At 40.1% G+C, this 284,148-nt stretch overlaps 11 protein-coding genes and 2 long non-coding RNA genes across 28 annotated transcripts in view; 8 read left to right on the top strand and 5 right to left on the bottom strand.

The window, feature by feature from the left end:
- Positions 1–57,091: 57,091 nt before the first annotated feature.
- On the top strand, positions 57,092–84,724 carry jag1b (jagged canonical Notch ligand 1b). 3 transcript variants are annotated; one of them, XM_066697360.1, is made up of 26 exons: positions 57,092–57,472; positions 57,871–58,176; positions 65,864–65,918; positions 68,293–68,544; positions 69,017–69,077; positions 71,978–72,108; positions 72,244–72,363; positions 73,359–73,472; positions 73,585–73,698; positions 74,440–74,553; positions 75,000–75,046; positions 75,389–75,562; positions 75,922–76,072; positions 76,864–77,028; positions 77,850–77,963; positions 78,228–78,341; positions 78,429–78,542; positions 78,771–78,887; positions 79,453–79,480; positions 79,886–79,971; positions 80,679–80,792; positions 81,178–81,287; positions 81,389–81,628; positions 81,780–81,911; positions 82,045–82,195; positions 82,665–84,724. In XM_066697360.1, the coding sequence occupies exons 1-26, from the start codon at positions 57,401–57,403 to the stop codon at positions 83,123–83,125; spliced, it is 3,657 nt and encodes a 1,218-aa protein (XP_066553457.1). In that variant the 5' UTR covers positions 57,092–57,400; the 3' UTR covers positions 83,126–84,724. The 3 variants fall into 3 exon arrangements, with proteins under 3 accessions (XP_066553457.1, XP_066553456.1, XP_066553455.1); XM_066697359.1 differs by having other exon boundaries at positions 82,662–84,724; XM_066697358.1 differs by having other exon boundaries at positions 81,386–81,628; positions 82,662–84,724.
- Positions 84,725–86,453: 1,729 nt separating this feature from the next.
- Positions 86,454–124,695, bottom strand: slx4ip (SLX4 interacting protein). Of its 2 annotated transcripts, none has more exons than XM_066697093.1 (8): positions 124,624–124,695; positions 123,435–123,486; positions 114,084–114,173; positions 113,439–113,565; positions 97,246–97,323; positions 95,776–95,864; positions 88,178–88,284; positions 86,454–88,079 (listed from the first exon to the last, which is right to left on the bottom strand). In XM_066697093.1, the coding sequence occupies exons 2-8, from the start codon at positions 123,459–123,461 to the stop codon at positions 87,299–87,301; spliced, it is 1,299 nt and encodes a 432-aa protein (XP_066553190.1). In that variant the 5' UTR covers positions 123,462–123,486; positions 124,624–124,695; the 3' UTR covers positions 86,454–87,298. The 2 variants fall into 2 exon arrangements, with proteins under 2 accessions (XP_066553190.1, XP_066553191.1); XM_066697094.1 differs by lacking the exon at positions 124,624–124,695 and adding an exon at positions 124,511–124,617.
- LOC136719237 (uncharacterized) lies at positions 92,802–100,390 on the top strand. Its single transcript, XR_010805388.1, has 3 exons — positions 92,802–92,876; positions 99,743–99,784; positions 100,328–100,390. It is a non-coding gene; the product is annotated as an uncharacterized LOC136719237 (long non-coding RNA).
- LOC136719238 (uncharacterized) lies at positions 124,673–125,495 on the top strand. The gene is made up of 3 exons (XR_010805389.1): positions 124,673–124,761; positions 124,998–125,070; positions 125,479–125,495. It is a non-coding gene; the product is annotated as an uncharacterized LOC136719238 (long non-coding RNA).
- A 654-nt stretch (positions 125,496–126,149) lies between these two features.
- On the top strand, positions 126,150–128,619 carry mkks (MKKS centrosomal shuttling protein). The gene is made up of 4 exons (XM_066697092.1): positions 126,150–127,316; positions 127,433–127,614; positions 127,892–128,002; positions 128,119–128,619. The coding sequence occupies exons 1-4, from the start codon at positions 126,332–126,334 to the stop codon at positions 128,545–128,547; spliced, it is 1,707 nt and encodes a 568-aa protein (XP_066553189.1). The 5' UTR covers positions 126,150–126,331; the 3' UTR covers positions 128,548–128,619.
- A 781-nt stretch (positions 128,620–129,400) lies between these two features.
- Positions 129,401–138,611, bottom strand: LOC136719236 (3-oxo-5-alpha-steroid 4-dehydrogenase 2). Of its 2 annotated transcripts, none has more exons than XM_066697095.1 (5): positions 137,997–138,611; positions 131,759–131,922; positions 131,481–131,582; positions 130,737–130,887; positions 129,401–130,280 (listed from the first exon to the last, which is right to left on the bottom strand). In XM_066697095.1, the coding sequence occupies exons 1-5, from the start codon at positions 138,320–138,322 to the stop codon at positions 130,214–130,216; spliced, it is 810 nt and encodes a 269-aa protein (XP_066553192.1). In that variant the 5' UTR covers positions 138,323–138,611; the 3' UTR covers positions 129,401–130,213. The 2 variants fall into 2 exon arrangements, with proteins under 2 accessions (XP_066553192.1, XP_066553193.1); XM_066697096.1 differs by lacking the exon at positions 137,997–138,611 and adding an exon at positions 133,348–135,357.
- A 6,174-nt stretch (positions 138,612–144,785) lies between these two features.
- memo1 (mediator of cell motility 1) lies at positions 144,786–154,384 on the bottom strand. The gene is made up of 9 exons (XM_066696652.1): positions 154,019–154,384; positions 151,149–151,230; positions 150,635–150,703; positions 150,369–150,481; positions 149,849–149,960; positions 149,071–149,213; positions 148,861–148,937; positions 147,586–147,690; positions 144,786–146,947 (listed from the first exon to the last, which is right to left on the bottom strand). The coding sequence occupies exons 1-9, from the start codon at positions 154,077–154,079 to the stop codon at positions 146,816–146,818; spliced, it is 894 nt and encodes a 297-aa protein (XP_066552749.1). The 5' UTR covers positions 154,080–154,384; the 3' UTR covers positions 144,786–146,815.
- Positions 154,385–155,917: 1,533 nt separating this feature from the next.
- Positions 155,918–162,232, top strand: psen2 (presenilin 2). Its single transcript, XM_066696864.1, has 11 exons — positions 155,918–156,040; positions 156,670–156,833; positions 157,044–157,261; positions 157,969–158,110; positions 158,320–158,387; positions 160,058–160,278; positions 160,433–160,531; positions 160,727–160,795; positions 160,954–161,070; positions 161,240–161,358; positions 161,492–162,232. Exons 2-11 carry the CDS (start codon positions 156,702–156,704, stop codon positions 161,645–161,647), a joined length of 1,341 nt encoding a protein of 446 aa, XP_066552961.1. The 5' UTR covers positions 155,918–156,040; positions 156,670–156,701; the 3' UTR covers positions 161,648–162,232.
- A 1,877-nt stretch (positions 162,233–164,109) lies between these two features.
- dpy30 (dpy-30 histone methyltransferase complex regulatory subunit) lies at positions 164,110–166,500 on the bottom strand. Its single transcript, XM_066697206.1, has 5 exons — positions 166,346–166,500; positions 165,448–165,488; positions 165,315–165,362; positions 165,059–165,201; positions 164,110–164,617 (listed from the first exon to the last, which is right to left on the bottom strand). The coding sequence occupies exons 1-5, from the start codon at positions 166,353–166,355 to the stop codon at positions 164,545–164,547; spliced, it is 315 nt and encodes a 104-aa protein (XP_066553303.1). The 5' UTR covers positions 166,356–166,500; the 3' UTR covers positions 164,110–164,544.
- A 791-nt stretch (positions 166,501–167,291) lies between these two features.
- On the top strand, positions 167,292–188,062 carry spast (spastin). 2 transcript variants are annotated; one of them, XM_066697204.1, is made up of 17 exons: positions 167,292–167,795; positions 174,916–174,999; positions 175,268–175,351; positions 176,969–177,064; positions 181,050–181,234; positions 181,461–181,600; positions 181,769–181,862; positions 182,132–182,206; positions 182,763–182,834; positions 182,939–183,014; positions 183,101–183,192; positions 183,388–183,467; positions 183,954–183,996; positions 184,128–184,207; positions 184,514–184,584; positions 184,985–185,025; positions 185,294–188,062. In XM_066697204.1, exons 1-17 carry the CDS (start codon positions 167,450–167,452, stop codon positions 185,417–185,419), a joined length of 1,785 nt encoding a protein of 594 aa, XP_066553301.1. In that variant the 5' UTR covers positions 167,292–167,449; the 3' UTR covers positions 185,420–188,062. The 2 variants fall into 2 exon arrangements, with proteins under 2 accessions (XP_066553301.1, XP_066553302.1); XM_066697205.1 differs by lacking the exon at positions 176,969–177,064.
- A 6,342-nt stretch (positions 188,063–194,404) lies between these two features.
- On the top strand, positions 194,405–228,933 carry opn6a (opsin 6, group member a). Of its 3 annotated transcripts, XM_066696994.1 has the most exons (7): positions 194,405–194,575; positions 219,417–219,458; positions 222,360–222,565; positions 225,463–225,562; positions 226,764–226,868; positions 227,392–227,615; positions 228,327–228,933. In XM_066696994.1, the coding sequence occupies exons 3-7, from the start codon at positions 222,365–222,367 to the stop codon at positions 228,768–228,770; spliced, it is 1,074 nt and encodes a 357-aa protein (XP_066553091.1). In that variant the 5' UTR covers positions 194,405–194,575; positions 219,417–219,458; positions 222,360–222,364; the 3' UTR covers positions 228,771–228,933. The 3 variants fall into 3 exon arrangements, with proteins under 3 accessions (XP_066553091.1, XP_066553090.1, XP_066553089.1); XM_066696993.1 differs by lacking the exon at positions 219,417–219,458; XM_066696992.1 differs by lacking the exon at positions 194,405–194,575 and having other exon boundaries at positions 219,221–219,458.
- A 16,399-nt stretch (positions 228,934–245,332) lies between these two features.
- On the top strand, positions 245,333–268,307 carry vit (vitrin). 8 transcript variants are annotated; one of them, XM_066696669.1, is made up of 24 exons: positions 245,333–245,515; positions 251,136–251,228; positions 252,114–252,179; positions 252,350–252,506; positions 252,806–252,939; positions 253,380–253,457; positions 253,924–253,998; positions 254,402–254,599; positions 254,994–255,041; positions 255,889–255,927; positions 256,050–256,103; positions 256,723–256,785; positions 257,128–257,190; positions 258,442–258,513; positions 258,897–258,962; positions 259,523–259,585; positions 260,515–260,571; positions 261,097–261,144; positions 261,849–261,914; positions 262,127–262,274; positions 263,256–263,359; positions 265,653–265,879; positions 266,143–266,656; positions 266,769–268,307. In XM_066696669.1, the coding sequence occupies exons 2-24, from the start codon at positions 251,195–251,197 to the stop codon at positions 266,945–266,947; spliced, it is 2,553 nt and encodes an 850-aa protein (XP_066552766.1). In that variant the 5' UTR covers positions 245,333–245,515; positions 251,136–251,194; the 3' UTR covers positions 266,948–268,307. The 8 variants fall into 8 exon arrangements, with proteins under 8 accessions (XP_066552766.1, XP_066552769.1, XP_066552768.1 ...); XM_066696672.1 differs by lacking the exon at positions 258,442–258,513; XM_066696671.1 differs by lacking the exon at positions 259,523–259,585.
- An 805-nt stretch (positions 268,308–269,112) lies between these two features.
- strn (striatin, calmodulin binding protein) overlaps positions 269,113–284,148 on the bottom strand; it is a 62,695-nt gene continuing 47,659 nt past the window's right edge. Inside the window, exons 6-18 of one of the 2 annotated variants that reach the window (XM_066697287.1) lie at positions 283,263–283,398; positions 282,542–282,701; positions 280,796–280,906; positions 279,313–279,456; positions 279,040–279,176; positions 278,222–278,397; positions 277,908–277,955; positions 277,434–277,555; positions 276,612–276,779; positions 276,081–276,221; positions 275,679–275,780; positions 275,271–275,357; positions 269,113–274,404 (exon numbers count right to left, since the gene is read on the bottom strand). In XM_066697287.1, coding sequence (XP_066553384.1) covers positions 274,235–274,404; positions 275,271–275,357; positions 275,679–275,780; positions 276,081–276,221; positions 276,612–276,779; positions 277,434–277,555; positions 277,908–277,955; positions 278,222–278,397; positions 279,040–279,176; positions 279,313–279,456; positions 280,796–280,906; positions 282,542–282,701; positions 283,263–283,398 — 1,702 coding nt within the window. In that variant the 3' untranslated portion in view covers positions 269,113–274,234. The remainder of the gene's footprint in view (positions 274,405–275,270; positions 275,358–275,678; positions 275,781–276,080; positions 276,222–276,611; positions 276,780–277,433; positions 277,556–277,907; positions 277,956–278,221; positions 278,398–279,039; positions 279,177–279,312; positions 279,457–280,795; positions 280,907–282,541; positions 282,702–283,262; positions 283,399–284,148) is intronic. The other variant, XM_066697288.1, reaches the window with a different exon arrangement.

Raw genomic sequence — 284,148 nt, 5'->3', positions numbered from 1 at the left:
TCATAGCAATGTTAGAATTATCGTCGGATCCATTGAACTCCAGCAACAACCCTCTAATCAAGCTGGGATGAGATGTTGTTTATAAAACATGATTTCAGTAAAATACATCAAATGGTAGCTTGAAAACACTGCCAATCAAAGGCTTTTAACAGAGCAGGGAATATTATTTTGATTCACCCTGGTCTCCTCACTATAATCTGAGAGTGCATGGCTGATATCTTGTGGGTTGTGGGGGTGAACAAAACAGACCAACAAACAAAGCCATTTTCCCTCCAATGTGTGGCGGATCGCCCAGAGGCAAGATGTGATTGCAGAGGGAATATATGATGCCAATAGATCATCAGGACAGCTTGTGTCAGGCCCTAGAGGGTGATTAGGGGTGACTACGCTGAGCGACCACGCCACCTCTGTTGTTAACGAGAGAGGACCACCACACAGGAAGGCACGTTTCCAGCAACAATCACAATTTATTGTTTACACAGCTAGGACAGGGCATGAAGACTGTACCATAGAACACAGTGCATAATGGGAAATGGGAAGCTAAATCTATAAAACATAATCTAAAAATTTCCTTTAATAAACGGGGTGATAAAACGAATAATAACCCTGCCCAAAATAACACAAGAAAAATAATAAAGTAAGGAACTAATTAAGAATGAATAAAACCCAATTTCCTTGCTGTGCCCCATATATCATCTCCGCGTGTTTGGTCAGTTGCTTCTCTCTCGAATGACACTGTCTCTACGCTTAAATACTAAAAACAAAGAGGCAGGGGTGCAGGTGAAGGCAATCAAGAGAAGACGTGCAGGTAAGCCCAGGTGAGAATGTAGCTGGCGGTGTGCGCTTGGCAATAAGAACAATAAACCAATAATACCAAAAGAAAAGTAAACAACAATATAAGGAAGTAAGACCACGCTTCATAAGTGCACACTTCTAAATAATTAAGTGAAATAAATTGTAATAAATCAATGAGGTGCAATCAATTAAGTGCTAAATTGCCCGTTATGCCCTGCCCATGACACTTGCACCACAACGCACTCGCATGAATCTCTCTCACCCTTAGCATTTGCTATTTAATTATTTCAGGTTCTAGCAGTTCATCTGTCATTTCCACATTCAAAAGAAAAAATGTTGGCCTTATTGCATACATTGTGCATATTTTCTCTGTTACTTAATCAACAATGGCAGCCATGTTGCAATGTGGTGAAAACAAATAAATAACGGAGACAGTAGTAAAAATTTGACTGTTTGCACAAACCACTGCAGATGGATGAAATTCAGTGAGCTGACAGTGTAGCTATAGCTGAAACCAGGCTACTGTCTTATTTTAGTAGCTGCTGGCATAGTTGTTTTCTCTCCCAGTTGGTGTAGGTGCAACAAATTGGTTGTAAATCCCCTGTGTTCCTGCTCCGAGTATATTTTGCACATTTCCAGAATGAGAGAGCACCGTGCGAGGAGGAAGCTCATTAAGGGACTGCCATGCCAAGTGTGTTTTCAAAGAAAGCCTTTATCATACTTTAAAAGCGGCGTGCGGATAATACACATATTTAATAGCCTTAAAGACTTAACTGCGGGAATCAAAGTTCATTTCAAGCTAATCACGACTTCCACAGCTTTACATATATGGAAATCCACTTCCCTGGACAGAATCTGCATCCAAAGCTGTATTAATGTACAGTTTAGCCGATTATGCAGCCCACCCGCAGGAGAAACTAACCAAGGTTTATACTGAAAACTCTTGAGTCCATAAAGGTAAAGACAGTAGCCTTTTAAGACATTCATTTTACTCCACACCATAATATCAGTTATGAATGTGCTTCCATAAAAGTCATAAAACTATAGTTTCTGGACTGCCGGTTCAACCTGAAGTGGACATGTGCCAGTTAAGAGATTATTAAACCAGACTTCATGGCACTCAGAGTTCATCATACTATCCTGGGAAATCCTTAGAATTCTAGCCTTTACAACATTACTATGGATTAATTTATGTATTTGTATCATGTCCACCTGAACACCTACCTACCTACCTACACCTACCAACTAATTTCTGGGCTGATATGCCAAGATTTAGATGCTTGTCCCTCTTCTAATTGAGTTTTTGCATAGACCTATGGATCATACAATAGTAATATCAGAGTATCGTCACAAGTACACCGGAAATATAATGAAACCAAAAATGACATCCCACTGTGTTGGTGTAATATGGTTCCCATTAGCTTGCACAGTGGCCCCAGGGCAAAGAAAACACGCACATAAAAACATGCAAGTGATTCAGATATTAAGCCTGGTAAAAGGACAGCAGTATCACAAGGAACAATATATTTTAACCTCATTACATTCCCATGGGATAAACAGGAATTCCTACTTCTCAAGGCATAACAAGAGAAGGGTTGGTAACTCTTTATATTACAGTGTCATTAATAAATTGTTTGGTAACTAGTTTATAAAACAGTTAGGAACTGTTAATAATTCTGTTTATAGAATATCAATAAACCTTTATAATCGTTACAATATCATTTATCATTTATAAAAAAATAAGAATAAACTATATAGTGTTTAGGGAGCTGACTTTGTTTCACATCTTTATTAAAAGGATAAATCATATTTTATAAAGGGTTATTGATAATGTATAAACTGAATTAACAGTTCCAGCTGTTTTATAAACTATTTACCAAACATGTATTAATAACATTGTAACATATTGTCACTGAAGGGTCCCACTTCTTCTTCTTCTGTTATTATTATTATTATTATTATTATTATTATTATTATTATTATTATTATTATTATTATTATTGTTATTATACAGAAAGCTTAAACAATGTATTTCAGATGGTGACTTAAAAAGCATGTGTGTTATTTTGTGTTTGTTTGAAACAGAGTTCCCCCTCTGTTCCTCCCTTAAAATGTAAAAAATAAATTCATGTGAGCTCTGTCCTGAAGGGCAGAATAGTCTAGACGTATGTCCCCTGGTGTGCCCAGCTGCGGGGCTCCTTCCCAGGATGACTTTCTCCCGAGGAGAGGGAAGAGCCAGCGTCGTACATTCCCGGTACCCTGTCCCAGACTCCTCGGCTGCCTGCATTGTGCGTGACAAACACAACAACACTGCAGCAGCCACTGGGAAACGGGAGCCTGCTTAGCATGTGACCTCCCACATCACTGAAAAATGCACGATTTTGTCCAAACGGCTCTGTGATATTCTTACTTTCCTGCAGGCATACAGAGCATGTTGTACTTGGCCCACTGTACCGCTGTTTTCCAGTCTGCAATCCTGCCTTAACTGCAGAAAGGTTATGAATGAACTGACAACTGTCAAATCATTAGCGGCAACCCACACCAATCACAAATGCTCACATCACACAAACTGCCTTTTTTGCCTATTTTATTATTTTTCTTCATGGTTCTGAAGAGTGAGTTTTTGGGTAACAATACAATATTGTTCTTTGTTTGGTGTTTTGTTTCCTTTCTGCTGAACTCCAATAAACAATCAATATAAACAGAATACAGAGCTTTCATTTAGATGCTTTGTTTTTCATAATATTTATGTAAGTGCAAAGAATCAGACTACATTAAATGTAATCACCACCCTGGAGTAAACAACTGATTGTTTACTGTAAGGGATGAACAATCATGAATATACACAAATATACGCAATGCAATATACATTGTAATAGTCAGTTGCCAAGGTGAACAATCAAATGTATCAGTAAAAATATTGATTAATATTTCAACATAATGCCAGCTGGATCTACAGAAGTGAACCAGCTGTTAGTTTTACTTTACAGGGACAAAGAACAGTCAGTATAGCCTCGGACAGCTAACGAGGAGTAAAGCCAAAGATCAACACAGCCACAAGATTGGACCACTGCTTTCATCCCTCTCAAACCTATCAGTTTTAAAAGACAAATTACTGTAATTGTTATTGCTAATTAGAAAATCAATAGCATTTTCTTTCCAATGTTTAAGTGTGTTGGGTTTCCCATGTATATTGATTCCACAGCATGTGAGTAAGTAAAAGCCTCGGCTCAAAGAAAACGCAGCTGACCGATGACTTGAACTGCAATCGGACCCATTTTAAAACTAATGTGTTTTTCATTGCGTGAAGTCAATAGGGCGACAGCAAAGGCCAATGGTGCAGTTACCGGCTTATCGACTCAGACCACCTCAGAATCCCAGAATCTGAGAATCTCAGAAACTCAAGCAGCCTACAGTGTGGAAACTAAGAATACATGACCGGACATCACTTAACTGATAAATGAAACTGGAAACTTTCCATTTTGTGATTTGTTTCTGTGCTGGAATAAAATAAACTTATTTTTGTGTCAGAATGGCATCTAATGCTAGTTGTTTTCTCATCAAAATGTGTCTCATCACTTCCTTTGAACAGCTGTGTATTTTTAATGTTTTTATCATGGCTAATTCTTGTACCTCCCAGAGGCCAACAAAAATGCTCCAAACCCTATAACCAGTATCCTTTCTTCAAAGAAAGGTGTCTTCTGACAGATCTGGTGCCATCATCCTGGCACACGCACAAGGTTACAGCACTAAAATGAAGGAAGGAACACAACTCTATATTTGTTACACTACACCCTCCAAACTGGACGTGGTCCATTTCCTCCTACTGTGAAAAGTAACAGTATTTCTGGGTTCATTAAACCACTTGCAATTTTTATACTAAACAAAATTCATAAACTTTCCTTCCAGAACTGTGCAATTATAGCATTCATTCTTTTATTTTTTTTATTTATGTCAACATGGGCTTTTTATTGCACATTACATATCAGTATAAGGCCTAGTAAATACGTGTATTCTGTAAAATATTGTAATAAATAAAATGAAACACTTCTGCTAAACACAGTTGTTTAGATTAATTATCAAGAGAAAATTAGATCTATCTAAATCAATTGGGGGAAAGGAAAACATCTGGAGGTGAAAACAGGCAGGATATTGATAGTGCAGGTGGGATAGCATTTCAGACATTAATGAAAGCAAAACAAACTGATGGTGTGGGTAATAAGTGTTTAGGATTCATATGAAAATATCTTCAGATGGGTTCATTTAAAAAAAAAGAAAGAAAAGGGGAAAAAAATACAAAGTAACGAGAACCAGCTGTGATTCTGCAAGTGGCCAAACTCAGTGACAAGGTATAAACTCTTAATAACTGTCTGCCTATCCCTCTGTCTATTATATAATCTGGGCTCTAGCTTTCCAGACAAGCTTGTGATCTGAGCTTGCAACTTTTCTTGGCCCAAGTTCCCCTTGTTCCTTTTATGGGATGGGAAGAAAAAAAGGCTGAAGTCATTAGCTCCTGTACCAGCCAATGGCCATCACAGTTGTACACTTAAATTGGGGGGGGGGGTTAAAACTATAAAATAACATTCAGCGTGGGATTTGAGAAAAACTTATATATAATATCTATATCTGTTTTTTTTCTTTTGAAATTGGAGTGTAAATGCTTCAGTTACATGAAAACCATTTATCCTTTTCACCTGAAAATTAACCAGTGAGCTTTTTTTTCTGCAGAGTAATCCTTCAAGTGGTGTTTCCAGTATTTTATGAGTCTCCTACAACTGAAGCCACACAGACATGAATGTCGGCTCCAGGAGAGGTGTGGATCACCCACAAGAGGACTGGACAAAAAATTATTTTTATTGGCAGTCTGCAAATCACAAGAAACTCGCCAAACCATTGGAAAGTCATGATGCTAATTTGGCAAAACGTATCAGCCGACTTTATTAAAAACATCTTATGAATTTGAAAATACGAGATAAAGTGTCTTTAAATGGCAAAGTGTTGTTTTTTAGTTTTTTTTGGTGTGTGTGCATTTTATTGTTGTTCTTTCTTAATGGATTACAAACACACAGATCCCCTGCAAGAATAGTCGGGCCCCTGCCTTAAAGTAGGCTTTCTAATTAGCTTCCTGTTGGAGTGAATAACTGAAAACAGCTCTCCTGTTAAAAGGTCACTGAATTGTCTAACAGCTTGTTGAAACAATGATCTCAAGACATAAGGCATGTTCAGATTTGTATTAAATGTTTTCTAACTTAGAAAATAATTCATGGGATCTGTAAGGAGTACAGAACACCAGTTTGCACTTAAGATGTGTGTAGTTTGTCTACTACCAGCTGTGGTATTACACCTAACAAAATATGTACTTTTCCACCTGCCCTGTAAATGAGAAAAAAGTTACAGAGTTTCTCTCCTGTCTCTGATGTATTGGTTGTCAGACCTACAAGAATATATTGTGTGATCTGTATGATCTAGTGTACATTCAGCACACTGAACACTCAATTAAATACATAAAACACACACAATTACAATGTTGAGTGACACTTCATAAGTAGCTCTTATCGGAAAATAAATAAATATGGAGTATGTCAGTTTACCTATGTGGGGTTTTTGTCTTTAAGTTCAACTTGAGCTTGTACATATTGTCTGCAGCACAAACCCGACAGTAAAATTCCAATTAAAACCCAAGGTATAACTTAAAATAAAGTGTTATCAGGGCAGAAACAATTTAAGTTTGTCCTGACGCTTGATGTAATCAAACGTTATACTAATTCTGGGCCCCTGAGTCTGAATGACGACACGAAAAACACCCAACATTCATGATAACTATTTTGGTGGCCTTTTACTATTTTAAATGGGTTTGGCTGTGCTGCTCTATATTACTGGAAAGCAGCTTGGATTAGTGGTTAACAGTGAAGTGTTGGAAGGCAGACGTTTGGTATCAAATCCACTTTTGGCCCATTTGCTGTTTTACCCGGGGTTGGGCAAGAAACTTTATTTCAAGTTTCGCTGTACAAACTCAACTTTTAAACTAGAAGAAGGTGAGATGCTGGTTAGACGTGAGGGGCCAATGGATTCTAAGATATACTGAGATATTTTAGCCGATATATCTGGTCTCCAATGTGTAGAAGCTCAAGTCTTGTGGCAGATGGATTTTCAAACGTCGTAATGAGGCACACATTCAAAAACACTGACTAAATGTCTCAGGGAGCACAAAATCAACATACTAGATTGGCTGTCATAATCTCCTATCAAAGCCCAAAGGAAATTCACTGAAAGGTGATTACTGAGGTCTGAATACATTGTGTATGTATTTTTTAAGTGCAGTATATTTGAGAGGTAAAATGTACATGCTTCTATGGGTCTTCTGTCATTTCTGGGTTTGTTTCAAATGAATAGGTCAATATTGTATACATACACATACACATAAATACATATTTCTGACATGAAATGGCCTCTTTTAAAAGGGTAAGGAATTTGCACACATACTTTTCCTTTTTTTGGCCTCTGACACAATGTAACCCCCCCCAAAAAAAAACGATGCTTAGACAAAAATGCCAGAGATAGCAGGGCCCTGCCTGTTCTGAAACCTCTTACTCTGATCTCTTCCATTTAACACCAGCTTTTTTCTGCTTCCCATATGGCCTTGATGAAACCCAGACCTTTAGGGAAGAGTATTTAACAAACGAATAGTCTATGGCAGGGGAGAGTGAAATGGAAGGTACCGAAAATCTTTTTGAACCTTTGTTACATTATAAGCACTCTAAACACATCCAGCTGTCCAAAGTTCAGCAGGGAAAAAAATAAATAAAAGGCTCTGCGTGTTACCCCTGTGCAAGATAATAGCAAAAGCACTACTAAAACAACCAGGCACTTAACAATCAAAGACAGACAGAAAAGACTCCATCCATCGACTACTGCCCGCTAATGGGGTTGTTCTGTGCGAGAGCAGGTCTGTAAGTATTTTAATCTTATAATATGCCTACCAGACAGCTTAAAGAAAAGGAAATTAATTTTAGACATAGATAATTTAATACAATTAAAATTAGCATTCTAATCCGAAAGACTTTGAATTAAAATCACGATTGAAAGCCTACATTTATTAGACTGGGCTTCCCCTCAGGGTTTTCTTTTTTTTGGGGGGTGGGGGGTAAGATAGATATGCCTTGTTCCTGCCGAGGCAGTTTTCTGTGGCAGTGACAGAGAATAAAGAGCTACACAATGTTATAACAACCATTTTTCAAATCAGATTCAAACTCTAATTTAATCCAGAGTGAAAGTTTGACAGAGACTCCAAGTGTATAAAAGTAAAACTTAGCTTTGTTTTAGTTGCAAATTACAATTGCATCATTCCTGGTGAGAATATTACAATTTAAAATAGATTTAATTAATGATGTTAACATGACGTTTATGAAAACATATGGGCCTTCCTTTTCATGCAAAGTTACATCTCAGTTGAAATACTTTCTCCACTAGTAGAAACATGAATTCAGTTTCTTAATTGCAGCTGTGAGACACAACAATCATTATTCTTTCCTTATACTTACAGAAGAGTAGTTATTTAAGGATTCAATGTTACTTTTAAGATTTGTTCTTTCTAGATGACTGTTTTAGGAGTATTAAATATGATATTAATAAAACCTTCTTGTTGCAGGTACATAAGTAAGCAGAACCAGAATTTCACAGCTCTTTATTTCTGACATATTGTGGGCAGAAGTTTGCTTTGCGGCACGCTAACCACATATGATAAATATGAGCCTGTGGTCAATTCACCCTTCCCAGAATCCCTCTTATGTGGGCTCGCTATTATAACCACCATTGACAAGATGGTAAGGTGGCTTGGTCAATCAAAATTCCTGGCTAAGCGTAACAGAGGTCACAATCTCAAAACCAGCAGTGTGCCGGAGAAAGGTTCCCAAATTAGCCAAATTATCAATTCTATGGAGTTATTTGTTTGTTTGCTTTTTTGTTTTAAAACAAAATACAGTAAATTACAGTAATGTGTTTTTATTTTTTACAACCGGGGCCAAGTGGTGCCAAAAACAACATTTAATTAATACTGTATCCAACAGTAATTTGAACGAACGTGTGGCCACAAGCACCTTCTCAGGGTGGTTACATGGATACAGCCAATTAACTAAGCAAAAATGTGTTCCTATTTATCTCTGCATTACTGTTCTTGCTGAACCCTCTTAATTGAACATCTTAAATTTGCCACTTTCAGCATGCCTTAAAATAATAAACTGTTAAACAAAAAGTATGGTAGATAGATTTTCAAAAATAAAATGTGAGGACTCTCATTCAGGGGCCAAGAAAACATTTGTATTAGGATAAGATTAAACAACTTTTCTAAAATATGGTCCAATGTCATGTCTTATTTGGATAGCTCATTCAGATGTCTGATTCAAATGTATAAAAGTCTATCCCTAGCCAGTTTAATCCATCCACCAAAGAAAAACACGTTCTTTATCTCAACACACTGCCTCAGACCTTGAGACACACTTCAACAGAGGTGAGAGAGAGTCATTCCAGTGATAACCCAGAAGAAACATTTCAAATCCATAAAGTTTTGTATTAAGTCCTTCTGCGGAAAAACGGTTCACAGAACAAGGCTAAAACCATGATGTATGTCAAGTGAGGATATAAGAAGTTGTTTAGTCCATGGGAACTGTGATGTCAGCGCAGCATAATTAAAGAAGAGAAAATAATAGTAATGAGATCAGTCTCCTTGTGGTTGCGCTCCATGCAGTCACTGGAAAACAAAGAAATCCCAAAAACATTTGGCACCTAATTAAGCCTGCTTCCAAAACAGGCCTCCTCCAAGTGTGAAGCACATAGACGTAGAAGAAAGCCTTTTCACATTTCATGCCCTGTGGGTAGGGTTTTTATCTGGATTTTTTTACCATTACTTGTCTGTATGCCTGTAACTTAGGCCTCCAGCGACCAGAGCATTTCCATAGTATGCAAGGTAATTGGCAATCATAAAACAACCATCTCATTACTTAATTATCATTATTTGGTTAATTGATTATCAGTAGAGAATGCATAAAGGCCAACTAACAATGCCATAAATGTATACAGTCACTTATTATGGCCCTAGTTTAAATAGTAAATAGTAAATTGTTAGCAGTCCATACTCTTAAAATAATGTTCTGATAGATTTGATATTCTCCCATTAACTCATGAGCTGTACATGATTATGAGATCTATAATCTAGTCATTTATGTTAATTAGTCATGTGATCTGATTCATTGCTATGGCTACACACAATATATGAAGGTTCTGGAATGACAAACAGGTCACTCTGATTAAACTCTTACTTTTGCCGAGCTCCATCTATGGGAAATATACATAATAACTGGTTTTCTTCAGTACACAGTTGCCAACAGTTCGGTTCAACAAAAACTGTCATTCATTTTAAGAGGCCATGAACAGTCATAAAATTGAATTGATGCAGCACATTAGTACTCACATATTTCATTTACAATTGGCTTACAGGAAATGTCATTTACTGACCAGCTGTCCCATAACACAGACATGACAGCAATGCTGTTTTTTTATGCCTGAGAAGAATAACATAGTCAAAAGTAAATATAATAATAATAAAAATAATGCAGAAGGTTAATACTTTTCCATTCTCTACAATAATAAGAAAAGGAGTTAAATTCAACAATTCGAAAAACTTACAAAAATACTTGTCTTGGATGCAGTGACCAGTTTTTATACATTTATGGAGAGCCTGAAGGAACTCAAGGAATGTAATGTATCAGTTTTTACAAAATTATAAAACAACATGCAAGCCAGTACAGCTCATGGGAAATGCTATTTGCGAAGCTTAATATTAACAACTTTACTTTGGCAGGTCAACTATTAAACTGCGCCTCTTGTAAGTCCCTTTATGGTTAATTTATGAAGGCCTTCACATCAAAGTGAAATGTGTTCAAACGCAAGATAAACAGCGGATGGAGTGTAACTTCAAATTAATTAATTACTAAAGAACACGAAGGGACATCACCGCATAGTAGGTACTTTTTGAAGGCATAAAAAAGCTGCATATAATTACCATATCTGACCACATATGGGATGCAAGTCATGTAAAACAGGTAGGGTGTATAATTAAAATAATATTTTCTATTTAGTGGTATGCGGATTCGTAAAATTGATGACCAGTGTTTCAAACGGGAGCCCAACTCAAAAGTTTATTCTCCCCTAGAAAAAACTAAAAAGCAAAAAGTCCCCTATGGTTCTGTTTTGTGACATGGCCTACATTGCTAACAGATGACACCGTTTTTTTGAGTAATGCCAAACACGACTATAATTCTGCAAATCCTGACAGTTCTCATTAACCAATTAAGGAGCTGAGGTTTCAGAGCCATCACGTTTGAATGCTCTGTCAGCTGGGCTGAGATGATGACAGTCTCAATAGTTGCATGTCTTCCTCTGGGCAGGGACTGACAGCACTATATGTGCTGTAGGCCCTGAGTAATGCAAAGCTCAAAAACTGTCAAATCAGTCCCAAACTCATGTGTCTGTTAATGCATCCCTCGGTTTCCATGACAGCAATGTAAACAGTGAACCCCAAACAAGTTTTTGCCTTATTATCTATCTCATTATCCGTTTACTTTTTTGTTTTTATATGTTCGCGCGCCAGATGTTCTCAATGTGATCAATGTTGCATTAGGTGTGTACTTTTCTCAGCATTTAGAGGACTGTAATTACTGACTGTGAAGTAGCTGTAAGGGGACTTTTTCAAGAGCTGTTTGCCAGCACATCCAGTCTCCAGTGTTATCAGTATTAACTTATTATGAAGCAGACTGTAAATCTTCAACTGGGGCTGCACACGTATCCCGTTTCAACTGTCTGGGAACAGGGTGTGTGAAGGATTCTGGCTGCAAGAGAGAGGAGAGACCCGATTTCCCATGAGCAAACTCCAATTAGGTATTGCACTCAATTCAAATTGCTCTTTTCCTTCACCTTGCTTTCTCCGGCTTACACAGGAAATGTTGTGGTAAAGGCCCAACAGACAGGGCAAATCATGACATTAATTACACGCTCGGTTAGCGTTCACCCTGCCTTGTTTCCTTGGGGCTAACTTTTCCTGGAAAAAAAAGTACAAAAAAGCAATGGGACCCCAGCACTTCTGTATCAATCAACTTTGACGGATTCTCTCCAATCCATTCACGCCTCTGATGCTCGGTGATGGGCAGAGGTACTTTCAACCAGATCAACATTTTTTGTAGACAGGCCTTAGAGTCAAGGGAAAGTCTTGACTGTATGCCATGAATGACTTGATTAAAACAAAACTTCATTATGCAATAAGTAACAAGGACCCTTTTTGAGGTGTTTTCAATAATTGTAATAAGATTTCTGACAAAACCCACAACACTGTGTTGATTTAAAGATCATATTTTCTAATAAAGATTAACTTAATTGGTACAGGCAGATCTTACCTGATCGATAACAGAAATTCAAGCTTCTATGTTATTTGCCAAGTAAGAACATATTTTTAAGCATCAGGAAGTTAATCTCAATGGTCTACTGAATGTATTATATGATATAGTTATGTGCAATACATTATTATTGAACTCAGGCTTATATTAGGAAAAGTGGAAGTTTGTTTAAAAGGGGGTTAAAAACTGGTGGAACTGGAGACTTTTACACAACCTCATAAAAACATGTATCTATTAATATAAGTATTTATTAAAAATGGTGTCTTACTTAATAATACTCTATTTACAAAAGTGGAGGAAATGAAGATTAAAAATAAGGTAAAAGACCGTGAGTTTTGGCGAACACTGAAATTATATAAAGGGCTCTTTTAAAGACTTTATATGACATCACAGCCCAGGAATCCTAAACAATACTCATCTGTGAGAACCAAGGAGAATGGTGACACATAGAGTAGGCCAGAGATATGCACCTTTATCAGATACGGGGGGGTGGAGGGAGAGCACCAGAGACATGGGATTAGCAGCTGCCTTTTGTGCTCGGAAAAACAAGCCATGAAGCCTTCGTCCAAATCTGTTATGACTTGCAGAGCAAAAAGGTTTAGCCCCTCAGGTGGAAATCGGCATTGACAAGACAAAGGTTTCCCAGAGCCTTTTGCTGCAGTACAACCAAAAGGCCGATCCCTCAAAAGTTTAAATTCCGCTTAAATCACAGGCATTCAGCTTTGAATGGAAAAAACATACATATCTGACACGAGATTCTTTTTTTTTTTTTGGTGTGGGGACGGGAACGGGACATTTACTGAATTATCTGTAATGTGTTTGGCATGGCTGACAGGCTATAGCTGGTGGTTTCATAGAAAAGTAAATGTTTCCAGTTTAATTTTGAGGCTAATAAATCCCTCCCTTGATGTAAGAGTGACAACAAACAGTACAGTGTGTTCACATGTCTTGGAAGGGCATTATGGGACAATGTTGGAGTCTGCAATATCTACAGTACTACACTCCCATACATCTACAGCACGTCAAAAAATAGTAATCTGGATATAGTGTTCTGTAATTGCACATTTCATTATAGATTCATTATCTGTAGGGTGAAGCATTTTAATGTTGTACACTTCCAAGCTATACCCATAAAGCTAATCCATTAAGGGGTCTGCCCAGGCTTTTAAAAGTCTCCCTCAGCAGTAATCCTTCCTAGCATACCACAAACCATTATTAAAGAGCTGGAAGTAGACCCGTATCTTTAGGCTTGTATGAAGCAAACACAATTGGTGAGGGCGTCATTATATCTCCTGGAAATGTTGGATAGCTGGCAGATTTATTATGATTATTCTTCACGGGAAGACAACACAAGAGCTGCTGCACAGGGAGGACTTTGAAAGTTCAAAAGTTCTCGTTTTGAGGCAGGCATAAAAGCTTACTTTTTCGGACCTCCCACAGAATGGTAGAAAAGGTTCGATGGGTTGCGTTTACCTTGCATAAAACCTGTGGTACGATGTGTGTGTTTCTGCCCTAAAATAAACTTGGCCAGTGATTGTTGACAGAGATACACAACAGAGCAGTAATCCGGCAGTGAATGATTGTGATAATGTCCTGGTGAAACAAAATTCTTTCGGTAAACAGTTTTCTTTTGAGTAAACAATGAGGGGGGGACTATTTATTCAAGCATAATCTTCAGACCAATGTGCTTATAGTCCACAGTATTCACTTAAAATGAATTGTGTATAATTATAATTTGATTGATTCATAATAATTGATTATTTACATTAATGCATACCTAACTGCAAGCATTTCAATTGTAAGGTGTTATGGATCTTACAGACAAATCCATAGGACATTTTTAGGGAGTGGTACTGTGGAGGAGTATAAAAAGGGATTGTTATGCTGGAAAAAAGGTTCACCCTGCCTTACGGCTAATGAAGCGAACCAATAAAAGGTCATGGCAGGAAGGGGTAATACCAGCAACTCACACTGAACTAAAGGCTGCAAACAGTAAATAACACTAACCATTTTAAACAGCATTTCAACAGTTCTTATTTTTATTATGCCCCTGTGCATGCGAATAACTTTTATCCTACATAATGGATTTTGTCACTAAAATGAACGCAATGATCTCACCCTCTTCGGCTATGTCTGCTTTAACAAGGGAAAGGGCGTTCCCACAAATCTGGTTACCCAGAGCATGAAAACCCTTATTCATTTTTCCGTGCCTTCTTTATGTCATCCAAACAGAGGCAGTACCAGAAGATGGGACGTGTGCCTCACCTGCATTTGCTTTTGAGTGAGAATGTGGAGACACAGCTAGGGAGAGAACTACACCTGCAGTCATTTTTTGGGTGACCTGACTTCCTGTCATGGAGGAAGTTCACCTATATATAGTCATGACGTCGACAAAACAAGCCAGACATCACCCTAGTCCGCACATTTCCCTGTCCAATCAACACACAGAGAATTCACCCCTTTACCAAACAAAAGGGACACATATGTCCTTGATTATGTTCCGAACAAATTATAACAAACGATCCTTCTCACTGTGTGGGGAAATACATGTATTAAGTCACTTTCAAGTGAAAACCGCAAGTCATTTTTAATAAAGGAGTCATATTACCTTCATAGCAAATAAAAAAGATAAACACCTCAGAAGCACATTTTTCAAAAGCTCATGGGGTCTTGTTTTCGGCGGATCAAAGCTAGCGGCCCCAAAATCGATTTCAGCTTTACGGTCTTTAGTGCACCAAGAGATGCCTCAACAGAGGCTTTTTTCAGCAAGAATGCCGTAATCTAGTGTTGTCTGAATTAATAAAAATATGCCCATTATTCGCCTTGTGCTTTCAATTTGCAATCCCTTTTTTATGTTTGGGGGGTCCATAAAACACTGGTGATTTTCTTATCGGAGAACCCATTCTCATCTGTCAACCACGTGCTTGTTAGAGGGGAGAATAGGGGGGAAAAAAGCCACCAAAGTAGATGAACTTCTGGTAACACTAAGAGTAATACGTACGCACCAAATTGTGCCACCAGGACTGCTCCTTCTGAGTGAGACTTTTGGCAAACAAGGTTTTGGAGCTCTGAGGGCTTTCTTTGAGCAACTGTGAAATGGAACTTTAAAATCCTTTTTTTTCTGGCGATAAACGAACTAGGTTGCACTATATCCCTGAAGGAAGTGAATGTGCCAAATTCTGATGGTTGCTTAATCCATTAATAGCCAGAACTCTGAATTACAAAAATAATCCCCTCAGTGCCCTCCTCTCCTGCCATAGAACGCAGATATCCAATTATACTGTAAAATATACATGAAAATGTCATGCTTAGAAATGTAATCTGAGATGCCTTTATTACCCCCACCACCCCCGACCCCACCTGCTTGGCAGCATATGTTTGAATGAAGGTAAAGGAAACTATAATGTAACAAATGTTTTGACTGCTGTCTTCTTCCCAACATTGGGGTCACAAAGGAAATAATGTCTTAAAATACAGCAAAACGCGGATTACATCTGACATGTGCATTGTAAACCTTTTTATTAACCAAGTTTAGACTAGCTTGCTATTTGCATACATTTTTGGCATCTGCATGGCTACTTTATTTACAGATATAAACTCACATAAAATTCAAAAGAGAATAAAGGCAGTTTTTACCGGTTAAAAACAGAGAAGAATGGAAAAACAAACATGATGACTTGGAAACTTAAGCCAGGGACTTAAATTATTTAAATTAGATGACCGAAAACTAGAACCACCAAAATCACACTCGGGGCACCAACAACGAAGATGGGTATTTTTAAGAAACACAGCCATATACGTGGAAGGAAACGGAAAAATACAGATGAAAATATTGTCTGGGGTAGTTGAACGACACAAGCAAGGTTTCGAAAAGAGTATGCTCTGAAACAAGCCCTATCAACTCATTTCTAAAGTGCCAAAAACATTTTTTCTTAAGTATAGCCCCCCACCCCCATCTCCGCCAACGAACGGTGAATGTTTTTTTGCTTAGAAAATGTTTTTCTTGTCCTAATGCCTGGCTTCCTGGCCTGCTCGGCTGCCACGCACATTGCCTACTCAGCAAGGTTGTGGCTTGTCTGCTCACTTTGACCGCATCTATGTAGCTGCTTAATTTCCACTCTTCTATTTACTGCTAGGCAAAGATTGGATTACCACCCCCCTGCCAGAAACAACTATCACCCTCTGCTTCAACTGCTTAATGGATTCAGCTTTCATAAGTTTCTTCAGAAAAGAAAAAAAAAGTTGCTATTTAAGGATAATGTAGGAATTTTGCAATGTTTTGATTTTGCAACACAGAAGAAGACATAGCAATGGAGAGGCAGGGGTCGGACCCAACGGTTTATGTGAATGAACTTAAGGGGCCGAGAAAATGACACAAAGGAATTAACTTATTATTACAGCTACTGTGCAGTTCGAACGTCGGCGCTATTGTATTTCCACAAGCAGAGGAGTGGGTTATCTTCTGGATGGAGCAGATGAACAGGCATCAAAGATCAAGGCAACACGGTAATGAGACATACCTTACACCATTGCCCTCACTTCTGCCAGACACTCCCAGCATCCGCGTGGATCCAGGTAGGATTCTTCACCCCTCTTGCATCCCTTCCCGCCTCCACCTTGACTCCTCTGCCAGCGCCGATAATGCCTCATCTCTCGGAGGACAACTTCCTGCCAATAAGAAAAAAGGGCACCCCTCAGCCAAACCACCAGTGTTTCCACAGCTCTGGCGACGGAGTCCGTCTGTTCTTCAAATCTCACATTTTACATATTTTCACAATAGAAAGAAAAAAGAAAAAATGGCAGAAAAGGTATTTGTCATATCAGGGAATTTAAATGTGCTTCCCAACCTACATTCCTAGATCAAATGGAGAAGGTAGACTCTATTTTTTCTTAGGAGGGGATTTTAGGAAGATGGAAGAACAATCTTAAAGTACTGCCAACAATAGGATGGATGATTAAGCTTCCAACTAAAAGATTAAATTGTATTGAAACAATACACATACATTGAGTAAACATGTAGTTACTGTTACTCTGTGTTTGCAACATTACAACATCCAATCATTTTAACTAATCTCTCAAGCAACTAGTGCTAACATTGGCTGAAGGTTGTATTATTATTCTTCTTATATTTCTTAGCAGACGCCCTTATCCAGTGTAACAATTGTTATAATATCACATTATTCTTACACAAAATTACCCATTTACACAGCTGGGTTTTTACTGGAGCAATCTAGGTAAGTTTCCTTCCTCAAGGGTACAACAGAGTCCAGAGCCCTGACCAATGCTCCACACTGCTGCCCATAATAGTAATTTATAAATTATTAGTCGACAAATTAACCTTTCTTTTTCTAGCAAGAAACCGCAAACATATTATGTCTCTCAATTAACCACAATGGTAATAGGATACTGTAACGAACATAGTCCATTAATAATGTAGAACCCCATGGAAATGAACAGAGCAAGACAGCAGTGACCTTTGACACCGTGCCTCCTGCCCTGGCTGCTCCTCCCCACTGCGAATGAAGCCACATTTTCAAACCCTGGAAAATGTCAGCCTCAGCACTTATAGGCAATTAGGATTAATTTATAATGGGAGATATTTAATTTAAATTAAGTGATATCACTCAGGGGAGTCCTAAACCAGTCAATATATGTGCCAGATGTGAGAACATAAGCCATTTAGGGGCCCTTCGAAATTCAGTGACGGGAAGATCGTGGTCCCCAAGGATGGACTTGGTGCGTTGCTCTTGCCTTCCTTCCCGCATGTGTTATGTTCTTTAGATAACGTCAGCATTTGGAAAACGCCAGGATTTGCATAAAATGTCAAATTATCTGTACTCTTACCGTGGAGTTTGGATTATTTTTGCAAAATCGACTATTTATTAATTCGCTTTTGACTAAACTACTGAAGCATCTTCGATAAACTGCAATCTGTTATTACAGTATAGGACTACTATGCTGTAAATTGGCTTTTTCGCTGAAGGTCTTAGTAGAGTTTTTTCCCCCTTCTTTCCTGAAAGGAGCCAAATGAAAAACAGCACAGGCAGCGGAATTCAGTCGCCTACACAATGTTTTAGGACATTGAATCCAATTAAATATTTTCTTTCTAGTTTTGGTATGTCAGGATCTCTTCCCTCTCTATAAGTCTGGTTGATGAGCCCCAAAAGCAAAGGCAACAATATCCAGGTCAGAAATCCCCAACGCACAATTTATTAAAAGCCTTCCAACTCTGGATTCTGATGATCTGAAACGGTTATGCAGACGTAGCTGGTCTCACCAGTTTGAGGGGAAATCACAGGAGAATTAATCATAATGAACACCTGGCAAGCACCAGGTTAGTTTCTGTAACATCATATTTTAACGCTTCCTATATTTCACATAAACAGCTCCAGCTGTGATGTGGGGAGGGTGTGGGCACAAACAATCGGGCTCTGAGCTGAGGATATCTGAACACACTTTCTCAGGCGCCATTCAACACTAGGGAAGGACCATTTCAGAAGTGACATCTGGGGAATGGAATGAATATTAAATATCTATTTATAAATTTTAATTAAAAATAAAAGTACATGTAAAGCCAGACTTTACAGACTTACGTACCAGATTGCAATAGAGGACAAAAGAGAAGGCAATAGAGCCCCTCTCAGTGAAAGGTTTGCAGGTAAAGAAAACTAACACACAACTCACTAATTAACCAATCCTTTTAGGTAGATTATCATCCAGTACCTTTCCTTAATTTTCCATAAGGTATCTTTGTGGTGATCAAACAGATTTCTTTGAAAGCAATAGTGCTTTGTAATTACATAGACTGTACATCAGACACTCTTTGAAGTATGGCCTACATTATGGTCCCAATTGCTTCCTCTAAGGGCATCATACTGAGGCTGTAAACTGCATTCGCATGCCTTTTAATGGGCTGTTTTAAAATGGCAGTGTCTTAGTGGAAAAAGTTGAGTGGACTCCATAATAATGCAGTCATTTCATTTTACCCAAGGCTAGAAAAAAGGCAGGGTCTCTCTCACACACACACACACACGCACACACACAGATGTGTCTTCCTCTTGGCTGGCTGGGGGCATTCCTCCGTTCTTCAGATGTTGATCTGCTGAAGAAGACAATCACATCTGAGATTCATAAAGGCTGAATCCCAAAAGAATTAGTGAGTTTGGAAAGAATTTTTATTTATTTAGAAACACAACAGTGTAATTAGGAATTTTGGAAGGGGGGGGTGCGTCTATTCCTCCGTGCTGTAAAAACCACAAAAGAGATGATTTAGATTTCTCTGTTCCTCTTTTCAAACTGTGCAGAAATGTAGCAGGGGGTTTCCCTAAAACAGCCAATCCATTGGGTCCAGCTCAAAGTATCAGTATAATTCACCCTATTCCACATCCCCTGTGGCCACAAAGAAAGGGAAGTACAGCGATATCCGGGGTCCGAATCATGTATGGATTCCGGTTACATCAATTGTGACCCATTTCAAAGAATAGAATATGAAATAAGTTTCATATTTAAGCATTTTAGTCAGATTCTCTTTTATTTACATCATTGAAATTTCTCAAGAAGCATGTCCGAGGTTTGCCAACTCTTTGTTTCTCAATCTTATTTAGGATAGTGGACTAGACCTGGTCGGGGGAACCACAGGATCTTGTAATCTGTAATTCCATCTCTGCTCCAAATATGACTATACGCTTTCTTACAATGTCACATTTATTCCTTGGACACGTCTTCTCGAACCATAAAGCTTATCTGTACAACCTGTATTTCTCCGTTTTAGACCAAGGATACAACCCCCTGTTCTAGAACTTTAAATTAAAGCAACACAGGAGTATAAAGACATGGCAGGTCATTGGAAATGTTTTATGATGTCACCGTAACACACATTTAATGTTGTCCGAAAAAAAAACGGTACATTATTTGCGCAAAAATGCAGAGTTGTTCCTGCTTTCGTGGCTTAGTCTCTTTCTAAATGGTATCTCACTCCTCACTCGTTTTCTGCTCAACGTTGATCAAATTCCCACCGTTAAAAAAAAAAAAACTTTTCTATTGATGTAAGACAAAAGGTAATTTCCTGCTAGTGGGGTATCTGACGAGCAGAGTGGAGATTGAAGTGTGTGGGAGCAGCTGCCAAGGCCGATATTAAATCTCTTATGCAGAACAATCTGCACAGACTCAGATGCTCCTAGGGGGGGCAGATGGTCGTGTTAGCACCCTCATTGAAGTCATTGCTTTCAAAATTGCGCCAGTCACTAGATGTCTCTGGATGTGCGTAGCTCTGAATGAAGAAATGTCTGCCTTGGTTTGTTAAGTAGTAATACTGCTTTCATGTACACAGTTTTTTTATTCATTTTTTTATATGAGGTTACATCAGGCTCCTTCTTGATTTTATCCTGAGACAAATTCCATCTGTGAGACTCCTAGCTAAAGCACATGTCAAGTCCCTCTCATTATGCACTTAATTATAGTATGATTGAGGATGCCAATTTATTCACTGAAGCAGACAGCTCCTCAAAAATGTGTTTTAATCAGCATTGATAAAATGTGCTTGAATTTGCTTGGAATTCTGAGAAGCTGTTTAATATAAGCTTTCAGTCTTATGGCCTGGGAGGGCAACTCATATAAAACTCGTATATAATGGACATCCAGGGTCATGTGATACATCCATTTTAATCCTACTTTAAGATGTATACATCCATCACATTCTAGCAAGGGACAGTCAAACCAAACAATGCAAAAACACGGAAAGGAAACACAAATTCTCTTTCATTCATTACAATATATTTAATTCCTTTTTTTTCCATAACTTGTTTGATTGAATTGTCTTCACTACCAAATTATTTACCTTTAAACCCTATCATAAAAAACCCTTATCAATCATGTGATTGGTATAGACCAATGTTCAAATGCACAATTTCCCTATATTCCACAATGCCAACTTTTAAAGGACAGGAAATGTTTGAAGAAATCAAGATTAAACTCATAAATGTTCCTTTCCACATCTAAAAAGGTAAAATAAGAAAATAAAAATTAACATATGATGCCTTTAAGCAGGTCTATGAATTATCCACAAACTATTAAATATCCATGTTTTTAAAAAATGATAAAAAAAATGCCTTTCACATCCTATCAAGTAAATATATTTGAGGCACCTCACTATTCCCTAGGGCCCGCTGTGTTCAATAAATCAGGCGCTTTCAAACAGATGGATATTTAGCAGTTTTACAAATGACAAAATGGGAACTAAAATACTTAAGAAAGGACATTGTCTTGCAAAAACCAGGTATTGATCCCCAAAGCCACAACACATACAGAAGGTATTAGGTATCTGAAAGGCATGCAACCTTCACCGTCTAATATCCTGACACCTTGCCAGAGCCCCAGCTGTAGCGTATCTCCAGCGAGTTCAGTCCCCTTGGCTTTCTCATCCGAAAGTGGCAGATGTGTTAGGACACACTGGCGGAGGTCAAGGAAGACACAGTGGCTCCCCTCCAGGGAGGTGTGACCTTTCCGAATATGAATCATTCAACGGGAATCCTGGCATCCATCCGCCGTCCCAAAATAATTAATGAACCAGACACAAAATCTCTTGAAGAAGACAAACGAACCTCTCGCTTATTAAGTTAAGTAGCTGAAGACACTCGTGCGCATCTATGTTTAACTAGATAACCAGATTAAAAAGCAGGTTTGACAGGGGAATTCATCTGACACTTTCGGTATTGGAATGATGTCCGGGGGGGTTTAAAGAAAGGCCAGTTAGCCTTATAAATTATTGATAGGTTGCCATGAGGAGGCCCTCTGGAGACAATGCCTGTATTATACTCTTTAATGGGATAATTCCCATATTAGTTTTGAAATGCATTTAATTTTGATTTCCAAGATGTCACTGTCACTGTGTTATCCCCTGCTAAAGCGACTGTATAAATCTGTAATATGAAAGACAATGATGCTGGTCTGTCTAGCAATTAAATACATTCATGTGTGGCTTTTAAGGGAACTCTGCCAAATATTTTTAGGCACCAGTCCCAGCCTTATTTAATTTTTAGAGCGCCTTTGCTTGTCTTTGGTAAGTCATTTTATCAGGCAGGAATGTAGTACAAAGTCCTAAAATATCCCTTTCTATTAAACTGGCATGAAGTCTTCTTTAAGAGCAAAGGCGTCCGGGACAGCATTGTCTTTCAGGCACAAATGTAATCCTGATGCGAGGGTCCCGCAGCTTTCTATTAGTCCATTAATCATTCCACATGCTAAAAATAAACCCTGAAATGCAGCACCATGATTTCTGACTCATTTAAGTGATACATTATAACCCTCTAAGTTTTCATGAATATCCGATTCTGGCTTCAGCCTCCCTTGGCATCACTCCCTTCTTTTTATCTGTACTTATCCCTTTCTTTTTCTCTCCATGAAAAGGCATTGTTTAATTATTTCAATCTGTGGCAGATATATTTTTACATTGAGAAAATAAAAGACCACCACAGCAGGTTAAAAGCGAGACTGATGGGAGGTGGTGAAACATGGGAAATGTACCGTTCCGCATACCTGCAAAGGGAACCCTCGCACAGATGTGTGTTGCGTGTGACTGCATGTACACCATCTTTGCCTGATCGTTCCTCTAAATTTGTGTATTAGGTTTCGCTCAGATATAGTTCGTACACGGTGGTCAGGAATACGGAGGGGAGCCGAGAGAACAGCAGGCTTTTTTTAGCGTCTGCTGGGAAATGTCACTAGAGACCTCCCCACACTTCACTGGGTGTCAATAATTAATGCTTAATTCACATTTTTTTCTGAGGTCCCCTCTAAGAAGATGCTGCCAACTGTGCTGGATCTGGGCCAGTATGGGTGGTTTTTCTGGTACATGTGAACTCTGGTGCAGTCGGGACCACTTGAAACACATTCCGTCTGCGATTTCCAGCCATTTAAAAGAACATTAAAGTGATAAATTCACCTAATTCGTCTACAAAAGCCTTTGAATAACCCTGTTGCAAAACGTGAAAAGACATATTTTTTCAACAACTGATTTTACCTTATTTTCTCTGTGAATCTGTGTTTTTGTTTCTGTTCTCTAAGTACTTAATACAAGTGTTTGCGAGACTGAGAGAGCCCAGAAGCATGTTATGAAACACTTATTTTCATTTTATGCAGGAGATGTTTAGCTCTTTTGTATCTACAGCACAAAGGGAGCAAAGAATCTATTGCACAATCTTGTATTCTATTGTATTTTGCATTGTTTATTGTCAATTTATCTACAATGTATCCTGTCTTTGGTAAACACATGTAATACATAGTATAAAAACTGTACTTTTGTAACTAATTACATTTATTTACTACATATACATATAAACTGAGCTGTATTTTTAACAGTTATGACCCTAAGGCATCATGTTAATTAAGAATTACATAGAAACGAGAGGAGGGGTTCCAGAGACGTGATAAACCTGTATCAAGTAAGTGTACAACAGATAAAAAAGCAACAGAATGAATGAATCATCAAACGATTTTGATAGGTTACAAAAGCTTAAAGTTAAAAGCTATCCAAAACCATTCAAAGAACCAAACGATATAATAGTTTGTCTGAGCAAGTCTGGCAGGATTATAGTTTTAAACTATATGTTTAATTCACTTAGCTGTGAGGACAAAATATAAAAATGCAGGCATACAGCTCAAGGTTTAGTGGCTTTAGAGTCTCCATTAGTTCTACAAAACTGGGAAGATGATATCCTCAAACGCTTTATTAAATTGACAATCAGGATGTGGGTCCAGCAAAAAAATAAATTAAAGTGCTTAACGTTTTATTCCGTCTCGCTGGTGACAAAGGCAATTAATCATACAGCGGCTAAAGGTCTTTGACATCAGATCAAAACCTCTATCCAGGAAAAAAAAAGTCCTAAGCCATCGCCTCTTTTGATTAAGTCTAGATGCTACATTAAGGTTTTAACTGCTCAAAAATCAATAGACAAAACTCCTACCTCCAGTCACTGTAAACATATTCCCTTTATCCTCTCACGGATTAGGAAAACCTACAAAATAAAGGGGAAGCATAATGGCTCTAGGTCAAAGGAAATGCCCAATCTTTTATATGCACACACCAGGCCCAGGGGCACACGCTATTAATGCACTTAAGTTACCAACAGATTCAGACCTCACCCCTCACATTTACTGTCGGTGTTGTTGTGTATAATATTAGGCCACCTCTGCTTATAAGGTGAATTTCTGGATCAGCAATTATACTCATTATTTTTTTCTTCCTTTCAAAAAAGTCTCAACAATGGCCTAGGCTTGAGGCTATTTTGGCTGGGGAATCCCTCTGTATTTACAGTTTCACACGGCTTCCTAGTTTACTGGCAAACTAATATATATCTTCACACTGACAGATAAGAGACAAAAGTCCCCACAAATCCTGCTTCTTTCGGCTTTCCCCTATTCACAGCAGACTGCAGTTTTTGGGGAAGGGGGCTGCAGAGAACACCAGAGAGATTGTCCTCAGCCACCCTTCATTCGTGAAGCAGACACTGCAGTGAAAAATACATTAGATTGGTGAAGATATTTATTCATATGACTTGGCAAAACATACTTTTAGTTTTTTGGATGTAGCAGATGAAGAAAAAGCCAGATTTTTTTTCCCACTCTTCTTTTTTGAGATTTACAGCCCTGGCACGCAAATCAAAAGAAAATCTTCACTGTTGGCGACAGGAAGTTTTATGCAGATTATCCTGCGCGTACTGTACATTGACCACACCGCTTTGTTCTCTGTTTTATTTCCTACTTTGGAGCAGAGGGAGCTCTGGGAATGCCATCCTGACTTCTGTGCCCGCTGACAAGGCGAGGTTTGCAGTTTTGGTGGGTAAAGACAGTGGGTTATGGCTTACAATGTAATTTCATAAAGCGTTTATTTATTTAGTAAAAAAAGTTGTAAACAGTACTGATGAAGGGAAATACCCTGAAGGAGGTCTCCATTTGACTAACAGCATATTGGATAATACTTTCTAACTGACTGTGTGGCTGTTCCTCTAGAGTTTATTTTATTTATCTTTTAAAATATATATTTTAGATCACAGGGAAAATGTAATTGGTTTAATGGCAAGTCTTACACAAACATTCACACCAAGCCTGAGCACCATTTATCACAGCAGAGATTAAAATTAGGTTTTTCTGAGAACAGTGACTGGTTCATTCTCAGTTACAAGCACAAAAAAAGTCCAAGACAGTTATTTGCATTGCAGAAAGTGGAGACTGCTTAGTAGGATGTACATTATTTAAGTCTGAGCAGCCCAGTGAAACATTTATCTTCTGTGCAGTGTGGAAAAACTACCAGTAGCCAATATGGACAAGCAATCTCTTTAGTTTACAGGTATTACGGATTCATACATTCAGTATCAGGGATGATGAAAAGGTTAAAATCTATGCATGTCTGACTTAATAGGGGCTAAATCTCATAATCCAGTAGGAACATTCATCACAGCGTTTTGAACTAGTGCCAGAATCCAGCGAAAAAGGATCCTGTGTGATCAGCCCATTATGCTGATGATATATTGCAGCACGCAGTCATTTATAAGCGAGTGTGTTCAAAGTTGTTTTTTCATACTTTGCGTGGGTGTCGAGCAGAGAAACATCTCATACGATGTTTATCGGGGAAATGAAAACACACACACACACAAAAAACAAAGATGGAAAGTATTCCCGAACCATATAAACAGGTTATTTCAGGCTGAGTGAGGGCTTTCCCCCCCACATCCACACCCCCTCCCTTTCGTTTGCGGCTTCCAGTCTTTTTAAGTTCCATTATTAATTGCTGGTTGATTATGATTTATGTCATTGTGAGGGAGCCTCTGTTTCTCAGCAGACACTCCGCTCTGTGCTTCGAGTTACTGTGGCAGCCAGTTTTGATCCTTGCATTCCTCATAGGAGCTGCACAAAGAGGTCGATTCACTTAAGCTCTGCAGACTTGTAAACATCCTCAATTTGCTAGTGTGACATCCTCTGTTAGTAAGCAAAAGCGCCCCCCCAGTCCTCTCCTCCTCCTCCTCCCTCTCTCGCTCCCTCCCACCGCCACCACCGCCACCCCACAGAAGACTGGCAAAGAATTCAGAGCTGTGCAGAAAAGCACAGAGTGGTAGTCTGCGTTATATCTCATCGGCTGATAATTACTCTGAGGTCTAGTGGGCGATGCACCAAGAGCCACCGAGGCCAGAGCAGTGGAGATGGCAGGAATTTTCTGTCATCAAGATTACTGTCTTTATAAGTCATCCCAGCTCCGGCAAACGCTGGCTCCATCGGTTCCTTCCGCTTAGTCACCAGTGTTACAAAATGCCTTACTATATTGAAAATTGCAAACATACACACAGAAGAAAGAATATTTTTTATAGACCGAGTAAGAATGACATAAGACACTGCATATTGGGGAGAAATATATATAAATAGTTATATAAGGAGAACAATAGCATTGCTGCATAGACTTTGTTTAATAGGTTTGCATTCAAGAAATAACATAGAATAAAAAGAAACAGATTGTAAGGTTAGACTAATGATGGAAAGATAAACAAGACAGATACCATCTCTCTCCAGAGGGTACTTAAAATATCTTTGCATGCAGCATGCAATGACCAAAACAATGCAGAGACTATCTGATTATCACCTGATCAGCTACTGCACAACCAGGGCAGTCTAACCTGGTTATTGATGCAGTGCATGCCATTGAGGATGTATTTGAAAGGCGCTATATAAAACAAAGATTATCCCATATCCCCTATCCAACAGCAAATCAATTTCTACAATGCAAGAAGGACAAAAGTGAATGCAGCAGTTTCCTTGAAAGCAAAACAGTAGGGTAATGACATGTTTACTTAAATTTTAACTAAAGTCTTCAGTTGATGTCCTTTAAAAATGTATATATAATAATAACTATAAATCGTTATCATCATCCTCGTCATCTCTAGCAATTAAACAGTAGCGTAAACGAGAACCTAAATGACAGAGGGAATAGCTCTAGTCATTTGTGGATCTGATACACTGTTGATAGCAGGCTCTGAACCCATGACCTCGTCAAAGATAAACAGTATACGACACAGCTGCTTGGTTGTCTTGTGTGTGGCTACAACACCCACACTTATCATCAAAAAACAGCCAGAAGAACAGAGTCCCTCAAGTCTGTTTGGGTGGAAGAGCAATGTGTCGTTACTACAGTTGAAGTTCGCTGTTTTAAGAGGAGATTTATCCGGACAGTCACCTCAACAACCATGTCCCAGTTTGGCCTAGGTTTCAATTAAGAAATGTAAACAGATAAAAATAAATGTGTTCATCCCACTACAATAAAATCATAAAATAATAATGAACAATTAATGTTTTTTTTCATTCAGAAATTGCAGGGTAGAAGTTAACATAGACTGTTAACTTTAAAACTAACATAAATGGATGGAGTATAGAGGAAAAAAAGGGAAAAAATACATTAAAATCTATTCTCTCTGGAAATCAAACATTGACTTTGAGACAGACCAGATAAAACAAGTTTCAAATTGATGTTGACATCATATGAAGCGCACAAGTTAAAAACGTGTGTAAATAGGTGAAGCCGCCACTGTTCAAAAATATAACAGTCTATTTTAGTTTTCATGGACAAAAACCCTATTGTTGTACTCAAGATAATGCTTTCCATCACCACCAAGCCAAAGAAATTCCACACTTTTTCGTAAATCTATCATACCTAGTTTTTTTTCCATGATTGGTTTATGTGCCTTGGCTTAGATAAGCCTGCATTGCTTTGATTCTTGTTTGAAGAATATTACCCAAGAAAAAGATTTGGTTAAACCCATGTCTTTGCACATTTTTAGTTAAATAAGGGAAGTGGAGCTATTTGACTTATGCTATTCCAGCCATTGCACTGTTACCTTTCTCCCTTCTTTAATCACAGATTGAAATGCTCTGCCACATATTACTCTGCTCTTTGGTCTCGTGTTAGTCATCAATCTTTTCCATTTTCCATAAGAGTAACCTAGTACCTGTATGTATTCTATGTGTACTTAAAGTTCATGCATTCTGTATTCATTTGTGTGCTCCTATAGTTTCCTTTAGGCATATGAAAAGAAATGTAAGAGGTATCTGAGTCACGACCTAAGAATTATACATTTAAATCCTTTGTTAGCCACAGAAAACAATGTTTACTGGCCGAGCTTTGAGTGGAAAAAGTGCATACAGTCTATCACTAACAAATCTCACTTTTCTTTGCTGCCGAACTGACGTAATCGTTCCCAAATGAAGTTCCCTGAATTGAATTAGCAAAATCAAGCCTGTCGAGAAGATGAATTTCTGGGGGGGGGCATTGTTGTTGTTTGCAAATCAAGTTTCGCTACATCTGCTGTTCATTTCCAGATAATACTATAGAGCATGGTATTAGCTGTACCGATTGCCGGGGATTGTGGGAAAACACAAAAGAGGAGACTATGTTACGAGTCCCGATCGGATTATGGGAAGCAGCCGTGTGACTAAAGCCGTGGGGCCTTGCTAAACAGTCAGGCCGGGAGGTTTTGTGTTTCGTGACATGCCTCAGCAGAGGAACCACCTGATACTCCCAGGTGACCAGTATCTGTAAGGACTGATTAGCACAAGAATGGGGTGATTTTTAATCAGATGGTAAGTACACAGGCCTGGCTTGCAGCAGCTGCACTGACAAATGGAAAAACATGGTTGCCACTTGAAATCTACCACAAGAAAAGAAGTCTATAAACTCTTAGGTAATCCGATGGAGTCGCTTATTATACAGTCTAGATGACACCAGGGAGCATGTGGCAAGAATGAGAGACACACACACACACAAACACACACAGACATCCCCTTTTTATTTCCAATGCTCAGTTTGCAAGTCGAGATGCTTTGAGTTCCAACAGGGTGTACATGAAAGAGCTCCTGCTTGTAAAAATTGCCCAAGGATACACAGCAGCTACCAATGTGAGGACAATTTAGTTCTGATGGAAAACCTGGATCAAAGGATTGTAGTCCATAATTGCACATTCCCCAACAAATGCTGTACTATTAGATGAGCAAGCCGGGCTTACAAACGGTATATAGATGTGGGGGATCGGCGAGGAGTTTCAATTTCGATGCATTTTTAAGATAAAATGATCAATTCTGGTGTAATCATGATAGGATTTATTCAGACTTTTCCACAAAAGGAATAGCATTTTCTCATTAATGTCACCTAAAAGCAAGATTCCTTATATTTATTTAATATTATTTGGCATCAATCAAAAAGAACCCCCCCAAAAAATGAAAAAAATTACTTTATAGGGGATTTATTATTATTATTATTATTATTATTATTATTATTATTATTATTATTATTATTATTATCCGAAACTTATTCATGATCCAGATGTATTGTATAAATACAAATACAAGAGCAATGTGATTTTGAATGGTTGTTTTTATATTGATGTGTATCATCTAAACTTAAACACAATTATAGTGCTCTAATAGCAGTGCATTCGTTTATAGGGCTGCCATGAAGACATGAGACATGTCGGCAATAAATACCAGCACGCCTTCACCTGAGAAGATGGAAGAGATTACAGATTGTATTAGCTGTAAAACTGTTCAGAATACTGCAATTTCCTCCCTATTTGACAGATGGTATCTAACACAGTTTAAATATGAATGTCATAGGCAATAAATCTAGCCTAGGTAAAAATCTGAATATAGTAGTTGTGGGGCCTTTAAAAATAACAGGCATTTTTTGGCTCTACTGCACAGTTAACCATCAGGAAAATTAGTGTCTTTGGGGTATATAAATAATCTATACCCCCCAAAAAAATAAAAGAATGAAAACACACAGTTTGAGGAAGAGAAGCATTTTAAAGAGGATTTAGAAATAAAAGCGTATCACTTTCTCCCCTGTGAGCCAAGGTCCACCCATTGTCCACACAATGCTGAATTCTCCATTGTCTGCTGAAATTCCCCTTTCTGCTGTTCAAGACAGAAAGTCTACTTGTGAAAATGTTTGCTCACAGTTCAATAATATTCTGTGAAAATGCGTCACTGCCTGGAAACACATTTTTGAACCATGTCCCTCTAAGATTTCAATTTTGAAAACATTTTTGTAAGCAGTTTTGATTTGGTTACTACCTTTGTGAATGGGCTTTACCTTTTTGAAGTGTAAAAAATATACTTGTGGTCAAACATTCTCCTGACAATGAGACAAATGCTCCACACAAGCTCATCCCTTATTGTATGCTTATAAGCTTATGTTTTTCATAGACCCTACGGTTACCGAAAAACAACTCGCCTGGTTTTATGTTGCGTCTAGACTTTAATAAGTGGTTGTGTTTTCCTGCACAAAACCCACCCCCCTGCCAGTCTAAGACTAACAGTAAAGTAATAAAATAAATACATTAACTGGGTGAGCTGGACGTCTTCAAATAAACATTGTCATAATGAGCAAATGTGAGAAATATGAAAAAGAAGTGCCGTGTGTCAGAAAGTGACAGAAAAGGAGAGCGATAAACAGAAACAGAAATGCTGCAAAAGTTGAAGTAGAGCCATTTGTTAATCTGTTCATTTGCAGCAGTGTCCTTGATATTATGATACTACTAAATACAAATTCTGGTGCATTTGCCACTATTCAACATTCGGTTTGAGCATATGGAGATACAAGTCTTAACTAAAACTGATTGTCTACAACGGGAGTGACCATTTATGCAAATTTCTACATTAAATAAGTCTAGACTTCTGTTTCATTGGAAAAATGATTTGCTAAATAGGGAAACTTGTATTTATATATATATGTATATATATATATATATATATATATATATATATATATATACACACACAAACAATTACTCATTCTTCTGCATGGAGACGAACTTCAGAGATAAGATTTGTCGGCTGATTTCTGAGAAAGTAAGCAGTCAGAGGTTGTGTAGGTGGTTTACGAAGTTTCTCCTCAGTGGTGACCCTGAGGGGACCCATAAGGTCAGTCCTCATTCTTATAGACTTCAATAGCTCAATTGTTAACTAGCCAACATTTTGCTACGAAGGAAGTAGATGTAACTCATTGGTCTGAGCGAAGAACTAAGATGCTTATTGTTCTGAGTTAGATGTAAGTCAAGAGAATTATGATGTTCCTCCATGTCTGGAGAGAATCCATATTCAAAAAAATGAATTCTGTCAACCAAAAAACCATAATGACTCATCAAACTATATAAAGCGTACCCAGGGGTCAGAATATGTTGGTTGCTCGGGCAAAATTACCAAACACAAACAGCAGCTCAATATCCTTCTTTGTCCTTGTGTAATGTATTGTGTTATATATGACGAGAAATCTAGCCATGTAATATTTCATAAATTGACGATGAGACGATTCAGGGGAAAAACAGTTCAGTAATGGAGCAAATGTGTTGTCAGTGACGGGAGTTTCTAAGGTCAACACAAATCACCACTGAGAACAGGCTGAGAATCAGACATTTTTTGCAAGATAATTCAAGAGGAAGTTCATACTCATGCAGGTTACTAAGAACTTCCAGACTTTTAAGGGGGTTTTAACGTCATCATTACCCTTTCATGTGATGAATAAATCCGTGAGAAGATCAAAAAGGTGTCACAACACAATCACTTTAAAGAGCGGCTTTAGTTGGGGTCATTGGCTTGAAGTGTGGTTATCCACTGCTTTTTCACATCAATCCATCTAGAAATTTAACAAACAAACCTTGACAAATCTAAATTGGTTTCCAAAAAGAGATGGGCTTGAGTTTCATGTTTACCTTTTGGGCTTGTGTAAACCTGAGAACAAGCCCATCTGTCTCGCAGTGTTTGCTGGTGTCCCTGAAGAATCCCCTTTGGTGTATGTAAACACTTTGAACCCTAGTTGTTACCATCTAAGACCACATATCAATACAAATTTAACGTTAGTCTTAAAGGATGAAAAAATGTTATAGAAACTCTGTGAGAATTAGGCCTGACAACTGTTGAGAATGGAAGCCATCCAACATGGAAGAGAAATGTGGAAGTGAAATTTCTCAGGAGGTTTTAGTAGGATTCCCAGTATGGAAACGGTTAGAAATTCTGAAGCCAGCTGTTCATTGGTGCACTTTTAGTCCTGTACAATTCAGGCTTTAATCAGTGATCATTCCTGGTCCTGCAGATCCTCAAACTCTTATAGAATTCACTAAAGAGCTCATAATGAACTAACTTCAGTATTGATTTGAATTTATAACAAACAAGCAAGTCTGAATATGACATCACTCTCAGATTTATCCAATAACATTTTTAAACTGTTATGAATACTATAAACACTGTTACTAAGAAGTGTTTACAAATACATTTTAATAGGCACCACTTGCTTTAATCGTTTCCCAGTTTACAGGAAGCACTACAAAACGATTTCTGCGACAACACATTATTCTTTCACTCGTCCTTGTTAAGTCCTAGCGCCTTTCGATTTTGTTTCCACGCCAGGAAAGCAACATAGGAGACAATAACACGTGTGCATGTGCTAAATGTTTACTTGACAATTACTGCCCACACTCGGCAGTACGTGAGGCACTACGGCTGGATGTTCTGTATGTGCAGACCCCTTGAAGCCATTCATGATAAGCCCATTCTCCTCCCTGGGCCTAATCTAAAGAAAGGGACAGGGAAAGCAGCTGTTGGGAGTTAGCGAGTGGACAATTCTTTTCTTTCTTCCTCCTATTTTGTTCGCGTCTTGTATAAATCATTAGAGCCCTCCTGTGACAGGCCTGTGTTAGCCCCAGCTCCTAGAGCAAACAGCTCGTCTCTCAGCCGCTATTCAGACAGCTGCCTGGGGAGCAGGGGGCAGGACAGCCCCAGTCGCTCAGCCCGCACGCCTGTAATTCAATTAGAAAAGCAAGCAGAAAGTCTATCTGCACTCGCTGGCCAGCAAGGTTTCCACACCCTAATGAAATTATAATGAGCACGTTCACAATAGCGCAGGGCTCAATGATACATTTTTCCCCTTCAAAAGAGGAGTGGCGATGTGTGCCCTTCTGCCAAAACGCAACAGTCGGGGTAGGGTGTGAGGGAAACCTGGCTCTGGGATCTCAATTTCCATCCCCTCCTCAGACCACCACCACCATACGTGCTGAGCACAGACAGCGCACAGAGAGACCAAGGGAATTTCGTGACAGACTGTCTCGGGTCCCTTTGGGGTTTTTCTTCTTTCTTTTATAAAAAAACAATCACTTTTCATACACCTCCTGTGTTGAATAAGTGCACGGTCCCCAGAATGGAAGTGTTGGAAATAAAAAAAAAGACACCAGATGACTCTTTTGGTGCCAGAAATTATCATGCAAGAAGCGCAGGTCATTCTTTCACACAGTGCAATGAAATTAGGGTCTGTAAACGCCTGTTGTGTGGAGATACAATACATAATACACAACAAACAGGAATATAATCAGATTTAATCTTATAAAAGGAAAACAATATTATCTATAATTCACCAACTTATGCTGTCAATAAATAAATGCTTTGTGATCTTTCGGTGCAAAATAAATACAATTTATTAACAGTATATTTATGATTTGTATTGGACCTCACATCCACAATATTCAAAACATTTATTTATTTACTTTATTAATTTAGTTTCTTTATTTACATGCTTTTCCTTTTCCATGTAATTTCCTTTTCCTGCAAAGTTTATGATGTCATTAATATTATTATTACCCCGTGAGGTACAGGTATAGATATCTAGCTTTTGAAAAATAAATGTCTTAAATGAAATGAAAAGTGCTCAAACTGATTTTAGTTTTTCTTCATTTATGTGTGTTGTGTATTGCTTTTTTCTTTCTTTCTATAATCAGTTCTAGACCAGCATTCACACTGTGCAGCCAGTTTAAGGACACTCTGCACAGTTCCTATAAACTCTGGGACACAAATCAACCAACAAGCAATGAAATGAATTTATCCTCATTTTTATAAATGCTGAGATTACTTTTTTTTATTATATATTTTCTTACAAAGATTAGAATCAGCAGTCTATGCCCTGTAAACTCATGTAGTTTCCAAACAAACTTTAGTTCTGGATGTTACAGATTGCCCACCCCCACTGAGGATTGTAATAATTCCATCATTTTAAAGACTTGTAAGAAAGAGGTCTCTCTGTATTAAGACAACTGCTGGTCTTTCGTAGTTCATTTGTGCAGACTATTCATGTCAGTCACAGCTATTTGTCCAAAATATAACACCAGCTCAACCAATGACTCTCGCGACTGGTGCAAGCAGACAATGAAGTGTTAATATGTTTATAGCCTCATGACCACAATCATGACGTGTTCCCAAGTTTTGAAATGCATTTGGTTCTCAAATTGATCCATTATGTTGGAACCAGAAACCAGTTATATTTAACAACACAACAACTGCAAAAATAAATTTAAAAAAAGTCAGGAAATGTGAGATTTATAATAGAGTTCACTAGTTGGTGACGTTTCATTAAATTCCCTCGTCACGTAATAGAAAGCAAAGATCACTGTTGACACATGGCGACAAGACTGTCTTCAAAGTTTCTTCCAGGAGTCTTCAGAGATGCTGCGGACTGTGATTGACAGCAGTGTTGATGAATCAGACAGTTGCAAACAGAAAGCAATTAAATAAATGCCTGGCAGAGCTTGACTTTCACATTCTTTTCATGAAATATGATGTCAATATATTTTAAACTGACAATTTTACCATTATACAGCTTTTCATTATAAGAATTACTGTTTTTCTTCTTCTGCTCCATATTATTATTATTAATGAAACAAATATTTTTTAATGTAATGTTATTAATTAGTAGGTTAGTTCTTGGTTACTTATTCCCATGGCATTTGGATTCACTCTGTATAGTCATCGAGTTCAAAGTTCAAGTAGCCACACAAAACCATCCAAGACTGAAATTAAAATCTAAATCATCAAAGGCAAAAGAGTTAGCCCCCTATTCCACCTACTCCCAAGTCACATTACTACATTCTTTGCATAATGGATAAAACAAAAACAGGCTTTTTTCCTTAACTTCTTATAACTGATAGTCAGAAACTGTACTAATACAAATACAAATCAGGAGCAAAGTAGATCAGATTCGAAGCAGAGAGATTTGAATGCAACACAGTCAAAGTGTTTACAGGAAAATGATAACAGATTGTAAATAGCAAATTTGTTTTCAAATTGTTTATAATAAGCACGGTTTTGGATTATAATGAGTTAATTACTGAATCTAAGTAGATGTAAATTTGAAAGGAGGGGAGGGACCAGACTGTTTGATCAACATTAGTAATCACAATAAAATGGTGTTTTTGCATTTCGTCTGGATTATTTTTTATTTTGAATGCAATTATTGAAATTGTATGTTGGTTAAAAAATACTGTTTGATGTTCTGCAGTTTAGCCATTTTTTTAGCCGCACTTCTAAGAGATTCTGGTTTAGAGAAAATAGATGAAAAATCCCACATGGAAACTTAAAGGGCTTTCTTCATGTTGGTAATATTTGACACATTCTTTTGTGATTCCAGGCTTTCTCTTGTGAGGCCAGAGCAAACTGTCTTTATTTTAGGAAATTACTCAATAGCCTCTATCCAAACTGATATTGATTTTGCATTTTCCATGTTCCACTGATTCTGACATTTAAAAAAAAAAGCAAAACAAAGTCAAAGACACATTTCCCATGTCGGCCTGTATGCAAATGTCTTGAATCATCAGATGCCAAATTTCACTTCACCGCAATATATCCCCGCATCTTGACAGAACCAGCTCCAAACACAGGATATGTTAACAATCGAGTAAAATGGTTGTCTCATGCAAGATCATGCAGGTCGCACAGTTTCTACTTCTTGGATTTTTGATTTTTTATTCTTGGATGACTCACTAAAGGACTACCAAAAAAAAAAAAAAAAAGAATTGTCCTGGCTCAGTACTTACATTTTTCCCTTAATAAAATAAATCTGAAACTCAACCCAAACAATAGCACTATCTCTGAAAACAAACAACAGTAGTATTACTGTTCAGAAAACAGGAATCAGCTGTCCAAATAGCTCTCTACCTCAGAGGACACTTTACCAGGAAAATAATCAGTAAAGCCTTGCAAACAAACTGGTGCATTCCTCATTTCTTCCCGTATCTTTTTGATGCTCCGTCAAGGGGCTTTAAATGATCCCCTCAGACACACTACCTTTCAGCTTAAGCTATCTCTCCACTGTCAGCAGCCCAGCTCAGGGTCTGTGAATTTCCTTGGTGTTTCCTCTGTTCTGTGTCACAGTAAACTGACCAGCTACTGGGGCCACCAAGGTCAAGGCGCTATCAGGAGTAAGGTTTCTTAAGTGCAACGTGTGATCCACCATCTGACATTGTTTATAGATATGCTGAGTCTCCTAATAACCACAGGATGGCAGTTAAAAGCATCGCCTGCCCATATTCGGTGCGTTACTTTCTCAGGTGATATACAAAAATATACAAGACCGCCGGGCTGTCGAACATGTAAAGGGAGCATTCGTTTATTTATGTATTTTTTTTAAAGCTAAGCCTAACATTCCTTCCCAGTGGAGTAACGTGCCCTTTTATTTTTAATTTTAATAGCTGGTGATGATCTGAATAAGACTAAAATAAAACATTTAAAGCTTTCCCTATTGCAATGTTTTTAATATAAACTATTGATTGATATTAAAAGGCGTGTTCATGTCAAAGCAGGTGAGGACATTTTCTTTTAAGTTATGACAGGCAAGTTAAACGAGGCATTCAAACTGTACTTCTGAAAAATCAATACCGGCTTTAATAAACATGGCTGAAACACTGAAAGAAAAAGGAAGAAGCAATTGTAAATATTCTTAACTTCTCTGCAAAAACAGATTTGGAAAGTTCATGTTGTGCCTTGGTGTCCTAAAACAATCACAATCCCCACCCCATTCATCTCTGTCACACCATTTCAGCCTCATTTGAGTCGAAACACACCAAAACGCATGCCAACTTGTACTAGGTTTGCCACAGCATCTGATCCACAGTGTGATTGCTGTGTTGGCCCTGATACCCAACACAAACTGCTGTCTGTGTCCAATAGGCACACTGCCTGAAAGAATGTTGCTAGAGCGATCTTCAGTTCCCCTACTCTGAATATCATTCAGAGACGTTGTATAAATGGACCATCTGCAAGTGTTTGAGGATACTGTGAGATTGACCACATGGGTCCCTCACTGCCAGACTTCAATGGAACACCTTTGGGACACCACTGAAAGGCATAACAGAGCACTGACCAGAAAAATCTGCCAGCCAAGGATCTCGGTGTGGGTGAATATTAGACATCTGGGAAGGACAATGAAGTGCAATGATAGACGAGACCTTTTACATCACAGGCGTAGGTACAGGCTGGGGGAAATTCCCGGCTGCAGGAGATTCTGGTTTTCATTTGATTGCGCACTCGGTGTATTCAAAGAACGAATCACTTGCTCAGATACACGATAGGTCTTCAGCTTTTGTTCCTCTAACAATGTGCAAAATATGCGATTCCTTGCCCCCTTACTTGCACCTCCTGACCAGTAAAATAACCTGGCATCTCTGACAAATCTCAGTAATGCAGACAAAGTCCCGAATCAACAGTATTGGCAGGATAATCTTGAAGGCTTCCAAAGTCCTCGAGTCTATTTTTTTATTATTTAATGCTTATCAGACTAATGATAGATTTGTTTTTAGCAGACACAAGCACAACCCCACTCTCCATAGCTTTACATTCATGCAAAGCCTAAATACCAAAGGTAGATGCCATCCAAAACCATGAGTAGGTGCTGAAAACATTGTGTGTTTGTTGCATTACATTCCTCAGTATCTAAAGAAAGTTGTGTAACGCCGGCCGATGCTCACTAAAAGCGCAGAGAGCTGGCTGTCTCAAGAAACAGCCCATTATGACGCCGCTTCCAGATTATTCTCCACTTAGTCTCATCACCGCCTCCAATGTTTGCTCAATTCTCTCAGTCCCATTTCAATCATCAAAGCGATAGAGTTTATAGTTCTGCGTATCACTCGGCGCTGCTTCCAACATTTAAGTTGAAACACAATCCATCACTCCTGCAGACCCTGCATGGCTAAAGAAACACACACTCCTTGGTAGCACTATACCTTGTGTCTGAAGGTCATTTATAAATTCTCTTGTTACACAAAAGAATCCTTCAAGTAGTTGTGACAAGCAACTTCAGATCGGTAGACCAGAATGATTGGTGTTGAATGTGAATGGGTTTGAAATTCATTGAACCGGGCATAACTAATGAGTATGATAACAGGAAATAAAATAAAATAAATTAAGGTTGTTGTTTTTGGTTTTGTTTTGTTTTTTTTACCTCCAATTATCTGAGTGTGGGTACTGAAATACAGTTCTTCATTCCATTAATTAAAACTCCAAGTAGAACAATAAAAAAACATGAAAATCGTATTTACGAATATTATGAAATATGCAATCGCAAATTATATTGTGGTTACGGTCAACAGCAAGTATGGTTAAGAATAGATTAAAGTGTTATGTAATGGGGCCAGGATAAGAGGGATCTATCTGATATAGGAGGTTGTGGCCAAGATTTGAACTGCTGTCACAAGCACACCTCCAGGCCCCTGGTCCCCAAACACCCAAACACCAAAAAATCTGGTCACCAAATGTGGGGGGGTTTCAACATCCTTGAGAATCTTGGGCAGTGATGTCACCATAACTGACTAGTATACACAATGAGCCCAATTACAATTAACAGCCTTAGATCTTCAGAACCCCTACTGCTCTCCAGACAGTAACCGTCACTCCCACTCAGAAAACCACACCACAAAAAAAGCTAAACCAGCAGAATAAAACAACTAAAAGAGAAAACAACTCGAAAACAAAGGAACTATGGCTACAGTGAACACAGCTAGGAAAAGATTTAAATTGCAAAGCTAACATGTGTAACTAGGTCAGGTTTTGGTTTACATTGTTAACCTGACATTTCTGTTCAACATAGTTAGCTTAAACTGATCTACAGTCCTCTTTATATATGACGTATGTTTATAGTGACTCTGTGTGGATGACTATCATATGTTAAGATACCGTCTGGAGACTATAGCGAGGCTGCAAATTGACACATGGTTCTCCATCTCCAAGCGGTTACGTAAGGTGCACTGAAATGTGCGTAACATTTTCCTCCAATCACATTTTTTCAAATTCAGCCTTGAGTAACTGGTTAAGGTGACACAGAGCAACAGAAACAGCAAAAGAATGGAAAGAAAACACATCAGTTTGAATTGAAGCAGACGGGAAAGGTCTGGTGAAAACAAACATTTTCCCAAGACATTTGCAACCTCCAGACCACTCCTAAAATAGGACTTTATGCAAAAACCCACATACTGAAATTAACTTTTATTGAAAGGGAAAATAAATTGGGCAGCCCACAAACTTTCTTGGTGGGTGCCTTGAAGGATACAGCATAACGCCTCGCAATGACTTTCTTTGATTTATAATGAAAACATTCAAAGGTAGAAAGTAAATGTTTTCCTGGTGTTATAGAATGGTTTAACCTTCCTGCCCTCTTGACAGATTTATAGGATGCTTTCAGTTTGTACAAGCACATCTTTCAGCCTTCGTGTATGCCTTTCATTTACACTGTCTTCCACCAGGGCCAAGTAAATCAAAATATCCAGAGACGAACCTGCAGTTACAGTGCCAAGAAGCACTTTTAATACATCAGTGCTAAAACAGTTGTGTTGCTCAGAGATTTGCAAAATTGTAGCTGCTTAACTTGGGATTTGGTCATTTAATAGCGCTTTAATCGTGTATTATTTTCCCTTTATTAGCAGATAATCTTTTCAATTTGAAAATCCTTTGTGTTCTTTCTCTTCCCAGGAATATTTGACACTGCAGCTATTTCTGACGTTGGCAGCTAGCCTCTGTTTGTTTGTCTCAGTCTATCTGGAAACTCATAAAGCATTTTATCTTTTCGACTAGCTGTTCATGAGCGTCTGTGTGAAACATTTTTAAGACACCACAGGATTTCAATATCCAATATTCCATCCACTGCAAAAACGTTATGGCTAACTGACTTGAGTTTGTCTTATATTTCATCTCACTAATTTCTTGGCCTCTTTTCCGAACTGGGTCCCCCCCACACTTTTTTTTCTTATGTGTAGGCAATAAACAAAGTATTTTTGTATCTCCTAGCTCAAAAACAAAACAAAAGAAAAACAAAAAATGCTTAAAATTATTGCAGAAACATATTTTAATTAGAAACACCTTTAAAGTTACCTGATACTTTTAAACCCTGTCGGCTGTATGAATTTTTTGGGAGTGCCTTTTCAGAAGAAGAAAGAAAATCACACAACAGTTACTCATAAGGAGCAGGAATCATTTTCACAAGGGGACAGTCCTGTGATTCAGAGCACCTAGCACACTGACTGTAAACCTCAAACTTCACCCACCTATATCTCATGAGCTCATTTAATTGAAGAGGGACAAAGTCACAACAGGTTTCAGAGGCCAGCAAAGAAAAATACGTTCCCCCGTTAGGAAAATCTTACGTTCGACTCCACACCAGTTCCCATCACACGAAAGTTTCTTCCATCGCAAAAAATGAAAAATAAACTAGAAAATGCATGCCAAAAGCTACATGTGAACTATTAAAAGCTTACATTACTCATTTGATAATAGCCAAAGCCAGAATTGTGAAATGTAATCAAAAGATAAAATTGTGAAGGTTTCCGTTCATTTTTTTTATCTTGCACTCTATTTTTCTTTCTTTCCCTTCATTTTGTTGAATTTGGTGCAAAAGCAAGTCCCAGTCTGTCTTTACATTAAAAGCAAAATGCAGGCGTTAGTCCGTAACGATAGATGCACCTTCACACTGAAATATCGGATCGTTTTATGGTAAGGTATTATGGTTAGAATAAAGCTGTTAACACAACTGTATTTTAAGAGTTTATGCACTATGTAAAGTTTATTAAACAAATAGCTCTTCAGGCATTGTGGCAACTTCAGAAAGCAATCCTAATGGATAGCTGCTGAAAACTAATTTTAATGGTATTACAAGGTAGGTTTAATAACCTGCGCAATTATTTTGTACTAAGTTGTTAGTCATTCAAGCTAATTCAGTTCTTTGTTGCTACCTGTCGCTGAACAAAAGCAATTTTCCATTTTATCTCCTTTGGTTAATAAAAGATGAGGTTTTTTTGTGTGTTTCTCAATAGAGGAAACACTCTGCAATACCTTAAAAGGAATTCTTCTGTGCACTGTGTAGGGTGAAGGCCTGTTTTGTCTGTTGCTGGAGTCGGAAATGCTATAACCGGGGATTAAAAATGATTTCTGCTCATCCAGGTAATGGTTGTGTTTACAGGGATTCGCACAAAGCAAGCTGGAGTGTTCTTTCACCAGTGATAATGAAGTATGCATGCTGTTGTCAAAGAAACAAGACTGGGGAATAGGCCTGGCCAAATTAAGCACTCTGAGACGTTAACAGTGTCACAGCTGCATTAGTTTATTCTCGTTTGGTTGCAATTGAAAACGACTTATTATTACTAACAATAGTTGTAGTAGTAGTAGTATTGTTTTTGTATGTATACAATACCATATATGAAACAAAACAAAACCTATAAAGAAAGAAATGACATAGAACCCCAAAACAGAACCCCAAAAACTAAAACAGCAAAGAGGAAATCCAAATACAAGTTGGCTTTGAAGTCCAATAACAATCTGGAATGTTAAATCATAGGCAGGTAGAAGCCTGATAAAACCACAACGCCTACTTTTTCTTTTTTATGGGGTTGCCGTTTCATTTTACAGTAGCACCACCAAAACATTTTAAACACTCAATTACAGCCTGCTTTGCTTTTATGTTGCTCTGAGAAAGTCTTGTTTTAACATCCTGCTGGGTCTGTAATTAGTTGTCTACACAATCTAAACTGCAATCACAATTGTAGGAGCACCAGGCAGAAAACGCAACACGGTACAGCGGTAAACCATAATTCGCAAATGTTTTGTACAGTACATGCAGATTGAGGAGATACACTTTTATGAAAGAGAATAAAACTTTAAAGTACCACTAATGCTTCAGAAAAAAATCTCAGGTGAAATTATAAATTTGGCATCCAGTTGTTTTGCTGTGCTTTGCAGATTCTACATTGGCTTTTGGGTAATTTTTGTACCAAGTCTATACGACCTTCGCATGATGTCAGAAATCTGGACAGTGAAAAATGTCTTGTGGTGAAGAAAACTCATAAATGTGTACTTTTGTGCTTTTCTTTTATGGCAGTAAATGTATTTCTACACAGTAGGTAGATATTTAAAGAGCAGAATTGTAAAATATCTTTTAAACATGGCTACTGAAACAACCAGATCTCCTTTTCACCTACCATATATCTTATAGTGACTTAAGAGCAGCAGGGGGCAAGAACTTGTATTCCTGAACAAAGCCATACAAAATGTAAAACATACTACTCTTTAGATCAGCACTAAATCTCCCAGAATCAATGCCAAAACTGAATACAAGATCAGGTTACAGCTCAAATGAATATATATAACTGGCCCATTATCAACAAAGCTAAAAACGTTGTCACAATTTTGGTTCGTGTTTTAATTCCTCTCACAACCTCAGACAGGTCCAGGGCTTGGTTTCAACCTGATTCAGTAAAAATGTCAACTTGCTACTGGCGAAGAAAACAGTTTACATTTGATCATTTGATTAGGCGACAGACATTTCTGGTGTTTTTTTTTCTGCTTCAAATGCAGGGCAAAGGCTACACATTTAAGTTACTGGAAATAAAATAATCTTTTTGTAAAGTATCTAAGCTTGAGAACAATGTACCAATGTGTAATGTAATGACAATGTCCATCCACACACACACATACACTAAAAGTAAGAATAAGGAGCATGATACATAAGGAACATTTTATCACTTTTAAATTCTCTACCAGATTACCTTCTGTATATGAAACTAGCACATAATGTCACACTCCACACAAAAATACATATTTCAGCACAAAGTGAAACATATGCTGGACTATTCCTCATTAACTATTCCAAACATTAGACCCAGTGTCAGTATTATTTGGGATAACATTTATTTTTATTATCTGCAACACGATTCGTAGAGATCCCATAAACACAGTGTTCTGTCCAGCAGCTTTTTTCTTTTTTGAAATAAGATTACTGTGACATGAAGCAGAAAAACTGCCTCATTTGTTGATCATTAAAACCTACTTTATTTGCCACATCTGAGTGGAGTCAGTTCCTCTAGAAATTATGAAATTGTGCAATACTAAAAAGGTGGTATATTTGCACTTGATTTACTTGTCTTGAGAACCTGCAATGTAAAATAATAAGAAGAAATAAAGTACAAAATAAAATAATAAATACTAATCTTGTATATTGTTCCACATAGTCATAATACAATTATAATATGATAAAGAGGCCTCTAGCTGAGATGGCGTGACTGAATCGGTGTGAATCTGCTGTAAAGAGAGATAAATTGAGCAAAATATCTCCTTTCTGACAACTTTGCATCTGCCTTTGGGGGCTGTTTCATTATCCAGTAAGAAGTATGTTGAAAAGGTATGTATTCAAACTCAGAATATTGTTCAAGAGAAGCTATTTACAAAAGGCACACCCTTAAGAACCGAGTGTGACCTAAGAGTTACATACAGAGGAACATCCAGAGATAAATAGGTATAATATGTTTTTGTCAAGCCTGTTCAATATTTCTGAAATATAGTTCACACATCTTACTTTACTCCAGAATCAGTTATCACAAGTTTGCAAATGTCAACCCTTTGTGAATCTTTTTCTTAAAAAAATAAAATAAAATAAACTGGCACAGTAAGGGTTATAATCCTGATTTATTTATTTTTATCTTTTTGCCAAAATTCTATGGCATAATCAGTCGCCTTCAAATTTATATTGCACATATGTGAAGTATGTCGGGCTGAGCTAGAGGATTTTGTTTACTTTAAAACAAAGTTGAAGGTTTCGAGAGATATTATTAATACTGACAGGAGCATTTGGAAACAATCAGCAAAGTGTCATGGAAAAACCGCTACGTCATGAACTGCAAGAAATTCATTTGTTGCCAGTATCAATATTTTCATTCAAAGCTCATAATACGTTTCATTTGACAACATATTTAAGCCCTATTGTAAGCTACGAGAATTCCTTTGGTGTAAAGTGTTTAAGATACATCCCTTTCTACAGCACAATTACAGGCTATTCAGACACATTTCTACCAGCTTTATCCTTTTTCTTGCACAATAATTAAATGCTTTTACTTCCCGCAGTTTGTCTGTTGCCTTTCATCAGTTCAACCAACATGAATGCTCTTACCTAAGTCTAAATACCTCTGACCATTCTCCTTTTACCCAGCCTGTAAATAACCATGTAGGAAAAATCTGTCACATGCTAGATGTTTCCAATTGCAACATGCCTGCAAATCATGGTGAAACAATATAGGTAGGTACGCAAGAAAGAAAATAGAAAAACGAAAGTGCCCTATTACCCGAAGGATAGTTTTACATGTCAAGTGCTCTTAAATAGCTGAAGGCTATTTTGGTGGGATAGAAAAAAGTGAAACTTGTTTATTTGACAATTCACAGCCAGTTTCTCATGTCTTTCCCAGCTGCTGTGGAGATGGTATAGTGACAGGACAAACGCCTTTCCTATACTGATCACTGACACAGTAACACAAAGCCCTGTAATGATCAGATCTTAATGGACTTGCTAATTAACCCTGAGGACGTTACCAGCTTGCGATGAAGAAATAATGGGCCCCTTGTTTGAAAAGGGGAAAATAATTATCTTCAGTCTGCACCTCGTTGAAAGGTCTTCAGCCAATCAGCTCAGTTGAACAAATAAATACATCAGGATCACAAGTCATCAGAGAAAGAAAGAAAAAGAAAAGCTGAGTCAAAATAAGTAGTCACTCACTCTACCAGAGCTGTGTTCACCAAGCTAAGTGAGAAATAAGGGGGTAGGGGGTACATCTCACATGAAGGATGTTGCATTGAACCCCGTGCAGTGAGCACTTCAGATAATAAATCAAAGCTGTGTGATAGTGTGGTGGCATCTCTCTCAGACTGCCCAACAGGCAGTGGGACTCCACCCTGCAGAGCTGTTTTTTTTTCTTTCATTCATTCATTCATTTTTTTTTTTTTAATTAGGTCTGCAAGTTAAAAGTCCAAAATATGAAGCTCCACAGCGAGTGAAGGATTTCCAATCCCCTCGCCAGGCAACAGCCCGTTTCCAGAGGGGAGGAGGTCACTTTTCCACCTCATTGACATCTGTCACACACTACAAACAAAGCCCGGAGAATCAGAAAGGAGTTACTGCTTTCCCATCAGCAGGGCCAATGAGGTCTTTGTTGTGATATGATAAAGTGCAGTAATGGCTTTTCGGCTTTTTCACAGAGCCCGGAGCTAAAAGCTAGAGGGATATATCCTGAGAGAACCAGCCAGAAGAGAGAACAGATGACTGATGTCATTTACACACGACGATACTCTTTTCTACTGACACGTTTCTTTCATAAATGCTCACCCCGAAAAAGTTGTATCCTTTTCAAGCCACTGCAAAAACAAGGCACAGGAATCAACAGTTGAGTTGGTTTCCCACACAGCTTTATTAATATCATTCTTCACGGTTTGCTCAAGCGCACAGAACAGGCACTTATCATGGTGAAGTGAACATATTCATTGAGAGGGCTCCTCATCCCTAGAGAAACAGTATGACATTTGATTTTGTTGTTTTTTCCCCCCAGTTTTTTTAATTAAGTTAATATTTGTTTCATCTCCTGTTACAAGAGACTTTTGCTGACTAATGCTGGATAGGGTGGGGGTGATGTATTGTGACTATACCAAACTATGGACTACACCAAAAAGCAGTTGATTTCTAATATAAGTAAACATGGATTCAACAGACACGTAAGAAAGGGGTGGGGGAGGCCTACAGGATTGTCGGGTGTGGGTTACACAAAAGTTGGACAGGACAGCCTAAATATCCTGAGCTGAAACCTTGTGGGCAGAACTGATCTGGCTTCCCTGAGGCATTCAAAAGTGTAAGAGGACAATCAAGCTCCACTCAGGATTTTATTAATGCTTATTAATTACAGTATATTTCTCTCAAACGATTACAACACTGGGCTAGTGTCCAAGGTTTTTTGTTTACTTCCTTTTCAATGACAATGCACACTCACACCTGGGAGAGATTTGTGAGGATGCTGTGATTGAAAATAAGACTCTTCTTTACCATCTATTGTTTCTTTACATCACAATATAAGTTGAATAGGACTGTTATGGTACATATTTTATCATGATTTCCTGCTCCTCTTCATTAAAACCCCCTATTTTGCATTTTCATGACTTTATACAAGCCAAGTCTACAAAGCAGGCCTATCACAAATTCTGGACTGGACCCATCACTATTCCACGAACAATCAGATTAGGGTGAGAACATAACTGAAGAGAGTCTCCCTGGAATGACTAACTGAATGGCAATGGCAGCAAATTAGGTCTAAATTTAAGACCATTTATATAACATTATCCGCTGACCTCACAGTCGAGAATTGGGATACAAACAGAGCTACTGTGTCCTTTTCTCCGAGACTGCCATAGACGTGTTCGTTTAACCCCAGATGAACTCATAAAGGTCTTTGTTCTTTCCCATAAGAAGATAAACTATTGCCAAAGTGAAAGTACCCAAAACTGACATCAGCCTTAAATGTTGTGGTTTTAGCTACTTTGGTGTTCCCTGCATTGTCATACAGGGCAGACCTAAATACTTGCCACACAATGTATTTTACAGCATGTATGTAGGACAAAACTGTATCTGTAATTATAGCAAATTAGCCATCAGAACTGTATTTATGTTTTATGACATTTTCACAGACTACATTTAGGACTTACTCCAGTGTGATCTGTGAACATCACCTTCAGCACTCTTGAGTATTAAACCAGTCACAAAAGCAATATTTTAAAATGTGTTAAACGTCTTGTACTCTGCGGTTGAATTGCAAAGTTTAAATTGAGGTAATTTGTTTATATTACTAAAACAACAAATGTGAGCAAAACATCTTCATCAGGGGTTGTTTTGCTTTAAGCCTTTTTAAATCCATAAAATTGGCAAAAGGAAAAGTCCCACATAAAAGGGAAATGTTCAATATTAATTCCCCCTTTCTACCCAATCCCTAATCTCCCACCTCTGAGCAGATTATCCTTTAATAAAACCCCAAATACAGCAGGCAAACTGGCACGGCTATAGGCATTTTTTCACACTTATAATCTGCCAAATTTACCCAAAGTCTTGGGCACGCCAAGTCTCTCCTGAAAAGGGACCAGAAAATATAAATATATAAATAAATGTATCACAATAAGACTTGGATATTAAAAGCCCTAAAAGGAAATTTCCCATAGACACTATAAAAAGTTAAGCATTCTTCAAAACTGGGAACCACACAATGACATCAAAGTCTATTTAATGACTACAACTGTAACACATTTCTCTGCTTTATGCTTAAATAAAGAACAAGGTAGGATTTGGTCCAACATCTACCTTAAGCTAAAAGGGGGAAGGTTAATTCCCTTATATTAAGATGTTGTGCTTGTGAAGAACTGTTTGAGGGGAAGAATTTTCCCAGCCCTGCTTTGTGTAGGTTTAATCTGACATATTTTCACACCACTAATGTCAGCCCCTTTTCCAAGTTAGACGCAGCCATAATTTTCATGTTCCACCTTCCTTTTATGAATCCTTTCCCTACCATTAACAATAGGATGAAAGTGTCTTTTCACAAATTTATATTTCTGAAGGATTCTTCCAAAACACACAAAACCTGTTTATAATAAACACTTTTCAAAGTTAAATTTGTACATGGTAACAGGATAGGTTTTGATCTGTCAGAGTTTCTTAAAGGTATTTTAAACCCCAAAACCTTTTTAACTGTCTCTCTTTGTATTCTGTACCAAACAGATCCAACTGTTTTGTTTTTTTAAACACACTTGAGTATCGCTGCCTCTGTATTTGATGTACCAAGTTATATTTCCTAGTGTTTACTCCAGTGATTTAGCCAGCTTCTGCCAGGAAGAGTGAAAATTAAGATTCAAATACAAGAGAACCTTTAAATAAAACATTACATAAATTGCCAGCTTGCCAGAAAAAGAGACTATATTGTTCTTGAAGCCACTGTTCCGCATTATCAAAGAAGGGGACCTCCACATGTCCTTAAAGAAAACAGTATCCTCTTATCACTGCCAGCGGGGCTGGAAAAAGTGATTTAGGTTTCTGGACACAATGAAGGTGTGAATTCAATTCACACTTTACTTCCTTTTCTGCACAGAGACTGAAAGGATGGAAGATCGACAATGTAATAAGATAAGACATAGTGGCTGGCCTTCTTTGCCCTTTCATTATCTCACTGGAGCCTAATGAGGAAAAACTGTCCGTTAAAGAAAGACAGACGCTGCTGCTGACTGTGGTGTTTCGTGTGCGTTTTATACATAAAACGTGAAAACAAATCTAGTACGTGATAACGGAGAAATTAGATTTCTGTCAGCCTCTCATCTGTAATAATTTAATAACTGTTGCCTAACTAACATATAATTTCAAAAGCCCAATCATTTTAAATAAACAATATTGCTACAAAATTGTACCATTTATTTTAGGTCTATTTTGTTTGCTTGCAATTTTCTTTCCAGCTCTGCATTAACCAAGCTGCTCTAATGCAGGACGACCTGCCGAGGACTGGAATAAATGTTCAAAAGCAAAAATCAGGCCCACGCCACACACTGTGAATGCCAATAAACCATTTCCTGTCTCAATTCTTCTAAGGCATCCATAGGTTTCTCATCAGATTGGAAACAGTAGATAGTGTCCCTGCCAAAAAACGCTTATTAGAAACCACAAAAGTGTCCTCGTGCGATTGGGCACAAATCTGAGCTCTTTTCTTTGATCATCCTTCGCAACAATGGCTCAAGCCCCTTGCATAGGTATGATTCTTATTTGGCTTTTTTTTATGGAATAAAGACCCAACCTTGAGGGGAACCATCTCATTAAAGACCTAATCTGTTCCACTACATTCTTGTGAAAGAGAAGGATCCAGCGTCAGAGCATGCCTCAATAGTAAACGGTAATGAGACTGATAGAAACAGCTTAAGTAATTGGATTGGTATATGGTATTGAATGTCCGACAACAAAAGATATCAATCTCTATTCCGCCATTGAATCTTTGTTCCCCGGCATGAATTTATTTAGTCATGCACATGAAGGCTTGTGGTCCCTGCAGGAGAAATGACAGACTGGGGACACAAAAGCAGGGCCATCTGATGAGCACAGAGAAAGCAACTGTGCCATTCAAAGAAGTTAATTACAGTGAACAAAAGCGGCCGACTATGACTTGTTGATCATTACCATAATCACATTACTGCACTGCTCTCGCCTTCTCACAAGCTGAGACCCTCTGCCCCCGTCTAATTCCTCCTTGTGCAGCATTTTCTTAACACCTTGGAGAGCTATGCACAGACTTCCTTCTATAAACTGCACTAACAATCTCCCGAGTGCACGACATTTCGTATTATTCAGTCATTAAATGTATTTGCAGAGGCTTCAGGCAACGGGATGCCTTGCATTTAGCACATTTACCCAACAGTGCTTACAAGCCTCAGGAGTTTTGGCATGAACTTGCATTTGGAGGCTTTGCTCTCTGTTGATTTAGCTGTGTTGCCGAGATGTTACAATTGTCCCAGGTTGCAGAGGCTCGACAATGGAGATCAAGGCAGGATGTCAGAAAGAGTTGTCTTCCATTAATTGGAAGCTAATCACCAAACAATAGATAAGGGGGCTTCGGCCTTCACTCGAACTCCACAGGTGTTAGCAACCTTTCCGAGCGATGCGTGATACACACTCCTTGGTTATAACATCACCAGGGAGGGTAGTTTAAGTAAATCCATTACCTCAATACAACAACAAAAAACACAGCAAAAGAGGAAAGGGTGAACGCAGCATGCATTATCATAGAGGAAGGAAAGCATTGATTTCTGTGTCTAACCCAACCCCCTCCTCCTTCATCCCCAGCCCACAGCCCATCACAAAGCCAATGCGAAAAGAGGGACCTGACAGATCTTTCCCTAATGTATTCAGGCCGGACAAGAATGCAAAAAAAAAAGCAGAGCAACCCTCCGAGGAGGAATCTGTTTTGGAAGCACAACAAAAGGAGCAGTATTCTAGATTCTGTCTCTCTCCAGACTATACCTGACCTTGAAAGATCCCTATTGTCAACTCCCTTGCATCCTGGGCTCAAAGCACAGCATCATATTTGTCTTGGAAAAGAAACTGAGCGCTGCCGAGACATCACAGAACGACATCTAGTTGTTGGTTTTGTGATCAAAATTGAAGACGAGGGTGAAAGAAGATATCTTCAGTATTACACTTTTAAAGAAGCCCCAGAACACGGTACATTCATGAGCCAAGCTTGCAGCAATCATACGTCTTCTACAAGATCGAAAAGGGAATGCATTTTTCTTTCTTCTTCTTCGAAAGATGTACATCATTTAATCTTTTATCAAATGTAGAAGCTTTACAAGAAAAATGTAAATAAAAAATACAAATATCTCGATGGATTCTTCAGCAATGTACTAAAATATAATTTGAATCTCATCTCACAATGATGTAAGGCTGCCAAGATATTAAAAAGCAGCCCAAATTAGACATACATATACTATTACCAAACATGTTTTTTTAATATCTCTGTCTTCAGTGTTTTATATGTCTTTCCCAAACATGATTTCCTTAACCATTGCTCCCTTTGTCTGTCCTTCTGTTTTGCCGCAGTGACGCCTCGGAACAGAAGTTGATTGTTCTTTGTCCGCTGGAGGTGTTTTTGTTCCCTTCTCCCCAGACCCAAGTTATTTCAAGCAAAGCCTTTCAGTGGAAGGCCATCACTCAGGGCAGTGCTGGAGAAGCTGCATTTAAACCAGGAGAAGCCCAGCTTGCCCAGAACGCCTCCCTGAGATGAGCATGTCTCCCTAGGAAACCCCAAAACCCACAGCCGTCTCATCGACAATCGTTTATTGTTCTGTCAGCTGGTTTCATTTCTGTGTTGGGCCTTTGTAGGACACTCTGGCGCAGTACCATCTGAGCAGAAATCCTTCACAGCTCAAAGCCACCGTGCTCCCTACACCAGTTCCTCTGGCTTGTGCTGACAAATGCATGCCCCAAAAAAGAAATATCCAAGTGGAAACATACTAGGATTAAAAGAGTAGCGAAATAAAGTTCTTACTTATACATGTTGCTCACTTGTCACACATACACTATATAGCACTTTGTTTAATCTTGGGGATGGGTACAAAGCACTCATATATAAACTGCAGTAAATAACATATGTATATAAAGACAATATGTAGTGCCAGTATACTACTACCATAAATAAAACAATGGAAGCCATAAACATGTTGTAACAATAGCTTTTTCCCACCTGTTAGCAGAGGATGACTTGATTAAATTTCTCCAAAATTACTTTATTTCATTAAAATGTCTGAGCTTGTATATTGTTTATACAGCATATATGCACTGAAGCACCGAAATAGGTATATTTTCACATTCCTTCCTTTCCCTTATGAAAATATCTGCATTAAACACTGAAATTATCCTTTTGCATGTCATTCTGTCTGTCAAACAGTTACCAATTCTAAGTAAACCACATTTTGAATTGTCCTCATAAGCAAAACTATTCCACCATGATAAGAAACCTAGCATGTTTCTATTGCAAAACAGAGTGTCAGATTTCATAGTTCAGCGTGGTTCACCTGCTGCTAAGCCACAGCAGTTGAAACAATACCTTGCAGGTAAATAAACCTGAAGGCTTTGCTTTGAAGGAAACAAAAATTGGGTTCTGGGGAACCTAAATATGCACTGAAATAACAGCAATATCTAAACAGCATTTAAAGCATACAGCAACAGAGAACAACAATGACCTGTTCTAGTTTATTACAGAGTTGATCAATAGAAAGACAATAATAAATATAGCAAATGACTGTCAACGTTTACTACATCCTCCTTTACTATAAATGTCACAAATATAGCCATTGGTGCCATACAGGTTCATTTCACATGTTTAAGATTAATGAAGGCCTTGTACTGATCAAAATGTCTCTCCTGCGTTTAAACAATACTACTTAGAATTAAGATAAATATGCAGCAAAACACGTTGACCACAGATAAAGCCTTGCTTACAGCTAACCAGGAAGTGACCTCTTAAAATCGTCACGTCAGGCTTCCCTTTATTGACTCGACCACTGTAAAAAAGTTTCTCCACTCAGAGGTTCATCCAACCTGAAAAGAATAAACACTTTGGTTGCATAAGCACACAGCTGTAAACCTCCAGGTGGGGGGTAATCGAGAGCAGGTTCAAAACAAGGGGGTGTGATGAGGACTGAAGGGAATGGGACGGGGCTGCTGAGACCGGTCAGCGGAGCAGAAGTTGCAACAGGCACCGGTGCAGATGCCTTCCATGGGACTGAAGGACCCTGTTTTCACTGAGAAATGTAAATGAGCGTATAATTTAGGAGTTATTTGATGAACCATTGAATGGTCCCAAGAGGTTTAAGACCTAACCCTTATTAACCCTAATTACACAGAGAATGGCCATTTGAACACATTGGGTAACATGATGCCTATAAGTTCGGTATAATTCAATACATTTTGATGGAGAAAACGATGATTTTAACCTCCTATTATAGGAAATAGAAGAGCTACCATCTGCTCTTAGGAATTTATCATGAACGCCTGCAGGGGTAAAATGGCTCAATTCACTCAATTTAATTTATTTTTTCACATACCTATTTACATGGAAGGAAAAGACAACACTCGCCTCAGCATTTCATTTTCAACATGAAAATACTTGTTTTGTTTGGAATAAAATGATACATGATGATTATACTAAAATGTTAAATTAAAAAATGATTAAAGGCATGCAAAAATGCTTCTGTTGACAACATCTGTAAAGGAAACCCAATGCAGTTGGAGAAATCTTTGTTTATTTAAGCTCACTTCAAATGCAAGCAAAGAATCCTACCAAGGTGTGTAAGACTTACTTCCTTTTTCTCTGAAGAAAGCCACTCGTTTCTCATTCCCTTGCCAGGAGCACACACCCAGATCAGGTCTATAGATATGGAGATACAAACTTTCACTGCCTTTGCCATTCAGGACACGAGAAAGCCAACGCACTATTTGACAAAGGATTTGTTTCTTATCCTGTTGTTTTCTTCAAAAGCCAATCCTTCAGATTAGACATAACTGTAATATTTAGAAACAAAAATGGTTGGTCTCTGACAAGGTGTAATAGAATAAAAGCAAGTAAACAACCTGGCATAACGCTATGAAGTATCTGACATGAACATTAAAACACTCTGCATTGTTCTAACTGCAGGCTTATCTGCTATAATTACAGCTGCATAACTGCCATATAATCAGAATGAATCATTAATTGGTGGTGAAATATTACAGAGATTGCTGATTAACTTTAGGTCGTCAGTTGTAATTTTGTAATACATCCAATAGTATGATTAACGCAATTCTACTGAAGGAAAACGGTTCAGTAATCAGCAAAACGGCAGTGTCTCCAATAAAAACATTGAACACTTGGAATGAAATGATTCTGGGACTGCTGTAGCATTTCATAGTTTTTATTTTAGTTTCATTGGTGTGCAAATGTATACTTGAATCACTGTATATACCCTATATGTTTTACAATAGGAATAATGATGACAAATGTACCATATGGTCATTTCAAACCCCCCCCCCCCAGCACAGTGTCATTAAAGATATAATGATAAGTTATCAGACAAAAGGTTAACCTTTCTACTCGAGTACAATAATAAATAGACATAGACAGTGTTTTTTTTCAGGATTGTTTACTGTGGCAGAGATTAGCAGGCCTTAATGGTTTGGTTCCACAGCCACTAGAGGGCAGCGTAAGGGAAGAGGGCAAGAACTACCCAGTACACCCCAATCCCTGCAGCCCCCGAAACTTAACTGAGTGCTTGCGATTGGTCACGCAGGTCTAGGTCAGATCCTGGAGGTACTCATGTTAAGGGAAGGCAGTGCAAGGGAAGGGTGTTACTCAGACACTAGCTTTACAGAGTGGAATTGGCTATAAACCCCTGGCCGTCTGATGTAATGACTGGCTAGGTCCAAGAGTTACACTTCCTCTCCAGCAGGGTATTGGACTATTCAGGAAGTGAGCACTAAAATTATAATTAGCTTGCTCCTCAAGCCATAGGAAAGAAGAACAAATCAAATACGCATGCTAGATGGTGACTGTTATGAATAAACTACAGCGTGCACATTTCAAGACCTGGAAGTTTTGAATAGCAATCGAAATCCATACTCCATCAGTTCATATAAAAAACACTGAGTGATTTAAGTGTATTCAGAATAAATCTACAGAACATTCCAACCACCTCTACATTTTACAACAGTTAGTATGTCATGATCAAAAGATCTAGTTTTTTTCTTCACCCCATTTATTTTCTTTTAAGAACTATGTGCATTGATGTATCACACAGGGACAGAGAGCATAACTACCTTCGCATGGCAAAGCAGCTGTAATCTGAAGAAGACTATCGGTTTACCAAAAGCCCTGCCCTTTCACACCAAATGTTTATTTGCTTCGTTTCTACATCATTTACGCAGCTCCCTTTGATCTGCATTACTTCGGTAGAGATGGTGGCCTTTGTGTAAATGGAGTAGAATCAAACTCTCTTTCCCAGCAGTTTCCTTTAGCACCTGCTATTCGAACAGCAATGATAAGACTCCACGCGCAATGCCTGTAAAACCCCTTCGAGTTGGGAAGCCTGTTCTCGAATATTATTTATTCGTTCTCCTCGAATTTGACCCTCATTTTCCTCATTAACACCCCCCTTCTGTTGCTAAGAACCAATGTCGAACAATTATTGCAGAAACACTTCCAGACGCCCCCTTTTCTTTCAGAAGTTTATAGCTGTGCATGGAGTCCTGTTGGAAGACTGCAGCTGCTCTAATTTGAGAATAAAGACCGCCGGCCTTTGTTCCTGGCAGTCTCTATTTCAGCAAGGATCTACCCCCCTGTTCTTTTTTTTTTTAGATTCTTTTCAAACTCACATAAGAGACCAAGATTGACCCTTGAAAGAGTTGCACCAAGATAGATGGACCTTAAGCTCCCGAGCCCTTCTGCTGCTTTTCAGTGGCAATTTGTTGCATTGATTTAACGCTAGTGGCACAACAGCTGGGGTCTCAGACCTGGGTGAAAGTGTGCATTGTTGCATCCCTCACCCTGGCCTGGGCTACCTGGGTTTATAAATCCGAGCACAATGCTTTTAACGCGTGCTCCCCATAAATATTGTAAGAGTCAGCCATGAATTTTAAATCGATTTAGCAGCACGGTTGAAGTTGCCCTTCTTAAAATGACTTGGATGTCAATCAAATTCTTGCCTAGAAACTAGAGACCAAGATAAAAGCTCAAAACCCAACCCCTAGCACTTTTGCATTTATTTAAAAACACAACAAAAACAAGGTTGCAACACAGTTGATTAGTAGTTAAACACCCTAAAACATTACAAACATGGAGGCATTTGCAGATGTTTTTACTGGAGTAGGAATGAAAGAGAAAAGCGAGGGGATGCTTTAGCTTTGTATAAGGTGAGCATGTCAAACGTTTATCCCATAATAAAAATATAATCTCATGCACAAATGATGCAAAGAGGAGTTAATCTAGCAGGTTTCAAATTTTAACAATCTGAAACATATTGTGCAGAGAAAAAATTATTTAATACAATTTAAGTATAGTTGGTATCAAATTAAACTAATCCCACCATTTTCTAACAAATTTGGTATACTTAATTCGTTTAATTAATTAATTGGTTGAAATTTAATTAATTGATTAATTCAGCTGCACTTTCAAATAACACAAAGAAGAAGAAGAAGAGAGAGAGAGAGAGAGAGAGAGAGAGAGAGAGAGAGAGAGAGAGCGCATTATTCGGGTAGTGTTTGTGGGGTTAGAGACCTGCTTTTTCTTCTCTGACGGTTCATCTAAAAGAAGAGCTCTATGGGACTCCTACAGGAGCACAGTTGCATTCGGGTGCTTTGTAGCCATTAGTCAAGCTCCTAATGCACCATAACGGAATATCAACCCAAACAAGCAAATATAGGAAAATAAACCAACAACAGCTTATTTTTACCTTCCAAATTAAGATAAAAAAAATGCATATTGTAATATTTTAATCAAATGTCAGCTTTCAAATCCCTTCCAGTTATCTCCCCTGAACATGTGCATCAGAAACTATTATTATTGCAATTCATTGATATTTGTTTTTCATTATGACATGAATGAAGTGCTTTCCATCAGTGTTTCATAGGTTGTTTAATCACTGTACTAATTATAAAGTTCGTATAAGTATGGCAGGTCACAGGAACACCTTGTCAAACAAAAACATCTCTACATATAATAAGCCATGTTATCACCTTTAATATACATATCTCACGAATCGACTGTCAGAATAAACAATTAAAGATCACCCTGGTGCAGAAATGTTTCGGGAGTGATCAAAACACGACTAGACACAATTATGCGTGTGTGTGCATGTGCGCTTTTGGTTGCAAATGCCTGTGTGTTTTCCCCGACAAAAAGCGTGTGCATCTCTGTACACTGTGCACAACTGATTGCATGTGCTGGGAAGCGCAGACATGTCATTCCGTGCCACCTAATCCTCCCTCTCCAATGCATGCACGTTTTCCTCATCTGGGCTATGTTTTATCGCATGTATGAACTGCTCTCTCCATGCAAGACAAGAGGAGGCTCAAAGAAAGGGTGGGGTTTCCATCGGCCGACCTCCCCATCTCTTGAATATTAAGAGACGCATGCGTTGCTCCCCCCCACCCCCTCCTGAACTCACTGTATAGATGTAGCAGTCAGTCACTTGCAGACGGCGCTTTCTTCGCTCGTGGGTATTGTTGTGTCGCAGCTGATTAGGAAGAGAGGGGGGGAAAAAAAAGAAAGAAAGAAAGAAGGACAATCATAAGAAAGGCTGCTGAAGAATAAAGCAATAAAAGGAGACCGGCTATTTTGCATGTGCAATCTGTGCCCTATTGACAGAGTGTTGTTCTCCACTCGTGCATGTTCAAATCGGAGGAGTATATTAGAGCCGGGAGTCGGCCGGAGTTTCAGTTGCAAAGCGAGCGGCAGTACTAGGAAGGAGGCATGATTTTGAGACGGAGTTCAATCCTGGCTGCTTTCTCCTTACATGCCGTTTTACTATGCCTGCGAGCCCAGGTACGTGGGGAGCTGGGGGGTGCAAAACAAAAAGTTGCTTGGTTTGATCTGATTGTGGACAAGCGATGTCTGTGATTGTTTTCTCGGTTGTTTTTTTTTGCGGGCATCTGATTTGTGTTTTGCAACTGCGCTCAACGGAGGTCGAGTGACTTGGAGATATATATATATATATATATATATATATATATTCCTTCTCTCTCTTAGGGAAGATGGTTTGACTGCAGATCTTGTTTCTATTCCAGGTAACGTTGCAGAAACGTTGTGCGTTACCAGGGTCTCAACTGACAGACAGTCAATACTCTTTCCTTCTACTATCTCTGCTGCCATTTCGGCGACAGCGTAAGATGCACGTTTCATTACGATCGGTTGTCATTGATGCGCCCTTTCTCTTTGAACAGGTGTCTGGAGCCACGGGACACTTCGAGCTGCAGATCCTATCGATGCAAAACGTGAACGGCGAGCTGCAGAGCGGGATGTGTTGCGACGGCAGCAGGGGCGCAGCCGAGCGGCGCTGCGTGCGGGAGGAGTGCGACACTTATTTCAAAGTCTGCCTGAAGGAATATCAGTCCCGGGTTTCCGCGGCCGGGCCCTGCAGCTTCGGCTCCGGATCTACGCCCGTCATCGGGGGAAATACCTTTTCTTGGAAGAACAGCAAGCGGAATGAGCGAGCCCGGATTGTATTGCCTTTCAGCTTTGCCTGGCCGGTGAGTGGAGCCGTGTCGCCGTATTTCTCTGTACTTTGTGTGAGAAAATGCCGGGCTGAGGATGGGGGCGCGGGCGCGGGTGCGCGCGGCAGGGCAGGTGTCCACGTGGGAGCTGCGGGCGACGGACCGGCGGGGTCAACACGCATTTTTATTCATATTCATATTCATATTATTATAGTGTGGGAAAGTAGGTGTTTACTCTCTTTTGACATGCCGACCTTTTTTTGGGGGGGGGGGCACACGGAGCAGAACTTGGCAGCCACCGTAGTGGGCTTGTCAAGAGTGGCGTGCAGTGAAGCGGAGGATACTTCTGTTCTGCTGGACGTCGGCCCCATGCACGGCTCTCTAACAGTACATAACGCGTGTATTATCCGAGGACGGTTGGTGGGGCAGGGTGCAAACGCCGTGCTCTCGACGACCAGGGGATTTGGACAGATTAAGCACATTTGGGGGGGGGGGCAAGGATAGGGACCGTGTTACTGTGCGTTAGCCTGGTGGAGGTCACTTTCCCGCTGGTTTAGTGGGGGGGTATTTGCCGTGACTGGTCAGACCTGTGTGAGACTGAACTCGGAGCCACTGCGGGTCAAGTCAATGCTGGCCCCCAGCTAATGAGCCTCACCGAGCCGAGCGGCTGAGTGACACCGCCAGACCTTTCACCTCATCGATCCAGTTGGGAACACATTGCAGCCTCATGCATGCGGGTATTAAGTGCCTCCTGATCACACAAGAGGAGAGTTGTCAGTCGTATTCCCGAGGCTCACGTCACCTCAGCGCGTAAAAAGGAAAGGGAACTGGAAGCCTGCGTCGCGTTCGTGTAGCGCAGATTCCCGCAGAGCTGCAGAATCCCAGCGATCTGATTGGTGGAGCCGCGCAGAGCTGCGCCATTCGAACGCGACCCTAGATTCCAGACGCGTTAAAAGGGAACCAGCTACAGCATTCTGTCAAAATAAACACATGACCGTTCAGATGTGAGGAGTCGTAAAATATGACCTAATCCAAGGCTTTGGCATCGGTATTTTCGGTTTCTATTCCCCCCCTCTAATTCTATGTTGTGTAACAAATAATGCTTAACAAGCGGGGCTTGGATGTCTTTTGGTGTGCAAGAACATTCCGCCCCCTATATTTTGCAGTTAATTAAAATGTTGCGTGTATTCTTATGCATTACTTCATTTATTTTTAATCAGGCCCCGATCTGTGCTATTTGCCAAGGAAGTGGAAATCTAGATGTTTACATTGCCCTACTTGCAAAAGAGTACAAGTTCCCAAGGTGTTTTAAAACAGTTGCAGTAGAGTATAAGATAACCCAGGTGTTATCTGCATTAAGTGTTTAACATTCAATCCATAAGGAAGTGGCACACTCATGCATTTGAAGCAATACAAACATTTCATACAGCTTAGTACTTAAGTGTTAAACTTGGGGTTCATAGATGCTGGTATACAGCTTGTTGAATCCTTACACCGTCCTTATGTTCACCTTAATCAAACCCAGTACAGATCCTTTTCATCGCCAGCACAATCATGACTTAAAAATAGTATGGAGTTTGGAATTGACCTCAGATGATAACTTCCTCAGTGGGTCACACTGGGTGTAATGTAATATTGTACCATCCAGTCGCACCTATGTGTTACATAGGTGTTGATATGTAATGAATGCTGAATCCCCCCCCTGCACTGAAACCCCAACATTAAAACATGGTACGTGTTTAAAGGAATGGCTTTACATACTGTGGAAATTGTAAATTGGTTGTGGTTGCAGGGTTTGGCAGGAACTGCTTTTTTTAAAAAGTTTTGGAGGGGGAGGTGTCTATTTTATTTATTTATTTATTTATTTTCCAGAGGGAATTATTCCCAAGATAAATAAATTTACTCTTTCAGCTGGAGGGGATTAGCTGGTGAAAGGATGCATTCCTGGCAATAGGATCATATTGTTATAAAAAGAATGGTTTCCCTGGCAACTATATATATATATTTTTAATCTAACCCCCCCCTTTTTTGCAGACCAGTTCCAATATTCCTTCAGGAGTAGACTAATTAGACATTGTCTTCTTGCATGCTTCCTTTTCGACTGGACTTGTACCTAGCAATTTGGATGGTAATGGTTGATGTGAGGTTGTCCGTTTAATTGGGTTTCAATGGAAAATGGGGTGAAGCTTAGGGAGGCTAACAGAAATGACCTGAGATTGCAACAAGTCAGCTATTTTGCTTTCTTTTCACATGTTTGTTTACATGTGGCTTATTAAGTTGCACCTTCTGTGCTGTACTCGATGTTGCGTGCACGGGTGACTGATGTGTGCGGAGGTGGTGGGCTATAAATGGGCTGGAATGATTGGGAGTTTGAATAAGTTGCTAAGGAACCAGCTAGCACAGAGGAGGAACTGAGTGCACTAAGACACTGCACCTGCAGTGGCTGGATTGGTTTCAAGGAGCCAAGTTTTGGTTCCTTTTAGACCTCTTCTGGTTGTGTTGCCTGAAAAGAATGAAAGAAAGGAGGGGGTGGGGGTGGGGGTTGGGGTAGGAGAGGTGGGGGAGGTCTCCGAAAGAAACCCATGAATTAATACTGGGAAGCAGCTTTAAAAGTAAGATTGGAAACTAACAGAAGTTTTGTACAGAACCACTACCTGTGCACCTGTGATGGGTGAAAGCTGGAAACTTCAGTTATCCCGCACGTGTCATTGAGTTTATTCTCGCCTGACATCTGGATTGCCCTGATTGATTTATCTCCTTATCAAAAATGTGAGATGCTGTAGTTGCGAAGACAGAAATGCAAAATCCTGTAGTCGCAAGAAGTTTTTAAGTTTAGATGGGACTTCTTTTAAGAGAGGAAAACATTTGTATTATTGTTTGGTAAAGCACACAGTAAAAGTCCTACTCTGAGAAAATGTGGGTGTATGAAAACCGACTTCTCATCTTGTTGTTTAAAGAGTTAAAGGATGTTTTCTTTTACAGAGTAATTGGGCAAATTAGTAAAATTGTAGGTCTATATTGTGGCTTTGGGTGGGTGGGTCTAAGTTTCCCTGGGAAACCTAGTAACTCAATAAATCTGTTCTCCCCTTTTTCCCATTTGTTTCAAAGTTGAATGCAGTCTGATCTGTTTGACACTGGTGCCAAGATATATCTGTAACCGCTTAACCTTAAAATTCAGCCATGTGTAGACGGCACTTCAGCAGAACATGAGATTTGTCCTACAATTAGGCTTTTAAATTAACAGAGACAGAGAGAGACATGTTTGTCCTTGAAATGGTCATGATGCATTTGTACCCTCCTCGGTTATTAATTTTAATGATGAATGTTTTCTGTGCTTATTTGAAATGAACTGTCATTTGTTTAAAACGTGTGCAATATTTGCCATGTAGTTCTGAAGTCCTGCTTTCACGATTTATAGTCAGAGCAAAATAAATGTGGACATCAGATCATTGCAACCTGACTGTAAAGAGCTATGAAATGGTGCTCACCATTAAAGGGTGTTATAAAAAAAAATGAAATAAATAGTTGTAAACAAGCCACTTGTTGTGGAACAGTTTTCTTTTGTTTTAATGAATTGCTAAAATAGATGCAACAATTTATACCTGCTGTTGGTAAGCATCTCTTAAACTGAAGCTGTAGGACTTTTTCTCCAACTGCGAAGGCTTGGAAGAGAATAGGTATCACTTGTTTGGTTAATTAATGATTAGTGATTTTTGGAAGACTGCGTAGAAAGCAGAAGTGATCCTAGAGTCTGTGAATCCTCACCAGCTCAGCCTGGGATAGTGAGAATGGTCTCTTGTTCCAGCTTGCTCTTTGTGAACCTGCGTGCTGTGCTTGACTGGACACCAGGTATTTAACCTTGCCACCCATTGTAACCACTGTATTTAATGAAGCTATCAATGGGTTCTCTAAAGCAGGTGGAAGTGATAGAGCAAGCAGGCAACTCCCAGTGCTTAGAAAAGTCTGTGACCAGCTTTTTTTTTCTTGCAAATCACAATCTAGTTCCTCAGCACAAAAATAATACTTTCTACAAATCTATCAAGCCACAGATCGATAGATTTAGATTTATTTTTGTTTCCTCTTCTTTTAATGTGCTCACAGTCCGTACTTTCACAGTTTCGAACACATTACGGTCTGGCCACCCAGACAGAAGCAGTCACAGCTAATATTAACCAAGAACAATAGCATGCCCAAACTGACTGCAGTGAGGATTACAACACATAATGGGGCCCATCCAGAAATAATGCTAATACAGGACAAGCAACAGGAAGCAGCAGTAGACTCAGCAGAGATCGGCTCCCAGACAAACTATGGCCTTACTTCACATAATGGCAAATTCAGCATATTACATATTCACAGAACACTCATTATTCCCAAAGGCCTGCCTGGTCAGACATCAGCCCAGTCTAATGAATGATACACACTCGGAGTTTGTGTAGTGTTTTTTTTTTTTTCTTCTTCTGTTCGTCCTTCATCTTTTTAACAGCAGCGTGGAGCTGTAATAAAGGGGGTCGGCTGGTTGCTTGGTCTGGCTACTGAGATTTGAGGGAAAGGACTGAGGCAGCTGTCAGACTCGGGGGGGGGGGGGGGGGGGCTTTTTTTTATGTCCCATCTCTAACGTGGCAAAGGTGCAAGTGGCTCTTCTTGCAAGTGAAAATGAGGTCTGTTCCTTCTATGAGTTTTGAAAAAGGGGTGCAGTAGTTTGCACCTAGGCATATGAAACCATATTTTCTTACATTTCTTTGAAGGTTTTTAAGATGTTGCACTGAGAATGATTAAAAAAAAAAAAAAAAAAACGCATTTTAAATCAAGTTTCTTACACATACTAAATAGTATGTAACATGAATAAAAACGATTGATATGTGCCAATGCAGCCAACCGGTACAAACCAATATGAATACAAATACCCCTGCAAGCCATCTTCAGCATTAGATACAAATTATTAGTGTGAACTGTTAACCAACTGAAAATGGTTTTCTGCCGTTGTGCCAGAGACCTCATTGCAAACAAAGCTTCCATTAAAACCCATCAGAAACCAAATGCTTACATGAGACGGGCCAGGAATGTGGGTGAACGGCATCCTCAGAAACAGTGTTTGTACTCCTGTCGGAAAATTGATCAGGGAAGGAATACTCTAGATGGTCAGGTGGCATTCACTGTACTGTTTATATGGAGTTGTAAGCATGTGCTTTTGTGTAGGCATCATGGGAGGTATGTGCTGATGTGTTCAGTTGATTAAGTTTATGTTGAGAGAGCAATCGCCACCGACAGTTGTAGAGAGTAACTATAGTTATGGTTTCTGGGCACTTTTATTAGGAAGCTTACAGAACTTTAACATTAATCTAAACTACTGCTGTGTTTCTGCTCACCTTGCTATTTCTAGTGGGAAGATTACTTAAATTGATGTTGAAAGAGCAGAAAAGAGTCAGTTCTGAGCATGGGGAATGTGAACTGGTATTCTGATGAGCTGTAAACCAGATGGTGTATTTTAGAGTGATATTAATTGGAAAAGAAAAACATTTTTTGGTTGGTTTGGTTTGGGTTTGGTTTTTCAGCTCCCGACAGATTGCACATTAGGTAGTTTTAGCAGTCAGTATCTGAAGGGAGTGTTCTGTTTATTTCCTGTATGCAGCCCTATTACATCTGAGCCAAATGAGCAGATTAACAACACAACAACAACAGCATCCAGTGCAGTTTGTGAAGGGTGTAATTATTTTTTCATTTGAGAGCAATACTCAGATGGGGGTAATTGTAATAGTTGTATTTCTAATCTATTGACTTCCACCTACATTTACTGGTTTTGCTTTGACAGGAGTCACTAGTGAACTTGTCCAGGCTTGCCCGAATTTGGTTGTTTGAAGTATTTTCCTCACAGTTATCAGTAAGCGAAACAGTTCGGCATTAATCCAAAAGAAAGTCGGCATAGGGGCACCATTACGTGCCATGTTTGAGGGATGAAAAAAACAGGAGTAGGTGTAAATTTATGAGGAAGGCATTGTACTTCCACCTGGCAGCTATTTACCTTTTGCTATAAAGCTGCAGTTTGTGGTAATGAGCTCATAAGCTCAGCAGCATTACCGAAGGGGGGAAAATGAGCATTTTACTGGGGGCAAAAGTCAAAGAAAGTTCTATTTTTTTTTGTCAGGCATCGGGGTGGGTGTGGGGGGTCCTGAATTAATAATAATGAACTTGGCGAAGAAAACAAAGCTTAGGAGTAGATTTGCAGGGCTCGAGCAGTGAAATCAGATCCTGTGCATAAAGATGATGAAACTTGCTGCAGGTATGTTCTGTTTATTTAGAAACACAAATGTGGGCCTCAGGAACAGCTGGCAGCCCTCCAGATCCGAGCGGGGAGCAGCAAGCGAGAGCTGTGGAGCCGTCTTATTATTTCTGGAATGCCATTGAGCCCATTGCGAGACGAGCGTGTGTGTGAATGTGACGAGTAGGTGTGCGAGTGGCCTTCGAGAGGAGCCGTGGCCCTACAGGAGCTCCTCTTCTCCGGGCAGACATCTATGAAGCTCTTTTGTCCGTTACCTGATACTTGTGAGAGCGGTGACGACTGTAGGATAGACAAAGCTTTTCAAAGAGGTGCTGAAATAAAGGAAACCTCCTGAGATGGCCCTTGTGAGGCGTGTGCAAACCAGCTCTGATATAGGCCTCGCAAGGTCCGGCCCAATAAGCAGTGGCAAAAAATAATCCCACTTAAACCTGGAGGTGTATTTTTCTTTCATCCACCTACCAAATTTGGTGGTGATACCTACTTTTCAAATAGTCTTTAACTAAAGAGTATAGAGTTAAAAAAAAATATATAAAGCATTAGTCCCACTTGTGCATAGCTCCAAGGATAGCTGTTTATATTTCAAGTTTATGGTATTTCCAGGTTAAGTACCTGAGAAGTATTAGTAGGTTCTTGAGAGTTGCAATAAGCAAGATGTCTGTTTAGTCTGGCTGGATCAGGGGACATGAGATGCAAAAGGATCTGTGAGAAGCCAAACTATATAATCCCTGCCTTCGTCACATCACTTAGAAATGAGAGAAGGGTGTCTGTCCTATCATTATCAGAATCTCCCTTCTTCCTAACTGAACCTTTCAATTATTCTATTCTTAAAAGCCGATCGGAAATCACAAACGCGTACAAAACGTTAATTAATTTCTTCATGGCATGGGATTTTTCCCTATGAAGGAAAATCACTATTTACTTTAAATCGGTTCCTGTAAACAAAGCCAGCTGGGGTCTAAATGGGTGCAGCTTTTATACTGTAGGAGCATCTGTAACATTAACGTCCCAAGAGGTGGAAGGATGTGAAGGAGATGAAAGTGGGGAATAATTGGAGGTCCTCTGTGTGGAGTGTCAGTGGAAATAGTAAAGCCCTGACATTGTAATGTTTCACAGACAGTGTGCTCTTCTGGGCATCAGCAGGGAGAGTTTTACAACACATGGTTTTCCTTTAGGAAGTGCTTGTTTTTTCTGTATTTAATGTGATCAAGTTTTTTTTTGTTTTAACTCCCAAATATAATCCTTATTTGAAGTGAGTACAGTAATCTTTTAGGTGGAAGTTGAAAGAGGAATGTTCTCTCTTGCAAATCTTAAACAGATTATTTTATCAGCGCACCTTGAAACAAGATGATGAAAGCGGTTGACTATATTGTACTTCCTGGTGGACCTTCTCTTATCTCTTAGTCATGCATCTGTTGACCTGCTTTTTTTCTGTTTTTGTTTCAGAGGTCCTACACACTGATTGTGGAAGCCTTGGATTTCGATAACGAAACCAACAACAGTAAGTTTCATATTTTCAATGGTTATTTCTGAGGATGAGTGTGTGTGTGTGTGTGTGTGTGTGTGTGTAAGATGGAGGTAGTTTAGCAGTTACTTTCTCCCTGCAGAACCCCTAATGTTGTTCTTTCCAGGACCAGTTGCATTTTTGTGTGTCCCTGCAGACACGCAACTCGCTCTGGGAATGCCCGTTATTAACCTTCGGAGCAGTTTCTGGTTAAGGCCAGGCTGGAAGTTTATTTTTCCTGTCTTCCCCTGAATCTGCCTATTGCCTGTGTTAAAGAGAGTGTGTTGACAGGTGGGCCTGAGAGGGGAAAAGGACTGAGTGGTTAGAGAGGGAGAGGGAGAGGGAGAGGGAGAGGGAGGTAGTGGGGGGGCTTACATGGTTATGAAAATGTTTTTATATGGTTGATGAGTAGTGGCAGGTGCTAGTCAGCGTCATGCAACCGTACAGCCAGAACCATAAGCCCCAAGCACAGCTGTAAACAGTGACCTGTCTTGGGCCTGCAGTGTTCTGTGGCAATTCTAACTGCTGAATATAGTAAATCTGTTGAATTATGAAGTAAACATGGTGTGTGAGTGAAGAAGTGTTTTGGGATGGAAAGTGTAGCTTTTTTCCCTCCCCGCTTGTGTGGCTTGTTTATAATCCTCTCTGGTTACAGAGTCCTTTTAGGGTGTAAGGGAATAAGCTAGATTCGTTCAGAGTTTGCAGTTGACAAAAATGTGGATTATAAAAGGGTGAATTATCGAGTTAGTGCGATGTTCGTGTGTGTGTGTTTTGATTCTGTACTTCACGTCTCTTAGAGAACCATTAAGCGTTAACATGTGAAAAGTGGAGTGCAGAGTCGTTAGCAAGGTGTGCTTTTGTGAGTGTTGCAATGTACAAGCCGAGAGAGGTTTAGTGCTGCATTAGGGGTGATTTATAAACTATGAACTTGTACTTTAGATGGTGGTGAAGATAATGACAGTATGGCAATGAATATACTTAGGCTGAAGGTCTCTAAGTTTTTTTACATCCAGGAAGATCAATAAAGATAAGTCTTTGCACATCTGTCAAATATTGACTTGCTAGTTGTTTTTAAAATGAGATGGACCTTTTCTGAATACTAGAATTTGGTTATTTATTAAAATCAGCAAAATGTCAGTTTTAAGTGGAGTTCAGGTAGATGGTAATTTATTGAAACTGGTTAATTGGGGAAAATCTCAAACCAAGCCATTAAAAGGTTAGTTTTGTTTGATTCTTTTCTGATTTTGCTATGTCTTTTGTTATTCTAAGTGTGTTTATATTGACTGAGAATCTGTTAGTTTGCCAAGTCAGGCTTCTTAAGTTTTAAATATTTCCTCTTACTGGAAATCTCCCTCCCAAGTGTGACCGAGATCAAAGGAAACTCTGAAATATGTCCATCTCTCAGGGTAATTTAATATAAAGTGTAACAGTTTGCTCTCAAATTCATTCTTTTACTAGAAGGGCTAGAATATTTTGTATGTTTTATGATACATCTTTTCACCCTACAGTCAAGTGCTGCCGGCAGCAGGTAGTAAGAACGCGTCAGTTCGCTGTGGTCACATGCTGCAGCCCCTCAGTGAAATACCACAGATGTGTACAGTATTCTAGACGAAAGTGAAATATTATTTCAGTCTATAATTTGAACCATTCTCCTTTTAAGGCCGTTATAAATAGTCACTGTTTTTCTGACCTGAGGATGATACAGATCAGGCTCGGCAAACTTTAATACCTGTTTAAAGAAAAGGCTCCGGAATGCACACTGAGGATCTAAAGCTCTAGGAGTGATTTGCTCAGATCCCCATGTTGGCTGACAGGCCTGAGCTCATTGAGTCAACAACCCCAAGTGGAAAACTGCAGTTGGGTCATTCGCTGCTCATTCTTTTGAGAAATGGTGGACTTGTATTTCACACAGGAGAGTGGCAATGTGAAAATGTCTTTAACACTTGACATCTCTGAGCATTCTGGTAGAGAGAGAGGAAAAAAACTAAAAAGAAGAGAGAATCTAGCAATAGCCTGGCAGTAGGAAGAGTAGCTCGGTGTTGCTGCCCTGTAATTTATGGTAACTGTGGTTCTGTCTTGAATTTAGGAAATTAAAAACATGGCCTTTGAAGAGGGGAATATTAGAGCAGCAAACCGCATTCATTGATTAAACCTGAATGGTTGAAAAGAGTCGAAGCTCATCACGGATTTTGTTTTCCAATATATTTTTTTGTTAGTTTCTTAACTTCGTTCTAACCCTCGGACTTAAATGTTTTCAGCCTCAAACGCCCGAGAAACCAGGCGATAAAATGTAATTACATGTGCAGAAAGGTTGCAATTGTCTCCTTGCTGTTGGCTTGGGATTGTAACCCTCCTTTGTTTTCTCTTCCAGATGGAGAGATCGTTGAGAAAGCGGTCCACTCGGGCATGATCAACCCGAATCGCCAGTGGCAGACCCTGAAACACAACGGCGCTGTGGCTCAGTTCGAGTACCAGATCCGTGTCACCTGCGATGAGCACTACTACGGCTTCGGTTGCAATAAGTTTTGTCGGCCGAGGGATGAATTCTTTGGGCACTACACTTGCGATCACAACGGCAACAAGACCTGTCTGGAGGGCTGGTCAGGATCCGATTGCAACACAGGTACACTGATCTCATGCTGTGAAAACATTAAAACCGCTTACTCCAGCTGCAGTGATGTTTTGATTGCTTTTAAGGGGGGAGGTGTGAGCGAGAGTTTATAATACAAAATCAACGAGCAGTATTACATTTGCAGGTCTGGCAGTAAAAGGAATGATGTCAAAGTTTATAAAGCACCCTGGGTAATCAAACTTCTTCCATTTTTGACACCGAGGTCTTTGACCAGCAGATTTTATGCGTGTTGCCCATTTACAGTGCCGAGGCCTATTGTTCCAAGATGAATTGGTGGATTTGCATTCGCAAGGTACCATCTACCCCAGTTTGTTTCCAGCAGAACGATAGCAGAGCTCAGATCAGTCTTGGATTTTGTAGGATTACTGAGCTGGTTAGAGATTAAAACATTCCCACGAGTTGGGAGTTGCGGAGCTCTGACAACATGCTGACTCTTGTTGTGTTTGTCTCTCTCGGTCTCCAGCGATCTGCCGTCAGGGCTGCAGCAATGAACACGGCTCCTGCAAGCTACCCGGAGAGTGCAGGTAAACGGCACAACAGATATTAACAATGTTTTTTTCCCAGGATGGTTGTATTTAACTCTTTTGAACATGAGTCAGAGGGATACTTTTTCTGCAACCAGAAAGTGTGTTTTTATAATGGCTTGGTCTTCAGGCACTTTTCTTTAAACATTAGACCTAAGTGTGTCCTTGCCCTTGGTCTAAGAGGAGTAAGAACGTTTCCAGTGCTCACTGTAGAGTGGGATGGAAGTTCCTTGGCCATGTTTCTGTGGCTGTAAAGCCAGTATTATCACTCCCTCCCGCCCAACCCCCCGACACACATTCAATAAATGGGCCGAACTCAAACATTTTTCAAAACGGGATTAGTCAGATCTCGGTTCCTTTGCTTCTGTGTGCCAGACATTGAGTGCTGAGAGGTTAATAGCGGGGAAGGAATCTTGTCAGTAGACGCTGATGAATTCAAAGTTTCTCCATCCCGCTTTGATGTAGCTTTCATTCTGGCCAGGAAACAATGGAAACCAGAACTCCGAGATCTCCCCAAAGCAATTTAACAATTAGCATGGTGCAACTCTGAATTAATGCTCAGAGGATGGTCGCCGCCGCTAGGTTTTTTGGAGACGATCGGCTACATTAAAAAGAGGGGAGACGGAGCAGCCAGGATTTCGACATTCGTGCACAACGAAATCCCCCAGATGTGATCTTATTTATTTGCAGGACGGCAAGCTGATCTGATGAACACTGTCGATGGTGTAATTAAACCCTAATGCACCTGAGTTTGCTTAATTGCTTCCTAAAACAGTTCATTAGTTCAGCTAAGTCAACTGCATGCTGAGATTGGTATCCGCTAAGCCCTACGACACTGACATTTACCAGTCTGGTTGGAACAACTGGCTTTGTTAGCGAGTTTTTCTTTTTTTTTCTTTTTAGGTGCACACCTCCTGCTCACTGTCCAGACAAGCTCTGGTGCACTTATTTACTTAAGGTGCAACTTTCCCACACTTCATTTGCATGGTTTCATGGAGACCGCTGCCATGTTTACATTTACATTTTTGGGACGGCTGTAGTTAGCGTTGTCCGTACCGGTGCTGTGCAGCCTCTTAGGGTCCTGTCCTCTGGGTTTGGGTCGTGTGAGAAGAGTGAACGATTTTTTATTGTTTGGTTGACATTTTCTGAGGCTCAATTACGCAATGTTTTTCACAGAGGTGTAGCAGGTCCTCCAGACATGCATGACGCAGCTGTTTCATCACTGGCTGACGTGCCAAAAAGCTAGTTGTCGGCCCTTTTCAAGACCAGAATCGCTTGTGATTCACCTTAAACTGCAGCCGTCAAATTTCTCATGAGAAACTGGCATTGTGTTATTGAATAACTGGACAGGCTTGTATAGGATTACTGTTTTGGATTAATTTCTTATTTAAACTTGTTTTTGTTCTGAAACATTGCATACTTTCCTGTAGCTTGTTTTACTGGGCACATGGTCTGATATTCAAGGGAATTAAAAAAAAACTGACTTGTTTTTACACATGACTGACTGAAACTTAATTCTTTGGCCCAAAGGTTTGAGCAAATTGTATATACTGATTTGTTTTTAAACTATTAGAGTTTTGTTATCATGGAACTGTTGTTCATCTTTCAGTAGTTTAATGAGGTTTCAGAGAATAGGTTAATGGTGGACGGTTTCTAAAGGCATTCCTCTCTCGCTTTATTAGAAAGTTTATTACCCACATTTTCAGCAGAAGGTTTATATTAACTACTGACCGGAAATGATTAAAGGCAAGATTCCTATTTTTCTCATGACAAGGATCTGCTTGCTTTAGAAGCAGCTTCCTTAATTACAGGCTGAGTTGACTTTTCCATTGCATGTATTTTTATAATTTAGAAGCTGCTTGAGTTTAATTGCATTCTTGCAGTTTCTTCACAACACCACGCATATATGGGCACTATTTACTTTGTTATGGACAAAGTTAGAAGAGCCAAATTGATCAGGGTGCAGTGATAAATATGCTTGACATTATAGCTTGATTTATGCAAAGGAAATGTACACCACTGGCAGAATTATTAAGTCAAATGGGGTGAAATGCTAAATGGTCCATATCTTGGGAGATCTACATATTTATGAAATTAGAGTCATAAAAATGCATTATGTTAATGGTTCTGCAAAGTACTCGGCATTAATTGCATGATTTAACCCACAAATAAATAAATTGGAAAATGGTTCGCCTCTTAATCGCCGTTAATTCTACGTATTAAGTGCATATTTCTGATCTGTTTGGGGGCACAATACCAAGACCAACTGTAGTGGTGCTTTAAAACTCATTGTGGCACATTTTAAATCCATGTCATTCACTACTCCTGTTAAGATTCTGTATATTTTTTTTATGAAATCAGTATAGAATTTGTGTTTTGTATAAAAAATGTCTCGCGTTGATTTACAAAATAAAAACGTGAATGCATTTATATATATATCAATTCATTTATACAAACACATGTATTGTAAAGGGTTTGTGTGTAAGTGGATTTCCCACTATATCTATTAAACACGTCTTTCTTTTTAATTCTTTTCATTATTTTGAGGTGCCTGTTTTTGTCTATAGTGGATTTTTTTTTTTTACTTTCAATGTTTTCGGTTTAAAAAAAAAAAAAAAAAAAACTCCCCACCCTTTGTGTTTGTGCTGTTGGGCCCAGAATAGGCCTGTATTGTGCTTCTCGGCCCCATGCAGGTTCCCCAAAGAACAGGCAGCCTTTTGTGAGGGAATTGGCTGGAGATCCTGGCAAAGCTGTTTCAGTGTGTGTGGAAAACACAATGATAAACAAACTAAAATCTGAAGTGCATTTAATAAAGCAGAGGAGGAAGAAAAAACCTGTTTAAGAAACAGGGTGGTGACTATTTAGGTACCAAAGGAATGACCAACTGTGTTTCTTTGCAGATGTCTGTACGGCTGGCAGGGTCAGTACTGTGACAAGTGCATTCCTCACCCGGGATGTGTCCATGGTACCTGCGTTGAACCTTGGCAATGCCTCTGTGAGACCAACTGGGGTGGTCAGCTCTGTGACAAAGGTATTAATCCTCTTGGCTTCTGTGCTGCCCTCATTTGGGATTCATACCATTTATTGTATTAAAGAAAGGCATCCTTTAAAAAGAAAAATGTGGTTTCCCTCAGCAATCATGTTTTAATTATTTTTTAATGTATAGATCTCAACTACTGTGGGACTCGCCAGCCGTGTATGAATGGAGGGACCTGCAGTAATACTGGGCCAGACAAGTACCAGTGTTCGTGTCCAGAGGGCTACTCGGGGGTTAACTGTGAACGAGGTGAGAATGGCACTCTTTTGATGTCTAATATTTTGTTACATTGTGCATGTCTGTATGAGTTGCCTGGTGCACACAGAGACTGCGATGCCAGGCTGCCGTGGTCAGTCACATCTTCACATTTCATCTCACTGGAACGTCTCTGGGCTAGTTTGGTGGGGGGAATAAAAATAAAAATAAAGCTGGAATTGTGTAATATCTGAGGGCGTTGCCTCATCTTGTTTCTTTAAAAACTAAAAAGTGAAAGAAAATGCCACTAGATCCCAGCCATAGACATGGATGAAGGTGGACCTGAACACAGTCCAGCTTTCACTTCATGGTTGATAAATTGGCTTGGGTGCTTGCGTGTCTCGAGACGTAAACACAGCCCAGCTCTGTCTATAAAAGAAAGTGCACTAAAGTCAGTGTGCTCTTCTGAAAACGGATGTGTTTGGGTGCTGACAGATTTATTAGTGCGGTGTCACACGGCTAACTGAGACAGAGTGGAGTTGCCCTTTCTGCACCGAGTCCTGCGGCCTGTGGGAGATTAAGGCCTTTTGGCCCGACTCTTCTGATATCCTTGCAGCGCTGTGGTTTTCCTTTTCACCAGGGCTTTAACTTTGCCACCGATCAGGGAATCCATACACAAACCTTTTCTTTTTTTGAGGGTGGATATTTTATTAATTGTGAAAGTTCATACTAACTGGGAGTGATACGAGATGAATCCTTCACCCTCAGGCAGTCTGAAGTTAGTCATGGTGCATTGATCAGGTCAACTTAGCATGAAAGATGATTTCCTGCCTGCATGAACTTGTGGACGGGCTAATGAGAATAAGATAGGATTTGCACTTGGTTCTTCCCTGGTTACTTTATCTGAAGCTTGGGGTGGTCCAGGTGGGCCGAGGTTGAGCCTTTTTACTCGCCGAGTGTTGGCAGCGGCGAAGAGAAACGCGAAACAAAACCGGGAGAACGCCGGGCCCAGATCAGTGCGTAAACTGTTTGTTTTTCCACCTCTGCAGCGGAGCACGCCTGCCTGTCAGATCCCTGCTTCAATGGCGGAAGCTGTGTGGAGACCAGCAACGGGTTCGAGTGCCAGTGCGCGCCTGGCTGGAGCGGTCCATCTTGCATGATTAGTAAGCCTTTCCGTTGATTATATATAAAAATATACAGCCTCCAGCTTTCATCCTCTGGGCAGTATTATTTTTTCTCCTAGCAAAGTTTTAAACCCTTTTTCTTTTAATCCAGATGTTGACGACTGTGCTCCTAATCCATGCAGTCATGGAGGTACCTGCCAAGATCTGGTAAATGCATATAAGTGCAGTTGCCCACCACAGTGGACGGGAAAAACATGTCTGATTGGTATGTGCTTTTATTTAAAATTTTATTGTTTCACTTCTAAAAGCGGTCTCTGTTTACCCTCTGTGGTAGTGCTAACGACATAAATACCTATATGTTTTTCATTTATGTAAACATTTTATGACAATGTAGCGTAATTGCTAACAAATGGGCCGACGCAGTGGAAGTGTTCGGAAACATCAAGCGGTGCCAGTCGACAAAAGCTGAGCAAACAAACACGCGTTGCTGTGGAATTTAAGGAGCGTGTTTCGTTCACGGTTCCTGTGGGAAAGGAACACCTTCTCAATCTCCTCAACTCCTCCAGACCGAGGAGTGTACAGCTGGCCTCCAACTCGATGATCTCATGAGGAATGAGCCGTCCACATTCTTGCAGTTGCCTTTTTAATCGGACTGACTGCAGTTAGGGCAACCCTGATTCACAGAGCTTGTTGGAGAAGCCTGACCGAATCCTTTCACACTGTTTAATCCAGTAATCCCTGTCCCCCGTCCGTCCCCCCCAACGCAAACACACACACACACAGTCTCTCAGTCTTTGTCTCTCTCGCTCTGGATTAGGTGTTGTCCGTGTTTGCTATAACATTAACATTTACTGCTTCCCATCTCGGCATTGTAAGGTGAACCCCCACCCCCGACCGCCTTGCCAAATTCTGCCATCACCGTAACATAAATTAAGATATAACATTACAGTTTGTTTATTCTATAATTTGGGTAATTTTCTAATAATTTGTTCTGTTTTGATTTAAGATGCCAACGAATGCGAGGGGAAGCCTTGTGTCAACGCCAACTCCTGCCGCAACCTGATTGGCGGATACTTCTGTGAATGTATAGCAGGGTGGAGGGGACAAAACTGTGACATCAGTGAGTGTGCATTTTCTTATTGCGAATCTGGTGGCAGTCCTGTGAAGCCGTTATTACCCTAGCGCAGGTTAATGTCTAACTAAAGTATTGAGACGAGGAGTCGATGTTTTCCGAAAGGGAGTAGTCAGTCTGGCCTGAAAATATACAATTTTATCAAAATCATTAGTCCGCTGGTGCAGCTAGGTTCTGATAACGGGGCCGAAACAATCATGTGAAGTTTTGCTGACCACACTGCGAGAATTGCTCAAGTTTCCCACCCATTATAATAAGCTTATCTAAAGGAAAGCATGCAGGAAATCTGACAAAAGCTTTATCTAGCCCAAGCTCAGGAGTAATTTCAAATCCTTGTGTACATAATTGGGGGCAAGTAAAAAAAAAAAAAAAAAAAAACGTATTGCCCATTTCCAGCTGATATCTCAAATTTGGTGGATCGTTTCTCGTTTCAGATATTAATGACTGTCAGGGGCAGTGTCAGAACGGGGGAACCTGCAAGGTAAGACTTTCGATCTTTGATTCAAACCAAATCCTTTCAGTTTTGAGTTTTCCATGGCTTTTTTGTTAGGCAGCAGTCTTCAAAAACATTACTGTTAGCACATCGTGACATCCCCTTTACTTTCCAACGCATGAAAAACCTCCATAATGAAGTTGTCCTGGCATTTCAAAGGGCGGGGGAAGGGGGTATGGTAGATTGAATTACCATAAACATTCTTGTCCTGCGGCTTTGCCAGGAAAATCTTAATTATTTTGGAACCGTTATGTTGTTCTTTATAATGCTTATTTTTATTTTTTTCTTCACTCACTCTTTCTCCCCTTCCCCTCCCCCGCTCTCTTTCAGGATTTGGTTAATGGTTATCGCTGTGTCTGTCCATCCGGGTTTGCAGGAGAGCACTGTGAGAAAGACATCAATGAATGCGCGAGCAGCCCTTGTCTCAATAGGGGTCGCTGCCAGGACGAAGTCAATGGATTCCAGTGCCTGTGTCCTGCTGGGTTCTCCGGCAACCTGTGCCAGGTAAGCGCGGGTGAAATTCATACATTTAGAGATCACTGAATGCTTTCCTTCTCTTCTCTCTCCACTCCTATCCGTTAAATTGTACATTAAATTCCTGTTACTCAGTGATCCGCAATCTGAAACCATTGGGGCTGTGCGCACTATTGTGGTGAAGGCTTGCTTATGAAAATGAGTTCTATTCAAGGCTGTGGAGTTGACAACTAAAGCAACCCAACACTCTTTCTTTCTTTTTCTTTTTCTTCCCCCCATGTTTGTTTACGCCTATCTGGGCAGTTCTCAGGAGAGCTCTGAATTGTTGTAGTTTAAAAGATTAGTTTTACTGAATGCCCTTTTTTTTTTTTGTGGTTCGGTTTTTCCAGCTGGATATCGATTACTGCGAGCCGAACCCGTGTCAGAACGGAGCCCCGTGCTACAACCAGGCCTCGGACTATTACTGCAAGTGCCCTGAAGACTACGATGGGAAAAACTGTTCGCATTTGAAAGATCACTGCAGTACAACACCTTGTGAAGGTAGGTTCTCTCTCTCTCTAAAAGCTTAACTGGAAGTGATGTGTGTTTTTAATTTGCTGTAAGATAATCTCTTAACTAGAAGGATTTCTGGCGGTTTATTGCGTGCCATTGTGCTACGCTGAGTAATGGAGGCTCTCATTGTTACACCGATTTATAAACCTCCCCAAGGGGCTCGTTACTGCACGGAGGGTTCGTATATTGTGTGACTCCCAAAGCGGCCCTGCCAGTCTCTGGGAGGCCCCTCTTGAGTCCTACCTTCCCTATCGAAGAGTTTTTTGTTTTTTTTGTTTTTTTTTCCCTCCTTTCCTTTTTTTGAAAGCCTCGAAATCTGGCTAACTGCTAACGGCACTGTGTGTGTTCTTCCTTGTAATGACTTGGTGGGCTTCCCTTTCTGTGTTGTGAGCGACAGACTGGAGGTCAGACCAACCACAGAGCCAGATAACGGCTGCGCAGCTCAGAATTTGGCAGAGGTTGATGGTTCATGTTTATAAGAACTGCAGTTCTCTTTGAGATGGGAAGAACACAAAAAAGGTGGGGGGGGGGGGGGGGGCGATCTTTACAGTGTGGGTTATTTACAGACTGCGCCATCCCGAACCGATTCTGCTCAACGCCGTGTGAGTTTTATTTGGGTTCAGATGGGCTGTGTTGGTCGGAGGCCTCGTTAGCGTCTTCCACCCTTTTCCCCACAATTAAATTGGCCACTAAATATTAAGGAGAGTTGTCATTGTATATTGATGCCAAAGGCAAGTACAGCACCTTCAACTTTGTGATTCTCTCTTCTTGATTTGCAGTGATCGATAGCTGTACTGTTAAGGTAGCCTCCAACAACACCCCTGACGGCGTACGCTTCATCTCGTCCAACGTCTGTGGACCCCACGGAAGATGCAAAAGCCAACCTGGAGGAAAATTCACCTGCGAGTGCAAAGAAGGATTCACTGGAACATACTGTCACGAGAGTAAGGAAATGTTTCTTTTGCGTACTTTGTTTTGCTGTGCTTCTCAAGGTATCGGCAGTTGAGCTCCAGCTGTGCAGAAAGCTGCTGCCCTTCAACATTTCAAACGCTCGAGTGTGCTGTAGGTTTCCTTGAGTTGCCCATTCCCTGGGCCTTGACGCGTTTCCCTCTAATCTCCCCGTCCATGACTGGAGCACCACCCAGTCTCGCGCGGAACACACAGGGATTCGAGTTCTCCTTCGAGGGGAGCTGGCGAGCAGCTGGTAAATCTGGGCACGTTCGGTAGACGAGCCGGTGTAGCTTTTCATGCAGGGGAGATTGCTTCAGCATTGAGATTAATAACTTCCCAGCCTGTCAGCGTGGAAGTTATTTAATGACTTCTGACTGCGCCAAGAAGTCTGCCTTTCTACTCTCCGTTTCTGTGGTTTTCGGGACAATCAGAAGAAGATTTCACTTACTTTTAAAGGGCCGGGTGGGGAGGTGCTGTGTGGTGGGGATGCGTCTGACTTGTTGTTTTTATCAAATACCAAAAAACATGTTTGAGTTCTCTGTGCACAGATGTTTGTTTGCTCAGCATTAGTGGGAAATGGTTGCCTTTCAGTAAAAGTGACAGGTGATGAAAAGCACTTTCGAATTACAGATGTTTTTTTGCTTGAACAGCCTAGTGAATTTAAATTTGGAAATCAGTCCATATTTTTCCCAGAAGGCAGCTTACTGCATTTTTCTTGATGTATGCAGTGTTGATTTTACACTGGAAAAATATCGCCCGGTACCCCTGCCATGTCTTGTATCACGTTCTCATCCCAGGTTTCCATTTCTTTCAGACATCAATGACTGCGAGAGCAATCCATGCCGAAACGGTGGCACTTGCATCGACAAAGTGAGCGTCTACCAGTGCATTTGCAGTGATGGCTGGGAAGGAGTCCACTGCGAAACCAGTGAGTTTTCCCCTTTTTCTTTTCAAACGACTTAATCCAAGCGTGGCTGCAATTACAGGTTTTCAAATTCTCAGTGGGATCTCGCATGCTCTTTGCATCAGAAGGATAGGATTGCTGATGACATTTCAATTGCAACTTGACACGCTATTCGTAATCACGCAGGGATGCGTTTACAATCCCGCCTCTTCCTTTTGCTGGAAATGGTACGAAACTGACATATTTCAAAGATTTACTTTCTTCCCCCCCCACACATTTTTCTTCTAGACATTAACGACTGCAGCATAAACCCATGTCACAATGGAGGGACGTGTCGGGACTTGGTGAATGATTTCTACTGCGAGTGCAAGAACGGCTGGAAAGGGAAAACCTGCCACTCCCGTAAGCGCCTCTCCAACCGTATTATTTTCCATGTCTTTTGTGCCTGTGCAGTGGATGTGTTGGCTGACGGCAGGTAATTTATTACAGGCGAGAGTCAGTGCGACGAGGCAACCTGCAACAACGGAGGGACCTGCTACGATGAGGGAGACACCTTTAAATGCATGTGCTCTCCAGGGTGGGAAGGAGCTACCTGTAATATAGGTAACCTTGAATTACTTCAATCTGTGCTTGTTATTCCTGTTTTGTTAATGGTTACACTATCTTGTCAGTTATGGTTTTAAGGCATTTGGACTTTTTGACCCAAAGTTGAAATTCCTAGACTTAAACTTAAACATGCAGGAATTTCTTGAATACACTTATGAGGCCTACAAACACTTATTTTATGCATTTTAAGGCTAAAATACTTACATGAGCCTTTCTTCACTGCAGCAAAGAACAGCAGCTGTCTACCCAACCCCTGTGAAAATGGCGGCACCTGTGTGGTCAGCGGAGATTCGTTCACCTGCGTCTGCAAGGAAGGCTGGGAGGGCACAACGTGCATACAGAGTAAGCGTCTTGTTCAGGGCCATCTGCGCTCAAAGTTCGGCCTTATTTTAGAGAGGGGGGTGGGGGGGAGGCGCTCATCCTGTCGCCCTCTGAGCAAATTGGAATCAGAAGCGAGGCTCAGTCTCCCGAGGTCTTAACTATCACCTGAGCCCATGTCTTGGAGGCACGCTGTGTGATACAGTCTGGACGCGGCCCTGAGAAAGCTGCACATTTAGGCTAGATAAGTGGAGGCAGATGTTACCTCGCATGTCGGTGCATTCTTGGCCTAACGGCGACATGTCTGCTCTCACTCAGTCTTCCTGTACTGTGCTTTACAAGGATCTCTTCCTGTGTACATCGGTTCAAAAATGTATTCTGAAACGTTTATGGTGGGAAAACCTGGAAGTGATTTTAAAGAGGGCAATGCAAATATCTCTTGCAAACAGTTAATAATGTGGGATAATCAGCAGCGATGGCTTTGGCATCATAAAGCTGCCAGCGGTTCACCCCTCACGCTGCAAGCTGAGACTCGTTCTTGTTTCGGGTTGCTTTACATGTTTTTTAATAATAACTTTGTCTTTTGCAGATACCAATGACTGCAATCCACACCCCTGGTAAGTAATTCTATAACGAACTTGCTGAAATTAGCTTTGGTAAACAAGTCCCTCAACTGATAGTTCTCAGAGCTAGGGCCTGTTGTTGGCAGTAAACCACAAATTGTTTTCCAGCTCAACACAAAGCACTAATTTAATGCACAGATCCTATTGATATGATTGTGGGAAAAGATCAATAAGATTCAATGCTCTCTAATGAGTATTCAACCCATTTTTTTTATTAGGGTGTTGAATTAATAGCCATGAGTTTTATTTTGTATTGAATTAGGGTTCATACATTTAAATTAAAACCTTTGTGGGTTGTTTTTTTGTGTGATGCATACACTAGTCTTTCACATAAAATACACAAATATTAAGCCTCACTGCCTGACCTTCAGAGACTCACGTTATATTCTGCTCTCCCAGTTACAACAGTGGGACCTGCGTTGACGGTGACAACTGGTATCGCTGCGAATGCGCCCCCGGCTTTGCGGGCCCAGACTGTCGGATCAGTAAGTATTAGAGTATAGATCACAGGCTGATCCTTCTTAATGCTCATTAAATTGTCCTGTGTCAAAAGGCACTGCTAAATCTGATTTTTGAAGTCTGTTCAGGCAGAAACCTGACTTTTTGCTGTTCAGTTATAAAAGATCTAGATTTCTAAGCACTTGTGTAGTATAGTTTGAGTCTGAGAGCTGCATCGATGTTGATTTGAGATGCTTTTTGTTTAACGTTTACTTTGCAACATCAACTCCTCTTTGTGTAGTTAAATTGCATGCTTTATATGCGTTATCAATTCAATGCAAGATTAATTATAGACTATAGGTTTTGTATGTGTATATGGCATAAAATGGCAAAACACTATAGGCATGTGAAAGCTGTCAAATGTCAAATCTGTTTACCCTAAACTGTCAAAAACAGAGATGATTGATTTTTAATGAATATATATTTTGAAAAGAATATAATTTGTGTGGAGTTTAAGTTCGGGATATAATTTGCCTTTGCTGAGGTGTAACGTGAAACGTCGGCACTGTCAGCAGTTTTAATCTGATTGTTACTGCAGGGTCTGGAGTGGTTCGTATCTTGTTTCGGTGGGAAACGATACAAGTCGGACTTGTTTAACTCTGAAATCCGACGCAGGGGAAAAACGTGTGTGTTGCTGTGTGCGAAAAGTCACGCCACCGATCTCTAAGGAGTTCTGTGCGTTGTTTCCGTGTAGATATCAACGAATGCCAGTCGTCGCCGTGTGCATTTGGAGCCACTTGTGTGGATGAGATCAATGGGTACCGGTGCCTCTGTCCAGCTGGTCGAGTGGGACCCAGATGTCAGGAAGGTAAGGTTGTCAATTACCTTCTGAACCCTCGTCTCGTATATCTCTGTCTTGAGGGTGTGGTGTTCATTACTGAGCTGCTAAGTGGTGCTCTCCTGAATGCGAGCTCGGGGTTTTGCTCGTGCAGGATCCTGGGAACTGGAGAGACATTCCACATGTAGATGTTCGCTTAGCTGTTGGCACCCCCGTCATAAATCTTTACCTAGAGGTACCAAGTGACAAAGACCTGCTCAAATGTGATGTGCGAATGCCCCTGCAATCATCTGAGGCCTTTTGATGAGCTAATGTTTCTGAACAAAGTTTTCAGTTTTTTCTGCAATCGGATTAAAATTTGGCAGTAATGGAAAAATCTTAGTGGGAGAATTTTAAAATAATTTTGTAATTCCAGTAACCGGACGCCCGTGCACTGCCAACGGGAGAGTCGCCTCAGATGGGACCAAGTGGGATGAAGACTGCAACACTTGCCAGTGTCAAAATGGGAAAGTCACCTGCACAAAGGTATTTCATCGTTTTTTGGATGCATGATGCATACATAAAACAAATACGATAACCTACGCAAGCAGAGCTCTAATGTTTGGTCATTTTTTTGCTTTTAGCAGATGTGGTGTGGCCCCAAATCCTGCAGAATTCACAACAAAGGCCGCACCGAGTGCCCCGCTGGACAGACCTGCATCCCGATTAAGGATGATCACTGCTTCGTGCCTCCGTGTGCCGGACTGGGCGAGTGCTGGTCTTCCAACCAGCCTCCAGTTAAAACTACATGCCACCCCAGCTCCAACTTCCTGGACAACAGCTGCGCCAACATCACGTTCACCTTTAACAAGGAGACCATGCCACCAGTAAGTCATTTCGGACCATGTGAATTCTGGTGGAAATGCATTTCCCTGCATAACTAGGGATTTTGAAGCCACAGCTTGTTAAATATTTCTAATAATCAATCCTAATATAGCAAAAGATTTGATCTGGATCTGATCAAAGTTCTTTTTTCAGGGTTTAACCACAGAACACATCTGCAACGAGCTGAGGCACCTGTATGTTGTGAAGAACATCTCATCAGAATACTCGGTCTACATGACTTGTGAACCCTCCCCATCGGCCAACAACGAGATACACGTGGCCATAGTATGTACCTATCTTCTATGCGTTTGTTCCCTTTATATGGAGACCCAGCAAACTTAGACCTTCCTTTATGGATATTTCAAAGTATTGAAGTTCAATTGATCTCTAATGTGATTCTCTTCTCCCTCTCCTACAGTCCACAGAAGACCAGAGACAAGACAAGAGTCCGATCAAAGAAATCACAGATAAAATCATCGACCTTGTCAGTAAGCGCGACGGGAACAGCACTATCATCACGGCCATCGCAGAGGTGCGGGTGCAACGAAGGCAGTCTCCGACCAAGCCAGGTGAGGAGTTGGGCGGGGCTGGCAGCGTTGTGCTCGTGGTGCAGTAGAGAACATGAGAAATAGACGACAACTGGTGTAGAAGCCAGGGATTTTCATATGAAGGTTCCTCTATAGCAGCAGAGAACTTTTCATAATTTGTTCGCATCTCCATTTTGCAGTGTTGCCCAACCCTTAAAAGAGTTTTCTGCTTAATTTAAATTACCATTACCACTGGGATATTGTGACTTCTTGCATAATTACAATGTACTACTCAGAATGGAGGGGGAGGATTTTTATTGGAGTGTATTCAGACACTGGGAGGACAGTTGCAACACAGATATAGGTTTAGGCTTCACACACACATGCACACAACCCGCTGTGTAGGACAGGGTCTTTTGGTTGTCGCGGGGCTGTGTCGAGAGCATATTCACTCAGCATTGATCCGTCGTAATTCAGCGTGTTGATCGTGCTTGACTGTGCTGTTCAGCAGATTACCTGGTGCCCCTGCTGAGCTCTGTGTTCATCGTGCTGTGGATCCTGGTCCTGGTCACCGTGTTCCTGTGGTGCATGCGGCGGCGGCGGAAGCAGAGCAGCCACGCCCACGCGCCGGCGGACGACAACACCACCAACAACGTGCGGGAGCAGCTCAACCAGATCAAGAACCCCATCGAGAAGCACGCGGCCAACAGCAGCGCCCCCGGCAAGGACTACGAGAACAAGAACTCCATCATTGCCAAAATTAGGACACACAACTCGGAGGTGGAGGAGGACGACATGGACAAGCACCTGCAGAAGGCCCGCTTCGCCAAGCAGCCGGCCTACACGCTGGTCGACAGGGAAGACAAGTCTCCGCACACCACGCCCACGAAACACCCAAACTGGACAAACAAACAGGACAACAGAGACTTGGAAACGGCACAGAGCTTGAACCGGATGGAGTACATCGTATAGCAGACAGCGGGGCTGCCGTGCATCTGCCATTCACTGTCGGTGAAGGCTCGGAGTCTGTAGTTCTTAAACTGTTGTGTCATATTTTGAGTCTGAGGTTGTTATTTACATAGAATCCCTGTGTTAATTTAAGTTTTGACAAGCTGGCTTACACTGGCAAAGATCGTTGCTGTGGTTGGCTGGAAAACCAAGTGCTGCATTTCACATCTATGCAAAACTAGTTCCAAGTGCCCTTTTGTAAATCAAGTTGCAAATGTATATGGTGGGTACGTTTACGAGTATTTATGAGTGAATTAGACCTCCCCCCTAGTCTGAAACTTTTGCAAAGTGATTGCAAAAAGTCTTAAGTGTTATTTTCTTTTTATCAGAAAAAAAAAAGTAATGTTTAGCATATTCAGTATTTACGTGGGCTTTTTTATGGTAGGTGTGCAACTAGTTCTGTATTTGAAAGTGCCTTTGCAGCTCCATTCCACAGCAACCATCAAAAAAGTTTATTTATTATTTTTATTATATTTTTTTTTTGTTGGGGTCGGGGAGGGGGGGAGGGGATGGGGTCAAAATGTCAGCAGTTGCTGCCAATATGAAGAATTTAAAGTGTCAATTTAGAACAATGTATAGATATGTAAATATTTTTTTTTAATTAATCACTGTGTATATTTGATTTATTAACTTAATAATCAAGAGCCTTAAAATATCATTCCCTTTTATTTATATGTATTGTTTAGATTTGAAGGTTTTGATAGCTTTGTAAGCTTCCAGCTTCTTTATTTTTGATGAAAATTTTGTTTCATGTTGCCTAAATGCCAAAATTTGAAGTGTTCTAGAAAGAATAGTTTATTTTTTAACAATAGGATGGGCATTTTTTTTGCCTGGAGAAAAAAAAAATGTTTTTGTACAATGTCGGATGTTTGAAACAATTTCTATAGTATCATTTTTGCCAGGATATTTTTATTTTTATTTTAATATTTTTTTGTAAGTACTTAACTAAGGCATGTGAGGAAAAAAATAAAATAAATGAGTATAATATTGCTGCTTTGGGTTTTAGGAAAGTAGTGGCAAACACATTGTTTGTCACTAACAAGACACCTTAAGGGAACAAATTGTGTAGCTAAACGGTTGCATGTATAAAAGAAAAAAAGAAAAAAAAGATAAAAGAAAAAATAGGCAAGGAGTTTGGAAAAACTAAAAAGTACAGCGACTCTGTAAATCCTGTTTCTTCAACACTACTTCTATAATGAACCCTGTGTAAATCTATTTTTGTAATTACTTTCTGCTTTTGTTAGCGAAATGTAATAAGCTAGACAATGAATACTTGAACAGTAGAACCGCGAATGGGAACACTGTAGAAGCGCAATGAGACACTGCCTTGCCCACCGAGGACTCTGTGCTTTTGCTGTGCACATTTTTTTTCTTTTTTTTTCTTTTTTTTTTTTAAGAGGCTCTTAGAAACATGTTACTCTCATTTGTTAACCCTTGAGACCATGGAGATATTTTGTGTACTTTGACTTTAGTGTTATAAACTTGAGAATGAATTTTTGAGGTGTTCCTGGCAATACATTTCTTGAAAGTAATATTTATTAAATATTTTGTATGAAAAGAGGATTAACCTTTGTTTGAAGTGGATTTCTTTCTGGGGGAGATCTTGCTGTAATGCAGTGAACAAACGGCGGCCGAGCCACACAGTAGCCACTTTGTTCGATCCGCGTTATCGAGATGAGATCCGCACAGACATGCGAGAACGTTTAAAGCCGCTGTACACGGTTCAACCTGTGGGGGAACGGCTCGTCATCTTCACTGATGAACAGCACGAGGCCTATACATAATAAAACATTTAAAAAGAAGAAAAGCCACATTTCACAACATGATGGGCCTGCATGTACCTACATTTAGCAGAGCATATTTCTAGTGCCTAGACAAATATTTGCTTAATAAAACAGCAATGTGGTGGCTAATTTTGATGTAAAAATAAATCAATCCCTACCTTGGACCAATTAATGAATGCGATTCTGCTGGTGTCTCTTCCTAATCTTCCTAGGTTTTAAGGTAATGGTAACAAACGAACACCAGTTCAATTTCCTCATCTGGTATAACCTCTGCAATTCAGCTTCCTGGTCTTAACTTTAACAACAGGACCTTTATTGGCCACAGTAGATCTTGTCTTTTGGTTCGCATGCATCGCTAACAGGACCCAGTGGTGTGTTTGCGTTTATAACGTGCCAAGTCTGGGACATGCGATGAAGTACTTGAGAGAGCAGGTTACAGAAACAAAGCGGCGTGGAGAGATGCATGCTGGGAATAACACGACGAGAGGAAAATAAATGAACGCATCTGAGGACAAACCAAAATATGCGTCATCACTGAGAATTATAAAATGGCAATAGGCTGGATATTGGAAGAAGGACCGCTCAAAGATGGGCAGAGGAAGCTCTCGAATGGATCCAGAGAGATGGAACAAAGGCCTAGAAGGCCACGTAGAAGATGGGAAGATGAAATCATACGCTTTGCAGGCGTGGCGTGGAAATGAGAAGTAGACCAAAGCCGGTGGAAACATCTTGGGGAGGCCTTCTTCCAGCATTGGATCGATATGGGCTTATATCATCATCATCATCAGTCTATATCAATGCACTGCTGGATGAAGGCCTCCCCAAGATGTTTCCACACACGAACACTAAGAATGGATTTGGTCTGATTAAAGTCTAATTATCCTTTTATTGTCAATAACAGAAATAATCGGTTCTGGGAAGCTACAACACCGTCATACCACCCAAAGCGGACACTGACTTCAAACGTTTAATTTGACTGGAACGAAGTGTTAACTGAATGAAACACAATGAATACAGCATGTTTAAAAAAAAAAAAAAAAAAAAGGCATGCGTTAAAAAAACAGAAAACTTCCAAAGTCTGTTCTGCATTTTTGGCCCAAATGCACATTGGTTTCCCTATTGCATTTTTTAAACAAAATTAAATCTAAGTGCTGCAAAGAATCTGTCTCTCCTTTCACAGACCCGAGGAGAACAATGCATGAATTAGAAGAATGCACAGTCTCAATTTACAGTCTCAGCCTGGACGTAAATAAATAATGGGACGGACAAGAAGAGAGACGCGTTCGGCCTTAAACAGGGTAAGATACGAACCACCTTTTCCAATTATAAATGAGGCGAAGAACAAAAATCAAGTTTCCATGTCAACAATAGTTACAATCGTTTATTTCCATTGGTTTGTAGACTTTTGGGAAAGAAAGGGACTTAATTAGGCCTTCCATTTACTGACTGTATATTCTCAATAATTATAAATAGTGGTTTCTCATTACAACTTACTGACACAAATCATGAGCAATGTGGTTGTGCCATATAAACAATACGACTGTTTATGACATTGGTGTCTCGCTACGTTGTAATAATAATCTGCTAATATCAGATTAGCACATTTAAACAAAACAGAAGACTTATTTTGCTAAAACAAGTTTATTAAAACCATGGATCTTGTATAAAACAACTTACAGAAGGGGTGTGTGCACACGGAGCTGCTAAATTGGCTATTTAAAACAATTTCACAGACCTCATAGTCCATTTCCATTTGGATCAGCTGTGGGAGTTGAAAGCAGAACCCCGCCTTTGGCACGGCGCGTTTCCGAGACGTATTTCTGGGTGGTCCGTGCTCCTCACTGGAAGATGCTTGATTACCTCAGTTGGACATTAACTCGGCCTTATTCACACAGGAATCCTCAGATCGCCAGTGATGGGAGCAACCTCACTTCCTCTGGCGTTTGCCAAAGCAAAACCTCAAAAATCATTCCCGCCTCGAAAGCAATTGATGATCTCCCGCCGGGCCGCGGTGCGAGTACACGTGGATGGGGCTTTCAATCCCAATCAGAGAGGAGTAACCTAGCACTGCAGGACACGCCTTATACAATGTACTTTTATAAGCCTGACACACTAACCCCACCAGGATACATACAGATCTGCATAACAGACACTTAAACCAGTTAGAATTGAGTATATGGACAGGTCTACTTCTTTTATCCTGTTTTGATCCAAGTGAGGCAGAAACTGTGTTACCCGTAATAGTTTGAAAGACGGGAATATTCATTGTGATTGAGCCCATATCTGTAAAATATGAACGGGCCTGAACAAAGTGGTAAATGTTTTTGAAACCCAGAAAACGCTGTCTCTGCCCTCAGGACTTCTTCGTTCGTCTTAATCTCGATTTTCTGGGTACATTCTCCACCCCCTCCTTTCTGTCTGGGGATCTGGAGCGAATATATGAATGAGAGGATACAGGCTTGACAGATAAGTCGTTTATGCTTGTGGCCAGCCGGTTTTGGTCTGTCTGCTCCGTGTTGTTTTTTGCGAGGAGAGGTTTCAGGGCCGATTTTCCCAAAGTAAGCAACTCCTCATCCACTGTGGTTTCAGCTGATTCTGGTGCAGAGCATGACTTGGATACCAATGGAGACTTCTCCGTGGATGTTTGTGTTAAAGACTCAGCAGAATCTGTTTTCATTATTACCTCACTGGGGGATACTGGAGCCGTTCCAAGGCGTACTTTCTTGGCACCCTCGGCCTCTTCCTGAGAGCAGGCCCCTCTCTTGCTCTTCCCCCGACTCTGTTTCGGTTGTGGTGCTGCTGACTCACTCCTCAGTGCCGGGACCCCGCATTGCGGCCCGGCGTTCAGCTGCTCCGCGAGACGGGGTTGTTTCTGGCCGCCGGTCTCATCTGGCTGTCTCTCGCCGGTGCTGCTTCCCAGCTCAGAAAAAGGAAGCTGGGAGCTGCTTTGAACTTTGTTTGTTCTCCTGGCCTCCTCCGGTCCTCCCGCGTTGATGTCCTGAACTCTGGGTCTGGCGTCCCGGGAGCCGAGGGGCACGTCCCTCCCCGGCCCTCGCCCCGTCGCAGTGGCAGCCGTGGGCGGCTCCTCCGCGGTCTTGCTTGTGGGGTCGGCTCGGCTGTTTGCTTGTTTTGCACTGTCAGAGGCGAAACGATTAACGATGAAGTACAGAATAACATGGCTTTTAATGTGCTTTATTTTATTTGGGCCGGGTAAAGGAGGATGTTCACTCACATTTTCTTGAGGGTGTTCCTCTTTGTTATTTTGGAGCTGTTTAATGGTTCTTCGGTTTCAAAGGGACTGGAAAAATATTCCGATGTGCTTCTGCCGTTCTGCTCCATCTTGGGAAGACAAACAGCAATTGTATAAATAATCGTTATTATCATTGGCTTTTTAAAGACGTCTTACACACAGCACCTGTTACTACCAGTGGGCCCAAACACAATCTCCAAAAAATCACACAATTCATTAAAGTACTTCAAATAAGTGGTTTCTGTTCTTGTTTTTGTTTGTGGGGGGTCAAAAATAAATGAGTTCAATCATCTAGGCTAATACATGGATGGATACCTCCAGTCCGAGGCCTGCAGTTTACAAATTACACATAATCATTGGCTTAGCTGGACCAGTTTAAAAGCTTTTCTAAGTTCGCAAGTTGCTGATATATTAGAGAGCTATAAAACCTGCTCGACTGTGGCCCTCAACGCCACAGTGCTGCACCTGAGCTCATATCTATCCCAGCAGTGGAGAGAAGTGAACCCATCCTGAACACGGTCTTTACAAGGTGAACTTCAGTGTATATGTAAAGCTCATGAAAAGAGCAACAGCGATGACCTAATGCTCGCTAATGCATATATATATATTCCATGGAGGAACTGCCTTCCAGCGATCGTACATTGTGCAGGCAGAACACATTTTTGACTGAAAGGAAAAAGGAAAAAAAGAAAAAGGACCGCTTTTCACACTACAAATTATAGGTTTCCAATGGAATGTGCCTATATCAATGCAAGTGTTACAGGCGATGTTTAGACCTATAATAATGACACTGCGGTGCTCTGCTTTTCAGCGGGATGTTGTATTTAAGAATTACTACACATTATGGGGTCTCCCAAGACTGCAATCTTGGCCCCTTACCCTTTGATATTAATCTGCAAACCACTAACCGCATTGCTGCTAAATGCAATACAATTTTAACCGTTTGGCTGATAACATAAAATGTATTTTTCCTTTCATTTAGAACGCAGTCAGCCTTTTCGGACTGGACAACCTCTGGGTTATTACTGCTTTTCCCTTTAATCAGTAGTGATTTAGTGTAAAATAGCTTTGGGTCCAGGATCAATAAAAACAATGACTTTTAGTTTTGCATGCACATTTCTACTGATATGAATAAACCTTAACATGTTAGGGAAATCAATTATATGAGGAAATTTAAACATTAATCAAGTTGGACATTTGCAATCAGCAGGGGGAAACCAAAACCATGCATTTTAACGTCCAGGCCCATGGTTCGGAAGGCACTGCTAAATTAACAATTCAGCCCGATGACAAGAACACTTTGAAGTCCTGACTTTCAATCCCAGCTGGAAACCTTCCCTTCCTTAGGAAATCAGGTAAGGTTACTGTTTTTTTTCCCCTTTTTCATATTTGTGCCTTCAACAACTGAATAATGAAGCTTAATTGACAGTACAGGCCCTGACTGAGCAAGAACAGAGCGTGTATTTGTGAAGAGCAGTTCACAAGGATAACTGGAAAGAAGTTAAAGTAAAAAAATGAATAATTCTATAAAAAATGTATAAAAAGGGGGAAGAGAGAGCGATAAAAAATCCTTCTGCATCAGCAAAACATGGTTATATTTTGTCATGTCTTGTAGATAGATTCCTCATCCCAATATTGATTGTATACAGTCACTGCATTGAATGAAGCATTGGCATCTATGTGCCAACTGTTGTGGCAGTGATCTCTGCAGTCATGACGCTTTTGTTAAATGCTTTTGCCAGGTTACAACTTCATTCAAACAAAGAGAAAAAGACTAGATAAACTGACATTAAATTATTCTTTAGATTTCATGATCTAAAACAAATAATATGTATATATATATATATATATATATATATATATATATATATATATATATATATATATATATATATATATATATATATATGATCCTATTATGTGTGAAAACGAAAAATAAATTAATCCAGCCAGGTTTATTTTTCGGTGTTTAAGTGAAGAACGGCCTGGTGTTAGTAGTTCCGCTGGTTAAGCGGTAACTGTAAAACCGAGCGCAGGCTTTTGTAACCTTGCGACAGCACTGTGGTTTGGAGAGATGAATGAGGGGAAAAAGAAAAAAGAGAAAAGGGATTCCACAGAGACACATCTTCTGACCTCAGCATGCACTAAAGCATGCCCACAAACGCTGGAATTCACTGTGCGAGACTCTCACAAAACCCAACAGAAGGGAAGTCTTTTACAAGTTTGCTTTTGTCTTTAATGTATTCATGTCCATGTGGGCTACTCGCGCCCGAGGGTGGCTGGGGCCGGTCTCACAACTGCCCTGGAAAAGCAGAGGCACTGTCTTTTGGTTGTTGTTGTTGTTGTGTTGAAGAATTAGGGACAGAGAAAATAGAGATGAGTTTGTCAGCACTGGCTCAAAAAAAAAAAAAAAAATGCATGTGAAAATCTTGGAAACATGTCCTAAAAAGTACAGTAGTTTCTTCCCTTGGAGCCACACCCTGCAAAAAGAGCTCTATTTTGAAAACTGAACAATTAACATAAAGAGTATGACTCAGACTTTGAAAACTCTGTGGGAACCGAGAGCCTTAGCTGTGAGGAATGATGTAAACTCCCTTAGGCTGGAACAAGTCCACTATGGGAGGCCTTAAAGGGCCATAAATAAAAAAAAAAACAATAATCATCGCAAATGCCACTCCGTCTGTGCATGTGCTGTAACAAATGACATGTCACTTTGTGTGCTGTTGTCAAGTCGAGCCCAATTTAAAGCTGATGTGCCTGCTTTAAGATATCTTTATATACACACAGCCATGCACAGGCACACACACACACACACACACACACATACACACACATGCACACATTGTTTCCATTGAAAACTGATCGCACATCAAAAACTCAGAAGTCATAAAACAATGCAAAGTCAGGCTGTCGAAGTAAAAAGCAGTACCAGAAAGAATGAAAGGGAAAATATCATTTTGTTTTTAATTTGTGCTCGTCATGCCCAATAAACCTTCTTCCGTCAGTGCCAGAGAAAAATAATCTTCGGTTTCAAATCAAGAAACTTTGGTGGGACATCAAAAGAGAAGGCATATAAAAGACAAGATTTAGCCTACAAAGTCTCACATGCTTTTGACTTTAGAATAGATGTGCTAAGCCAGCTACATTTTTCAGTTTTAACAGGTATAAAGAAAAAGCAAAATAAAGAGCATGTCAATCAGGAGTGATCTTAAACTATCAAAGAGCTTTATCCAACAACAGTCTGGTCTGGTTGGTCTAGTTTGTCTTCATTTGAGGAAAAAGGGGTTAAAAAACACAAATAAACTCTTGCATCTCAATTGTACTGCCAGGGAGATAGAGTTGGACTGGCAGAGTGTCAGAGAGAATGTGCAAGTCATCATGGGTTTGAATTGTACAGAGATCATAGCGATTCCTCATCATGGGTGTATTCAGTCTTCTGAGAGACAATCCGAGACGTCCCTCTGATCAGTGGAGACAAGAAGAAGATAGATAGCGAAGGCTCGGCATTGCTTGCCGCAGAGTTGTTTTTTTTCCTTGTGATAGACAGTAAAGGGAATAATTAATGAAGGGCCATGTGCTTGAGAACCGCACATACTTTAGGACATTTTTGGATGTATTTTTGCTTTCTTCACGAGCCTTGGTTTAGTCAATTCTCAGACAAAAGACATACTTTGTCTGGAAAAGGCCCTCACATGAATAGCTTTTGAAATATTTTCAGCAAGCAGTAAAGTGCTCGTGTTTTGGGAGACATTGAAAGTGCTGCCAGATTTTTTTTTTTCTCCTCTTCTTCTTTTAATATGCACAGGCTGCTTCGAGGCATCACGGCCCGTCTCCGATTTGGAAAACGGACTGGAGTTTACTGCAACTGACAATACTAATAGAGGTGATTTAACTCAAGATTCTCTGTGAATGCTGTTGATGTTTAGGAGTTTCACAAATCTGGGAAATGTATTACAGAACACACCAGATTAAAAACTATAATGTAGCATCTGTATCAATAATGCTTGGGGTAGTATGTCCAAGCTTGAGAATGCCCATATCTTTCTCTATACCCCTTCAATGTCTACCATTATTGACATACACCATTGCACTGTATGTTTTTGTCTCCTTTCGGATACGAACACACCCACCGAACCTGGAATAAACATGCCGCTGTGTTTATTTTACTTACACCACATTTTTAAGGTAATAAGGTAAACATGCATGCACACCAATTGAGATCCTTCAAAATGAACTTTCGTGGTTGGGATACTTAGGTCTAATCTCAAGTTAATACAATTTGTGGGCCTGAGACAATTCAATTTCCACAGCGCATTAAGACATAAGCAATACGTTTTTCATTATTGTTTTTTTTTTTTTTGTTATGGCCTGCTTTCGCATGCTCTGCAGACACCAAGCCTATTTTGGAGCATTTCTTCCTGATGCAAAAACAAGCCCCGACTGGGAGAAAAGTAGACTGCAGCCGGAGCCAGCTCCATCGGCCCAGACTACCAACGCCTTCTCTCAATCATCGCGCAGCCCTCGACATCCAAACAAAGTAAACAGCCCTTAAAAAAGCATGACGTCGCTCCCTGTCCTTTTGCAAATTATAACAATTGGAAAAATAAATAAATAGACAGGCGTAAAAGGAACGGGTGACAGCCATCATAAACAGCCTGTGGAGGTCAGCGTGTGGTATCAGGTAGGGTACGCCTTCCTTTTTCATTCTTGTATTGTTACATTCAGGCTGTTGGTTTTGGCCCCATTTTGTCCCTCGCCTCTCCTTCCCCTTCAGCTGAGAAATGCGCCCAGAAGCTGTAATGTCATGTCAACACGCTTGGGAAGCCTCGGCGTGTTTGTTTTTCTGGTTGCGTTTTGTTTCTCGGCCTGATCGATGACCCGGCGCGGACAGCGACGAAGAGCAGCTTCACACGGCCGTGGCTGGATATTCTGCCCTTCTGACATAGCACTGAGCAATGTGAGGCGTGGTTCTGTGCCAGAGACAGAAAAGACCGTCCTTATGAGAGTTTACCACCAGGCATTGGCACAGTAACTCCCATAGTTTGAATCGTGGTTTACTATACACTTCCATGATTCCACTTTTCTTTGCTGTGGTTTCACTAGTGGTATACTGACGTAAATCTATATAAGGGTATGCATTATTTGGCTTTTTAAGGTGGGATTCCAGTTTGAACCAGAGCTTTTATTAGTTTTATTAGCTTGTAAATGATGACAAATTAAGGGAGGGGGTCACCCTAGATCATTGGCTATATATCTATTTAGTTGATGACCTTCTCTGCTAAGTTGACAATGTGGGCTGGAAGATCGTGGGCTGGAAGATCGTGGGCTATCCGTCATGCAGTGTGTGGGACTTCTCCTTTTTTGTCTTTGCTGGAGTTGTGATGTCAACAGCATTCGCCAAGTCATCACTGGAAAATGTTTTCTCGTTCTCAATGAATGTTTAAAGATCAAGGGGTTGGAAATAGGCTCAACTGAAACAGAATTCAGATTAAGAATAGATTGACTAGATCACTAAATTTAAAGGATCAGGGCTGGTCTCAGGCATATCACAGATGAAAACCTAAAGAAAAACAAGACGGAACAAACCAAAAAAGATTTTTAATTTGTTTTCTTACCTAAGCAAGCAGAGCATCCCTGTGACCCTCCCTTTTAAAAAACAAAGTGAACCTCATGTTGCCCTCACTCTCAGCTACTCCCTCTTGCTTGACCGAAAGAGGAGTGAGTCCAGCTTGTGACCTGCTGGAACGAAGGGTCACCACTTTAACACACCAGTGTGTGCACAGAAACGCTGAGCGAGCAGATTTAAAGCCATTTCAAACAGTCTAGTCATTGAGGCCTGACATGATCCTACATGAAAAAGCTGGATTGGATCTTTGTGGATTTTTTGTTTTTTGTTTTTTTGGATGTGGTTTGTGTTAGCAAGATAGATATAAAAAGTGAAGTTTATGGTTTGGCATTTGAAATTATTATTTTGCTTTTATTTTTTCACAGACGTTTATTTTTTGTTTTGTTGTAATAATTGATTTACTTCCCTAAAGACACCGTTTTCATCATAACATAAATTCAAATCTCAAAAGTCCCTCTTTTCAAAACCATAGTGCAGGATATGAGTAATGCTCTGACCCACTATCTCCAAGACAAAATCCAAAAGTCATAAAATTAAAAAAAATATCAAATTGCACAGAAATTCATCACATGTACATGCATGTGCTACAGTATGCGCAAAGTTGTCAAATCAATGCAGATATTAGCTTGAACTATAGCCAGTATCAATGCCTATACAATAACAATAATAATATCTAAATCATCTTCATAACAATATTGATTTTACAGTAATATTTGTTTTAAAGTTTTGCATTCATTTATGTTAATTGCAATCTAAAAACAAGTCATATCATCTGTCAAATTTGAGTAAAAGTAGGAAACAGAGGTAAACAAACAAGCTAACTGTTTTGTCCTGTGAAAAACTCCAGCTTTCTTGTCTGGTGTCTTTCCTCAACAAACCACCAGAGAGGTTAAGCTAGTGAGAACGATACCACAGGCCCCCCGCCCCCTGCTCATACGAGACAAGAAAGCCACATCCTGAAAATGGGAAAGTTAACGAAAGCTATGGTTCCCTCAACTGGAAAATTGGTTACACAATTTGAACTTTTCACTGACGACTGCATTACTCTAAAAATATTACAATTGTTGCTTTCATTGAAAGCCAAAGGAAGAAAAAAACATTATTCAAAGAAAACAATAGTAAGAACTTCCATTTAAAGTACCAGCAATGATCATGGGATACTCAAAACTCTCTTCCTTTATATCTATGCCAAGGTAGAAAGCTTCTCAGGGTTTCCCACCAGTTCCTTATCCCTTAGGAGGGTTGGTTAGTTCAATATAATACAGCGAGTAGAACAGTACAAAAGGGTACATGGAAGTGCAAACTCAGGACACAAACACAATTGGGAAGTACAGTGTGGTTTCATAGTGCAAAACCAATCTGACAATTTGCATCCAGGGACCAAGTTTTGAAAACACCCTCTGATTGCAAAAATAATGATCTCTACCACTTTTCCCAACTATATCACCCTCCCACATGCAACATTTAAACAGACGGAACTTGTAATTTTTAATATATAATCCCGAACCCCCTCTTCCAGCTTTGCCAAGCAGTTTGCTTTTTCTTTGAGAGACTGACCCTCGCAGGCACACTGCGCTCGGGAGCTATTAAGTTGTCGTATGATTATTCCTTCATAAATAACAGTGGAGCCAGTGAAACTTGCACAAGGAGAACTCAAGTATTTTGAAGTGTTGTTATTGCTCTGGTTATAATAGGATGCTCCGCTATAGAGAGAGTTTCAATTTATAAAAATGACTCTTGGCGCCTTGGTTGGTTCGCCCTCACAGAAATGTCACTTTCCCATCCCAAGCAGGCAGACGGGACATGGTCATGCAGACTCCAGGGCTACTTTATGTAAATACCCTCAAATTATGAAGCGGAATATAATTCGGCTGTGCTCCCCTGTATTAATACACAGGCCCGACTACGTTTTGCCAAATGACTGGAAAAGAAAAAGCACACAAACAGTTCTTACCTTGGTGGGGTCCTCGTTTCCCCGGGGTCCTGGTACCTCTTCTGGAAGACTCATAAAAACCGTGAAGCGTTCAGGAAACACACGGAGCTCTGCATAAAAACACCACACAACAAAACAACAGAAAACAACACGATACGATAATGAATAAAATGATTAATGAAATATTAGTTATTTGTAAATATTTTGTTTGGTTCCATCCATACTTAATATTCTGAAGTTAAGCTCAATTTAAAGTTTAAATTATATAGTTATTCTGACAGCTGTGACCTCTATCAGACTCGTGCTAACTCACCATGCAATCCTATAAAGGACATGTCAGTACCTGAGGTAAAAATGTATGATATGGTCTTAAGATGAATAATAACAATTGGCATGAGTCAATTCTTGATGTATACTTTTCCATTCCTCGTATGATTTCCAGGTGTACCCATAATGCTGATTAAATCTTGAATTATATATGTCTTAAACCATGTGGACTTCATATTTATATTAATGTAGTAATTGTCTTATGAAAATAAATAAATACATACATAAATAAGGTATAATAAAATAAGTTACAAGCAACATTTTACATTTTTATTGTGCTCCACTCTACTCTGAATTCCGTATATACAAACTAAACTTTTAGTCAGCATCTTATTTTTTGTCTTTTTTTACTTGGCCAATGTTTGGAACAAGCATGTTTTACCCTTCTAAAACACCTCAATTGAAATGAGCAGCAAAACGGATGTACAGAATTATTTGTTCCGAGTAATTTGTGTCACCAGATTAGTCAGTGAAATCTTGCTTGACAGCTTTACTGTAGCATTATAATAGTCTCTAGTTGAAATGTGCATCTCTTAGTTCAGCCTCATTGAACAAATTAAATAGAAATAAATCTTTGTAAAGGGCGACAAGAGACATAAAAATGCATGAATATTTCTGGTCTGTATGAATTGTAGTCACAATCCTTAAAGCAATTAGCAATCTCCTTCAAAGTGCCGTGAGAGTTTAAGAAAAGAAACAAGCTCAGACCAGTCTTCTCTCGAGATTCTCATTAAACCTGTAAAATGTAGTTAATTTCAAAAGGTCTGCTCTTTTTATCTATAGTTATATAACATTTTTGGCCGCATCACTGTGAGAGAAAATACGAAGTGGCTATGACTGAATTCAGGATGACTAAAGAAGTCTTTTAAGAAAGTATTTTTGTTACAAATATATAACACATGAATTTAAAAAAAAATACTAATTCCAACTGTGGCGCTCCGAAATGTCTCATACAAAACCTAGGAAGTATTAATAACAAGGTACTATTAAAAAAAATGACAAAACAACCATGTTCCAATGGCAATGGATAACATCAGGACAATGGAGAGAGAATTGGAAGGCATGACTTCGATATGAGATCGATATCTTCTGTGCATGCCTTCACCCCGGCAGTAAAAGTCTATTTTATCCGCAGGGTATATGTAGTATAATTCAATTACATACCCCGGAATTGCTGCTTCACAATGCACCTCAGATTGACATGCCTTTTCATAAAGTAAGCTGCGAGGCGAAAGTGCTCCCCTGCCAAAGAAAACAACACAGGATAAGGACTGGTAGCTGCACATAAAGAGTTGGGGGCTTTCGAATCTGTAAAAACAGGAACTTGCAGGGCATGAAAGGCACTGTCACAAACAAAAGAATGAGACACAAGATATTACTCTGAATTGGAAGGTTACTACGAGTTGACTTATTAATCAAACTTTTTCATACAATCCCATCTAGTAACATCATGATGAGGAGGATGATGATAATGATACAATTCTTCTTTGCTTAATCAGATTACTTGTTGCCCACTGCAAAAGTAAGAAATAAAAAGCAGAGAATCACAGCATGAGCCACATAATGAAATGAGCATGCAGATTAGTATATTGCACATTTCACTGTTGTAACATGTTTATCTTGTGCTCTGAGGAGCTGGTATAAAACACAGACAATGATCCTGTCCTGGAACAAAACCAAGCTGTCAATCTGAGAACAAAGTCAGTGATCACAGCATATATTAGCAACACAACAGCTTAACTCATCTCAAATGGTTCAGGAAAGCAGGCTGTCATGCCCAGTTACAATCCCATTGACTGCTATGGCAAAAACACAGAATTTGTTTTTATCATGCCCCAAAACACTGTTTACAATCAATTACTTTATATATACAGTGAGGGGAAAAAAGTATTTGATCCCCTGCTGATTTTGTACGTTTGCCCACTGACAAAGAAATTATCAGTCTATAATTGTAATGGTAGGTGTATTTTAACAGTGAGAGACAGAATAACAACAAAAAAATCCAGAAAAACGCATTTCAAAAAAGTTATACATTGATTTGCATGTTAATGAGGGAAATAAGTATTTGACCCCTTCGACTTAGTACTTGGTGGCAAAACCCTTGTTGGCAATCACAGAGGTCAGACGTTTCTTGTAGTTGGCCACCAGGTTTGCACACATCTCAGGAGGGATTTTGTCCCACTCCTCTTTGCAGATCCTCTCCAAGTCATTAAGGTTTCGAGGCTGACGTTTGGCAACTCGAACCTTCAGCTCCCTCCACAGATTTTGTATGGGATTAAGGTCTGGAGACTGGCTAAACCACTCCAGGACCTTAATGTGCTTCTTCTTGAGCCACTCCTTTGTTGCCTTGGCTGTGTGTTTTGGGTTATTGTCATGCTGGAATATTCATCCACGACCCATTTTCAATGCCCTGGCTGAGGGAAGGAGGTTCTCACCCAAGATTTGACGGTACATGGCCCCGTCCATTGTCCCTTTGATGCGGTGCAGTTGTCCTGTCCCCTTAGCAGAAAAACACCCCCAAAGCATAATGTTTCCACCTCCATGTTTGACGGTGGGGATGGTGTTCTTGGGGTCATTCCTCCTCCTCCAAACACGGTGAGTTGAGTTGATGCCAAAGAGCTCGATTTTGGTCTCATCTGACAACAACACTTTCACCCAGTTCTCCTCTGAATCATTCAGATGTTCATTGGCAAACTTCAGACGGGCCTGTACATGTGCTTTCTTGAGCAGGGGGACCTTGCGGGCGCTGCGCTGCAGGATTTCAGTCCTTCACGGTGTAGTGTGTTACCAATTGTTTTCTTGGTGACTATGATCCCAGCTGCCTTGAGATCATTAACAAGATCCTCCCATGTAGTTCTGGGCTGATTCCTCACCGTTCTCATGATCATTGAAACTCCACGAGGTGAGATCTTGCATGGAGCCCCAGACCGAGGGAGACTGACAGTTATTTTGTGTTTCTTCCATTTGCGAATAATCGCACCAACTGTTGTCACCTTCTCACCTTCTCACCAAGCTGCTTGGCGATGGTCTTGTAGCCCATTCCAGCCTTGTGTAGGTCTACAATCTTGTCCCTGACATCCTTGGACAGCTCTTTGGTCTTGGCCATGGTGGAGAGTTTGGAATCTGATTGATTGATTGCTTCTGTGGACAGGTGTCTTTTATACAGGTAACGAGCTGAGATTAGGAGCACTCCCTTTAAGAGAGTGCTCCTAATCTCAGCTCGTTACCTGTAAAAGACACCTGGGAGCCAGAAATCTTGCTGATTGATAGGGGATCAAATATTTATTTCCCTCATTAACATGCAAATCAATGTATAACTTTTTTGAAATGCGTTTTTCTGGATTTTTTTGTTGTTATTCTGTCTCTCACTGTTAAAATACAACTACCATTAAAATTATAGACTGATCATTTCTTTGTCAGTGGGCAAACGTACAAAATCAGCAGGGGATCAAATACTTTTTTCCCTCACTGTATGTATATATGTATATATATATATATATATATATATATATATATATATATATATATATATATATGTGTGTGTGTGTGTGTGTCTATTAAAGGCATGTCACTACATAAAAACAAACAAAAAACATCAATAACCCGTTTGTTTGTTTATTATTATCATCAAACCTTAATTATTTTATTTATTGATTTGCAGAAATGAAGACGGATAAAATGAAAAACTGGATTAAAAGTGCAGGTGAGGTTGGAAACCCAAAAGAGCTTATAATTAAAACCACATGCCCAAAACAAGTAAACAATATATTACAAATAATAATAATTACAGATAAAAGGGTGTGTGTGTCACTCAACTCATCTGAAATTAGAAGTACAGATTATTAAAAGATGACATAACCTGCCCTTTCTGTGTCTACTTTCTCAGGGTGTTTTTTGAAACCTGTTACTAAAAGGTGATATCAATAATAGGATGGGAAAATGAAATATCTAATGTAGAAATTAAGGCTTTCAGATCCACAGTTCCTTTGTATACTCTGATAATCTTACATCTTCACAGTTAAATACGCTCATAAATGCACATTGGAAAGTATGGACAAACCGTTAGCAATTAAAATGTTTGGGTTTATGAAATACTCAACAACAAAAATGTTAAATATACATAATTTTTATTTAGCATTTATTGTAGCCCAAAAGCTTCCCCCTTAGTATAATTCTGTGCCTGCATCTCATTTTGTGTTATTAGGGGCCATTCCAGATTCATGATTGTTCTTTATTTGTTTAACAGGAGCTATGCGTTCAGTCTGTTTCAATTCAGTACCCGAAAGAAAAAGAACAAACAATAACACAGATTGCCTCAGTGCTGGTTGTCACTGTCCAGGGAATGCAAGACACTTTGGTGATGGCAGCACGCCACTTTCCAGTCTGCAAGGAATCTGGACACAAGATGGGCTGGGCCGTTCGAACACGCCATCCCCGACACTTACATACAGGAGACAACATTAGTCAAAACATTAAAACCCCAGATCTGTTTCATTGAAAGTCCTCCAGACTCCTCGTCTATTTGCCTGCTACCCTCAGGCTCATATTGTAACCAAAAAGGAATTGTATTCTCTGTTCCACCACTTCATTACAATGCACTCAGAGCTCATTTGACATGGTTGCAATTTTCACTCAGAGTCTTATATACATAGGACACGATTTGGCAAAGAGGATAAGGACTATGGTAATTATGAAATTAGTAGGAGAGCTTCGGCACAGTGCCATTACTTTTCGTTGGAAATTTTGTGAAATAGTAAATAGAAAATGTATTACCCATAATCCCATCCTTCCACATACTATACGTGCAAGTGACACTTCGAGAGAAGGTTGTGTTAAATCAAACAACTATGTACATTGCATCACTTTGACACAGGTCAAGTTATGTCTATTTTGGTCAATCAATATCATTCACTCAAAACCAGATGCCTCAAAAGCAGGGACAAGCCAGAACAGCCTGGAGTTGTTTTGGGAAATTCCAAAGGGAAACCTGCCTGCATGCCTTAAAGGTCAGTGGCAAATGAATCAGAAATTATCTAGAAATTTTGGAAGCCAGCAATAAAAATATGAACTTCTGAACTTCAAATTCACATATGTCCTGCCAGTTTTGTGGATACACAACTCTGAATGCGAAGATAATTCAAAAGCTGCAAATAAAACCGGATGAGCAGTGTGTGCTGGCTGCTCAGAACAAGAAACCAGAAAAATGTTGTTTTAGAAAACAAATAAGTATTACACTGCGAAGTGAAGAGAGCGATATTTACAACAGCTTAGAGACCAGGAAGAAGACCTTATCATGAAGTGACCCAGGAGGTACTGGGCTGGATGCCAAGAGAGAAACAATGAGAAAGAGCATGTCTACTGCAAGATGGCATAGTGAAATAAATGAAAAAAAGGTTGCAGAAGCATGTCGGATGTGGATAACTGCAGACAATGGATGACTCTTGGGGAAGTCCTGATGCACATGCGTAGAGATACAGTGATTGTGCACATGGGACATTTCATCCCTAGTTTGAGATAAACAAAAGGCGAGTATGTTCAGTGTCTTCTCTACAGTAGTGTTGGTATGCACAGTAACATCCTGGTGACTACTGTTAGGCTTTTTATTTCTCCCTTTTGCTAATGTAACTTGAGCATAATGCCAGCTATAGTCAATTGTAATCTACTTCAAAGAGATGTATGCTATGTTTCCTTAGTTAATGACATGTTATTAAGGTCTGTGCCAACCGCACAGGTAGACGGTTAAGCCCTGTGGAAAATGAGTGATCGCTCCTTTCCCATTTTCCCAATCTTCTTTTCTTCTTTCTCAGTTCCATTAATTACTAATTATCCCAAAGCATTAAGGCACTTTCAATCATCCAAATTACATAAGGTATCATAGCTAATTCTTCAGGGTTTTGTTCTATCACAGAACCCTGACAAATTATTTAATATTTTAATTAATTTAACGTGTCAGCATTTTTCCGTGTGAATTTCAGCACTGTTTTGTATCTGCTTTGTGCAACTATACAGAAGCAGATTTTTTTTCTTGTTATTTCTCAAACAAATTACCTAACTGATTCGTAGACCTTGACTCATACCAAAACACACTTCAGGGCAACAATTATCACACACTTAAAAAGGTGAGTTTCTTGATGGCACATAAAAATGTCTAACAGAAGCAATACAATACTTTGTTTGTGCAACATGTTGCAGTAGTGCTCCATTTCTATGTTAGTTCTGAGAATTATTGTTTCTTTATGCATAGATTTGATCATTTTCATTAACATTCAAATCAATTTGCATTTCATGAATTGGCTTTATACAAATCCAGGCTTGGGCATCTCAAAATATATGAAGGTTTTATGAGGTCAGTCTTTATCATCCATAAATACCAGATTTCTCAATGCATTACTAGACTAGAGAAAACTTTAAAAGCATAACCGTTTAAGGCTACAGTGGGAACTAAAGCATCCAGAGCTGAAAAAAATGCAAGAAAAATATAAGGCCATTTAATAAAAATTGTGATTGGCGTGAGGTCAGGGACTAATTAGTTTACTGTTTAATGTCAGTAAATGCTTTTAGATTAAGGAATCCAGATTTGTATCTATCTTTTATTTTTTCTAACCATTTCTGGAAGCAGGAGAGATCGTGGAATGAGCAGACAAGCTTGTGTGTTTTTAAAGCTTCGATTTAGTCCATTAGACCCAAAGAACGTCCTCCATAAAGTCCAGAAGTATTTGCGTTTTCTTCCCTGGTGACTTGATCTTGCCAATTCCCAGGATAAGGCAGCATGAGACGTCTGGACACGAAGTTGGGAACCACTAAAGCACAAGTTAAGACATCAGCTGTTGTTCAAACCTTAAAAGTTCTGTGGAGTCCGGGGTTGGTTTTGGCACCGATCCTAGGTTATTGCTAAGCAGTACACTTCTGTTTCTGTTCCACAAACTGGTTGTTAGTTTGAATTTGGCAAGGAACCGGCCTTTTGTTGTACGACTGTGTGCTACAGCACTTAAATAAAGATTAAGCGTCATTCAAACACCAAAAGTGGTGGTTATGAACATTTCAATGAGCTTGTTCAAAGCATTCCTTCTCAATGTAAGTTTGCCAATAGCCCGAGCAGGTAGTAATGCCGCATTAACTACATTTATGTTGCAACAGCAAATGAGGCTCTTACAGGACTGCACTGGCAAAAGAGAAAGGGTCTCTCACGTGACATGCCTCTGAGAAAATGACAAGAGGGATCATTAAGAGAAAGACACACATCTTAAAAGGTAAAGGAATGCACTAAAAAGCTTTAAAACGTGTTGGAGATATGATTTATATATTTTAAATGCTGATCAAAACATAAGTGTTTTTATGTTATACTGCACATATGACATAAATGCTTCAGAGTGATTCAAAAAACTAAAACTAACATTGAAGGTGAAAGTTATGTCACAGTTTAAAAAAAGGTCTGCAACGTATCAAAGCATAGAGCTCTATAAGGTACATAAACTATTATCCCTAGAAACTCATAAAAAGTTAGTGGCCATTGCTTTGTTTTTTTATTGACTATCTTCCCATGGCTTGCGATGATATACAGCTCAGGTGAGTTGTCTGATCAAGACACTAAACTCAAAACACTAGACATTAATCATCCTCCTGTGAGCAGCAGCTGAATCACTGGGAAACGAGACTCATCATCAGCTGGGAATAACGCCGGCCTACAGCTTTTTGATGTCCTCCACCGCATGTTAACCACATATGAGAAGCCAGCAGACTCCTGGAAGCACTTCATACTCTGAACTGAACTGAACTGCACATTTATCATTCTGTCCACCTGAAACAATATTTGCACATAAGCATTATGTTTCATATACCAGTGACCCTTGTCATGGTGAAAAAAACATGTTAGCCTGGTGAAAGGACACAACTGAAGAAGGTACACCCAATACTGACCTCATATAATCTGTTTAGAGGGAGCAAATGTGTACAAAACAGAACAGGCTTCACCTTCATACCAGCAACTCGGTACCAGTAACCGGGCACAGACAGCACCACCTGGCCACATGATAGTGTGGTATTATTATTATTATTATTATTAATTCCTTAGCAGATGCCCCTATGCATGGTGACTTACAGTTTACATAAGAAACATTTCAATGCATTACAAAGTGCTTAATACATTCAAATACAATAGGTATACCAATAGTATACAATGGAAAAAAACATTAATATAGAAAGATTTCTTAGAATAAGTCTACAAACACAGGGAAAAAAATACTTTAATAGCTAAGAAACAGGACTGTGCCATTTAAATATGGTAAGTAGAACTGCATCTTTTGATAGGGTAGAATTAATTATACAGTTCTCAAGATGATTCATATTTAAAATAAGAGTAATTGTGCTCTCATTAATATATATATAATATGTATTTTGCAAAATTATATTACGATAATCTTAAATAAACTAAATGAAGAAATACAGATATTCTCAGGAATTTCAAGTGATTATTTTATGAAGAAAAATAATACAAGGTTATTTAGTCCAACAACCAGACAAGAAAAAACTTGATAAAGACTTTTTCATCTGAGGATTAAACTGCTCTGTGATTTATCAATGTTAACAGAGAGACTTTCAAAGTGTTTTTTGCTCAGGAACTAAATTAACTCCCCATTTCCAGAAAGTAGTATAATGGGAAAAAAGGTCAAAAGTACAAATTTAGTAAGAGCAAACTAACATATGTATATAAATTAACACAATAGGTCTCTCACTTAAAGCATAGTTTTGCTACATTAGTTGGTCTTTATTTGAAAAAAAAATGTTGCACTGCAGCAAAAAGTAACCCACAAATTGTATTTAACAAAACCCCAGATCACCAAAAGATAACATCTGTGAAGAAAACTGGATCTTAGGGAATCTGTTTGCAAGTGAATTTGGAGTGATATTTGTATTATTATTAAAAGGTCAACTGGCAACTTGGCTTAATATTGTGAACATAAAAATGAACTTATTCTTGGCACAGTGATGTGCAGAAATATATTAAATCAATCTCATGTTCATCTGTCAGCATTGTGTAGAGGCCTCTTTTGTTAAATACCATACTTTTCTTCATGAAGGCAAATTCTGACAGCCTGTTATGAAATGTTTATAAAAAAACAAAACAAAAAAACCCAATTACAAATAAACAGTTCACTCCTCGTACATAATTCACTTCTTAAATTTGCTGATTAAAACAGATGATGTCATTTGGGCTGGGGAAGAAGGACGCCAACAAACATGTTCCTCTCGAGATTCCCAAGCCTTACTAAACACACAATACAGAAGTCACAATGTTGCGCAAGAAGAATTAGTCAACAAAATGACTAAACCTGTGTGTGTATGCAAGTCATCATCATTCGCCTGGGTATTTGTTGAATGATTATATTTGTATTATATTTTTATTTTGGTGTTGCTGTTTTGAACTTAGTGGAAGCAAGGCATTTTCTAGTCTTAATTGGATTCCATCAAAGAAAGAAAAAACATATTTCCCATGTACAAAAGGTCCAGTGGAAAACAGCTCCTTGAAATGTTAGATTAATGATGTGAGGATTACAATTGAAGACCAGTTTTGGAACTGATTAATGTGCTGCCTGCATGCATTGGTCCTTTCAATCTGGGATTAAGGTCTCATTGATTCCAGACTGTTTTCCCCCCTTGTAAATCCTTTCAGATGCGTGTTAATACGTCTACATGAAACAGGCTCAGACAGTATCTGGATTTATTTAGAAAAAGCTCAAATATATATACATACATTTCTGTATCTAACAGTTTTGCAGAGTTACTGGCGATTTAAAAAAAAAAATTAATCGCAGGGCCTGTTAAGTTAATTACTGAGATGCAATGCCAAAAGCATTTGCTGCACTTGACCCAAAGGTGAAAAGCAAATTCAGTGTAAGCAAATTAAATGTGTTGTTTACATGGTGTTCTACATCACCAGGTATTGCTTTGCCCTTTATATTAACAACATTTTATTGATGCCGCTCTAATTGACAAAAACATCTCTCATCTTAAGAGTTAGAGCTCCTAACACAATCTTATTTGCGTCGTTATAACCATGACTAAAACCATGTGACTTTGCTCTTGAGGTTTTCCTTGTTGAAAAGCACACGCAAAAACAAAACAAAAAAAATCACATCTTTAAAAATCATTTACCACTTTCTACAGTAAGTGCATGGTCAAGTTAAATAGTTAACCCGGGTTCATGCAAGCATATGATGTTTTTCTAACCAAAATGCGGTGAGTGAAACAGTTGTATGAATACGTTAGTGCTTATGCGACCATTTTTCCTGCCCTAATTATATATAAACTGTGTGGTGTGACAGTGGTGGTTCGTGTTATGGTTTGTCCTGAGGGCCTGGTTTTGACCCTCATGTGTAATGCGTGTGCAAGATTTTAAAGAAGCCGGCACTGATTTAAGTCTTGTGTTATGTGGAGGGAATTACTGAGTCTTCTTATCACATTATGGCGCTGATATACATCAATGATGCACAACAGTGTCTGAGAAAAGGAAGGGAAGCCAAAGAATGTGCGATAGTGAAAACATTTACCAGTGGAATTCAATCAGCAGTAGCGTATCATGTGGCATATTATGGTACAATTAGAAGGAGCAGCAGAAGTCATCAGTGCAGGAAATGTAGTAGATTAGCAAGTAACTAAATTAAAAAATTAAAAATGAAGTATTTCCCCCATTTTAATGTGTCGTTTTAACGACTTTATCATGTTGCAAACTCTGTTGGAACAAAACCCGGTACATTATGATAAACTGCCGCTCGAGTGTAGTTTTCATAAAAGATGACACTTTTCACATTGCTTATACAACTGCAGATGACACGGTTTTCAAAACCGTACAAAAAAAGGTACAAAAAGCAAAGCAAATCACATCGAATCAGACCAAGTATGAAGTGGGGGGAAAAAAAAGTAATTATAGATTATTTATTTATCTATTGCATAATAAAGTAGCCTTCAAACTGATAAACATTTGGAATGTGCAAAGCTGGACACAAGGGACTATGCTCAAGGAAGAGGGGGACGGACAGGGATATTGTGAAATCAACACAAATCCACCAGCTGTGGGTCAGCTGGGAGCCTGCTGCTCTGGGGCTGTGAGAGGCAGGGGGCAGGAGCTGAGGAGTCAAATGGCCCAGTGCGGCTCCACAGCCAAACACTGAAGATTATGCTTGTGTTCACATAGCGACACCAACGAGATACAGCAGGGGGTCTGGAAACAGGGGACGAGCTGGGTTACAGGACTCTTTATCAGCAGCCCCTGCCTCTCATTGGGTGAGCGCACAGGTTTCCATTTCCATGCTCTTAATCTGCTTGCCCCTGCAGAGCCGCCACTATGAGGCAGGTAATTCTGCCACACGCTCTCAGTTTACAACCCAGCAGTAAGCAGCATTAGGATTAACAGCAAACCTGAAGATCTATTTGAGCACTGGTTTATAAATACGATACAATAACAGCTTCTGCCCCCCAAATTAGTCTGACCTCCTGCTGGGGCTGTGGAAGAGAATTAAAAGGGGTCAAATGAATGTACAGATCCCAGACAAAATTAACAAAGAGATCTCAGGTCATGTTTGTGTATAGGCAACTGCAGTGTAGAGATCAAACATTGACTTGCTTTGAAAAGTGCATCTGGAGCTGCGTTTTAGGAAAACAGAAGTTATTTAGACTGCCTCTTAAAAGGGCAGCAGAACAGCAGTGTCATGGGGATCGCTTTAATAATTCTGTGCTTTATCCGAGCTCCAAAAACTTTGAAATTGAATCCAATGAGCCTTGACAGTTTTAGAGTTAATACCAAATTAGAAAATATGCTAAGATTCTGAAAATGTTTAGGCTGCAACGATGTGAGACTAATTACTTAATTAAGGACGTTGGAAAGAATTTCTTGTTTCTGTGCTGCACATCCCCGGCATACTTCGATGAAACAAATCTTTATAAACACATTTTGCACAGTAAAGCTATCCGGCAACACTTGTTTTCCACTGGAGTCACAGCCAAGCAGACTTAAGCCTTCACAGGACTGCCAAGAGGAGTCTGTGGTACACTGTGCAACAGTGGAAAGCCCTCTCCCACGGCTATTAGTGACCATTCATCTGGGAGCCTGGGAAAAATGCCTTCGACTTGCAGAGTTATCTGGAGCAGCCTGGCAGGTGTTCCCTTCCCAGCAAGCTCTGGCACCTGCACACATCCACCGTGCAACCAGAGATGGCTCTGGACAAAGCAGCAAGGCCGGTCACATCTCCCAACCTGCCAGCGCCACCGTGCAGGGCACCTGGCTGGGAAAGAGTGGCAACATATGTGGAAACAGACACGTATCGAATGAGGGTTTGTGCTTGTGAATGTATAGTATGTGCAGTATGTTATAATCATATGCTATTGAGGTATAGACATGTTGATGATAGTTTCTTGTTGAAGCCATCAAAACCTAAATACTTGTAAAGAATCACATTGTTTTAAGGTACCTGATAACACAACAAAACTATCAACTGATAATCTTGGACACAAAGTGACATTTCTCCACTTCACATGCTGCCAAAATTAAAATAGCACTCCTGCTCAGCTCCACCACAGAAACACTGGACTTCTCTTTCTGGTTAATGTCATAAGATTGCACTTAAACTTGTGACCCCGTGTACTGGCGGGTAAGCATAGAGTGAAATAAAAACGGCTCTTTTTCACTCTGAACTGGCATGCTTTCAATAGACTGACCTTTCTTATAGTTTTTAGCTATGATATGGTTGGAGAGACTTGCTTTTTCCCAGTCGTTTCACATAAATAAAAACACTTGGACAGCTAATAGTAAATAAAAAAGTGATTTGTTATTTTTAATTTGTTTTGAAGGATTTTGATGTGGCCTCTATTGCTTTAGCTGCATAGCACTGGAGTGCATATCCCCCCCTCTAAACCAAAAATCAAACTCTCCTGCGCTATTTTGCTGCGCCAATTTGCTACTCTTCATGCGCAGATCCACACATGTACTGGAAGGCCCAAGAATGTTAAAAGCTGCTGACTACTCGTTTGAACTGGCAACAGCTGAACCAATTACCGTCTCCTGGCCCGCCCCTGTCAGAGGAACGTCCCAGTGTCTGCAGGTCCTCACTCATCCAGCAGAGACACAGCTTTATTTTTATGTCCTTGCATATCCAGTTATACTCTAAAGATTACAGAGCATTTGACCTGTATGCAGAATGCATGACCTCTAGCTTTAATACCCCGAGATGAGCCTACAAAGCTTCCTTTGACTTTTTATGGCGAGATAAAGGTCGCCGGCAGAAAAATGAAGCGTTTGAAAAGTGTCTCAATGTCATGCCAGAGTATAGCTCCTGTGTGTTGGTTGTTTTCTGAACAAGGTAACGGAGAAGTTGTCTATAACATTAATGAATATGTCTTAAGGAATAGTTCCAGCAATATTAATTTATACAAACTCAAAGTGCTGGTTTCACAAGACCTAGATTAGCACTAGTCTTGGGCCACCCAATCTTATTTAAGGCTAACTGAGGTCAGTAAAACTAGGTGAGTGTATTAAAAAGGAAATTATTTGAGTTCAGTGTTGTTTGTGTACTTCAGATGTATAAGGAAACATGGATATCAGCAAGTCTATGTTGTTTGTAGACTTTCAACAATATTATAATACAAACTGGAGCAAAACAAGAGGAACATAAAATGCACAAAATGTTATGCAAATTAAGTTACTGTTGTATTACATAACTACTTTGTATGGGGGGTTACAAAGTCTCAGCTGCATGAATTCCATAAAATTAAATACATACAATCAGAAATTGATATCATTCATTTTCCTTTTTAAAATGAATGAATTCATTAAATAACAGTTTCTGTAAAGTTATTTTGTACTATTCAAACTAGCAAGCTGATCTGAATACAGATAAGGTTCTGATGTTTAACAACTATAAATATAAAGAAAGGAAAATCCCATTAAAGCCCCTTTCTTAACCTGACGTTCCATCTCAAATTACATACACAAAAAAAGGAAATGTGTTCAAGAAAATATATTGGAGAGCACGTACTGTGTCCTATATTAAACAGTTTAAAAATATACAGCTGGCTGTAAACGTCTGATAAGGTGTTATTCTTCCATTAACCCTTGCCACCATGCACTTTCCATAAGAAACCTTGCACAGAGTTTAAGCTGAGGCAGGCAAAAGCTATCATTTTCTTTTCAGCAGCGAAGTCGTTAATGTACTGTACATTGGCCTTCCCCTCGTGTGGAATGTGGTGCCACCACACTATGTGCTGAATGTTTAAACAAACGTAGGAAACCAGAAAAAAGGGTCAAAACATTGCACATCCAGGTCAAACTTCTGGTTGCAATTAACTTCAATTCCTGCAATTATTTGTGAGAAAATCACTTTTTTTTTTTCTCCTTGGGTCATTTGCAGTTTGGTTCAGACTAATCATTTTTACCAACAAAGAGCAAAAATAACAATAAATTAATCAATTTCTTAATTAGTAAATCATTGCAGGGATTAATTTCTCATTTTGCCATTAAGATTATCTCATACTTACAATACAAGTATGGTATTTGCTGCATTGTGCATATATTAAAGATGATGAAAATGAATTATACAATGTAAATAATAAAAACAAGTTTTCTCATTTGACTTATTTTGTTGCAGCATTAATTTAAATTTAAAAAAATCCTATATCCTATAATTAAAAAAAAAAACATTTATTTAGCTAACAATTGCTCTCTCAGATCCATATCAGATTAAGCAGTTATTTCAAACAAAAATACTGTGTGTCAAGAATCAAATTATGATGTGCTAGTTCACACACTGCACTAATCCATCTCTCCTGGCAAGATTATATCATAAAATAACTTTTTTTTTTTTTTTTTTTTTTCAGATATTTAAAGGTGGAAATCTTCCCTGCAAAAACACAATACAACAATGTGGTACATCAGTGCACTGTTCAATGCATTAATGTAAGGAAATCAACCAAATCATTCACGGATCTGCAGGCTACTGTAGCAGTTTCAGACACTGCTATGCTGGTCTAACATTACAAAATTCCAAAACAACACAGGACATTTGCAGTATCAGTATTTCTTTCACAACAGGGGGTGCCCCAGTCCCTGGCGACCTTGAGCTTTATCCCCCTTTGCTCAGTGCTAGACAAAACCTTCAGAATGCTTTGGCTTTATTTGGTTAAATGACGTACAGAAGAGCAATGAAAAGTAGGATTCGGTACAATAAAGCATCCCGATTTCCTTGGAGAATGACAGGGCTTTTAATTAGGGCATGAAGATAAAGTTGTCTGGTCAGCAGTGAGACAATTGCCAGTCTTTACAACACAATAAATGTCTGGCAGTATCCTTAGATCTAAACACCTTTAGAATGTTTTTGAATTCCACACTTTCACTGGAACTGATTTTTTTAATTTATTTTATTATTGGGGGTGGAATTGTGCTTCTACCGAAGCTTGACCACAAGCTTTGGTTTTATTCGACTGAGGCGTGACTCTCTGCAACCAAAACAAAGCTCGATGTGTTAAAGAAACCTACAAAATTGACATTTTCTTTCCACTCCTGTTATAAATGAGAATACCATTTGGAGATGACATCAGAAAAACAAAGCAGATTTTATCCGTGTTTTATACTCCCCTTTCTGGTTTTCTAAGTGGTTCTATCTTTATTTTGATACGCGTCTTTTAGAGTCAATGAAGAGGAGATACAAGGAAAGTTTTGGTAACCTTGTCAGCCCATCTAGATGTAACACTTGAAAAATGTCCCACAGATGAAGGCTGACATTCTGAGAGGAGCACTGACACAAACGCCGTAAAAGCAGTCAATCACTAGAGTTGGTTTGGAATCAGTATAGTCAGACTTATCACCTGCCTATAAACAGCATTTATTCCTTAGCAATTAGAAAGCAATTGCACGTTTGCATGCAATATACATACACACTATAGGGTTGCTACCACTTACTGTACATATTCACCAGAGGAGACATTCTTCAGAGGAAATGGACCCATCATTTAGCTGACAGCAGACTGGAACCCTACACCACCATGTATCTTAAGGCCATGTACAGATGTCTCCCTTAGAGTGATGTTTCTGTCATACAAGTATCACTCCCAAGCCGATGTATTACCAATGAGGGGACGTGCATTTTAAATGTCATCTTATTATCATTTAAGACATCTGCACTAATTTCAGTGCTTTAGGGATGTCGTATGACCACAGTCAGAGCTGAATTCACCTGCTTCTCAGTTTTGCAGAACAGCGCAGAATGCTTGCAGGGTGGGATTCAATTCTTGCTCTGTAATCCCACACTTGCAATGATGTTCTTAAGTTGTCACGGTGAGTGTAACATTTAATTGCAGCTAAGCAGTACCTGCGTCAAGACTTTCCCTGCTCTCTAAACTCATCTGTGCTATAGCTGATTATTCTTTAAGTCTGTAATAAGGTAATCCTGCTTTAATATAAGTGCACCTCGAGAAGGAACCTGACAATATTAACCATCCTTGGCACTGAGCTGAGGGCATCTCTCATAGAATCGTTTCCAGCTACCTTAAAAAAACAAAACAGCAAGTAGAAGCAAACCTCAGACATTTCTATGCACTTACAATAATGAGTAATGATGACTGACAGCCAAGTCACACAGTGCAACCACATTAACACAAGTGCAAGACATTACCATTAATACACGTCTGCTCAGTCACACCTAGAGGTTTGGCATGTCTGTAGTGGGAACAAGGGACGTTTTCAAGGGTGCCACCCGTTTTTTGCAGCACTTTATAAAAAGCAGTCAGACATGACAGCAAATTACCAGACTATTTTGCCACAAGGTTGGAATAATACCTTTATATAGAGCTGGTGCCGCAGAAAACAGATGATACATGTGCTGAGTGGAATTAATTCAGAAAAGAACGACAGCGCTTGTCTGCTGCTTGGATATCGGCACATATAGCATCTTCAACTGCGTGAGATCAACAACACAAACTATGTACTAGTATGAATGGGGAATATGACAATAGGAAAAGGCACAGAAAGTGAATTTGTAGTTTGTAGTCATTTAAGGGAAAAGGAAGACTTGTGTATTCAAGCCGTAATGCAGTATAAAAATATAAAAAAGAGAAATCACGGTGAATGTGTGTATAAAATCCCATGAATGAAAATGACTTCAGGAAAAACAAATACAGCTATGCAGGACATTTGTTTGTGAAATGAATCATTAGAAGTGTTTACATAAGCAGGCGCTGAAGAAATTGTTTGAAATCACAGTTCGGATCAGGTTCCATTCATGCGATACAGCACGGCACACAGGTAAAAGCAGTGTAAATACAGCAGGATGTGGTTCTGCTGTGACTTACACTGTATGAATGGATTGCCTTACCTTTAATACACAGTGGGTTGGCCTGGGTTAAGTCTTTTCTTGGCTTGGACTGTCCTTGCTGACGCCTGGCCTCCAAATACTGATTGACTCTCAGATCTATTGTGTCTTTCAGAAGCATGATGGCCTCCTAAAGCATGGTAAAAAATACATTTAACAACTGTACAAATAAACACTCAAACTCAAACTATATGTGATGCATTAGAATATCTTCAAATTGCACAATAAAGCAGATCTCCATCCCAAAATTGACATCAGGTTTCTACAAAGTTTTTATCTTGAATTGTTAATATTTCAAAATCACTAAGCCTTGGTACAAATGAAAACAGCTCCAATTCCCATCGCCATGTCTTTTACGACACTGTGTCTAATTGGGCAGTAAAGACACACAGAGTGACATGAGGTTTGGGTGATATTTAAAACAGGCTCATACAAAAGACAGGGATAAAGTGACCTGGGAAAAATTGAACAAATCACGAGTCCTATAAAAGTCCCATTTGAATTGTTAGGAGCTGGGGGTGAGGGGGGGGTTAGATTATGGTTTGCCTCTTCCTAACAATGAAAACAGGGATCTAAATACATCATTGTAATCGTGATTCCTCCCTGCAGCTACACGCTTTTGAAGTTGGCAGCGTTTTTTTGTTGTACCTCCTTGTGCTGCTCAGCAAACCAGCTGCTGCCTTCGCTGGAGCCTGGGGGCAGAAAATGAAGATCCACCAGCACTACGAAATTCCCACACTGCAAGACAAAAGAGCAAAGCCACAGGTTCTTGTGAGGCGCATGGCCCGCAGACAATAAAGGAAATCACCATGAGCGAGTCGCCCCTGGGCCTCTGACTTCACAGCATCACAATTACCCCGTCCCCACAGTCTCTACTGGCCACAATCTGGACCGGCATCTGATGGTAAACTGAGAGATTGATTCAAACCAACCTGCCTTGGGAGAGAGGGAGAGCAAACTGGGCTGATATTCTGTGTAGTCATAGCTCTCCAACTTCCTCAGTGAAGTGCTGGATAAATCAGCCCTTTTCTGTGTTTGTGAGCCCCCATATATGGTCTCAAAGACACAATAAAATACAATACAATTCCAACTAAAGATAGTTTTTCTCCCCAATTTCAGATTACTTTTGTGTTCAGATTTAAATCAGAAAAATATGAGGGTTCTTTTTCCACTCCACTTTTTATTTGGAGAGGAAGTGGGGGGGGGGGGATAGAAATAAAATAAAAGTACAGAGTTTAGTCATTTTCAGACATTAGATGTGTTCCAAGGGTGACATAGGGACAGATGTACTGTGAAACCTTATCATAAAGTAATTTGTTGCAGTCTCCACGATTCTTGGAAGAAATGACAAAACCGTTTTCCAAAAGAGACTGAGGCCATTCTGGATTAAAAACTACATTATTTTTTTTTAAACTTGGGGAATATTATTTAATCAAGTGAAATGAATACTGGTATGAATCACGGAATGAAAGTTGTATAAATAAATGAAGGAGTATTTATCTTATCTTAAAACCAGTGCAGATTAACCGAGTACATTTATGTTGCATTGATCTACAGTTACATAATTCTATATACAGTGCCTATAGAAAGACTTTCACAATTTTCACCCTTTTGTTGCCTTAAGCCTGGAATTACAATGCAGTGATCCAAATCGGATGACCGAGCAAGACGGAGACTGATCAGAGGCGACCAAGAGGCCAATGGCAACTTGCAAGAGCTACAGGCTTTTATGGCCAAGACTGGTGAAAGTGTGCATGTGACAATAATATCCCAAGCACTCCACAAATCTAGCCTGTATGGTAGGGTGGCAAGAAGGAAGCCATTACTCAAGAAAGCCCAACATGAATGTTGTTTTGATTGGCTATGGAACAGAAAGGTAAATGTCCTGGAGTGGCCCAGTCAGACCCCTGACATCAATCCAATCACAAACTTGTGGCCTGACTTGAAAATGGCTGTGCATCGACGCTCCCCAAGGAACTCGACAGAGTTTGAACAGTTTTGAAAAAAAGAATGGTCAAGTATTTATATATAGGCCTATATAATATACAATATGGTACAATTCAACAAAACAAACAACTCAAAAGTGCAACTGTTGCCAGTGGAATTTATCATTGTTCTTTATGGCTCAATAAGGAGGTAGAGCAGTAGGGTAGATTTACTCGATAAGAACATCATGTATAACCACCATTGTGAAACCAGAGCTTCTGACAAATGCTACAATGTGTCCTGCCATAACAAAAGCATTTGATGCACGTTAACTGGCATGACCACAGCCATACCGCTATATAACTAGCTCCACACCATAAAATGTGGCATTGTAACAAAGCAGCCCTGTATAAATAGCACTGTATGCTTTGCGTTTAATAAATATTGCCTCAGAGCTAGAATAAGTTATCAGAAGTTTAAATTCCTGACGACTTGCATCACTGTGTCACCAATATTATGTTAAACAAAGGAGATGCCAGAAATGCCACAGTCATTCATGTTATTAGTGCAGCTTTTAAAATGGTCCGATTAGGAGAACGTGAGACAAACATTTGCATGTTGTTAACACTTCTGATGTCTTGTTAATGATGTCCAATACACGCTGAGAAAATTCAAACAATTGAAGAATTCAGACAAGCAAAACATCTGTTTTTATCTATCATTATCTGCTATCTGCATCTGTTTCGGGATAAAGTACAAGGAGCGAAAATCACGATGCCACAAGTTTACCACAACATTTTAAAAATCGTATTTATGTTTTTGTACAGATTCTTAAGATCTCATTAAACTAAATGAAAGACAAGAACACCTGTTCCCGGTTATTAAGCATAATATTTTCAGTACTCAGGGTCTCCCTTCTTTGAACGGGCACTTCACAATGTCTTTGTATACTAATAAACCAGGCCTTTAAACAGGAAGTCAGTTATCTTTATGCTTAAATGCAAATGAAATATAAAGTAGGCAAGCATATTGTATTCAAAGGCAATAATATAGCCTACTGCATTTTGCACTTTTACATGATAGATTGAGAACCATTTATTTTTCCAGTAACATGACCATAACACTTTGAAACCACCTGTGCAACAGTAGATTAAGGACTTCAAGAACCGAATAACCAGCTGGAGTTTTAGTTACAGACGTACACCATTCTGCTTTAGTATGTTATTTAAGCTTGGGACTAAAACAAAAGGAGCTCATTATCTTTACTCCCCCCTGAGAATTATAGGTACTTTAAAAAAGGAACTTCATCTTCACATTAATACATTTGCAATAGTAAATGTAAACCAGACATTTTCACTTCATAGAGCATTGCCCTCATCTGGAAGAGCAGATAACACATTAACAGTGATAACCTGTATTGAAATGGTCGGTTTTCTGTTTAATCTCCATATATTTCATAGAAGCGTTCAATCTTCATACAAAATGAACAGTCAAGGAAAGTTTGCTGTCATGTTTAGACCACATGGCACAGACTAACATAAAGGAATTAAAAAGGGTGTATTTGGGAGGACCTAGAAACCTTGGGTTTTACATCATATTTTGGCTCTAAATTACCTCTTCAGCTTGTGGTAATAATCAATGATTTGTGTCTCAAAATGCTTAAGTTCCATGTCCTAATCCTTTCCTGTCTTAATTCATTTTCATCACTAATTTTAAACAATACACAAAAACTATGAGCCACATAATTTATTCATCCAACAACCGACTTAAAACACAACGACCAGTGCTGGCTCAGTAAACTGGTGTTTAAATTCAAGAAACACTCTGTAACCCTTCAGTTCAAACATATCCTATTGGCTGGGAAGCTGCCCTTTACATGTATTTACGATGACTAATATCTGAAATCATGAGAAACAACACCTTTATCCTAGGAGGGCGGCTGGGGGGATTTCCTCAAAGCTAAACTCCTGCCCAAGATTCGAGTGTCTTCAGGATTACAGTCTGAAAACAACTGTGATGAATGCCAACTTCATGTTTAATCAAGCAGCAACGAAAACAAAGACCTCCACGGGACCTGCTTATGGCCATATTAATCCATCAAATCGTTTCTCTACAATGATAAATGTGTGAAAATACTTGGTTGCTCTAACTATAAACACTTCTCTCTGAATTGCGAGATTTGTCTCCAGCTGATCTCACTGTTCTTGACAACAGCACACTTCCATAAATATAGACTTCCATCTTGTGGTTGATGAAGGGTATCTCTCCACTTTATAACCATGCAGACATTGTTTCCTGTAGAGAACGAGGGATTCTGAGCATGCAGTGGAAACTGTAAATTAAAAACAAATCCTCTATATGTATATCTTCAAGTCATTTGCATTGTGTAGTAAGATCTTTCAATAAGGTGGGGGTCTTTGTACATGTTTTCCCTGTGCTTTCTCATGTCAAATGTCTTGTGGCTATCTGCTGCTGACCAGTAGTTTCGGTTGACTGGTTACGACAATTACAATGGCGTGGGAAAGCAGAATGAAGGGGGGACTTACCCTGTCAATCAGTCTGTGAAATGCTGACAATCAAGTTCCATGATGCCTTTGCCTTCAGCTCTATAGTACTATCTAGTTGTTAGTTTTTTTTTTCTCTCTCTCTCCCTCTCTCTTTCATGAATTAAAGATGTGAAATGTTCCCTGGTAGGTTACAAGGCCCGATAAAAGGGAATTTGCGCAATCAAGCATTTATCGGATTCATTTAATAAGAGCAGGGCAATATTTGTGGTGCAATGTAATTTAGTCTGAAACAAAGCAGATTAAAAAGTGTTCAATTGCCCTGGTATGTTTACACTAACAGAAGGCTTTATAGCACTAATGAAGCATGTTGGTACTGGAAGCCAACAGTGTCAGCAGAATGGTTCTAGTGCTGTTTGATGTGAACAGATCAAACATATTACATGAGTTAACCTGTAGGTGTATGAAATCTCAGTAATATCTGCAGTGATTCAGTTTATGACTTGGGCAGAATCCAAACAGCAACGGGACAGCTCCCTTTCATCAAATCACCAGTGACGGGGAAGACTGAAATCGATACGTACATGCTGTTACACATGTTGAATGCTCTTTTCACAAGCACTGAGTGTGATCTTAAGAGCTGTTTTAAAGATAGTCCTCATAATAAATTTGTCAAAATAAATAAGTTGCACAACCAGTAGTCTGACAGGACAAAAAAAACAACAGCTAAGAATAGACTTACTTGGAAAAGCACAGTGAACAGCTTTTAGCACATATATAGGGGGGAATAGGACATTTTATTCAACCTTTCTGTCACTTTCATGTTAAAGATGCAGTATGCTACAAACATGCCCCTATATGAAATGCACAGTAATACAAAATTATATCCATTCTGTTGCAAATACACAAAGTAAGATATGAATTGGTTGGTATAACAAAAAGGTGACTCATTAACAGAGAGGATAAAACAAGGCTCACACAGTTTTTAGCAACATAGACTTGTAGGCACCACATGGCAGGGCATTTAATTCTGCAGAGTTTTGGGTCAGCGTCAAATAAGAAGACAATCAAAGGGCCAAAAAAGTTTAAAAGAAAACTATACAAGAGAAAAACACTTTGTGATTCTTGTCACGTTATCAAATGTTACATAATATGAATTTGACATAAATAGACTACTTTTTAATGTAGCATGATACCGTTCCCATGCAATAGGATGGGTGTGCGGCAATAATGCAATATAATACAGCATGCAAAAACACCATAAGCACATGAAACCTATACTCCAATATACTCAAAATCAAAGAACAAAACCAGTTTAACTGATTTACAGCTATTAGACCTGATGGTAAATCAATATTCTGCTCTATAGTTTTTCATTTTTGAGATGGCATTTCTTTGACTATAGTGTAGAAATGCCCTGACTGTGGGAATGTGTTAATAACACAGAGTTCGTGGTCTTAACCCTGAGCTGTAAAATAGTCCGGCTTCAAACTTGCCGAAAGGTGTCTATCACCCAGTCCCTGAGGCTGCGCATTAGACACAAATGACCTATACAGACTGTGATCCTCTCTGTGGAGCTTCAGAGCTTTGCCTTTGGCTGCGCACATCATTTTGGGTGGCCATTCACCCTCTACAAATCATGCCAGAATCCAAATCGGACGCATAGATCGAGGCGATGTATCATTTAAAATTAATGCATATAGATATATTGTCTTTGATTGGACTGTCATGTGAAAACCTGTCAAATGTTGGGGATATGTTTTAGCATGCTGAATAATCAAACTACACTTCTAACATGGATCTTAGTTAAACCATTTCAAGTTCTGTGTGCTTGTGTTCCCTGGCAAACAGCGTGGTTGCTGATGATCACAAAACTAATGTTCCTTTAAACAGAAGAGTGAGTCACTGCCCTCGGCATTTCATAAACACATTATCTAAGCAGGTAGGCTAAGCACACATTATTTTTCTCTGGAATAGAAAGTCACTCTTGCAGGTGAAAAGGGAGTGGAGCAGTGGGAGGTTCTGGCAGCGGCACTGACATCAGGAGAACACACTGTTTTCCATTGTGGTTCCCGGTGTTATCCTCGGAAGAAAATATATTTACAGACACGCAAACTCATTATTCGCTTTGAGGTAATAATCCACGGATTGACAGAAGCCTCTAAAGTTTCACACTTGCCACTTTGAAAGAAACATTACGAGAAGTTCATGTTTCGCAGATGCATAAATAGGCCAGGGCCAAGAGGGAGCGCTGACTGTACAAAAGGGTGTGCATCTAGATAAGAGAACAGCTCGAACTGCTATTGAATCCTCTGGCTTTTATTGTACTGGCATTGTGCACTTCTGATTCATGAATGGACCGCTCTCTCAGTTTGCAGCCTGTGTTAGCAGAACCCTTTCTCTTCTTCCTCTGCGAATATCCGGTTAGCATGACCTGCCAAACTGAAAAAGACTGTTCTCCACTAGTGTCCACTGCCAAGTTTTTGGAAGACAGGGTTCTCTATTTTTTACTGCTAATCAGTAAGCAAATAAATATTGCAGGAATAGGGAGACTGGTCTCTTTTCCCTTTCTGCCCGGCTGGGGTTCTGGTCTCCATCACTCTCAGTTCCCAAGCGGCTCCCTACCTTCCCTTATCTATCTCCCAGCTTCCCACTGTCAACCAGTGTTTTTACAGCCAGTGGAGCCGGCCCACAGTCGAGGAGGATTGCTCAGCACCTCCCTGCCCTTTGCCATCGCTATCAGAAGTTGAATTTTTTTCACAGAGGTCGTATAGGAACCAGACCCATTTCTGTGCAAGAGTACTTAGCTCCAAGGCTAACATTAACCAGTACCAGATGTTTACAGTGGGAAAGAAAGTAACAGAGGCAGTCTCACTCCATAAAATAGCTGCCTATTGGATTCCAGGTACGCTTGCTTAATTTATATCTGTCAGGATGATCTGTTAATGTCTGTTGGTGTCACTGCTTAGAATGTAATTGATGGCACTTGCACCTCTTTAATGCTTATATATCTCAGTCACAAAGACATTTCCCACAGGGCCATTATAGTAAGGAATAAAAAAGGACAGGTAATAAACAACAAATTGGCAAGGAACAAAACAAAGAAAGTGAGGAAAACAAAGCATCTGAATATCTGCTGCATAAACACATAAATCACAAACCAAAGAACAATAATCTGAAGCTGATGACCAACATAAAGTATTCAGGTAGCCGTGGATACTGCAAAAATACAGGAATTTTAAACATTAATTGCAGTTAGATGTTTTGAAAGAAACTCAAATCTGACGTGACATACCTCAGACAATTGTTATTGCAATTATAAAAATCCAGCCATGTTTTTAAATTAGAAAGATGTATTTTGCCATGTAGAAAAAAGAGGATATATTCAAGTTAAATGCACTTTATGTGAAAGACAGTCTGTTTACAGGACTAAGGGGCTGCAGAACTGTCCCAGTGTGTGGTCTTGCACAACTTGTGTATTTATACTCAGGAATATGAAGAGCAGAAATGTTTCTTACACTAATGTGTTTCTAAATTCTTGTGTCGGAAGATTATGTTGAATGTTGGATTTGTCAGACAGTTAAATGTCACTGTCAAATTAAAGCAAGAAAACACAGAAAGGAAGACCTTCCACCCAGCTTGAAAGAGAATATCATTACAGCATGATGGAAGTCCGCCTGGGGTATAATATATCTAGAGTGGGCGGCCAATTTACACAAAAATATTCTAGCACCTGTTCTAATTACAGAGGGGTAGGAATTGCCAGAGCCCTTAAGAGAACTTTAGAGTCCAGACTCATAAATCTTTCATAAGGCACTGTTTATATGTTATCCCTGCTGTATATATTAAGCTGTAAATTGAAAAAGTATTAAAAGACAGATTCTGACTTCTTCTCTTCATCTTAACTGACCTGATATTGCACAGCATAGACATTAAAGGGTGACATATTCCCCCTCTGCAAAAGTTCATAGCCTCTCAGGAATGTATCACAGCAGTCACAGTGCAACCCAATGCTTTTTATCTCATTTGACATTAAATCCGGGCTATAACCATACAAAAACATGAATGAGAAGTGTAATGGATGTTCTGTGCATTTTGTGCACAGCATATTATTTCAGGTCATCTGCTCCTAATTGGGACATTTAGTTATAATCTTGAACGCTCTGTGAGAAGATGTCCTTAGCTTAGACTGAATCTGGGTGGAAGGCTGGATTTATGACACCTGACTCCACTTTCCCTAAAACACAAAATATGATCTATTGAGTAAGCATTTAATTGCACTGTACTGAAATTGTACTTTTCTTGTGAGGTATACTGGTAGTTCTGTACTGCTCAACTTCTAGGGGTATACATCTGCAAAGCCACTGTTCATAATTTAAAAAAAGAAAGAAAAAAGAAAATTAAAAGAACACCAACACTCCCCTCTTGTGGTGAAACAACAGAAGTGCCACTTGATGTTTTCCAAGGCTAATCAAAAACACAGGGCAAAGTATTTATAGAAGTAAAGCTCAAATTTAGCTTTGTATGTGCTACAGCTGATTATTCACAAAAACACAACAATTCTAACCACTTTCCCTTTGCAGCGCACATTCCAGGCACTCGGCCAGAGCGCATTAATTGTTCTGTACTACATCCTCCTTTAGAAACATAGACTTACATGCATGTTCAATACTGAGGCAGAATGTTTCATCTTTCTTGACTCTAATCAAAGCATACGATGAAGAGCCTTTGAACACAATAGGAGACTGATCTCTCTCTGTGATCCTGATTCACTGGGCCATGGAAGACAGATCTCAACACAGAATATCACATAGATATCTGTATGCATATGTAACACCACCACCAAAACCACAGAATTAAAAACACCCACACAGAGTATTTTCCTGAACGAGTGCCATCGAAACTAATCTTATTAAAGACGTTGTGTATCAGGCTGCTTAGACAGGAAGAAATGCAACTATGTCAATGTCAATAAACTACAGTACATATGGCCCAACCCATTATCATTCATTAAATTATCAGGGATTGAACACAAGGTGATGATTATACATATGACAAACTATCACAGGAATGAGTCTGTAGTGGATATGGAAATAAAAAAATTCTGCGTCCAAAGGTCAGTGACCATTTAGATGTGCTGTTTGAATCCAATCTTGCCGTGCAAAGGCTAGGAACAGAAATTAGTATTTCAGGCACAGTTGACAAAGGTGTTTCCATTTCAACAAAATGTAATTATAAAATGGAATGCCTGCGGCAGCAACCTGTCATATCTCCAATCCCAACATGTTTCCATGCGGATTTACTGTATCACACTTCTGCTAAAATGAAAATGATGGCAGATATATGAAAGATACGTAAAGTGAATGCGATACTTTTATTTTGATGAAGAGCATGTGAAAAATATTTTTTGTCTGTGTAATAACTAGATGTTTGCATAGTTGATCTGATGACAAGACAATGCAAGGATACAGATCAGCCTCCTAGCCTCCAGCAACATTGAAACAAACCTTTTTTCCATGTAAAAAAATAAATGCAAGTAAAATAAAAGGTGTCTTTAATCAAAACATACCTTCACCACAAGCTTCTGGGGAGACATTTTGAGGATGGATTACAGTGGCTACCTGGAAAATAACCAAAGTAGTAATCAGGATTAAGTATTTTCAAAAGTTAAAAATGTTAATTGTAATATACAATTTATAGTTTTATGCTCCAACTAAATAAATGTATTACTCCTGGTGGGGTTTCTGAATATGCCCACAGGGAAATGATACTTTGTACAGATCTGCAAATCTTTAAAAAGGGATCTTTGATGCAACTACTTGTTCAGCTTCTGTACCTGAAATGTACAGCTGTAAATCAAATGCACACAAAAAAACAAAGCAATCCCACCCTACTCCACCTTTCCAAATACTGTATTGCTGATCTCATACAAGATGTATAATAGACAATTAGCTACTGAAATTGAAAACTGCAGTGGGGAAAGTCTAAGTGATCACACAGTTAAATGCCAACCGAACTGAAGTAAGTACAACCAGAGGGACTCTAAATCATGATAGAAGCTACTAGCTTGTTAAAGATTATATGAAAGAATTGACATGAGTCAGCAAGAACAGCAACATCATGCATTTGAGATTAATTGGACTTTTCTGAATGTGTCTGGATTTATAGGTGGGTGGAGCGCCTCCAGATTGAAAAAGCTGCAGAAGTACCACTAAGGGAAGGCTAACACCACCATACATCCATCTACCTATGCTTTTTCAATTACAGCTTCATCCAGCACAGGGTAACAGTGAATCTGAGCCCAAAATGACGGGCAATATATGGTGATATTAACACAATAAATCTAGTTTTCATAAATCAAAAGCAACAAGACATAAAGTGCGCCCGTAAGGTATGGGCTACCTTCCCAGGACTGTACTGCAGCGTACGGACCGAGACAGTTACGTGCTGACTAACTAAGGCTCTGAAAACTAATTTATTATAGTATTGCTACAGCAGGACGAACTAAAAACTAGAATTTATTTTTTAAATTTATGTTTCTGATTATGTTTCATTATTTTAGACTTGCACGGAGGTGAAATAACAAGGGGCAAAATAACAAGTCAGTGTTAATCAAAAACAGCTGCCACAATAACGAACACCTACTTCTTTCGCAAAAGACGTGTTATTTAGAGATTTAAACCATCTATAAATAATGGCGTGTTATGTCTCTCGCCATTACACTTTTCAAAGTGCTTATCTTATGTTGAGAAACGTACCTAAATCCCTACACTGCGGACTCGTCACCGTTTCGCTTCCGCCATTTATTTTGAATGTTCATGACGTCGCTTGATGGAAGGACCCCAGAGTAGTTCCCAAAAGAGCCTTTCCGTAAAGATAGCTGTTGATCCTGCCTGGTATTAAAAATTTATATATATATAATTATCCCAAACAGTTCACTATGAAGTGGATTTTATTAATTATTTATTAATATTATTTGTAATTTAACACGAAATTAAACATGTTAATACACATTTGTCAGACTATATCTGTAAATATATATATATATATACTGCGCCACATTTATACATTTTTGTGGTTGTTGTTGCTATTATTATTAGCCTATATTGTATTATTTATATTTTTTTGATAGGCATATGATTAGACACTCAGAACTAAAAAGGACCCAACATGGTTGCTCTCTGTCATATTGCATCTTTGTGAAGGTGAGTGTATAATTTGTATTTATATGTTAGTATCTGCACTTCAAAACCTTTTAAATGTAAATAGCGCATTCGTTAATAAGGTATTATTTTACAACAGCAATGGCTGCTATACATGAAGGTTTCTGTAAACTTCTTTTGTACAAGAGGCTGCATACAGTAACAAACTGGCCCCGGTTTTAATGACGTGATTCATTTATGCAACCAATGTCAAAGTTAACTATTCGTTTAGACCTGCACAAACCCAACGTGGGAAATATCAGATTTAATTTTTTTTTGTTGTTGTTGTTTTTTTCCAGAAACCATGTGTTAAGTTTGATGATATTTCCATAACATACAAATAACTCTCTCCATAAGATTAATTTAAAGACGCTATATATATGTATTTTTAATCTGCATTTTGTTTTAAAGGATACACCCTGACTATGGGCCTGAGCAGTGTGTGGAAGAACTATAAAGTGCTGATTGTGATGGGCACAAGTCTCGGTCTGATCCACTGGGGTTGGTACAGCATCAAGGCAAATCCTATCTTCCACAAGAGCGAAACCAATTACTTCCCAGAGCCGGGGATCGTGTCCTTTGTTTCAGAACCGCAACATCAGCCGAAGGGAAAGTAATAGATTATTAAATTGAGGTACTGATCTGTTATTTTGGTTATACTTATATTAAAAACCATTGCACACTGTGGTGGTTCATCAAACCTACATTCTGTATGCTTGCGTGGAAAGTGGTTGTAGCATGAATTAATAGCATACACAATAGTACAATAAAATTACTAGCTTGCTTTGTACCTGTACCTTGCTTTGTATAGTTCATTTGAAGGGCTCTTTAGTTTTATTCTGTTTCATTTGTTTGTTTGTTTTAATTTCAGGAACTCGTGATCCTTGCTTGACAACGGGACGATTCACATTTAATAAAGAGTGTAAACATGAGGAATAGAAGCTGGTTACGGAAAAACTGGCTCCTCGTTGCAGGACTTTCCTTTCTAGGCATTCACCTGGGGACATATGTCATGCAGAAGACTATGAAAAACTCAGTTCGTTCAGACCTGCAGTTGAAACGCAAGGATGCCAGTGAATGATGTGACCAGTCCAACGTCTACCATTGTGTGCTATTTAAATTTAAGTTAAAGACATCCAGACAGGTGAAACAATGTAATCTTGATGGTCTTTCCCTCTGTATATTAGTTTGTTCTCTTCATGTGCAATAAAAAGACGTTGACTCTCAAATTTGACCCTACTGTCTCTGCAGTGGTGAATGAAAGATGTCTCGCTTGTCCAAAAAAGAGCCCTCCCTCTGTACGGCTGAGCCCTTGAAAGACGGCGATGTCTGCCGAAAGCTGGCCGTGTTCAAGCAGATGCTCGCGTCTTGTTTTGGTCCTCGTGGCAGACTCAAGCAGATACACAACAACGTGGGCGGCCAGGTTCAGACCACCTCGACATGCGCAGTGCTGTTGAAAGGAGTGCCAATGTCTCACCCCATCTTGAAGCTTCTGGCCGCCTCGGTCTCGAACCACGTCTCTCGCTTTAGCGATTGCGGTTTGTTCGCGGCCATTCTCAGCTGCAGCCTAATCGAACATGCGCAGAGACTCGGTGTCGAGGCCAGCGTGGTCATGAGAATATACAAGCATGTGTTAGGCGTGTGCGTTGACTACCTCAGCCACGAGGAGTGTGGCTGTAAAGTATGCATCGATTTTAGTAGCAGTCACACCCTGCTGTCGTTGGCTCGCAGCGTCATAACTAGCAAACCAGCCTGCATGGTGACTTCCCAAGAGGCGCTACACATCAGTTCGCTGGTGGTCCAGGCTTTCTTGCAAATGATTCCCTGCGAGACCGGGGGGAGCGTTCGTTTAGGAAAGGTGGTCCTAGTGTCCATCGAAGGTCACGGGGCAAGGGAGTCGGCAATGTTTCCTGGCTTGATGGTTGACATGCCCGAGACGCTCGCTTCGGCCGACCTCGAGAGGCTGGATCAAGGACAAATCAAGATGGTGCTCTTCAGTGTCTCCCTGTCAGGCGACCTATCTGAGACGGGGGAGGGAACAGTGGAAGTTGGCTTTCGTGTTCACCCAGAGACGGCCATCTTGTACCAGTTGCTAAGAGTCGGGGAGAAGATGGTCAGTGACAGGGTTGACCTGTTTGCTTGTCAGAAGGTGGTCCATCCTGTCTTGAAGCAGTATCTAAAGGAGCATCATGTTGTGGTCATAGACCGACTGGGAATCTCCCTCATGGAGCCACTAACCCAAATGACAGGTGTGTAGAGAGATTTATATCATTGTGGGAGCAGGAACTGTAATTTGAAACTAATTATGACTAATATGACTATCTTTGATACATTTTTCATTCTTTTTTATGTATATTCAAAATAGGTGCTCAACCCATAGCTACAATTTGGTCTCCTGTTCCCGCCCACTGCTATGGACAGCTGAGTGGCCTCCGTGTGCAGAGCTTTGGGTCCAAACAGATGCTGAATTTAGTGCCTGCTCAGGACTCTGCAGTCTGCAGTCTGGTGCTCTGTCACAGAAATGAGACGATGCTCAGTGAGCTCAAGGTAGGCTGTTCCAAAGAAGCATTCTCCTTTAATAAGGTACTTTACTGAATATATTATTACATTGATTTCTAATAACTTGTGATATTATCTTTAAGCAGATCTTGTGAATAGATGTCAACTCATTAAAGTTCACCAATTAACAAACAGAATCTGTAATCTGGATGAGGCCTGTTTCCTCATGATTTAAGGACTATATTCAATTTCCAAATCATGCATTTTATTGAATTAATCTACAATAATAGATGCTAGGTTGCCATATAACTGCATTTTACTCCAGGTGGTCTGTCAAAGCGCAGAACACATCCTGAGGCTGACACTAAGGAACCCGTTTGCACTTCTTGGTGGAGGATGCATGGAAACGCATTTGGCTGCCTATATCAGAAGCAAGGTTGGTAGCATTTGAATTTGTCTTGGCCCATAATGGGGAAGCTTATTAAAGACTCATAGGCATATTTATAATGAGGTAAGGCCTTCTTTTGACCAGTTTGCCATCCTCTGCAACAGTGCTGCGTTGGAAATGTGGCGGCCTGGTCGGAGCTGGGCTGCTCCCGCTCCGAGTACCTCCTGACCGTCGAGAGCTTCTGCCACTCTCTGGAGGTTGTGGCGCGCTCTCTGGAGCATGACGGAGGGCAGAGTCTCACCGACCTGAGCTGCGGTCATCGCTGGGTGGCCCCGGACACTGCTTCTGCCGACAGCCAGTGGAAGGACTTGGTGAGCACCTGTGGCTGTGGGTGGCTGGGCCGACGGGAGGGTGTGAAGTGGGCAGTCCTGGGCAGCCAATATCCCTCGTTCACCCCAATGCTGACAGAAGACGGTGTCTCCCACAATCTGGTGCTGGACTCCTTTCCAGCGAAACTCAATGCCTTGCAGGTAGCAGTGGAGACGGCCAATCTGATTGTGGATCTCCAGTACATTGTACAGGATGTCAATTAACTGCTCCCTTGTTGTGGTTTTGGGTGTAATCTGATTTGATGAAATAAATGCACACGATGGTTCTGGTTGGTATTGGATTTGTTACTGTTGTAATTCTTCAGTATTACCACCAGATGTCAGCATTTAAATAAGTAAATTTGAAACTTGAAATATTAAAATCCTACTTGGGAATTTGATAAAGCAGTTTCCCAAAACAACTTTATGGCACTGGAGTGTTGGGAGCTTTCACAATCGACCAGATACTTTGCCAATGGTTCCTATCTCACTGCTGGCTGTCAAAGGCCAACAAACCCCAGGAGATCTGCAAAATGTGTTTTTTTTTAATTCTTTTTTACTCATGCCAAGCAAAGCAAAGATTCACATTCATGGATGGCTAACAAAGTATAACAAACCGTAAACACACACACAGCAAACTACCATGTCTAAATTGGCCGCAGCCGCCTCTTTCTTGCACCACACTGTAGCCATGTCGCAAAGCGTACTTATTTATTGCTGTATGGAGAAATGGGGTATACAGTATTCTAAATAGAAATCTGCCTACTAAAGCTCGAGTATGGGGGTTTACAAGTCAAAATGAATTTAACACAAAAAGATGTAGACAAATCCCACTTCCTCGGTTTTTGAACAGATTGAGTAGGAGAGGCAAGACGACACCTTTCCCAGTTGGCAAGGGGCACTTTGTTTCTGATTTAGTGAGTGGCAGGGTTGCCAGTAAGATTAAAACACCAATGAATCTTCCAGGGAAAGAGATTCCTGATTTTTGTTGCTCGTTTTATCAAATACTTCTGATCCAGAAAGAGGTTTTTGATTAAATTGGACTTTCCAATGAAATCGGTAACTGATTGACACCGAGTTGTAATTTCAAAAGAGCAAACTTTATTATTTAAAGAGAAACAGATTGGGGAAATGTGCTTTACAGAATCACTCGAATGTGGGTACAACCAAACGATTACAAGGTACAACAGAAATGTATCTGACTGCAAAGCAAATCAAAGGCTACAAAAGGTATAGATAATTTATGAACAATATTATGAAACAAGGTTTTTTGTGTGCATATAAAGTTTAAAATAAATGGAAACAAATTTAAGAGCATTCAGGACAGAAAACTGGTGACAAGTCTTTACAACTAAAGCTGTGACAATCTGGTTCAATCTATCCAGCCATGTCATTGACTGCTTGTGCTTTAATTACTTCATAAGAGCAAGATAATCCAAATGGGCTCCTCTTAATTGTAAACTTCCCCGTGTTCTGATATGCAAATATTGTGTTGGAAGGTTGGATTAAGACACCCCAGCTGAGGACATATACAATAGAGGATGGAATGCATTAGAATGAGATGAGGCTTCACACATTAAAGGAAACACCTGAGCAGCCATTTAACCTCACAGAAAAGGATTGCAATAATGAAACGGCAATATGTTCCGCAAAAGGAAACCCTTATAACCTTGTATGATCCCCCAATTCTTCTTGGTAGAGAAAAGACATTTGGTCAAACTCAACAGGGACAGTGTTTACACTAATCATACTGTTGGCAGGGAAAAGTGAAATAAATTACACGCTCCATGTACAACACTGAGTTTGTAACCAAATGAATAGTCTTTGTTTAACATGGTCATGTTTAAGAAAGTGATAAACATCTGTGCAATGGAGCGCTCTGGATGTCTTCTTAAATGATGAATGGTATTAGAGCTTTTCTCGCTCTTGGGTAATCTTCAAATTTCTGGAGGTAGAACCTACAAAATGTGAAGAAAATCCAGAGAACACACATGAGTGAATGTTGTAGTGATTTACATTTGGTTAGTTTTGGTTCCATTTATATTAAAAAATAATAATCCTGGGGTGGAACGTGTGCAAGATCATTTTTAGCAGGTTTTGTAATAAGTTGTAATATGCCCCGTCTGTGTAATTAGATGGGTATTTCTATAAAATATTTGTATTGCTCTGTGTAATGTAAAACAACAGTACACAAAAGGCCTGGTAATTTAACTCTGCCAGGATGTAATTAAGCAACTTCAGATGTACTAGTTAACACTGAGATCTGCAATGGTATCCAGTAAATCGTGAAACTGATATTGTCCAGAACATTGGAACTCTGCCAATTAAGTGCAGTCAGTCAAGATGTATCCAGTAGATTAAATATTTCATGTCCTACAAAAATTTGCTTTCTTCATTTTATGGACATGTTTTACCTGTGATGGTGGAAGGCTCGGGGTCCAATGGAGCACATCGTAAAGAAGGCAAAAGAAAAAGCTGGCAAAGACCAGGTTGCTATAGCATATCCAAACCACTCGATAATCTCCCCAAAGAAATTGGCACCGGAGACGTATTCAAACAAGCCACCTGCAAAGAAAAAAAGGATAGTGCTTGGTTGTGCCGGCTGGAGGAAAATATGTTCCACAAAAAGCACCGTTTACTATAGAAAAATTAAAATGTTGAGTCAGGTGACTTCAAGTGAGTGGATTCCCAAAACAGGTCTGCACACAATTGTCTGTAGGACATTTGGTTCATTTCATCTTGCACCATCAAATCCACATAAAAAAAAAAAAATCAAAATATTAAGTAATAATAAAATAATTCAAAATGCTTTGTTCCGCTGGCAGGTTTTCATTCCAAATGATCTCCGATTGACTAGATAGGACAAGTTACCTGCTTCACGGGAGAAAAACTGCGCATTTCATGCTCAGTGTCTTCTAGGCATTTCACCCTAGCTTACAACCTTTGCAAATGACAGGCATTAAGAATTGATCAAAGTTGGCTTTAAGCACAGTGGAAAAACTTTCAGCACATTCAGTAGCTATCCATAATGCGTCACAGTTTGAGAAACCACAAGCAGCCACAACATTCCTGAAATGCCAAAACACAAGAAAAACTGTGGCTTTTCTTTAACACACGGACCACTCTCTCCAGGTCTCTCCAAAGGGTGCGAATGTTACCTCTGGGAATCTTGTACACGACCTCCCCAGTTTGTCTCAAATTGCGCAGAATGTGATCACTGTGGATATTAATGGCCATGCCCAGGAAAAACAAAGTTAAACCTGAAAGACAAAACATGGGAAACATCCATCTTGAAAATGTTCTGCACCCATAGTCTCCCTGTGAAAGAAATGCAGCTCATGTTTTGTACAGATTCAGTTTAAATCAGTGGATTGTTACCTTAATTAAACGTCAAGAGGTTTTAAATTAGGTATTGCTCCAACTATGACATACTAACCCAGAATCAGTCTAATGTCAGTGAGCCAGGCCTCGTCATACTGCGCGCAGAACAGCATGTACGAGCCCTGGAACAGGCCGTTGACCGTGCAGAAGATCACAGCAGACACCACAATGAAAAAAGGAGAAGGGCGACCTTTGGTTAACAAAGCGTAGATGAAGGACCTGTCGGGGACAAACATAAGAATAGAATATGGAAAATACAGACCAGCACGATCTGCAGAAGCATTTTAAAAAGGTGCATTTTATCAGTCATTAAACTATTCAACATCATTCATCCAGTGATTGTATGCTTTAAAGATTTGTGGGTTTGATTTGATTTATTTAATGTTATTTTGTTTTGGTTTTGTGTTAGGCTGTTAAAAGTGGTATTTCTTAGTAGACACCCTTACCTAGGACGATTTACAGTTTACATAAGAAGCATTACAAAGTGCAGTAATACAATGAGCACACATCCTAGTACAATGAGCTAACAAGTGCAGACAGGAGGAGATGTGCAGAGCAGCCCAGGAGATTAGGTGGCTGCTGTATAACTGAACAGATGTGGCTTGAGTATCTGGTGGGGACGGTGGTCAGGGACTGTGTGGTCCTGACCTCAGTAGGAAGGTCGACCCATCGAGAGTGATTTAAGAAATGTTTTGTGCACTTTACTTTCGCTGATCAGGAAGTTTACATTTGTAATAAAGCTGGATATCTACTTTAGATGGACTGGATTGCATTTTATTTCTCTGTGGCGAAGAGGCTACCACAGCTATTTCAGATTATTGCACAACACCAAAAGGATACCTTGTAGTGCCTCGATATTTACTAAGGCAGTTGTGACACGTGTTGTGGGAGGAAAGTGAGAATTGTGAAATATCCATGCTGTGGTTTACCAGTATTTATACTGTATAGAGAGTAACTCACATCAGGGTACTTAATGACTTTCTAAAAGGGTTTACTAGGAAGACAGTAGACAGTAAAAAGTGATTCTTCTCTGAATAGTTTTTACAGTAGTGACTCATACAGATGTTGACGACCATTCAAGTTTCCTATAAAGGGCCGGCACGGCACCAGACAAGTTAAAAATCCAGGTAAACTCCAGCATAGTAGAAAAGAAATACTGCAAGATTTCTTTCTTTTGAACCCTAATCTCTTCTCTTCTTACAAATCCAGAGTGTATCCCAATGATTATCCACTTACACCTTTTAAACCAGTCTCCCTTAACCCTGGTCCTGGAGGACTTCCTACTATACTGTAATACTGTACAGCTCTCCATTACTTAATCGAGCCCTTCATTGAAGTAATTTACTTACATCTGACCTTTCAAAAGGCTCCGATTGAGGACAGGAGTTCAATGAAGGGAGCAATTAAGTCATGGAGAGCTCAGTTGGAACACAAACCAGCAGAGAACCACCGTTTTAAAACCCATCAGTTTCAATATTTAAAAGAAAATCACCCACCCCACCTGTCCATTTTGAAAGTGAATATTTGAAGGGGACACTATGCAGCTATTTAAAGAAACACACGCACACACATCAATGCTAATACCCGTCCCTCTGTCGTGCACTACCCGCATGCATCTGTATATAACGGCCCCCATGCCCGTACCTTTGGAAATAGTGTCCACAGAAGAGCGCCAGCAGGAGGGTCCTGCCTATCACGCTGGTCTCGCCCGCGGTGGCCCACAGCAGCAGCGGCACGAAAAACGACGGCAGCTCCTGCACCAGCCAAGCCAGTTTCGCCGGCACCGGTTTCCAAGCCCCAAAGTGCCGGACATAGCGCCCGTAAGGGGTCTGTCTCGACCTCTGTCTGTAGCTTAACACGACGGCCCCCGCAGTCAGCATACAGCTATAGGTAACAGACAGGGCTTTGCAGGACAACATGGTGACTGCGAGTCAACTGTTCATGGGGCAAAGACGGATAGTTGCTACAGGCGGTGCAGAGGAAGTGTGCAGCACAGTTTCCCCCTCTCACACACGCAGCCGCCCGGTCCTGAGGAAACTCACCTTCCCAGCCTGGCAGGGCCGGGCGGCAGCGGGGGGTTATGGGAAGGGTCCCGCCAGGTAGCGCGCCGTGCGCAGGTGGACCTAGCGCATCCGAATCAAAAGTCTGCTGCCTGAATAATAATACTAATAATGATCAATTACAGAACACGAAGTGCCGTAATCATAATTATGAGATACTAAGTCGTAATTATGAGATTTTAAAGCGTAATGATCAGATACTGAGTCATAATTATGATCTAAAATTGAGCACAAGCAAAAGGAAACGGGCTCATGTTTTCGTGTCGAAAATGGGCTTCCATATGAATGCTATTGGGAGATTCAACACTTTTGCTTGTGTGTGTATGTATTTAACTTCTTTATTCCTGTCATCACTACTATATAGGTTTTTCTGGAATTCTTCCACTCTATTGATAAGCATAGGTTTATGATTGTTCTGCACTTTTCAGGGCAATGATTTGATTCTATTCGGAGGCACTGTTTTGCATTTTTTATGCTGCCATTTTTTTTAATAGGCTGCAATTTCTTACGTCTTCAGCTCCGTGTACATGCATTTTATTTATGTTCTTCTTCAGTTCTCTTGACTCTTGGTCGTTGTCATGTTGTGATGTGCTAGTTCCAAATTCTCTTGCAATTCCCACGGTGTCACTCGATATTTGACCACATAACTGTGATCATGCTTTACAGGAGTATTACATGCGCATCCAGGCCCTATAGGATGAACAGGCAAATGCTAGGGGCGCCGTCCATCCATAGGGGCGCCCGGATGAGTGAAGATTTTTTAATATTAATGTATTGTTACGGAGGTTTGTTGCACTCAGTGCTTGTTATTGTGTGGAACCAAGTCACAGCAATTCCTGCTTATTATCCAATAGGATGTGATGTGTTAATATGGGATGTCCTGTATAGAGCTGCTGCTAGTCAGTCAGTCAGTGAGGTGATTCCCTGCCCGGCGTCTCTGCTCTCTCTGCACTGGGCAACAGCGGCACTTTGTCCTGTCAAAAACACAACCCAAACACAGCTATTGGGTTTTCCTGATTTCTATACATAAGCAGCTAAAACGTGCAAATCTTCTGGGGGACCCCCAGACCCCCCTCCCTGAATTACTCAATCGTCTTCGCCCTCATTTTTCAACACTAATTTTGTGCAGTGCACAGTGGGACAAAGGGAAATGGTACAGACTTGAATCTAATAAGACACAAAATGCTTGAAAGTTTCTATTGTTTATCTATATGACTACAATAATCTTCAAAGTGGTCTGAAACCGTTTTAATACAAATATATACATTTAATTAACCATTTTATTGTTGTACTTTGTGAAATGAATGTACTAAATATAAGCAACGGGGTATATTACTAATTCACAGATTTAGTCCATGTCTGGACCTTGACTATACCTTGACCAAGAAATTTGGACCCTGACACAAAATAATTGATTACCCTGCTGTAGAACATTGCTACATTATGCATATTGCACTAAAGTGTATGTAATATCGTATTTTCGTGCAATACTTTTTTTATACTGTATTTATAATTAATTTTATGTCACTTGTTTCTTTAACACTGTTTTTATATTGTTTGTGTGGGGTTTTTGTTTCTAAAATAAAGAAAATCTCAAAGACATAAAGCTATGCAGTCTGTGTGAGTGTATGAACACAATGATCTGTGGTGGAACTGACTGTGATGCAGGGGGCACCAGTTAAAATCTTGCCTAGGGCACCAAATTGGTCGGGCCGGACCTGTGCGCAGCAACTGACGTTATGCACTCATAGCAAAATCTGTGAGGCCAACGACATCCAGCTGGATAGTGAGTATGGAGCGAAAAGAGCAGGAGAGACGGAAGAGAAAGCAGGCAGCAGCGTCATTGTCACAGAATATTGAACGTATGTTCAAAAACACTGCCAAACAGGGTAAGGTTGTTATATTTACTACCTAATCTAACAGTTGAGATAGCTAACGCTAGCTACGTGCTAGATAACAGTCGTCAACCCCACAGGAGCAGAAGGTAGCTAATGTTTTTACTCGTGCGTGTCTGTGTCTGTCAGGATTACGCAAAAACTACAAGACCGATTTTCACAAAACTCAGTGGAGGGGTGTAGCATGGGTCAAGGAAGAACACAGTAAATTCTGACCATTATCCGTCCAGTGGAACTAGCTAGCTACAGTGAGGATTAAGAAGGTTTTTACCCTGAATATGTGTGAAGTGTGTTCCTCTGTGTCGGCGCTCCATTCACGTGTGTGTGTCTGTGTGTGTGCGCGTGCGTGTGTGCGTGTGTTTGGACTGAAAAAGGTGGTACATGATCTTGGTAAGCAATTTGACAACATTGTAGTAAATATTTTCGGTGCATCAAAGAGCGTGCTCATTAAGATACCAGCACAAATCCAGCACAAATTAGTGCATAAAAAGTAACCAAAAGGAAGTATTTGAACCTCATAATTAAATACAAAATGAGGGGAAAAACTGCAAAAAGGTCCACTTAAAAAAAAACTAAAAAAAACCTTCCACCAGGCTGGCTACGGGCCTGCATTGTCATTGAGATTAGTTCTGTACCGAACTACTCTCTCGTCGCTTCCAGTATTGAATTTGTTTAAATTTGTAATTTGTAAATTTGTAAAACACCAGATGTGATTCTGGAAGAAGTAGGCTATGCCATGTAGAAGATTAAAAATGGAAAAGCAACTGGAGATGATGGATTCACAGTTCATGCCAAAGGAAGCTGGAGGAGAAATAGAGAAGATTCTGGCAAAACTTTTCACAAAGTGTCAAAGAGAATAAATATCAAATGGAAAAATGGATAATTGGAACAATGCAACCATTATTCTGCTTTACAAAAAAGGAGACAAAGATCTGAAGTGCTACAGGCCCATTCGTTTTCATCACAAAGTATTTACAAAGATAGTAACTCATCTCCTTCAAGACTTACCCCCAACCAAGAGAACAAACAGGATTCAAAAGTGGATATAACACAATGGATCATATGCAATTTCTAAATTCAGGTAACTTAAAAATATTGTGCCTTTATTCGCAAAAACACCTAAAACAAAACAGAAGTCATGTTTCACAGCTTTTGAAATCTAAAAAAGTGGATCAACGGATACTCAAAGAAGTCAAAAGTTATTTCTGCCTTGGACATAAAATCAGTGTAGATGAATAAATTATAGAAGAAGTAAAAAGAAGAGTAAAAATGGGATGGAGTGCGTTTGGAAGAAACAACTGTTGAAAGGAAATTTACCCACTTGCCTGAAGACAAAAATATTTGATCAATGCTTACTACCAGTGCTCACTTATAGCTGTGACACCTGGTCACTTAATGCAAAAATGATACGGAAACTGCGGACAACACGAAGCAGCATAGACCAATGCTTGGAATAACAAAGAGAAAAATATATTAATGGATCCGAAAACAAAACAAAATATGTGACATTGAAAGAGTGAAAATGTTACAATGGCAGTGGTCTGGACACATTGCAAGAAGAACAGATCAAACACAACTATTTAATTAAACCATGCTGCACCCCTCCTGAAGCCTTATACCACAAATTGGTTAATTTGAATTGAGAACATTGTAATTAAATCCATGGATTCTTCTCCTGTGTGTTGCAATAAGAGGGGGTTGTAGTCGAATATACAGAGTAGGGGGTGTCACAAAAAAGAATAAGCACTTCCGGGAAGCTAGACAGGGCTTGTGTATCAGTCTTGTTTAGTCTTGTGAAAGTGGGCATGTTTTTATTTTTATTTTTAATTTAAAAATGACTGCAATACATTTTATGGTGAATAAAGTACTTCATAACGTTATTAGTAAATGTTATCATAAACTGACACAGTGGATGTAAATGTTTTAAATATGGCTGCCTATCTTGTACAGCAATCAAGGAACAAACTGTCATAATTTAGTCTTAAGTAATATAAAGTTGATAATCAGTGAATGCAAAATGTCAAAATAGATGTTTTAGTTTTTACTGTTTTTTTACCAAATTAATTCAGGTCTCTGCTTAACCTTAATAAAGCTAATTCATACTTTATGCAGGCAATGATTGTGGAGTGGGTTACTGCTTATGATTCCCTGTTAAGGACCTTCCATGTCCATTTTATTTTTAAAAGAAGATGATTAACTTAAAAGTGACTACATAGTGTGCAAACAATCTGCCCTGGATGTGTTTGTCAGGTGTGCAGAAGCGGGCTACATGCTGCATTCCTGAGCTACACACATCTGGTCTGCCACTAAGCTCACCCTGCCGAATGCAAATCGTTACCTTTGGATGTAGTGGAAGCAGAATGTCCCTAGAAGCAGATTCCTCCCGATGCTGGACTTCCCATTGCAAAAGTAGCACAAACCTGCAGGCGCAAGGAAGGATGGCACCTCTTGGATGAACCAGGCAGCTTTAGCGGGCACCATCCAGCAGCTTTCTGTGCCTTCAACATAGCGCCCGTAAGGAGTGTGAGCAAAACTCTGCCTGAAGAAATAAGCAACCCCTGCCAAGATAAACACCCAGTTCAGCCACTGCATCAGATCCACGTGGCACTGCATTGTATCCTGATCGGCAGTACAATAAGCCCTGTGCAGCAGTTCCCAGCTCATGTGAAAGGTGCTGTCCTACTGAAAGTAAAGTCACGCAGAATGCAAACTCCTCCCTGTCTCTTTTTCATAGTCAAAATAGTAATCCAGTGAAGTAACCTGAGAAGGCTTCGCAAGTCGAATGTTTTGGTTCAGTATTTCTAGTGCAAGAGTATCCACTTTAGCATATACTTATCAGCTGTGCAACCCCTAATGACTTTCCTTGGTATAATTACACATTTGCTATAAATATTTTTGTAGACAGATATTTCTTTGAGTATAATACATTATTACATTTCTAAGGAAATCCAGGGTCACATACAATTCTAAATATACCACATTATGTTTTTACAAACATTAGTCATTTCTACAGCTGTGTTTTTATTGGTGCAAGCCATGTAAAGTACCTTGCTCAAGAAGGAGAATCCCCCAACTGTGACTGAACCCACAAGCCTCCAGCGTGTCCAGAGCCCTGACCTCTACTCCACACTGCGCCCATTCATTACCAATGAATGTCCAATCATTTTCTGTGGTCAACTTCTTATCATTACAGCTTTTCTCTTCATCAGCCTAACATAATCTACAAAGATAAACTAAACGCATTCGCCCTTACTCATATCCGATTCATGTTCTGTGTCACAAAGTAACACAGGAGAGAAGTCACAAGCAAGGAGAGTCACAAGTTCAGGAGAAAGGTTCATTTGTAAATCCAAAATTGCATTTGACCCAAAGCACTAATTTTTCCAGAGCCAACAAAAAAGGTTATTAGCACATGACTAGATATTTGTTTAATTATCAGAAAATAACTGTGTATAACAACTCAGAATACAAATGCAAAAAATCTACGAGGATTCACCCCACACCTGATCTTAAGACAAGACAGACCTTCCACCTCCGTGCTACAAACACATTGACTCTTTTATAGCCGAGGATGAAGCCAAACCAGCTAAACCACTAGTAAAAATGACACAGGTGTAGTGTTTCACAATAATTCATATAAACATAGTTACCTACAATACTCATTTCACTGTTTATGAATGAGCAAAGCATTCCAATGAGGTAGTAGCCACAACGGGTCACATATTGCATATGACTCTCCCACAACTAGCAGTCCAGTACATTCATCTTGTGTGGTCTTTTCATTTTGCAATATTTTCATGTGAGGCAATCAGATCCTGCTCTGTTGAGAAGGAATGTGAGGGTTCTGGTGCTTATCTTGTTTGTATTTTCCCAATGACCTTGATGAGCATCAGTGCAACAGTGCTATCTGGTGCAAAGATCGCCAACAAGTAAGCCGTGCGAGACAGCTGTGCCATCAGATGTGAACAAGCATGACCTGGAGTTTTGGAATCGTCGCGGAGATCTGGTGCAGGAATTCAACTTTTAATAAGAAAAACAAGTTATTGTACAGTTATGAATGACAGGCGGAAGTGCAGAAGTTAAAATTGAAATACCACACACACAAAATATATAATACACATCAGACATCCAAGTTCAAATAAATAACAAGTGCAGACAGGATGCAGTGAATTCCTAGGTACAGTGGGGGAAAAAAGTATTTGATCCCCTGCTGATTTTGTACATTTGCCCACTGACAAAGAAATGATCAGTCTATCATTTTAAGAAATGCGTTTTTCTGGATTTATTTGCTGTTATTCTGTCTCTCACTGTTAAAATACACCTACCATTAAAATTATAGACGGATCATTTATTTGTCAGTGGGCAAACGTACAAAATCAGCAGGGGATCAAATACTTTTTTCCCCACTGTATGAGCTTAAGAGAGGGGAGCTGCAAAATTTAGAGTAACGTTGGAACAGATCTGTATTGTGAAATCACCGGAAGGTGCTCAGGGAATATGCTGTCCTGACATCAGTGGGAAGTTCCTTCCACCACAAAGTAGCCAGATGAAAATGAGCCTCTTTGGAGGAAGGGGAGTGGAATGGCCTGGAGGGAATGTAGGGAGAGATGAGGAATTGGTATTGGACATCATGTGGACAACATGTGCACATTCTTGAAATTACAGAGAGATTTGGAGAGTTGTTGTTGCATGTGCAGGACGGAGGTCCTGCTCGGATTCGAAACACGCCACACAGCTCCATCCAAGTAGAGCGACAATAAGGCTAGGCCAAAATACCAGTCTGACACGGGAGATTTACACCCTGCATTGAATTGAGAGGGATTGCGTCACCGTAACGAACTCATGTACACAACGAGCTTTGTTACACAATCCTGAATTGCAACTCTGCCCTCTGCGAAACTTGTGGCTTTTGATGGCTCATGTCAGTGTCCATGACTAGCTATTATATAACTTACAAAAAGGTTAATATCATCAAGGTTGTAACTGTAAATGATCTAAGCACTGAAATTGAGATTTTGGAAGCATTGCTTAAGTATTACCTCATCATCAGAAGTGTCCATCAGCTTGTCTTTAGTATGTTTGTTTTGATCCAGTGAAAAACACTTCAACAATCACTGCTGAGGATTTAGTTTGACCAGCACTAGGAGCAAAAAACAAAGGTTATTATGCACTTTTTTTATAGGAGTAAAATCAGAGTACTCCTTAAATTAATTTCATCAGTCAATGATGCACAAGGTGACCATATACCATATTATAACCATAGTGATTTGCTTTTGCTTCAATGTGATCAGTCTTTGGCATTTGATTTCCCCAGTATTTGTGGTAATAAAGTGTATACTGTATATGCTGCTCAGTCAGCATGCAATGTAGAAGTCTGTGCTAAAGCAGTAAACATTGTGACCAGCTCTGTCCAAATACATAAATAATAGTAATGGATGTGGTCAAGATTAAACAAATCCAATTTAAAATATTTTAGGATGAATAATAATATTAATGTTTTATAATTTGAAGATACTTTGTAGTGGACATTGTATACAATAAGAACATTCCAGGATTTCTGTCTTGACTAGCCTTTCCACTCACAGTTGCCAAACACAACACTCAAAATTCCCCTATCGGAAAAACACAAATCCCCCATTGTCAGCTTTGGAAAAAAATTGAAAATGATCAGTTTCCCTGGTTTTACTATTTATAGGTATGTGTTTGGGTAAAATGAACATTTGTGTTTTATTCTATAAACTACTGACAACACTGAGAGACAGAATAACAACAAAAAAATCCAGAAAAATGCATTTCAAAAAAGTTATAAATTGATTTGCATGTAAATGAGGCAAATAAGTATTTGATCCCCTATCAATCAGCAAGATTTCTGGCTCCCAGGTGTCTTTTATACAGGTAACGAGCTGAGATTAGGAGCACTCTCTTAAAGGGAGAGCTCCTAATCTCAGCTCGTTACCTGTATAAAAGACACCTGTCCACAGAAGCAATCAATCAATCAGATTCCAAACTTTCCACCACGGCCAAGACCAAAGAGCTGTCCAAGGATGTCAGGGACAAGATTATAGACCTACACAAGGCTGGAATGGGCTACAAGACCATCGCCAAGCAGCTTGGTGAGAAGGTGACAACAGTTGGTGCGATTATTCGCAAATGGAAAAAACACAAAATAACTGTCAGTCTCCCTCGGTCTGGGGCTCCATGCAAGATCTCACCTCGTGGAGTTTCAATGATCATGAGAACGGTGAGGAATCAGCCCAGAACTACACGGGAGGATCTTGTTAATGATCTCAAGGCAGCTGGGACCATAGTCACCAAGAAAACAATTGGTAACACACTACGCCGTGAAGGACTGAAATCCTGCAGCGCCCGCAAGGTCCCCCTGCTCAAGAAAGCACATGTACAGGCCCGTCTGAAGTTTGCCAATGAACATCTGAATGATTCAGAGGAGAACTGGGTGAAAGTGTTGTGGTCAGATGAGACCAAAATCGAGCTCTTTGGCATCAACTCAACTCGCCGTGTTTGGAGGAGGAGGAATGACCCCAAGAACACCATCCCCACCGTCAAACATGGAGGTGGAAACATTATGCTTTGGGGTTTTTTTTCTGCTAAGGGGACAGGACAACTGCACCGCATCAAAGGGACGATGGACGGGGCCATGTACCGTCAAATCTTGGGTGAGAACCTCCTTCCCTCAGCCAGGGCATTGAAAATGGGTCGTGGATGGGTATTGCAGCATGACAATGACCCAAAACACACAGCCAAGGCAACAAAGGAGTGGCTCAAGAAGAAGCACATTAAGGTCCTGGAGTGGCCTAGCCAGTCTCCAGACCTTAATCCCATAGAAAATCTGTGGAGGGAGCTGAAGGTTCGAGTTGCCAAACATCAGCCTCGAAACCTTAATGACTTGGAGAGGATCTGCAAAGAGGAGTGGGACAAAATCCCTCCTGAGATGTGTGCAAACCTGGTGGCCAACTACAAGAAACGTCTGACCTCTGTGATTGCCAACAAGGGTTTTGCCACCAAGTACTAAGTCGAAAGGGTCAAATACTTATTTCCCTCATTAACATGCAAATCAATTTATAACTTTTGAAATGCGTTTTTCTGGATTTTTTTGTTGTTATTCTGTCTCTCACTGTTAAAATACACCTACCATTAAAATTATAGACTGATCATTTCTTTGTCAGTGGGCAAACGTACAAAATCAGCAGGGGATCAAATACTTTTTTCCCTCACTGTATATCTATATTTCGTGGAAAGCAAAGCCCCATTTTTAAATTACACAGCTATGAGAAAACTCACAATTGTATGAGGGACCTTGATGGGCGCACATCTGCAGTGCAAAACAAATTTAGGTGCAGATGCTTTGGCTCAGATGATCCATATTTTACAACTTGCCCTGACAACCAGTAATATCTGTAAAGCTGAGAATTCCATTAATGGCCCGTTGTTCAATCTACAGTACCTTGACATCAACAGTAGGAAACAATGTCAGTGCCATTTGATTTTGATTCTGCTGTAAGAGTCTGTTGTTTATGTGAGAGAGTAAGAAGTAAGAAACACATACACTACAATCCCTTCACTTGTTTGGATTCTGCTTTTCCAAACCATTTGAGGAATGAATTTATTTCAGCATTTCAAGTACACAACACACTTTTGGGTGGCCACACAAGAAGCATCCCAATGTCAATGTCCTCTAACCCCCCCCCCAGCCCCCGGCTGAAAGAAGCAGGGGCCTGTATTGCCTGAGGTAAATCTGTGTGATATATAGATTGCACTGGGTGATATGACTACACCCCTCATATTAAATATTTTATAACAGTGAATTCCCCTTTCCTCAATCTCCTTGTACAGTTTTGTTTTAATATCCATTGCTCTTCTGTACCTAAGATGTCTACGTTTTATAATCCACCTGGATGGAGCATCAGAACTACGTTTAAAAACACACAAATCTAGCTCCAAAATGATACAAAGCAGAGAAAAAGTGAACAGGAAATTAAAATATATTGATACATGTGGCATACAATAAGGAATGATATTTCATGTTTGGGACTGTCATAAGTCATTAAACATGCATCTCCATCATGGCAGCAGATGTATCAAACTGATGTTTACACAATGATCTGTCTTTGAGATATTTTTCAGATGTGGAAAACAGCTTTTAATTGCAGCTGGGCTATTATAATTAAATAATAATGTGACTAACTCCCTTTCAGAAAAAACAGCCGTTATTGCTTAATGTGCATTGTGGAGGGTATCTTTAATGCACTGGCTGTGCACCCAGAACATAATTTAAAACATAAATGTCCACGATGGCAATCCAGAGACAGATCAGGACAGGAAAAGCATTTCATCTGGAGGAGTTCTGCAGAAGTGCCAGTGTTAGTGGCAGGACTTTGATTTTGCAGTGCTGCTCACGGTAAAAAAAAACTTTGGCTATTAATAAACATATTCCTGTATATTTTTGAAGTAAATGAGATGAATATTCAGATTCAATTACAATTTTGACACACTAATTGCAAATTATAAACCCAGAGTTGACGGCAGTTTTTTATGCGTAGAAGCCTCCGTCAAGAACAAAAGCCACCATTGAGTACAAGTGTGTAACTGGTGATTAGTGGATCAGTCAAACTTGATTTAATCCCAGCCTGTGCTCAGCTTGTCAAAACTACATTGGTGCTGATGAATGTGCATCTCATCCATTAGATTTACCCTGTGTAGATCCAGGAACAAATCTCCCTTCTGGCATGAGTGGATTTTGGGTTACAATATTATCACCATAGTATTCAACCATCCTTTCAAAAGGTTTATCAGATAATTTGGAAAGGTAATAAAAGCTTATTTTTAAATTGATTATGTTTGGATGAAATTGCAAGCTGGGTTTCCATAGAAAAGTTGTATTCAACTTTAAATTGTGCTACCGAGGGAATTGGCCTATTGAGGAAATGGACTTGGTTACAACACTCCTAATTAGAGGGTCAAATTCAAGGAAAGGTCTTTGTGATAATTGAACACCTGAATGCCATACAGTTTAATGAGTTGCTTTAAAGTGCATCTCCCTACTGTACGTTTCATGTACCTGGACGTGTGCAGAAGAAACGGGTTCAAACAAAAGACACGGGGCAAACAATGCGTTTCAGCATTTTACTGTTTTTGTTTCGTTTTGTTTTTAACATTTCAGCTAGTAGATCATATCTGTAGAGTATACTGGGTGCTTTATCAATTGAACCTGAGATAATACAAACTCCACTGTATAGCAATTGAGTTTCTCTCACAGAGACAGAGGTTCTTGGACTCAGACGCCAACTCCCTTGATTCAATCAGAGAAAACCCCTTGGAGTAACCTTGCCTTACGGCTAGCCTCACACTATAACCAGGACAAATCTAGAACTGCAAAAAAAAACATGTTAAGGTGTACAATCAATGATTATAATGTTTTAGTAGACTGACACCAGTGTCAACATCAAAACTGTTACCAATTGTTAGAGGTTCAATCCCAAACAAATGATTAAGGGAAAAGAGGAAAGAAAAAGCAAAGAAGAATGGCAGAAATCACACTTTTAATTAGCTAATCATAAAGTAAAGTAAAAATAAATTTAAAAATTGAGTTGTTTTTTTGGTATAGATTGTACAGCAGAAATGTTAGTGGACTTGGTTGTGTGTAGCCCTTTATTAGCAACTACAAGAGTAGGTTCCTGTTGTACAATGATGGCAGTAGCTACCTAGTCTGCTATTCACAGGTTCCAAAAGAACATAGAATTCTAATAGATCAGTTTTTCTTATTTCTGGATTCTTTAATAAGCTTCCACTCGTGTCTTCCCATTACAATCATGCAGAACTAACCTCTGAAGCGGAGTACATGTGCACAGGTCTGCAATAGAGTGCAAACAAGATAAATAATTGGTAACTGGAAACAAGGGCTGCACAGTCTTCGAACCCGGGCAACCCCGCATCCAACACGGCAGAATCGGAAATGTTTACTGCTCACACTGTATGCCAGCCTTACTCCTCTGACCACCCTACACACACACACACACACACACACACAACAAAAAGTACTTATATTTTTGTTTTAACCAACACAACCTAGGCTGGACAGCTTTAATGACAGGGTTCCCACTCTTTTGTTTTCCAGGACCTTTCCCATGACATTTCAGCGATTTTACACAAAGGCTTTTATGAGCATCCTCAGCACCCCTCCCACCCATCATTGTGCGTCTTCAATTTTAGCTTACCACAGTGTCATATCACGGTCAATTGTAAACCTGAACATTTCGGTTAAAATCGTACTTTGGTACTGCTGTGCTTTGCCAAGATTCATATTCTGACCCAGGTGGTACCTATTGCAAGTTAAGTTTATGACTACTTGATCCCTGCAGCCTTCTCTGCTGCCCCCCCAACCGCAAATGGAAATGTGGCGCCTAAATGGCAGAACGATTGCATCACACTAATGGACCTCTTCTGTACTAGAACTAGAGGAATATTATTGGTCTAAGCTCTTCGTGCGAGCTTCATGTAACAGAAAGGACTAGACAAGAAAAATGACCTCTGTACAAAACAGGATGTAAATGTGTGTGTTTAGCTTAAACAGCAAGCAGACCTATAGCAGTTTCATCTGTAGACCCTACGCTTTGGCCTTCATACTGCAGAGGTTTATCAGTAAGAATTTCTAGCTTAGTACAGAGCACAGTCCCAATTAAAACTAATGAAAGCATCATTACCATTTGATTGGGATTAAACTTCTGCTCACCCTTTCACTGAAATGTCATGAAACCACAAACGGTGACGTAATCTCATCCAGCATTTATGACCAGATTTAATACACAGCAGTCACTGGTAATACTAAGAAAACATCCTGAACGTAATCATTACTCTTCCAGGCCCAGAGTTTCTTACAATTTTCCAGGATGTGTGGGAACCCTGATATGAAAAGAGGAAAGAAAAATAAAAAGTGGGTGGGGAGGGGGGGATATACATATATATTTATTTTTATATTTTTTTTAATATAAGATACCCAAGCACTTTGAACTATCCGAGTCTCTCCAAAGGGCGAGGCTGGGGCTGGGGCTGGGGCCGGGGCTGGGGCCGGGGCTGGGGCCGGGGCTGGGGGTAGGGAGGCGGAGCCAGCGGGTACGAGTGGCGTCCTGAGGTGCCTTGCTCTCAATGGACGATCAGCGCTCCAGCCGCGTAACTCACAGAGCTGTCCTGCCAGTTCCGGCACTGGCTCGACTGGGCATAGTTTAGGAAAGAGAAATTCATGTCCACTCCATTCTTCTTCAGCTCTGCTACAGCCTGCAAGGTTTACGAGGAATGACAGGCACAGGTGGGTTAACAAATACAGATAAGACGTACAGTTAACAAATACAAATAAGACATGCATTTACTTCAGGGACATTGACTCATACACTCATGCTAATAATGGGAACAATGGTAATGCGTGAAGTCTGAAGTCCTGCATGAGACAGTTTGTCTAATGTCTCATACAATAGGTTGATAAAGGGTGAAAAGGCAAAATATCCGATTTTAATCAATACAGTCTTTTGCACAAATAAAAGATGAACGAAGTAAATTTTTTAGCACTTTCTTCTTGATTCAAGTCTAATGGTGCCACCATGTGGTAAGGAGAAACACCATCAGTAACTCCCGTGTTGTGTGTGAAGATTGTAATTGAGCTAGTACACAGCATTAGGTTGGATATTTTATCCTGTAAATTGTTTAACTTTGAAACGATGCACATTTGAGAAGTTCTCGTCTTATTATAAAGTTGTTCTAACTGTGATTCACCTCGGATGAGGTATAATATATCACTGTGTTCAAATGCACATATAAACCATTACGATTTGACTTTCAACATTAGTTTGCTTCCTATGAGGGGAAAACAATAATAAAACTGACACAAATATAAATAATGTATGTACAATAACACTTACATTTAGCAATACCCCAATGGGATGACGCCCACAAATAGTGTTGTGGTATTTCTTCAAGTAGTTACTAAAGGATATAGGATCTAATTGTTCTATAATGCCCATGCCCTAGAAAAGAAAAAAAAGTTAGTGTAATATCAAACTTTACTCCTTCACTCCACCCTCTTCAGTTTATGATTTTCAATATAGACAGTTAATTGTGTCTTTTAAATAACAGTATCAGTTATACAGTGGATGGTTTTGTGTGGAGAAACATGCTGAAGTACTTGTTTTCCAAACTCCATACCACAAAAACAATTCTAGTTTCCAAATTGGAAAATCATATATTGAAGAAAACAAATTAACCAGTTTTGAATGTTCCCAAGACTTCAAACACTGCTACGTATCGGAAGAAGAATCGCACAGGAATTTTACCCCTTAAGTGCACTGTATATATACATTCCATACACGGAGCCAAAGACCGTCAACATTTGCTTAAAAAAAATATTTTTCCATAGTTCTGTCCAACAGCCTCCAACATTGCTGTGCTAAAAACCTGTCATTATTAAAAACACAAACAATATGCTATTTTTTTTTAACCATATGTTTACAATTATTTTTAGCTTAACATCTTCTAAAAAATAAAAATGCTGCATTCCCTTTATAGGACAGCAGGACCACAGATGTAGCAATCATCTGCAAACCCTGGATCCTCTTGGCCGGTTACAAGCAACAGAGAAGCAGCCATGGCAGAATCCTGTATCCATGGCAACTTTTCCAGAATAGGGCACACCTCAGAGACGTCTCACTGGGGACTGTGGTGTTTGTTACTAAACCATAGTTTGGACTATCTCGTTATGTTGTTAAGGCTTCAAGCATAATACTCTATAAGCGTTTGCATTTATTTTCTAATCTGGAGGAACACAAGGAACATACTTCATATCAGCAAAGACCAATTCCACATTGTATTAACAAATATTTATATTAAATTAAAAAGGCATCTTTGTAGTTTGATATTTGATCCACAGTTCTTTTGTGATATACTAAGCCTAGCTCGACAGGCTGGCTTTTGTCTGTTCGTGCTCTTCCTTGGGTTATTTGACATGGCTGTGAAAGTATAAATTTGGCAATCTAATTTGGGAGGACCTGCCTATATCAAATGATGGATAAAGACAGCAAAGGAAGTCTCTCAGAGTTAAAGGGAAGGCGAGGTTTGGTTTTCCCGCAGAACAACTTAGTCATAATATAGAAGATACCAAACCCTTGTTAAACACTTGTCACAGAATTTCCCCATCTTACCATTTTGTCAAGGTGCTCGATAGATCTGTAGATCTCCCCTTGGGATTCATCATAATATGTGTAACGAAATCGCTGACCTTTGGAAGAGAAATAAAATATAAAATGATGAAACATCTATTTATTTTTGGGTGATAGTGTGGGAAGTACATTTGCAACATAGACCTTATTTCAACTGTATAACTGGTGGGCAAGACATCCCATCATTCTTACCCCAATGGCAGAAGTCGGACGAAATCACAAAGAGGTTACTAGGATCCGCCAAGTATTTACTGAGAAGTTTCCCATATTCCTGCTCCTTGGATTCACTCAAAGCACCCACAAGAACAGGGACAATTGCAAAGTCATCTTTATGGCTACAATTCAAAAGGGAAAAATGACTTAACAATATACCACATTAATTTAAACATTGCTTTAAGGGATCAATAGGATTTCACCCTTTTTCTAATAAGCGGTCAGTTGTGAATACAAAATGAAACTGGGAACTTGTCAGGGCCTCTTTGCTGAAGCAATGATCTATTCTCTTCCCAGATGTAAAAAAGCAGCTGGTGCAAAAACAAATGACTAGAATTATGATTGAAAGAAAACAGATTGAGAGAACCATGGTTTAACTGTGCCGGCTAGCCCTCCATACCGACACAAGATTGAAGGCTCAACCGGCATTATTTCTCAAGTATAAAGGGAAATTATTCCAGAGGGCTTTATTACAGCCCCCAAAATTGGTATTAAGCTGTGATCACAAAATACCCATTCATTCCGGACTGATAAAAGGCAGAGATATATCAATCAGCTTTTGAGTGTGACCTTGCAATCGGAGCTTAGCCAGGGCAGCCAGACCCCCTCTACACCAGCTCACCTGGCAGTTAAATACCAGAATTCTTCCACAATCACCTATACAGTGATATCATCCTCCAGATTAAACAAACACACTTAAAATCTGACAGGAGTGATCACTCCCTGAACTCAATGCTTCCCCCTCCCACTCTGTTACCTTTCCATAGCTTTAGCAGTGTAAGGCAAATGCATTTCAATACTGTGCTCGTCTTCGTCCGTTTGCAAACTCATGCGTTCAAACATCCCCGTTTTCCAAAGGTCAGCATAAACTGCGGGGGGGAGAGCGATAATGAAACCATATTCCCATGGTAGACAATTATATTTAGATTCACATGCTGAATAAGGTCTTCAAAAATGACTTTCAACACACACACACACACACACTACAGCCTTAGGACAGATGGTAATAACAAACATTATGCTACAACTACAGTTTAATATTCAAACGTCCCTTCTCTGCTCGCTTTCTTGATTCAGCTCAATTGGTTTCTTTATCTTTTCAAGCCAAGCTATTCCAGTACATATAAATGGCTTACTGCAATGTCACATTCATGTTTAAGTCTCTTATACATATTTTAAAAATAAAATAAACGGAGATGTAGATATTCGAAATCTATACATCTATAATAGGTCAGACCGACAGTAAAGCCCTCCAAAGAAGGGTGTCGGTGGCTTACCCTTCTGGTCAATCCTCAGATCGTACAGCGGTGTTCTGTAGATCTCAGCAGGTGAAAGTGCACAGCGAGACAGCGGTACATGGTGCGAGGGTCCTAGGATAAAAACTCTTCTACTGCAAGAGCAGAAATGTGACGCATTAAGACATATTGATTTTGGAGATCCATGCAGATATAAAACGGAATCATTCAAAAACTGTCATGAACACCGATGATCTATAAGGCTACAAAATGTTATAATACAAACATGCAAACATTATGTGACTCACGTAATGGTTGGATCCACCTGTTTATAGGCATATGCTGCACAGGCTCCACAATAGGTATAGCCAGCATGCCTGTAAACATAAGATTTATAATGGAAAATATATAAACACCTGTTGGTAAAGCTTTAAATATTGGAAGTTTTTCTATTTCTAGAAGTTCTGAACATTTTCCAAACATGTAACAGTCTTGATGGTTGTGTATAGAAGTATGTTTGCTTCCATTTGGATGTTAACAGACTATGATCTATTTTTTTAATTTAGTTCCAGTTCACATGACTGTTATATAATGAAAACCCATTTTACACAGCATCTACAAGTTGTTCTGTACCAAAATCACAGTTATTAGTGGTCAAGAGTTTGTTGTTTTGCAAGACAGTACCATTAGACATAGGCAGGTAAATATGGGAGAGAACTTTAACTTTGCCTTCGATTACTTTAACCTAATTCATATTTTATCAATATCCCCAAAATAGAAAGACAAACATCAGGCTCTTCTATAGATTAAATCAACACTCACGGTGCGATAATGGCTCTAGCAGGTCTTTTTGTGGATTGCGCTTGAGATAGCCAGCCTTCTAATTGTGCATTCAGCTGGGATTCTGGGAAGATAAGACCGACAGAGACAGACAGACCATTAAACAAGGTAAACATATGAATTCCAAAGCACATCTGTGTGGAGAATGCCTTTATTAGCATTGTCCATAAATACTGTGCATAAGCAGAGGCAGGAAAAATAATTTAGTATAGGTATATATAGGCAATACCCACTGTCATTGCCAACTATATTTTCAGTTTAGTACCTAAATGCCTGGAAGAAAATTATGTAGTTAGATTTAGTATGGCTATTCTCGGGAGTCTCAGGTTAAGGTTGTTTTCCAGCAACAACAAGAATGTTAATTATATATTCCTTAATATTCCATTGAAGCAAAACATTACTGATGTTCTATAAAAAATAAAAGATTTAAATCATGAGCAATTTCCCAAATGACAATCAGACTGAAGTTAAGATGGTACAGTAACATTTCTCTCTGCATGAGATAATCATTCAGCACAATCTGGGAAAAAAGGAAACCTTCATTCTGGGTAAACTTAACAAGTGAATATATGTTTTTCTAACATTAGAATTTATTTTTATACAGTATGCAACATTATAGTCAAAGTATTGACGACAATAAATTAGTTTAGGACACCCTGATGGGTGAATGTGGGAGGAATAAAACCAATATATTTACCTCATATAATTAAACATGAAACCTCAGTTAAGGCTGCGTTTCCCACCTGTGTGCATTTGTTTTGGTTTGTTTGTTTAAGAGGAAGAGATTTACTTGGGCTTTCATTTTCAGACTCAAACAACACGCCTCCTGCTCCTCAACACACTGAGACAGACAGGGACCCACAATCTCTGCATTAAACTTCATCTGAATCAGAGGTGACACCTGTGATCTCATGTAATCTAATGTAACTGAACGCATCCCAAGCATGACCTTTCTGTGAATACACCAACACTACCTCACTCAGACTCCCCCTGCACTGAAGAGCAGAAACCCCCTAATCCATTTAGACACCAGCGGACAATGGCCAATAGACAGGCTCTTTACTGGCATGTTGTTCACTGTGCCACACACTTTGTATCATTCTGGGCCTCTTGCTCCCCCACCCATGGAAAGTCCACACTGAAAACAGTATGCAGGAGACAATCCACCAATAATCAATTTGCATGATTATTACATGCTTCTAACAAAGGTTAAGTTCTCTCTTTTACCTCAAGAGATTATTATAGTGTAATATTTGAGTGATTTTTAAAAATGCATAAGTTATTCAAATCTTTGATATAGATATATAATTGCACAACACATGTAGAAGATGGTATATGGTATATGGTGATGGTATAAACTGTTCATATGTGTTTATCTAATCATTATTCCAGATTTTAAGAGAGTATGAGGATGCTAAACTAAATACACCCCTCCCCATCCATCCAACACATCCAAGTGTGGAGGACAGCAGGGAGAAATCAAAATCTAAGACTGAATTATGCATTATTTGGGGGAAATACTGAAGAATGTGCAGTCAGATCAAACACCCTGGTACAGAATACCTGATCAAGAAGTAACAGTTCATTCAACACAAGACCGAGCCGTCACTTCCTTTGAGCAAAAGAAACCCACTGGGTGAGAACCGCTGCCATCTGATCTGTTGCATTGAGACGTTCCCAGACAGATCCGGCTCAGATCATTTAAAGGAACACAAATGTTGGGAAATGAAGTTTGAAAATAAATGACTGGTGGGTATATTTACCAGTGTAAAACTGGGCTTTGGCCTTATTATTGAAGCACACATCTACATCCACACTGTGAATCTAAACAGAAACTGAAGGGTGTGTGGAACAGGAGAACTAAACATCTGCCCTACCCAGTCCTTTGTCTTTGAATTGACATGGATGTATGTTTAGGTTACATGCATATACCGTTTAAATACTATTAACACGACTGAATATGAATGCTGGATGACAAAACCCTATTCATAATTCATCAGATGGTGAAAACTTGCCATTATCGAAACTCATTCACGTAAACCTTATATGGCTCAGTAGTAGAACACTGAATCCATAGGGCTCAGCTCTGCCATTGTCTGAAAAGCAAATTGAAGCATTTTTTCCCCCCTTTCTTTTTGAACAGAGCATTTCCAGTGGACAGCAGAAAAGAAAACTGCTGAATCAGCTGGCTCGAACTGGCTTCACAATTCATCATCTATATATATATATATATTAACGGGAGAAATCTGGGTGCAATCCCACGTCAAAACAGCCCAATAAAAACTGAATTAGGAAATAAAACATGAACAGCCCGAGCACGGCTCAGTGGGAAAACACAGGGAGTAAAGTTTTATTTTGGGAAGCCTTTCTAAAATACAGCACGATGTCCGGGACACAGCGGATCAAACCCCACATCTGAATCGAAGTAGTTTCCACACGATGCGATTTAGCAAATGATCCGAAGCGACTCCCAAGCAAACAGAAGGATTAAGCCAGCTGGCGGACCAGGGCTCATTTCACACAGGAGAGGAAGCGGCCCGTACAGAAAAACAACGCGATGCGAGAGAAAGAAAGAAAGAAAGAAAGCGGAAAAACAGTCACATTTCTTTCATTTCCACAGCAGAACCCCCCCAGGAATCCGCCTACGGCAGCGAAGTTGGGACATTTTAATTCGCATCCGTTTACACGTGCTTAGCGTTTGACACCCAAACAGTGTCAACTCGGGAGCCTCGGCCTGTCTCTTCCCTTTAAATCCCCCGTGATAACACAGCCCCCACCCCCCACACACACAACTACCCCGACCGTGGGCCGAGCTGGAAGCCCGGTCTGGACCCCGCTGTCCCCGGCTCTACCTGAGGCGGTGTACCAGCTGCCGGCGTGACTTGCTTCTCTGCACACCACTCGGTTCGACATCTTAGTGCCCGAGCCGCCTATCTTGGTCACTTAAAACCTTATCGGGGAAAAAAAAAGTCAAAAAAGAAAAGAAAAACAGTAACGAAAAACACAAACAAACACAGGGTCCTGTATGGATCAGAAAGGGGGGACTCGAAGCGTCAATATGTATCGTCTTTAGACTGATGTGGAATAATTAAAAATAGATAACAACAGAAAAAGAAAAGAAAAACTTTAAAGTCTAACGGAGAGATTGTTTTTTTTGGGGGGGAGAACAAAAACCAAAAGCCAGTTTCTCGCTTTACTGCTGGAAACGCACTGTTCGCCGGTCTTGGTTTGGCATAACTCGGCTACCGTGCGATGGTCGAGACGGGTTGCTCCCATTGGCTAAGAAGTGTGCTGGAGTGCTCCGATTCGCCAATAAGCGTTAGGCAGGTAAGAGGTGGGGCCGAGAGTGGCTCGGGAATGACGTCAGGACAACGTTATTGGCCGAGCGGTGCAGTTGTGGAGACGGCGATTGGTCGGGGCAGGGCTGTGGGCGTGGCTCACACTGCACGGCAGGAATAATGAGCAGGCCGCCCTGCGATTGGCGGATTCTGTCACTATGGTCAAAGGGAAGATCAGAGTAAGAAAGGTTAGCGAAGTGACGTCAGCGCATAAACAAAAAATGTGCAAACTTCACGATTAACTGCATGGAAATATGAACATTAAAAATTAAATTAAAATCTGCCGCTGCGTGATTTAAAATCAGTATCGTGAAATAAAAATAAAATGTACTATATTCCGCTAGGTGATTTCAAATCAGTATCGTAAAATGAAAATAAAAAACTAACATTTATAGGAAGAAATCAATAGGGTACATGAAAATAAGTAATTATGTAAATAACTGATTATTAAATGGTATAAAGGAACATTTACGGGCAATTGGAAGTGATTAAGTAAGTTAACAAAATGCAGAGTGCAAGGAATGTATACAAAAAGCATTGAATTTCAATTGTGTTAGGAACTGTATGGATAATAGTGATACAATTATGATTTAATTAATGAATACTATACTATTTGTAATGTAGCCTATTATATATATATATATATATATACTCAACAGTAACTTTATGCAACACACATAACTATACATAGGCTACATGCATGCATATATGCATGCATACATACCTAGATACATACATACGTTATTGAATGTTGAATATAGTCACCTCTAACACAACGAGTCTCATACATTTAAAATATGTTTCTTCTTTAACAATAATATTTGCTTTGGGGAGATATTGGTAACGAGATTCAACAGCACACAAAGAAATGCAGATTTTATTTTTCTTATGCCAGGCTAATATCTAGCCTTGTAATGTGCATTAAGAAATCTATTCAATGTTTAAATGTAATGTTATCATTTTCAGTGCACTTTCTCTGACTTGACAGTCAAGGAGTTAAACACCCGCAATGTTTAACTCAATTCAATAATCTGTTGTGTTGTGTGTGTGTGTCTGAAAATCTGTAATAAACCTTTTATGCATTTCCAAACGTATGATCATTTATCAAGGCCTGTCTCTACCAAAACTACACAGAAACACATAGGAAACGACACTGTTTACACAGTCCCTGTACAATCAAATGCACTTTCAGTCATACAGCGCACACACAGACATATGTAATCTCGAGTATGAACAGTGGTCGGCTGGGATAAACTGCTTCCTCTCTAAACGGATGAAGCATATTTACACACTTCGGGAGAACACTTCTTTATAATTACGGAAATGTTTATGTGTAAGTGCACCGATTGAGATGGGCGCAGGCCAGCGCCATGCCCCCGGACCCCGAGGCTGGGCGCGTCAGGTGGCTGCGGTCACATGACCAGCCCTCTCTCAGCACTTCCTGGTTGGGCTGCGAGTCGAGGCGTTGACACCGTGCGCACCGGGAACGAGCAGCCTGTCCGCTTTCTTATCGATGCCGATCAACACATAGGACAGGTAGGTCGATGCTTTTATTGATTTATTAGTAGTGTAATAAATACTGTATTAATGACTGTAGCGTATGGTGTTAGGATTGACGCTGGCATGGCTCACGACGGGTTCGATTGGTTTGATGTGTTAACTTTCGTCGGGGGGATTTGTTTGGGGGGGGAGATAGACTCTTTAAATACACATGCATTGGTTAAATAGTGACAAGGTAGCCAATCACTGCACTGACCTTCAGCAGAGATTTATATTTCATCGTTTGCATGGTGGAGGGGATTGCCATCGAATCCGCCGATCTGCAAGTATCAGGTTTCTTTCCTTCTCTTCTGTGTGAAAACATACCACAGACAAGCACAGATGTGTATAACAGCATGCATGTTGACATGAATCTCATGTAGTTTGGAAATATATCAGTCAGTCACAATACACATTTGTCTGTTTTAATGATCTCTCAGAGAATATCAATGGTGGTTGATAATATGTTGCCTTCTTTTATTAGGCTTTTCCTATAACATGAACATGAGATTTGAATGGCGGGTGACTTGGAAAATGCACATCACTTTCTGATCTTGGAAATATAGGTTTAGTCTGGTGGAAATAAATTGTCTCTCAATTCTCTCTCTCTCTCTCTCTCTCTCAAGTTTTCAATTTTAGTCTTCTGAACACCCTCTTAATGAATACCTCAGACAGTGAAGAGGATGTGTGCAATGAGAGGACAGCACTGGTGTCAGCTGAGAGCCCAACCCTGCCAGTGTATGATCATGAGTCGGGCCTGTCCAGATCCACTGATACAGAGACCAAAAAGGTAGGCACTTCTGCAGCCCATGGGTTGTGAGTGAGTGAGTGACTGGCTGACTGTGTGTTTGTGAGAGCATGCATTCTGGGATTTTAAACCATAGGGCTTAATCCTTGTGTTTATGGAAACCCTCAGATGTTGTCTATGTTTACCTGGCCTGTACTGAACTGCAGCCCAGGCAGCGCGTTGGCCTAAACCCTCGCCTCCCTCTTCCCACAGCGCTCTCTGGCTTCCACCAGCCCCAGAAGCTCCCGGGAGAGGCAGGACGGGGCGCACGAGGACAGGGACGCGGCCGTGGAGAGCGAGGACGAGGAGCTCACCCTCAAATATGGCGCCAAACACGTCATCATGCTGTTCGTCCCCGTCACGCTCTGCATGGTTGTTGTTGTGGCTACAATCAAATCCGTCAGCTTCTACACTGAGAAGAATGGCCAGCTGTATGTAGTTTCTATTTCTCTCTCTCTCTTTATCTATATCTCTCTCTCTCTCTCTCTCTCTCTCCCTGCCCAATAGCAGGTCAATAACATGTTTATTTGGCATGCTTTTGATTAAAAATATAGATCTGGGTACATGGTCAAATAACTACAGTGTTCTTAAACAGTTACCATTAGTAATCAGTGCACAATATCACTTCACACCTCAAGTGATGTCACTGGAAAATTTAAAGGTGTATCTGCAATTTGTCCACTGCATAAGCTTTTAAAACCTGAAGCATTCAGGGGACTGCAGTGCCTACTGTGACAAGGAAACGGCACAGGAAAAGGCTCGTTTGCACAAACCAATCAATACAAATCTGCAGTATTTTCCACTTTAGGCATTATTTTGCATGTTATTAAAAACAGGTTAGGAAGTGGAAACCCTTGACTTTAAGTTTGGAAGTGAAATGAATTCTATTAGCAGCTTTTTGCCTAGCTGTTAAGCCAATATATTTTTATTTATTTATATTTTCCTTTTGTTTAATGTGTGCAGACAGCAAATCGTATGCAAAAATATATTTTATTGTTACAGAATGCCACCTCTGGCATTATTTGGACATGGTTCTGAGAAAAATACAATTACAGATCAAAGCAGCAGATGTCTGATTGCTCAAATGACAATGTTGGTGATGTAGGAGATAGTGACTTTTTTTTTCCTTCTTTCATAGGATTTATACTCCCTTTACAGAAGACACTTCATCAGTGGGAGAACGTCTCCTCAATTCTGTCCTAAATACCCTCATTATGATCAGTGTCATTGTGGTGATGACTATCGTTCTTGTCGTGTTGTACAAGTACCGCTGTTACAAGGTGAGGGTGCACTTTGTTTCTCATCTAAAGTTGGAAGGATATTGTCACAGTATGTTATATAGCTTGGCGTTGGCACTTCCATACCTTTAACTCCTGGAAGACTCCCAGTGAATTACTCTCGTACTAAATAGTGTCTGACCTCTGAAACTGAAAATGGTGCCCAGTCTTGACTAAGTGGCACCTAACTGATGCTTTTCCCTTTATTGCAGTTTATTCATGGCTGGCTGATTCTCTCCTCCTTAATGCTTCTTTTCTGGTTTAGCTTCATGTACCTGGGGTGAGTTTTTCTCTCACTTGTTTAAGTAGTGTTGGGTAGAGTATCACGAGAGACTGTGCTTCTTCTTGCATTGTTAAAAAAAGGATCTGAAAATGCCACGGCAGAACATTCAGAATAGGTGGCATTTAAAAATAGAAATAGAAAAGAGGTTGTCCATTTTGTTTTTGGCTTTTTAGTGCCTGGGAATCTCTCCACATGCCAATCCTTCTGCAGAAAATGTTTGCTTCCCTCTCTCACACAGTGCTAGGCAGTGTTCATGTTTTACACCCTCTTTAAGCTTAGAAGGTAAATCAATCCATGTGTACAGTGACTCAAGTTGGCCCATATACGTTTCTGCTACAGTATGATTATAGTCCTGCTTGTATAAAAACAATACTTTTGAAGAAAATGACTTTCACCTTCTGTTCCTACCCGTGTTTCTCATCAAGATCCCCTGATTTGTTAAGGCAGTGTTCAAGCTGATTCTGACTGCAACTCGCTGTACCCTAGCGTTTGTCTTTTTTTAGCCGTGACGTTTTGAGTTTCCCATCATCTTGCTGGAAAGGTCAGGATAATTTGCTGCAGTCAAGTGCCTTTTACAGAAATTATGTAGCTTCAAGCTTACACTCAAGTGCTGAACTTAGCAGAAACAAGAACATGATGTTTTTCTGCAGTGCTGTAGCCAGTTTCAGACGCAGAAAAGTAATACTTAAAAATGCACCAAGCTGCAAAATAGAATTGTCAAAAAATAGAATAATAGCCTGGCTGTCCCTCCAGAGTTGCTGTGTGTTTATTTTAGCTTTTGGCTATGTGTACCTTGTTCCTTCATAGCTTGGTACTGATTCCTACTTGTGTGTGTTTTGGCTTTTATTCATTTGCCCATGACATTTCAACTATTGGTTAGTGCAAATATAGGAAGTAGAAGGGGGCCAATAGCCAGCTATTAAACAGTGTCTAACTTTCCTCAAGGGTAAGGAAAGGTTAATAATATATTGAGAAAGGTTGAGGAGAGACTGTTATTCAGTCAATCATGGTCATCTACTTAGTAGTAGCAGTCTTAATTAACCAATATTGATTGTGTAATAAACAGCGGTATAATATTCTGCTCTACAACCCGTCAAAAAGTGCAGCTTATAATCACTTCGCTACCAGTCATTCTAAAACAACAAACATATTCACAGCACATTCATCCATCCAGCACAAGAGCCAGCAACAAACTAAAGACAAGAAAATAAGATAGTGTCCCGCTCAGAAAAGTCCCACACAACATGCCGCTGTAATCATAAACAAGGTGCAACAAAAACAAAAAAACAGAAGGTAATATGACCCGCCTGCCTCCATTTCATCACTTGATCTTCTTCTGTGGGGCATTCGAGACCAGTCCAGCCACAGCAGAGAACAAAGACGCCTCTTTCGCTCCACTTCCCCCATCGACTCCAGCACACGAGGTTTCTTCTGCCTTCCGTTTTTTCAGTCGAATGCTTGATGGCATTCTTAAACGTTACAAAACAACAACCTCAACACTCCAGCTGAGAGATTATGTTTCATTGTATATCTGTGCTTCATTTCCCCTCCACTCTTGGGTCCTGGTGTCAGTGCTGTGCCTGGAGTGCAGATCTAGATTAATAACGTTCGTGCTCTTAAGGATGAACTCCCTGCTGTGGGACTTTTCCTCTCTCCTCCCCACACAGAGAGGTGTTCAAGACCTACAATGTGGCCATGGACTACCCCACCCTGGTGCTGGTGATCTGGAACTTTGGGGCTGTGGGGATGATCTGTATCCACTGGAAGGGGCCGCTGCAGCTCCAGCAAGCCTACCTCATCATGATCAGCGCCCTGATGGCTCTGGTTTTCATCAAGTACCTGCCGGAGTGGTCAGCCTGGGTCATTCTGGGAGCCATCTCGGTGTATGGTAGGACCTTCACCTTTCAAAACCCCTTTCTTTAAAAATGCTAGCCTTACATTTCACTTGTTTTGTTCCTGTTCTTAAAGTTTTCTTTTTTGTTTCATTCATAATGTTTCTGAAGAGAGAGGACCTGCAAATTTAAAGAATTGTTGTCTTCCAGATCTGATCGCAGTGCTGTGTCCTAAAGGCCCTTTGAGGATGCTAGTGGAGACGGCCCAGGAGCGTAATGAACCCATTTTCCCAGCGCTTATATACTCCTGTAAGTTAGAGAGAATTTGGAACCTTACCTCGTTTCAGTGGCTTTACATCTGATTAGGAGATTTTAAGTCCATCACGGATAAGCTCTTCAGACTTGGTTTACTCACCTGGGATGTTCCTAAGTGTAAAGAGAGAGCTCTGTCAAGATGTCAAGATCACATGACTAAGCTGTGTTGCCATGTCCTCTTCTCTCCAGCTGCCATGATCTGGATGGTTGGAATGGCAAAAACATCGACCTCAGCCCAGCGGTTTCATCAGGATTCAGGTCAGCTTGCCATTTTGTCTGTTCACACTCAGACCTGCACTTTCTCCAACGTATGACCTACCTGACACACCCTCAATGTAACATCAGACACCCTCATACCTCAGCAAAATAATACTAGGGCATAAACCATAACCCAAGCCGTCTTTGTTCAAACTCAGATGGAGACACGGACGGGAATGACCATGGTGACCCCGACAGTGCCCACGAGGTGCCAGAGACACGGGTGGTCAGGGAGCAGGGCAGAGCGCCCCCCGTAGAGGAGGACGAGGAGGAAAGTAGGTGCATCTCATTTACTGATGTGTGTGTGTGAAGAGTGGAGAGCCTCAGCCATATGATTTTATTAAAGATGGAGGCTAGCGTTTGGGAATGGCAGTCCCAGAATGCAACATTTAACGATTTAGTTCTGAAGGAAGGATTCAAAGAGTGTTGTTATCGTCCTGGCAGGGGGCGTGAAGCTGGGTCTGGGCGACTTCATCTTCTACAGCGTGCTGGTGGGGAAAGCTGCCGCCACGGCCAGCGGGGACTGGAACACCACGCTAGCCTGCTTTGTGGCCATTCTGATAGTGAGTCATAGCTCTTCTTCCTTTCATCTCTTTATACAACCACAGAACCCCCCGTGAAGTTTTAACTTATCATTCCGTTTCAATTTGAGGTTCTTGATTTATGATGAAGTAAAAACTCCTGTCTCTCCCACAGGGCCTGTGTCTCACCCTCCTGCTCCTGGCGATCTTTAAGAAGGCCCTGCCTGCCCTGCCAATCTCCATTACCTTTGGGCTGGTCTTCTACTTCTCCACTGACAACCTCGTGCGGCCCTTCATGGACAACCTGGCTGCTCACCAGTTCTATATTTAATTTCAGGAATTTGCTCACAGAAGGATGCCTACCCAATTCAAAATGTGTTATTTGGGTTCCAGCTTGTGCCACTATAGTTTCACAGGGGAGATGGCGTAAGCTTAGTATAATGTATTTACCAATCATCATTTTTGCTTAGAAGCATCAGAACTTTTTAAATATTTTGGTTTTATTTCTAATCATGTCTGTTACCTGCATAGAGAGATTAAGTACAATCCTCTTTACAAATCCAACATGGATTGCAAGGATCTTTGTTGTTACCTCATGGTGCAGTTAGCATTGTTATGTACCATATTTAGAAATCAATTTGTATTTTTTATAATCAATAATTCTCTAAGGAGTGCTGACAAAACAATGACATTTGGTATTTCCTGACCGTTTAAAGTTGTGCCTGTACTGGTTTGTTGTTCAGCAGTACCTCCATACCAAGGTCTTAAAATCTGAAGGAATTCAAACTACCATATTTGTAGTTTTTGATTTATAGAGAACGATCACCCATTATTTGTGGGAGAGCTCAAAAGACAAGCAGCACCCAAAATATAAGGTGCCAACTAAGCTGAAGTTATATGACAATTTATATATATATATATACACTCACCTAAAGGATTATTAGGAACACCTGTTCAATTTCTCATTAATGCAATTATCTAACCAACCAATCACATGGCAGTTGCTTCAATGCATTTAGGGGTGTGGTCCTGGTCAAGACAATCTCCTGAACTCCAAACTGAATGTCTGAATGGGAAAGAAAGGTGATTTAAGCAATTGTGAGCGTGGCATGGTTGTTGGTGCCAGACGGGCCGGTCTGAGTATTTCACAATCTGCTCAGTTACTGGGATTTTCACGCACAACCATTTCTAGGGTTTACAAAGAATGGTGTGAAAAGGGAAAAACATCCAGTATGCGGCAGTCCTGTGGGCGAAAATGCCTTGTTGATGCTAGAGGTCAGAGGAGAATGGGCCGACTGATTCAAGCTGATAGAAGAGCAACTTTGACTGAAATAACCACTCGTTACAACCGAGGTATGCAGCAAAGCATTTGTGAAGCCACAACACGTACAACCTTGAGGCGGATGGGCTACAACAGCAGAAGACCCCACCGGGTACCACTCATCTCCACTACAAATAGGAAAAAGAGGCTACAATTTGCACAAGCTCACCAAAATTGGACAGTTGAAGACTGGAAAAATGTTGCCTGGTCTGATGAGTCTCGATTTCTGTTGAGACATTCAGATGGTAGAGTCAGAATTTGGCGTAAACAGAATGAGAACATGGATCCATCATGCCTTGTTACCACTGTGCAGGCTGGTGGTGGTGGTGTAATGGTGTGGGGGATGTTTTCTTGGCACACTTTAGGCCCCTTAGTGCCAATTGGGCATCGTTTAAATGCCACGGCCTACCTGAGCATTGTTTCTGACCATGTCCATCCCTTTATGACCACCATGTACCCATCCTCTGATGGCTACTTCCAGCAGGATAATGCACCATGTCACAAAGGTCGAATCATTTCAAATTGGTTTCTTGAACATGACAATGAGTTCACTGTACTAAACTGGCCCCCACAGTCACCAGATCTCAACCCAATAGAGCATCTTTGGGATGTGGTGGAACGGGAGCTTCGTGCCCTGGATGTGCATCCCACAAATCTCCATCAACTGCAAGATGCTATCCTATCAATATGGGCCAACATTTCTAAAGAATGCTTTCAGCACCTTGTTGAATCAATGCCACGTAGAATTAAGGCAGTTCTGAAGGCGAAAGGGGGTCAAACACAGTATTAGTATGGTGTTCCTAATAATCCTTTAGGTGAGTGTATATATATATATATATATATATATATATATATATATATATATATATATATAAAAAGCCCTGGTAGTTTGTGTTTAATGATGTGAATTTAATCTAAAACGGTGTTAACTTTATATTGAAGAACCTATATTTTATAGAATGTAATAAAGGTGTAATATTTACATTTATTTTATATTTGAGAAAGCATAATTGTTTTAAATGAAAAAACTTGATGTGGCTTTTTTTTATTGTCATGTACTGTTTTCACTATTGTGTGCAATAATAAACTACTGGTTTATACTCACATTTAGCAAATAAGAAGTATAATTTGGTCCATTTCCCAGAGCAAGCTTTGTGTTTTTTTTAATAGGAGACATTGCATTTAATACCAGTTAATTCGTGTTAAATGTTGCTTGTGTGGGACTGCAGGAAAGTGGAAATTAATGCTCAATTGTATCTTTCTTCAGGAAGCGAAGTGGGTAGGGGTGGAGGTTTAAAATAAATTAATTTAAATAGAAATCAACAGTTCATTTGTAACACCACACTGAAGTCCATAATAAGGGAAAAAAACACTTTGCTTATCCAAGTAATTAGGCATTCAGACACTTTCAAGAGATTTACATAAAAAGGTATATCTTTCTAAGGTAAGGTACACATTTAAAAAAATCCTCATTGAATTGAACCCTTTATTAGTCAATTATTGCCACATTGTGATCATTGAACACATTTTAAGTTACACTTTTGATACAGCATTTAGACATGCAGTATTCCATCCAACTGTATATAAGAATGTATACATTTTCTAGTCTGCCATGTTTAAAATGTAGTTATATAGTCAACTATCTTTTACACTTTTCTTTATTCCAATAGACTGGTTTTACATGCTTCAGTATATCACCCTTTAATCTACTGAAATTGTTTCCATTTTGATCAGGCTTATACCATATTAATAAAAAAACAATATCCAATGTATGCAAGTATTGGTATTTTTCAAACAATGGAGTATCTAACAAATCAAGGTAATAGAGAAGTTGGTCATGTCAAAAAAGTAAAAAAAGAAAACAAGTAACTGCCCAGTGAAACTTGTAACCGTTGTCTTCTCATGAGTCAATTTCGATCTTCAAATTGTGACTTGTTCTTAAGGAGATATGCTGCTAAAAACTCAATTGGATTTGGAGGTCTGGAAAAGATGTAAACATGTGCCTTGGTTATAAACATGAAATAGTTACAAAATCATACATGTAACTTACCATCTGAACCCACTTTCCTTCAAATGTTGACATTTAGTTGATATTTAGATAAAATATTGGATTGGAATAATTATGCTGAAAAAAAGCTATCGATCCACGTAATCAAGTAATCAATTCACAAAAAGTTAAAATTAAAGAAGACGAAAACAAATAGAAAGGCAAAACAACGATCCAAATAATCCTAACTAATTAAAACAAATGGTTCAATTAAGCAGCAGAGACAAAATGAAACATTACATGCCCATTCCAAAATAGATCCTAACCACTGCATTTCTCAAACCATGGATTCAAAACAGTTACATTAAAAATAAACTCAGGTTTCACACAATTCTTTGTTGTAGCACATGCAATAAATTAAATGTGGATCTTACCTTTCCTTGGCCAGCACAGAAAGCCCTTGTAGAAGAATAGGCACAACCGTCTGGTCCAAATATGCACGTGTGGGAAGCGACTGTAGATCAACCTTCTGCTTTGAAACCTTATCCACGCTGGATTTCTCATTTTCTACTATTCTCTAAAAAAATAAAATTAAATAAAACATGTCTAATCTCCCATCTCAGTGTAACCAAGCTAACCATGCAGCTCATACTGATTTTGTATCATTCAAAAGAAAAGTAGGTTCGGTACCTGTACGTTTTCTGTGAGGCCATATTCTGCATGTGGGTTTTCTGCAACCTTGAATTAAAACAGTAAAATATTAGTAAAATCACCTATTTCTTATTCATGATTATTAAAAGCAGAAGCATTTCCTTTAACTTACTGGTGTGTGCCCTTCCAAGCTCTGTTCTGCATCAGTGTGATCTACAAAAAGACAATCTGTTATTTAGAACAGATACATAAACTATAAAAATAAGCTGTCTTCAAGTGGAATGAGTGTCTGCAAGTAATATGTGTTTAAAGCACTCTTTTTAAAAATGTAATTATATAAATATGTAATTATACAAGTTCTAAATAATTACATATCTAAGTTCCTTTCTATATACGTTTAAAATGTATCGGCCTTCATCTTAATTTAATCAACAAAACACAAAATGACAATAAAAACACTCAGCTGGCGAAGTTGATGCACTTTTGGCACGTTTGGGCTGTCAGATCCCCATAATTAAGCTACAATGTCAGTAGGGGATGGGTTTAATACATGTTTACGGTCTATTTGACACATATACTCACTAATTTCTCCTCCTAAACACCTTCATACAGTTATGCCCAGACTTTTTGGAGCGGTGCGTAATGTTTTACACACTGTTTTATACAGTTGCTTTATAAATAACAATAGAGGTTATTGAGGCTATCGTGCAATACACGAGGCCGCGAATCATGAACCACATATCAGACGTTTCCGCGATTACAATCATTGCTACACAGTGTGCGTCTGTTTCCCTGGATCGATTCAACGCTACACCACACATTTTAAAGTATTATTGCAAATAGTGAATGGACTAGGACCTCCCGATTCAAAAAACTAAACGAGTTTCGCTCATTATCAACACAGGCTCGGGCTGCAAAGCGGAAAGGGTCGCACAAGATACCACAGATGGAGAAAGAAAAAGGTGCACGATGATTGTTAATGCATTCACAGTTGCAACACATCTTTAGAATCCGTCCTCTTAGGTTTCCAAATATATTAAAATGCATAAATGGCACAATTCGTTACTCACCGTCCGCCATGTTTGTTGTCGGTTTCTACGCGCTGCACGCAAAAGCGCCGACCAATCAGACATCATCTAAAGTAAGCGCCCATTGGTTAACCGGTAAACCAGGAAGTTGTGGCGCTTCGTAACGCCGCCCAGTGATTGGCTAACCGCGATACTCGTTTATCGTTTGGCGCATAGGATTGGCTGCATTTCTGAAAGTCTGTTTGTGATTGGCTAACACTCCTCCGTAGATTGAGGCGGTTTGTTTTCGGTGAGATGAACCAGCATAAGGAGAATCATTTGTGCCACAATTTAACCCTTTCAGACCTGCTGTCCGTTACAATTCGCTTTTCTCATGCCATAATACATCACTGGTTTCTGATTCGCGAGTACTGGACTCTAAAAGAGTCAATCAGAAGCCAGTATTGCTTTACTAGTTCACATTGTATCATAGTTATATTTATACAATTATATATTCATCATGCATTTTGAAAATGTGGTACACATGATCCTGCATACGTAGCTGAATGTACTATTTTACATGTAATGATCTACACTACAGTTATTTACGTTTTTAAAAATAATATAGCATACAGCATCATTTAGTTAGCTGTATGGAAATACACTGCTAGTTTTGCATGCATGCAGATGTTTAAGCATTGCAGTAACTAGCATAACCACATAAAAGTCAGTAGAAATACATTGTTAAAGGAGACCATTGAGCTGGATTAAAATTATGCATTTAATTTCAATGTCTTTTCTTTATCCCTGGGGGGAAATAAAACGCGAGAGAAAGGTTTTCAGTGCGAACTTTTAGTACATGTCGATTAAAAACCGTTAAAGTAAGTTAACGTGTAGAAGTGACGAACAATAACACGCGTGAGTCTACGGACCACGCATGCGTAGTCATTCGTGCCCTATTCCCAAACCCATCTACTCGGGTTTTCTTACGTTCGTTCCCCCTGCCCTATGGATAACCTATGGATGGGCAGTTACGCGTTTGGCTTGTCCGAGGCCACGCCCCTCGCGTTCAGCTGCTCCCTCACATAGCTGTCAGACGGGCGTCAGCGGCGCGGCGGACGGTGTGACTGGGACTATGTGTTATGGAGGCGACGGCGAGCCAAGTGAATGAGTTCTCCGGGCGGAAGAGGCAGGAAGAAGAAAGGCTCAGCCGGCTCCAGCGCCTCACCCGAAGGCGACGCCCCGGATCAGGTGTCGCTCCATAGACGTAATTTGTATTACTTCTCGTATCCCCTGCTGGCAGTGTTTGCGTTGCTGCGCCTGCTGGCCCTGCACTTGGGCGTCCTGTTCGCCTGGCTGTGCGAGCGGATGTCCAGAAGCATGGCTGCGAAGAGCCAGCGGCCGCCGGAGCTGGGCAAGGAAGGGGAGGACGACGGCGTGCGGATCCGAAACCACCACAAGAAGGCCTTTGAGTACATCTCGGTCGCCCTGAGGATCGACGAGGATGACAAAGGTGAGAGGCAGAGCGAAGGCAATGGGCACACTGAACATATGCATATTCATGTTTTGGATCAAGCGAGTATGATTGTCCTTTATGTGATGTCAAGCCATGACGTAAACATGTGTTTGCAATACAGGTCAGCGTGGACGCTTCATTTGTTTGTGTATTGCTGTCAAAAATGCCCCACCAGAAACTACTTGACCAGCCCAGTGACGGGGGAATCAATACTGCTTATGAAAGTATATTTGTTGCTAATGCAAGAGTATTATACGTATATTATCCCCAGGTGCAATTACAACGTTTTAAGTATGCAATTACGTCTTAAGTCTTTCTTTGGTGGTGGATGGACTCCTGCTCCAGATTACTATTACAATTCAGTGTTATTAATAATGCATTACAGGCAGCTGCTTAGATGCAGTGCAAGGTTTTTCTGATCATAATTGCCTAGGCCTAGGACGATTGTTTATTTATAGACTGGATGTAGCCACTTTCACTTTCAGTGCAGAGTACTTACTGCTATGACCCTACTATGTAGGTAGGTCTGTACAAATGCCAGGAGAAAAGCTAGTAACTTAATCTGGTCTCACTGCTTTCTTTTCTTTTTTCTTGGTTCCTGGATTGCTAAAATCATTGCATTTTATAATTTTATATTACTTTTGATTTGTGACTCATGAGGATTGTATGCATCATAGGAAGTGTTACTCAAATTTGTTAGAAGTTATGCATCTCAGATTTACACTCAAGGCCAGTAGTCCCAACTGAATCCACATTTATAATACATAATATAAATTATTATTGTTTATTTGTTCTTATTATTGTCTTCCAGATTATTATTATTATTATTATTATTATTAGTAGTAGTAGTAGTAGTATTTTGTAAATGACTAATGATGAATATCCCCCATATGTGGTATTGTTACAATTGTCTTTAATACCTGTTATGCTTGCTGAAAAGCATATTTGAATTATGTTTTATCACAATAATAATATATCATGGTGGATGAAAGTCAAAGTGAAACACTCCAAAAGTAAAGCATGCAATTATGTTAGGTACATATGTGAGTACTTTTTGCAAAAACAGTATTCCAGTGATTTTCTTCTTGCTCAAACAGCAGAAAGCATCTCCTGAACCATACATTGTCTGGGTCTTGATTGATTGATGACAGTAGATGCCAGGAAGATGATGTTTGGTATGGAGAGTGGGGCCTCCCCTCAGGGTAGGACGTTTCTGCGACGTTGCCGTGTTCTGGGTTGCACAGATACTGCTGTAATGTGCGACCTCTGCTTCGTATGATAATCAGCCTCTGTTTTGCACTGATGTGAATGTCACTGCATGAGGGTAACTCGGTCTGTGCTAGTGATGTTAAAAGGATCTGACACAAAGAACACAGAGATGTTGTGCTTTGCTCATAGGGAACAGCTGGATATTGGCTGGCCTGCTTTCATTTAATGCACACTTGCTAATCCTGTATGTTTACTGTTTCCTGTTATTGGGTTTATTCCACTGTTAGTTTATTTCCTTTACTGTAGAATTGCCTGATCTCTGTCAGCCATCCTTTGTTAATGAATAAAACCGTATTGCTTTTGAAGCTATTTAATTTTGTAGTTATTTACACTGGAATTCTAATCAAGGCATACTGTTATCTTTGTAGTGTATAATATGGGATTGAACCAAAAGTAATAATTTCAGCAGAGCAAGGAACATTACAGAAACCTAATAATGTTATGATTTTTAAAGTTCCTTGGATTTGTTTTGGCCAGTTTGTCAGCTCTGTGGCTCATTCCCTGGCATCATCAATTATGTAACGCAGCCTATTTATTGCTGAGCCAGTAGGGAGCTGCCATAGCCAGTCAGTGTGTGGTGAAATCTACCCCGTCTGACGAGTGTCATGATTGCTGAGGGCAGCCGGGCATGAAACGCAGCTCCCGTAGAGAGATGAGGGAGACCTCAAAAGACCTCTGACTGGACAGTGCTGCAGCCCCAAACATTACATGTGGGATGACTTTTGTAACTGGTATTATTTTCCTATTGTATCTGAACACCTGATCCACATGCTTGTGCCTAATTCATTAGTTTCATTTGCCTACCCTGCAGTTTTATAAAGTTGCAAATTATAAATCAGTGTATGGTTAGCTTGCATTCCATAAAGGATGAGATACTTATAAATGGTCCCTCATAAAGTGAAAAGTGTGGGCAGCCAAACTCCCACAGGACAGCATGTGGCTCTGAGCCTGGTTCAGTGCTTTAATCGATCATTTGAATGTAACACTCAATAAAGATGGCCTTGGGTAATGTGTTGTGGCAGCTAATAGCCAATATCAGGATCTGAAATACTGCTTCTGGCTCAGGGAATGAATTTATTCAGATTCTGTTCCAACACATTGTGTGAAGCTGCAGTGGATCTGACACTTCCCATACACCAAACTGAAGGCTGAAATGTGTGCACTTAATTACCCTAATCAGTGTCAATATATTTAATTGTAAAAAATCTTAAGTAATTAGTCTTAACAATGATAAGACCTGTGCTGTGGCTGATTTCTGATTGTATACAAGACAGTGTAGAGTAGCTGCATAAAGCTTATCTGAAGGCTGTGACTTATTTTTAATCCTTTTATGCTTCCTAACCATGTGGGATTCTGAAATACCCCCAGCAGATTGTGGTCTAATCATTGGGTGGCACATTACATTTCCATAACAATTTCCCCAGAGCCTTGTTTTTTTTTTTTTTTTCATTGTGATGCATTACCTTTGATGCTCTATGGCCGTAATTTAGATTTTAATCAGATTTGTCCTCTCATCCTAACACTGGCCAGAGGGAAGCAGCATGCTTTAAAAAAAAAAAAATATATATATATATATATATATATACACATACTGGTTCTCCCTAAAGGAATATGTGAAACCAATGCTTCAAAAGTAAAATCAATAGAAATTGTGTAGAACATGTCAAAATAAAGGCATAATCTGGTTTACTACCCCTCTATGACTACAGTCACTACAGCTTCAAGCACTGATGGGCATGTCTACATTTATTAGACTTGTATGTATTAGTGTGTAGGTTATTTACATATGTATATCAGGCACATGTACATTGTTCTTCAATTGCAGAATAAAAAGGAATGTTTTTTTTTTTTTTTTTAGTATTGTAGATAGGTTCTAGGGATGAGCTAAATATATTTCGAGTGGACCCCGACTTCCCACTTAAGTAATCTTGTGTTTCTTTAATAGCAAGGCATGGAAACTGTTGCAGGGAATCGGGGATGTATTGCAGGTCTGGTTCTCTCTCTCTGAGTGGCTGAAGAAGCCTTTCTTTCTGAAGAGCAGTGAACAGCAGGAATACTCTCAGCCCCACTGTTACATACATATTCATCTGCTCTGCTCAGCCTGCCTGGTGGAGAAGTGCATTAAGAACCTAACTGATTAAAATGCAGCCACCTCGGGAACATCGTCAAGATCATCCTTTAAACAATTAATCAGTCACCTTACTCATTTAATGAATGCCCAAGACAAACAAACTGCTTTTCTGTTTCTTTGTCCTCAGTGCAAATACAGCTGCAGTGTTGTAGATAGTAGGGGAGTCACTGTCTCTCCGTGGAAATGAGTTACAGTCGTGTAGTAAAGCACTTTATGGCATTCATTGCGTACTGGTGCTGTTTTATATTGACAAATTACCTTCATGCAGAAATAAATTTGTATCACAGCTTTGTGTGTGTGTGTTTGGCCTTTTTAATTAAGCTAGCACCTCCTTGCACAACTGCAGTGAAGTGGGGGGCTGAAAAGTTCCTCTGCTGCATCTCGTGGCCCCAGAGGAATTGAATTGCTTAGTATGTGAGAGTAATGTGGAGCTAATGGCTCAACCGCTATTGATGTCCTGCACCTGGGCTCTCCAGTGGCCTTCTTTGATTGGGGGAATGTTTTAATGGCTTTTGAATGACTTCCCTCAATATTCTTCCCTATTATCAGAGCTGAAGATAAGTCTGTGACTCGCATAGAAGCATTTTCAAAAGCTCTGTATCAATTCAATATTGTTGTTCGTTAACAATCAGTCCAGACAAACGCTAAGAGAGATCAGGATAAATGAGGAGGAGGCACTAAAGGGACTTGCAGAATTAAAAACAAATCACCTGGGCCAGATGGTATATTTCCAACAGTACTTAAAGAAATGAGGGAAATTATTTATAGGCCGCTAACTCAAATATTCCAAATGACACTTAGAACAGGGGATGTGCCAACTGACTGGAATATTGCAAATGTCATACTAATCCACAAGAAAGGGGACGAAACTGAGCCAGGAATTTACAGACCTGAAACAGAGGGTGTCGATTAGAGGAGTCGCTTCTAACTGGAGTGAGGTTGTTAGTGGAGTTCCACAGGGATCAGTATTAGGGCCTTTGCTGTTTCTAATCTATATTAATGATCTAGACTCTGGGATATTGCAGATGATATTAAAATAGGTGGCTCAGCAGATACAATCTCTGCAGCACAGGCAATTCAAAGGGATAATATTCAGTTGTGGGCGACACCTGGCAAATGAAATTCAATGTGGACAAGTGCAAGGTAATACGTGCAGGTAACAAAAATGTCCACTATAATTACACTATGGGAGGAATAGAACTAGATGAAGTCATGAATGAGAAAGATCTAGGAGCCTATGTGGACTCCTCACTTTCTCCATCCAAACAATGTGGGGAAGCAATAAAAAAGGCAAACAGTATTAGGGTATATTGTCAAAAGTGTAGAATTGAGAACAAGGGCAGTGATGTTCAGACTGTACAATGCACTAGTTAGAGCTCATCTGGATACTGTGTGCAGTTCTGGGCTCCACACTTCAAGAAAGATATCGCTGCTCTAGAGGCAGTTCAGAGGAGAGCAACCAGAATTTTTCCAGGTCTGAAGGGAATGTCCTACTGAGAGACTGAGGGACTGAACCTTTTCACCCTGGAACAGAGGAGACTACGTGGGGACTTGATTCAAGTCTTCAAAATCATGAAAGGCATCGACCACATCCAACCAGAGGAGCTTTTCCAGATCAGCAGGGACACACGCACCCGGGGACACAAATGGAAATTGGGCTTCAAGTCATTCAAGACAGAAAACAGGAGGCATTTCTTCACACAGAGTTGTCACAATCTGAACAAACTCCCCGGCAATGTGGTAAAAGCAACAATTTGGGAACATTTAAAAATAGACTGGATAGGATCCTTGGATCACTTAGTTATTAATGGACACCAAACGAGCACAATGGGGCGAATGGCCTCCTCTCAGTTGTAAACTTTCTGATGTTCTTCTTATGTTCTTATTAATCACACGATTTTGATTTTCTTTGGTCACACTTTGCTGAATTATTTGGTTTTTGAACCACCTAAAATCCAGCATGTAAATCTAAATTTGTGTGCTCCAATTTCAAGGGATTTGCTCATATTAGGAATATTTTGTTTTAATTTCTGCCGTTTATGTCATCCTGCTGTTTTATCTGCTGCAGAGAGCCACTCGTCTCTTCTCTCCCCCTTCTCCCCCTCTGTAAAGGCCATTGTTTCACAGTGGGAAATACGACTGTGACAGTACAGAACAAAGGAACGGATTCATTTTGTTTCTTTGTCTCCTCCTTTGTTCTGGTTCTGTTGGCTGTTCTTTGCCTAGGGAATACGAACATATAGGCTATATTTGGCTACAGCTTTGAAGTCTGGATTGGCCATTAAGGTATCACAATTTAAAATGATCATTTGGCACTCCTGAATGATAGCCGGTTCTTCAAAGGAAAATAATGGATGAAAGCAAGCTGTGTGTGTATGTATAAAGACAGTGAAGGGCTGTAACAAGTCCCCAGTCCTCACCTAGTCTCATGATTGTTTGGGTGGCTGTTATGTCATGGTGTGGAATCCAGCACTAAGATACCGGTCTGTCTGCTTTTAGCATAAATTGTATTAAACAAATCCCTGAAGTCTGTATTGGAAAAACCTAAATCACACGAGAGGCTCACGTAATGCCACAGGCAGTGTCTCATGACCCAAGTGCAGCATTCGAATTTCATGGACAGTTTGTGTCTTCTGTGCTCCAGGCAGTTAACACCTAGAGGAGACTCTGTCGAGACTCCAGTTTGCTGTTGCATTTCCAAATCCCGGCAGAGGGATTTTCAGCTGGGGTAGGGATGATTGCTTTCAATACAATCTGTCTGCCATTGCCAGTAAAATAATACACCTTTATGTTTGATTTGTTTCTTTTCGCTTGTGTGATTTTCTCTTTTGTTTGGACAGAGGCAATCTTGAAATGTGGATTTAATAACATTTCAGACTTAATCTGGACTGCCGTCTGAAAAATGTATTCAATATAATTCAGTATGCTTTAAGTGATCTGTGGGCTGTTGTAGGGATCCATCTTGCATATGGCTGACAGAATGTGCAGAATGATAGAGAAAATGCTGGGTTATATCACAGCTCCAAACATCTGCATTAATGTACATTAACCTTAATAAATATATCACATTTACTGTGATTCACCTTTTTGTGCCAGAGTCAGCTTTGATTCTCCTCCACACCATTAAGTACAAGGTTTTGCTGCATCAGAATGGGTCAGATATGTGAATAATGACCCACCGCTCAGCACAGATTAGCAGTTTAGAGTAGTAAAAGGGTGGACAGGTAGCCTGGGTTGTAATTTCATATAAGTTCATGTTGTTTGAGATCTAATGTGACATTTAGACCTAGTTAGGTTTTTATTAGTTTTCCTGGCAGATTATGTACTCTATTCCGTGCCTGCAATGCTGGGATCGTGTGGTGAATAGTGCAGCTCTGAAGTGGTTCTGTTGGGGTGCTCAGCTGCTCTCAAGTTATTAAGTTAAAGTGCTGAAAATGACTCTAACCGTCGTTGTTTGTCATTAAATCAGGAGGCACAACATGTTCCATCCTGCAAGATGTCTGCAGTAAAAGTCCCGGGGAGACTTTATTAAGTCCTGTGAATGATACAACAATGGCACTAATATCTGAAGTGACCAGTAAATTGAAAGTCATGTCAGTATTGCATTTGAAGGCTGTGTTTGGGCTGGAATCAGTGCTTTTCTCAATGGGGGGTCCCTGCACAGCAGATATCTGACATGCAGTGATGAGTCAATGTCTGCTCTGTGTCTGTTTGCAGGTCATAAAGAACAGGCTGTCCAGTGGTACAAGAAAGGCATTACAGAGCTCGAGAAAGGGATTGCTATTCGTATTGTCGGAGAAGGTGAATTCAGTTTTATTTATTTATGCTGTTTTTCCAGACTTTTCTATCCCTGTCTTTCGTTTACATTTAAATGGTGTTAAAAGGCACTGTTATTATATTCATCATAAAATGCACTATTTAAACAATGTTTCCCATTTTTTTGTATTATTATTAGTTTCACCTAAAGCAGATGCTTTAGAAATAGTTCTCCTTTACCTGCAAAGCTCTTATAGATTTATTTTTATTGTTTATATTTTATTTTATTAATTGCTATGTCTGCCCCATGCAGGAGAGCACTATGAACGAGCTAAACGACTACAAGCCAAGATGGCCACCAATTTGATTATGGCTAAGGATCGGCTAGAACTTTTAGGTGAGCAGATAATGATTTTATTGCAATGTAGAAAAATCATAGCAAATTATGATTGTACTCCTGATTTAAATGTGCAATACAGTGGAATCCCGTTATAGGCAACACGAGAAAGTATAACATATTCTACATTTTGGGCAGTCTGCTTTTAAGTAAATGAGCTCACATTTCACACAGATGGCTGAATTTATAGTTATTGTTTTGAAGGGATTCTACTGTATTTTAAACTCTGTGTTTAAGATCCTGTTCAGATTGTTGTAAAATGTTCTTTCATTTATGGACTTTAGAAATTTATTGGCAAACCATTTTGTCAAAGATATTTTTATCTTTTCCTCAAGTCCATGTAAGAGTGTAACGCACTTTCAGACTCAAACTTAGTAGAAAGATTGTATTGCTCAGTTTTACATTGGTATAATAATAAATAAACCAATAATTCATGGAATTGTAACAGGATATTAACCCAGCAATAAACATGCTGCCTTATATTAAAGAGGTTACTACAATGTGTATTAAGTGGCTTTTTATTTGTCTGAAAGACTAAATGTGACAAGAAAAAGTATAAAAACCTGTGCTAACCAATGTACCTTTTCTATATATACTGTGATCAACAGAGCTTTCACAATGTGAACATGAAACCACTATTCACATTTTGGGTGGTCACATTCAGTTTTTGCTGCCTGAACTTTACTGCATGTGCACCGTCGATGTTTGCCGTTTGTGGAAGGGCGCTTGCTTGTATCACTGTAGGGGAGAATGGAGATAATTCTGTGTGCTTTGGCTTTGGCATCATGAGTGAAGTCTCCATGTTGTAATGAAAAAGCCCCTCAGCCTCACTCTGCTGCTGGTCTCTGAATGAGCCAGGCATGGACATGTTTCGAGCTTTCACAAACCATCCCTGCTTCTTCCGGCCAGAAATGAACCATATGTTCATTTAAAGTCAATTTAAAGACATTTAAAGTCTAAAATCAAGCTTTTATTTTCATTTGCAGTGTCTGTAGAAAGTCTACACCCCATTGATTGTTTTTTTTTTTTTTTTTTTTTTTTCTCCCACTTGGAAGTTGTGGGGTAGGATGTATAGATAAATGAAAAAACAAAACAAGTTTGATGCATTTTAATTCCACATAACAAAACATTTTGAAAGGGGGTGAAGACCTTATATAGGCCCTGTATATTCATGCATTTCTTATTAAAGATTGATAGTTAATGGTGTAGAAACTTTTTTATTTTCTTTTGATTTAAATCTCTCAAGCATTTCTTATTGTTAGTTTTATAATGCATGTCATATCTACATATACACCTGCTTCATCCAAAAGAGTAGTTTGGCATTTTAAAATGCCAACAATCCTCTTTCCCTCACTGCCCACTTCGCAATCATCTCTTTACAGCAGTGACTGGTGGTAACCATTGTTGAGGTGATCCACCACGCTGGTAATGTCACCAAATTAAACTTGCCAACTCTCCCATTGCATGATGTCACCACGATAGAACCCTGTCACACTCACCCAGCATGTTTTATGCACATGATTTTTCTTTTCACATACCGTCATGTTCCATTTTTTTATTTCTATTATTATTATTGTTTTTCTATGTTTCTTTTTCATTTTGTTTTCTATTATGTAGCCAAGCTGCGATCAGGTTCAAATGTTTCTACACCTCAGAGAGACATCTATAAGGAAAGCACAAACCAGTCCTGCCATAATGGACACCTGCGGACAGGTGGGTGGAGGATGCTGAATTGAGGAAGAAATGGCCCGGGCGTTTCTTTTTTACACGTTCAATGTTGGCATTTGAATAAGAAACTCTGTGACCCAATATTTTGACCACTCTCATTAATCCTTTATTAATCTATTTGATGTAAAATACTGTGATTGTGTGATGCTTAAGATGCCAGATGTCAGCTTGTAGTTTAGGCCTTCACATTTTCCATCACCTGTCAATCGCCTGTCAATCATACAACTTGATTTATGAGTTCTGATGCAGGACTGGTAGGGCACTGATGTTATTCATGGATATTTACAGAAACACAGTACCCACTATAGCAATCATTTCTGTATCTTGATAAATCACAAACTTTCAAAGGAAGGAGCTCTTTAGATTGTTTCCCCTGAAGCGAATATTAAAATACATGTATTAGCTTTAGTGAATGTCTGATTTAAAGTGGTTTGTTAAAATAAACTTGAAACTTGGAAATGGAGATACATTCTGCTTGAATGCACTAAACTTATATAAATCTTCTGGAACCGCTCAAAAAGACTTGAAAAACCTAGCAAATTAACAGACCAAGAATATCGTTTTGTAAAATTGTCTTTGAAAAATTATAATTATAATTCCAAAATCAGTGGTGATGTGGTTTAGAGGTAAAATCTCAAGAATAGCAGTGAATGATAGGGTGCTGAATGATTCATACAATTTCCATGTAGAAGATAAACTATTTCTTTTAAATGTCAGATCGCATGAAAGGTAATGAACTCAGTCTCTCAGAAGTAACATTAGAGATTTCTGAATGTACTTTGAGATTATATATGGTTGTTACCATTGTCAGCTGCTCTAGGAATGTGTCTGAAATACAGGGAATGAGAGCATGCCCAACAATGTCCTTTTGTGTTTTAAATAACTGGGGAGGTGGGGGATGTTTCGCATTTGCCAAAGTGAACTATTGATTTGCTTTTTGCTTGTGATCTGAAAGGGGGGAATCATCAGACTTTCATAGTAGTCAACGGAAGGGCTCATATTTTATTCATGCAAGATGAAAGATAGAGCAGTCCGTTGCCTTTCGTTTTCACGCGGTAATTTACCATCTTCAGCTGTGAATGGAATATGATTGGCTGAGTAAAATCCCATTCCAGCCGACCGCATTCATTATATCGTCTGAGAGGCAGAGGATGCGGTGTCCTGATAAATGCTTTTTTGGGGTGGGGGGGTGGATTCCAATGGCATATGTGCTGTTGTTGAGGAGACTGATGTAATATCCTAACTCGGATGGGGTGACAGAGTATATCAGGAGAGGCACAACAGTTAGGGGAAGTGACCCAATTAAGCCCACCAAAGTCTAAGTTTTACATGTTTTCTTATAAATATGTGAATTTCTTCCTAATAAAGTGGGTATTAAATCAAAGATTAATCTCTCATCTAAACAGTTGTGGTAGATTTTGTCATAAATTTACTAAATTAAATTAACTTATTTAATTGCAAAAGTGAAAAGTCTGGAGTGGTCTTATAAGGTACATATGTACCCTTTAATCCCACATGTGTCCCAAATATGTAAATTCTTCAAATTGTATTGATTTAAGCAATTAATATTTTATAGATTATTGAATTCAGACCTCAAATAACCAACCTAACCAATTAAAATTGTAATTTTAAATTATCTGAGACTAATTTCCATCACATGGAATTGTTGCACTGGTGTGCTGGTTGTTGGGGTTGGAGCCGGGGCTGTTGGGGCTGTGGAAGTCTGCACAGGTGCTTCAGAAAAAGCATGATTTGGGAACACTTGTCTGTCCACCCGGCTCTGGCTCAGAGGGAATATTCCAGTGCTCTCAAAGCCACCGATGTACTTAACTTGTGTACTTAACAAAATAAGAATGACTTACACAAACTGAAATGCATTCCCCCCCGACCTGCTCTCGTTCTATACTAAAGTATAATAAATAAATAATAGGAAAATATCCGTATCGGCCGAGAATTTTCATAGTGGTACTTCTCTACTTTTGACTTCACCAAACACTGTCTTGTCCAGTGGGTGAGGTGAGATGGGAGCCAGAGAAGCTACCAAGGCCAGAGAAAATGGGGTTGTGCAAGTGCAATGGAAATATCTGAGGCATGAGCGTCAAAAATTAAAACTCATGGCAGCCCCATGTCAGAGATCTTTGGCAAAAACAGCTTCTAAAAATACTCTTGAAATACTCTTGAGGTACAATGGGTTCTGGCTTAGTGGGCTTATGAAGAACAACAGTGGTCCATGGGAAATTAACCTCTATAATTCTATATAGAATTAATGTAAACCTGTAAAATCTTTATAATAAATAACATTATCTTTACAATTTAGACCATGTTTATTATTGATGGTAGAACAAATTAAATAATTCTGCTATAAAGCCATGTGCTGATAGGCTTTTCAAGGGCGCTGTTCCTTTTAAGCCCACATGACAAAAACAATTACATTTTAAGAGTATAATAATTGGTAGAACATTTAAATATTGTTTCATCTCAAGAAGCTTTTAAAATGTTTTGATTTTAACTATGGTCATTAACAGTTTCTCGATTTTTGTTGATCAACTGCACCTATCTGTGTGACCATCATGCTGACAGTGTCCCGCGCTCGCTCCAGAAACTCATGAAATCTATATTTTCAAATACAAAATAGTGTTTTTAAATACCAAGCAAATTCACCTTTTTTTTGTATTTCAAAATAAGAGCAAGTGAGCTTATATGGTTCATGGGCTTAATTCGGTCACTTCCCATTTGTTGGCTCTTTTTCAGACAGTTGATGTATACCAGCATCCCCCAGCTGTCTGATTCTATATATCTGTATAAATCAGAACGAGCTGTTGAAGGTTTAGAGACCCATTATACACTCCATGAATTATTAGATCAGAATATTCAAGATTTTGCTGGTTTTCCAAAATGAAATCACTCTTTATTGAATGTCGGAAGGAATACGCTATAGACGGGCTTTTAAAATGTCATCATCTGACGTTTCCTCATTATGGAAATTCCCTGAAGATTTAATAAGTGCTGTAGTTTGTATTTACATGTTAATAAAAAATATAGTCAATATCTTTTGCCTACGACTAAGCATTTCTGCTCAAACATACTGCCTGTTTTAAATCGTTCCATCCTGACTTTATTTATAATATGAAATCGTGTGCTGCTCAGAATGTCCACCTCATCCCTCTTTCTGCTGTGTCTACAGAAAGACTGTATTTCTTTATTAATTGCTGACTGCTGCATATCCTTCATGAATCACAGAGTCATCTTTTCCGAGGTGGTGTCTGTTAAAATGAGTTATCAGGTAGCTTCTCAGTGAGGACTTCGCTAGGATAATTAGTCAAGACAGTAGTGGAACTCATGGGCCTTCTGGTAGAACACTGAGATATATGTATATGTGTGTGTGTATATGCATATTAGTAATTTCTTTCCTGGAAATATATTTGTGCAGATCTGTTGTTACTGTATTTATATTACAAGCTAGGATTATAACAGTAGAAAATAAAGGCGATGTTTGTTTATGCATATGTGTGTGTATATTTTTATAAGCTCTGTTTCTCCCCCAAGTAATTGGGTGTCATAACCCACCGGTTCCATAATCGACTTTCAGTTCCCAAAGATAGATGGGTCCTGCAGACGATCCATTCTGTTCTGCTGTTTGAAGGCTTGGTTGTTCATCTTTTGGACAATAGATCCAATAAAAACATAAATAATGTTCAATCTCTTCAAAAGAGCTGTCAAAGTAAAATCATTTAAATTATGATTAAGAGTATTCCTGAAATAGGTGGTGCCGATGTGGTCTCCTACAAGGGTACAAGATTGAAAAACTATGGTGACAATCAACATTTCAGCATGACCGATCCAAATCAAATACACACATGTTTCTTCCCCCTCAGTGGTAACTCTTGAGATGTTATCATATTTCAGTGACCTTAGTGAGATCATAGCATGATGAGCTAGAAATCAATACTGTTTCTCCTGTAACCCATAGAGAGTGGAGCAGTTCCCAAAAAAAAGGATCCCTTGACTCACTCGAGCCACTCCCTCCCTCGGTCAAAGCACCTACCAAAAAGCACCTCCACGGGCCTCCCGGGACACCAGCGTTCTCCGAGCTACAGCGGGCCTTCCACCTCCAGCACCGCCCGGCCCGCCTCGCAGCCCTCCACCAGCACGAAGGTAACGGCCACCCTGTCTTGTTTTAGTTATTTGTCAGAGATTAGTTTGATTCAGGTAACCCTCTATAGACAGAGTTAGTGATTCCATTAAATACAAAAAAAATCTCTAAGCATAAACGTGAAAATGTTTGTGTTTTATTCCAAGATTAATCCTTTTTGTTGGAACCTTTAGGTAGCTGTAGAACGGGCTAAATCTCGAGTTTAATCAGACCTGTCCTTTCCTTTAGGGTCCCGCTAAATCGACCAACAGACCAAACAACAGACCTCCAACACCAACGGCTACTCCTCGCAAAAAGAAGGACCTGAAGAACTTCAAGAACGTGGACAGCAAGCTGGCAAACCTCATTCTGAACGAGATCGTGGAGAGGTGGGAGTGGGGGCATATGTCAGATCTTTAAAGCATGAAGGATTTTCTTTTCAGGGCTTGCTATATATATATAGGAAAAGTGTGGGATGGTCTGCAATAAGTAATCAGTTTCCTACACTTTGACACCGCCTGGTGATGTATAATAATATATTTCTTTCTGTTCTGCAGCGGAGCAGCTGTGCGGTTCGATGACGTCGCCGGGCAGGAACTGGCCAAGCAAGCGCTTCAGGAAATTGTCATCCTCCCCGCTCTCCGGCCAGAGGCAAGTCAAAAGTGTTGCAAACTGAGAGTCAAATTGCAATGGGAATGAGCCATCTATAACCCACTGAAAGATTTGAAAAGATCCTTAGAAGGTTAACGTGAGGTTGAAGGGCTATTATGTGGAAAATAACACTTTCAAATACACAACGTAGTATTCAACATGTAGTTTAAATGCAGTTTCATATCTTCACTGCCGTTGTTTCATTTAGTCTGTGATGGAGACGCTGCTCTGTGCTCATGTGGGACGCTCTGTCTCGGTTTCATTTCCAGCTGTTCACAGGCCTCAGGGCTCCGGCTCGTGGACTACTGCTCTTCGGTCCTCCGGGAAACGGGAAAACAATGCTGGTGGGTAGAGAGTCAAAATGTGCAGAGATGAGGTCGAGTGCAATGATTTGTTATGGTACTTTGCCAAAGCTGACTGCTGTCTGCAAGTCTTCAACAATTGTACACCATACCAGAGATGTGTCCTCTTTAAAATGTAGTAATTATAATCTCCATTTGTTTTTTCAGTTCTCTTCAATACATGTTTAAGGCGTGTTTTAATTGAAGTCACTGAGTCGGTGTCTTATAGCTTCAGGGATTCATATTTTCCATTGTCCTGTAGCGTGAAAGTAGGCCAGCATTAACGCATGTATGACATAAAGGCAGCGTTTCAGTGACCTCGTCTTGCTGCTCAGGGAGTATCGGAGTGAAAGGGATTTCTTCTAGTGCCTCAGTTTTACATTGTCTGACCATGAATTTAGGAGACCACAGGGAATCTCCCATTATTATCCTGACTGATCATGAATAAATGGAACATAACATACATTTCACCTTATAAACCAACATGTATAATCTGGTACAAACCAAATCCACTTGGCCTCTCCTAAACTCTTTCTTTTTGTATTTTTTTAATCATCAGGCCAAAGCTGTAGCCATGGAATCCAATGCAACATTTTTTAATATAAGTGCAGCCAGCTTGACCTCCAAATATGTAAGTGCATTTAATCCACAAACCCCATCTTATCTGTCTGTGATGGGGAAGTGTTTGATTAGCATTGGAGGGTCAGGTTTACTCACACACTGTATCTGCTGCAGGTTGGCGAGGGAGAGAAACTCGTTCGAGCTCTGTTCGCGGTTGCCCGAGAGCTGCAGCCCTCCATCATTTTCATTGGTAAGACTCGTTTCTTAACTTTTTCTATAAGAGTTTTAGTCTCATGTTTTAGTCTGAGCGTTTTTCTCATTTCTCTTCTGACCCAGATGAAATCGACAGCCTTCTGTGTGAGAGAAGAGAGGGCGAACATGACGCCAGCCGCAGACTGAAGACCGAGTTTCTGATCGAATTCGATGGGGTGAGAAACGGATGCTCCTTTCTGCTGAAGGACATTTGACGAGAGTTGCGCAGGGCTGTGTTTTACTGTTTATCTTGGATCTGTTCAGTTTCATCAGGTGTAAGGGTTTATATATTTATATATGTGTGCATGCGTATATGTGTGTTAAAGCCTGCACAGTGGGAGTCGTCGTCATTGCAGGTGTGTTGTTTGCAGGTCCAGTCGGTGGGCGATGACCGGGTTCTGGTGATGGGCGCCACTAATCGACCCCAGGAGCTGGATGAGGCCGCGCTCAGGTACTGGTTATTCATTGTGGTTGGTCGCCATGTACAAAAATAGACAAGTTTCTATCAGACTAGGACATCTGCATGTGCATTAAACAAGGACAACCGCAGAGCAAGTATTACCACCCCTTTGTTAATGACTGCAGCATTATTAAGTGCCTCTAGAGGGCAATGTTTGCCTTCTTTAGTTTCGACAGATTATTGTGGTGCTGTCTGAGTTAATGTGTCGGATGTTCTTCTCTCGTCTTTGCAATTTGCCTCATTAACCAGTCAGGCACATTAACTACCAATATCTGCAATTTCCTGTAGTTGTATGGATTCCTTCAATGGTTTTTCTTTTGTTCTTAATATTTTTATTTTGGGTTGAAATTGATAGAATTCATTAAAGGAAATTAGAATGCGCAGCCAGTAGTGATTAAGCTACATCTGCTACATTATTTCCTATGCTCAAGCCTTATGGAAGAATACTGTATATGATTTCTCTTTATTGTTTTACAGGAGATTTGCTAAAAGGGTTTATGTGGCTTTACCAACTGAAGAGGTAAGATGAATCTAAATGTTTGTGTTTACATTGATAGTGTGTTTTGTGTGAAAATGCAAATCAATCTACATGATACAACTTGGTATATGAAAACAAGGGTAATTAAACCCTTTTTTAATAACTTATTTCAGACACGGTTGAAGCTGCTTAAAAACCTCCTGGGAAAACATGGAAACCCACTGAGCCAAAAAGAACTGGCCCATCTAGCCAAGTAAGCTCCCACTTCTGTAATCTCTCTACATGTTCCTTTCATTCTCATGTTAGCTCTTGATTTGTATTGTATCCATGTCAATGTATGTCATTTGAAAAGATTCATATTTTTCTGTTCTCAACAAACGGTCTTGTAGAACGAAACAATCCTACAGTCAACGCATCTTGTTTGCTCTGCCGGTTTTGATTAAAGATTAATACGAGTCTTTCCATGTTATATCTGTATGATCTTGTGATGACCAAAGCCAATTACGGTATTCTAGATTTTACATTCATTTTGTGAATTTACGAATCTGTTTCCTTTCAGATTGACAGATGGGTATTCGGGGAGTGACCTGACAGCTCTGGCGAAAGATGCTGCCCTGGGGCCTATCAGAGGTAAGCAAATCACAGATGGCCTTTATTAAGCCAACATGTAACCCTTTATTGTTGTGCCATTACACACAGATGTACCATTCTGTATCGAGGATGGCCTTTTGGAATGATAACATTCAGGTTCTTACGCATTGCAGTTGACATTTTGTCCAGGAAAGCTGTCATTCCTAATGGAAATCAAGCCACTGCCAAATTGGCAAATGTGTTTACGACTCTCCTGTTTGGTTTTGTCGTCAATCAGTCTAATGCCAATTACCTGCAGGGAACGTGAAGTGCCTGGTTAATTACATTCCCCCGCATCCTGATGACTAGTTTGTGTGCATTGGAAGATACATTCAATTATCTTATTTTCTCTGCTAATTGTAGAATTAATGTGTTCCTTTATATCTGTATTTTATAACAGAACTAAGACCAGAACAAGTGAAAAACATGTCTGCTAATGAGGTATGTGATTTATTCCACATGATTTCATTTGAATCCTGCTGTTTGAGCTGTAGTTGTGTGCGAACTACTACTGGTGATGTTATCACACTGTTAATTATAGCATTAGTATTAAGACCTGTTCAAGGCCTGTCTAATCACCTTTGAGGAAAACCTTGACTCATTTACCTGCATCTGATGAAATAACACTGGTTAAATATAGTTGTGTATATTTGTATTTACATGTAATGATATCTTATGGCATTGATTTCTTTGTTTTTGTCTCCTTCAGATGCGAAACATTAAGCTGGCTGATTTCTTGGAATCCCTGAAGAAAATCAAGCACAGTGTCAGTCCTCAAACCCTGGACCTGTATGTCCGCTGGAATAAGGAGTACGGAGACACAACAGCCGTTTGAGAGATTTGTTTTCTGAAGCAGAGAATTGAACCTAGTTGGAGACTAATGGAAGGAAAAAACATTCTCTCTGTCTTGTTTTTGAGCAGACAGACCAGTGGAACCGGACCATTCTGCAGCCGTTTGTTTTTTTCTATCCCTTTACAAAGAGCTGTGCACTTATTCATGTGAAAAAGAGCTTGAAATAGGTGCACTTCATTAAAGCACAGATTAATCTGTATATTATTATATTCGCCTCCAAACCCAGGGTACCCTCACGTTACAGTGCTACTGGAAATACTACAGTGAAAACCGTATTTTTACAGTAGAGAACAAAGTTTACAACTGTGAAAGATACCGAGGCACACCATTAGGGGAACTGTCCTTTGTATATAGTGTTCCTGCAGTAAATCATTGTAGTTCATTAGGACATAGCATCTGCATGGTTGTAGCAAAACCTGTGCCTTACGTTGGAAACAAATGTGTGTTAAATGTTTTCTTTCCCATGCATCCTGCTTCTTCCACTAACTATTAGAAATGTACAGAAAACCTCTGCCTTATCTTCGAGACACAGCAAACTGTGCCAAACCAACTTGGGTTGTTCCTGGGGCGGGCCGGTAGACTGTGTCAAAACCTAACACGTTGGAATTGCATTTTTTTTAAATAATGAGATAAAAAATAAAATCAGGGCTTTTGTACTTTTTAACACTCAACACAACGTATGACCTGTAAATCTGTATTATGTTATTTAATGTTCCTTTGTTCTAGGGCAGTGATTGCTGTGTTTATACATTAGACGTTCTGTAAAAGCCTTTATTTGTAATGTGTTCTGCACAATAGTGGGTAGGAATTGCTGACGCTCTGTCATCTGCAGTCTACAGGAGACAGTAAAATCTTTCTAACAATATATTTCCAAAGCCGATTTATACAGTAAATAAATAAGTAGGTAAATAGACACAAGTTCATGATAGCCTTTGCTTTTTTATGTGTAAATATTGGGAACTTGAGGCACTTTTTTCCCCACTAAAATAGGCATTTTGTTTCCTAATATTAAGCAGCTGGTCTGTCTTAACAAGCGTCTTCCTGTAGGTTTTGTAAAAGCAGCGGGGTGGAACAATGACAACAAATTAATTATGCTTAGTCACTGTCCTGTGTCAGGCATGCTCCGTATTGGTTCAGACCTGCCTTGGGTGGAAAAAAGAGGAGACTGGAGGTTACTAAACTAAAAATATACCTGCAATAATGCTGGGGCTTGTCCTTTTTATGTGTATTACAGGAAAAAACTAACTGCTGAGCCATGCAAGTCAAAGGGTGCAAGACTTCTTGTTTGTAAATTGTGTCTAATTATTATTATAATTTTTTTTATCGGTTTTGAGTTCAGGAGGCTACACCGCTAATATCTCCCTCGTTTCATGTGATTCCTGTATAGTGTTTGTTTTTACTCATTGCGTTTCTGAGTGAATTCTTCCAGGTGGGGAGTGGGGGTGTGGGCAGTGTTATCAAATCTATGTACATTGAGTTATAAATGAAATGGACTAAACTTGGTATGCTTTTTTTCTTTCTTTTTGTGTTACTCTAATAAAATTGATTATGCTGGAATTTAGTTACTACAACAAGTCAATATCTTAATGGAGTTAAAAAGTAATAATAATAATAATGGTTAACTTGAAAAGCTGTGTACACCGGGATCTAACATCTACAAATTCTTAACCGTTTACTTGAATAAATATACAACAGAATATACTGGTATTTGCTTTGACATTTTCCTAGCTTTCTTAATATATTATCACAGATAGGCCACTAATTGTCAGTTGGTGTAGCTGATCCTCGTGTCCAGGGATTGGGGAATCTGTGCAGGTAGCTGATTCATATTGCTAGTGCTGTGTTTGTGTGGAGGATGAGGCTGATTTAAAGAAACAATTGCCTTTCTTTCTTAAAATGTCCCCTTTTATACACTTCCATGATCTATTTAAATGCCCGAAACCAAACGTGTCATAGTTTGTTAAAGGTTTTTATAAACAATTGCCATCTTTACTTGGTGTCTTCTACTGAGCAGCAGTCAGAGTACATTACACTAGTAGTGTCTCTTCAGCCTTTTACAGTTTTATAGGCACTGGCTACCAGTAGGGCTAGAATTCCTACTAATGTAAAAGTTTGCCGGTTTGTCTTAATTATTTGAAAAACGGTTAGATTTGGGAAATGGAAACCGTGTCAGTGCAAATCCAGACGCTTGCTGCATAATGAATCTGTGTAATCCCATAAATGATAAGAAATGTCAAGTTTCGAGCGCTGTGCAATATGTCAGTTTCACTTATTAAATGTGATGGCGAGAAGATGGAGGCTTTGTGCTTCTCATCCATACTGTAAATCTGTAAATCACTGGACAGGTCTGTTCTTAAATTGAATAGGGAAGTCTCCGCAATAAGACTTAATCATTGTCCAGCAGGCATTCTGAGATTATTTTGTACGTGCAGCTTGACTAAAATAATTAAACGTTACTGAGATGAGAGTTGCAGATATTCTCAGAAAGCTCCAATTTTGCTCCCTTCAAAATAAAAGATGACTTTGTTTGTACCTGTTCATTTGAAAATCTGTTATTTGTAGAGATTGATGTGTTTGGAAATCGGAGCCTCTCAAAACCTAACAATAAACCTTTTGTAATTGTAAGTGTTTGTCTGTTTAAAATGCTTTATCACACTTCATGTATGGCACACAGTGAATTAAAATCAACAACGCACTTACAAATGAACTCTTATTATATTAGAATTCAGTTCATCTAAAAGACTATCAGTGGAGTGGCACAGGGACAGCCTGCACACTCTCAAAGTGAATCTCACAGACTTTGATCTGTTTTGCAGAGAGATGGCGCCACTCCGCTAAATTTCCTCTATTTCCATTTGTTTCCTCTCCAAAGCATGGAAAGTAATGTAGGCTTTATTCATCTTTCCTGTTCAGCTTGCAAAGGAACAGAGCAGTTTGTTGCACATCATGTGATCGATTATTCCTTCAAGCGGACGACTGCAGTGAAACACTTCTAAACTCAGTGTCTTGAGTGTCTTGAAGGTCTGAGACCCTACCATTCAAATGAGTCCCATCCTTAACCTTCTTTGTGTGGAGACATGTTGTTCAGCAGAGGTCACCATGCTATAATCCCTTTAGGAATGATAGTTCACATGCATGCTGACTGACTACACCTCTCACGTGCTCTGATGTCCACTGGGGTACAACCAAGATAATTGGGGTTGATTCGGCAGACCATTTGGCAGACTGTTTTTTTATTTTTTATTGTCCATTAAATTCTTCCATCAGAATGTGCCTGCAGATGTATCATTCCATGTACATTGTTTTGAGTCTATCAAGTATTTTGATGTAACAAAACAAAACGAAGTTGTAGGAGTTTGATTTATTGCTTGTTTAAACTGGAATCACTCTAAACCAAAAAAAAATAAAAAAAAATTATATATTTTCCATTGCGTTCCTCCCTGCTATTCATGACCTCTTAAAAGTGACAAAATCATGGTCTTGGTATTTATAAATAGACCCTTCTCAGGACTGTTTCCAGAGCAACTTCTAAAATAGCTGTGGGGCATCTTCCACACCCATCCACACACTGCTGCCCCATGTGCATTCCTTGTGGGGTTTTTTAAACCTCTTTTCAACAAACTTACTAAGAAAATTAGACAAAGGATTGGAATCCCATCTGGATGTTAAGTTTTTAATAACATCAGTTTTAAATCTTCCACAAACAATTACAAATTTGCACAAATCGACCTGATTTTACCTGTGAATTTAACTAGATTTATCTGACTAGATGCTAATAAGATTTGCTCATGTATACTTTCAGGCTTCTTAATGGCCTTTAATATAATAATATATATATTTTTTAATTTAAATTATAGAGCTGTTAATAGGGAGACAATTCAATGAAGATCATAATAATGCAAAGTCAATCAACAGATAATGTGTGTTGCAATTTAAGTTGGATCTGTTGCTCATCAGATATTAAAGTGCCAAGAGACTACACATAAATTAAAGCAATTCGTAGTAGGGAGCCAATCATTCTAATTGAAATTGATATTTGAAACCTGCGTGCTCTGTATTTTTATATCTAGTTCATTGTAGTTATTGCAGTGTACTTATAAACTATACAACTATAACATTATATATATATATATATATATATATATATATATATATATATATATATATATATATGTATATACTCACACACACTCTCTCTACCTGAATGCAATCATTAAACCCACAGGAGTTCCTCTGGATGCCACACGAAGATTTTAAAATCAGTTTAATTGTGGCAGGAAATACATTATTTACACAAAACCTGTAAAAGGTACCTATAATAAAACTAAATCAATATTAGATATTTGGGTTCCTTACCACTGGAGTAATGTTATGGAGAAGACTGGGAACTTTTAAACTAATCAAGGATGACACCACTATGCGATTTGATTCAACAGCTTAGCCCCGTCTCCCCCCTGCCAAGTGGCTTTTAAAGGCAGAGCCAGGGAGGGTGTTTCCAATAGCCAGACTGCCTGACAACATCCACACAGCAGAGGGAAAGTTCCCAGCTATTTCTGCTCAGCTGCCCTGTTATCTGTCACCTTGTTGATTTCCAGAGATGCAAACCAGTGCCTTGTGTGTGGGGAAAAAATGAATAGACATTATTGCTAATCACCACTTTTAATTGTCAGGATCCTTCATCGAGGACTGCTGTTACAGCCTCAGCAGACAGCTCGGTAAACACGGAGGAGGAGGAGAAGAAAAAAAAAAATTGCAGTCTGAAAAAGTATGATTCAGAGGCCGCTGAAAAGTATATGTCCTGCTATGCCAAAAATATTTTGGTGAAATTAAATCTTATGCCCTTGTGTACTTCACAGACAGGAGCTTGGGTTTGCCATGCAAAGCGTGTCAGACGGGGGTGATTTCGGCATGGAAAAGTTTCAAACAGTAATCCCAAAGAGTGGTTTTATTGATTTATAGACCTACACTTTTGCCTTGCAGGTTGGTTATTATAAAATAAGAAACACTACTCTTTTCTATGCTGTAAATATATAGGTGTTAATTATTAATGTTTGAGTACTCAAACCGTGTTTTGATGCCCGGTCATGCATTTTGGTATTGAAACACTACAAAATAACCCTTTGTATTCAGGTCAAGCGCTTGTGCTGAATTCAGTAGTTTCATTTGCACAAAACAGTTATCCCTCTGTGTGCTTCACTTTGTTTTTCTGGAGTATTCAGAGTAAACACATCCCTGAAGCCGATCACAAACTTATACTGATTCCTCTTAGGAAGGTATTTTCAGTGGGGAGTAAGAGGGATTAATCTCATAATAATAATCTACAAGGACAATGATTCTGCCAACAGAAATTGAATTTGACATCAGACCAGCCAGTTCCCTGGACTGAAGAGAAATTGGGTTTTGAGTCCTTCATAATCTTAATACAACACAATCAGTATATTATTTCAAATATAAAGATATAGGAGTGATAAAATACCTGTTCATGAGAGAGTCTCTTATTCAGATGACATTAATTACTAGAATATTTTGTCCTCTACTGGGTAACTAGTTTTAAGGTAGTAATATGTAATATTTGTGTTGTAATTAATCTTGCACCATTATATTTTTCTTGTATAAAGCTTCAATTTTCATTATTTTATTAAGGTTACCAACATATAGCATGACCACGTGTGTGGGAATTTTAAATCCATTGAGGGGAGGAGCTTAAAAATGTCACAGGCATGTCCTTGAGTAGAGAGCTCATAAACAGAAATGTGAACTGAGTGGAGAGGTGAGTCATGGAGCCAAGAAAAACAACAAAAACAAAACAAGTGAAAACAAATGGGAGAAAGAAGAAGAAAAGAACAAAACATTGTCTATATTGCTTAATTACATTCAAGAAAATCTCGCTGCCAGACACGATATTTCATATGAAGCTGTCCCATGGGGACTTCCAACAGGAAATAATGGAAATTCCAAGAATTTCCAAGGAGTAACTGTGACAATATGATCTCCTTGTGCACACATTACTGACACTGTATCCATTTATTTAACTTCCCAAAACACTGTGGCTGTTCTGCATTAGCCATGGGCCATCCCCAAAAAAGGAAACACTATTTGAGTGAAGAGAGCTTTCCATCTATGTGGAAACTGGGCTTCTAATTTGTACATCCACACATCACCAGCTTGGGACATTTCTGGGATGAAAGAAAGTCTAATTTAACTCATGTTGCCCAATAGACTGTAACCCGTTTTCAGGATGTTGTGTTCAACATGGACTGAAAGTAGAATTTACTTTTTAAAGCAGGTATAGCTTAAAAGCAATAAAGAGGAATACCGAGCAGAGCTATGTGTGCTAAGGGCAGAATTGGGTACGTTGAGATCAACTGCAATAGATGTTTCGTAATGTCTCAGCTCCTGTTTTTTATTATTCTGTCAGGTATATGCCTACTGGGTTTAATAAGTGAGTTGTGGACCAGCCTCTTGCTTTAGTCTCACTTTTTAACCTGTGCCATTTACTTAAAGGCCTCCTTATTACCCAGTCAGAGTAAATCCAACTGTCTCCAATATAAAGCCCCCTAAAAGCAGGCATATGAAACTTGGTATTATTGTTCTGACAGAAAGGTGAAGGGTGACGCCTCTTTGATATAGTTTAAGGAATAAACATTGAAAATAGAGAACAGGCTTATATATCTAGTTGTTTTTTTTATAGTTTTTTCCAACCCTTGAAACATAATACCAACTGGAAGGCGCATAATGACAGCACTGTGGATTTCCCTGCTGTGTGGAAAGTGGTTTTGTGGTTTGGTTAGATAAAGTAATCTTACTCACATTGCAGCATTTAATTTAGCTAATTACAGTGCTTTTACAGAATCGAGGAGTGTAACCACTTTGAGTAGAACAGGATGTGTTTGGCAGGTGCTTGCTTGAAGAACTGCATAATTTTCTAAAGCTTAACAACAGAAATGCCCTCTTTTTATACATATCTCTCACCCTAGTTATTACAATTCTTTTCCGCTTTAGATTAATAATATCAGGTTGGTTCTGTGCAGAGATTTGTCCCACTGTTTTCACAGGATGCAGGAGGGCAGGAGTGTGATGTTTGTCATTATTCCACTTTTTCTTTTCCAAAACAAAGTTAATTCTCCCAAACAATGTTTAAGTTGCAGGGGAAATATTTTTTATTTTATTTTATCTTTTTCCACCCCACCACTGTCTCTGGCTTTTTAAATAGACTATACCTGCTACAAGACAGATATTCCCAGACAGAATTGTCAGGTTCCATCCACTTCTTTGCTCCAGCGCCAGGTGGTTTTGACAAATTATTTCACCAGGATGTAAAATATTTGAAGTCATCCTTCACTGTAACTTCAAAGTAATTTCCCCGTCACCTAGTACCTCAGCCTTGCAGATTAATGAGTTTCAGTGAGTTAATACATCTGCAAATATTAGCGGTTAGACCTTGTTTTGTATCTTTGTTTCTGCAAATACAAATACAGTACGAGGTTACATGCTTTTCTTTTATGCATAAGTGCAGGTTTTTATATCACTGGAACAACACCTTTGGACCGCAGTGTACGCTTTCCAAATTTGCAAAATATTCTCCGATCATGTCAGAACTTGATGCACAGAAGTGTTTGGGCAGATAAATCCCCAGACATAGATTTTATCCGAGAGGCTTGCAAGGACTGACATGACAGAGAGAGAGAGAGAGAGAGAGAGAGAGAGAGAGAGAGAGAGAGAGAGAGAGAGAGAGAGAGAGAGAGAGAGAGAGAGAGAGAGAGAGAGAGAGAGAGAGAGAGAGAGAGAGAGAGAGAGAGAGAGAGAGAGAGAGTTAAACCTGGAATCTGACATCTAATTATTATTTTTTAAACATTTTGCTCGGGGTACTCATTTGATTTTTGAAAACCTAAAATTAACATCCAAAATTGTATTTGCTGCTATTATTGTTGTTATTCTCAAAAGCTCTGAAAAGAGGTAAGCTTATGAGGAATTGTATGCACTTTTTAGGACAGGAAACTATCTGTATATCTATTCAAATGAAAATGTTCTATCCTGTGTGTGCAGCTCACATATAGCTTTTCTTACACATCATGCAGCACCCGTTGATGAAATATAAGTAGATGCTTGGAAAGAAAAGGGCCCAACCAAAGTTCGCCCATTTGTGTGCTAAACGATGGGGCGTGAACTGAAAGAGTTTGAGTTTTAACTGAAAAGTGGGGTGGGTGGGGGCGGGGGTCAATGTCTTTTTTTCGCTTGGTCAAAGTGCACATTCTTCCAAGGTGATGTGCAGGATGCTCAGGAGACTACAAGAAAACAAGTCAGGGCTGGGACCCAGGCAGGGCTGCAGGCAATCCTCTCGCACATTCCAGTGATTTACAAGCTTCTCCTGCATGACATTGCGCCGCCGTGCGCCTCTGGAAAGCTCAGCACATCAACCACTTTCAGAAAACTGAAAGTGCTTGTTAGAGTATTTGTTATGATGAAGTACATCGCAACCAGGCTTTCCTCTTAGCTCAGTGACTCATTCAAAAGACCTTCTTCCTCTAATGTTGGTTAATTATAAAGTGCTGATTTTGCTTTTGTCCCTATATCAGTGTGACCTATACCTTGACCAATATTCAGAACACTAAAATGGCTAGCTGACTCAAACTGACTCTAATCATATATTTGACTTGACATATTCTACATATTCTTAAATTCTATAAATATTACCATTCCTGCCCTGCAATCCTATACGTGATATATATTATGTGTGAAGGTGGGTACTGATTGTGCTGCAGCACCCCCTGCTGGTGACACAGCGATGATTATCGCGATATTTACGATTTTTATAAATACAGTACAGCGCTAACTCTGCGACTGCCTAATTGGTTGAAACGGCAGGGAAAAGGGCGGGCAGAATAATAGTTCGTCGTGATTGGTTGAGGGAAGACAATACGTAGCCTTTACATTATCACAACAGCCAATCAGCGCCGTGGTTGCTGGCGCTTGAGTCACCAACAGTCGGCTGCAAAATGGACGACAGACAGAAGCGGAAGTCCGACTTGTTTTCTAACAGTTGTGAGTAGAGCATTAACAACATCGACAACAACAAGAATAACATCACAGAAGCAAGTGCACAGCTTTTAGCAGAGAGCAGTACTGGCATATTGTAAGGTGAGACATGTTTCTTTTTTTTTCTCTCTCTCTCAGCGCCGTCTCCCTGCACAGTGTTTTTAATTTGCGCTCATTTGTACACTTTGCAGTGATGTGTTAACAGCCATCTTTATTGATCTGTGTGCATTCATGCTTTCAGTTACACGTTGGGTTTGTACATGGCAAATTCGGATTGGCTATTGAGAGCAAAATGTGGGTTATACACTCCCTACCTAATGTGTATTATAGAAACGAGACAACCTGTGCTGAGATGTGCGCATGCGTTTCGTGTTGTTGGGTCGGCTAACAATAATGTGTGTGTAGTTGGTGCATGTGTATTATATGACTATCTATTCTACAGCGTCTCCCTGCAACATACATACATACACATTGCTAAAGCAACCATTAAAAATGGAAATTACGGTCGGCACACTCCCTGCTCAAAACATCTTCTTGTGTCTGTGTCTATATGTATATTATTACCAAAAATAACAAAACTCAAACTATGTAAAATAAGAACATAGCAAGTAAATAAGAACATAGCAAGTAATATGTTTTTGTTCCAACCAAGCTCTCAATTACTTAATTGGACCCTTAATTGAACTAATAATCTCCTAAGAGCCTTTTAATTATTTTTAACAATAGGGGTTTGAAGTTAAGTATAAAATTGTATAAGGAAATTATGATCTTCTTAAGGAACCAACTTTTTATCAGTTACACAATTTAAATAGTAAAATGTAAATGCAAATTACTTCAATTAAGGGTTCAATTAAGTAGTTGCTCAGTTGGAACAAAAAACAGCTGAATAGATGGTACTCCAGGACCAGGGTTGAGAACCACTGAGGTTAGTGAATTTCCTGCATTTCAGCTCTTTGACTACCAGATTGATCCATGTCAAGGAATTATGCTTTCTAAGGTTGTTGTTTTTTCAAGCACATGCAGGTCAAGACCCCAACTGGCCCGGTGGGATTTGTAATGTGAGTGGAACTGTAAATCTTTGAGTGACTTGGTGCTGCACTACAGGAATATGATGCAGTCCCAGATGATTGTTTCCCTATGATTTTATCTCACAGTGTTTTTTTTACATCCTTCCTTCCTGGGAGATAAGGAATGAGAATTTACAAAATACAGACTGTTTAAAGTTTTCCTTGCTTCTGCTCTGAGATTTTGTCTTTTCTTAATCTTCAGTCCAATTAGACAGAACGTTTTTGCCTTAGCTTTGAATTGAACAAAATATTATATTATTTAAAGGATATATGATGCACTCCAAAAACTCATAGCTTACCCTTCCATCTTTTATTATTATTATTATTATTATTATTATTATTATTATTATTATTATTATTTCTTGGCAGACGCTCTTATCCAGGGTGACTTACAACATAAGTGCAAAACAAAGTGCAAAAATACAGTTAAGTACAAGGCATCAATCATTACAAATTCAATTTAAATAAACATAGTAATTCAAAATACATTTTACAAATTCCAATTTACAATTTACACAAGTACAGTAAGTGAGGTTCTACATCCTGGACGGTGAAAGCGAAGTGCTGTCAAGATGTAGGGGGCTACGGGAAAGGGAGCACGGAGGAAAACAATCTAGAACGCGAGAAGCATAATGAAAACTGTGAAGTGCTATCTAGCAGGGATAAAAGGACTAATATTACAAGTACTGTGGGAAAAGATGTGTCTTGAGTAAGCGCCGGAATGAGAGGACTCTGCTGTTTTGACTTCAGTGGGCAGGTCGTTCCACCATTTATGGTCCAGGGATGAGAAGGAGAGGCTCTGGAGGATGGAGAGTGGAGAGGAGGTAGAGTTAGTCTTCTGGCACTGGAGGAGCGCAGTGGTCTGGAGGGGATGTATGGAGAGACGAGTGTCTGAAGGTAGCTTGGTGCAGTGTGGTACAGGATCTTGGTTTCATAATGATATATAGAAGTTGATTTTAACCTTTTAAATTCTATTAATTCTGAATTATTTACATATTCACATGTAAAATGGGAAGTTGCTCAGTTTCCTCAGACTAACTCCAATTGTCAAAAAGCACACCCAGGAGAAAGAATGCCTGCCAGGTGGGAATGAACAGTTGAAATCTCTTTGCAAAGCCAACTCCTAATTTCATTAAACAGATTTTATGGAAGATTATCAGGAGGGCTTGTTTAATGGTGTGGATTAAGCACATAATCATGTTATCTCTTGCAGACTGCGAATGGGCATATGACCAATTTACTGAGCCATTCAAAAGCTGAACACATGCAACCAGTTTGCTCATGGATAACAACTGCTGGAGCGAGCCCCTATCACTGTGCTTTCACGAGGGCCATTTCAGAGCTGGGCAACGTGGGCCCATTGATAACAACATAATAGACCTGCCAACAAGTTATTTAACATTTCCCACATGTCCAAACTGAAGCCGCATGCTTGAATCCTGACCTTTTGCGTCTTTTGCAGTTGACTGTAGGGCTATATTTTCACTTTACGTTCGTAATGAATGCTTTTACTGTAATGGAAGAGTGGCACACAGAGAGAGCTAAAGAGGAGAATGTTTTGTTTGTGAACTGGAGAACCAGCTGCTGTTTAACTTTACATGGGAGCTGAGGATAAGGTCTTGGAGATTAATAAACTGATTCATCACCACCTGATAGGAGGACCAGAGTGTGGGCTTAGGTACTAGTTACACCTTGGTTAAAGGTTGCACTGAGTTTAGATGAATTTACCTCAACAAGAAGTTTAACTTGTATATTTGTTGATTGCCTTAGATTTGTTTAATGGAGACAAACATCATACTGACTGTTTTAGTCTGCCTGAAATGTGCATCACCTTCTTGCCTGTAGCGCTCCCCTGTTGATCCCATGTACTGACAGGGGCAGGTCTCCTTGATCACATGTTCTGAAAGGAGGAAAAGACAGCTGTCAGCAATGCAGCTTAATGGGCACACGGATCTCTCCATTACGTCCACCAGTGAGACGTGTGTAGGAGCTGAAACTTTCACATAAAATTAGTCAGCTTCCATTCCAGCTTTCCCTGGGGGCGAGCGCTTCATTTTGGTTTAATAACACCGTATAAGGCAACAGCCTCGCCCACATCACAGAAGCTCCTGAGCTAATGAATACAGAGGGGCTCTGGATTGCCAGGTGCTCTAGCTACAAAGCCCTTCACTCGTTATTGAGACTTGCAGATCCTGTCAAAAACGGGCAAATCCGCAGTGTTAGAAACGTCAAAATCACATTCTTCAGCGGGACTTCAAGAGCAACACCGCAATATAAAGAGTCTAATAAAGTACATATCATGCCATATAGCACAAGGCACATTGCAAGACCTGCTCCCAAGTACTGTATAAGCAGATTTATGGTTTAGGCTAAGATTGCCCTCTCAAAGTTAATGGTTACGTTATGGGTAGTCATTGATATTTTATGATATGAAGAAGATATTAATTAACTGAAAGGCATTCCCTTGCAGGTGCATGACTTATGTGTTACTATGATGTGTAAATAACATACCTTTCCTATGTTCATGATCTTCTACATAACATGCTTATATATGTTAAATGATATATGTTAGTCTTGCCAGGTCTCAATTCAGCCCAACTGCACTCACTATTACTGCCCAGGAACACTTTGATCAAGTTATTTCCATTAAGGTTATATATACAGTCAAAATGCTTATGGGTTGTTATTCACAATCTATTACTACTATATTGACTGTTTATTAACTGCTATTCATGTACACTTACTATGAAGTGGAATCAGCTCATCAGGGGGATCAAACATGAACCTCCTCTTAAAATAAACAGGCAATTTGTGCAGTCAAGTATGTATATCATGTGAGACCAAATTGTAGTTTGTCACCTGCACAGTGTTTATATATCCTTCCTTGACTGTGTTGTTTGTCAGGTGTTTGACAGTTTTCTGCCACAAAAAAATAAATGAACTTCCCCCAAACCCAAACAAACACAATGACCTCAATTTCACATCTTAGAACCCCTTTTACAACCGGAGTTTACTGTTACATGTATTTAGTTTAAATCAGCTTTACATTATCAATACAAATTTGACTATATGTCTATTGATGTATTTTCCTTTCTGTTTACAGTTAATTACACTGCTATTTTGAATGTTATCCAAAAGACTGCTGGGTATGTTTGTGACACTTATTCTACATCTTTAAATAAACCTTATACAAAATCACAATAGTTAGCAAGTGGCATCAACATTATGTTATATAATTAGTACCCTCATTAGTGAGACAGATGGAGTCCCAATTGCTGACTTTTCCTGTGTTTCAGCTTGTAATTATTCATGCATAGAATTTTGCTGAATGAAATTACTCATTTTCTGTCAGAAAATATAGGATATCATTAATTCTACAGGAAATAAAACTGAAATTAAAATTGGGAAGAAGATGCGTGGTGCAGTAGAAAAATAGATGTTATACTGGACTTTTATATATTGAGTGTTTTTGTTAATGTAGTCTGAGAGCTGCAAAATGAATGTAAAAGAGTCTTTTTATATTAAATAAACAACTCTTTTCATCTCCTGATGCTTTTGCTTGGGCCAATACCTTTTACTACTCGGGAGGTATAAAGGCACTTTAAAACAGTGCCAGATAGCAGCACGAAGACTTTTATCTTTGTCACAGCTTTCCAGAGGCTGATGTTTGTCAATTAAACCTCAGATATGCACCCGCTCAGTATATATTGCCATTTGAAGCTCAAGTTGCTGTTCTTGGAAAGAGGTCCTGACCCAAAGAGTGTTTTGTATCTATTTAAAAAAGGTCCCCTTGGGTCAACCTGCCAAATATGCTGTTAAGAAGTCCAGTTCTCTGAGCTGGTTTGGTCAAATGCATGAATTCCAAACACAGACATTATTCCAGTACTTAACACAGCATCCCTTGTATTGAGGGTTATAAGCAACTTGTTATGCCGAAGTTTTATACTGGCACCAGAAAGAGATTGGGATTTTACAGCAACTGTGTTGTTGTTTTCTTTCCTTGAGAATTTACATACAAACCCTGTATTATGTACCGCAAAAGTATAGACTGTCGGGAGTGGAATATTTCTTGAAAACTTAAACACAGATTTGAATAAAAGGCTCAGCAGTGCTTAAAGAAAGAATGTTTAGCTTCATGAACAACAGGAAGCAAAGCATAACCTATAAAGATAGACTTCACAAAGCTAGGAAGTTCAATAACTCTTTAATTGAATGTATTAGATATTTTTATAACATTATTCCATTTAAACGACCTTATAAAGAAGTGAAATGAGTATGATAAACACCTATTACATTAAATACAGGAGACACCGGCTTTTATGAGTCAGATACATCCCAAATTCAGCTTTGTAGGGGTTGTACACATAGTAACTATTTGGTATTTCAGGAGATTAGAGGCTTAGAAGGAAAAGGCACATTTAGTAGATGTTTTTAAAGGCTCCTGCCATAAACAATTAAAACAATCAATGCTAAGTGTAATCAGCCATTGCCAAAGCATGGTCATGTCTTGGATGTCTTCATATTAAGATAAAACCATGCATGTTTGCAAAAGCTCTATTTACAAACAATATCAGTGCAGTTTTGCTCTTAAATCCCTGCACGAACAAGGGCTCCCATGACTATTTCTGCAATACAGGCAACTGAACATTATTTTACCTTCCCCATTGTATCTTTCTTTAAACATTTTCCCCAGAAGTAAAACCTAGACTTGATAAGGACAGAAGAAGCCCTCCAAAACATGTTCTCATTATCTCCATAGTGCCTGCATCTTGAAACCATTTAGATTTTTTTCCCTTTTTCTCTTCGAATTCGTACATCGAAATGAGCAGCTTGTTTAAAGCGCATTCCTGCACCGCCACATCACACAGGGTTTCTGGAAAGCCGAGTGGCGCTGAGGACGACCGTGCGCTGTGCCTCCCTTCCTGCGGTGGAACCTCATGTTCCAACTTGAGCCAACACTCAAACACTCGCAGCCCTTGTCAACATGGGCCAGATTAATCCAATCACAGTCATCAGAGCTCGCTTTAGGAAAGGACTTTTCATTGTGTGTGTGTGTAGTTGTTATTGCATCTTCTCCTGTGCTGTGAGACCTGCTGACAATTCTCCATTGCAAAGGGGCTGTTTTCTTCATCCTGGCCTTGCATTATACAGTTGGCAGCCTTTGTTTTTGACGGACGGGCTGCACGACTGGGCGTCTGCATTCAGCTGCGGTCCTTATTGCCCTCAGTCACCTTTGAGAAGATGCCAACCTGGCTGAGGTTTCAGAACGGTTTAAGAAAGTAAGAGTGAAGGGGGCAGGGAAACAAATCATGCCAACAGCACAGGAAGTAAAGGATGAAAGAGGCAGGTCCAGAGAAAAAATGCTTCATCTCAAATGGATACATTTCCTAATGAACACCTATAGCTCCTGCACTGACTTTGCTCTGTTTGTGATGTAGGATCCAGACCACTTTTTCTCTTTGAAAATGGCAGTAACCTCACATGCCATACATGTTTTTTTCTGCCAATACACCTAACAGTTATTTATTTGATGTTCAATGCCAAATGTATCTGTGCTCAATTGTGTGCACTATACACAATGCTTGAAGTTAAACAGTATGATAATTAATAGTAGTAATTTTATAAATAGTAATTTAAACTTGCACCTTTTTTGTAAAATGTGAGTAACAGAGACTTACTAATTAACAAATCATTTGCAACTACTGCTATGGAGTCACCTACAACCTACATCTTCCCAAAGAACAAAATAAGCTTTTTGAAGCTTTTCCAATCAAACTAACTGTAATGTTTTGGGAAGGGACATGGAAAACTCATTATTTCACAACACGAAAAATAAAAGTTTAAACTTTAAACTTTAAACTGCCTACAGGGACAGTTGAAATCGCAACCTGCAAGATTTATGTGACACATTACCATTCTCAAGTTGTTTTCTTATTAGGACAAAACAGGTGTAAACATGCTGTGGCTGTAAATGTTTTATGAATATGGCCCTATGTGTTTACACCTTACAAGACCGTTCACTTCTTCTGCAAACTGAGAGAGTGGGTGTGGGAATGCGAGGAGAGTCTTTGCCATAAGATTTACAAGGAGGCCCTTTACACATTCTCCGGTGAAAGCCATGCTTGACCATGTTATTCTACGCCTCCCCGTTGCTTCACTAACCCTCCCTGCCTACCTGACTGCAACGTTATCTAAAGAATTTGCTGCTAGAGTTTCCTGCTGAGATGTCTGTGGGACAGTGACAGATCGATGCCCCAGGTACGCCTGTCTGGAAACACCTGGAATGCTCTCAGGTTGCTGCATTTTAAAATAGTGTTGGGGAAAAACAAAAGAAAAAAGGGGGTTATTACTCATAACTTATTTACAATGTAAAGTAGTTTTAACCATATGCTGGCCAGCTGGATTTGTCTTATTTGATAGTTATTTTAGAACATATACTTGACATAATCCATTGTGATCTTCAGAGCTATTCGGAAGAGGTAACATACTTGTTGAATCCAGGAGTTGTAGCTGATGAATTATGTGTGCACCGGCACCAATTAGATGTATACATTGTTAAAGTTTGTGCCTGCAAATGCAATAACTATCATCTGTATTCCTTGAAAACATGTCATTTTCCCAACTCTGATAAAAAAATACAGCACTGGTAGAGACAGTGGAAACCTCCATGCTGGTGGGGCCTCATTACTTTATTTGGCTTAAAAGCTTCATTAGACACGGAAGGATTAACTTTAACGCCCTTGTCTAACTGAATAATTTTAAACAGTAGCATTGTGAACAACAGCTCCTCCCTCTCGGTGCGCTTTCTATTAAAGCCTTAAATCTCGGCTACTGCTGGTTGAGACAGAGATATAAACACTTCTGGGGCACAGGTCAATGAATATAATCCCGTGTTATAACCTGAGCAAATCCCCCCCCTGTGAAAGGGTAGGGTTTTATAATGTGCTGTAAGACATATTCCTTTTATCAACTGGATAAAATATGGGCCTACCCAGTTTCATCCTCCTTGTAGCCATACAAGAAACCAATTCCTTTTTATTTCAAATTACTAGAAATGCACGCCTTGTGTTTGCCTGTGGAAAGTGTTTCTTCCACTGCCTGATGCACACACTTTACTGAATATATCCAGTTCTCTGAGACTGCAAACATGGGAGGAATAAAATGAAACAAAATAAACACAAAGCAAGAAGCTGATTCACAGAAGACTAATGATAAAAAAAATAGTGTGCACAGGAGTATGTAACATTTCCGCAGCACCTCGGGCTGAATTGCAAAGGGGCATAGAAAAATAAACCAAAAAACCAGAGAGTCCCAGTTCCCCTCAGGCGTGGTGGGTCATATCCAAGGTGTTCGACCTTGGTACTGCAAGCATGCTGAAGATGAAACAACACAAAGGAATCGCCAAGCTTGGCTGAGGAATTTAATGGCCAATCTCTCCCGCATTTGGCTGCGGGAGAATGGCAAATTACCAGAGTTTCTTTTGTTGTTGTTGTTGTTGTTGTTGTAATTTCCAAGTGGAGCTGAAAGATCAGGCTGGACAATAAATTACAGGCAACTTGGTCAGAAAATGAAAGCCTTCTTCTTAATTAAGCATTGCTGATGATTCGCCCTGAGGAGCTGTCTGTGCTTGAGGCATTGTTGTCAATGCCAAACATTAAGCAATGTATTAACATGACTCCAGTCTCTGCTGGCTTCCCTTTTGAGCCAATGAGCTCCCTCTGTCCACATCAGCAATGTGGGGGGGTGGAGAGCTTTACAAAAGATACCATTCGGAAGGCACTTATTATCACTGGGAAAGCATACTCGGGGAAATAAAGCGAGACAGTGAGAAGTAACAGTGAAACAAACACAAAAATACCAATATTTTGGAAGTGTTCAATATGAAAGCATGAACCAAAGGATCTGTGTTTTTTTTTTTCTATCCTGAAATATCTACAGAAACTGATTTTCAATCTCAAGAGTTCTCCAGAAGACAGTCTTGTTATGTTTTTTGTCTTGTTTCTGATGTAACACACATTTGTTGCAGTGTTTTCCAGACCTGCATCCTAGTGGGGAGAATTCTCTGTCTGCTGAACACACATTAAGACATGTAGAGGGTTAGTGAAGGAGATTTGGGATTGAATGGCCTGTTTGATCTTTGAATTAAAATGGTTGCTGTACTGGATCACACAGATGCCTTCTTAGTTTCACTCTGCATTTCATGTTGCCATGGATTCCCAAATGTCTTCCTGTGGATGTTTGTGAAGACATAACTTCCAAGTACAACCGGCAAGTGAGAATACAAGGATAGGAAATTCATGTGACAGCTGTGTAACACGTGTTAATGAGACAGTTAATAAATCTGCGTTTGCCGGTAATTTCATGTAAAAATAAATACAGTTCATTCTAAAGCAAATATTATGCACTGGCAGTGAACTACAGTACAGATTTCTGTTGATTCTCATTCAGAGAAGTGAACAGGTATTATTTCCAGGAAATAACTCGAAGATAAAACCCTAACGGCTATTGAGAATGACTTCAAATGTCAAGCACCATTAACTTATGTTTTTACATAGAGAAATAAATTGTGCTAAATAAACTTCAGAGAAAAATGCATCCAGTACCAAAGTTCAAGTCTGATGGAATAATCATGTTTCCCATCAAGATTTTAATAGTTTTTAAATTTTTATTTGACTTAAAATATTGTGTGTGTGTGTGTGAGTGGGGCAGCAGTATTCAGGTAATGAAGAAATCAATTTTATGTAAGAGTGTAAAAATCAAATGCAACCATAATGAAAGGAGGTGAGCGGCTTACAGGCTAAACTAAAATGCAAAGACACAACCCACAATCCAACAGTCTATCTCTGCTGTAATTATAAAGGGCATGTCATGGGAGAATTTGTGGGGAAAATCAGAAAACAAATCCGGTATTAAATCAAAACATGTTTTTGTATCAAATGTAAATGTACCTTCACATTGTCAATGATATTTTTTGTATTGTTATTTAATTATTTCTTTTGCTTTTTGCAGATATTGGTACAAATTAGGATTAATCACTTTCAGGATTAAACTCTACCTGCATTAAACATAGGAACCTCTTTTCATAGTATTGGGGTGTTTAGGGGATCCATTACTGCAGACTTTATATACCTTCACCACTGCGATATGAAGTTACACGCAAGGAATATGGGCGGTGACTCTTTCAGACAGACAGACATTTGCAGATAAACTGACAGTGATAATAGACTGATGATGTAAAGAGAACATAAATTGTTCATCGAAATGGCTAAACATTTCTTGAACATACAATTGTTGCTGTTTTCACAAGCTTTCTTGGTGAAGCAACAATCTGCAATCTATTCTTACCCTGGACAGAACACAGTGTTACGATTTTCTATTCCAACCATAGCTTAAGAAGGATTATGAGGCCCACCCACACAAGTTCATTTGGAAACTGTCCAAAATAGCAAGGGAATGAGTTTTCCCAGGGCTTTTCCATGTTCAGAATTTAAGTTGTTTTATTTCCACACAGAATTACCAATCAGAGACACTAGGCGAAATAGGAGGGTATTACTTTGCACGAAAGTACCTCCTCTAAAGCATGTAAGGAATGGATAAAGCCTCAGATCGCAGGGTCTTTTAGCCCTGCATTGCTAATATTTAGTACAAATGCCTTTGGAGATTACAGCAAATTCAGTCAGTCCCTGTACCTGCTGGGTCAGACACACAACTCACTGTGCTAAATCACAAACCTGCAGTCTTGTAGACATACATTATAACATCCTGTTGTCTGTTCTGGCCAGCAGGGGTCTCTGTTACAAGAAAATAAATTGTTGCTACTTCCGTTAAAATCTTGCTTTGAGTAGTTTTTATGAGTTAATGGGGGAAGAGATGCATTTCTGCATATATCATTAAATCTAAATCATTAAATATATAAAAATAAGGTGACATTAGACTCCGATTGGTTTAAGGAAGATGACAATAGCCAGTTCTTGTGAGCAGGAGTTGCTTCCTGGTTATTGCAGAACTCTATATAATAATAAGACAGCCACTATAATCACATTTAATATGAGTCTAAAGAAAAAAATTGGACTTGAGAGTTTTGGTAATTATGGGTTCATATTAGCACAGGCAATTTCATGGAGCTAATATTATGTCCTTGTTAAGTAGTAGTATTCTAAGCCCCTGTTTAACCTACTATACAACTCCAGGCATCCTCCGGAATAAGCCCTGGATTCCACACTCTGAGTGACCACAGTTTGTATAACACCTTAATCGCACGTAAACCTCTAATCTGTGAGGATTAAAGACAGAGTGCAGAACTGACCAATTAGCTACACTAGCAGAGCACAAAAGTGTTTTTTGCTCCTGATATAAAATTGAAGGACAAATGCACAGCAATGGGATTCCAGGTTTGCAATGTTTTCTCGGAAACAATACAAAATCTACACAAAATTTGTCACAAACTAAATTCTGTCATGAAGTTGTTGTTGTGATTCTCCAGTAACATTATGTTTGTGTTGCTTTATATTCTCTGGTTCTTAACAGTAACTCTGATTAAAATCCTGACTCCAAAAAGTAATCTTCTACTCCAAAAACTTGATATTATATTCAGATTCTCAGTTTCTTAATTCTTTCAAGGTTACCTGGAGAAAATGTTATCCATTTTGCAGTTTTTGTTTTGTACTGTACTCCTACAGGTTCAATTAGGAATGCAGGGACATCGAGGTAGAATAATTATGCAATTATGATGTATTTTCAGAGCGGAAATTGTCTTGCATCACACAACCTTAATATTGTATTTGTTTTATTTCAGTACACAGTATTCTTTGTACATGGTATGAAAGGCTTTACAGTACCACCAGTAAATGGCATTGTGTGTTCTCGTAATAAGATCTTTATATATTTTTATAGTGTATTTAGTCTAGCGGACACATTCTGGTCTCCTTATGGAAATCGTATTTTTTTTTTGGCTAAAGTACACCTTCATCACATACATTTGCATCAAACTTCCTCAGGGATAAACATGAAATCTATAGTAAATGGAGTCTACTGACAGACATTACCTGCTTAAATAAAAAGTGGGCTTTGAAAGAAATTGGCACCTGAGTGATGTTCCCATACAGATGTTTACATGTGGATGAAGCCAGCATGCCCAGGCCAGAAACTTAAACTGTAGAGCCATACTAGAATTACCCTGCTTTTGAAATGTCTTATGACCAGAGATACATATAACTGCCTGCTGTAAAATCTTTTATTTCTTTAGTGTCCGGCCAATAGGAATTGTAATTACATCAGTAGGCAAACAGTTTGCATATTGGGTTCCAGCTGAAAGACAAAGTAAGAATTCTTAAATACATAGAATATTAACATTTAATGTGCTATATTCTTGAACATGGAAGTTTTCTGTTTGGTTGTAGGACACTTTGATATTGGGTTCTTTTACAGGAAAAGACAAGGACATTAATGCAGCTGTGCATGTTGCATCTTGAAGTATAAAGTGCTTGACATGCATTTTTTGTTTTTGTTTGTTTGTGTTGTTCCAGTAAACATGTGGTAACACGTTCAGGTACTGTGATACAACCTGGCACTGGGACAAAGTCATTTAGGGATGGACCACTTCCAGGGACAGCTGGGAAATTAGTCAGGGATCACTTGAGTGCCAGTGAACACAGGGTGAATGCCAGTAACACAGTCCATGAACCAAAGCTCTGTAGAGAATTATGTGTAGCAGTCTCAGCCCACTGCACGCTTTGCACTTTGATTTGCTTTGATTGAATGCACCACATTTGCACGTTTTGATTTGTGTTCTTCCCCTTCAGTCCCCGTGCAGTGCGGTGGTTAATTGAATCATTGATTTTGAAGCCCCTGTGTCGCCAGTTGCGGAGTGGCCACTCCCGGGACTGTGCAGGTGAGAGGACGGTCGGAGCAGAGGCAGTGGGCAGCGAGAGCGGACAAAGGAAAAGGCTTTGGTTTTAGAATCCCCACTGCCGATCCTCTCGCCTGCACTGCTCGCTGGTTGTTTGTGTTTGTGTTTTGTTCATTTTTAAAACAATTTTAATTGATTTTAATTAACAAACCTGTACATTTTAATTAAAAACAAAAATGTATTTTGAAAAACGTCTGGCTGCTCTCTCCCACAACGCCGTTCCCCTCATTCACCCTGCTGGGGCGCTACATATGCAAGAGAGAACAGAAAAGGCCAGTCTCCTGTTATCCATTTGTGGGAAATGTAAGTTGTGTCCATTGACTGCTACAGTGAAACACTTACTTCACAGAAATGTTATCCCAATATATGACGCACGATCTCTATCAAACAAGGATTGCACACTTCCAAGCGTCAAATTCACAACCTGGCACTGAGTGAATAAAAAGAGGTGTTTAATAAGCAAATACACATTTCATTAACCAGTCTGCTCGGGCTGACAGAGAGGCTACAGCGTTTTATTTCATCAAGGGTGAGATGGACCAGAACCAGTATGATCATTCCATTTTCCATCTCCAATACATACTCATTTAGGTGGAACTACAAGAGGACCATTTTTCAATTCATTAATAAGTGGGATCCGATTGCACGAATGGGCCTGCAAGAAAACATACCATAATCTCCAATTCCTTGCCCCATCGCATTTGGCAAGGCCGAGGGACTCGCTGCTTTGAAGATCAGACCGTAAATATGGCACCGTGCAACTAGTGCCAGAACATATATCATTTTAATTAAAAAACAGAAACCAGGTACAAGTCACATAATTTCTTGTACCACAGTGTTAAGAGTGTTTATTATTGAACTGTGTCTGGCTGCTAATTTTCACTTAGCTTTGCCAGTCAAACCATGTGGCTGTATCTTCCTTTACAATTATTTACAAAACAGGTGTTTGTTTGTTTGTTTGTGCTATAGAATCATCCTGCTTGCTCAGCCAAATCCATAGTAAAAATATGCAGCTGAATTGGAACCAGGTCATCTCTAAAGAAGAAATTAAAACCTCACGGGATAAAAAGGAAAAAATACTTTACCTTGAGCTGTCAGCACTTGTCACTGCACTGCCTGGGGTGTGTGACCTGCAGGCTGGAATTCTGAGTCGGGCTGCTTTCAGAGCTAATTGCAGATTACACCTCTGGAATTTATGACAATGCCCGAGAGGCGGGAGGTAAACCCGGAAAACATGCCACTCGAATGAGAAACAATTCAACTGTTTAAAAAACTGTGATGAAGTTCCTGCTGTAAAAATAGAAGGGATACGGTTAAACCAAGCTGAGAATTTAACCAAAAGCCTGTTTTTGCTTCTTTATCACGGTTTTGGAATCCACACACCACTTCCAGAACCTGCTGAGTTAATCTGCTCTTTAATCTGCCTGTTTAACTGTCACTTTGGCTGCTTCCTTTAATTTTTTTCCAAGTTTCTCTTCAGTTATAAAACATTTATGTAAATCATTCTTTATTTAACATCCTCTGAACTGTTTCACATTACCTGGTCTGAAGTGTGGCCAACAAGCCTAACCCTTTGTTAAACAGACTTAAATGCTGCTATAAAAGCCCAGTTTATATTGCATCCCAGATGGTGCCAGTGATGGAGTCAAGAATTAGTTGGCCTCCAGCAGGAATACATTAAAGTCCTGTGTTGACAGAATTGTGCTGGAACTGAGCTGTTGTAGGGAAGTAGACATGTAGACTTGGAAAATCTGTACATGCATGTTTCCCTGTTGCCCCAAGCTTCAAAACCTGCATTCACAAAACTCAGCGCAAATCCAGAACTGGTTCAGTGCCTCTGAATTGGGAGGACCAGGTCACTGGAAATATAAATACACTCATCATAATTCAATGGCACAGAGGAAGTTCGCAGGATCTGTTGTGCTCGGACAAGTGTTCTGCTTACGTGGTTGTTTTACATTGTTTTTAAAATATGCAAAATCTAAAGGAGACGCATAGTAAAATATGACACATGGAATTACAATCTGAATTGCTGCTTTATCTTTTCCTCTGTTTTCTTCCTATTCAGTTGGTCTTTAAAACCAATAACTAGTAAAAAGATACACAGTTAGGTCCATTAATATTTGGACAGTGACACAATTCTGTAAGTCTGGAACCCATGGACATCACCAGATGCTGGGTTTCTTCCCTGGTGATGCTCTGCCAGGCCTGCACTGCAGCTGTCTTTAGTTTCTGCTTGTTCTTTGGGTGTTTAGTTTTAGCAACATTATCAAAATGTTTGCATGTTGGTTACTGTGATGTTCTTTTAAAAGATTGCAGAAACATTCATTTATTTGATTACGTCCAGAAAACAGTGTAACATAAAGTTGTGGAAACGTTATCAAACCCTTGTCAGAACATTATAAAAACATTTTACAAAGAAACATTTATGATAAATGATCAATTGTGGTTTTACATTGCCAAAACATTTCTTTAGGACCAGTTAACATTTCTGATGTAGCACGTTTTTGCAATGTCGAGTTGACCCTAACCATCTCACAACTTTATAACATTTTGTGTTCGCTAAGGTGCGATCCAATTATGTGCTTTTTAAGTATCAAAGCATCAGGAAAATTCTAAGCAGTGCACCTCAACAAATCCGGTCGTAAATCACGGTTAATTTTCACAGCCATTAATTATTAATTCTAATATGAGCTCTCTATCACTCATTGTGAAGGGCTTCTGAATCATTTATTGTGGAAGATGGGTATGGAAGTAGAAGTCAGAGATTCGCAGATTGAGACAGCAAGGATTTAAGGATCTGCTGGTTCAGCCTTCAATTTATGAATTAACTAATACATCAACCTAATTCAAGCAATTTAACACCTTGCTTTGCAGGTCATACTTTAAATGTTCTTAAAAGGTGTCTGTTGGTCTGACTCTGCAGCCTATATTTAGAAAATTAAATTGTGGGAAATCAGTAGAGTTTGGAATTTTCTAAATAAAAATAAAAAATTACAGGGAGTGCAACAGGGAGCTATGATAAGCTAAGATATGAAAGCAAAGATATGGAGCAGTTCAAATGGGTAACTTATGTTCCCCTCCCAAATTCCTCCACGTGTGTATTAATTACCTGTGCATTAAAGTTATCACACAGATGTCATTTTTTATGGCAGGGATAGTCTACTCACTTTACATAAGGCACGCACTTAAATGCTTTGGGGGGTTCAGCTTGCATGCGCTTCTCATTTAATCTTCTGATCACACATATAAATTAACTCTGAATAAGACTGAAAATGTGTTACTAATAATTATGCACAACATGTGAGAACATTAACCTATATTTCAAGACCCACAGTGCTCTGGAAAAAAACACTAAAATATATGTTGGGAAAAAGAGGATGAGGCATCTGTACAATATACGACTTCATAATGAAAATTGTAATGAGCAACATATGTTCTGCAAACTGTACCTGGTACAACATCTGTCGAAAATGTAAATATGTTTCAGGTAAAAGATTTTTATTCCCATGGTTTCCAATCGAACAAGAAACACAACCATGGGTGCTACCTACAGGATTATTTTTCCAAATATTCAAAGATTGTAGAAAATACTTTAAAAATACAGGTGCAAAACTATTAGACTATTATACTTATTCATCATTTCAACAGGGTTAAAAATGAGACGTTTCACTCAAAAGACTTTCAACAGGCTATGAAGTTTCCCTTCACTGTGTGTTTTGTTTCTTCTCTCTTATCGACACATATTTAAGTATTTTGTCTAGTGCTGTTTCCAGCTGTCTGCAAGTATTATTGTTTTGAATTTCCCAATAAGAGAGAAAAAGAAACAATGCATACTCCTTTATCGGGCTATCGACAAAACATCCAGGGAATCCAAACAGAGGTGAAATTAAATCTGAATCTGGGACAAAATCCCACAGGAAAGACTATTTAAAAATGGACAACATTGTACACTAAGTGTATATTAGTGAAAGCAGTTAGGATTAGGGTTAGTGTTATGGTATCTTAAACATACATAATTTTCTGTGTAACTATTCACAGTGCTAGCCTTCAGGTAACATATTCTAACATAAATTGTTTGTCATCATTATTTATATTAACTATACTTAAATGCTTAGTTTGTGATTTCATTTGTTTTCTTATGGGATGTTTCTCTTGCGGGGGCATTCCTTTTAGGGTTGGATATCATTAGGTTTTGTCCTGTGAAGTTTTGACTGGATGTATTTTTTCAGTATTGAGAAAAACAATGTAACACTGTCTGTATTGTGTCTGTAGGCCATAATGTATGTCTTAATCCCCAAATTAACTGAAAAGAACAATCAGACATGGTATTTAAACACTGGCAACAAGTGAATGCAGTCTGCTTTGACATCAGTTAATCACCCAGCGTAACTCTGCAAGGTCTTCTCAGAGAGGATTGTGGGAATTGTGACTGTGAGAATGGGTTCATAGCAATCCAGTCTGCCTGTGCACTATAAGCTCTGCTGAGGTGAGTGCACAACAGGCCTTAGATATAATCTTTTGTTTTCCAGTTGGGTTTTATTCACAGTCCAATATCTGACTTCAAAGTGCTTGTGCAGAACTGGGATGTGTTTTGCTCCATAATCACATTAGCCACAAGGATAACATTGTCAACTGTAGTATTACCCTATTCAAGGGACATCCACTGACCACGTCAGGTTTCTTATAACATCCACCCTGCTTGAGACAAGGTCCTACAGAACTGTGTCCCACAACCTCATGGTGAAACGTGGCATTAACTGGGACTGGGGCATAGGTTTCCAGGTATTCTGACGCCATAGCTACACCTGTGTTCTTATGATGATAGCAATGAACATTAATCTTTATCTGGTGTTGAGCAAATGAACACAGACTGTCTCTTTTTAAACAAGAGAGATTGTTTTTTTCCAGTGCATCTGTTGCAACTGTGACCTTTCAGCCTTGCTCGTTCAAACCTTTGACACATTTTTCAGATAGACATCACCTGCAGTTTTGGTCGAGGCTTGTCAGCAGTGGATATAGACTCGGTAAGCAAGGTAGGCATGGTAACCAAGTGAGCAGGGCATGGATCTCATTCATATGTGTTCTTTGTTTAGAACAATAGATATATCGGCTTTGGCAAGAAATATATAAAAATATAAGGTTGAATAGGCATGAGGACATGGGGAAGGATCAAGGGGTGCAAATCTCATTGCTTTTTATACTAATGCTTTAACAAAGTCTCAATTCTCTGAAGAGGAATTATTTTTAACCGGGACTGTCGGCTAGCTTTAAAGTGTTAGTGTGTTTAGTTCCTGGACTATTACAGCTACTGCATATAAACCATGAAGTGTCTACAGAAAATATTTACTTAATTTGCTTCAGGCTGGGGCAAGTTCAAAGCATTAATTCAGTGGATCAGCAGTGCTTTGATATTTTCTGGAGCTTTTTAGCTGTAATCGGATAGAGCCTCTAGGAAAGTGACTTCATCGTTACTTCAAAGGAGTTGGGTTGCATTTGTGATTGTTATATCTGTTCTCCTCAAATATCACAATCTTTAGAATAATGATTACAAGACACTGTAGACATACACAGAAGTGCATTCACAGAAAGTGAAGCTGATGGTTTTGCATATTTTTTCTCATCTTGCACATGTTCAACAAACTAAATAACTTAATACCATTCACCTTCAATTAGCTACACAAATGAACCCTTTGCAAAAAAAGAAAATATGTGGTGGGGGGCGGTGGCTGGAGACTAACATGCCACTTAAAAAACAAGCAAACAAAAAAACTCTTATGACAATAACAATCATTGTATGACTACACTTTCTGTTAGTGCTATCTGTCCAGAATGCATAAATGACCTGTTGGCACACTGTCACCAGTTTCTCAGAATCAGTTACAGCGTCGCTAATGTCTTCACAAGTTGTAAGGCTTGGCTTCACTGGTTCTTTGGCACATTAGCTCGCCAATCTCATAATCCTCGTTTTAATGCCAGCTGACCTCATGGTGACTCAAGGAGCACATGTCTTCCACATGAAACTCTCCACTAACTGTCTCTCGTCTTGGTCAATGGTGTCGTCCTATAGTGGCTGTCCACGGTCGTGTGTGGTTCCATGTGATGATGTCAGCAGGGAGTCCTATACCTTGCCTTGTCCCCTAATTCACTGCCTTGGTATGTTACCTTCAGAGGCCAAACCTTTAATGCCATTGACTTTCTTTCCCACGTCACTAATTCCTAAATTGAACGGTTTAAGCATACGACTTCACCAGTTTAACCAATGCAAGGTGCCTCCTGCAGATTCCTCTTTATCTGTGCCTGGAAAGATTATTGGGTCTACACTAACCAACCCCTGGAATCCACCTTAAATTTCACAAATCCTTTATTAACAACATCCTTTTTCTGTTGGGATACAAACAGTGATGTTAATCTTATAAAACCACACAGCTCCCAACTGACATTTAGAAACAGACTTTGTTGTTTTATGTTTTTGAACATTAGCAAATATCACAGAAGTGTTACAGAAAAATAAGTGAAAAGGTACACTTGACACTTCACCAAATCAATGGAAATTAAACTTAGCACTTTGGCATGGAGGCTTCTCTCCCAGGTCTCTGCAGATGTGCCTCTTAAATCAGCTCAGAGCTACAGACACCAGCTCTGAAGTCTTACATATTTTAAAGGAAATTAATAGAAAGGGAGTACGTTATGAGTGATTTGTTTACAAAATCCAAATTTTATACCATATATTTTTTTATTCTCTATTGGAACCCAACCCATTGGATGCTTCCCTCTTGAAGATATAATTTCCATGCTTGGCGTAAACAGCTACGTGATGGGAAATACATCCCCGATACACATCCCTGTGCGTTTCCACTTCTGAAGGTGAGTGTGGAAGGTTAGAAAACAGCCACCATCACCATAATGGAGCCATTTGTGCTTTCGTGCCGCTGGGTTCAAATGCAGCAATTAAGGCACAAGTCAGGACCTGCAGAAAGAGTAGTGCAGTGTTTCCAACTGGACGACGCTGAGGAAGGTCAGAGGTTCAAGTCACAGTACAGGCACTCACAAGGTGCCAACTCTGAAAGGCTACTTGGTGCACAACCAGGAAATGGATGGCCGCTGGCACGAACTGTGTCCACATCCTGGAGCAGGTCTGCAGAAACAACAGTGCCCATAACAAGGTGTGTACTGTGCTGCTCCGGAGACTCGGGTTACTTTGTTAGGAGGTGTCTTCCACCAGACCCAGTTTAGGACAGGGGGTGACACAGAATGGAATTAAGTAAGGCAATGGTAGTACAGTAATATCTCAGTGTTATGCATATGCAATAGGTACATACCACACCAGTATAAATACAAATATTTAGGTCAATTGTATCTTCTACTTTGTAATTATAATAATGATAATGTATTTATATAGTTATGTCTTGATTTATTTTAATTCATTTATTACCTAAAGTGGTGCTTTTGATTAAGATTAGCTGGACTTTGTTGCATGTTAAAAAAAAAAAAATATATATTATATAAATATATATCTACAGGATTTATGCCTGACATTAACTTTCCAAGAAATAAAAAAACATCAATTAAGTAAGTCTCCAGGTTTAAACTGGCAAAGCTCAAAATCAGAAAATGTCATGTGTCAGCATTTAAGTTTGGCCTGAGCACTGCTGTAATTCAAAAGTACCATTAGCAGACTGGCTGTATAGTTTGCATGTTTGGTAAAGTAAAGATTAAAGTAAAAATTGGTAAAGATGTTGGCACATGAAAGTTCAGTGATTTATGAGGATCAGTAGAAAGGAAGTCATTTGTTTTTGTTAATCAATTTCCTGTGGTCACAGATGTATCAATGTAGATTATTTTTGTTCTTTCTCTTGACCAGTTTCCAAATGACAATAGTGAGAAGGACATTTACTTCATTTGTGAATTTAAATTTTAAATGGTATTTGGGGAGAGCAATCTTGCAAAAGACCTAGAATATTGTACTCTTTTGTAAGGAACAAGTAAGTGTTGATTACTTTTGCTGCATTTTGATTAAGAAAGTAATGCTCAGAGAATTGGACCCAATATTCTTTACTGGGTTTCAAAGTAAAATAAACGTATTTTCTCTTTGTAAGTGAGGGGGAATATGTAGCACTCAAATATAGTGAACTGTTAAAAAGACTGCTGCAACTGGGTAGCAGGTTTAGGTCAAGTATGATGGCCTTTTTCTGATTGGGAATGATTACATTTTCAAAAGCACTTCAGCAAGCCAAAATAGTGGCTTCAATTTTCTACTTCACTGAGTCTTTTTACCCCTCCATTGATTTAAAGACTTTGGTGTTCTTGTATTTTTTTTTCTCAAAAAGAAATGGTGACAGTCCCCTTAAGAAGAGAACAAGACTTGATTGGCACCTATGAAAGTTAGAAAGACAGAGCCATTCTTCAATCCTTATTAGCTGACAGGAGGTTTTGATTTATTGTGGCCACACAATAACTCTGGGCTTAGGTTCTCATCCTCAAGCCGCAGTCTGAAGCACAAGGCCTTGAGACAAAAAGTGACCTGTCTCAGAACTGTAGCTCTAGAAGGGTAGATGCCATTTAATGGAACTGAAACACAAAGAGATCAGTTTCTGCTAAGCTTGTCTGGTTCCGCCTAAGCTTTATAGCTGTGAGTCCTTATTTATTTGAAAGGAGGAAAGTTGTATTTATTTGTCTTCTGGGATTGCTTTTCATTGCATTATAGATATTTGTAGACTTTCCACATTATCATGAACAATTTCATATGGCTGTATGTTTAAAAAGGCCACCTATGCAATGCATTTAATATTCCAGACAACAGCAGCTATACACATCCCAAATCCTTTAGCATGGAGACATCCTGCTCCCTAAATTTCTTGGCCCTAGGATGAATTGTATTTGTGTGGTGTTGGTTCAAAGGGCAATTGACACACTACAAAGGCTAGCTGAAGTGAGATCAATATCAACAAATGAAAAGGCAGTGGCAGTTTTGTAATGCAGTCTTCCTTTAGTTGTTGGACAATGCCCCCAACAAACAAAGGGAAAAACTTGTTTCCACCTGTGTCTGGTTCTCTTTCAGAGAGGTTGTATTCTAATAAAACCACAAGCAGTGAGCATTCAAATGGCACACAAGCTTCCATATGGGTGTGGTGACAGCTGGGGTAACTATACCCTCTCAGAGACAGGTCTGTTAAATCTGGAAGAAAAGTAAAGCCATAAAACACAAAAGTACACTGATAGACACTAAGGCTTGCATCTGGCACGATTCAATCCATAATCTGTTTGCATCCAGTCCTTGCAAGTTAAAAACCCATTATATTACTTCCTATCCCCTCTCCCCACCCATAACCCTGGAACAGTAAGGTGTAAAACAGTGATTTCCACATTGCACAAATCTCACTGCACTCTACATGTTAGAGCCCACTTATCATGACAGAACTCAGAGCCACGGCCAGGCCTCACAGCGTGGGGGCCTCTATAATGCCTACAGTACAAGCTCCCCATGGGGCAACGCCTGGGTCTACCGAGGCTTTGTGTCCAGTCTTCGGTTTGGGGATTGTGGTATAATCTCCAATTGTTCTGCACACCCAGGGCTCTGACTAGCCCTCTAGATTGGATACAGAGATTCCCTCACTGACACTGATGAACCTGATGCACAATTCAGCCTGTCTAGCCAGTTAAAGTTGAATGCCCTGTTATTGTTATATTCAGCATCCTAACCTTTCTCCACAAGGGAAAAGATTTCCTGAAGCTTTCGTTCCAGTCTAAAATGTGTACCAGAAATGAACTATACTGCCTTAGACAAGCCCATAGTGAAATGCAATCACACTATGACAAAGGTGTATTGCATTTTTACTTACTGGCAAATCCATGCTTATATATTGTATAATATATTCTTGGGCCCATAGTATTTGTTAAAACTTAATTGTTGCACTAATATATTACATTATGCACATGCTGTTAAGGTGTTGAACAGTCTAATAAAACTGGGCTGTGCAAATAAACGGCAATTAGGAATCGGGAATGAAAGTGATGCATAATGCTTACTGAATCGCACTTTGTTAACGTACTCTGACAATTTCTTATAAAATATATATTAATCACATAATTAGATCCTAAACTGTTGCAGAACAATTGAATATGCAAATTAAAAGCATTGAAATTCTTTAAAGTAGACTAGCGGGTGGCTGGTATAAATTGATTAATCCCTTCTCTGTGATTGAAGGCACTGTTGGAGACGCAAGTGTTATGAAATGTCAAGAAATATAGCGCAGATCCCACGCAGGGCAATGTGCACTAATCTGAAAGGGATAATTTTGTAATGGGATTATTAGCCTGACCTAAACCATTCATTTTTGTAACAATGTATTGGCTTAATGTAGGTAATTACAGAGGAGGCAATTTGTGATTAGCAGACACCACCGAAAATAAGGTTAATCTGTCCAACACCTACCGGTATTACATTGAAGCGAGTTCTTTACCTGCGGAGAAAATTATTACATGCTGCTTTGAGACAGAGATTGTGTGAGTCATATCCATTATTTCCCTAATAGAAATGGCGTTTTTTTAATTAATAGTTCCCATAAAACAGTATAAAAAACAATTTGGATATACACGAATAATATCCAAAAAAACAAAGAAGGTAAAGAAGAATACAACACACATTTTAAAGAAACGGGTTTATGCTGTTAAATTTACTGTACCAAGCGGGCGATTAGGAATGGATTATTGTTCGCCTCGTACAGAGACAACAAGGGAACGACGTAACATAATGCAAAAGGAAGTAAGGACTTTTACGCACAAAAAAACCGCTATTGATATTTTTCGTCACAATGTAAACCCCAAACAGAACTATCTAAGCAATAATTTCTGCAATTTTCTAACAGCAATATCCTGAATAATAATAATAATAATAATAATAATAATAATAATAAAAAACCTCTAAAGCATAGAGTATTGTACCTGGTGAACTGTGCTGCTGGTGGCTCTCCACTTTGCGCACTGCCCTGCGGCGCGCCGGCTCTGTTTCAGCACCTTGGACAGCCCAAGCGCCGCAGACCATCCTGTCCCGAAGAGCCTCTTTGACTCGGGTTTGCCAAGAGAATTTGAAATAATTGGTATCTGTGTTCCTCGTCTGCTTCTCACAGGGTTTGCCTTTTCAACATAATGTGATTAATGTTAAATTCATCCTCGGGGCAAAATAACTGTTAGTTTGCGCATTGCAGTTTTCTCTTTACAAGATGAGTAATCGTAAGGTATAGCCTACACATGTACATGTTTACTTTTTCTCAGGATGCATTGATATACTACTAGTACATTTTGTTTGTAAGTTTTTTTTTTAATGATTAAATGTATTTTCAATTAAACCCTGTCTGAGCTTTAGTGCTGATGGAATGGATGTGGCTCTGCTGAATATTGTGAAACACTTAAGAAAAAAAGACATACTAAGAAGACACACTTCAGGTCATGTGTTTTAATATATCTTTCTGATTATTTTAAATCGATAAATATGTCGCAACAGGTTGTGACATTAACATGCAATTTTAGAATAGCCTGCTTTAACCCCAGTTGATCTGACTTGGAAACTTGGACAGATACATTTCTTGGGGTCGGTCTTTTGCTGTAAGATTTCGTTTAGTCCCACTGTGTCCATCTGTTTTTATCTTCAAGAGAAATTGGATTACAGGCGCACACACGTCATCCTCGTGGCTCGCAAATGGAGTTGCGGGTGGATATTTTTAGGCGAGATTAGGACATAAGAACTGGACGAGTGTAGATTTTTTTTCCCTTCTTTCTCATCTTACTCAAAACCCTACTCATCTCAGACCTTTCACATAGTCCGTTTGGGGACCCCAGGGGACGATTCATGCCTGACAGCCAACACGATCAGGAGCAAACATGTCACTGAAGAGCCCTTTGCAGATTACCAGTATCCCCTGGAGGAACAATAATATTAGCATTCTGAATAAAGACCCTCCTCTCTCAGAACAGGGGGAGACCATCGTGGGAGCATACCTGTTGATACTAGGTGGGTAAATCTGGCATTTCATTGCGTTTTTGAGGTATTATCTAAAAAATAAAACGAATGCACAGTGGCCCCATTATGTATTTGGAAAGCATATTGGCCACTGTATGTGTATTTAATCATCTGGAAGTCACAGGGCAGTTAATTTAGATTTGTTTTTACATTTGTATACATGCACAGTAGTGTTTGTTGTACATTGCATCCCTTATTTTTTTATGATGTTATGATTGACTGGCCTGTCAGCTATTTTACATTGCTAATTGTCCTGGTGATTTTATTTTAATTCTGTACCTCTGTGGGTTGATGGTGAATTGGTTATACAAGTTTTTATTTTGAAATGACAAAGAAGGAAGTAAAATGTGCAGATTACAATTGTTTTCCTGCTGTTTTTCTCAGAGGCAGCTGGTTTGATCGTTTCTGTAGATTTTTTTAATTGAAAAATGCATAAAAATATAAATGGGTAAAAAAATGTATATACATGCAAATGTGTGTCAAACTTTGGTGTTAGATATGAACTAGTCACGTAGTTACTGGATGTTATTTAAAATGAATATTGAGTATGGAGGTCCCTGCTGTTCTGTTTCTTGGGAATGATTGATAAACTATAGTACAAGTTTTACAATTGTGAATGCCTCTGTTCAGTTTTGGCAACATTGTGCAGACCTGAGAGACAGGGTGCTAATGCAAGGATGCCTCCCAAGGTCATGGTGGTTAGAGATACCATAATACATGAATACATACATTAATTAATAAATAAACATTTCAAAGGCAGTGGTGGCATTAGTCTATTCCTGAATAGGCAGTTTAAAATAAATCCCTCCAGCCCAACACATTGTTTTATATTTGAAGGTGTACCAAATGACAGAAGATCATGTAAATACCTGGTCTCTAAAGAAAGGTATCATATTCTATGCATAACAGATATTAAAAACCTCCCCTTAAAAATAAAATCATAGAGGGGGTTGAGAATATTTTGAGGGCAGTTACTCCAAAGTTTATGAATAATGCAAATAAAAAATATATATCAACAGTAAGAGGACCAAGGTCATATTTACATATCAACTGCAGGCCTTTGAATATGAATATTGTATTTGTGTTCTTAAGAGGATTCAAAGAGCCTTTTCCATCAAGTAAGATTGATCTGTTTATTTTATTTTTTTGTATGCACTTAAATCAATGAAAGCTTCAACTATACTTCAAGGATGTCTTTGCATTTCTCATCCTTTTATTCAGCTTTTTTAAAGAAAGCAAATACTTAATTCTGTAATAGTTTTTAAAATAAAATGAAATTGTTTTATGAGTGTTTTTGTATTCATACTACAATGCTTTAATGATCCCCCTTTGGATTTGTAATTTGAAGTGCCCCCTAAGGGTTTGTCTTTCTGATTATGGAGAATTTAAAGTAACCACAAAATATCAATAACTGCAATGGACTGGTCTGCCCCCAAATATCCTTGCTACCTTAAAGTTGTGGTTGTATCAAAAGGGACAGCTAATGATGATGCCAACTGAGGTGTATATGTATCTGTAAACACAATTAAGATAAAAATTAGATTAATCTTTTAATGACATCTAATGCAAGTACTCTTCACAGCCTTCACGGTTTATGTGTATTTGTTATCTTTTTTTGCTCTGAGCAAAGGCTAATCCCTTAACCTGGTCATTTACACTTCCTAAGCAAGGTGCCAAGAGCTTACTGAGATAAAAAAAAGTGAGATTTACTCACTTCTATATCCAGTCCAGGGTTTGTTTCGAGTCAGACTAAAGAGGAAGTTCTTTCAAGCAGATCCTGTCTGATCTGAGGATACTGAACCACCTGACTGGGCCAAGAAGACTTTTTGTGAATCTGTTGCACCCAAAATTATGACATTCCGTTTTCCACTCTACGTTTCACACACTAAAATAGCTCTCAGAGTCTGGATTTAGTAGAAGTCTCAGAAAGTCCACCTTAAGTGTCACAGTAAGGAGGGTTTGGCTCTGAGAAGTTAAGGAGAAGTCAGCCAAACATCTGGGCAATGGTGCTGAGGTACAACAACCATGATGGCTGAACTGAACAGTCAGTCAGCTTGTGAAAGAGAATTCACATGGTTCTTATACCTAAAAATGACACAATATAAAATAGTGGTGATATTATTAAGCGGAAAACCACTTACTCTAAATACAATGCCCTGCAGAAAGGGGCCTGTTCGTGAGAATAATCTATACTGGTGACTTCAGTTAGTTTTACCCAATCATATGAATGATTTGTCTTGGAGGTGTGGAGGATTATATAGGCAGTATGTACAAAGATGATTAATGTTCGAATACACCAAGAGCATCAATGTGTCCCATTTATCTTGAATGGGAATCATTCTGGTCTTTTACGACATTAAAATTTAGCAATTTATATGGATTTTTAGTCTACAGAATGTCCATCTGTGTCATCACAGTGGTTCCAGTATGAAATCTCTGAACCAAGTGAACCTTTATTGCTATGCAAAGGGATGGCTCATGAAGTTCAGACAAGCCGATGTTATATTTTGAAGATGCAATGCTGAACTTGTAGTTCAAAGGAGTGGGAAAGCCCTGCCCTTCTCCAACCTTGTATTACAAATGCAGGAGAGAACAACAGCTACAGCCACAGTTTAATCAATCTCATTCCTATCTGTGATTTATAGTCTTTTAACACAAACTTGTCTGGTGGGATTTCGGGGCTTTCTTCTCTGGTTTCCCAGGGTCTCGACCAGTATGCCAGTTATTGGGATATCTCCAGAGTTTAATTGGCGCCATGCCCGTGAACAGAAACAGAAGGAGAATTAATGAAAAGGGAGATTAAATGGAGCCGGACCCTTTGTGATGAAGTGAGCAGATAAATGAGGGCGGAACGCGAGACTGAGCAGACTGTGCCTGTGTGTCCTCTTGCAGGGTGGATGTCGTGGTTCGGAAACAGCATTGTGATCTTCATACTTTACAAACAGAGAGCCTGCCTTCAGCCCACAGACTACCTCACCTTCAATCTCGCCGTGTCGGACGCCAGCATTTCAGTGTTCGGGTATTCGCGGGGGATCATCGAAATCTTCAATGTCTTTCGGGATGGGGGTTTTTTGATAACGTCCATCTGGACATGCCAGGTAAGAGCTTGCGGCAACAGGGTTTGTAGGTGTGTGTAGCGGGAGGCAATTTTGTTGTTGTTGTTGTTGTTGTTGCAGATTCCTAACTGTCTTCCTGACCTTATTTTTCATCCTGACACAGGGGAATATATCCACAGGAACCAGTTACCCGCCTGAATGTATGCCAAGGTTTCATTCCAAGAGCCATTCATCTCATCCTGAATTAATGGCCACTTAACTGGGTTTCACATAAGGACTGCCAAGCTCCGAGCTTCTTTCTTAAAGCAGGCATTTGATGAAGTCTTTCATTAGTGTTTGGGCAGTGGAGAAATCTCTATTGCCTGCAATAAATATCCATTTAACCCAGGGCAAAATACCCATAAGCCTCCCAAAATCAAGTATTCTCCTTCCATTCTGATGTGTGTGGCATACAGTGATGACTGGTTCTGTTCTATGCGTGATTTTATTTTCTTTCCAGACATTTCTGGGAGACTGTCAATCATTTAGTCAACAATCAAAAAACATTTTTATTGATCGATTTAACAAAGTAAGGCATGCGGAAGAATTTCCATGAATCCAATCACTTATCTCATTGGGCAATCTAGAGATTAGACCGATTATATCAGTATCCAGAAAGATTAGTTTATCCCTGATGGGACCATGCTGACCTTGTGCCCCAATTCATTGAGTTTTTGCATAGAGATTATACCGTCTGCTCAGACTGTGAATGGTTAATCTGGATAAAGACCTACAAGGCTTTAAGACTTTATAATGACAAATAATTGATAGTGTCAGAGCAAACCCAGAAGTAAATAAGGCAGACGGTTTGTAATCTAATCAATTTTCAAGATGGCACATTTACTGGCAATTACAAGGACAGGATTTTAAGTAAAGCAATGAAGGCCCCAGATATTCACCACTCCTCACAGACTTTTGCTCATAGTCTGTTTCAACCTGGTCTGTGATGGTAAGCCGGAAAGGAATGCTATCAAGTTCACATTGGCTGCTTTCCAGGATTTCCCGATATCCTTACCCACAAGGCATAGGCCTACATTTGCGGGATTGGTGCTTTATGTTGGATTAGTTGTTACTTTCTAATGCATCACTCACAGCTGCATACCAGAGTGTCACTTTCACAAGCATCTCACTACTGTCTAATGCCAGGGCCAGTTCCTCGCAAAAAGCCAAAACGAGTATTTTCAGCTTCTCTCGGGATGTTATAGGGTGTGTACCACAACTGCATACACTTAAAAACTTCTGCAGTCTCTTTCAAAAAAGGCTTCTGTCATATATGAGTGTGCTACATTAATTAAAAAAAACTTGTTTTTCAAGATATATAAAGCACAAAAGGTTTCTTATAACAGGCTTTGGGGGCTGACAATCACAGTGGAGGTGCTATAATTTCCTTTGAATTGCTTTGTGTGGGTGTGGGAAATAAAAAGACTTGCTCCAGGCAACTGCCGGTATATTGATTTACTGTTATATCATTCAAAGAATGAGTGGCGCATGCTGAAAGTGTCGCTTGTATGTAATGGATTCCTGTGATGTTGCTGTGTATGTGAAGTATGGGGAAAAAATCACTTTGAAATACTTTGTTTAGGAGGGGCTGATTTAAGTATTCCGCAACTATCTCCTCTGCAATCTGAATTCCTGTCATTTCTTCGGCCCGAACGTTAATTGCATTATATAAAGAGTGCAGGGAAAGGTCCCGTAGGAGAATGAAAACAGATTTGATTGCATTCCCTGCGCAGACAGGCACATCAGCATATCAGGCATGTGAGGCGCATTAACAGATTACTACATTAGCCTGACAGGACATGTGCGGGAACAGTGGTCTGAGCTTGGTGGAAAAGGACTTGATTTTATTTTGTGGTGAACCTGCAGCAGTGCTGGAACCAACAGATCATTTCATTAGACCACATGGCTTCCTGGCAAGTGCAAACTCTACTACAGACATGATCAAAAATCAATGAGTTAATCCATCAATAATAAGACTTCTTTAAAATCGAGTTTGGAAACGCAGTGGCTGATAAAATAATCAGAAACTGTTGGAATACACCACTGGAATCGGTTTATTATGGTGAGAAGCCTTATTTTTCTTAACGGTCGCAGTCACGTTGGCGCATTGACTTTTCACGCCCTCTCATTGCTTCACTGGTCACAGTAGTGAGTGAATCCTTTAATGAGAAAGTAGATTTGCATTAAAGTAAGTCAGTTAGTTAGTAGTCAGTTAGCAAGACCAGAGTCGACACGTATTAAAGTGGAACGGCTTTAATTGAGACGTTATGGACACGGTGTTGGCTTTGACATTTCCCCCACCTCTGTCTCTGTTTCCTCAACTGAATATGTGTGAATAAAGCAGATTTCAAACAATGTGCTACTTTCACACATTTTGAAGAGCAGATTTTAGTGTGGCAGCTGTGAAGAATACACAAATGCAGATAGAGGCATATTCATTTTATTCAAACAGTACTGATAATGTCTCTTACAGGGATTCAAGGGAAGGATTAACCAACATAACTTTAAAGTGCTTCACATACAGGTATTGGCTGCCTGCTGTGATGTCAGCAGGAACTTTCATTTTCCAACACACCAGTCTGTAAAATAATCCTGTCAAGCTGTCAGCTGGGCTGCACATGAGTGATCGCGTCATGTGCAGATAGGAGAGGACTGGGGGCTGTAATAACATTGTGCCGGGGCCTTGCTAGATAGTCGGTTGAGATGTACATAAACACAGAGATGACAGATTCTGACAATAACCTAATTCTTTTTTCTGTTTCTTAACATCCCTAGGGCACGTTTCGAAACGATGCCTTCTGTGCACAGCCGTCCTCGTGAGATGAGAATGAATCTCTCTGACACGAGAGCGTGCGGTGCTGGGGAAGCCATTCTGATCGAAACCGCTGTGTTGTTTTCAGGTCGATGGCTTCCTAACGTTGCTCTTTGGCCTTGCCAGCATCAACACCTTGACTGTCATCAGTGTCACCAGATACATCAAGGGCTGCCATCCCAACCGAGGTAAACTCAATCGGGGACAGGCCATACCAGACCTCAGTGTTCAGGTTCCTGCAGGTTTAATTGGCACCTTCCCATTAAAAGCTGATTAAGAACTAAGATAAAAAGGTGATTGGACTTCTTATGGTAATTATGACTTCAATTAAGACATGAAACTTCTGCAGCTCTTCATCCAGAAAGTATGTACAGACACTAAAGAGCCACATATCCTCACAAACTAGGACTGTAAGGAGATTCGCAATTCTGTTCCTTGAGCACTCTCTGTGTCTGCTGGTTTTCATCCCAACCCCGTTGGCACCTTCTTCACCTGCACGATCTCCATCCATCCAAGAGCTGTACACAACTGTTAAACTTGAAATAAGACAATTGCAGGTGCTATGAAGGACTCGGTTGGAACAAAAACCAGCCGACACAGCAGTCCTCCGGGCCCACGGGTTGGGAACCGCAGCACTAAGGTACAGTGTGTGCACAAAACTGCTATGAATTAGTCTTGACGTGTGGAGAACTTCCAGTGCTCAGTGTCTCAACCCATTTACATTTTTTCCCGTGACACCTTTTGTGATATATATATATATATATATAGGTTTCCAGATCTGTGGTATGAAAAGCATGTAGCTGCACTCATTCAGTCTGTCCTGATCGCACCGCCAGGGGCGTAGCCGGCACTGCGTTTGCAGCGCACACCTTTGCAGTGTTTCAAGTGTGCTGTGAGAGACAAGATTTGTTTTGTAGTGCAGTCAAGAAGCCAGGAAATGGCACAACGAGTAAAATAAAATAACATAGTATAAAATAATGAGTGCTGAATACATTAATCTGAAATGTGCATTTCAGCAGATCTTGCATACCTCTGCATTAATGTCCCTTTTCTACCCACACAATATTAGTTAAACTCTGCATTTTGTACTAATGATTTATAATGTGCCTGAACTAACAATATTAAAGCAGTTAAAGTACACAGTTATAAATATTTTGTCCACAAAAGCTCTTTTCATGTGCAGTGAAAGGGAGTTCCCTTTTCCACCATCGGTCAAAAGAACTCATTGTTTATACAAAATCTGACATTCATAAATCATACAGGAATGTTCCATTGTGTCCCCTTCACAACTCGGCACAGAGCAATAAGCCACCATAAAGCCACACAGAGTTCATTGCTTAGGACACAGTATGTAACACGGTTTTAATATGTATCTGTTTCTCTCTGCAGCTCACTGTATCAGCAATCACACCATCTCAGTGTCCTTAATACTCATCTGGGTGGGAGCTCTCTTCTGGTCCAGCGCTCCCCTCCTGGGCTGGGGCAGCTACACAGGTCAGAGCTGGGATACGCCCGCCTGTAGCACCTGAAATGTTCCCCCCTAGATCATATATTCACACATTTCTCTCTATGGAAGGATTCTCAGCACCTAACGCTTCCTCAGTCCTCAAAGTGTACATTTAAAAATCAATTGCTCGGATCATTAACCTGGATTGCTAGGATACCAAAGGACTGGAGCTGTGAAATTCTGCGTTAAGCAATTCTTAGACTGTGTGTCCAAAAATACATTACTAGTGTCAAGACAGGAAGCAGCAGGTTGTAATTATTCAACACAACATTTGTGTGCTTAGTAATCGGAGGATGTGGGACTACTGTATAAATATATATTGCTCAACCGTAACATCAGCTGAAAGAAAGGGCTGGTACAGTTCAGCTGTATATATGTAACAATCTTGCATCCAGTATTACAGAAAGCATATTAACATTTTATATCTTGCACAGATACCTTCATATTAGACCTTCACTGACCTCTCAGTGTTGTTGTTGATGCATTTCTTGGTTTGCTTGATCTCCCCAGACCGTGGCTATGGAACCTGTGAGGTGGACTGGGCCAAAGCCAACTTTTCCACCATCTACAAGTCCTACATCGTGTCCATCTTAATCTTCTGCTTCTTCGTGCCCGTGCTGGTGATGATCTTTTCCTACGTGTCCATCATCAACACTGTGAAGAGCAGCCACGCCTTATCGGCAGAGGGGGAGCTGACGGACCGACAGAGGAGGATGGAGAGAGACGTCACCAGGGTGAGTGTTGGCAGCACTGTCCTCTACTGGCTCTAATCTCTAACTTCTCTTGAGTCTGAGACTTTTTAGGATTTGGAGGTGAAGAAATAGTACGATAGTAACACACTTTCATATCCCTCACGTCTCCACGTTTGTGCTTTGTCATATCTGGTCGATAAAAACGTCAGAGCAAAGAATGCATGCTCAGTCATGCAGAAGATTTACAGCACTCTGTCTTTGTGTTGCAGAAAGCGCACAATTCAATTGCTAACTTTAAAGCAGCTCCCAAAGCAATGTACATCTCTTCAAAGATTTATGATTGAAAACCTGCAGTCTGCAGTGAAACCCAAAGCTCAGCAGAGCCGCAATAAATAAGGCCCTTATTTCACCTGAGCAGGAGGGCCTCTGAGCTGATAACTGCTGTACAAAACAGCTGTTTGAACAAAAACTGTTAAGCGAGGTTTCTATGAGCTGAATTGAGTCAACCAGCACTAAAAACATGCTGAATTTGATCCATTATGCTCTGATTTACATTATTAACACATCATGCTTAATTAATGATCAAACTTAATTACAACCCAAGCAAAGAAAGAATGAAAACAATAAGAAATGCCCAATATTTGATGAATTCCCGATACAAGGGTATGAGATAGTGTGTAGGCAAGCATTTCCAACTGGGCCGCCTTCCTAAAGAGAGTCTTCAGAAGTAAAGTCCGCTGTGTCTCCCCCCAGGTGTCCATTGTGATCTGCACTGCCTTCATCGTGGCCTGGTCCCCCTACGCCGCGGTGTCCATGTGGTCGGCGTGGGGCTACTATGTCCCCAACATGACCAGCATCTTCACCCGGCTCTTCGCCAAGTCCGCCAGCTTCTACAACCCGCTCATCTACTTCGGCATGAGCTCCAAGTTCCGCAAGGACATTGGCGTGCTGCTGCCCTGCGCCCGGGAGGGCAAGGACACGGTCCGGCTCAAGCGCTTCAAGGACCTCAAGCCCAAAGCGGAGATGCCTCAGCCCTGCAAGGCAGCCAAGTACGTGGAGCAGCCCAAGCAGGCCACCAGCCCTGACTCCGGTGTGGGCAGCCCCTGCAACACCCCGCCGCCTGACAACAAAGAGGTCTTCTTCATCCCCGTGCCCCTCCCCTCGGAAGGGCCTGAATTCGAGTGTGACAGACTCTGAAGGAAAAACCACCAGATTTTCTTTCTTTTTTTACTGGCAATGTAGGGATGTGTACAGTGGAAAGGTACTGTGGGTTTGTATGTCTTTGTTTATATTATTTCTGTTGTATTTCCCCCCCTCATTTTGTGTCCTGGTCAATGTCAATAAAATGATTTCTATATTAGCAGAGTCGTCCGTGCATTGAATGTGGTGCACTTATGCTGAATTGGCAAGTCCCACACAATCGCAGGGGTTTCCAGGTTGCAGTGTGGTTCACCGGATCTGAATGATGGAAGCGTGATTTAGTAAGGTGCGGTGTGGACGTCTACAGTGAGAACCTTGTGGCCGCTGTGCTCCACACTCGAGGGTCTGGTCAGTAGAGAAGCAGTGCATTAGCCAAGTCCCAGAGGAGCAGAGCTGATCATATCTTAGACCCAGCATTCCCTGTTCACTTAAATGCACCTCAAACGAATGCACTGCTGCTTATTACAAGTCAAGCAAGAAAGAGTCAGAATTGTACATTGTAATGCGTGCCGGCTGGCCGTCTAACAATACAAAATAAAAGTTCTGTTTCCAAAAATTATACTTCAAGGCAGGTTTTAAATTATAAACTCTCAGGAAGAAATTAAGCTTTGCTGAGGGTTAAGTTCAGATGTTTTCAATTAAGTTAGATTATACCAAATCTTATACAAAATATTTGCCATATATTTTAAATAAGAAATGACTAAATACAAATAATAATTTAAAAAAACCTAATAATGCTGATTTATTTTATTTTATAGAACTGGACTGGAAATGTGTACTATGCGAATCCATGTTCCCATGCTAACTCTAAAAGTAGTTTTAACCGCATTTAAACTGTGGCGAAGTTCCCTAGCTTACATTGACCTAAAGTGAGCTCCGTGAAGGATGATTTACCAGCAGAGCTGCTGACTGACAGCTACAGAAAACAGCCCGAAAAAGCACCTGTTTTCAACCCTCAAATGATGGGGTGGGAGAACCACTGGAGGCGTGCAAATATTCTCTGAAGTATTTTCGCAAAAGGGTTATTATCTCCTGACAAAGACTATAATCAAGGTACAAAGAGCCCATTCAACGCAGTCCTTAAGACTATTAAAACCAAATACTGTGTGGCAAAATGGGCACATATATCTTGCTTCAAACCCTCACTTTCACTCTCTCACGCCCCTGTGTTTTCACCATGCAGGTGTGACCTGTGTAATCCTGCCGCTCAGCTTGTTTTCCCTGCCCTACTAGACTAATGGCGCACAGATGGAAGCCAAGGCTGGACGTCTATGGATCGGGCTGTTAGGACTTGTGTTCAGGGGCAGCCGAACACAAGCCTTGAGCGACACCCAGGTGCCACAGATATTCCCGTTAATGTCTCGGGTCGTTGGTGTGTTTTCACGCTTGTACAGGATTGCAAAGCGGTGGAGTCTAAATAGCCACTGCCCCCATGCTGGCGCACACCCTCCTGTCATACTCTTTGAGCCCAGGGACAATAGTCGGAGAGCTTTGCTGGCCTTCTGTGAGACATGTTGACTCAGATCTACAAAGGCCAACCCCTCCCCCACCCATTATTTAAAGGGATCAGAGTGGAAACAGTGAGCTGAGCTCTTCTGCTGCTGCTGCACATGGAGTTCTTACACCCCCGTGGAAAAGCTCTCTGTCAATAAAGGCCTCTTGTGCATTTGACTTTCAAACACTGCACAAGATTGGCCTGTTAGCAAGTTATCCCTGAGCCAAAACTGTGACATTTCTTTATTACCGACCCAGGCTTAATGCAAAGTCACAGTCACTGTTTGCAGTGGCTCATAATAATGGACTCCCACTTGAATTCACAGGGCGTGGATTCATATTAACATTCAAGAATATAGGAGGCTTGTTATTACAGGATTGAACCCATCGCTATACATTAATGGACATGTAACGTAGGTTTGATGACTAGAAGACACCAAGTATAGGTAGGAAATGTATAGGTATTTCTCAGAAAAGCAATGATCTGAAGGCTCAATTTGTGTAATTCACAAATTACACAAATTGTGCCTTCAGATCTTTAAATAGTCCGTGCTTGTATTGCTCTTTATTTTTGTAATCTTTTTGCTGACCTAATAAGAGTATAAACTGAATGTGCAATATTCACCATTTCTTTTTTACTCCAAAACGGATACACACATTTTCCCACAGTGCATGGGTTTTTGGTGTTGAAAAATAAATGTGCATGCAGTTTTAGTGCCAGAGGGGGCAGTGTGAGGTGGATATGCCAGATCTTCAAACCAGTGAAAGGTGAATATATTTTGGCTCACCACACAGAGTGACTCCAGTGTCACTGTGTTTTGATGTCAGAGGATTTACTGTACAGTGGATATAGCAGATCTTCAAAGATCCCCTTGGGAAGTCCTCTGTGGCTCAGCATGCAGGGTGCTGGTCTCAAAGCTAACAAGTTTGAAGCCTGGTGGATCACCTGTCTAGAGAAAATCTGTTGTTGTGCATTGATTTAGTGCTACAGGGGGCAGTGTGAGGGTGATATACCAGATCTTTGAGGAAGCAGTAGTATAATCCTTTGTGGCTCACTGCATGCAGTGTTGGCCTTGAAACCACCTGGCTGTAAGTTCAAATACTTGTGTAGCACTTGTCATCTGAAAATCATTTTTTGGATGCAGGTGGTAGTGGTAGGATGTTGGTAAAGGGGTGTGGCAGAGAGAACTAGGTTGCAGACATAGGGGTGTGGGTACTGTGGAGGGCTAGGATGCAGGTTGAGGGGGGGTGGTAGTCAAGGTGGCAGATAGAGATGAGGTATTGGAGAGGTTGAGGTGCTAGGAGGGTTAGACTGACAAAAGAGGAGTGGGCAATGGTAACCCAAAAAAAATGTTTTTGGTGCTTTGAGTGATTCTTAGCACAGTCCCCTATACCTCCCTCCCTGACACATTACCCATATCCTAGCCTCCATCCCTGATACATTACCTGTATCCTAGCTGCCTTACCTCAGCACTCTACACACAGCATAGGTAACACTGATTAGTATTATAACCCTTAACATACTTACCTCACCAGCAAATTCTTCAGCCAGGATTTGAACCTGGGTTTTCTTCACTTGAAAACCAGCACTCTGTAGAGTCAGCCACCAAGGACTCCCTTTCTAAGTGATCAAATATCTGGTACATCTACCTCACACTGCCCCCCTTGACCCTAAAACAAAGTACTAGTAAGACACAATCAAGAGGTTTTCAGAAGACCAGTGCCTCATCAGGATTTGAACACAGATCCTGCCATCTTCCACATAAGCACCACATGCAGTGAGCCACAAAGGATTCACCTACTATGTGCTCAAAGATCTGGTATATCACCCTCACACTGCCCCCTGTACCACTAAAACAATGCACAAGCAACAGATTTTCAGAAGACATGGGACCCACCAGGATTTGAACTCAGGACATACCAGTTTTGAGACCAACACCCTACATGCTAAACCACAGAGCACTTCACATACACTTGTCTGAATATCTGTTATACCCCCCTCTCCCTTGGCATCGAAACACAGCACAAAACAAAACAGATTCACAGAATAAAGACACAGCACTGGGATTTGAACCCAGGTCCTACCAGGTTTCAGGCCTTTCAGAAGGGTCTCTGCACATACTGCTCAAATATCTGGTATAGCCATCTTACACTGTAATCAATCCTATTTAGCATCTGATCTATGTAACTAGATCTATGTAACTAGAGCTGGAAATCTGGCACAAACCTGTTCATATGGTTAAATGATTGACATGATTAAAACGGTTTATTGAATGTTGCCTCAATACTTACTTCCCCTCTAAATTTCCTGCTGATACCCAAGACATGCAAATGACTTCTTTGTAGACCCTCGCCAGTAAATTAAATCCATTGTTGTTTTTTAAGAAGTGCAACAATATTCCACATTCATGTAGCTTTGCCATAGCATGTGGGATTTCACTCTGTAATGAGTAATATTCTAGAAACACACAATTATTATGTGTATGTGTGTGTGTGTGTGTATATATATATATATATATATATATATATATATATACACTCAGCAAAAAAGAAACGTCCCTTTTTCAGGACACTGAACAAGCATGGAAAACATTGTTTAAACCCTTTACAATAAAGATCTGTAAAGTTATTTGGATTTTTACAAAATTATCTGTAAAATACAATGAACCATAAACAATGAATGTGGAACGGTCGTTAAGACACTAAAAGCTTACAGACGGTAGGCAATTAAGGTCACAGTTATAAAAACTTAGGACACTAAAGAGACCATTCTACCGACTCTGCAGATGTGGCCAGGGCAATAAATTGCAATGTCCGTACCGTGAGATGCCTAAGACAGCGCTACAGGGAGACAGGAAGGACAGCTGATCGTCCTCACAGTGGCAGACCACATGTAACACCTGCACAGGATCGGTTCATCTGAATATCACACCTGCGGGACGGGTACAGGACGGCAACAACTGCCCGAGTTACACCAGGAACGCACAATCCCTCCACCACTGCTCAGACTGTCCGCAATAGGCTGAGAGAGGCTGGACTGAGGGCTTGTAGGCCTGTTGTAAGGCAGGTCCTTACAGACATCACCGGCAACAGCGTCGCCAATGGGCACAAACGTTCTGTGCGTGATTTCCTGCAAGACAGGAATGTCAGCGTCTGCCATGGCCAGCGAAGTCCCCGGATCTCAATCCCATTGAGCACGTCTGGGACCTGTTGGATCGGAGGGCGAGGGCTAGGGCCAGGGCCATTCCCCCCAGAGATATCCGGGAACTTGCAAAGCCCTGGTGGAAGAGTGGGGTAACAGTATCTCACAGCAAGAACTGGCAGATCTGGTGCAGTCCATGAGGAGATGCACTGCAGTACTTAATGCAGCTGGTGGCCACACCAGATACTGACTTACTTTTGATTTTGACCCCCCTTTGTTCAGGGACACATTATTCCATTTTTTTAGTCACATGTCTGTGAAACTTGTTCAGTTTATGTCTTAGTTATTGAATCTTTATGTTATGTTCATACAAATATTTACACGTTATGTTTGCTGAAAATAAAAGCAATTGAAAGTGAGAGGACGTTTCTTTTATATATATATATATATATATATATATATATGCTAAGTTACATGACTTGATTATATTCCTTATGCTACATATCTCTTGCAGCCTTTGTTCAACTGAAGCAGAAGCAGCCTGCTTTTCAAGCTGTCAATGTGTGAAACCTGTAGGTCTTCACTGTGACTCAGCTCCTCTGTTCATCTCGCTGCTCCAGGGCTTCACGGGTCCAGACAGGCAGGCCCAGCGCTGGACAAAACCTTCCTTCACTGTCTTTATTCATACATTTGCTTTCCATCATCCATTAAGTGTCTCTCATTGCACTGTATCAGAGTATAAACACACCGGGAGATTATAGACACACGTGTGTATGATTTTTTTACTAAAGACTTTCTTTTCAATGTTTTCAAACTGTTCAATTTGAATAAATAAAAAGGAAACCTCTTGCTTTCACCATTGTGTCACAGAAAGAAATGTTTGATCCTAATCTAATGGGGACTCAGAACATATGTCATACTAATCCACAAGAAAGGGGACAAAACTGAGCCAGGAAATTACAGACCAATCAGTCTCACCTGCATCACCTGTAAAATGTTGGAAAAAATGATTAGACAGAAAATAGAGCAGCATCTTAATGAAAACCATATATATCCAGGAGTTGCTTCTAACTGGAGTGAGGTTGTTAGTGGAGTTCCACAGGGATCAGTATTAGGACCTTTGCTGTTTCTAATCTATATTAATGATCTGGACTCTGGGATAGTTAGCAAACTTGTCAAATTTGCAGATGATACTAAAATAGGTGGCTCAGCAGATACAATCTCAGCAGCACAGGTTATTCAATGTGGACAAGCGCAAGGTATTACATGCAGGTAACAAAAATGTCCACTATAATTACATTATGGGAGGAATAGAATAGAATCTCATGAGAAAGACCTACGAGTCTACGTGGACTCCTCACCTTCTCCATCCAAACAATCCTCCTTATTTCACTTATTTGGAAGTTTTCAAAGCTCTGAAAATTGACAGGAGCACTGGCACCTCCACCTTCATCCTAATACTTCCAGTCAAGGTCAGTTACCTCTTCGCTTCTTAAGACTCTCAACCACTCCAGACTTCCCCCCTCAAATAGTGACTGATGCCCCCTGCTCAGCCCTCAATCACAGCACGTGCACCTGCCTGGAAACCCACTACCTCTCTGTCCATTATGAATATGAACAAAAGGTGTAATACAATATTAAAACTAGGGTATGTATTTAGCCACACAGTAATTCATAAAGGTAGAGCATTGAACTTTTTTTTGGATTACCTGATAACCTGGTCTTTGGCTCCAGAGCTCTACAGCAATCAACTAATGATGGCTGTTCGACAGATATTGTTAGAGATCATAATTAACATATTTGAGAGTCTTGTTCTTTAGAATTTGTCAAAGCAGAGCCTGCTGTGCTCCACTTCTGCAGAAATCCACACAGCCTGAAGACAGCACTGTGCGTAGAGGCTCTTTTCTTTGTATGACAGCACATACACACTGTTAAGAGCAGTCTTAGTTTCCGTTTTGGATTTAGTAGACATCTAGAAATGTGTAGAGATACATTTAAAAATAAATGGATAAAATGATGCACTGAACGAATTGCACTCCCACAGTTCAGTTTTAATATTTACATTTTATTTTGTAGGTTAAACAGAGAACATTTTGTTTATTTTTTAAATGAAGCCGTCTCCGCCACAAACGTGTTGATATCGTCACTCTCGGGCAGGATGTCCTTCCAGACCAATTCGGCATCTTTCCACAGGGCACCGGTTTTCTCGTGGCTCTGAAGGAGGAAGTTGTATACAGACAAGTAGGTTAGGAATACAATACGTTTCATGCATCATAATTGTAATTTTCACAAAATCTTTCTAAAGATGCCCAAAAGGGCGCTGGACTCACCATTCTTTTGAAAAGTAAGGACACAATCTTCACCAGTAAGATGCCAGCTTTGCCCAGGGGAATCAGGGGCTTGGACACATCCCTGCCCAGCAAAGGAAACAATTGCATTATGTCAGCAAACCAGAAAGGACACTAACTTACTAGCATTGAGACTGGACAGAAGGAGAAGAAAGTTTTCACCCTTTCTAATGTTCAAGCATACTGTATTATAATCCTGCTTTATTAGAAAAAGAACATTCTTTACAAATTCACCAAATTAGGCAGATGTCGTTTTTATTCAATAATTGCTTTAATAAAAGTAAAACAAAACCATAAAATGCTTTGCAGTTTAAGTGGTCGGAAATCCAGCTTCTACACATTCACTGTATGGATTGAGGTACAGACTTGTGTGGCACAAACAGTGCTGGGTCTGGCTAAACTCTGCTAGACTGGACAGTGACAGACTGTGCCCAAAGGGAGAGCGAGTCTGCGAGTGTGTGACGTCACAGGGACGTTTACGAGACGACTCACTTGAAGAGTTCGGCCATGGCAATGCCCCCCTCGTGCAGCATGGGTGCGATGATCTCTGCCAGGTACTGCCAGATGTAAGGGATGTCAATGGCCATGTCTTCTGCCACCTCCATGACTTCCTGCAGCCTGGATACAATGACAGCAGAGACCTTCAGGAAATGCACTTCACCACCACATGCCTGCCGCAGCAGCGCACTGTACAACAGAAACCTAATCGGCGAGGTTCAGATCAGATGGCACTATTAATAACTGTGTTGGAAAATAAAAAAGTAAATGTAGAAGTTGCCCATTAAAGGGCACACCGATCACAATGCATGTTGGAATGCGTTCTTCACTGCAAATTCCACACAGAAACTGAAGGGTTCGTCGGCCACCACTGTCCAACTGTGAGAGTATGTGTAGTGTAAGCCAGGCTTTACCCTTTGTAGTACTGCTCAGTGGGCAGAGTGCCAGCCTTGAGCAGCTGGTAGAGCAGCAGGCCCATGCGTTCCCGCGCAATGGTGCTGCGCTCCAATGACGACTCGATGCCGTTGCGCACGAACACAAAGAGCAGCGGCTCAGAGTCCAGCTCCTGGACGCACTGCAGGGCTTCCTGTGGGTGTGAGGAAGAGAAGATGGGGACACTCACAAAAAATGCTTCAATTGCAAGTGATATTTCATGCGCCAAGCCGATAACCGGGCAACACACAGCTAGCTTTCATTCTATTGAAGTTACACTCATGACTTATTCACATGGCAGGCAGATTAATTGAACTTTCCTCAGCTCTGTTGCTGTATATTTTTGATGGAGGTTTTCAGCAGAAGCAAGATCCACAGAACATATATGAAACATTAAACCTGTAACAGAAGTCTGCAGTTATGGCCTCTGAGCCCCCTGTTGTGTGCAGCAGTGGAACATCCCCTTACCTTCATGTCATTGATGTGGAGATACTCCTCAATGATGGCCTTTGACTTCTTGTCCATGCCATCCTCGCTCAGGGTGGCTTTTGGCAGGGGCAGGAGGAGGGGTGGACACAGCCTCCCGTTTCACTATGAACACACAACTCAACAGCTCCACTGAAACAGGCTTGTCGGGTCTCACTTAGCATCAATGCGTTATTGTTGCAGTTTTGCTGCGCAGTACCTTTACATTTGCTCCTGTCTCTGTCCCTCTGCAAGTAGCAGTCTCCAAGACCTTGTCTCTATCACTGCGTACCCGTCTACCACTCTGAAAACTATCCATCCCCCACTCTCTACCTCTTCGCTTCTTAAGACTCTCAACCACTTCATAGCCCCTCTCCGTACCCATATCCTCTTTCCAGTCTGTCAGCCAGCACTTACCTGTCTCTGTGATCCCAGCTTTCTCCCGACTGCCCTGGTCTGTGTCGTCAGTCATGCTGGCGACTCTGGGCAGGGGGTCTGCTGGGACCTCCATCTCTTTTCTATAGCCCCTCTTGGTGGCGGGGACCCTGTTCCGGTCACTCCTGACCAGGCCTCTCTTATCCCCAGCATTTCTCTTCTCAAAGCGATCGCGCCGGCTACATTCACGGCGCTCCAGACGTTCGAAGCGGTAACAACGCTCACTGCGCCCCTGGCGGGAGCTACTCCTGAAAACAAAGGGAGAGGGAAAGATGTAGAACAAGCATGCAGGTCAGACTACTTGCCTATTGACAACCTAGATGAGCGATATCTATAAAGAGGTGGTCCCTGTTCTGTAACATTTGTAGAATTCCTTGGAGACAGTGAGTCAGTGAGATACAGTGAGGGAAAAAAGTATTTGATCCCCTGCTGATTTTGTACGTTTGCCCTCTGACAAAGAAATGATCAGTCTATAATTTTAATGGTAGGTGTATTTTAACAGTGAGAGACAGAATAACAACAAAAAAATCCAGAAAAACGCATTTCACAAAAGTTATAAATTGATTTGCATGTTAATGAAGGAAATAAGTATTTGACCCCTTCAACTTAGTACTTGGTGGCAAAACCCTTGTTGGCAATCACAGAGGTCAGACGTTTCTTGTAGTTGGCCACCAGGTTTGCACACATCTCAGGAGGGATTTTGTCCCACTCCTCTTTGCAGATCCTCTCCAGTCATTAAGGTTTCGAGGCTGACGTTTGGCAACTCGAACCTTCAGCTCCCTCCACAGATTTTCTATGGGATTAAGGTCTGGAGACTGGCTAGGCCACTCCAGGACCTTAATGTGCTTCTTCTTGAGCCACTCCTTTGTTGCCTTGGCTGTGTGTTTTGGGTCATTGTCATGCTGGAATATTCATCCACGACCCATTTTCAATGCCCTGGCTGAGGGAAGGAGGTTCTCACCCAAGATTTGACGGTACATGGCCCCGTCCATCGTCCCTTTGATGCGGTGCAGTTGTCCTGTCCCCTTAGCAGAAAAACACCCCCAAAGCATAATGTTTCCACCTCCATGTTTGACGGTGGGGATGGTGTTCTTGGGGTCATTCCCCATCTTCCAAACACAGCGAGTTGAGTTGATGCCAAAGAGCTCGATTTTGGTCTCATCTGACAACAACACTTTCACCCAGTTCTCCTCTGAATCATTCAGATGCTCATTGGCAAACTTCAGACGGGCCTGTACATGTGCTTTCTTGAGCAGGGGGACCTTGCGGGCGCTGCAGGATTTCAGTCCTTCACGGCGTAGTGTGTTACCAATTGTTTTCTTGGTGACTATGGTCCCAGCTGCCTTGAGATCATTAACAAGATCCTCCCGTGTAGTTCTGGGCTGATTCCTCACTGTTCTCATGATCATTGAAACTCCACGAGGTGAGATCTTGCATGGAGCCCCAGACCGAGGGAGACTGACAGTTATTTTTGTTTCTTCCATTTGCGAATAATCGCACCAACTGTTGTCACCTTCTCACCAAGCTGCTTGGCGATGGTCTTGTAGCCCATTCCAGCCTTGTGTAGGTCTACAATCTTGTCCCTGACATCCTTGGACAGCTCTTTGGTCTTGGCCATGGTGGAGAGTTTGGAATCTGATTGATTGATTGCTTCTGTGGACAGGTGTCTTTTATACAGGTAACGAGCTGAGATTAGGAGCACTGCCTTTAAGAGAGTGCTCCTAATCTCAGCTCGTTACCTGTATAAAAGACACCTGGGAGCCAGAAATCTTGCTGATTGATAGGGGATCAGATACTTATTTCCCTCATTAACATGCAAATCAATTTATAACTTTTTTGAAATGCGTTTTTCTGGATTTTTTTGTTGTTATTCTGTCTCTCACTGTTAAAATACACCTACCATTAAAATTATAGACTGATCATTTCTTTGTCAGTGGGCAAACGTACCAAATCAGCAGGGGATCAAATACTTTTTTCCCTCACTGTAAGTATAAGTCAAGCTCAGCTCAGTCCACGTTATAAATGTGAATTAATCTATGGTGGACAAGTAGGGTAAGAATTCCACAGGAGAAACTTGACCCTGGGCTGAAAATGGGGATGCAAATACACCCCACCTTTTAGACCAGGAGCCAGCTGCCTCCGCTGCCCCCCTGCGGGATCTCACCTATGCGGGACTCTCCGTGCATCATTGTCTACGGAGGACGACTGCTGCAGGGCGGCGCATCGGTTCAGGGTGCCGGTAGAGGGCTGTCCAGACTTTGGAGCTGTGAAAAGAGGGACAGAATCACTGAAGGAACGTGCTGCACTGCTACATGGATAGAACTACTGCCCCTGTGCATTGTGAGGGCTTGCAGTGCGCAGACCAAGAATGGAAATGGTTTATTTTCTGTTTTTTTTTTAATTTATCAAACAAAATACAAATAATTTAAAAGGTTTAAAATACATACAATCACAAACAAGTGCAAGTGTTTACGTGCAAATGTGTAAAACGTGACCTAATTCAAGTAAACAAGGTAGACAAGCGTGCAGTGGGACAGTCGTATAAATCACCAATGTCCTGAGATCATATGTTTTAGGTTCTGCAGCTGGATTAACATTAACTGGCATTGGATTGTTTCCAGAAGCTAAGGGATGGAATTGTGTACTTGGGTTCAAAAGAATGGATAAGATCCTGAAATCGCCGTGCATGAATTACTGAAACATACATCTCTCACAACGAATGCTATTTGATTTTCCGTCTTTTCCTGTGATGTAGCCTATGTCATTCATTGGACGCTTTGACATTTCCGGTTACAAGCGCTGAGGTCGACCACACTTGAAATTAGCCGACTATTCGACTCTTTGGTGCTCGCCCTAGTAACAATATCTGTTACAATCACTGCGCGTTCTGCATTTTTCTTCTGTACTTCTGTGCTGAGAGCTCACCTTCTCTGGACTGGGATTTATGGTCTCCAGGCTTGAGAGCCTCGGGGTCAATGTTCTCGGCATCCAGCTTCTTCTCAGTCTCCTCGGCTAGGGGGTGCTGGAGCGCCTCGCTTTCAGAAGCGGGGGCAGCGAGCTGGGCCTGGTTTGGCTCAGAGGTGCTCTCCATCACCTGCTCCCAAGAGAGGGGGCGAGAACAGGAAATGAACAGATGAGCTGTACTCCAGTGTGGGGTCATTAATCGAAAAGTCCTGAGAGGCTTCTGACACCCATGTGACAGCACCGAACCCTTACCAGAAGCTTTGCTGTTTTGACAGACATCCGGTAAAACTCACTTAAATAACCGTTACCATTACCAGCAGTAGGTCATGAGTCATTAAGGTATTGTTTACCTTAAATGAAGCGGACTACAGTCTCGGGGACAAGGAAATTGGAGAACACTGGATTCTCAGCCTATGGGGTGCATATTAAGGATGCCCCAAATACTGAGGTGTGAAATGGGCAGGTGTGAAAAAAAACTTACCTTCTTCTGGGTGGTGGGATATGTCTTTTTAATGGCCTCAATGTCCTTTGCTGTGACGTCAAACAGCTGGTCCAGCTGCAAGAAAACAAAAAACACTTTTATATTCACCCATCTACATAAAGTCAGCTGAACTGAAGAAAACACTAAAAGCAGTTGACAGGTAAAGAGCTAGATAGACAAAAACAAAAACAGAAACTTTTCTAGCTTCCAATATAGCCAATATGAATAAAAACACATATTAAAATAAATTGTACTCTTGCAATTTCCATATCTTTGCTGTTATATGAAATCATTTATATACACTCAAACACACAGAAATGGAAGACGACAACACAGATCAATCCAGGTCACTATCAAAACTCCACACTTAAAGGCACATTTGTCTTCAGCCAGTCGTTGTGGCATTTGTCCTCTTATGTTAATTTTAGTTTTGTAGACATTCCTTGTATGAATATAATGAAAATAAAATAATAATAAGAAAGTTAGCAATCTCACCGATCTCAGGATTTGTGATCTATTGGCCTGCAGGACATTAATCTAAGGAAAGAAATGAAAGGCTATTTTCTCAGCTTATTTACTAGCAGATGCTTTCCCACAAAATATACATATTTCACAACAGATATTACCATAAGAGCAAACAATACAATATATAATTCTTAATAGAAGTCAATGTAATTGCTTCCTTTTGACAGAAAACATTTTTCTTCACCAGCCTTTACAAAATGTCTGAAAGGGCCTGTCAGCAGGAAAACACTTGAACCGGACTACTGTAAAGCAGCACGCGGACTTGTTATGGGCAGTGGGTAAAGAATCATAAATCAGATGATAATGGCAGGTGTTTAATTTTACTAATTTGGATTATTCCAAAGACAAACCCAAGCTTGTATTTGAAGCTTCTACCACAAAATGCATTTTGCATGACACCTGACATGGCACGGTGTTGGCTATGGGAGTACTCTACTCTACAGACAGCTCTCCATATTCTCACAGGATCTGCTATTTTGTCAGAAGAAAATTGAACCCACAGTATAACAGGAGTGCTAGTTCAATAAAACTGCACATTTCAAGCAAACACCAGAGCCCAGAAAAAAAGAATTTTTAAAGACTTAAACAGATTTTAGGCTCGGCTTTTAGGAGACAATATTTCCAATGAAAAGAACAGATTGGGTTTGGTTTGCATGAGGAAGACAGTGTCTATGCCAGCTGCATCCCAGCTCAGGCTCACCTGATGGCCATAGCACAGTGCAGCTCGTCTGAGCCCCTTCTCTGCCTTGTAGCGATGGTTTACTGGGGCCTGGGCGGGCTCCTGCAGCGCCGCCTTCTTGGCACTTAACTGGACGTAGTGGTCCTTTGCGTTTTTGAACTGAAATAGGTCCCTGTGGAACAGCACAGATGTGGACATGTCACGAGGCAGACGGCCACAGTCATTTGGTTATTCATGGCAAATACAGATATGAATTGTTGCTGTTTTTAGTCTCTGTGTGGGAGGATTGTGAAGTGGATCTACACACTCATCACACTATTGTTATGCCCATGTTTACAAAAGTAAATAGAAATACATCAGTAAAATGATTAAGAACAAAGAAAGTTTAAATAAAGACCATAAATATGAACAAACTTACACTCTGAAGAATGTCTCTAGCTGTGCATTGAGGCGTTCTTCCAGCTCCACAATCTCTGTCATTCTTTAAAACCGTAATAGCCTTAGCTTTTTTTTTTTTTTTTAAACAATTTGCTCACAACCGACACAAATTCCGTGTTTGTCTCCTTCTCCACACTTCACACTGTTCTATAAAATAAACTGTATACAAAGCGAACTGATTCGCGTCACGGCAACTGTTACGTATGCGAGTCTAGTGATGTCATAAGCGACCAGATAGCCAAAGAAACAAAATGGCGTCATGTCAACTGTTAGCATTGCCTCCACAAACTAACAGTCTACCGATTTTGATTGTATCGGTTTGGCAATGCGAACCAATTTAGACAACGATGTCCAGCTCACCCTTACTGCCAGTGTTAAAACGCATTCAGTGCCCCTAGGATTCATCACATCACATGCAAACCTGCTCTCTGCCACCGGGAGCGAGTTCCGTGCTTCTGCAATTGTACATGCTAAACATTGCATACACACATTGTTTCTTGAGATGTGTTAGGACGGAGTCTTACTATATTGTGCTTATCGGACTGGAAATGAGATTAGCTCCAGCAATGCACCGACTTTCACTGTCTCTCTCTCACCGCATACTCAATCATACTCTTTCATATGTATTGAATGAACAAATAATTCAATATAAGAAAAGGCATCGCATCAGAATCTCGGCTCTTATTTTCAATGCTTCATGGACATCTGATCTGCATGGCTTATCACACACAACCAACACAGCAAACACTGAGCAACACGGGAGCCTCTAGGAGTGCAATCAGCAGCTGGGCTGCCCTCCCTAAATGAACGAACAGCCATTATTCATCAATAAAGAGCTGCAGGTCTGTGAGAGAGGGCCTCTAGCTGAGGGGTGTTCTGGTCTTGATTTTCTGTTTGCGAGATCCTTGATGTCACCAAAACCCCCGGTCCGCACACTGTGCTTTCAAAGCCATCAGAGGGAGGCTCGGCCTATCTGCCCAGAGAGGCGTCCTGTTCCCCGCAGCCCGGGTTAGAGAAATGGCATCTCCAGAGGCTTCCTGACCGCAAAGTTACATATATGACACAGATTGCCAGTTTATTTTAAGCCATAAATGAAGCAAGGCCATTTTTGATATATGCCTTGACCCGAGACGGTATATTGCAATATTTCCCCATGAAGATCGAACAGCCGACGACATCTGTAACCGCGTGTCCAAGCTTCAGCACTACTTTCTCCCGGGTTTTTCTTTAAATAATTCTCACCTGTGAAAGGCTCTCCGAACTGCCACTCTATTTAGTCCCGCCTTCAAGCAGAAGTCAGTGACCCAATCAGTGAAGCGAGGTTTTGGAAACCAGCTCTGATTGGACAGAGCTGCTCCGGGGGGCAGAATGGTGCCTATAGGATGCGTCTGATTGGCTACTTGCCTTTAGAAGGGGGACGTACATGACACGACCCTAGTTTTGAAATACAACGTTCAACATGTCTGCGTGCCTGCGGAAAATAAATCCTTTTTAAATGCCATGCTTCCCACACGCTGAAGCATTACTGCAGACACCCCTGCCCGATCACAATGACATTTTGTAAAAACTGGGCAGATTGTTTTGTTAGGTTTTGTTGGGTTTAAACGAAGACCTAAGAGCTGATTTCAGAAGCTGCGTCTGTATGTGTGTGTTACTTTATTAGTATTTCACTACTTAATGATGACATTAAATAAATTATGATTAGATTATGAGGCAACACTGTGTTCATGACGATTCTGAAGTTCAGTGCTGTAAGATGGACTGATAAAAGCATTTCTTTCGTGGAAACAATGCCACAGAAAGATGGCTGAGCATGCAATACATTATATATATATATTATTGATACTGTAAAATAAACACTATCTATCAGTAGATTGTATTAAACCATTTTTTCAAGTGCAAATGTATACAATCATGTTAAAAAAACCTTATTGTTTTAAAAAAATGTTTTCTTGAAGTATTGCTCATTGTTACAAGCACATTCTTTAACAGACTGTAATGGGCGTTACCTACATGAATATTGGATTTATAAATGCCAGTCTAAATATCAATGTGGACACCTGCTTAGATTATGCCTAGCTTTCTTATCAGTATACCTGGTTTTTGTATTCTCTGTAATGTGTAGATTGTTTTACACAATTGTTGGTTAGTGCTTCTTCTTCAAGACCATGCAAGTTGTCGTGGATAAAGGTTTCTCCTCAAAAACATACTAACAACAACAATCCATTATGCCACAGATATAGGAGTGAAATAGGCTGGCAATGGAGTGGACGTGGGCCAGATTAGGTGTATATAAAAGGAACCTATATAACAGCTGATCGGAATTGGACCAGTACTGGGCAGTAACGTTTTGATGAGCCCGGCAGAACTGGACCAGCACTGTCCCGTATGTCTGTGTGGAGAAGATGCGGACCGGCCCACGTCTGCTGAGGGGATCTGGGCCAGCTCTCCAGACGCATTTGGCGAGTTTCTGGATCAGAACTATTTGGCTGTCTGGGAGTAGTACTTTACAAGGTTATAGTGCCGATGCATTCAAATGAAACTGGCTAGTGATGACAGTGATTCGGCAGGTTTTTTTGTTTAAAGGGGGTGCTCCACGGGGAAGGGTGGGACGGCCAGAGAGGAGTTCCCTGGGACACTGCCCACCCCACCGCGGCGTGCGCTCTCATCCAGTGCGCACAGGGCAGGGATCGCACACGGGACACCACTTTCCAGCACTGGGATTTACAGTCATGGTCTGTGCAGTTGTTTGAGCTCTTGGGATTTGCTACACTAAGAAAACAATATCAATTGGAAGACTGGCGATCAATACCTAAACACTGCATTTCACCAACTTAAAGCGTAAGTGTCTCTCCATCTTTCCACCAACACTTTTGCTTGGTGCGTCAACGACTACCACTTATATGGGATAGAAATGGTTGATTATTGCACAGTGATTTAGCCTATCAGGTGTTGGTAGCTGCAGAAGGGCTGGGAAGTGTGTGATGTACAAATTAATGACTTTTACAAACTCTGGATTGTCTTTTGCCCAAGAAAAACGCATTTGGGGATCCATGCGCAACGCCACACAGTGCTTTACAATCAATTATAATAATCAAATTAAATCACAGGTGGAAATCATTGAGTTTCTGTTTAACGTTAGTTGTGTAGATAAGAAGCTGTTTCATACTGTATACTGTAACTGTAACAAAAAGTTTGGAAACGATTGTGTGTGTGTGATAGGATTAGATTGATGATCTGCGCATAGATAACTAGTACAAACTTGAACCAAGTGCCCAAAGCTAAAATTGTACACATTCAGCTAAGAAGTCTTAAACTGGAAAATGTCCTTCTGAATTTTATGGAAAGCGCACCCCCTTCAGATGAAGAAGAAAACTACTTTAGGGGGGGAAAGGATTTGACTGTTTCCCGATTAGTAGCGAAGTGTAGGCTTAGATATGCGTTTTACACAGCAATACAATACATCTTGCATTAAAGACACCTTTCTGGGTGTTTTTTTCTTATTCTGTAAAGATTTCCTCTTAGGAGAGCCTCAGAAATGGGCTCGGACACTTTAAGAGTGATGAAGTGCAAACTCATGTAGTGTAATTTTCGGTCAGCCCAGAAGGACAGTTTGGGTTGCATGTTGCAGTCTGGTGAAAGCATGGCTCTGTTTACACACCACAGAGGCTTTTGTTACAAAGACAAAAGGCAAAGAAAGATGCATTTCTTTGGCACTGGACACTGATTGTGTTGACCTGTGGGTTTTAGTCCCATGAGCAGGGAAACAGTCCATAACTTTGGTGCTCTCCATGGAAGAATCATAATGTCTAATGTGTAACAGTGTAGGAGACTTTCGCAATACAAACATATTATTATTATATTTCTTAGCAGACGCCCTTATCCAGAGTGACTAACAACTGTTACAATATATCATTATTTTTAAATACAACTACTCATTTGTACAGCTGGGTGTTTACTGGAACAATCTAGGTTCAGCACTTTGCTCAAGGGTACAACAGCAGTGTCCCCCACCTGGGATTGGACCCACAACCACGAACCTCTGCTTGTCCACACTGATGCCCATATTGTGTTCGATGGCATGGAAGCATAAAAGCGGCAACATTTTCATTTGGGAGAAAACAGACACTCAGGTTAATTCAGAGATGGAAACGTGTAGCCTCTTGGACAGCTGTCATTGAGTCCTGTTTTCTAAATAGAGGCTCTCTGAAGGACTGGTGTTAGTTAAATACTCTAAGGACTCTTTGTGTTCTTCTGTCATATTTAAACATGTACATGAGGGGCTTAAAAACATGAGATATGCAGCCTTTATCTGCAGTCTTTTATAACCAGAGAATCTATATCTGTCTATCTATGTGCCTCTGTTCATGACTGCTGTTCTTGTGCCATGTCATTTGCAATCAGTTGCATCTGCGATACTAGCAAGTTTTCTATTTGAGAATTATAATAATTATTGGATTAATGTGACCTGTTATCCTCACTATAAAATGCACAGGCTAGAGAAAAGGATTCCTTGAAACAGTATTCTTTACAAAGTATTTCAGGTCTCTGGAGTCAGCTGTTCAGTGAGAGAAGAAGTTGTTGTTTGATGTTACTGGCTGCCTGCATGCTCTCTGTTCCATCGGCTTCATATCACGCCCCGTGCCTCCTGGACCACCAGGAAACGCTGCATGCTACTGTTATATGAGGGTTGGATTTCCTGCTTCAGCCCTGAGGTGTCTGACACTAAACCATGGCTGAAATCAGACCCTGCGCTGGGAACAAAGGGAAAGTGCAGAGAGGAATAGCTGGGATGTTTCCACATGGGCCCCTCTCACCTGTCGCTCTGTAGACCTTTCACTGGCTTCCATTTCCTGGAAGATGAAGAAGATGAACGCTTTCTTTTGGAAAACCTCTCATTTTTAACCATGTGACCTCCCTCCCCACCCCATCTAATTCGTGGGATTGCCAAATCTGTCAATATTCTTCTGAAGGAGTTGTCAGGGACATTATACATATCAGTAAACATTACAATGACTGTTTTTCATAGTCATGACAAGATAGTTACTGGAGACCAGGACTATCCTGTAGTCATTGACAGGTTTCATATTTTTTTAAGCACAAGCAGATACACAGGAGCTCAGCAAACATACAGGGCTGGAAATGCAATTTGCCACACAAGGTTTACTTGTTTAGACACATTAATATACTTGTCTGTAGGCCCACTGACTTTCCTTCTCTCTGCACACGTTCCAGCTCTGAATAATAGCAGGCCATTAACGGAGGAACGAAATAACTGCCCACACAAACAGCAGCGTGAGATCAATACAACCCCTCCTGAGAAGCTAGCAAAGCGAAAGGGAAAGGGAGGCAGAAGTCTGATTTCAGTGCACACTTCTAAATGCTATTAGATATAGCATTTCTTCTCGGGTAAATAGATAGCAAGCTGTCATTTTGCTAATGGCATTAAAGACTTATCATTCTATATTCTGCAAATGAAATCCAATGCTGTCTTGGGTGGCAGAATGACGTTTTTTTTTTTGTAAAGTTCACCTGCATATCAGGCACTTCAGTGCTGTTCTATTCCTGTCTGCAGGATACAGACATTGGCATTGTGAGTCACACCTGCATGCCCAGCTATTGAAAATCAAAGGGCGGGCACATTTTATTGTAAAAATACCATCTTGCGTCTTTGTGCAGAGTGCCCCCTTTGCAGCTTTAAGTCTAATAGTATAGACCTCCACATCTTGTATAATGACAATATTTTTAATCTTAATAAAAACATTTGCCACAAAGTACAGGTACAATGAAAGAATAGCAGGAGCCAAAACCACTGACTCCCTTCTCATGAAGTGTTCTCATGAATCATCTTGTTTTAAAACGCAATCTTTGAATCGCGGACGCAGAATAAAAACACACGCTGTCATCACATTTCAAATCAAAGCTCTCCGATAAGCCCCTGAACAAAGCATTTCCCCTTCGTGTATGTACCTGTAGTGGTGCAATAAACAAAGTGTCGTGTGTCTTTAGGAAGCTCGGCTCTGGGGCCTGGTTAACGAACAAATTCCTCAAAGGCCTGGTTTTTGGTCTGTTGTGGGCGACTGAGTGGACTGTGGAAAGAGGTCTTGTCAACAACCAGAAGTGTGTTTAGATAATCAGATGGTTCTTAAATGGTGAACCAGAACTGAAATGACATATGAGAGTGAGAAATGAACATGCACATTCTCCCAAAGACTTGTTTTCATTTTCCCATTCCCTGATTTCTCCCACATCCCTCTCTCCCTCCCTTTACATAGATTTATGTATATAATCCCAAACGCAAGGAAACCATTCTAAGACAGTAGTGATAAGTGAGCCCCACAGTTCAAGAGATTACAGCAGATTAGCACAATATTCTTTCAGAAAAGCGGCACCCAACGCAATCGCAACAAAGGTGGCCTGTGTGTGTAATCCTGTGGAAAACCAGTGCAGGGTGAAGGAAACCCTTTCCAAATGGGGCAAGATATTCAACGACCTCGGCACAACCTGTCACTCTTAAAGAGTAGATTAATTTAGTCACAACATTATTGAAATGATAGTGAGGATTACTTATTTTAAAATCCCGGAGCAATAGGGTTTGGTTATTAAAAACATTAGACTGGTATTTAAAAATACATAAATACATAATTAAGAACACCTTGGGGAGGCCTTCAGCCAGCAGTGAATCGATATAGGCTTATAGTGACGATATATACATGTGTCCTAAAGAATCTATGGCTAATCCTCATTGATCATATTAGTGTTTAAACGCATCCAGTCAGTTTGATCGCTTCTGAAGCATCAATGTGTTTGAAGTGATGGAGGGAGAGTGATTAACAGAAGGCTTAGTTAGGACTTTTTAATTGCAGAAAGGTAGCTAATCGAAGCCTCAGGCCTTGTTCAGAGCTTCACAGCCGCTGGCTCCTTCTCACCATTCAGCTTGTGCAATTTGCTCAGCTCACTTAGTCAGTGTTTCTGGGGGCAATGAATTGTATTAACCGTTCTCAGATCAAAGAATGCTTATTTTCTTCTATTACTTTACATTTCTGACACTAATTATATGCTGAACATTACACATGTCTCTGTAGCCTGCAGCAGCTGTCAATGAAAGCCTTCCCAGGGTGCCTCTCTCAATGAGAGCGTGAATGTCTTCAGCAGATCATCGAGTTGCGAGGTTAAGCAACTGGTTCCATGTTGGTTATATTACCATGAAAAAGCTTAATTCACACAGGAGAACTATTCTGTGAGTTTGTAACATGTAAAAAAGACTTTAAATGGAGTATTAAAAGAAAAAAAGAGATTTAAAATCTCATAAATTAGACACACTTTAAAACAATTGAATTCCATCCTATACTGCTAATCTATTCTGTAGATATTGATGCCTCTGGTGAGTGTACTTTCATTTATGACGTATAGGCCAAACTGCAAGGAACCACCTGTTCCTCAGTTTATTAGCTGGTCTCTCTCTCTGCCTCCGGGAAGAATCCATATATCTTTGGTGATAAAGCGGCATATTTCATCACCGATCTCCTATTTATGTCCCCCGATTTCTCACCCCAACCCCTCATGTGTCAGTCACATTGGGAGGCCATTCAGAGAGATTAGTCTTTGTGGGGGTGAGGGGGAAGTCGAATAAATACATTCTGCCTGTAATTAGAGCATTCATTTAAATCTTCACTCATCACATTTATACTATAGTGTATTACTGACCTGACCTCACCCCCCGACTGGATTGCGTGCCCCCGGGCCTCGACGTCTGGCTCCGCTGTCATCTCAGGCTGATTCATGAAGACATCGAGTCGAGGTGAAAAGTATTAGACTTTGACTTCGTGATGTGTATCCCTTATCTGGAATTAATAATTAGACCCAATTATATTGTCTTTTTGACCCACAGATAAAACCCTTTAACAACTTCATCATTCCTCGTGCTATGCAGTACGTTACCTCGGGATAATCCTCACGGAAAACTAATTTACAACAGTCGGTGTGTTCCTGTTGATACAGGCCTGGCTGCTGCTGTTAAAAAAGAAAAAAAAAATCATGTTCAAATTGATGCTGTCTAAATATTCCCTTATCGGGCTAATGCAGAGTCTGTGACTGAACTCTGAAATACTCCCACAATCCTGTTTTTCATTAACTGAACTAAGAAAAAAAAGGGGTCTGACTGCATTAAAAACGTTTGGCTGCTTTCACAGACCTCGATTAGTTCTAGTCTAGGACTATCCTAACTAAAATAACATTGCACGATCCATCCACTAGTGCTAGGTCTGTGAAACCAGTACCTTCCGTTTCTTGTGTGTGTTGCAGAAAGGGACAAACTGCTGTATTTAAGAGTTCAGTTTTTCAGTACTAAGTGATGAGATGATGCGTTTGGGTGCAATACAAAACGCTTTGGAAATTTGCGGTGACAATCTCGTGTACCAGTGTGGTTTCCTGTGCAGATGTGTTTCATTTGTGTTCACAGTCCTGGTTACCAACCGACGCACTGAATTTCCTCTGGGACGTTGCTGGGGTCTCTCCGAGATGAGGTGGCTGGCAATCACCACAGCCTGTGTCGGTAGGCCTTTTGGATATATACGTCTGATTTAACACCTGTAGATGAAACGCTGAGTGACTGTTCACACATGGAAGCCACCTCTAGATTCGATTAGCCAGCTCAGGCCATAGATCTGTTGCCTCAGTGACTGTTAAAAACCGTTAGGGTGGGACACAACATTGGACACTTACTGTTAAACATGAGAAGCCAACTTGGGTTGAAAACTATGAAGGGTGACTGTCAGACCTAATTCACTAGAAAACAGACGCTGAATAAATGATCTGTCTTGGCTTGTCCTCCGGAGGCAAGTTCAGTGAATGAGCTACTTGTCTGAAAATACCTCATACTACCTTAAATACTTCATTTAAATTTGTCGACCTAGGAGGTAGAACAGTATCCATGTAGACTACAGATTCCTATTTGGGGTATCATGTGACATACGTTTAAAATAAACTTTACAGACAGGTAAAATGTGGCCCCCGAGAATCTTGTGTCTGTGTTTTAGTAGGGGTGAAAATTCGGGAGGGGATTGAGTTCTTACGCGCTTCATTTTCTGATGATAAGGAAAGGAATTTGCGGTGAACTATTGCTGAACCTGAAATAAAGACTGATCTGTTTCAGTGAATATCAATTATGATAAAAAAGAAAGAAAATAAATGCTGTAAGGCAGATGATCTAAAAAGCCCACAATTACCGAATGCTAATGACTGCTGGTTTGTTTTCAATTAGGTTTCTACAAATATGAGGGAGATGCCACATTATGATAATGTACAAAGAGGAGCAATCCTTTTGTAAATTAAGATCGTTATCAAGGTTGTGCTTTGATATCTGCATATTGCTCTGACGAATTACAGATTATTACATGCATCTTCGACCTGCTGCTTTTCCCTAAAACCTCTTCTACAGCTTTTCTGCTCACCTGTGGCCAAGGCGCGAAGAAAGATGCACAGAAGAACAAAAAGCCCAAACAGAGTACGTATGGACTGACACAGAGCCGTCCGCAATTCGGTAACATGGTCTCTCCTTTTGAGATGTTGTGGGAAACAGTGCGCCTAACTTGATTTTGTTTGTATGCGGTCTCTAACAAAACAGTACAATTCAAAGCTGTGGCATTTCCACTCAAAGGTCCTTTTTACTCCCAGCTGTGCCTCAGATAGACTGCGACATCCGGGCAGGAAAGGTCAGCGTCCCAGAATTCATTGCCAAGTGTCCCGCAAACTGCTGGGAGACCAGGCAGCCGGTCTACGGGACGGATATCTACGCCTCCATCTCCAGTGTCTGTAACGCAGCCATTCACAGGTCAGCGGTGCAGAGGGCTCTGCTTCTGTCATTGCTCATCACATTGTTCCCTTGCAAAATGCTTGGATATTTGCGGTTACCGAAGTAGAAGGTTGGAGATGTGGTTTAAAACCTGTAAGAGTCTAGGTTTACTTTACACTCCATGACAAGTTAGAATATCTCAGGTTTATTTGGTGATGGACGGAAATGCAGATGAATGTGGTGTAGGTGTAGATTTTACGCACAAGGAAGGGAATTCAGATGCTATATGTGCAAGACCTGGGCAGTTTCTTAAAAAGGTGCGTGATTTTCTCCGCCAGTGGCATCATAACCAACGCCGGGGGGAAGGTGATTGTGAGGAAGGTGGCGGGGCAGTCCGCGTACAGAGGGAGCTTCTCCAACGGCGTGCGATCCCTGTCTCTTCCCAAGTGGCGGGAATCGTTCATCGTGTCCGGTAAGCCCCCTCCACTCAGTCCTGCGAGGAGAAGGCTGTCTGTAGTAAAGATCCTACAAAGGTTAATGTCCCACATTTGGCCAACAGTTCAGCCCAACTCATTAGCTCTGTGCTGTGGGTTTTCTCACGTCCCAAAGAAAGGCCATTTTTAACTTTTGTAAAGAGGGTAAGCCCTTCTTTTATGGTTTATTATATCAACATTTGCAAAGTACCCATCAGTATTATCTACAAAGACCTGGGCATTGTTAGGCTTCGGTCAGCTCGATTGTACGCTAATTCTATTTGTGTCCCAGTGAAAACACAGCTGCAACCTTGGATCTCGGGGGCTTGACCCATCCTGTTTTGTGTAGTAATTTTAGAGGACTTGTTTGGGAACATGTTGTTTGACTCTCATACTGTTTTTTTGTATGCTGACGTGTGTGTGTACTATTTGTTCTCAGTGGGTAAGGCCAAGAAAGGAGTAACCTACCCTTCCATCCTGGAGTTTCTTCCTTCAAGGTCTACTACTGTCAAAACAGGTGCGAGAAAAATACAGCTGTTTGTAGAAGGAAATGTCTAAGTATCGGATCTCTTTCTGGGAAGGTCAGCAGAAGAAAGTTTGATTTTTGACGTTCCTTCTGCCGATTCTTTCAGAGATATAACATTGTCACATTCATCAGACTTTGGGGAGAACCAAATCAAAACTTTGGCCTCCATGCGCTATGTGAGTTTTAAACTTGTACCCGATCACATTTTGATTGATAAGTAGTAGGAAGTGGCTAAATTAAAAGTAGGACAGAGGTTTGTACTTTGCAATTCACCGATCTGTTTCATTTTGGTCTGGCCCTCGTTGTGGCATTTGATGGAATGATTTATTTTTAAATTTCAAACCATTGACTATGAGGAATTCTGATTATAGCATGAAAAAATACATATAACATGTACAAATATATATGAAACGAATAGGAGGATATCTGTTTTTTATTTTGTTCTCTTTTCTAACAGAGGCTAAAAAGTCTGAACAGGAAACTAGAAGCACAAAGATTTCTGGAAGCTCATCGGAGAAAGCTTCAGATCAAGGTATACACTTTAGAAGGGAGATTTATGGGTAATCAATAGCAGCAAACTACTGGGCAAGGTTTTGAGGACGTGGCAAAATAAAATGTACAAACAGAGCACATTCACACAAATGATATCCAAGATCTGCTTCCTCTTCCTAACTGAAAACACACTGGTCCGAGGATAACTTCATTCAACAGCTAGCAAATATACTAGAGATTTACACGTACTGTTTGGAAATATATCTTGAACTGTGGTCTCGCAACAATGACTGAGTAACACTTTTATAAAATATTAAATAAACTTTCTGACCCCAAACTCTTTTTGTGTGTTGCCTGCGCTCCGGTTCTTCAGCTGAGCAGGAGGTCGTGCATCACCGTCAATGGTAGCCGTGTCCACTCTCTTCCTTGTGTCTCGCTGCCAGGTCAGAGAGAAGCCAAGGCGTCCCCAGCCAGCACTGCGCTGCCAAGCACAACAGTGACGGAGCCGACAACCACCACCACCCCCGAGCCCACCACCACCACCACCACCACCACACAGCCCCCCACCACGACTGCCAGCACCACCCCTGCCCCCATGCCCACCAAGCCACGGGCTGCCGTCCACAAGGTCCGGGAAGTGGGTAAGTCTCAGGTCAGGGAAAGATGAAGCTCACCACATTGCAAAGGGAGTTTTTTTTTTCTCCAATGGGTTAATTGATCTTCACAGATTTCTGTTTTCATGCCTGCGTTTTACTGTTATTCACATAAAGCAGAAAGGAAGTGATTACGTTGTTGCCTGGAAGACAAGTGGAAAAGGCTTTTCCACAGAAGTAGGAGCTGTTTAAGAAAATATCTCATGTCCATTAGAGTTGTAGTAATATAAAATTGCCACTTCAATTTCCTTTAAATTCACACGAAAGCCCACACTTGGAGATACCCTCCCGAGCTGGCACATGCATGCCCAGTTCTCATTTCAGCATGCCCATCCATCTTGAGCTGCACTGTTAAACTCTGGGTTTGTCATTTCTGATTCAGGGAGCATTCACCCACTCTATGCCTCAGTAGTAGCGGCAGCAAGTTCAAGTAAGTGAATACGGCCGTGTCCGGTGTTTTCGGCTTGCTGCTTTGGGGTATAAGGTGAAATCACTCCCTTTGCTTGCATTGTTTTGCGAGTCAGCAATGCCCTTTGTTTCCCTGTTTTGTGCCTCACCGTGTATGTCCATGTGTTTGCATCCATCAGGATATTTCTGAATGCTTATACATACCAAAACCAATTCCAATTCCATTTAATAGTCTAATACCTAATTAAATGATAACATCTCAGTATGGATTTTAAAATACCACCATGACCCCTTAAATGTAATGTATACATTAAACATAAATAAATAAATAAATAAATAAATAAAAGCTTTCTGGAAGCAACTTCACTTCCAGGTCAATGTTGAATTAATTGATGACCATGGGGTTTATAGTATGCTAGTTGTATTCATAACTTATCGCTTCCCGACTCAAAAATAAAATACAAACAGGGCAAGCAACATCAGACTAAAACAACATTAAGCTCTATTCAAGCATCTCCTTTTGTTTTGCTTCAAAGATTAGATTTGGTCAACTAGATTTGGTCAAAAATGACTTCCTGTCTAGCTAAACATGTATCTGGTTTCTCTCTTAGGAAGAAGGTTTTGAAAACCAAGTCTAACCCATTTCTAAACACATCATTAACGACAGTGGATTGGGGAGAACTGTATTACTGCAATACAGAGGCAATTTTGTTTATGTACTCACAGTTTTCCCTAACATAAATGAATAATAACAATAATAATACTAATAATAATCATAATTAGTAGAAGTCATAGTTGGTGTTGTTTGATGCAATTTAAACTAGATTATAAATCCTGTAAACCATTTTCTCAACCCAACTCAACTTCAGGGCAGCCACACAACGCACAGGGCAAGGGGCCGACCCAAGGTATGTGTGTAGTGACTGCATCTTCTAGATGACTTGTCTATATTTGTGAACAAAATAATCATCAAAAAGAAACCGCAAACGTTCTGCTTACAACCCTAACTGCCAAAAAACTGTTTCCAAAGCATTCAGAGGCACTGCCAGCTATGCCAGTAGATATGCACCCCGCAGCAACCCAGGTAATCACGCTTCAATCATCCTGATGTCTGTTCTGCATCGTCCTGTTTGCCTGTGCCACCAGAATGTTCTTCTACTGTGAACGCTGACACCCAAAAACTAGATTTTTTTACAAAGTATTTAATTCTCTTTTTCATGGAATGTTAAAATGAAAGACCTTTGCACTGCATGGTGCTCCTGCTTTGTATGTGCCCAGCTGTTGCCAGAGGTTTATTCAAAAACCACACGGCTTTCTAAAACATCCCGGGCTGAATGTTTTGGGGCCGGCCCACTGCCAGACACACTGGGGAAGCCGGTCTCAAAAACAGACCAGAATGGTTATCAGACAGGGTTGTTCAGCATGCCCTCCTTGATTTCAGAGGTTTTAGACATGTGTGTGCCAGCGCAGCCCTTCCTTACAGACAAAGTTCCAGTAAAAAAGGTTACACAGGGGCAGGATTTGCTCAAGAGGGAAATTTGTAAAGCAAGAGAGGATTTGGATGTTTCACTCTATAGCAGATCCCTCTCAGAGTACACCAGAGTCACACATTTTGTACATTTTAGCTTAGGCGTGTTTGTTATTGTGCTTTGTTCATGTACTGCCATTCCACATGTTCCACTCTAATGCCACGCTTGGTTCAGGTATCAGGCGACAGGACCCAGCTGTTACCTATAAGAGACAGTCAGGAGCCCCCGCCAATCCAGGTAAACGCTCCAAGGCCGTATTTGCTTTAATTTTAATTTACAAACCATTTCCTGTTCAATTCCAGATTCTTGCCATATTTGTGAGTTTCTATCTTTCTTGCATTATCTTTGTCTTTTACTTTTTATATTGCCATTTTTATATTGTATTTTATTTATAATAATTTTTTTTAATAAAACAATGTGCCTTTTGGGTAGTTTACTGAATGTTCATTGAAAAACTATCTTTCAATGGCTGCACAGCAGTATATGATGTGAGAAAAGTCCGGCAAGCGGCATACATGAATGTGTGGTTGTGGCTTTTTACAATACAGTCTTGCTTGGTTTGTTTGCTTAAAAAAACAGTGTATAACAGAGTTCAGCATCCGACAGCAGAGAGGATCCAACAGGCGGTGCAATCCAACCCCAGTAAGTGTGTGACTACCTATTTTGTTTCGGGAGCAGATATGAACGTTGAGGTAATGTGTGTACTCTGTTCATTCAAATCATGTACAGGTGATTCTTTTAAAGATTTGATAACTAGGAAATTATAACAATAAGTTCTGTAATTGCTCTCGGTCTTAGAAAGTGTAGTCTATCTGATCCTGGGACGTGACTCTGCTTTAAACAGTGTATTAAGTGAATTTCTGAAAGTGACGACTGAAGCATTTCCCCCCACATCTGCTCATTGCAGGGACAAAGGAATTATTGGCCTGCGAGTTGAGTTTTTCTTTTCTTTTCTGTCCTATTTTTTAATCTAAAATGCCCGTACAAGCCATAACATAAGTCTGGTACTCGGGGCAGAAGGCTGGGGGTCGGGACCCAGGAGCACTTGTCTACTTGCTCTACTGTATATACAGTTCTGCATTTGAGCCCAAGTCAAGAGTGCGGCGAACAACGACGGCACGGTTCACTTCCTCGCCTTGTAATACGGGCTCTAATCTCTGGGGAGGCCTTGTTGGGCACAATCACTGTCACTGTGTGTGATATCGGCAGGGCTGTTTTTTTAAGCTTGACTAAAACACAGCTCTCTCTGTGAAAGAGAAACTCCACAACAGCATGACTGGCCAGATAGTGTGGTGCTGGAGTAAAGCCTGGTGTTTTTCTAAGGTTGATTAGCTTGGCTCTCTTTTTTAAGTGTCAGCTGTATTAAAGCTGGGAACTGAGCGACAGGAGACACATTTCTCAGTTAACTAGCTACCTGTGTGCCCGAGCGCTGCATTATGGTCACTCGAAAGATTTCTCTGCCTACTGAGTGCCGTACTCAGGTTGCAACTCCATATTGTGACATCTGGGAGGCACCCACTCATATATACATAATTTTCTTTGCTCTTTCATTATTCATCTCAAGTGTTTTCATCAAAACGTGTGGCGGAGTCTCTTATTTCTCAGAGAATCGCTCTCCTTTTCCCAAACGTAGAATGCTAGCTTACAAGCACGCTGATTTAGACATAGAGGGCAGATTTTGAATGGCCTGGTTTATATTTTGTGTGTGTTTGTTTTTGCATGTTTTTCTTTTTATTTGTTTGTTTATTATTAAATAATACGAATTTGGCATTGCTGTTTTATTCCTGCTTGATGGCTATTTGCATTGCCACAGGACTGTGTAGCTCAGAGAATGCTCAACGCTCTTGCTACCTAATACTTTGCTTCAAAAGTAGCTTTTAATCTTCCACGCAGCTTTTGCTAGAAGGGACTGGCCCCACACATACCAAAGACCAGACTGGCACAGTGGACATAGGAGGCCAACAGGTATCAAAGGCAATAAAGATGGAGAACAATATTCTAAAGCAATAATAATAATAAATTAACCAAATCAATGTATTTCCTGTTAGTAAATACCCAAGATGTTAATTTTGTTAAGCTCTACATTAATCTAAACTAATCTTAAAATAAATTAATAACAGATTTTACAACTGCTAACAAAACATTGTAATCAGTCCAGATCACACAAACCAATAAATAAATCAGACCAACAATAAATCAATATTAATTAATTCAAATAAATAATTGTCTAAACTAAAAGATGAACATCTAAATCTCTATCCTAACCATAGTCATAAATATAATCATTAACCCATCTTTTTGCTCTCTGCTGTGGAAGACAGTGACTGACACCCGATTTCTGTATTCAGATGTTAGTCATGCTGTTCCCGACTCGGGTTACACATGGACTGAAGTGGACAGTGCTGAGACACCAGGTAAGGGTGCAGTTTAAAAGGAGCACAGCCGACCCAATGTGTCGACATTGTTTCAATCACAGTTCATTATGAGAAAAATCTGGAAATCACCTGTGACTTGAAGGGGATTTTTATGAAGGAGGCTGTGAGACTTGTCCAGTAGGTATTTCATATGCAGTGGGGACTCCAGGGTGTTTGAGTACCGGCTGTATTTTTGTGAATGTCGGTCAATGTTACAGTTCCGCATCTGGTAAGTATAGAAGATGCCCTTCTGAAGAATTCACTGAACTGCTGCATTAGCAACTTAACAGCATGGTTAAAGAAAAAAGTGGAAATGCAATGCGCTGTTGATGCCAACATTTGGTGACACAGCTGTGAGAACCCAGCGTCAGTCTCTTCAGTAGTCAAATACCGAGATATGGGAAGAGAGGCTGCCCAGGTTGGAGTATGGCCTGTGATTTGACTCGTCTAGATGGCTACTGACACTGTGCATGGCTTCGTGGTTAACCAAGGGCATCCTAACAGGAGTCATAATGCAAGCACATAATGCAGAGCTTCTCTTACCTGCTGTTTTTCTTCAGCTCACAACCCCAGACCTGCTGCTTCCGAGTATGACCGCTGGCTTCTCAGCTTCGGACAAGCCCGTAAGTTGCTTCATTCCAGGCAGAAAACAAAGACATCAAGTGTATATAGCAGGGAACATGCATTTATGTATCGTAAGCTCCTTAAAACAAATCTTGACTGATAAGCATTTTCATACATTTAGAAAAGTACAATCCATTTAACATGCTTTGTGCTGGCTGCTAGCTTTCCTTTTTTATTTTTATCTGCTGAGCAGTTCATGTATATAAGGAGAAGAAATACAGCCAGGAAAGATCAATTCCATATTGAAACTGTCACTGGAATAGCTCTCAAATATATTTCTTCCCTCATTTATACATTAATACCTATCTGGAACAAGAAAACTCACCCTACAGGGTATTTCAGATGTACTGTTCTGCGCTAGTCCCAGTGTTACAATTATCACTGTACATTAACTCCTATTATGGTTCTATAATTTAGTCTCATGAGTGCTAGTGAAGGTTTAAGTAAGTTAATTCACTCTGGGACTTTTAACAGACTATATTAAAAGAATATGTTACATGTTTTTCTCTGTGTTATGGCAAAAGACCATAAAGACTCTGTAATTTCATAGTACCTGTGAAAAACAGCATAGAAATGCCAGAAAGAATCCTATTCCTATTTATGTATTTATTTTGGGAATTACAGGGCCCGTATACAGGACACATATGCCTTTAAAATGTTTCCAATGTGTTCAGGCTGGTCCTGTGCAAGAACCACATAGGATTTCATAGAATCTCCACACAGAAGATGTGTAATTTAGAGGAGGAACCTGGGAAAACCTCAGTCATGGTTTTGCAATGTGTCTATTTGTGAACAGCTGTGACTTTACCCAAAGCAGCTTTAATTCAGTCATCGTGTTTCGTGATTTGCGTCCCTGCTTTTTAATTATCTTTTACATTGACAGCTCTGGTTTCTGTCAGTTGATTTTAATGGATGTTTTTATGCTCAGCTCCCAGGATGGGAGAACAAGAAACAATCCGTAAGGCCGTGCCCGAGGCGACTCGAGGTAAGGCCCAATCGCACCGTCTCAGGAAGTGTCTGGAACCCGTGTTGAACTATTTTTCTGTATTATTAATCGTTGTGGTGGTAGCAGTAGCAATATTACCTTTTATATAAGGGTACATTTATACACCGAACAGGTAACCTGGATATGAGATTTAATTTTAACGTTTAATCTAATTACTTGCTGATTGCAATATATAGCTAACTGTTGCCTGTAGCAGTTTACACTTTCCTGGACTAACAGCTGCTCAACACTTACACTTGAAAGCTTCTTGTTAAAGCGCCAGCACAGATGCCAATGAATTCTTCAAATCAGTTGCTTGGCTTTACCACCTTGCTTATAAACATAGCATAAAACCTATAGACAGCTTAAATAGGTCTATGCATATGTTCTATGTGGCTGGCGAAATTACGTGCACACAGTCCTGAATGTAAAATCGTGTTCTCAAATCTCTGAGACTGTGTGGGGAGTTTAAAAACCTGTCACACGTGTGTTAACAAAATCAAATATCTAATATTTTCAAAACAGTTGAGCCCATCGATGCCTGGAAACCTGAAGTTAACCCTTTCGACGCAGGTAGGGTAGCTCACACTGTAAAACCCCTTTCACAAGCATTGCCCTAGAATTGGACAGCCCCATGCCAGTTTTTTTTATTTGGCAAATGAAGTGTCAGAGTCATGTCTTGTACTAGTTAAAGATTTTCATCTCATAGCAGGTAAGACTGGACTGTCACAAATATTTTCCTCAATGTAGAACCAGAGGCTTTAGATAAATGAATAAAGCTCAACAGTACCTCCTGGTGTTGTTTAGATTACAAAGTTCCCTTGTTCTTTCAGGTAAGCATTTACTGTGTTATATTATTTTATCTTTTATAAGAAATCTTTACACAAAGTAATAACCAGACACAAACTGATAGAATTGATACAAAGTCAGAATGGGATTAGATTAGTGAAATTAAAGTTTTCTTGAAGTAAACAACACACTGTGGATCAATGCCTGCAAACTCACACTGGAATGGCAACAAGTGCTAGTGCCAGGCAATAAAATATGTTTTCTAAGCCATACAGCTTTGCTTACTGATCTTGGGTAACAGCAGCAATACATCTTAACGCAATGCAGTTACAGTATAATCCTTGCCCTGCATGTAATCAGAATGTATGAATACAACTGTGAATGGAAAGAAAAGTATCACTGATTGTGCAGAAAGCTGAAAAGGTGCTCTCTGTGAAATCTGAGTAATGCTTTCTTGTCGTTGTATGTTTCTCACACTCCGGTCACAGGCTTCAATGTGCGAGAACAAGACCCCATCCCCCGAGTGTCCGAGCCAGTGTCTCAGGGAGATCCAAGTATGTGGATACCTACCATCTCTCAATATTTAAAGTAAAAACAATTCTCTGGCTAATGAGCTTTAATCGTTTTATTAAACTCTTGCCGTACATTTTCACTTTCACCTGCTTCCATTCCCTTTGCTAGTTGAGCTGATATTGATATAGCTGATATAACTCGCCCTGTGTTTGTGTTTTTGCTGGTCTGATGATGTTATTCTGTGTACCTGTAGATTGCAAGGTCGATATGGCTTTCCTGATGGATGGAAGCTGGAGCATAGGGAAGCGGCGATTTAAAATCCAGAAGGAGTTCCTGGCCGAGGTTTCTCAGGTTCTCAATGTTGGCGTTGCTGGTCCTATGATGGGAATCATCCAATATGGGTAACTGGCCTTTGTACTTTATAGCAGTTTTACAAATTGCAGGCACTGCTCTAATTCAATTAAGTTTTTGTTTTGTCCAAAGGGCAAACCCAGTATCATTTTATCATCAGCTCAAAATCCCTGTTTTAGTCCTGTGTTTCAGATGTATGTTTACATCGAGGAGGTGATAAGCAGCTGGGAGATGTCTAAAGTATGTGATGGGGACCAAGATAATCAGAGCTCTCCGTTTGCCCAAACTGCATTAAACATAATCCAAATTATACAGTGTTATATTTATAGTTCCACACAGGCCGTACGTACACTTGTATTGTGAACAGACAATAGTCGCATATTTAAGAGACCTTCATTAAAAGCATCAGCCGTTACTGTGACTTTCATGAAGTCATTCACTTCCAGCTCGACATAAATTGCCTAGACGTGCGGCGCTGCCTCCACATTTTTGTTGGCTACGTTTTCAATCAGCAGACAGTAAACAAAGCTGACAAACGACAGAGCTGTCAGAAAGGAAAACATCTGAATTACGATGCCGCGGCGTTGTAGCCGGGCAGAGGACAATCAAATCGCATGTCTGTCTCCGAGGCCTGAGAATTGTGATTTATGGAGATTCTCGCAAATGTGTTTGAGCAGACGGTGATTAATATTTTTCCTGTACTACAACAACCTGAACACATTTTCTGACATGCAGCAATATACATATCCATCTCCTCGAGGGTCAATATTTACAGCACAGACCTTGAGGTTGGCAATTCATTAAAACAATGCATTGCTCTGAAAAACACAGATGAAAAGAGACGTGACAGATGTATGTTTACTCACATGACAAGACAAGGTGTGCTGTGATATCCGCTGCCTGTAGCAGTGTGATCGACCATCAATCCTGGCTTTACGAATGTGGGTAAAGCAGAGCAAACGTGGGACATTCTCTGAAGAAAGAAGAATTATACAAAAATAATATTTGTTGTGGAATTATTCTTGCTATAGGGATGACCCAGTGACAGAATTCAACCTCAAGGCCTTCTCCAGCTCCAGAGACCTGACACCCGCAGTAGAAAGGATAGTCCAGAAGGGCGGGCAATCCAATGTAGGTGAGTGACATTAACGGCTTTAACGAGACGTCTGGAAACACACAAAGGCACGACATGAAGTCTATACCTTTGACGTCACACAGAGATGCATTTCAGAAGAAGGCTACATACAGTGAGGGAAAAAAGTATTTGATCCCCTGCTGATTTTGTACGTTTGCCCACTGACAAAGAAATGATCAGTCTATAATTTTAATGGTAGGTGTATTTTAACAGTGAGAGACAGAATAACAAAAACAAAATCCAGAAAAACGCATTTCAAAAAAGTTATAAATTGATTTGCATGTTAATGAGGGAAATAAGTATTTGATCCCCTATCAATCCGCAAGATTTCTGGCTCCCAGGTGTCTTTTATACAGATTAGGAGCACTCTCTTAAAGGGAGAGCTCCTAATCTCAGCTCGTTACCTGTATAAAACACACCTGTCCACAGAAGCAATCAATCAATCAGATTCCAAACTCTCCACCATGGCCAAGACCAAAGAGCTGTCCAAGGATGTCAGGGACAAGATTGTAGACCTACACAAGGCTGGAATGGGCTATAAGACCATCGCCAAGCAGCTTGGTGAGAAGGTGACAACAGTTGGTGCGATTATTCGCAAATGGAAGAAACACAAAATAACTGTCAGTCTCCCTCGGTCTGGGGCTCCATGCAAGATCTCACCTCGTGGAGTTTCAATGATCATGAGAACGGTGAGGAATCAGCCCAGAACTACACGGGAGGATCTTGTTAATGATCTCAAGGCAGCTGGGACCATAGTCACCAAGAAAACAATTGGTAACACACTACGCCGTGAAGGACTGAAATCCTGCAGCGCCCGCAAGGTCCCGCTGCTCAAGAAAGCACATGTACAGGCCCGTCTGAAGTTTGCCAATGAACATCTGAATGATTCAGAGGAGAACTGGGTGAAAGTGTTGTTGTCAGATGAGACCAAAATCGAGCTCTTTGGCATCAACTCAACTCGCTGTGTTTGGAAGATGGGGAATGACCCCAAGAACACCATCCCCACCGTCAAACATGGAGGTGGAAACATTATGCTTTGGGGGTGTTTTTCTGCTAAGGGGACAGGACAACTGCACTGCATCAAAGGGACGATGGACGGGGCCATGTACCGTCAAATCTTGGGTGAGAACCTTGTTCCCTCAGCCAGGGCATTGAAAATGAGTCGTGGATGGATATTCCAGCATGACAATGACCCAAAACACACAGCCAAGGCAACAAAGGAGTGGCTCAAGAAGAAGCACATTAAGGTCCTGGAGTGGCCTAGCCAGTCTCCAGACCTTAATCCCATAGAAAATCTGTGGAGGGAGCTGAAGGTTCGAGTTGCCAAACGTCAGCCTCGAAACCTTAATGACTTGGAGAGGATCTGCAAAGAGGAGTGGGACAAAATCCCTCCTGAGATGTGTGCAAACCTGGTGGCCAACTACAAGAAACCTCTGACCTCTGTGATTGCCAGAAGGGTTTTGCCACCAAGTACTAAGTCGAAGGGGTCAAATACTTATTTCCCTCATTAACATGCAAATCAATTTATAACTTTTTTGAAATGCGTTTTTCTGGATTTTTTTGTTGTTATTCTGTCTCTCACTGTTAAAATACACCTACCATTAAAATTATAGACTGATCATTTCTTTGTCAGAGGGCAAACATACAAAATCAGCAGGGGATCAAATACTTTTTTCCCTCACTGTACATGTTGTGGTTCACTCTCCGAGTGGAATGTTTTCTACATGGTTCTTCACTTGAATGTTCGATTACATAACCTGTACATCACTTCTGGGCCCCGTATTCAAGATTTCCACCATCAGGATGCATAATGATCCAATGAGCTCTATGTGTATCTTTTACATAAGTTGGATAAGACTAATGAAAAAGCGAAACTGTTGCGATTACACATTTAATAATTTTAATTGGAGACGCAGTTGTTGTAACATATGTAATTATCTTCCATCTAAGCTCTGTGAGCACTACAGTACCTCTGGTAACTGACACTATGGCTTTGCAGGCCTATAACTTTAATTATAATTGATTTTAAATCTCTTCTTGATAAAGACTGAAACAAGCAATTACTTTCCAGCATCACAATTAAATAGAATTAATGTAGTTTTACTTGAGAGGGTTATTTTTGCTATTTTTTTGTATCCAGTCTTCTGTAAATATTAATGTACACCAGTGTTAGCAGTGGATGGTAATTTCATATCACTGATTTAGAGAAATTAAGATACAACAATCTGTCCCAATGTTTTGGCCTACGGGATGATTCATGCCTGGCTTTTCACACTGCTCTGTCCCCCCCCAGGCAAGGCCCTGTCCTACATAAACAGGCACTTCTTCAGCGACACCAATGGTAACCGCGGGGGTGCGCCGAACGTGGCCGTGGTGCTGGTGGATGGCTGGCCCACCGACAAGGTGGAGGAGGCTGCGCGTCTGGCCAGGGAGTCGGGAATCAACATCTTCTTCGTCACCATCGAGGGCCCAGACGAGAATGAGAAGCAGAGCGTAGTGGAAGCCAACTTCGTAGACAAGGTAGCTTTGATCACTCGCCCATTGGAGCTTGATTGAATGTTTGCAGTGCTTTGTCCAAGCAAAGTTTGAACTACAGTTAAGTTTCAGGATCAATTAATGGACATTTGGCTTCGCTAGGTGATTGGGTTCAAGTTCCATTTCAATAGAGACGTCCATTAGTGAGATTTGATTTTAACTGGGTTTAACTGGATTTTAATATTCAGTATTTTTAGAGCTGTTGACGTGACGTATGGTTCTTCTGTCTGTGATGCCCTCTCCCTCAGGCTGTGTGTCGGACCAATGGCTTCTACTCCCTGAACGTGCCGAGCTGGTTCAGCCTGCGGAAGAGCCTGCAGCCCCTGGTGAAACGCGTGTGCGACACGGACCGCCTGGTCTGCAGCAAGACCTGCCTGAACGCCAATGACATCGCCTTCGTCATCGACGGCTCCAGCAGCGTGGGCACAGGCAACTTCCGCACCGTGCTGCAGTTCGTGGCCAACATCACCAAGGAGTTCGAGATCTCGGACACGGACACGCGGGTGGGCGCCGTGCAGTACACGTACGAGCAGCGGCTGGAGTTCGCCTTCGGCCAGTACAACAGCAAACCCGAGCTGCTCAACGCCATAAAGCGCATCAACTACTGGAGCGGGGGCACCAGCACGGGTGCCGCCATCACCTACGCCGCCGAGCAGCTGTTCAGCAAGTCCAAGCCCAACAAGCGCAAGATCATGATCGTCATCACCGACGGGCGTTCCTACGATGACGTACGCGCCCCGGCACTGGCGGTGCACCGCACAGGTAAGGAGGGATGCTAGAGGAGGGTGGAGTCACTGCTGAGAATCATAAAACTGAAATATAGGAGTGTCTGAATGACAAAGCAACTGATGGAGCTCTTGTCTTCCTGGGCCAGGTGTGATCGCGTACTCCATCGGCATAGCCTGGGCGGCACAGGACGAGCTCGAGTACATCGCCACCGACCCCGACAAAGAGCACTCCTTCTTCGTGGACGAGTTCGACAACCTCTACAAGTTCGTGGACAAAATCATACACAACATCTGCCAGGAATTCAATTCGCAGCCCCGGAACTGATCGGTTGGGTGCGTTATGCGTTTCTACCGATTACAGAGTACAGATTTTATTTTATTATCTTCCAAGAACCAAGTGTCACGATAGTCAGCCTGTTACATAGGAGCTTTTCATATTAAAGTGTCCACCTCATTTATCAGTGGTTTTGTGGCTGAAGAACTAATTGAGGGAATCTCCAGAAACAGAGACGCAGAAAACCGTAGAAAAGAATCACACAGAACATCATAAAGGACTGTTTGGAATGGTTTGAGAAATAAGTTGAAAACACTGTGCAGTAATTTCTTATAGAAAGTTACTTGATCACTTCTTTTTTTTTTTTTTTATGACTTGTGTCAGTCATTCCAAGATGGTGCTGGACATTACAGTGGTGGGGAGATGTATAATGTAAACTTCTGAAAGATAAACACCATTTGAAACTTGACAAATTCTGAACGTGATGCGGGGTATTTCAGGGTCAGGGGTTCTAAAAGTCCTAAAACACTTGTCACTTGTATGTATACATTTGAGTATAGCAAACAAGGACGTTCCTCTCAGCACACGACTGTTTTTGGGTATTGGGATTCCAGTCACAAGGACAGTCAATTAACAGAAAGGCAGGAATGACTGTAAGAGAAACAAAAAAGAAGAACAAATAAAAGATGGGAAAGCTGGGATTAAAACTGAGGAGAACAGAAAGCAGGACAAAGGGGTTAATATATACATATAGACAGATATATAACCTGTATAAGTGATAAATTATTCAAAATGTTTTTAGGTGTGCATAAGACTCAGTTAATTGCCTAAGAAGCCGTCATTCTCCTGATATTTGCCTCCCTGTTTTCAGGGACTCTGGGAGTTTGCAGTGCACAGACGGGTGTTGTGTCCTCACTCCAAGCCTGTCCGAAGTGTGGTACAGCTTAATCCATAGGTGTACTGTGCAATGTATCCTAAATTGGGCCTGTTATACACAGTCAGCTACATCGGGATGAGGGTGGGAGTGTAAGCCACAGTTATGGATTCATATCTACCAAAAGCATCTACAAATAGCACTGGCCACACGACTGTTACAGGCGATGCGTTAATAAACTGCTCTATGAGATTTCCTTGCAGGCTCTACTTCTGTTGCTTTATAGAGAAGTCCTGCGTCTTGCCATGTAACTATTTTTATCTTCAATATCCATTTTTCTTTTATAATTATTTTTTTAATGAGACTGATACAATGCTAACGTTTGTGTAGGTATGAGATATTTATGACATATACTATTATTCTGTATTCTGTTTGTACATATTTTAAAACACTTTGTATTTTTGCTTCATTTTTGCTTAAAAAAACTTATTTGATCAATATTTTATTGCTATTTTTAATAAAAGGTATTGAAAACTATTTTGTTTCCTCACTTTTCACTCTTGTATGACATATACATATAAATTATCTTAAAACGTATAGGTTTAGGTTTACACTAATTTGATCCTGCATTAAACTATTTTAATTGAAATGGAAATGAAGAATCTGCCTGGAGAGAATTAAATTAGGTAGAGATGGTACAATACCCAGCTGCTGGTTCCATAAAATGAGAAGGAGAGTGGAGGGTTGTACGGTAAGTGACTTCCATGGCACTAAGGAAGGAGATCAAATATGAAAGTTAACTCCATAACGGATAACTGATACTACAAGAAAATTCAGTTTTTGGAGTAAAGATCTCAATCAATGGATTAAGCTGGGAGCTACAGCCAACAAAACAGTCTGAGTCTAATGGAGCAGACAGACGAACCCCAGACACTTGTTTCATTCACATCAGACAACCCAACTGAGCCACCCAGTCACACACAGCAAAATAATCACAGCTGAGCTCTAACCTCATCGGTAACTTAGAATATCTAGACATTTCCCAAATATCACTCAATGTTAGTCAACAGCAAAGCGTTGTTTACAATCAGTCCACACCAGACATTTCATGCAATGCAGTTCCATTTCTTACATCCTAATGTCAGTAAAACACAATCCATACCATCGGAAAATGACCCCGACCTACTAGAGACATTTAAAGATTCTCTGAATTGCATTAAAAGCAGAATGATATGAAGTAATTAAAAGGAATAAATTAGGTGCCTTATCTCAGTGGGAAAACCACCAACCCATTTCATTCTTAAAACAAGCCCACCTTTCCTGAAAAATAATTTAAGTACACTTGTGAAATACAACATGTTTTATTATTATTGTTATCATCCGTCACTCTCCCTTATGGGGAAAAAAAAAAGAATACATCATGGAAAAAAAAAAAAAAAACAGAAAAAAACTATAAAGGTCTGTACAAGAAAATTAGCATATTTATCAAATACACATGATCTTTAAGAACTCTCTATACAATTGTACTTAAAAGAGCAACGATGCTAGTTTACAGGCAGACTTGGCATGACCCAGAACTCGTTTCCTTTTGGATGCGATGCTCAGTAAATTCACACACTTGGGCAGTACAAGCTTGGAGGCTGATGCAATCGGATCCGGTTTTGGGAAAAAATGTAATCTTGTATCTCTCTGCTCTTCGATTACTCGTGACTCTCTTTTTAGGGTCTGATCCTGGTAAAGCTACTCGACCGGTGACTTAAACAGGGCAAGGACAGGGCCTGATCTGGAAAGTGCACGTCATCAGAACAGCATCACAGCTCTACCATCCTTACATATTTGGTACAGGTTTTGAACACATCACCAAGTAAATAAAAGAGAATTTCTAGTTATCCTCTCTGTTTACCATTGACTGCTTTGGGAATTGGTTTAGTTTCTTCACAACCATTTAAAGACTGTGTAAAACAGAACAGGCGAAAGACAGCGAAGCCAAACCAGTATCAACAACCATCACCACCACCGTTTGAAGTTCTGGATTTTCCATTCATGGCCTGTTGCTCAAGAAGGGACATTAAGACCCATGTTGTCCATTTAAACTTACAGATTTGCGTGAAAACTGTTGTGCTACCCTCTAGCAGTCCTGTCAATGGAGCTAGTCTTTTTAATTGTATTAAGTATTAATTGGGATGTAATGAGGGATTTTCTTGCTAATTAAAAAATAATAATCCTACATGCACATAACTGTATACATCTGTAAAGATATGCATGTGTAGGTCATCATAAGGAAAGCAGTATGAGCCTATAAGAAAATCTGTACAAATAACTTATCTTTACTTTCAACAAAACTGATGTGACATCCAAGAACATGCTTTGGGAAGAAGTAGAGAAGTGTCTAAAAAACACTTGCAATGAAACTAAAAAGAAAATATGGGACTCTTCATCCTAATTTATATTTACACCTGGTAAATGACTCAGTAGAAATTGGGATCACCATGATCTCCTGAAAAGCAAAAGCACAGAAATGGGAGACTGGATGTGATAATAAGGCTAATATTGATTATATGTGCTGTCCTGATTGACAGTGTGTATAAGTTCCTTCATAAAGGCTGTCTTTTACACACCAACTCAAAGCAGGTGGCTGAGAAATGACAATAAAAATATAAAACTGCGTTCCAAGGTGAAAAACTAAGGGCTTAGTGAAAATTACAGTCTTGTAAACGAGGTCTGAGAACAGAGAAACCTTCACATTTGCTTCTAGGCAAACTCCTTGCTGACCTTCTCTTATAAAACAATATCACTCCTAATAGCGGTAAAACTTATTCAAACACAGATATGTTAACCTCCTTTGCTTTTACACGCTGATTGGTATGTGGTGTCCTGTAAACGGATTTAAAACACTTAAAGAAAAAGAACAAGGGACAATTGAAAAAGCTTTTAATTGTAACCGGCACAACCACCAAAGGCACAACACAAGCACACCTACAAGCCTCGGCCGAAAGGATTGATACACAAGGAGAACACCTTAAACCTGGTCACATCGATACAGCGCTTAGAGGTCCAAATTTAGTTTATTCTGGAGAACAAAGATTGCATTTACAGGCGGCTTGAATTCACTCAGTGGTGTCAAAATGGGTTTGATTAGTTCTCTCTAATAATGATAAATAATCGCCACTTTGCTTTCTCTTATGAGCCGGAGCCAGGGTTTACCTTCAGGTGACACGGGTCTGGAGGCAACGCTTGTCTCAGGCCACGGTGCTGTCATTCAGTCTTTTCTGTTTGTAACCCCCTCTGGGCTTCCTGCTCTATCTGCCTTCATAATATATCATTGAACAAGATACAATACATGAGTACCACAAAAAGCATACCGAACGGATTGCTTTTCACATCACTTAATGTGTTTTCATATATTCTATACATCTCTCTATAGCTATCTATCTATATATATATATATATATATCTATATATTAATACTTTAAAACTATACATGTTTTTCATATATATATATTTATATATATATTTATATTTATCTTTTATAATTGATGCACCAAACACCAAAATATATGAATATGCAAACAGAGAAGAGTCCCCCCCAATTCCCAGCATTCCTGGACTGAGGAAAAAGACTGATGACGCTAAAGAGCTGTCTGACGGGTAACATTTAGACAGAACGGCAACAGCAATATCTCCCTGTGCCTCCTGATTGGCTGTGAGCTGTCCAAAATGAACGACCTGGGGCTGTCCTACGTGCTTGGTTTTTGGGATCGCTTTCTCGCCTTTATGAGGGGAATTGCCATCATAAACCAGGAGAGAAACCTTTGACCAAAGAAGCACCTCCAAGAATCACTTTCTTCAAGTAATCGCAGAAAATATCATAAAAAACCTTGATCCATTACACTTGAATTAAATATAACGTTGTTCTTTCTTTACACCAACTCACTGAAGCTGTTAATATAGAAGATGTTAGTAGCCGAAGATTCCCCTCGGTCTAGGATAAAGAGGGATGCAAAATAGAAGGAATTTATATATATATTTGCAATATATAACCGCAAAGTTTTATTTACATTATACATGCAAGTAAAATGCAAATAAAACATGCTTGTTTGTAAAGAATCAGACATTCACAATATGGATGTTAATGCACCTTAAGACCCATATATTGAGACAAAATTCAACACCTAAAAAAAAAATAAAAAAATACATACTTATATAGATTTATGCCCCCAATTATTGCAAAAATAATAATAAAAAAAAAAGGTCAGTGTGTATATTTAAATTTAAATTTAAATATATAACAGAATAAATATACACCACTCCAAAGCTGGAGTGTAAGTCTGTGTGCAAGTATCTGTGCTCTACAGATTCTCTTTTACATGTTTTTATTTCTGTCTGTACTATATGGACTGTAGGCGTCACCTTCACAACAATTCCCTTGTTTTTTTAGGCACCGCCACCTCCCTATATCTGCAGAAGGAACCCTTGAGACAATCCTAGATGTTCAAATCGTACGCCGTAGCTGCTTCTGAATCATTTTGGCTTTAGAGAATTCAAAGAAAAATACAACTAAAGAAGAAAAACAAAAGCTTTTATCACTGCAAGCTACTCCTAATGCAGTTTGTCTGAGGGCGAGGAGAAAGGAGTACTGTTTCAGAGGGGACTTGTGTGAACTGTAATGATTATAACACTTGGAAGGTGGATGCTTCACAATGTCACAAACTTAAGTGTAATAAAATAACCATACTTTGCTTGGGCTGTGCTAAAAGTCGCATGACTACAATTATTTTATTGGACTTCACATGACATTACATCTCTCCTTATATATAGAAATGGCTCTGTCCACTGGGTACACCCACAAATCATACACAGAATTTCTGTAACCTTTACATTTGTGTCCTCAAAGGGCAAGGTGCGCAAGAACCAAACATCATCATCATAAAACGATTAAAAAACAAAAAAAAAATCAATTTGAACTGTAGTCATGCAAATATAGCATTTCGGCAAACATCTATCATAGTTTTGTTAATTTATATATATTGTTTGTTTGTTGACATTGTTATGTCATATCATGATTTCTTGGGAAACCATTCACATCAATCAAATGAAATACAAGTTACACTAATCGGATGCTGGCTTTTAAGGCAGATTTGATTGCAATTTACTGTCAGGCTCCTAGTTATTTTGCCCAGCACGGCTTTTACGTTTTGGATACAGTAGGTACATCAGCTTTATCACTGGCACACTCTGCATGATTCACACGGCAGATAAATGAAACCACTCGGGAAGAGCCAACGTGGTCGTGAATATTTTCTTAATGTGAAAAAACAAAAACTAGTTCATATATTAATATAAAACCATAAATCTCTACAAGAAAGTCTAGATCTGTTTAGATTTAACCCTATAAACATGTACCACTAAAAATGCCCTTGCCACTCACTCATCTCTTTCTGAATCAGTTTCATAGGACCAAATTTCAAACAAAGGAGAAAGAACAACTGAAAAACTGAGGACTTGCATCTGGAGTTCTTTTTCCAAACACATAAAGACACCCTTCGTTCACCTAACGCCATGCAAGAGGCTAGAGAGCTATTGTTTTGCAATTTATTTTACAAAAATTCCTGCTGCTGAAAGAAAAAAAATAATTCAGACTTTAGTTTAAGGTGTAAGATGTAATATATGCGTTTTTTTATTTATTAATATTATTTTTCATTGTACATCCAAGATCTTTTAAAACCTGACACCGCCATAACCCAATAATGGCTTCGTAAAATAATATATACTGTACTGTACTGTTTTATATTCGGGGGCCCTATTTTGAAGCAAAGGCACATTTTCACAAAGGTCTAAAAACAAAACAGCGAAGGCAGGCAGACCATCGGGGGCGCAGACGGAGGCCGCAGCTCCCGGACGGGCGTAGCGGAGTACGCCTTTCTCGTGTTTCTGAACAACAACAACAATTGCTTCAAAAAAGGACCGTTTCACCTTTGTGGAAAGATTTTTAAGCCATGAAAAGAAGCACACAACAGGTAACTAGCTGGAGGACAATTCTCCTTTTTTTTTTTTTTTTTTTCCTCTGTGGAACCCCTAAGGTAAAATCTCGCCTCACCCCGTTTTCCTTGTTTTGTTTTTGATCGAGAACAGTTCCTTCCTATCTTCACTCAATTTACAACGTGCCCAGTGCCACCCAGGCCTGCCTGGATGTGTGGGTGTAGAGCCCAGCTCCAAGAGCAGCTCCTTCGTCAGGGGCAAGCTAAGCTACAGGGCCCCCGCACCCCTGTCCAGCGCCGAGCCAGGGCTAGTCTGAGGAAGTCCAGTAGGAGAGCCAACAGGGAGCCGAGAGGGACAGAGCAGATCGGCGGGGTGGACAGATCCCCCCCTCTGGGCCCCGTCCCACCGTCCCCTCTGCCGGTCCCAGGCGCCCGGTGTGGCCACTCAGCGCTGCGGGGGCCGGAGGGCTGGGGAGGAGCGCTGCGTCATACAAACACCTTGGCCAGTGCGTCGGCCCCGGCGCTGGCGATGTAGCACTTGGATGGGTGGAACGCTACGTCATGGATCGACTCGTCGAACTTCTTGCGGTGGGCCGTGAACTCCTGGATGCAGGTCTTGCTCTCCAGGTTCCACAGGCGGATCGAGCAGTCGTGGCCTGCGGGGGGAGGAGAAAGAGAGGAGTGAAAGGAAACAGCATTTAGATAAAAGTGTACATGAAAAACATGGCTATATAGTATACACGTGCAATGCTATGTGATTTAAAGTGCATGTCTGGGAGGAAATTATAGGCTGCAATTAAATTATAATTTTTCGGACTGAGCCATACTATTTCTGGGGGATTTTTAAGTTCTTATTACAGTGTCATTAAGACAAAATTCCCCCCAAAAAATTGGGATTTCAAAGTAAAATAATTTCACAAATGTAGCACATAAAAAACACTATTCACAATAAGCGTTTGTTTATTTCACGGGCTGCAGTGACCTCTGCTGTTACCACAAGGAACCGTGGGCCCTACTCTCGTCAGCTGCCGGCCAGCTGACAGGCAACAGAGGTCACAGTCAGCGAAGTTAACAATAATTCAGATCCAAAGCTCTACTACGTGGAGGGTAAAGTGAAGGCTGCCTTCTGTCAGGAAACATGTCCATTCACGAGCTCTGACACACGCTAAAGGGCAAACGTCGAGCTCCAGTACAGAACAGGCCGGCTAAGAACATTTGCACCTCTCAATTCACAACTGAAACATCTCATACATTTAATGGATACAACTGCTTCCTTTAATAATACAATAAAACATGCTTTACATAAGAAAACAACCAGAGCTTTGTGGAAAAGGGCCATTCATCAATTAACAGACATTTGAGACCAATCTCATGTTATTTTACTGGTACTCAGGCTAATCCACTTAACTCACCAAGAAAATTGACATAAGACGTAATCATGTAAGAAACCCAAAGTGGACATGAACAGGCAATTTAATAAACCCCAAACAACAATTCTCTTCCCCATGGGGTTGGTACTTACTGCCAGACATCAGGTATAATCCGTTGGGATCGACAGCTAAGCTTGTAACCGCATCTAAATGGGCCACCATGGCGTGGATCAGTTTTCCTTAAAAGGAGCACAAATGAGAACATAAGATGAAATGGAAACAAGGAGCATGAAGAACAGAGTGTCTTATTCTCTGAGGAACCAGGACCCACTACTATAATTTCTCCGATTCATTTTATTTACTGACAAGTTCTATTAGGCTCTTATACCGAGAAGCCCGATTAGACCAGCATTTTCTATTTAACAGTTAGTTAACCACTGCTGTGGGAATCTAGCCCTGCCCCTTCAGAACCAGAAATTCATTGCAGAGTGGGTCTGTGGTCTCCACTGCCTGAACGCTATGGAGGAGCACAAGCAGCCCCGAACACGCCGGGCCGCTACCTGTGTTGTTGTCAAAGAACTTGATGCGTCTGTCCTCCAGCGCTGTGATGGTGATCGGGAGGGTCGGGTGACTTAACACTTTGTTGATCTGGCAAGCAGCACCTGTGTAAGAAAAATACACCGTTGTGACGATAAATGCCTACAAAGACAACGATGTGACCTTGATTGATTTTGCATTTGTCGCAAAATGTGGAGATCTGGGCACAAATGTCTACTGGCACAAGATGATCTTGCTCACAAACGCAGGGTATTGCTGTGGTGTTTCAAGGGTGCGCAAAAGATTTCTTGGGCCGTAAATTCAGCCCATTGTGTACAAGCATCACTGTTCACTTCCACGGCATGATGTGGCGTCATTCTTGTGGAATTTCTAATTGCGGATCTCCGCTTTACAGCAGTACATACCGGTCTCCCCTGTCGACTCCAGATTGAGGACCAACTGCCGTGTCTCCATGTTGAAGATCCCAGTCTGTCCGCTGCTGAAGGATGACACCATGTGTGCAGGCTCACTGCAGACCAGGTCCACAGACGAGGGGATGCCCAGCTCTGCAACACATAGGAAAAAGTGGAAATCCAATTTTTTAAAGCTGGTATCTGTTGCATGTTCATTCAGGATGACTTACAAAGCAAATAGTTTAAGAGAGGGTTTGTTTGTTTCTTGCCTTAAAGAAACCCTAAAATAAAGCAGGATTAAATCTTTAAACTATGGCGAACAAAAAGATACTATTGGGAACTGGGAAGGCAATTGGTGGGAGGGGCTGAGTTTTTATATAATCCAGGCCTATGTATGAAAAATAAATAATAGCGTATGGATCTTTTTTAGAATGCCATGACACCTTTACATCTTGACAAAAAATGTATTAGTTATCCATCGTGACCTCATCACCGACAACCTTTTTACAAAACATGAATAAGAGACGAGTGCTTGGCCGTTACCTCTGTTCTCATTGAAGACGGTGAGTGCGGGAGACGTGTCGGCGGCGTTCCACAACCGCACGGTGCCGTCGGCGGAGCAGGACAGCAGCCGCTGGTGAGCCGCGCTGTACACCAGACCCCACACAGAGTCCGTGTGTCCACACAGCGCCCCGCGCAGCACGGACGGCTCTGCCAGGGACAACAGCACAAGCCGGCGATCAATCTCAATCTTTAGATCTTTCTAAATCGTGTTGAATGGTGTTTCTTAGGTTGGGTTTGTTCATTTTCTGTTCGCTAACAAGTTGATTTGCATGGAAATGACTGTCCTACATCTCAACACAAATAACTGAACAACCTAAGTGCATTTGTAATAGGAGAAGAAAGAAAGAACGGGAGGGTAGTAACAACTCTGAGTGGATGTTTCTTCTTATAATTGTGCTGAACAACTATTTCCTCTTCCTGGCCCAGTCTTTTCTTAACACTTATTATTACACTTGGGATGAGTGCGTCCTCAGCAGGAACTTAACCGATGCATAATTTAGATCCCTTGGATCCTGTAAGCCTGTTTCGATAAAAGCACCTGCTAAGCAATTAATCACTATTATTATTATTATTATTATAGGTAATTAGACTACTTTCCTAACAGGCCTGGGACTTTAATTAAAAGGGAGCATCACCACAGTCACGGCTGTTTAGCACTTATTTAAATCATCTAACGTACAATTAATGGCAACTTTCATGATAAGTACTTGGGGAAACCTTACAGTCCCCACAGAGACTCAATATCAAATCTGTTTTTCTCCAGCAGAAGACGTAATGGTCAATGTGAGGGCTGCTGCGTACCGTACGAGTCGTAGGGGTCGATGTTGGGGTTTGGCGTATTCCAGCTCTGGATTGTCCCGTCAACGCCTCCACTGAAGCACTGATCCCCGTTGGCACTCATGACTACACAGAGCACCGAGCCCCTACAAACCAGGGAGGGAAACATGAAGACATGCACACATTCGACATTTCAGTAACAGACCACCACTCCGATGCTTATTTCTGGGGGAAACCCTGGTTGTGTATTTATCGCTCTGCACTGAGGTCTTTGCTTTGACCGGAATTTTAGAAATGTCCCCGTTGTCGTGGGAGGGAAAGAAAGCCCCATTTCTGCACCGACGGAGTTAAGTAATTAGATTTCTTTCCTTGTAACATTAATGCAATGTTATCAATTGTAGAAAAAACAAGATCTATTACATGGGCTTATCTGTAATAAGTGAATCCTTTTATTGACGCAGCAATCTGTATAAATGAGTGTGATTTGGAATTACTTACCTGTGAGCCCTGAATGTATAAATAGGTTCCACATCTAGGGAGGTACTCCTGCAGAGAAAGAGCAAGCCAATTCAAAGATGCACTTTAATCCAGCAGCGCCAATGCAGATACATGCACTAATGAGTCATACAATGAAGGATAAAAGTCCTACATAGATTAGACCAGTGTCTTCCACAATAATCACTTATACTTTTTTCTTAGTCAACGCTATTTTGATTCTGCATGATCATTCTCAAGGTTTGATTTCAGAAAACAACAAAGAACCCTTGCCTGAAAGCTAGACGCTTATAATCGTCTCCTTAAAGCAAACCTACTTTTTTGCAGGGGCCGTTTTCTGCAGGTTCCACATCTTGAGCGTGTGGTCCTCTGAGGCCGTGACCAAAACCGGCTCCACAGGGTGGAACGCAAGGCCCCGAATGCCATCAAAGTGGCTCCGCAGCGTGAACTTGGGGTTCCAGGTCTTCCTCAGGGCGTCTTTGTTATTGGTGATCTGAGAAGCGATGCAAACAATGCAAATCAGTGGCCGGGATTTTGTAACACAAGAAAAACAACAAAAAAGTTATGGAAATGAAATTATGTATTTTCCTTAATTTATTGGTATATATTTTTGAAATGCATAGATATAGATGGGAGAATCCTTAACTTAAGTCTGGTTTCCACACAAATGCACTTAATAGCAAAACGCAAGAACCCATCTGCACAATAAACAGCTTTGACAATGATTTACAGTTACAGGATATATTCATGCAGTGTTGTTCGAATGCCTAGTGTTGCATAATCTGTGCATAGAACACAGAGGTCACTTCAAGTCCTCATTATTTCAGGCAAGTAAATAACATGGCAGGGCAAAGCTGTGGTGAATAATATTATTTTAATATGGCATATTAAACTGCTTATGCAAAACTAACCAAGGGCAGGTCAGAACTGTATCTATAGAAAAAACAAGCAGCGCCACAGACATCTGCACAGTGTTTATGACCTGTTGTCCCAGACTGGCTACACTGACTTGTGGTTTATCTAAGGAGGGTACTGGAAACACAGAAACCAGTGTCTTCCCACATTGCTGGGGTCAGAGATGGAAGCTGCAGTGCTTTCTATCACAAACACAAGACCGGTCTCGTTGGCAACTTACATCGTACGTCAGGGAGTCGGCCTCGTTGGCCACTGTGAGGCCCGCCAGCTCTCCCAGGCCCAGCTCGCTCTCCATCGCCTCATCTGCGCCCATGATGAACGACTTCCCCGACGTGGGGGGGAACGTCATAGCCTCCACTAAAACACAACACAATACAAACCATTAACTATTACTATTACTATTAACTATTAACCATTAACTGAAACTAACTCTAGCACAGAAGGGTAGACTCATTCTGCCACGTTTTGCAGGAGACCCAGAGAGGGGATTTACCTTCTTCTGTGCGGTTGACTTCATGTTCATTGAGCCTGGGGATGCTAGGTCTTGCAGGGGGAGTGACGGAGGGCTGCATGGGGGGCAAGTCTTCCACATCCCTCAGATTCGCCAGCATGTCCTGCAGCTTTGAACGGTTAGGTCCTTCAAAGGCAAGAAGAGAAAAGAAAAAAGGTTCAGAACTACATGATGAGAAGGGATGAAGTAGAACTGTTCTTTTATTACATTGTTTTGTATATAAAAGGAAGGAAGGCATAAAACCCAGAAGGCACCAGAGTGAGAATAAACTAATTGGAAAGGAAAATAATAAAATGAATAAAAGCAACAGATCAAAAGGGGCGGGGGAGGTTGAGTTTCAGCACCATATGCATCAAGGGACCCAACTGCAAGTGACTGAAGGAGCCCAGGTTAAGGAATGAGAAGGGGCCACGGTGGGCAGGGGCACACAGCCAATGATTGCCAAGGGAAGTGTGCAAGCAGGACCAACGCAGAGGACTCCTGCAAGCCTGACAAACTGCCCCGCTTAGGACAGAGCAAGAAAGGGAGGAAAAATAAAATTAAAATGGAAAAGAAAGGCAGTTTTAAAGCATAAAAGAATAAGCATTAAGGCGTAGAGAGCATTGAAACAAATAAAATGGAAGCCAGTAAAGGGGGTGTGGAATAAATAGCTGCAAATGAAAGTCCTTGAAGGACAAATGAGAACAGAAAGGATTCAACTGGACACAGACAAGCTTTTGAAAGGCTTAGGAAGTCCAGAAAGAAAGGACAACTGAAGTGTGTGTGGCTGGTATATTTTGGGAGTAAAGTTTGGAGGCCTTATAAAACAAAGCAATTGTGGAATTGTGGAAAAGTGATTAGATTAATAAAAGGACAAAAGAAAACATCAGTTTCTATATATTTAAAGGCCTAAGTATGTAAAGGTGAGTTGTGTAAAATAGTGTCATGCCAGAAACCGCCTTAAAATAAAAGTTTAGTTCTTTCATGGAATGCACTTTCTGACGTTGAATGGAAGAAATGGTGTCTGTAAAGATAAATGGTATTTCAGAATGATTAGCAAGAGAGAAAAAGCAAATACAACTGAAAAACCCAAACAAACAGAAACCCACACAGAAAAAAGGACTGCCAGAATACTGCCTGGTGTCATGGCAAGTAGTTCCTGGCCTGGACCAAAAACAATAAAAAATAAAAACATACAGAGACGAGGAAGACAAAGGACCACACCAGTTACAGGAAAACATAGGACAGCAAAGAAACGCTAGAGGCAGAGAAGGGGTGAAAACAGCGAGAAACAGATGACCGATTGAAAAGTAAAAACAAAAAACAACAACGACAACACAAAACAGGTTGGTGTTGTCTGAGCTGTGGAGCGTGAGAGAGGTGCCAGTAGGGGCAGCAACAGAACAGATGGGAAGCAGGCAGTGAACGTGCGTCTTGACTCGGCCTGTCTGAGGAGAGGGAGGCGCCGCCGCCCTACGGGACTTACTCTTCACCCCCTTTTTCCCCTTGCGCTCCTTTTTGTACTGCTCCTTGAGTTTGGTTATCAAGCCCTGGTCCACATCCCAGGCTTCGGGCATGGGACACTGCTCTTCCTTCTCTAAACAGGGAGACAAATCAGAGGCATCCTGTTCAGTTCTCACGGTTCTGCTCGGCGGGTGCTGGACAGCTCCGAAAACGACTGCCGGTTCGGTTCTCGCCCGCTCGGGGGTTTGGTTTGAGCTCTGAGCAAGTCCTACAAGACTGAAAATTCTGTGGTGATGGTGCCGCACAACAAATTAATCACAGTGATTGGCTGGTTTCAAGGGCCAATCATAACAGACTTGCCAGGTTTGGTTTCTCTTTGTGAGTTAAGACCCAAGTCAGAGCTTGAGGCCAGACTAGGCTATGAGGACAGTGCTAACATATACAAGCAAGAAGAAAATCGGGTTTAATTCTCTTCAGACACCAACAGAAGGATGGAACAAAAGGTTATGTCGGAGGGAGCTGTACTGGTTAATGTAGAACAAGGGCACAGAAACAGACAACTGCAGGCAAACAAACAAAATCAAAATAACACAAAATACAAAAAAAACTGATTTCACAAAAGTACTGGAGCAGAGATCATCAAGTAATCAGTAACATAGTAGGCACAATTTCAGGACTTGAAGAATCTGAAAACAAATAGCTTGAAAGCATTTATTGAAAAGGCCAGCCATACTGACAAGTGATTATTTACACCATTCTTCTGTCTATGATCTTGTTTTTAGGTGGGAGTATTTTAGACTCAATATGCAATCCTGTAGTCAGAGTACTTTAGCTACACAGGGTTAAAGGAGTTCTCCCACAGACTGCTGCTGCTACATTAGCAAACAAGGGTCTCCTTTGTTCAGGAAGTCTATAGTCCTATGAAGTGCATTGGGCAGATAACTCGTCCTAAAGCAGACAACCTACTTCCACTTTAAATGCACTCAATGAAATCTGATCAAGCTTCAGCTTTCAGTTTTCAACAACAGACACTTTTTTGATGTGTGTGTGTTTGTGTGTGTGTGTGTGTGTGTGTGCTGGGAATTGAGAACTGAACCGTGGGCGGGTTGAATTTTTGATTTGATCAGTCTTAATAGGAAGCATTTTGCTTCTATTGTAATTAACAACAAGGGCATTCAGAATAAAGGGACGCTGGAAGCACACCTGCAAAAACAGTTACTCATGTCCTGTAGGCAATTCAACCACAGCATGTAGGATTTGTCTCCGTCAGCTCAGCCGGTGATTAATCTCCGATCGTACATAGCACAAGGGTCTAAGCAGAGTAGGACTGTTTTATAAATCTTAGTTAGGGCTTTTATTCCCCTCCGTTTAATATCATACATTGATATCAAGACTAATATGCCTAATACCAGACGGTTAATGGTTCATGTCAACAAGAGAAAAAATAAACAGGCTGACAGACACAAGGCCTCTTCTTTAAGTTCTTTAAATGAGTTATTTCTGCTGCTTTGATCCTTTCCAAGAAGGCACAATTAAGAAGCCAGTGGCCTGGATTTCTGGAACTGTTCATCTTTACCAGAGCAATTCGCTTGCATTTTAATTGTTTGCATTAGTAATGAAAGACTTACAAGAGACTTTGCAAATCACAACTGTCCGAAACAAACGGAATGAATATCCTAGTTTCAGCAGATCTAGAGAGTGCGGTGTGAGTGGCAGGGATCTGGACACCAACTGGCCACCACCGACCCCACGCTTGGCTGTCGCTTACCCAAGTCTGTGCCGTCGCCCGCACTCCTGGACTCCGGAGAACCGTCCACCTCTTCAGAGCTGGCTAGGAAGTCGAAGCCCTTCAGCGCCTCTTCGGTGTCCGGGTCGTCGCTGATGTCTGAGGAAGACGACGGGGAGGCGGACACCTTCTTCCTCACAATCTGCAGAGCCAACGACAAGGGGGGGCAGTTCAGATACTCCTGGTGCTCGGTTGACCCTTTCTGCATTGACACCCTTGCATTTATCTGCAACGTGGGAAACGCATCCGTTCCCACAGCAAGTGTTATGTCTGACTCATACAAACTGTGCGGTGTGTCTCTGGGTAAATACAACAAACAGGATGCATCTAAATGGCAGAAAATATTATTTGACTAGGAATTGGGGAACAGTGAAAGGGAAATGATTTCAAAATAAGAACTCAAAGATAGTGAATCTCAGGGCCTCATTCGTCTCTATGCGGAGAGCGATATGGAGTCTGTGAGATTCTTGACGGAGGGCCCTGTGCCCTGTGATAACGAACTTCTAAGCATCCCCTTTAGTAGCTAGTGCCTTTTACAGCTCAGATAAATTGACTTAACAAGCTCATTCTTTGTTGGTTTCCTGAACTTCATGTTTGGTAGAGTTTTCTAATAAACCATACTACCTTGGCTGACATAAGGATTTCTGGGGAACAACCATTGTTATTGGAATGTCCAACAATTCTTGCCCAGGTGTGTACTCACTGTCGCGGAGTCGATAATGGTCTTGTCTTTCCCTTCGCTGTCTTCGTCGTCATCCTCGTCACTGAACTCCGCAGCAGCGCTCTCTATGAATTTAAAGGCCTCCAGCACAGAAGCCGAGTCTGTCAAATCGGGTTTCCTAATCAGAGAAGAGGGCGACAGTCAGAAGAGAGAAATGGAAGACTTCAGAGAAAAGATGCACAACTAGGAATGTAGAAAAAGATGTAGAAATATGTAGCAATGATATATTGCATTGATCATTGGGAGTTACAAAATTGTCAGGAATAGTTATAAAACAGCGATGACAGAGAGACTTTCAAAATAGGGATACAGAACAAAAACTTTCATTATATAACAGGAACATTTTCTGCTACCCCAAGCGTTTTTGGTTAAAATGCTCCGTTATTCATGGGAGAACACAAACTCAATGCAGTATACGCTATGCACTCTCTCTGCAGTTTAGGGGGAATTTGCAAAGGGAAAGGGACTCTTTCCCTGCCTTTTTCACAACAGAAGACTGCTGCCAGGAGGCACAGAAGAAAATTCAATCAGCATGAAGAACAAGAAAACTGTCAAACAGTCAACTAATGCAAACTGAGCAATTAAAACATTCTTAGACATTAGCGGCAGCCTATTAAACCATTATCCATTAGCATATTCGACAAACAGTACATTAGGCAACTGTTGTTAATGTCTTAATGAAGGTTTCAAAACCAATTTGTGTTAAGCGATTCACAGACAATCTGTCATGAAAGTCAGAGAAAACTTGGCAAAAATTGAACTGTTTATGTTACTGTTGTTTTACTGCCACCACTAAAAATATACATAGAGGTGTCTGTTGGTAGAAACTACCATTCATAAATTCATAGATCTTTTGTGGTCCAGAGAT

Source organism: Amia ocellicauda, chromosome 23, assembly GCF_036373705.1.
Source record: "Amia ocellicauda isolate fAmiCal2 chromosome 23, fAmiCal2.hap1, whole genome shotgun sequence".
Lineage (NCBI taxonomy): Eukaryota > Metazoa > Chordata > Actinopteri > Amiiformes > Amiidae > Amia > Amia ocellicauda.
Note: the sequence above shows the minus strand (reverse complement) of the source record. Positions and strands in the feature narration are given on the sequence as shown.

What these genes read in the sequence shown, in the direction of transcription:
- spast (XM_066697204.1), top strand. Translation starts at nt 167,450, where the DNA reads ATGAGTTCTCCGGGCGGAAGAGGCAGGAAGAAGAAAGGCTCAGCCGGC. An exon ending in GAAACGGGAAAACAATGCTG is followed by an intron (nt 182,207 to 182,762) that starts GTGGGTAGAGAG and finishes TTTAATCATCAG; the next exon opens with GCCAAAGCTGTAGCCATGGA. An exon ending in CTGGATGAGGCCGCGCTCAG is followed by an intron (nt 183,468 to 183,953) that starts GTACTGGTTATT and finishes ATTGTTTTACAG; the next exon opens with GAGATTTGCTAAAAGGGTTT.
- memo1 (XM_066696652.1), bottom strand. Translation starts at nt 154,079, where the DNA reads ATGTCGAACCGAGTGGTGTGCAGAGAAGCAAGTCACGCCGGCAGCTGG. An exon ending in CAGCTGGTACACCGCCTCAG is followed by an intron (nt 151,231 to 154,018) that starts GTAGAGCCGGGG and finishes TTATCTTCCCAG; the next exon opens with AATCCCAGCTGAATGCACAA. An exon ending in CAGGTGGATCCAACCATTAC is followed by an intron (nt 150,482 to 150,634) that starts GTGAGTCACATA and finishes CTGCTCTTGCAG; the next exon opens with TAGAAGAGTTTTTATCCTAG.
- dpy30 (XM_066697206.1), bottom strand. An exon ending in GCTTGGAAGGGCACACACCA is followed by an intron (nt 165,363 to 165,447) that starts GTAAGTTAAAGG and finishes TTTTAATTCAAG; the next exon opens with GTTGCAGAAAACCCACATGC. An exon ending in TCTGTGCTGGCCAAGGAAAG is followed by an intron (nt 164,618 to 165,058) that starts GTAAGATCCACA and finishes CATCTTTTCCAG; the next exon opens with ACCTCCAAATCCAATTGAGT.
- psen2 (XM_066696864.1), top strand. Translation starts at nt 156,702, where the DNA reads ATGAATACCTCAGACAGTGAAGAGGATGTGTGCAATGAGAGGACAGCA. An exon ending in CTGATACAGAGACCAAAAAG is followed by an intron (nt 156,834 to 157,043) that starts GTAGGCACTTCT and finishes CTCTTCCCACAG; the next exon opens with CGCTCTCTGGCTTCCACCAG. An exon ending in GCTTTGTGGCCATTCTGATA is followed by an intron (nt 161,359 to 161,491) that starts GTGAGTCATAGC and finishes TCTCTCCCACAG; the next exon opens with GGCCTGTGTCTCACCCTCCT.
- mkks (XM_066697092.1), top strand. Translation starts at nt 126,332, where the DNA reads ATGTCTCGCTTGTCCAAAAAAGAGCCCTCCCTCTGTACGGCTGAGCCC. An exon ending in GCCACTAACCCAAATGACAG is followed by an intron (nt 127,317 to 127,432) that starts GTGTGTAGAGAG and finishes TATTCAAAATAG; the next exon opens with GTGCTCAACCCATAGCTACA. An exon ending in CGATGCTCAGTGAGCTCAAG is followed by an intron (nt 127,615 to 127,891) that starts GTAGGCTGTTCC and finishes ATTTTACTCCAG; the next exon opens with GTGGTCTGTCAAAGCGCAGA.
- slx4ip (XM_066697093.1), bottom strand. Translation starts at nt 123,461, where the DNA reads ATGTCTCCCCAGAAGCTTGTGGTGAAG. An exon ending in CCCAGAAGCTTGTGGTGAAG is followed by an intron (nt 114,174 to 123,434) that starts GTATGTTTTGAT and finishes TTTGTCTTGCAG; the next exon opens with TGTGGGAATTTCGTAGTGCT. An exon ending in CAACCCACTGTGTATTAAAG is followed by an intron (nt 97,324 to 113,438) that starts GTAAGGCAATCC and finishes TTTCTTTGGCAG; the next exon opens with GGGAGCACTTTCGCCTCGCA.
- LOC136719236 (XM_066697095.1), bottom strand. Translation starts at nt 138,322, where the DNA reads ATGAGCTGGGAACTGCTGCACAGGGCTTATTGTACTGCCGATCAGGAT. An exon ending in TGACATTAGACTGATTCTGG is followed by an intron (nt 131,583 to 131,758) that starts GTTAGTATGTCA and finishes TTTGTCTTTCAG; the next exon opens with GTTTAACTTTGTTTTTCCTG. An exon ending in CGTGTACAAGATTCCCAGAG is followed by an intron (nt 130,888 to 131,480) that starts GTAACATTCGCA and finishes TTTTCTTTGCAG; the next exon opens with GTGGCTTGTTTGAATACGTC.
- opn6a (XM_066696992.1), top strand. Translation starts at nt 219,329, where the DNA reads ATGTCACTGAAGAGCCCTTTGCAGATTACCAGTATCCCCTGGAGGAAC. An exon ending in AGCATACCTGTTGATACTAG is followed by an intron (nt 219,459 to 222,359) that starts GTGGGTAAATCT and finishes GTCCTCTTGCAG; the next exon opens with GGTGGATGTCGTGGTTCGGA. An exon ending in GGGCTGCCATCCCAACCGAG is followed by an intron (nt 225,563 to 226,763) that starts GTAAACTCAATC and finishes TTCTCTCTGCAG; the next exon opens with CTCACTGTATCAGCAATCAC.
- vit (XM_066696669.1), top strand. Translation starts at nt 251,195, where the DNA reads ATGAGGTGGCTGGCAATCACCACAGCCTGTGTCG. An exon ending in AATCACCACAGCCTGTGTCG is followed by an intron (nt 251,229 to 252,113) that starts GTAGGCCTTTTG and finishes CCTCTTCTACAG; the next exon opens with CTTTTCTGCTCACCTGTGGC. An exon ending in GGGCGGGCAATCCAATGTAG is followed by an intron (nt 263,360 to 265,652) that starts GTGAGTGACATT and finishes GTCCCCCCCCAG; the next exon opens with GCAAGGCCCTGTCCTACATA.
- jag1b (XM_066697358.1), top strand. Translation starts at nt 57,401, where the DNA reads ATGATTTTGAGACGGAGTTCAATCCTGGCTGCTTTCTCCTTACATGCC. An exon ending in AGGAGCTACCTGTAATATAG is followed by an intron (nt 78,543 to 78,770) that starts GTAACCTTGAAT and finishes TCTTCACTGCAG; the next exon opens with CAAAGAACAGCAGCTGTCTA. An exon ending in GCAGTCTCCGACCAAGCCAG is followed by an intron (nt 82,196 to 82,661) that starts GTGAGGAGTTGG and finishes TGTGCTGTTCAG; the next exon opens with CAGATTACCTGGTGCCCCTG.